The sequence below is a fragment of the Actinia tenebrosa genome, unplaced genomic scaffold (genome assembly GCF_029948245.1).
Source record: "Actinia tenebrosa isolate PJP-AT-01 unplaced genomic scaffold, QUT_ActTen_1.0 PGA_scaffold9__36_contigs__length_13948895, whole genome shotgun sequence".
Classification (NCBI taxonomy): Eukaryota; Metazoa; Cnidaria; class Anthozoa; order Actiniaria; family Actiniidae; genus Actinia; species Actinia tenebrosa.
Window position 1 is genome coordinate 10,049,121 of NW_028292586.1, and position 287,021 is coordinate 10,336,141.

Below are 287,021 nucleotides of genomic sequence, written 5' to 3' on the forward strand. Positions count from 1 at the left end.
TTCACAATAAAATCTTATTTGAAAATGATTACGTTGTCCCTATTTAGATAATAGTACGTTAATGGAACGGAATGGTTTGGAAACTCCATAAGAACAAAGCTATTGTTTTGCGTTTTTTTATGTTGAACCGTACCATCACGTGATACTGACCCTGCACAATGGACAAAGCAAGTATGGCTGAAATTACTCATTTCCTTATTATTTTCATGTATGAACATTTTGAAAATGAAATTAAAACTTTTGTTCGATGACCAAAAACCATGCGAATAAATATTTCCGCGCAGATACAGCTAAGTTACTAAATGATAAATAAGAAAGCATGAAAAAGGACAATTTCCTTTTCAATGAATAATTAATATTAATCATATAGTCTCAATTAACAAATAATAAGTATTTTAGAACGCTGTTTAGGGTTAAAAACTCCTATATTCCTGAATACTATGAACAAACGAGCAACGTTTCTTTCTCTGTGCAGGGTCAACGTCATATAACAATGGATAAAGTCGAACAAAAACATAGAACAATAGGTTTCCGAACCATTCCGCTCCATTAACTATATATGCCTAAATCTCTATGCGTGGGCTTTTGTGTGTTAAACCGAAACATTCTGATGCGAACCTGGCTGGTAATTTTACCAGATAATAAATAAAATAAATAAATCTCTTTAATTTAAGTGTCTAGTCGTTCTAGCGCTTTCGCATTAATGGACGACAGTTGTACTAACAGGTCACGTGACCCTACCTCCCTTAAAACAAGCAGCTGTGTGAAAACGAAGTTTAGGAATGAAAAGGACAGCTCAACATTAGTATTAGGGCGAAGGTTCAGCTCATAATGTTGACTATAGGAGAAATGGTACTTCAATACAAAATCGAACATTTTAGCAGGATTTGCATGGGGAAAATGTTGGCTGGCAACCTCTTGCCATCAAGCGTATTTTCCCATACAAATGCTTATAAAAATATTTGATTTTATATTTAATGCCATTTCTCCCTTTTCGCTTGTTATGAGCTAAAACTCTGCCACCCTACTAATATCGAGGTGCTCTTTTTATTCCGGATGTTCATTTTGACACAGCTGCTCGTTTTAAGGGAGTTAACGAATCCTTTGCTACCGCATGTCCCTGACGACACGAGATGATGACCAGTATCAATATCACTTATAAATGTTAACGTTAAAATCGGCTCAAAAGCCATTTCAAAGAGGCTTGAAAACGTTCTACCCGATATAATACATTACAACCAGAATGCATATGTAAAGGGAAGAACGATTTTTGATGCCATACGCACAATCGAAGGCATTCTTGACTTCACGCGGTCGAAGAACTACGACAGTTTATTAACCACAATTGATATCAAAAAGCTTTTGATTCTGTTTCTTGGTCTTTTATGGATAAAGCTTTAAAAGCATTTGGTTTTGGAACGTCGTTCCTTGCATGGATTAAAGCTTTTTATCAAAACATCGTTAGTTCTAATAGTTGTATATCTAACAATGCCTTTTGCAACCGCGTCCTTCAATTTGAAAAGAGATGTCCGTCAAGGAGACCCGCTTTCTCAGTGGCGGATCCAGGGGAGGGGTGCATGGGTTGCGCACCCCTCCCTGATTCGACTTTGTGCCCCTACTTCGAAGATAACCAATACAAAATTATGTTTTTTCCCTTTGATTCTAAGGGGAGCACCCCTCCTGGGTTAACTTTGTGCCCAGCACCCCGCCTGCCTGAACAAATTCCTGAATCCACCCCTGCTGTTTCTCCTTACTTTTTCATTATAGTAACTGAACTTTTGATGATACCTAGTATGGAATGACGAACAAATTAAAGGAATTCACATTGGAAATAATGAATTTAAGTTAGTTAACTGATATGACAACCTTTGTTCAAGATATATCATCACTCACTCGTCTTCTAGAGGTAATAGAACATTTTGGTAACTATTCGGGACTAAAAGTAAATTACGAAAAAATAGAAATTCTTACGTCAGGGGGCCTGACTTTTAATTAATACAGAAGAACAATACTCAAAGTATGTCAAGCATTCCGTGAAAATACTTGGAAATAGAGAATAATACATGGTCACGCGGAGATATGGAAGTTATCTTCGAGTGTTCAATGTGATATCAAATTTGAACACGAGAAGATAACTTCCATATTTCCAAGCGGCCATGTATTTTTCTGTTTATTATATAAACCATATCACTGTATTTTTTTCAAAACGATTGAATTTTATTGTAGAAAACATCCCAAATACAAAGTTCAATTCGACATAAAATCGAGAATTTATAAATACAGTCTCTAATAAACAAACCCAAATCAAGTTCAACTCTAGACTGTTCACCCTCGTAGGGTTGTTGGTTCATAGCGGAGCTCCCGCGGGGAGCACCATACTTAAGAAAAAATGGTAAACCATCGAGTTGATTGCAGAAAGGTTGTAGTATACATTAATACGAATATCTAATGAGATGCAAGATATCAAATGAAATGCAAAACTTAAAAAGAAACTCAATTTGTCTCATTAGGTTTCTGTATACGCGTATACTACAACCTTTCTGCAATCAAGTGCATATACACACACACACACACACACACACACACACACACACACACACACACACACACACACATGTTGGCAATCTCCGCCGCACTTGCACAGACCTGTGCACTCCAAACGTGCTTTTCGACACTTACAACGGCCACTACTACAGGATGTCTTGCAGCCACAGCATATAAGTTCCTGGCAAGATTCATTGATCTGGGATAGGGTTGTCCATTTTGGCACCCATGTTTGATGATCATCCAATTCCCATCCCCACTCAGATGGGCTGGGGAGAACAGGCTGTTTGAGAAGAGCTTGTCCCCAAATATAACCTCCCTGTAGGACAGAGCGCTTCACATGCTGGATTAGGGCTTCAGTCTTGTTGGAGGAATAGCATCAAGGGGTCTTGATTTCTGGGAAAAGAGTTCTTGTCTTGCTTTGTTGACCTGGGCGAGGTTGCTTGTCCGATCGTAAAGGAGAACAACGAATCTTTCGATTATCGCAATGCATTCATCATCAACATCTCCTGGTAACGATTTTAAAGCTTTCAACTTTGGGGTGAGTTCAGGATAAACATCCCAGACATTCCAGGCCGTCTTCTTTCCTTTCCCATTAAAGAATGACACCGTATCACACCCTGTCAGGGCATGGAACAACGGTAAAACGGATGCCCTCTCTGTTCCAAGAGATCCAGCAATGCTGTGAGCAGGGAGAAACTGAAGATGCTTTCCTGATCCATAGGTTACCCACAATTCATCCACTTGAAGCAAATTAAATATTGAAACAGCCAGCAGAACTACATCGGCATCATTAGATCTCACCATAACTCGTCGGTGTCCACATGCACTGGCGTCCATGACATGAATCATCAGTCGAGTGTCCGCTTCTTCATGAGTGCTTGGTGCAAGGTATTCCATCTCTGTTCTGTTTGTGGATGAGAGTACAATCTCTCCATGAGTGCTGTAGATTTCTTTCCCCACTGGCATCTTCAGTGACATCAAGTTTACTGCTAGTAGTTGAAACAATTCGGTCTTGTTTTCATCATTACGAAGGAAGCCTTTCCAATCAGATGGAATGCGTGTAGACATAAGAGCCTTTCGCCGCTGTCCAGAACCTCTTTTCTGTCGTGTTGCTTTCTTTAAGGAATCATCACGGTATACATCCCAAACTACATCGACTCTTTTGACCTTTTCCACTTGCTTGAGAATAAATGGTGCAAAGACATCATTAAAATATTCTTCAAAGTTTTGTGCTGTTCCAGGAGATAGCATCTCGCAATCACTGCTCCATCAAAGATTGCAGCATCAATGATGGGATTGGTAGACTACATGGTAGGAATGACTTGCGTTAAGCATTTAACCAAGCTTGCTTTTTGCCCACCTCTTAGTAGACCCATATTGGCGATTGAAGGTGGCCATGCCTGATTTTCATGCTTGAAAAATTCTTCAAGGTTGCCGTCTCGATTCTGACAGGATATGTAAAGTCGTGAGAACAGGGCACAATCCTGTTTCAAAGATCCAATCTTCTCTTTCTCTATTGACGGACCCTTCTTGGATGGAGTACTAAATGTAGCAAGGTTGTTTTTCTTTATCACATCTGCCACTGTTGCACTTCTCTCGATAAATCTTTCTTTGACAAAGGCATTGAATTGCCCTTCTCCGATCGTCAAAACGTTCTTAACGGTTTGAATAACACTTCCATCCATGACATCCCTTGAGTGCAAAGCTATCAACTCGGGACCCTCCTCGGCAAATGGGTTGTTAAATTCCTCAAAGGCTGAAATGACTTGAAGCACATCTTGAGTAAAGGCACTTTGAACTCCAGGTCTTTGCTCGTGATGTTGGCGGTTCTGATCATCCTCAACAGCTTCAAATTCTCCAATCATTCGCGCTACCTCTGGGCCCGCAATCATACACCTACGTAAAGCTGACAGATCTTGTGTCAACCCAACGGCTCCTCCTTCTCTTCTACGCATGCAGTCGAAAACATACAATTATCAAAAACAGTTGCTGGAGACCGAAATGAACTGTGGGTCATTAATATTCTTTATAGAAGATAATATAGGTAAGTTGTAGTGCTTGGGAACGAGGTTATTCCGGGCGAAAGCCCTTGGAATTAAATTCGTGGGTTCGAATCCCAGCGAGGTCGGAAATTAATTTTTCCGAATTTAATTCCAAGGGCTTTCGCCCGGAATAACCTCGTTCCCAAGCACTACAACTTACCTATATTATCTTCTACTATTTCATTAGTGCCACGCGGTCCACATACTCTAATATTCTTTATACATAAATATACCACTTGGGGAGCAGAAACAAATGTTGACATTTGGTATCCATGTTGGTAATCTAATTTTTACAAATGTAATAAACCGGTATTGAACCATAGTTCTTTTCGGTATTGCCATCGCCGTCCGACTTTTGCCATTGCCTCCGACAACGGGCTCTTTTCGAAATAAGTATATAACTGAGAAACGAGAGCCGAATAGACCGTTTTCTCAAGGTTGCGGTGTGCGCATCCAACTTGACGGGCCATAAAACTGAAAAACGCCAATTCAGTAAAATTGAGAAGACAGTTTTATATTTAAAGAGGAAAATAATCGATTTTATGAATTCTTATCGAAAAACATTTCATAGCAATGCAGTTCCTTAAATTTGAATGCGCACGTAACTTTGAGAAAACGGTGTATAAGAGATCATCCCAGTGATGTGTAATTGGCCGTGTGTGAAAAGCACTGTTACTCACATTTCTCTGATGTCTTATTAATACCGGTGGTTCTCGGTTGACTTGGATTCTTGCCGGTGTAACACGTTCCTGTCGGACGAAATGGACAGTGACGCAAGATCTGGATCGCTTTGATTCCTCCTGTTGAACATCAAACAGGAATTTTAAGTACTGTTTAATAAACGAGCAGGAGTGTTTTATCAGGTTTAAAAACACGAGGCGTAGAGAGTGGTTATAGACATGAAAAACACGATCTGCAAGTTTATTGAATTGCTTCAAAGACTTAGGAATGATTTGCAAACCTTTGGTCGAATTAGAGTGAGTATACGAACATGGACTTTTATTTAACAGAACAAAAACAAGTTTTCCGTGTTTGATACTCTGATCAAAACATGCGGGATGTTGGGAGAACACAAGAGGAGCGTAGGAAACCACGACGTGTAGCCGATGGTTTCCAGCTTCTCGAGTGTTCTCCCAACATCCCAAGTGTTTTGATCAGAGTATCAAACACGGAAAACTGTTTTTGATTTGTTTTATATAATAACAAACGCACGAAAAGATCGAAAAAAAGCAAATTTAAGTGAATTCTCCCTACGTGCCGTCTTTTTCAAACTGACCAATGAGTGCGCGCGATAGATTAAAATCTGACAGTTGCAATACTTGCACGCGCTAAAATGACGACAGCGCGTTTTGATACTCTCATCAAACATGGTTTTTCGACCAATTATATCGCGCGTAGTATCCCAATTATTTTATAAATTTACATAACTTTATCCATGACAATTATCTAAGTTCCTATTAAAGCTATCATGGAAGGGGTAAGCACAACAGAGCTTGGCTCCAAATTAAGTGCAACCTAACAAAAATTTGAATTATAATAACAACAACAAAATACGACTAATTGTTAATCAAGACCTTCTCCCCTAGCTATCCCCCTTAAAGCGAGCACCAGAGACAAAACAAACATCAGAAATGAAAAGAGCACCTCGTTATTAGTAACAGGGCCAACTATTAGGAAAAAATGGCATTTAATCTGAAATCAAATATCTTATAAGCATTTGTATAAAAAAAGTATTGGAAGGCAAGCTTTGCCATCCAGCACATTTTCCCATACAAATCCTTGAAACTATCTTTTTTTTTATTAATGTCATTTCCCCTCTTTTGCTTATTATGAGCGGATATTTCGCCTCCCTACTAATGTCGAGGTGCTCTTTGAATTTTTTTAGCTCATTTTCACACAGCTACTCGTTTTAGGGGTAGGTCACGTGACCTGTTAGTACAAGTCGTCTGTTTTCCTTATTTTCCTTGACTAATATGTGATAATGTGAACAAAAGAATACAATAAAATATGGAGAAGTTGAAAGAAAATGCAGCTATGAAGTAAGACGGAACTTTATATTATTTTACTGTACAAACATAGTGTGGAATTTCAGATGACACCAGCCAATGCATATTACTACTAGCCACTGCTAGCTTGGCTGGCACTTTGACTGGATGATCAGTTCAAGTCATTGTTTTACTTATGGCTCACCTTAATGAAAGTCTAACTGGTCTTTTTTTCGTAGAATCTTTTTCTATATCACACGAGATTTTGAAGCTAAAGAAACGGAAAACATGAACTATATAACTTTTCTTATTTCCCTTGATCAAAGACAAAGAAAATGTCCACAAAAGAGTAGAATATATAAAAATCAATCGTTGATTGGTTGGTTAGTTGGTGGGTTGAATTGGGTTGGTTTGAGATTACTTGAGTTAAAGCGCGGCTAGGGTAGTGGGGTGGGGTGGGAGGGGTGGGGTGGTGTGGGTAGGTGTGTGTGGGGTAGGTGTGATGTGGTGTGGTGTGGTTAGGTGTGATGTGGTGTGGTGTGTGTTAGGTGTGGTGTGGGTGTAGGTGTGATGTTGGTGTGGGTTGTGGTGTGGTTAGGTGTGGTGTGGTTATGTGTGATTGTGTGTGTGGTGTGGTTAGGTGTGATGTGGTGGTGTGTGGGGTGGTGTGGTGTGGTGGTGTGTGGGGTGGGAGTCGGGTTGGTGTGGTGTGGTGTGGTTATGTGTGATGTGGTGGTGTGTGGGGGTGAGTGTGGTGTAGGTGGTGTGTGGGGTGGGTCGGGGTGGTGTGGTGTGGTTCGGGTGTGCTGTGGTGTAGGTGTGGCTGTGGTTGTGGTTTGGTGTAGGTGTGGTGGTGTGGGGTGGTGTGGTGTGGTGTGGTGTGGTGTGGTGTGGTGTGGTGTGGTGTGGTGTGGTGTGGTGTGGTGTGGTGTGCTGTGCTGTGGGCTGGGTCGGTGTGGTGTGGCGTAGCGTCGACTGGAATAGAGTGAGGTGGGTAGGGGTGTGGTGAGGAGTAGACTGGAATGGAGTGAGGTGGGTAGGGAGGGGGGTAGGTGGAGTAGAGTGGAGTAAATTGGGTTGGGTTGGCTTTCCCAACTCATTTTTGTTTTGAAAAATTACTTTTCTGCTTCAGAAAACGTCATGAGTGAGTCAAACGTATGCCTGAAATTTCCATTAGGTACAATGTTGTAATTTTTTGCGGCTTCTTGCAGAAGTTTGATCTGTGCAATGACTTCGAATTCCTGCAGGGAAATACAATAATAAAAGTAAAGTCATCTAGCATGAGTCATCTAGCATGAGCTCAAACAATTCCCTGAATATATGTCAAGTATGCACAGCTTGATTATGCCGCTCACCTTTCGTCTTTTCTCAAAATTAATCAATCCATCCTATAAAAAAAACAAATCCATTCAGCAACAATGAAAGATATTTCCACATCTTCACAGAACACACGGCGACCATAGACATAAAACAGTCAATTATACCTCTGTGTAATCTGGATATAATGTGTCAATCATTGTCAGATCTGTTAAAAATGTTCCTAGATACGGTACTGTTCCTTGCATAACGGAGTCCTATAAAAGGAAGAGCGAACAATAGTCACTACACAAAACAAAGATGGGGAAAAAACAAAGAGAAAAGGAAGGAAGGAAGGAAGGAAGAGGAAAACAGAAAAAAGTATTGACATGATAATATGCTCCTATCATGATAATATAATATTGCCGCCTTACTGAGTTTAGAAACCGCGATCGTCGTTTCTTCAGGCTGTTCGGTCTTTTTATTCCAGACGTTTCTGATTCTGGTCTTTTAGCTGTCCCTTCCTGCAACCATAATAAAAAACCTGGTTCGAACACACAGCATGCTAGAATTGACATAGCTGAATGTATGATAACAAGCCTCCCGAATCACTTATTAAATGAGCATTGCTATTAGCACACGTATTCTTGCAGGGGGACGTTCCTGGTTCATGTCCAACAACAAAGGATGTTGGACCCAGTATTTTTGTAGAATTTTATAATTATCGACTTCTATTGATCATTTCCATACCTTCATCAAAAGCTCTCTGCTCATTTTTTGATTCTTTTCCTCTGAAAAAATCGACGAGAGCTCAGAAAATAAAAGCTGTTTTTCCCTAAAATTATAAGAAAAAGTGGTTAGTGACATTCCATGTTGCTCTAGTTAGTTATATCTGTTACCTTGGGACTTGCATCCAAGATTTTTTTAGCCTATGTATTGAGGCAGACTGGAGCCCAGAAATAATAGCCCTCAGAGACGAAAAGTTCTTGATATCTCGACATTCCTATAAAAATATGTGTCAATTGATATAAATATTTTATAAAAGATACATTTTACGTTTAATTAAGTGTTGCTAATTTTATTTCAAAGAGTAGTTTTTTTTTTTGAAAGCTTATTTTGCAAACAGTGATTAAAGGCAGAAACTTAGATCCTAGATGCCCAAACCTCCCATACCATATATGGAGTGAGCTTTCTCTACTCCAACTTCGACACTAACATAAAGCTCTTGAGGTGTTTTGACTATAAGCTGGTCTTTACATTACCGACCTACCTTTTGATATACTTCATTTTTAGTTGCATCATCTAACCAGGTCAGCGAGTTAACATTGTCTTTAAAAGCTTGAACATCTTCATTCACAAATTCTCTTGCCTTTGTACATAAAATACATAAGATATAAAGTACTGCCTAAAAGCGTGATTAGCATTGACATGGAAAAACCTTTATAACTCCAAGAAGCTGCATTCAAACTATGAAATTTTTTGGTGTCGTTTCAATAGCAATACCACACGTAGAATCAACGCTGAGAATATTGTCAGAATAGAAAACTATTATTGAGAGAAATTAATTTATTAGAGTCAGTTTCTAAAGGTTGGGGTAAATTGTATCCAAACTGCTAACCAAGCGTTTTTTAACTGAAGATAAACCATCACTAGTAACAGTTTCCCTTCATGGACATCGTAGACCAACGATAGAAACTGGCTCCAAAAAGACCAAGGTGATTATCAATATCCGATCACTTAGGACGGACCAGTAATGGGGTATTTGAACAAAACAATTGGAATATATCAGGAGATGCTACTTTTGCTGCTGGGTGTCGATTCTGACCATAAAACTGCATGTCCACAGCATTACATATGCCCCACCCCAGCGTTCCTTCGTTGAAGGTTTACGACAACAACCTCTTGCACAAAAACTGTGTGTCATTTAGATGATGTCAATTTAACATACAATCATCTATCATTGATAATGGTATAGCTTTCAATTAATCCCATATAGATAACTGTCTAATTATTGAACTTTCAGTTAGCCCAAAATTGATAAATTTCCTTAACTACATTTAATGGGAATTCGAAGATAATTCAATGATTTTTTGCAACTTAACACATTTTATCGACCTTAAACATTCTATGGGGTTTTTATGGTCAGAGTGCGGTCACGTGACCTCTGACGTAAAAAATATCGTTTTTTAAAATGGACCAATAAGGAAAACAGGACTATTAACTGTTTTTATCATGTTCCACTCGTCTTAATGTGCTCTAACTAAAACTGCCCTAATCGCTGGACCACCACTCGTGGATAAGGAGAAGTAAGCAAAAATATGTGGTCACGTGACCTGTTTTACGAAATATCTCCCTATATAGGAGATGTAGTCCAGTTGTTAGGGCAGATTTGTAGAAAGCTCAATTGGTGAACAAAAAATCAGCAAAATAATTTTCGTTTCCTCTTATACCCATTGGCCCATTTTGAAAAAGGTAAATTGTGACGTCACAGGTCACGTGACACTCCTCTTATCACAAAATGTGTCACAAAATGTTAAGGTTGATAAATTACATCATATGGCTAAAGAACGTTTACAATGCCTAAAGTAAGCTCGTAAACCCCCTCCTTTCCTTGTCATTTAGTTTTTAAAACAAATTATTCTGGTAGTCAAAAAGGATAAAGCCTTTCAGAAACTGCCGGAAAGTGAATAAGAAAGAAACCGATCGAACGTAAGTCCGTGTGTACAAGGTCCTTTGCCAGAGAAAGAAAGCAAACGAAACTGCAGGGTTTTTTGTTCCGTGAACCTTTCGTTATGTTTTGTTTTGGAAGCCAACACAACTACTTAAAGAGATCAAGCACTTTAACAAAAGTATTCACCTTATGCTTAAAATTACTTAAAATCCTTCACCAAGAAAAACATCGCGTGTATCACTGAGATTTGAGTATCTTGTTTTACTATAATCAGGGGCGGATCCAGGAATTCGTTAGGGAGGTGTCCCAAATGACGAAATGTATACAGCTATTTATAACAAATACCAGTATTGCCCCAAAAAAGCATAAGAGTAATTACGTCATTAGGGGTGTCCCATGCACAGCAGGACACCCCCCGGATCCGCCCCTGATGATTCTTGTGCTACTCCGCGAGGTCGGTTCACGTGAAGGTCTAACAAAAGTTCCGGTTCGCCGGGGTAACACCACAGAAAGCCCAATGTCTGTAGTTATGCATCCCTCCTCATTAGTATGTAACTGAAACAGGGCTGAAAAACTTGTGCACATGCGTCAAATTACCCAACATGGTCGCTTGAAAACTTCGCATCAAACATGAAAATAGAGCTAATCACTAGTGTTGCAATGTTTACCCAATTCAGCGTGACAAACCTTTTAATATTCAGAAGTATTCCATGAGAATAGGGAATGCATTCCAATGAGCTTCAAGACAATAGTTAACCAATCCTCTAGAGATTTGTCACGCTGAATTGGGTGAACATGATTGTCACACTAGTGATTAGGTCTATTGGCTGAGGTTTGCGAGGAAGAGCATTTTAGCAAAAACTTTAGAAAAGTTCTACATATCATAAAAATAAACCTTAACCATCAATTAATAGATTAAAATACAAATTTTTCTCAACTTTCAAAAAATGGGCTTAACATTTGGACTTTTATAGCTGATGTTGAGATTTTCTAAACCATAGACATTTTTTATAAGTAGCAGGTGAGCCCGCAATTTCAGCTAAACCGCTGACTCGTTTTTCAGCCCTGTTTGTAACTGATACATAGATACATAGCTTGAGCTCCCTTTGATGACGCAATTCCGCGTGACTGCGTCTTTCTGTTTTAGTAGTATACGTTACATATGTAATAATAATCAAACTTTGACTGTCTCTGATGTGAAAAGCTTATGTACAGTGGAAAAAAGCCACCATTTCCACGTTAAACGATTAAAACGAGCTCGTTCATCGTCATATGTTTCTCACCGGGAAACATTCATTATTTACAGGGTGGGTTACCAAAGGTCTAATAGGTCTGGTAAAATTGAGAGTTATGTCGGGGGTTAACGTTTCAAGTGAAATAATCTATTTTATTTGAGTAGGAGTCATCAAATCGTAAAGCAAATGGACCCTCTTTTACCCCTTGTAAATAATGAACTTTCCGTCGCTCAGTATTTTTATGACAATAAAAAGAAGTGGGACACGCACCTGGAAGCATTGCAGCCATCTGAAGGTGTACTCAGCATTATACAGTATATCATGGAAGCATAACATGTTCACAAAATTCAGGATTGATACAAAAAGATAAGCTATAGTCTTGCATTAGGCGATTCCATTCCCGCTGTCCCGCTGTCCCGCTGTCCCAGAAGTAACGGGGTTCTTTCAGTACTTGGACCATCACTTTCAGAGCTGTTTATACTTTGCACTCTCGGATTAACATCAGCCTGTACGACCAGCAAGTTTTTCTCTCTACTACCATTACCTTCGCTTGTTTTTTTACTTTTGATGTTAGAATGGACCGGTTTGGGTATGGGACACTCCGCCAAACTGGGTTGATCGTGTTTATTAATGTTTGTCGTAGGAGCTTGACCACGAGAAGCTTTCGAAGATGGTTGTTCCTCATCATGATTCATCGTTATCCCGTTGTCAGAATTGTCATCATCACTTTGATTCAAGAAATCTTTTACGATTTTCTCAACACGGCAAGCGTTTTCCACTTCCCACAAATGCCGGCAGGAACTCCCTTCGCCAAATACCTCGACCATTTTAGGCACAAGTCCAGTCAGAAAGACGGCCAGTGCTTTAGTTGACTCATCTAAATTGGATCTTCCGTAAATCAGAATTGACGAAAAGGTCAAACACAGGAACAAAATAATGATAGTTAGTTTTAGGATCATATTGGTGTACACAACACTCCTTGGTAAAATCCTATCTATAACATGCTGAAAAAGTTCAGAGGAAATTCTTGGCACCCCTTCCTCGTCAAATGTCAACGCTTTCCTTCCATTGGGCTGTTTTTCTTGATGCTTTTTACACTTTTTGAACGTTTGTTCAAGTAGAATTTGGTATCTACTTTTCACAGAGCTCAGACAGTTCCAAGAGTAGTACACAAAAACAGCAAAAACTGCAATGCGTGGAAAATAGTAATCTTTGCTGGCAACAAGCCCCATCCAAACATACACAATCAAGTTTGTAAATAACAGCAATGAGCTTTCGAATATTACTCCAAATGCCAAAACTAAACAGAAAAAAAGAAGCACAACAATAGCTGCAACAACAATGGCAGCAACACAAAGAGAAAAAATAATAACATAATAAAAACATATATGAACATCACCAGAACTTCTGTCATCACACTCAAAAATCCATAAGTAATAATAAGAAGCATGATAGACTAAGGAGCGCATCATTTTGCCTAATGGTGATACATACGCGATATAAGAAATGGAAATGAATACAATTACAACCGGGGAAAGCAACATCAGAACAAAGCTGCCAAGGAGAGCAGCAAGCCTTGAAAAGAATGACCTTTCACTATCTGTTGCTTTTCCAAATAGGGACTTTAGCCAACAGAAAAAGTCTTTGATCCAAAGGAATGGTTCCAACCAATTTATCTTAATATCTTTTTCTTTCTCGAGAAGAGACTGTAATGACTCTGATGAACACTTCAGGTTTTCAGTTCGTGGAAGAAAAGAAGCCAATAAGACTACACCATAATAGACTAAGATCACAAACAAGAAAGAAACACTTCTATTTTTAGAAAAAACCCATAGTTTTTTAACATATTCGTTAAACATCTTAGGTATGTCGTAGGTTTTGGTGTAGTATTGGAGGCCTAAGTCAATATAATACAACGTCGGCAGGGCGAAAACAATAAGGAGTTTTCTTATCACGTTTACACAGTAATATTTAGTTGAATAATGTCGAAGTGCTTGAACGATAGAGATTATAAAATGGTAAAGAGGATTGTGGACTTGACTGTTGGCATACAAGGTTTCCGAGTTCTTTTTATCCGGGACAACATTGGAAAGAGCGGGAAAACACAAGAGAGCGATGAAAGCTGCAATTGCTACCGCTGTGAAAATGATAGCCATTTCCGGGCCAAGAACAGCAGGAATGTCACATTCAACTTCTTGTGTTTCAACCTTTCCTTTGCAGCAGTCATTAACGGCGTAACATAGCACGCCGCTTTCTTTAGTTACGTTACCCAGAAAGGCTCTGGCCAAATTCGCTGTTATACAACTGTGGCTCATGTTCCGCAAGCAATTGATCGGCTCGACCTCTACCGTGACTGTCATATGATGTATAATTCTTGATAAAGTCGTTAAAGAATAAACATTAAAGCCCAAATCCAAGGACAAGAATGATGCTTCGATGCTATCAACCCAAACCAAGTTCAGAGGGTTTAAAATATCAGATTTATCTGAAGGCTCAAGCGATAAATTGTAACCAGAAAAATGTACAAACAATACTTGCGTCGAAAGAGAAGGAGTCAAATTTGTCAACAGACGAACGGGGAACACTAACTGCACACTTATTCTGACAAGCAGGCTCCAGTGGTGTTGGAAATTCTTTCCCTCTATTATATCGTAGAATTGTTTGGATGAAAGGGAGATACCCGACACTCACTACTGCTACTATGGCAAAGATATTGAGATAATGAATAATAATAACTGAAATTCTTGTTGTTTGTTTCGTATATCGTGCCATTCTCAATCGGAGTTGTTCGCGGAGTTGATCTTAAACGCAATACATCCAGACTAACTCAGTCTTTCCTCAAAATACGACCACCAACTTCAGTCTTGGTAAGGCTGAGTTCCCTTACGAAAATGAATACACGCCTAAATTACCGACAGTATATGAGGCTGTAGCTGACCTTTCTTACTTCCCAGGAGCATCCAGTTTACTTCTCAGAACAGAAACGACATCTAACCTTTAATAAATCCGGGCTTTGTAAATGTAAGCTTGAACCAATTTCAGTGGGTATAACTTTGATCAGACTGAACAGCTTATCCAATGTTATTCAGTGGCAACCTCGAGTCCCCTCTTTCGTGTCTCGCCGAGATAGCACATAAGCAGGCACATGCTTAGTCTCCTACGCAGCCGCTATTAGTGTCGTCACGCAACGCTTCACTCTCTCTAAAAAGTCACTGCCAATTAGTGACAGTCGTGACAGTGACTTTTTTACTAATGGTCAGGCTTCCTTTCTCTGTCGAGGTCTTCTACAGTAAATGAATGTGGTTTGCTTGATAAATCACTTTTTCCGTAAGATTTATGGAAAAATCCGATTTTTTCGTCTACCATTTTTCGTATTTCTCAGTGTCGTTATTCAGCTAGAGCCGAATTTTACCACTATCGAGCCATACAACAGACTCTTACATTAACTGTATTATACTGGCACAAAAGCCAAGCTTGGGCTCCCCGTAGTCACATTATCGGCCCCTCCCCTTCCCTTCAAGAGCTTGGCTACGCACGCTACAACACCAGCAACAGACAATAACAACAGCTACACTCAGCCAACAACAACAACAACAACAACAACAACAACATGAACTGCATCAAAACTACTAACAACACCCTGAACAACAACCACAGCAATAACATCACCACCACAACCATAACACAACAATATTATTTTGGTTCGAAGGAGTCATTAGCCTCCTTTGCAGACGTTTTAAGGGTCGTCACGCAACGCTTACCTAAGAACGTCTACGTAGGAGGCTACGATATGCCGACTTTTTGATGTACCGTAGCTTCTTTCCCCCTGATCCCTTTTATTGGTTCGGCGTTTCGGGGATCAAACAATACCCCCGGAAAATCCTAGCTACGCCCCTGTTTGACTCACATTAACATCGCTTCACTATCCTATATGTGCACTAATTTGTTGAACTAGATTAGTCTGCGTCACATCCGGAGTTTTCTTCGTTGAGTTCACAAAATTTTCTTTCCGGATGTGACACAGGCTACCACTAGATAAGAAACTGACTTTTGAAGTACAATTTGACAAGGTTGTCTTCGACAGAATTCTGATTACCCCTCCCCCATTCTAGAGTTTAGCCTGGTCAATGCTATGTTTGTACACGTTTATTGAATAGCCATAAGGATAATACGTTTCTTTTTGCGCATGCATGTGCAAAAATCTATAATACGTTATGTAAATCCCTACAAACTTCAACAAAGCTCAAGAAATTTCTATCAAACTTCGATAATATTCATAAAGTTCAACACTGATGTTCTTTTACGTTCTACAAATTACTTATATGAATTTCTATAGCATTCTATTCTACCGGAAATTTGTGCTAAACTTCTGTAACAATGTAAACTACAAACCCCCACTATTGCATTTAAAGATTATAGGAAAATATATGAAGATATATTAACGCACCTCAAAAGCAAGTCTCTAGAAGTTGTCCTATCCGAACGGCTAGGACAACTGTTTAGTGAACTGAAAATCAACTATGGATAGAAACTAGCTGCTGAAAGTTCAATATTATAGATATCAACGTTAGTTAAAGACCTCAGGATGGACCAACGATGGGCGGGCATCTGATCACTGCATTTGATCGGTGTCGGTTCAGACCGTCAAAATGTACATAGTATTCAAAATGTCCCGCCCAGGGTCCCTTCGTTAACTGAGGTTTACGTTTATAACACTAGCCTCTTGCACAATATGTGTGTCATTCTAGGGAATGACCTCAAATGTCACTCCATCATGCAAACACTTATTAATGATTATAGATCTATTACCAGGTAGCAATATCAAAATTATTTTTTCTGGACTAGCGTTCTTTCAGAAAAAAAAAATTCCAGAAATTATCGGTCCTCTGATGCACGCTTACATAGTCTTAGCCGGAAATAAGGTAAAACTACAAAAGAATGGAAACGAGGGCTAAGCTAATAAGCTAATATATCTACAAATTCCGTTTTCCTGAGGAAAAAAAAGCTCGTTTACTACAACAACAGTCCATTTACTGCCATCTTTTGATATTAGATTACTTTGTTATTGAAAAAGAATGACCATTAGGAATCGCTCCCATACCACTTCCGGCTTAGAGTATCGCGCACACGAAAGACTATGATATTATGCTTCTTACACACTAGCTTTTTTATGTTTTTCTTTCTTCCTTCCTTCCTTCCTTCCTTCCTTCCTTCCTTCCTTCCTTCCTTCCTTCCTTCCGTCCTTCCGTCCTTCCGTCCTTCCTTCCTTCCTTTCTTTCTTTCTTTCTTTCTTTCTTTCTTTCTTTCTTTCTTTCTTTCTTTCTTTCTTTCTTTCTTTCTTTCTTTCTTTCTTTCTTTCTTTCTTTCTTTCTTTTTTTTCTACCCGTTTCTCCTAAAGTGGGCTGGGATGCCGGTACAGGCCATACGACTTAGGCTACTATACAGTATTATAAGTCTATTATCTCATTATCTATAATGGAGACAAGTGGTAGCAGTAAAAGCGTCCTTATTTTGCATCTGTAGCTCGTAATAGTCATTAATCGACTAATAAACTTGAGGCCGACGGCGAGCGAGTATTATAGCATTTCAATTCATCAAAAGCCAGACTGTTTACTTAGTAGATATATATGCTTAATCAAATCTCGAACATGGCTATCGGGTTTACAGCAAACTGTCTCTGTAAATGTCATTATTACTCTGCCGATGACCTCAAGGTCCAAAAATACGTACAATGAAAAAAGATACCCAGGAAGTCACAACTTCCCCTTAGACAAACAAACCGAGGTATTAATAATACTCAAAGCTTCCTTATCAGATCGAATATACATTCATTGTTTGGATGAATGTTTTGCAGAATAGATTGAATTGAATGGTAGTCTAGATAATATGATTTCTCAGTTTTCAACAGGGGGTTATCAAATCTCAAAGTAAGAATCGACTCCCACTATCCCCATGTAAATAGTTATTGTTCTATTTTTACGACAATAAGGCATGAGTTGTGCACGCACCTTGAGGCAATGCACCCATCTGAAGACCAGCATTATATATCATGAATGCATGAAGCTAAGATTTGATCAAGATACGAAGAACTATACATTCTTCCATCCAGCTTGTTTCTAGGTTAAGCACACTTTCAACAGACATCCCATGCCATTTTGTCTTCCATTTTCAGTCTTACATCATACGATAGCATTCCTATCTCTTTTTTCTCGATGTTCCAGAAGTAATGGAGTGTTTTCAGTACTAGGATCATCACTGTTACAACTGTTTATACTTTGCACTCTCGGATTTACATCAGCCTGTACGACCAACACGTTCTTGTCTCTCCTACCATTTATACTTTCGTTTGGTTTTTTACTTCTGTTGTTGGAATGGACCGGTTTGGGCGCCGGCCGCTCCTCTAAAGTAGGCTGATCGCGTTTTCTAACGTTTGTTATACGAACTTGGCCATCAGAATATTCTGGAGGAGGTTGTTCCTCATCAAGATTCGTCGCTGTCTCGTTATCAGAATTTTCATCATCACTTTGGTCCAAGAAATCTTTTACGATCTTCTCAACTCGGCAAGCGTTCTCCATTTGACATAACTGCTGACAGGAACTCCCTTCTCCAAACACCTCGAACAGTTTGGGCAAAAGTCCAGTCAGAAAGACGGCCAGTGCTTTAGTTGACTCATCTAAATTGGATTTTCCGTAAACCAGAATTGACGAAAAGGTCAAACACAGGAACAATGTAATGATAGTTAGTTTTAGAATCATTTTGGTGTAGACTTCACTTCTTGGTAGAATCTCATCGATAACATGCTGAAAAAGTTCTGAAGAAATTCTTGGCACTCCTTTGTCATCCATTGTCAAAGCTTTCCTACCGTTTGGCTGTTTTTCTTGATGCTCTTTGCACTTTTCGAATGTTTGTTTAAGTAGGATTTGGTATCTACTTTGCACAGAACTCAAGCAGTGCCAAGAGTAGTACACAAAAACAGAAAAGATTGCAATGCGTGGAAAATAGTAATCTTTGCTGGCAACAAGTCCCATCCAAAGATACACAATCAAGTTTGTAAATAATAGCAAGGAGCTTTCAAATATCGATCCAAATATTATGAACAACATGTAAGCATCAATAACAATAAAAGTAACAACCACAAAAACAAAAATTATTTTACATGGAAATAATTTCTGATAAGTCCAAATCATAAACAAAAAGGCATGATATATAAATGAGCGCATCAATTTGCCTAATGGTGAAACATACCCAAAATAAGAAATGAAAATGAGTACAATTACGACAGGGGAAAGCAATAACAAAACAAAACTGCCAAGGAGAGCAGCAAGCCTTGAACAGAATGGCCTTTCACAATCTGTTGCTTTTCCAAATAGGGATTTTAACCAAAAGAAATAGCCTTTAGTCCAAACGCATGGTTCTTTCCAATTTACCTGGCCAATATCTTTTTCTTGCTCGAGGAGAAGCTGCATTTTCATTCTAAAGGAAGAACTCATGGAAGACAAAAAATCCAGGTTTTCAGTAAGTGGAATAAGACATACCATTACCACAACAGTATTATAGGATACGATGATGAACTGAAACCTAGGAAGTCCTAAACTTTTCTCCGTTAATTGTCTAGAGGTACTGACAACTTTAGATTCTTTCCACACTTTTGTCACTTTGTCGTTAAACATTTTAGGTATGTCAAAGGTTTCGGTGTACCATTGGAGGCCATAGTCAATATAGTACAACGTCGGCAAGGCGAGGGCAATAAGCAGTTTTCTTATCACGTTTGCGCAATAATATTTCTCTGAATAATGTTGAAGTGCTTGGACGGTGCAGATTACAAGTTGGTAAAGAGGATTGTTGACTTGACTGTTGGCACACAAGGTTTCTGAATTCTTTCTATCGGGGATAATATTGAAAAAGGTGGGAAAACAAAAGAGAGCGATTGCAGCTGCAATTGCTGTTGTTGTGAAAATGGTAGCCATTTCAGGGCTACCAACAGCAGGGATGTCACATTCAATTGTTTTCATTGAGTCGTTATTTGATTTGCAGCATCTGTATTTTACTGTGTTTGAGTCACCGACGGCGTAACAGAGTACCCCTCTTTCTTTAGTCACCTCATATAGAAAGGTGCTGGCCAAATTTCTTATCAGACAGAAGCGGTACATTTCCTTGAAGCAAGAGCTATCGGGCACCTTGACTTTCATGTGATGTACAACTCTCGATAAAGTCGTGAAGGAAGTAACATTAAAGCCCAAATCCAGTGACAAAAAAGGTGCTTCGATGCTGTTCACCCAAACCAAGTTCAGAGGATCTAAAATACAAGTAGCACCTGGATGCTCGTCCCATTTATCGAGACCAGAAAAATGTACAAACAACACTTGGGTTGAGTCTAAAGATAACGATTTAAATTCGTCAACATAGTCAGGCGAAAGCCGTGGAGTGCAATTCATGCAAGGGAGTTCAGTTTCTTTTGGGTGTGTTTCGCAATTATTTCCACCAAGATGAATAATGGTATAGATAAAAGGGAAATATCCTCCAGCTATTATAGCAAACACGATAAAGATATTGAGCTGATGAACACGAATGGAAATCCGTTTTAACGGCTTTCTTGGATTCGCCATTCCCTGGTGGACCCAAATATCACGAAGGTCTTGTCTATCTTCTGTTTTTAAAACTCGAGCAATAGAATCACAGAGTTCCTCGGCGATTAGAAGAGCCGTAATTTAGTCGACGTCCTTAGCCAATGAAAGCCGCACGCGACTTACGTTTGCCTTACCACGGACACCAGATTTCTTATAGTGCTTTGGGAATTTTAACAAAGAATCCCTTACGTCATAAATTCGCGCGATGATTGGCTAGAGGTGACTGATTGCTTCGCTATTCGAGTGATATTGGTTTTCCGTGGATCCCTTGGCGTGGTGTCAAACATCGGTAGAAAAACAACGACAATGAGGAAATTTTTTTGCGCCAGTTCAGTTACCATAATAGAATTCCATTCTAAATTTATCGACGCACTTTCAGACAGTTCTAATAGTAAATCCATTAAAACAGAGTTGACCTCTTTTAAGAGGGCATCTCTGAGTGGACTTTCTATTTGTATTATCTAAAATCAAAGTTCCGCAATCTAAGGTTCCATCAATTAATTTTTCCTTAAATCCTGTCATTTAAAGATGAAGAAAAAATAAGCGGATAAAGAAAAACAAGAATAAGTTCCACAATCTAAGGTTTCATTAATGAATTTTTTCAGAATCCTGTCATTTAAAGATGAAGAAAAAATAAGCAGCACGAACAATTCTGCCGGTGTACAGTCGGATCAAATTTGATAGATCGAGATGGCTTACGCTTAAATGTAAATGAAAAGAAAACACTGTCATTCATCTTGTAATTTCCGCTTTTATCAGATATACCACATAAATGAAACCAATGCTCAACATCCATCGCTGCAGACACATTTGGACCGGTTGCTGTGAGTGAAAAAAAAAGCCTCCCCCACTTACAGCAACCGTTAAAAAAAAGATAAAAAATGCAATTCAAGAAAAATATATGTGCGTACTAGAGGGCCTCTGGCGCGGGATGAAATAAGCCTCGTAAGCCCAAAATGTAAAAAACCCCACTGGGGATAGCTTGGGGTTCTGCGCGATGCATTCCCCAGTGGGGTTTCTGGCAACGCCAGTTTTGCATTTTTATCTTCTCGGAATCCATCCTAATAGGGGGTGGTTGGGGTCTATTTTGTAAAATATTTCATAGATTACGTCAGGGTAATAAGGAATATCCTTATCCAACCGACAAAACATCCACTCGGCTTTTGTCATATCAGAAACCTCGGGAATAGAGTTACCGGTAATTTCAGACTAAAGATAGGAAATAGCTTTGTAATATTTCCCCAGTTTTAATTTTTTCAGCGTTTTCCGTAGACTTTGCGGGGTTGGCTCTTCTAAGTGGTCTATGATTTTCTTCTTTACTTCGTTGTCTAAATATACCGGTCGATAACCTTGGATATGATTCATCCAGTCCCTAAAGTATTTTATTCTCTTATAAGGTGTTTTCTTACGACCTCCATTGGCGTAATACTGCTCTCTGGTAGCATTTGGTACGGCATTGCGAATGTTCTTACCACACTCGTAACACTGTGCTGACGTGTCGTCTTCTATTTGCATTTTCTTACCACAACAAACAAGCTTCCTTGGCTTAGTAGGTACAAACTTGGGTTTCAAGCACTTTATACAGAAGTCATAAATTGGACTGAATTCTTTACATTCATGCATCGTATATAAGACAAATATTTTAACTTAGTAATGTGGGGCACCAGTAAAACCCGTAGAGAGCTTTTCGAATCGAATTACGCAGGTAATACCCAGAACGACCTTACGGGTAATACCCGCGGCCGACGCACGTACGTGAGCGCGGGGAATACCCATGTAATTCCGGGGGGTGGCCGCGAGTCCCCCTTACTGCTGCTAGTTTAGAATTGTATAGTCTTACGAGGTCGGGCATTCTGAAAACGACTGGCGCTAAATCGAGTTCGAATTTAATGCTGATTCCAAATCTGGAAAGAAAAATAGGGTGTCCCGAGCTCGTTTTCGAGATAATCAGCATTTAATGGGAGCCTACGCACGAGCTTTTGGAGTAAAAATTGCGCCACCGGAAGTGATTAGAAAAAAAATTAAGATGAATAAGATAATAGTTATTTGCAGACTATATGATTGCACGAACGAAGGCTAGTCACTCCTTCTACAATAATACATGGATATTTTCGACAAAAAGACAGAGAAATACATTGATTTGTCATATTTTGTAGTTTCGGTGCTCTTAAAAAATCTCATAAACTCGAACAAAAATCCCTACAAAAATCTATTTTTTCACGTGTTCCTGATTTAAACTTTTCCTAAAATGTTGATATAACCTTGATTTTTAGGAGTTTTTTCGAATGAGCTATCAAAAAATATAGAGTCCCGTGCAAAATTTGAGGGTTTTGCCCTGTTGAAGCTCAAAACGCGTATGGTTCTTCAATAAAATCTTGTAGATTTTTCAGCGGTTTTTGAGCGCGCGCTCATCGTGGGCTCAAATCGAACGTTCAAAAGTAGGCAGCCACCTTAAAAAGATGAGAAATAGGATTTTAATCTTCCTTTTTTGACTCCAAGGCACGATCACGTGACTTAGGATTTCAATCGATCTCGATCGTGATTCTCGTTCATCAGTCGCAATTTTCAATCATCGATCGTGATTTCTCAATCATCGATCGTTATTCTCGTTCAGTAGTTGCAATTTCTGGTTCATAGCGATCGATTTCTCGATAGCCAGTTGCAATTTCGATCACTAATCGCAAACTCAATACACTTTTGAATGGTATGGCTTGCCATACATCAGGCCAAGTTTCATGCTTTTATCATAAAGTGCACGAAATGGACCGATAACAGCTGGACTAGTATAGAAATACCGAAAGATAACAACACAATTTTTTATTCAAGCTTATATTTATATCTATATTTACTCTATTTACGATGGAACCCCTTTCCGAAATCGATATGTCGAAAGAAAGCTCAGAGGAGCATGAAGCCAAAAGAAAGGCCAGAAGTAAAAGAGTTTTTTCGGAAGAGGAAAAACTCTGGAGACAGTGAAAGAGAAAGGCAAAGACGAAGGAATCTCACCAAAGAAAAGCGGCAAGCAGAGAGAGAGAGAAAACGCAAATCCAGGCGGGACTTCGATTATGAACAAGGAGAACATGATCGTGAAAGAAAAAGGAATATGAGGCAAAACTTGACGGATGAACAAAGAGAAAATGAGCGTGAAAGACAAAGGAATTTGAAGCAAAACTACTAGCTAAGGCGACTCTCAGATGCACAGAAAAAATAGCTTTAGGGCAAGTTATAGACCAAAGACAATTAAAAAACTTTCATGTATTCAAAGATGGATTAAGAAGTGTTCTCCAAGAATTCAGGTGTGTGTTGTTTAGCCCCGGGGGGGGGGGGGGGGGGGGGGGGGGGGAGGGGGGGGGTACTCCCCTATATTTGCTATACGGGTATGTCCCGCCCTATAGGGTATGGTTTTTCGGGCCTTTTGGGTCTGGGGTAGGGTATCATTTTTTGACATTTTGTCTGGGATAGGGTATCATTTTAGTCTGGGATAGGGTTAACGATTTGGTCATTTTTGTCTGGCGAATAAGCTACGCTTTCTGCCGGCACAAAAACAATAAAAACGTTAATAAATATTGATTGTAATCTGTTTAAAAACGGCTTTTTCCTTCTTTTAGTCTGGGATAGGGTGTACAATTTTCAGTTTTAGTCCCGGGTGTTTAGCAAACAATCGTATATTATTATTTTTTGACAAGCATTTTTTCTCGACGAATCGACAAATCAAAGACTTTCCCTCAAAACTTTTAATATTTCTGTACATAAGCTTAATTTATTTTAATGCTGGAGGAAATATAGCATGAAGAGCATATTACAACAAATATTCGTCCTTTGTTTAGCTTTGTAAATCATTAACAATTCGGTTGTTTTTAACCAACTATCATATGTTTTTCGTTCAAGAAAAATTCAGCTTTGTTTGCTTCCTGAAGACTTTCATTCAATAATTTTATATCTTTCTACAGATAATTTATTTATATATTGAATGAAATGTAAAATTACACCAAACATTCAACTGTTTATTAAGTTGTTCGAGCTAGCCATGATCATACAAATGAGCTTAAATTTGTGTTGTTGAGAGATGATATTGTATAAAGACCTTGTCTTTCACTTCATAACCAAGCTAAAAAATGTTCAAAAACATTTACAGATGCCAATTTACTGACAAAGAAATTAGTCATTTTGTACTTTGCATTATTTTCTATTTTGTCTCAGTTGTTCGTGTCAAGTTTAATACTGAATGTAAACTTTGCTTTTCGAAAACTTTTGTCGTTCGTGATTTTCGTATCTTTCTCACACATGAAAACAGACATGGTACACAAACACAAACTGGTAAAATCGAATCTCAAAATTTAGTAAGCTTAGTTTTCAAGCTTCTCGAAAAGTAGTTAATTCTTATACGAAAGGAATAAAATTATTTCAATGAAGTAATTAAGAAAACTTTTTCCTTTTAACTGATGACACATTTGGTTTTAAATGTTCAGGGCCTTCATTTCTCAAGTTTAGTGAGTTGATGATAGGCAATTTTCTCTCTGATGCTACCAAAGCATTTGTTTTTTTTTATTTTCATTGCGGTAAAAATACATTTAATATCATATTCTTATGGTTTTCCAAACATCGTTATGTGAAAGACGCAAGTAAGCTTTAGTTTTTTCTCACCTTAACCAGTTTTCAAGTCTGTTTTATAGTCCTGATTTGTCCTAAAAGAATCGGGAATCTCCAAAATTTCGATTTCAATGAAAGACATCTTTCGTTTTTTTAGAGTAAAATTAAACAGGAATTCAAAGCTTAAAAGAAGGGATGGGATACGTTATCTTCATCTCGAATAAAAATAATTGAAGATTTTTTTCCCCGATCTTATTTTTACCTTTCAGATTCATTCAAATTGGGCTCCCTGGCTCCCTAATTTCGTATCAGGAGCTCCGCTTTTAGGCAGTGCCTAAATATATATATTATTCCTCACCGTTTTTCTTTCTGACTGATAGCAAAAATCTGGACAAATGCGAGTCGGGTTCTTAGGGGAAATCTCTTCAAACGAGAAATAACTAAATGAGCGACAGGTCGTCCTTTGTCCTTTTTTGGTGTTTGCATTTTCCTCCTCCTCGATAAAATCTATGACGTTTCGTAAATCAAATGTGACAAACCTTTCAGCCATGTTTTTGAACTTAATTTTCAATAATTTTGACTATCGATCAATTGAGCAATCTTTGCACCACATAAGAGACAAAGCTGCCGACCGTTGTGATTTTCCCGCGCCTGTGAGAGCAATGACGTCACAGAATACTGATTGGTTATAATTTTACATGTGAAAATTATCGTATTTTTACATGTGTTGAAATACGAAATTTCTCAGTTGTAGAAATCTTTGTAAACGACTATAGTTTATATAATAAAAGGATATTATTAAAGAACTAAATAAGATACTTTATACTTTCATTTGGAATGGAAAAGACAATGATGCGAGTGTCTCTGATTAATTCCTTGGAACCCCCAACTGCACCCCACACATGCAGCCTGCTCCTTATGATATGGTACACAGACACATGCAGCCTGCTCCTTGTAATATGGTACACAGACACATGCAGCCTGCTCCTTATTAATGATACACAAACACATGCAGCCTGCTCCTTATGATATGGTACACAGACACATGTAGCCTGCTCCTTATTATATGGTACACAAACACATGCAGCCTGCTCCTTATAATATAGTACACAGACACATGCAGCCGTTTGAAATTCTTTTAATGAACCACAAACATTTATATCAGTTTACTTTCTATACATCAAAACTCCACCCTTTATCTTGCTTTCAACCCAATAACATCTAAAACTTTGATCATAAGGTTTTCCTCAAATCAAGCATTTAGTGCCAAGAATGGGTCTATAAAGATAGGGCTTTATTTTGAAGTTACCTGATTTTTGAACACACACTAGGAGGGAAATGAATTAACTAAAGTCACTTTACTTCATTCAAAAAATAAACTGGAAAATATACTAAATGTTAAGCTTTAAGAGCAGCCTTTGTAATAGCTTGTTGATAATCTTGTTGCAGCTTGTTCAGGCTTTCTCTGCTGCTGGATTGTCTTTTCTCTGTTTCTTTTATTGTCGTATCCTGCCTCTTACTGAAAAAAAAAGATACAGTGTATGTTTTTAGTTTTTAGTTTAGGTAAAGTATAATTAACAATTAGACCAGCAGCCCGAAGTGTCTACTATAGCCCATCAGCCTCATGGGCATGTGTAGACCATTAGGGGGAGATTGTTTTAGTCTAAGCCTTAGTACTAGTTGGTCAAATATAATCTCAAATATATGAATAAAAAAAAGATTGAAATAGCAAGTTATTTGCAATTTTTTGTTTGTCAAAACCTGTCCAGCACTCTTTGCTGCTAGTTGTCTATCAGTATAAGACCAATAGTAGCTCAGCCAATCAAAGAGCAGGATTTATGATAAGACTACAGCCAATCCAGGATGGACTCAAATCTAGGAATGAGTGTATGTAGGAAATATAGTGCCAGTCACAAGCAGCCCACTGCATGCAAACATCTAGCTTTGGCCTATTCATGCCATTTCTGCTTTAGTTGTCATCATGAGCAGAAAATTTGCTTACTAATAACAATAACTGCGCTTTTCAGGTGTTCATTTTAACACATATGGTGGGGTCACATGACCTGTTAGTGAGAATGGACTATTGCCCTCTTTAGAAATGAGTTATGAGGACTGGGAATGAGTTTTTAGAATTAACCAAGTTAAAAAAATATACACCATAACAAGAAATAGTACATCGAAATTAGTACATTTCTGGAGTTTCAAAATTTTGGGTTTCATACCTTTTGTGCAGCAACCTCCCAAATATCTCAAAAATTACAAAGAAATGTATGGTTGCTGGGGACGCTTGTCCCTAGTAGACATACATTTCTTTGTAAGTTTTGATGTTTTTAGCTGTTACTTAGCCAATCAAAGCCAAACTGCAGAAACCTGTTAGTTTTGATGTGCTCTTTCTCGTCATGGAAATAACTTTTTAATAAGATTAATTCAGATTTTTTGAACCGATTTTCCAAGGGCAACAGAGGGTAGTCCAAATAACAAAAATTTCCATAATAGTGATGTGTTTTTGACCAATCATTTTTTACTGCCATTTTTAATATTTATTTCTACACCTCAAACCTCACTTTTCAAAACTTGCAGCATTGACATGTTTTTTTACTTATCAAGAAGTATTTAAGGACTTTTCAATTATGTTTTAAAGATGCATTGTAAGCACCCTTGAATTTGTATCATAAATTCAAGGGCTTTTCATGACTTTAGGTACCCCACAAACACTGCTTTATTGCCTTCCATTGTTTATTCTTTGGGTTTAAACAAGCATCAACTTGTATTGCAAGCTACTGTATGTTAAGAATTGATCAAATTACTTTTCTATACTGATTACGATTATAGGATAATAAGCTACTGCTTGAACTTACATTTCTCCTGATATATATTCAATTCTTTTTGCCACAGTCTGTTTTGCTTCTTCCAAGTCTTGCTTAACTAGTACTGGCCCAATCAATTTGTAAACTTCACCACTTGATTCTATCTTCTCCAATTCCTGTCAATAAAGTAAATACAATTATGACCTGCGTATTGTTATGACCTGTTAAAGTGTTTAGATTGTTTAGATTGAAAAACTGGGATGGTCTACCCTTAGTGTTCAAAGACAAAAACAAAAGGCCATCTTAGTTTTCAAGGCCCTACATGGTACCACTCCTGAATACCTTAGCTCTAAATTTGTATTCAAGAGGGATACCACTTGCTATTCATTACTGAGACTCTGCCAACAAACTGAACATTCCTCTTCTGCGCACAAATTATCTCAAAAACACATTTACCTACAGTGGTACACAATCACGGAATAGTCTGCCAAATAACTTAAGGCAGGCAGAGTCTCTCAAAGAATTTCATAGACTATTGGGAACCTATTATGTATAGTAAAGCACGGCATTCATGGAAAGCAGGTTTTCTATTTTATTTTATTAGATTAGATTAAACTTAGTATAGATTAGTTGATTATTTTAAACATTTTGTAAATCATGATTACACCATGGTAAAATAAAGTTTTATCTATCTATTTATCTATCTATCTATCTATCTATAACATCTTTCCTTAGTAAACAACTTTTGAATGGTATATATTATATAAATTTACAGCATGGTTGGACTTAGGCAATGACATATCAAACTGTTATGAACTGATCTACTGTAGTTACTATATGTACTTAGACCTATTAACTTGGCATGCACACAGTACAGTATAACTCCCCAGCAGACTGCTAAGTACCCCATCAGGATTGTTATGTACTCCCCCCTCCCTCCCCCCCCCCCCCCCACTTTTTAGAGAAAACCAACATTCTCAGGTCTTCTGATTTATTCTATCCCTTATCTCTTCAAGTTTGATCAATGCTAATGATGCAAAATGTGAATACCAATTACACTAGTCAGAAAAGAAGAAGGGACACAAGGCTTGAATTCAACTCAAAAAAGCATCTTACTCTCATTGAAATACCTATCCAACCTCTTTAAAACACATTACTAGTTTACAGAAAAGAGCACTTTGATGCTCATTGTTTGTTTTTTTTTGTCATTATAAATGTATTATTAGCATATGTAAAAATAGACCCAAGTTATTTATCTTTTCAATGTAATATTTGAGAATAAGCTACCTGACTTGATTAATTGTAGTTGTTTGACTACTTCAGGTAACCTAACACCTTCTTCTTTTTTTCTATTACTATCTGTAAAATGTAATAAGCATATCTTGTAAACTGATCTAAGAGACTGACACAAGGTCTAGAAAGGGGAAACAGTAGGCCTGAGTTAAAGCTTGGTCTAGATTCAGAATCACACTTTGTAAGCTGGGTCTTTGCTTTTAAGTCTATCTGAAATAGGTGGTCCTTCCTAGTACCAGATTATATTTCTACCAACAAACCAGTTTACATGTATCGGCACATGCAAATGTTGAGCTCCCCCCCCCCCCCACTCCCCCTCCCCTCCAAAAAAACCCTCCTGCCACAGCCCAAACACAAGTTGCCCAAACACATACAGCGGAACCCCGCTCTAAGGACACCCGCTTAAGGTATTAGGATACGTTTACGACCACGCGCGCAAACTTGTGCTGGCTTTATAGTATAGCACAAACAAAGTATACATTTTCTGAAAGCTGAGTAATTATAGTTTATGAAGACATCTTCAAAATACCATTTTTTTAATTGTTGTTCACATTATTGTCCTCGAAGCGAAATTTGACCATGCCTCAGTGAAAACGTTAACGGACACGTACATTTTAAGCTATGTTTGCGAAAAATATCTTAACATACTCAGGAGATAATAAGCTCCAAAAGGGTGTCCCAGATTTTTGATATCTGTTTTCTATCTCTTGCTATTTTTGATCAAAGTTCGACGATTGCTTTTGGAGTGTTGTTTAGAGTAAAAAGCGTCATAACTTTGGAAAGAAATTAAATTTCAAAAACTGGAGACACCCTTTTTTGGATCATGAGTTACTTTATAAACTCTCCAAATTTTAGAAAAATCGAATGAAATCCAAGGGTCTTTTAGCTTTTTGAAGTTGAGGTTTTAGCGGCAAAAAAGATTTGAGAAAAATACATTTCTTTGTTTCCAGCCGGAAGCTGCAGGGAGCTACGATGGTGTTGGCCAAAACACCTGGAGCCTTCCATTTTGTCATCACTTGTCAAATTATCTGTTGTTCTGGACGATCACAATGTAGGATCTTTTTACAAGGACAAAGGAGCATTTGGACTCTACGTTATTGCAAGCGACGGGACATTTCCGGTCTTTATAAAGTCACGATTTTGATTTGCCTCAAAATTTTGGCTTTTCCAATCAGAAATTGCAAGAAATTTCACAAACATATGAAAGACAAAAGTTTAAAGTTACGAAATTTCAAAAAAAAAAAATTTCGAGCAAATCATCATTTTTCGTATCCTAATACATTTTCTGTTAAAGTAACCCGCTTTATAAGGACACCCGTTAATAAGTACAAAGGACACATTTCTAGGACCTGAATGACAGTTTCCATACATAAATAACCCCGCAATAAGGACACTTGAAATTTGAAGACGTCTTTACTTTATTTGTTTATTGATATAATAAACTGAATACGGATTATATTCTCAGTTTTTGTGTATCAACGGACGACACACTGATCATTGCAGTATAGTTTGCTATTACACCATAATGAAATAGACAACGCTCAATTTTAGCAGGATTTTAAGCGATGTTCAATTAGTTTGGTTCAATCTCAGTATTTTTAACTCTGTTCAAAAAAAAACACAAAAAAACACACATTTCTTTAAATGAAATTATACAGCACAGTACAGTATAGTACAGAAATGATGTAGTGCTTGTACAGCATTGTGCTTTTTGTTTCAGTTTAGGCTGTTGTATTGAACATTGTAGCTGCAAGTGTGCAGTACAGTCAAAAGAAAACAGTAAACAAACAAATTTCACAGACGTCTTTAAATTAAATTGTACAATACAATGCAGTAAATGCAATTGTAGTTCTTATACAGTAATGCATTTTTTGTTTCAGTCTAGGCTGTTATATAAACCATTGTAGTTCAAGGTTTACAGTATAGTAAAAATAAATGGTTCAAAATGTGTTTTCAGCTGTTTTTCTGACACCTCGGTTAATAGGGACTTAAAAAGGACAGTTTTGTCCGTCCCAACGGTGTCCTTATTAACGGGGTTCCACTGTACCATAAACAATGTTTAGATTTGGAAAAACCTATCAAATGCAATTTTCTTTTCTTTCTTTCGATTAAATCTTGACAATAAGCTTATCCTTCACACTATCAGCACCTCACTGCCCAGGGCACGCTGTCAAACACAAAATCCAATTCGTCAATTATTCGTGATCAGCAGAGAAACTCAATATGAAAAGTATTTCTTTTAATTTTTGGCCTATGACACTAAAATTGTAAAATAGTTTTTGAAATAAAGAAACAAGTATCTTACCTCCTTGACGACATTGTTTTCTGTGAGCTGAGCATCGAGTTGTTGCCTTGTACTCACTGACTTCTGCAAATCTGGAAGAGAATATCAAGTCAATAAACAATAATAAAACCAAGCATCGATAGCTAAGATACTCATTGACGTTTTCTAACATATTTCAAGTGATATTACCCTTTTGGACCCCTTTAAACTTCTCCAATTCACTCTGAATCTGCTGTTGAATTCTTTCTACATTAGCCGCCATCTTGCAATTTTAATAAGGAAGGTTTTGGGATCCCTGTGGATCAAATGCCTATCGCGGGCTCATAGGAAGGAACGCCTGTTTGTAACGATCATTAGTGGTGACATAACGATGTTTATAATCAGTAGAGGTCTTCGTAATCTGCGCGTTTTCAAAGGTAAATAATGATCTATTTTACATAATACATTTTGACAAGTTGCCTCAAGTTGTACTCCACATCAAGTTTTCATCGTTCCTATTGAAAAATCCCCACGTTGTAGAAGTCATCATGACATAATCTCAGCATACAGCATGAGTTAGTGTCTTTTCCCATATTAAAATCCTCATGACTTTTCAAGAATATGTTTTTATGTCAAAGTTGATATCAAATATTTTTCCTCTTTTACTCCGACGAAGGACTAGCGTCCGAAACGTCAGTAAGTTTTTTCATCTTTTCACGGTGTATAATTTACAGGTGTGATTCTGTCATTACTGTTTCATTAGAAACACCGACGCAGCTCACACTAGTTTTTAGCTAGTTATATCTTCTTATCAAATATTTTGTATCATTTCATTCATAGTGAATTTTCTATTCTTCGTTTGCACATGACGTCTTACCGCTATCTTAACAAAAACTGACTTTTAACTCTTTTGTAATATCATCCAACATGGCCGTCGTGTCTTTTGTTATTTCACTCCCCTGGGGATGATTGAAAACCAGCAATTAACTACGTTCCAACTTTTGAATGTACTGTTTACAGTAAGCAATATATAAAAGCCTCCTTTCGTGCATTCACATATTTCTATGCACTTGCTTTTGCTGCCAAATGAGCGTTTGTGCACCTTATTTGGAGAAACAAGCCAGCTTCACATTCGAATGTGTTAGCTTAGAGTCTGATTACTTTACATTCATTACAAATTTAAACCTCAAAAACATGGCATGCAATGCCACCTTCAGCTTCACCTTTGCCTATGAACTGTATACGTTGGACTATTACTATTGTGCATTTTTTCTACATATCACACTTTATACTACATATCCGCTATTCCTTCATCATATTACAGCAAGATGTGTAAAAGTATGACCAAATTTAATGTTGCATACTTCTATGCAATAAGGATTCTGTGGCCATTAGACCAACACATTTCAATGTGAAGCTGGCTGAAAGCTGGCTCCTAAAGTAGCAGGTTGGAAGAAAAGGCTAAGCATGAAGCATGAAGGCTTTATTCACCTACTGGCATGAAGATATGAATAATGATGATGATATTTATGATGAACAACATAGAAAAGAAAAAACAAAACTAAAATTTCACCATGAAAGGCCTATCTTCGGTATAAGTGTGAAATCTTGTTTGCCAGATCAGGGGGACATAGAATGTTTTTTGGTGTATGGGTCTAAGAAAGTCATGATCAGGCACCCCTACTCTTTAAACTGCTCTGCTGTGGATATAATTAACAAACATTCATTATATTTGTAGTCTTTATTTTGTACTGATCTACTAATCAATGTCTGTTTTGGGATCTTTTTATTATTTTGAAAACAGCTTTGTTAGCAATTTGCCCATGCAGGCCAATTCTATGTGTGTATTACAGTACACGTATCTCTTGATTATGATCTGTGCTTTGATTTCTGCTAGTTTCTATGGTCATTTTTCTTCATAAAAAGTTTGCAGTAGAAAAAGTCTAACTGACCCTAATTTCATTATGCATTCAATGACTATACAAGTATTAGTATTCAAGATATATCTAGATATAGCTCTTCAATTCATAACGATCAGGGATATACAGTATGGGATATAAATTCCTAAGAATAATAAAGAAAACCATATGAAGTAGGAACTAATCGTAATATCACTTTATCATCTCCATTTTTCACTATATTTTAGAAAATGCAGCTCTGAGATGCTTTCTCTCAAGCACAGCACGACAGAACCATGGAAAAGAATCCAAAATGCAGTATTTGCTACTAGGCATTCCAGTAACAGCATTTGGGCTTGGAACCTGGCAAGTCCAGCGACTCAGTTGGAAGAAAAGTCTGATAAAAGACATGGAAAATAGAACTACTATGGAGCCACTCTCCATGCCAGACAGGTGACTAGCAATTGCAAAAATTTTTTTAGTATTCAATAATTTGATTAGTACACATGTTTAATGTATAAAAAGTTTGATCGCAACCATGCAGTTCTACCGTTTATTTTATTTCAAGCCTTACACATTTTTGTGCCTTATTACATTATGTATAACATGACACTTTTTCAATTTTTTGTAGCAAATTTGCTAATGTCAATGGTACAGTAATCTAAGTTATACAAGTGTTATTAACTTTCAAATAACATTCAACCCTGAAACAACCTCTAGTTAGGCTGATCATCAAAGTTGAAAGCATGCCTAGCTTAGAACTCCAATTGGAATGTACAGGCTGTAGTGTTTTTGCAGAGGGGGAAAAACCAGAAACCCAATAAAAAGCCTTCAGTCATGAGGGAAAGTCTTTGCAAACTTTACTTACATGCAGTTTCAATAGCCCAGTAATCAAACCTTTGATGCCAGAGGTGAGAAGTACATGAGTAATTGACAGCTACAAACTAATATTTACAAATGCTAATCCAGGGTGAATCCAGGGGCTGTGAGGGAGTTTTCTAGTCAAATCCCTCGTTATAAACATTAAAAACAAACTTTTGCTTGGTTTACTTGAAACTCTGAAATTAATTTCCATCAATGTTTTCAACTTTTCCCACATTTTCTAAAAATCTATTAAGCTTTAGCTGTTGTATCACAGCTTGGGACAATCACAACAGAGCTAGGCTCCAACCAGGTGAAAGCCCAAAGATCAAATTAGAATTTAGTAGTCGATTTTTGAGGAGCCGGAGGAAAACCCTTGAATCACAGGAGAGAACCAACAAACAACTCTGCTCTACTCACTGTAACAGTCCCCTCCCTCCCCCTCTTTACTAAAACGTGCCAAAACATACCTGGTCATCTTGGAACCCTACTCATAGGTTTGCTGATTTTCTAATGTTTTTATTGTTAGGATTGAAGATTTGGACACCTCATCCCTTCAATATCGCCGCATAAGATTAAGGGGAAAGTTTGACCATTCATATGAGTTTCATGTGTTGCCAAGATCCCTTAACGAAGAAACAAGCTCAGGTGGACTTGGTAAAAAGCCAAAAACAGGAGCACATATTTTCACTGCATTTGTTTTGTCAGGAAGTGGGTAGGTTGATCATCGTGGCAATGGGTTTCATCACAATTGATATCACAAACAATAAAATCCCCCTATCCCCCCTTCTCCCAAAGGGTATGCACTCAAGCTGAGCCTGGATTTGTCCAAAGCAGAGTTTCTTCCCATGTGATACAGTACAATCATGTTTTTTTTTTCATCAGAAAAAATGTTTTTCCATTACTTGATATAATGTAACATTATGTTTTGAATCCAGAGAAAGAATTTTAGTAAACCGAGGCTGGGTTCCAATGGACAAAATAGATCCAGAGAAAAGAAAGAATGGGCAGGTACATATGTTATGTTTAGTGATAGAAGTCTATAAAAACAAACTGATTTTATTTCTCGTAGAAGAGGATTAATAACATTGCTGAAGGTTCATAATACTGTATGTAAAGGGATAATAATGCTTTTCAAATCAATTCCAATAAAATGTTTTCCCTAGATTGAGGACGAGATCGAACTTGTGGCATTTATTCGCAAAAATGAAAAGGTAAAAAAGCAAGTTTTTTTGCAAATATTGATCTAGATATGCAAGCAAATGATTGTTTATACATGGTTTCATATTACGTTTTCATGAAAATGAATGTTCATTTGTTTGTTCCAGCGTGCTCCCTTTGCCCCAAAGAATAATGTGGCGAACAACAGATGGCATTTTCGTGATGTTACCACCATGGCTGAAATAGCTAATTGTCTTCCTATACAAGTTGATGCAGACGCGGGTAAATGTTAAATGTTAGTTTGCATCATTATCTTAAGCCTGACACAAAATGTTAAATAATATAGTATGCATGCATGTTAAAAACTGAATGAACCAATAATAAAGCTATTGCTATTAATTATACTCAGCTATAACTGAATAACAAATATTAAAGTTACTCTATTGCTATTATTAAGCAATTGTTACATTTGGGTCAGTTTCTATACAATTTTACATTTTGACTCAAATGCCTCGACTTGAAACAATCTTTCAAGTCAATAGTGGCAACAGAGTGTAGCTCTAATATCAACATAGAAGAAAACTTGTGTATGGTCGCTCCAATTGGTTCAAAGGCTGATTAATTATTCATTAGTTTTTGAAATTTCGTTTTAGGCAGCACGTTACCCGATGGGCCAGTTGGTGGGCAGACGCAGGTGCGGTTAAGGAATGAGCATCTGCAATATATCTTTACCTGGTAAGGCACATCGTAGAAAAGTCTAACACAGTTGTTTTTAGCTAGCCAACTAGTGACCTATTTCCTGCGCGTATAAAGGGATTATAAACCAAACCTCACCTGTAGACACTGTAGTCCACCATTGATGGTACTGATATATGCATACAACCAGCAGTTGCGCAGTCCAGTAAAATATTTTATTATTAGTTTTCCAGTCCACCTTTCTAAAAATCGTGTGTTCTGATTGGCTGTGCGAGCGTGCGTTATTTCTATCTCTGACCGCGGTTCGGTATATCCTACTGTAATATGGCCTGCATCATATTGATATTTACTTGGCAGTTATCAACCCAACTTTACTGAACCGTTTAAATGATTTGCCTTGGCATGGGCATACTTTGTACTAACTAAGTGTGTTCATACTTGGTATACTGCAGGTACGCACTGTCAGCTGCTACAGCTTATATGTTCTACAGACTAAAAAGGAAGCCTCACTCGTCTTTTGGATAAATGGTCGAATGAAGAATAAATGAACTTGACTCAGGCTCTAGTCTTGTGGGTTATTACCTTTAAACATTTTAATTTTATTGAGTCTCTTAACAACCTCTGGGCTGATCTAAGTCAGGACACGGATATCTTGAAATTGGAATTTAGCTGGTTTATCACTAGGTTTTGCAGAGAATGAAAAATCGGAGAACCTAGAGAAAAACGCTTGAATCAAAAGAGAAACATAACAAACACTACTCACACATGATTGGAAGTCCAAGAATGGAACCCTAGAGGTCAGAGTGGACTACCGCTACACCACCCTTAGCCTGCGTGCAACCGACCTCTAAAGAAAAGTTCGGCTGCACGCAGGCTACACCACCCTTCATTCCAGGTATTTTTCCTTGAGATAAGAGAAAAATCATAATAAAAATGTATAACTTTTGTGTGAATAAAATTGAGAGACCACTACATTTGTATTTTTTTCTGATTTTTAATTTCAATGATCCAGTCTTCTGGTGTATAATAAACAACGACGTCGACACTGCCCCGGAAAGTGAATTATTGTCAAAAGGGCCTGCGGGCAACATGAAATTTAAAATGTCAAAATTTAATGATATGAACAACACATCTGTGGCATTGCTAGAGCCATGCGGAACCCCGTTAACACAGACCCAGGGAATCAGAAGCAGCCTTGGCGGAAATAATTGGGGTGCATGTTACGTCATAGCCGCCATATTGGTTCACGATAACAAAGCAATCCTCATTAGCTTCTCTTATTAGATCAACCAACATGGCGCCTGTTCCATTGTTATTTATATCTCAAGGGATTTTGGGCATGTTGTTGCACCCCAAGAATACCCCAAGAATACAATGTTTATGGAATGAATGTTTACACCTACAAAGAATAGTATATCATTTTCACCGCCAAAGCAGCCATTCACCTCATACACGCGGTTAAGTTTTGGGAACATGAGTTTTGACGAAGCTGTGATTAAGCTACCGGACTGAACTGTTATAATGGAGAAACGTCGCCGAAGGGGAGGTGGGTGGGGTCAAAAATCCGTCTTGCACTGACTGGTACAGCGAACCTGAGCAAATGAGGCCGAAACCTTGGATTTTCTCGCTTAAATAGGCAACTGCTGACCCGGGGGTATTCATAATGCTTCTCACCTAGGAATCACACCCAGAAAGTCATGCTAACATTCTGCGCGTACTCGTTTCATGGCTACTTTAGGGGTGAAAATATTCTAACCAATGAAACGGTGCCTCAGCGAAGTACAGATTGAAAACTATCAAGACTAATGCTTCATAAGTACTTCTGTCACTACTGCATACTACTTCTGAGCCGTTTATGTTTTGCATCAGTTCGTCTGATGGTTTGAATATGCATGTTTTTTAATTATGATGTGCTATTTACTGCAGGAATTCTCCCGAGTTCTTCTAGGTAAATGTTCTCTGTGCAATACATTAAGTAAACTGCTTTGCGTATGGATATTTTAGCTAAAGTCTTCGTCATCTAATGGTTTTGAGTCTCCTGACAATCCTTCTCCAGATGCGACGGCACCTGAACCCGACTGTTCTCCTGACCCTGAACCCAACCCAGAAGACCCCGAACCAGAACTAATTTTCCATCCAGAGCCTGAACCTGAAGAACAATCTTCGTAACTTTCGTCACAGCCCACAGATGTTTCTGAAACATGGAAAAGATATGAATTTTTTAGCTAAATGCTCGTATTAGGCTGGAAATGATAAACCATTTGAGTTGAATCTAATAACTGTTTACGGATGGGCGTCATGAAGTTCAAGTTTTCGCTGAAACACCACCTCCAATGGACTTCAATGCCATCTTGGATCGCAAGGCATTATGGGGCGTCTAGGATGCAATAAAGCTTTGAGTACAGTAATCGACGTCGGTTGATATTAACAGCACATCACAAGAGAATACAACAAAAGATAAAGATGGCACATCAATTGCCCGTACCAATAAAAGCACACGAAACTCTATATATATTCCATCTTCTTTGTTTGGTTTTGGCAACGGATGGCCACCGTATCGTTGAAGTAGTCGATTAATGCAGCAGTTCTATTATTTTGTATACATTGAAGTGAAGCTTTCTTGTTAATCTGTTGTAGTAGTATGATATTTACAGGGGCGTGTTAAATAAGCACAACGACTTCTAAGCGATGCTCATGAGAGTTCTATGATCTAGACCTCGCTACGCCCCTGATAATGTATACTATCAGGGTGTAAAACTCATTACTTATTACTTACTTCCACATCTTTCCTCCCGACAGTAGTCGACCCCAAGTGCCTCACTTTCGTTGCATGGCTTACCACCATACTTTGGTTTTGGTGAATCACATTTATGTGATCGAGTCTTTCTTCCTAAACCACATGTTTTACTGCAAGCTCCCCAGGCCGACCATTCACCCCATCCACCGTCAACTAAAAATAGTTGGAATAATATTGTGAAAAAAACCATCACTGCAGTCAAATTAATGATTTTAACAGGCATAACTATCAAGCGAACTTACTGGGACAGTGTTCCTGTAGTAGACATGCTTTCCATTTTTCTGGTGATCCTTGACACTCTTTTCCTCCATGTTGAGGTTTAGGGTTTGAGCAACTTCGTATTTGGTTCTGATGTCCTTTGCCACAAGTAACTGAGCAAGGACCCCAGGTACTCCAGGATGTCCATCCACCGTTGACTAAATGAATAAACACTTATAATTTAGATCAAGAACTTTCATGGGCATCCCTGGGTAACATGGGTGCAGCCGAATAGAGTTAAAGTCATGCTACACGCAGGCTATCATCTTGATGTTTGAAGATACGTTTTGAATATTCAAGCCAACATGATAAAAAAATGTGGGAAGACATATTCTTGGCTTTCACGTGAAGTCTTAAAGGGGAAATCCAAACTTTTCAAAACAAAACTATATGTCGAATGTTATATTTATACCATTTTAAGAAAAATCTTACCAAAATAATTTTGTATTATTGATGTTTCGTATAAGATTTATTGCGAGTTAAACTTCTTTTAACTATAACTTTGACTGATTTTGGTTGCTATGCCATATCTACAATTTTTGATTAAATCGTCCGGTCGGGAAAATGATCGATGACATAAATGAAAGCCAAGAATTGAATGAACCATAATTAAAGTGGCTTAGTGAGAATACCAAAGGTGGAGGGGCGAGCACACGTGCGCGTTTTGGCGCGAAAACTCCCGCCAATTCTGCAGGTAGTTCAACAAAATAGGAAAAAAGGAAATTGACGATTTTCTAGTAAAACGTTACCATTGTCATTGTGATTGTCATTGTCATTGTCATTGTTATTGTCATTTGTCTTAGAATATGGTCACATCCACACAGCTAATCAACGTCTAGTATTTCAGTGCTGTATATTTCAGTTTTCGTATGGCTGTGAAAAGCTCAGTGCCGTATGTGTACCTTGCCGTGACCGTGATGGTTTCTAGAATTTTGATTGGCTGATTTTTTTCCCTCGAGCAATGTGATTGATCTGACAGTGCCTTGACCTTGGTGTGACCGTGTCTGCGCCGTGTTTATACTGTGTTCAATTCCGGGTATTTGATTGGATGGAAAGTAAGTTTTCGAGCATCAGTGTGATGGTCTGGCGTATCCCTTGCCGTGTCAGTACCGTGTTTGTGCCGTGAGCGAGGTTTTCACAGTAATATGAAAACTGCTCTATCCCATAGAGAAACTAAGCAAAAAACGGAAGATAACTACGTACAGATTATGTAAAAGAATACCAGGTTTAGCGGAATTAACCTAGAATGTCTTTATACTCAAACCCAAATGTTGAAGATTTCCAAATTTAGTTCAGGACAAAACACTGAAAACTAAACAGACTTGAAAACTGATTTTTAAAAAAATACCAAGCAAAATAAAATATAAGCCTACTTCTGCTTCTTTTGCATAAATGTTTGGGTATCCATATAAAAATCTAGAGTTTTATATACATCTCAGTTGTGAAAAAGATTCCTTTCAATGGATGTGAAAAAGTCGCTCCCTCATGGTTTCATGAAGTTCACCTGCAGTAAAAGGACCTTTGAGGCTTCGAATCAATTTTAAAACCATATTAGTCAAGTAATCATTTTATCAAGCCATGAAAAATCAACTCGGTGGTTTACCATTTTTTGAGGATGGTGCTCCGCTATAACATGTAACGTGGACGAAATTAATTTGTATAAAATATAGTACTGAAATCCTTTCTGAAGAAAAAAAAAAGAAACAAAAAAACAAAAAACAAAACAAAAAAAAAAAAAAGAATCCTCATTTTCTTGAATTAATAAAAAACGCTTATAAGCAATAATAAATATATATTTTTTTAAATCTTAAGGCTGCACGGAACAACAAAATAAGAAAAAAAAGTACCTCAATACGCTGGGAATCGAACCCGCGTCCACCAACTTTAATTACATAATTAATTTCAAAATACAAAAGATGAAAAAGCAGTGCCTTCATGCCATACCCCTAGACATCCGCTGGGTCATCGTATGGACTTCGGACATGACGGCGATTAAGTCCCTCTGCCCTTGGGTGTACGGATTACGCAGGTTAGTGTTCTAGCCGAAGCATCAGGGGAGAGACTAGCCGGCCCCCAGACCATATCTACAGCTAATCCCTTGCACTCTGCCACGCACTGGCACGTTGATTTCAAGTGGAAAAAAAAGTAGTCTATCTGGTTCTTTGTTGTCATGGCTATTGTTATGCTAATTTCCTGAGATCGTGGCCCAGTGGAAAAAAGTTGGGCTTCCAAGACACTGAGTCAAGCACGTTTGCGTAAGTATAGTACTTGGATGGGTGACCTGAATCTTATAGTTACCGAACTCTTTTTTTTTTGTTTTCGTTTTTTTTGTTGTTTTGTTTTTTTGTTTTTTTGTTTTTTTGTTTTTTGTTTTTTGTTGTTTTTTTTTTTGTTTGTTTTTTTTTTGTTTGTTTTTTTGCTTTTTGTTTGATACTTGAATAGATATAGACCTTATAAATGTTTTCTCCATTTATAATCCGCCCTAGCCTAGTGTAGCCCGTTTCTTTCTATACTACAAAATGCTTTGAAAAGTCTTCAAATAACATGATTTGCTCCTCTTATTCGTTCTGTTTTTGGAGATTTTATTGTTTTTGTTTTTATGGCGTAGTTGTCATTATTGTCGTTTCGGCTTTTTTGAGTTCGTCATCGTCATCGTCATCGTCATCGTCATCGTCATCGTCATCGTCATCGTCATCGTCATCGTCATCGTCATCGTCATCGTCATCGTCATCGTCATCGTCATCGTCATCGTCATCGTCGTCGTCGTCGTCGTCGTCGTCGTCGTCGTCGTCGTCGTCATTTTACTTAAGTATTATAAGCTATAAGTTGTTGTAAAGTTAACATACCTGGACACGGAGTCCTTTGACACTTTCTGGCTTGCATTTCTCTGCCTGAACAGGTCGTATTCTGTTTTGAAATACATTGACGTTTTCTTTGTCTTTGTCCTGTGCCGCATGTCTTACTGCATCCTGTCCACTTTCCCCAGCTTGACCAATAACCGGTTTCTATGAAAGACCATGACATAGTAAAAATAATTATTGTTTATTGTTCTGGCTAATAAATATCAGAAAACGGCCCGATAAAACTCATCTTGAGAATCTGTATCCGGCATATGCCAGTAACTTAGTGGGTTAAAGGTTGGCGATTGGCTGGACCTGCATGCTGAGATGGGGCACTAACTAGCTGCTTAGAGTAAAAGAATTTTCATTACAGAATTTCTTCTTTGGTTAATCGATCCAGATAAATCAAGCATGAAATCTAATTGTACTCTGCAGCTGTCTGTAAATAGACAGCTATTGTTTCCGCACACTTATGGGCCTAATTGGAAATAAGCTTACTGCTTTATTAGTTTACCCAATAATGATTATTTGATTATACTTTATTAATGTGTGTTTACCCTATCCAAGAAAGCATTGCTAATATTTAGAAGGATGAAGACATGCGATGATAACCAAACACGATTTGCAGTAGTTAACTGATACTGGGTTGTAGCTTCCATTCACATATCCATTACCATGACTGTTAAAAGGTCAATCATGTTAAGACAGCATAGGAGCGTTTTTACCCAGTACTTATAAGCCGTGATTTTATTTATTTTTCTAACAAGATATATATGGAAACATATACGACCAGAAGATATGTGGCCAAAAATAATACTCATTATCGATAAATCGTTTCTTACCGATTTTAACTTCTACACATGGTCTACAGGTTTTTCTTCCTCTTCTATTTGCACTCCAACCTTTTCCTTTATTTTTGCAGCAATCATCAAAATTGACTTTTTTTCTTGCAAATTCGCCCCTTTTCCGACAGCCAGCTTCTTTTGTATATTTTGTATAACATACACCTTTTCTTCTGGCTGTAAATAGAGATCAGAACATGTCATTGATAGTTGACCATCCAACTCTTAACTTCCCTTTGATTCACAATAAACTCCAGTACTCGGCAGTTCGGAAGTAGCCTAATGATGTTATTTCCGATTACTAAACAACGAAAGCAATAAATTATAAAGGAAGTAAAAAATACTTTTGTGAACAAATTGTCAGCAAGACGTTCATCATTGTAAAGAATCTATTAACGCCTTTTAAAGAATTGGGTGGAAATTGGCTTGTAACCTCAGCAGTTTATCACACAACTTTCCTTGGTCAGCAATTATAATCATCTCGATGTTTACCTGTCACTTGGAGAAAGGCAGTCGTTACTGTCAGCGTAATAATGGCGATTAGTACGGCCGTCTTCATATTTTTACAGTGTTTACTAAAAATGGAAAAAAGGGTGTGTCAATTTCTATCCAGGAACATAATTATAGGCACACCACAGCCATTATGGTTCTTATTTCTTGCATGGAAGCAGAAGCTTCAAGAGTCTTGGTACTCGTTTTGGACCCATTTGCTTACACGACGTACAATAAAGCATAGGCATTTTTCCTTAGGATGGCCAAGAGAGTGGCCGGATAAGCTAGACATAAGAAAGACAGTTATCAGTTATAACGAATCATTACTAATCTGCAAAAAGGACCCATGAGCGGGTCAATGCACCAATCATGCTTATATATAGATACCTCCGGTTAACCGTTCCTACTGAAAGTAGAATTTCACTATAACTCTATCTTTACCAACGCCTGTGGCCGTATTTTAGATGGCTAAAAAATGGCGTAAAAATCGACACCAGGCCGTGCTTACATTTACAGGGGTTTTTTTTTCGCCTCTGAAACGTTTCCGATCATTGATAACGAAAATGAACGTGCAAAAGACTTCTCTGCCTCGCTGCGGGCCCTTTTCTTCACTCCGTATTCGTTAAGAAACCGCAGGACATCAGTAAAGAGAATTTTTCAAGTTGAAAGGTGAATATATTTCTAGAAAGAAAAAAAAATGAAATGGCATTCATCCAAGATGAAAAACATTAATTTGACACAAACCCTGGCCTTGAAATACCTTGATATTATGAGGTGATGTATTTGATTACAACTTCCTGTTGGACTGTTGGCACTCATCCATTAAATACAACGGTACGTGTAATTAAGCAAGAATTAGCAACCCCAGATTTATTGTTCATGGAAGTTGAAAAAATATGTTGTTTGTTTGATTGCTTCGATATTCATTCACTGAAAACGTGTTATTTTTGGGCTCGATCAAAAGGTTTCTATGGTCATATTCACGTATCTTATCCAGTACGTTAAACAAAGGAAGAAGGGAAGTAAAATCTTGAAATGCTTCAGGAAAATGTGCTCCACCCACAATTACATGAGTTAACGAGGCAAATGTAATGCAGTAGCAGTGAATAGGACATCCAAATTGCATGCTACTGCTGGGCGCATTTCATCGAATCCAGGCCTGTTGAAGTTATCTTATTAAGTTGAATGGAAATATCTCAGACGTCATCCGTGACTATTTGAACATCCATCAGCATTAATTAACCTATTAAAATAAAAGGCCTTTTAACTGGTAAAATAGTAATCACATCAAATGTGGAAACCATAACAGGTTATGAAGCGTGGTGGAACGTGTCTGTGCAGAGACTGACTAAGCAAATGCAAGAGCTTTAGGTATTAGAACCGAGTACCTTATTATTAGAGCAAAATAACGTGACATTCCCTCGGACTGCAGCACAAGTATTACACAATACCTCATCTTGATTAGATGTAGTTATTAATAGTTTTTGGCGGTTTTTATCATTTGTTTGTTTGCTAAATTTTGCTGAGATGGGTTGTTGTTGCTGATATGCATATTATGCTCGAAATTGATGTTTATAGTCTGTATTAGGGCCTGGCATGATATGCTCTATATTGAGATTGCTGCTGATGATGTTACTAATAAACTGTCAAAAGATTCTTGACTACTCATTGTTATTTTCACAAACACCTTGCGAATAACGCAACGAATAATTCTACCAATGTTTTGAGTTTCAATTGGCAGAAAACATAGATAGGTGTGGAGAGATGAGCCAGACAAAAACGCATCGACAGAAAGGACTGTGACGGTGAATCATTCATGCTCACGATAAACACTACAACTGGGGACTATACGAGAGTTGACACGGCATAAGCTAGAGACATAAGACTGTACCTTTTAGTGCTGCTCTTGCTCGATAAAAGTAAAAGATGATTTCACACGTTAGATGTAAGGACGTGATAACTGTAGTACTTGATCTGATGTGAATATACTGACTGAACGTATCGTGTTTTATCTGCTGACCCAACTCGGGATTGTTCGGGCCATGACGTCATTCCTAGCCTTCCGGCGGCAGTTAAGGGTATGTACGGCCTCTTGCTAACTTCTTGTTTAATCCTGCAGTAAGTGGAGCTATTGGAATGCCCTAAACCTTTCCAGGAAACTGCATGTTCCTAACAGAACGCAAATGTCATTTTTCAGTCGCTAGAAAAGCAAAATGATTTGATAAACACGCAAAACTTTTATTGGTAGAAGTGAAATGTTTGTTTTCACAAGTGGATATATGTGCTCATATCATATTGTTATTTGTTTTATAATAAATAGCTTTACAAATCAAATATGTAGTTCCTGTCTAGCGTAGACTTTTTTCTGTTACTTATTTCAAGAGAGTTCATCCTTGACTACTTCGATTGTCAGTCAGTTCCGCGTGTTGCCGTGTGATAAGATCAAATATCGTTCCTCATGTCGCATGTAAATATTTTCAGTAACAAAAATTGTTTGCTCAGCCATTTAGTTGAAGCAAAGAAGGAAGAAGAGGAAGCCACGATTTTCTATCATCAAATTAGATGATCCTTTAAAACGTCATTTCCGATACCTTGTGTATTTGGCCAATCAAATGTTAAGTTTCTCTTCCTCTGGATGACGTATTCATATAAACCCCTACACGCTATTGAGAAAACTAGTTCATCGCGAGGCAAAAGAGGTTGCAACATGAAGATGCTCTTGTACATCATTCTATTTACTGCAGCTAGCTGTGCATCAGCTCAAAGGTAATATAGAAACTATTGCAGTTAGATTCTCGTCAACTCAGTGTTAGGTACATAATGTATTTCACAAACTCTAAGTTTGCCTGGCAGTGGTTGAAGGTATTTTCCTGTTTACTCCAGAACTGACTTTAGCCTTCTTTGGTTATTCTTTGACAACCAATCACCATTATGTGTGTCATAGGGTATTTGTGTATAGTTTGCGAATGGCTTGTACCTATAGCATTTAATTATTGACAGGTTTATCACCAGGCGTGCCGAGAACTACAGTACTACTGTGGCGAGTATATCCGTTAAACATTAACATTGTAGTTTAAATAACATTGTAGATTAGCCGTGTTTTAAGCAAACATTATAATTTTCATTAGAAGTAGGAATTGAATATCTGTTTTCAGAGGTCAGTGGGTCAATAATATATTATTTTCCATCCCACCATGAGACGAAGCACGACATGAAAGCAAGATACCCGTGTATGTCATCCCATACAATACACAGCATGTCAAGTCCCCTTGATTCACTCCAGAGCTTTCCATATGTTTTCAGGACAACTGCGTGATTTACAAAACAGCACCTGAAAATAATTATAATAATATTAGACAGATGATCAAAGATTCCTTAGATTAGTACATATGACCAATTTCCGAAGGGTTTGTGTGTGTGGATAAATAGAATGTTTCTCACACTTTGAACCCAATCTTTTTGAATATACATAACGAACATAAAACCTCAGTTTCGATTGCGGTTAAACTCGGCAAGGAAACTGAAATCCACGAACGCAGCCTGTGCTTTATATCGAGAAGTTTTTTGGTTTGTGTGAATAAACATGCACATACTTGTCTCCATGACTCTTGGTACAGTTCCAGAATGGGTCGCCCAATAATACGATGAAATACGATCGATTTGAACTCATTAAATCTTGTCGGAGTTGCGCTATTTTTTCTCATGTTTATTTAGCCTTCAGATAAAAGCTGCTGCATCTGCTGTACTGATAACTCCTCGTACTTTCCCATGCAGGCTAAGGCACAGTCAACTGGAGATTTTCCAGATTTTTGAGCTTTCTAATCAATAGTTCTTATTGAGTCCGGTCATTCTTACTGCGCATGCTCGACAAAGTGTGCGTCTCTGGCAATCTTGTACACAGAGCCTGCGTTTCGAATTCTTCTGGCCTGGCCTGGCTTGATTCATTTATTGAGACCAGGATTTCTTGGACTTCCAGTATAAGAGCGCATGCGTTCAAAGGCTTACCAAAAAAAAAGTTTCCGATTTCTGATTTTTATTTTGTTCGGAAGTAAACATAGAACTCTGTTTGAAAGCATGATTTTCATTGATTATATTTACCTTCCTGAAAATTGCGCATGCACCGAAAATGGATTATACCAGAACTCTCGTTCTTCGCTGCGGGAAACGCAGACTCTGGGTACGAGATTGAGTCTCTGGCATTTCGTTGAGAACGCGCAGTATAACTCAGTAGGCACGTTCTGAACAATCTTGTCCCCAGGGTCTCCTCGGCCGACTCCAAATCATGGCGGTCGTTGGGGAGAAGACCTTGCTGTTGCTGAAGTATCGCAAATGGTAATTGGTTTGTTAAGATATAGTCATAATCATACTTACGAGCTTTTCTATTGGTCTATCACTTCGTGAGGCATTTGAGACGGCGTTCGTTTGTTTGAGACCGCGTTTGATTTATATATTAAAAACATAGGACATTTTCCGCAGTGATATTTGTTTTTATTTCTTTCGTCCATTATAGAATACTAGCAAAACGGAATCTTGTTATTTGTACAAGGATAAATAGCGTTTATAAGTGGCTTTGAAAATTTATTTTCAGTGACTCGTTGCTCGGCGAGAATAGTCCCTTTTCGAGTTCCAGACTACCGCTGTGTTTCTTGATTACCGACTCATTTACTCAGGCTTAGCCTCGAATCAGTGTCTAATTACTCGCAAATACCAACAGAAAAGTAAAGAATGCACAACTTCAACAATACAACACTTTGAAAGTTGACGGACCTTGACTGGAACACGTGAGTATTCTTCACAAAACCGAGGCTAAGCCAATGAGTCTGTAATCAAGAAAGACAGCAGTAATTTGGAACTCGAAAAGGGTCAATTAATAAGACGAAGAATAATATATATCCAAGTATTTACTTTTGGCTTGTTTTATCGCAGCGACTTGAAAAGAAACTCGACTTTCATTTGAATACGGAGCCGAAGAGCCAATGGCTCACAATATACCTTCTGATTGGGCCCAGTATTCTGTAGTGTAGCCCTGAAGTGTTTATAATCAAAGGCCTTTCTCAGTTCTGATGACAAACCGTAAACCTTTTCACGTCGATATAACTTTCACACAACATGGAAAAAGTAATTCGTGGACTCAAGTAATAAATATTTTGTCCTCAAAACTCTCATTAGGTTAAATGCATGCATAACTCTAGTTTCGATCTTGCTTTTGTTCCAAATCTCAGTTAAAATCAGCAGTCTCTAATCGCCAGGCAGCCATTTTGTTTTGACGTTCACGTGAAAAGCAGCCATTTTGTTTCGAGGATCACGTGATAAAAATCTCCCGAAATCTTAGTTAGAGATTTTGATCATTTGATTCAGCCAACACTAGGGCAACCATATTGAAATGGAGTCGACTGAGAGGACCCTGGTGATGAGGTTGCGTTCTGAACGGTTTATACGTGTGCTCAGTTCTCTCAGAGAACGGATAGCAGTGCTTATTACATTTTTTGCACGGGGGAATGCTGGCTTTATAAAAAAAGTGTAATAATAAATGTCATTTGTGGTTTTTTTTTTTTTATTTTTTTGAATAATGAAAGAAATAAAAACAACAGCTTTCTGAACCGGCTACGTTGAGTAACAGCAAACAAGAAGAGCCGAAAACTTTCAAGAGGCGCGGCTACTCCACCACGGCTAGTTTTTCACGTCCCGCGTGCTGTACAAGAATGGAATATTTTAGAGTTTACTCGTAGATGTGTTAACTTTACATTATATTTTTTTCTACCAGTTATTTTATTTCAGCTCCAAACGTCTTTCACGTGGGTACTCCAGAAAATGTCTCTGTTACCGTCTTTGGAATCAATTCCCCGATAACAGTACGACTTTTTCTTCAAGACTTTCCACATAGGAGAAAAACTTTCTCTCCCGTTCAAGCAGTATTTCAAACAGGTTAGAATCGTACATCTGTAGGAATACACTTGATACTTTTGCTACCTTTAGTACCTTTGGTACAACGCTATTAAAAGCGTGCAATAATGAGTGAAATCACTAAACCCGTGAGATCGATATTAGACTAATACACATTAGTAGACCAGCTATGAATCGGCGTTTCAGTTCCTTGTACGATTGGCTTTTTGAGACTCCTCTCGTGTTCTGCTAATCCCCAAGTCGGCACCATTTATAACTGCACACAGCACAGCATGGTTTTTGTTTATTTTAACAAGCATGAGTAGCCGTTATCTTGGATATGAATGACGCATTAAAAAGTGCGCGTGTGGTGTGTGCTTTAATCAGTAAAGCAATTGCCCCCAACCAATCAGAATTCGAGATTTATATTAATCTTACAAAACGGACCTAATGATCGTCTTCGGACTTTAATGACAGGTTGTATTTTCTTTTTTCATCAGATGTTCCACAGTTCCTCACAGTCAGGGTACGTTTGCCATCAAAGATAGAAAGTATTACGTTTAGAGACTTTGCACCCTGCATCACGTGCCGGAGCCCATAATACAGCTTTGAAAGTCTGTGGTTAGATGCTCTCGGGAATTAAATTTGTCTCCTGTAAAACGATTGTATTGTTTCTGCCATCTAACATGGCTGCCGTCACGTGATGGTGCATATTTATTCCACTGAATAAACGGCGGTTTGGCATTTGTTTGATACCTTATGTTTTCTTTCTTGTGACATTTTATCATCCTGTTTCCTTTTAGTCACCCTAATTTTCTCTCTTACTCCAGCGAAAGACCGAAGTCCGATACGTCGGATCAGTACAGTTATATCACAACCGTTAAATTCAGTTTCCTCGTTCCAGGGTCCTTATTGAAGTGTTCTTTTGCTTCGACATACAGGTTGATCCTAAGGACATTCCTGACCAAGGAGCGTTAGATAAACAATACGTTTATCTCGTTGCCAAATCTGACGATCAAACATTACGATTCCACGAGGAAACCAAAATACTGCTTAGTTTCAAGGATGGCGTTATCCTTATTCAAACCGATAAACCCATCTACACACCGAAACAAAGTGGTCAGTATCATGGACACAACTGACAACCGAGCTAATAACATTATTATTAATCTTGGTCATGTCATTATCAATTATAACAGTGACAGGGACCGAGGGAAACAGTGTATTTGTGGTCCCGAGACGGTCATGTTTCCCGAGGCGAAGTCCCGAGACGAAGTCCCGAGGCGAAGCCGAGGGGAACATTGTCTTCGAGGGACCATTGCCCGCTCAGAACGACTGCCGTGATGTTCACTTGATGTTCACGTGATGTTCACGTGATGTTTACGTGGCACCCTCTTAGCCATCGAGAAAAGCGTAAAAAATGGATTTTGACACTCAACAACAGTATATAACAGCAATATTTTTTTGTATGCATTAGTTAATAGTTTGAATTAATATGAATTGTCATTTTTTTCAGTCAAAATCCGTGTTATACCGCTTGGTTTTGACCTTATGCCCACCACAAAAAAGGTCGGTTATCATCTTAATTCCTTCAAACTATTATGTTAGAAGTGATTGAATATTTATATTTTTGAACTGAAAACCTTTCCGTTTGCTTGTTTGTTTCATAAAAATAAAAACTAATATCAAAAATGCCAAATAGGAATATATTGTTTTAAGAAAAACAAGTGTAATTATTCCACTGTTAGAAAAAATATTTATTTGCCAATTTATTTGCTTCATGGTACGAAAGGAGAGTGAGGTAACCCTATCAAGAATACATCCTAACATAGAATTTAGAAGTTGATTGCTGCAGAGGGAGAAAACCGGAGAACCCGGAGAAAAACTCTCGATGCACAGGAGAGAATCAACAAACAGCTCTACTCACATACGACACCATTGGCAAGAGGCGACGCATTAGCAGCTTCTATAGACAGACATCTTTGATATTATTTTGTTAGTATATACTAAACCAGTTATTATCGTCAATATATGGGGCTTTAGAACCAACAAAATATGAATATCTAATTAATTCCTTATTGTTATTTATTATTATTTTATTTCTATACGACAATGTCTTTTAAGTAGTATAGGTATATATAATGCATTAACGAGATTTGTTTTTTCTTCTTCTAGATTACGGTGGTTGTTAAGGTATGTAGTGCACTGTAGTTTGATAATACTTGTCTGTCTGTTAGCATTGCATACCCTTCAAACCAGGATTGTGTAACTATAGAATATTAATAATCCAGCCATATTAAGTGATGAGTAGCAACAGTTTGTATCTCATTATTTGGTTTAGAATCCACAAGGCATAAGAGTTCAGCAGTGGAAGAATCTAGATACGAAGACAGGTACGTATGATCTAATCACTCACAGTCCCCAGTGAAAGTCTCACAGACAGGTCAATGGATATGTTTTGGATATTTTCATGTCTTGTAGGCTTTATTTCTAAAGTACTTGACCTCGGGGATTTTGTTCTTAATGGTAACTGGACAGTACAAGCATTTTATGGGCACCAGGTAAATATACTGCATACTGATTGAGATCTCATTCCTTACAATTTTTAAAAAGTCTCTTCATTGGAGACTAAGTACCTGGTCAGTCTTTGAACCTTTTTCTTGTATTTGTAGTTCATCCACAACACATCGATCAAGTTTGAAGTCAGAGGATATGGTACGTTGTAATGTAAAGTCTAACCACTTGAGGGTCCCGTAATGTACCTTTAGTTTTGTCTAAATGTCATTACAAAAATGGCCAGGCAAGAGTTGTCAGAAACGAGTGGGGACTGGGCGCTTCTCCAATAACCGGGAGACCCCCCTTTGGATACAGAAAAGTCACAGTACCATACAAACGAAAAGCATAGCAACATCGATTGAATATACTGAAGCACAAGTGTAGTGAAAGCTCTTGTCAATAAACTGTTTCCAGGAATCGAGAATTGATTAAATGTAAATGCTGAATGTAACGATCACCAATATTTAAGGTCTGAATCCAATCAGATTATGAAGACGAATAGAAATGATATAAAAGAATAGAAAATCTTGTCTGGATATGTCGCGTCCACCGATAGAAATTCAATATTTTTTCAAAATTAATTCTAATTTTTTTTTAAAAACTACGCCTTTAAGCTATAGACCTGTCGTAGCTGATGCGTCGTATGAACTGGGGACTGGGAAGAGAGCCGCGGTTCCTGTCTACGCAAATGTATTGCCCATTCTTCAACGGCAGATTAGCTCTCAGCTTCGTATTCGTTTTTCAGTGTTAAAGATAATTCAGTTCAATGCAGAACTTTTTTGGAATCATTTTTATCATTGGTTGCATGCAAGTATTGAATTGATATCAGAGTTTTTCTATTACCTTTATAGTATTACCAACATTCTCCGTCAAGATCACCGGTCCTTCAGTGATACTTCCTACTGATATATCAATTACTGTGGGCATAGCAAGCAGGTATTTTCTACCTCTTTCAACCTCTTATTCGAAGAATAACGATATCGAAAAAGAAAAACGTTTTCCCTAAATTAATACTGTCTTGATGCTTTACTTTAAGTTATACCCATGGAAAGTCCGTGGAAGGAACTTTAGCAGTTCGCATCAAAATTGTTGGCATGAAGCAAGAACCCATTCTTATAAGCTCCTTCAGAATGCGAGTATGTTTTGATTTTAATAGACCCCTTCACAGTTCCCTGCGCCATCTTGAAATGAAGCATCGAAGCCAGACGAACGGTGAGCTTGCAATAATAGATACCTTTTTTAACACCTTGAACAATTATTCACACGACTCTATTGCAAGCTCACCGTTCGTCTCGCGTCGATGCAAAGGCACGGCTACCTTTCAAGATGGTGCAGGGAACTGTGAAGGGGACTATTGTTGATTGTTTTGATCGTTCGTTCGCTTGTTTGTTTTTTTCGTTCGTCCGTCCGTCCGTCCGTCCGTCCGTCCGTTTGTTCGTTCGTTTGTTTGTTTACCTACTAATGTTTTCAAACTTAGATTCTGGATGGTTTTGCAACATTAACGATCAAACGACGTCATATAATGGATTTACCGGGCAACATTTGGTTTCCCGAAGGAAGGCGTCTCGAAGTCGAGGCTGATGTAACAGAATCATCGACTGGTATCACTGAACATGCAATAGAAAACTCCATCTTTTTCTCCTCTTCTAAATACCGCATCAAGTTCTACAAAACAGCCAAATACTTCAAACCAGGCTTACCGTTTTCTGTCAAGGTAAGGAAAAGAAACTATTCATATGTTTAATCAGGCGATGCTACGAGAACTGAAGTAGTGGAACTTCTAATTTACACACATATTACATATCACACTGGCTTGTACGTTCAACTTCAAATTTCACATGTTCTTGAGTACTTGTCAAAAGATTAATGTTCTTTTTTTCAGTATTACCAAGATTACGATTTGAAAATGACATTACAAATTTAGTGTAAAAATATATTGAAAATGATGGATAAGGAAATTTTTGATAAGGGCATTTGAAAAAAAACGCATTCAGATATCTTCAAAACCGAAGAAATAATCAACAACTTCATATGTAGTCACAAGATAAGATATTTCAAATTTTCTGCTATTTTTGCTAAAAATGCAATTTTTGAATCTGACAACGAAGTATTTGTGAATAAATCAGTTCAGTTTATCACTCATTCAATTAGAAAAGTTCCCAAGAACAGATAAAAAGGTCAAAAAAAAAAAAAAAAAAAATTGGAGAGAGGGTTTTGAAAGTAAAAATAGACCAAAAGCTTATATATCAAGACTTCGAGACGACTGTTCGCAAATATGAATGAAAACAGTGCCGCCGGTTGACCGTTGACCGTTGACCGTCTTTTTGTTCAACGAAGTTTTCATCGTCATTCTTTGTTTCAATGCCATAATATTAGCTAGTAGGTTTATGCTAAAACAATTAGTCTACTCGTTCTCGTTTTCTATGAGTAAATAGTCGATTCGGCGCTACTAATTGTTAATTATTAAAAAAATGTTGTGTAGATACTAACAGTTCTGCCGTACATTCTGTGTTCATAGGTAATAGCGTCTTATCCTGATGATAAGCCTGCGCCAAACATCGATGTCAGGATTTCCGCTAAGGCAATAAAAAGCGACGGTTCAGAGACTGACGTTGGTCGACATGCGGATGACATTAAAGATGAGGCGAACAGAGATGTAACAGGAGCAAACGGTCAGGCAGAGTTCGTTATTGATATTCCACGAGATGTTAAGACACTTAAAGTCAAGGTAAACTAACTTCGGAAATACTGTTGATTTGGGTATTAAATATATTACATGTATTATTCATGTAGTGATCAATTTTGAACCCTTGTTACAGGTAGAAACAGCTGAAAAAGGTTTACCGCTGAACCAGAATGCTGTCAAGGAACTAATAACGCGTGTTTACACGTCCAAAAGTAATGAATATTTGATGTTGAGACAGACGAAGCCTGTTAGAGTAAGTACACTTCTACTGTTGTCTCTGGATTTAATGATTTAAAACTGTTTATAAAGGTTTCGATCCATAAGTACATACATAAGTAGTTTGTTCATCTCCGTCTCTTTGGTGGCTAGCTATCAGGTCTATATTCTTCTCTCATCTATTATCTATAGGCACGTTCTTTTAACATTACTTTCACCACTCGACTCTTCTCTCTATAATGATGTTCTTGGAGTAGCTCATGCTGTTTATTTATCATCCTTACTTTTTAAAGGACTTCAATATTTGTTGTTATCTCACGAGCTTAATATCTCTTCCTCTCTACTAAAGTTTTTCTTGTTTGGAGACTTCGCTCTTTGAATATGTTAGTACAGGCAAACGGATACTTTAAAGAGTTATTGAATTGCTTGATTCTATAGTGCGGTTTCCAATTTTTTAGATTGTTTTGCCGGGTATTTCCACACTTGTGCAGTACATGTGTTTGGTTGTTTGTTTGTTTTTTTTGTTTTTTGTTTGTTTTGTTTTACTGTGAATTTTAAGGTAACCGATGGTCTCTTGGCTAACAGCTTCTTCTCACACTCTTGTTTTTACTTGCTAATCGTTCAATTTTGAGGAGATAAATTTTCATTAAAATATGCCTTATTATGTGTCCTCTAACATTCAAACCATATCAGTAAAGACACAGAAAAGCTGTCATGGTTGTCGACTGACCACACTCAAGATTCCTCTTGCATCATTCATGTATACCTCTTTTCTTGACATAGGTTGGCAGGACCGTCTTTTGTGACGCATTTCTCAGTTCCGGCAAAGTTGATAAACTTTCGTACATGGTGCGTACTCTGTACACAATTGAAAATTATTTTTTGCATTTTAAAGCTTTCAACTAACCAGATGCCATCGATCAACAATTTTTTCAAGGTCGTATCTCGAGGGCAAATCGTTGTCCATAATGTCGTAGTTAAGAAGTTTGGTGTGTCGGCAACAATAAGTTTTCAAGTTACAAGTATGATGTCACCATCTGCTCGCTTGGTTGCGTATTACATATCATCAGGCGGAGAAGTGATTGCTGATTCCATCTTATTGGAAGTCGACGATTCTTTACCAAACCAGGTTAGTTTCTTGTCAGTAGGGGTGTGTGTCCCCGATCGTATTAATTATGGTTATGCATAATGGTAAAAAGTTGGGGATCTGCTTATGAAAGATGTTAAACTAATTTTCATCATTTCAGATTCAAATCAAAGACAACGAGCACGAAATCACCAGATTTCCAGCACTGGAGTATACTGTGAACGTACTGGGGAAAAAAGGCACTCGTGTAGGGATCCTCGGGGTTGACCAGAGTGTCTACTTATTGCGCAATGATAATAGATTAACTCCAAAGCGTGTAAGTACCTCTAGTCTTCGTATGTGCTCTTAAACAACCGTTGCTATGCATAAATGATAATTGATCGACGCTGACTTGTTGTCCCCTTACAAAAAACAATATTATGAACATCTCGAGCATTCAGTGCTAAGCTAACAGTTTGTTTACGAGTCTTTTCTAAAGATAGAATCACTTGTTTATATAGGTGTTTGACGAGCTAGAGAATCTCGATCTTGGATGCGGAGTTGGAAGTGGCAAAGATACGCAAGGAGTTTTTAAGGTAATCCTTCAATACCAAACAACAATTAAGTTTAAGCCTGTATATAACCTGCAATGATTCATATTCTGATTTAAGAGTTAAACCCGAAATAATATTAAGAATACTTACATACAGTTATATGGTTTTAGAATGCTGGCATTGCTGTTATTGCTCCATCACTCGCAATCCCTGGACGACAAGGTAGTACCAGCTAGTCTATGAGGTTTTCATCATTCATTTAGTACGAAAATTGTCTGAATTTCAAATCAGCTATACAAATTTCCTTAATATCCCGATGGGAAGAGTTATATTTTTTCAGTGCAAATTTTATTGGAGTCTGTGACGTCATCTACTCAACACTAAACTGATCGCTCTATAGAATGTGTGTAGCCATGTGACTCAAAATCCCTTGAGATATGAATAACTATGAAACAGCCGCCATGTTGGTTGATCTAACAAGAGAAGTTAATGATGAATGCTTTGTTATCGTCAACTAAGATGGCGGCTATGACGCAACATGTACCTGCTCTATACGTTTCTTTGTATTTTGTGATCAAAATATCCCTTTGTTTCATACTCAGCATTATAGAAAAGAGACGAAACAATTGTTATGTAATGTACGTTATGAGTCCCTCCGCGGGCCTTTGAGATTAATACAAGTAAACTATATATCAAGACGTTATTTACACAGAAATGTATGGAGCAATGATAAGTGTTGAGTATGTCACTGACTCTTTTAAAAGTTCAGTCCTAATGTAATTCATTACAGATAAAGCAGAATTACGTTAGGAAGACTATCGTACTAGTCCCCCTTCATCCATTTGCTCGTCATTCATTCCATGATCCGTTATAATTCATTCCTTGAGTTTCTTCAGTATCTTCAGTTTCCTATTCTATCAAACGGGGAATGTGAAAGCGTTTTTTATTTTTATTTTGATGTTATAGATTTTAAATGTGACGACTCTCTACCGAGACAAAAAAGATCTGTCAACCAGAGTAAGCCATTTACTGCTAATAAACTAATAGTTACATTTATGAAAGTAATATGTACTTATTGACTGAATGAAATATATTGGACATTAAGCATGGCGTATACAGACCAAGCGCAGCAAGGTCCATATGGCATGACCTAGAACCAAATATTTTCGCACCTGGCCCGACCTAACTTAGTCAATAAGCATTTTATCATGTGAGCCAATTTTTGTTATAAAATAGACTGAAAAATCCAGCTAAAATTGATAAATACAGCGCGCGTACGATCAGGACCTTGCGGGTCATATTGTATAGTGATCTAACAGCCACAAACACTATTATCAATGTAGGAAATATTTACCCCAAACTGATTTCAATTAAACCTCATCTTTATTCACCATTACTCATCATGGCCATCACTAACAATTTCATCAACCGTCATTACCAATATTATTATCTTTACTATCTTCAGATTCAGATTTAGATCCCCAGACGTTTTGCTGCAAGTTAGGCAATGCCACTGACGAAAACCAAAGAAGCTGCATCAGACGAGTATACGATTTAGACGTTCCTGAATACACGGGCCAGAAACTGCGGGAATGCATAAGGCATTTTTTAAAGTGTTGCGTAAGGAGATTTGGAGCCAAAGGTACAACGGCTATTTAGCATTTAGTCCTTTAGCCCGAATGGTCAATAGACCATTAGTCAATAGACCCTGTCTGCTCAAGCTGGAGGACATTACGATAGTTTAAGATTCTCAGGAGATGAAATTCTTTTGTTTTGTCCTCCAAAGTGAGCATGTTTTGCAATCAGAACGCAGCATTGAGGAAAGATCGCTAATTGAATTTGACTAAGTTAATCAAGCCACAAATAATAATAACAAAAATTCTTTAAACATATTTCAAATAATGATTGTTGTGTTTTTATCTGGTTGGATGTAGACATGGGGGCTTTAGCGAGAAGTGGAGATTTTGGAGATTTTGGAGACTTTGCCGGCCCCTCGGACGACGAACTAATCGAGATGACTCAAGTACGAAGCTATTTTCCAGAGACTTGGATTTACGAAGAAAAGGTTATAGGGTAAGGCAGATAAGTCTTCAAAATATTTCTAATAAGAGGACGCGGAGAAACGCACGGCTAAGGACTTTTGCAGTTAAGGTGGAACCAAGCTAATTCACCTCCCTTTCAAAAATGTTTTCTCCAAAATGTGGATAGGACGAGCTGTAGAAATTTTACTACCATCTAGATAAAGCTCTGGTCTATCGATGTAGGAAGTTTAAAGAAAAAACTTGAGACGTTTTGAAGAAAAAGGCGAAAATGTGATTTTTAGCAAAACTCTAATATTTGAGGTTTACAACGGCAATTAGTAAAAAAACATTTATTCAATGAGTTTTTAAGATTTGATGCTGATTTTTCGTAAGGCTCATCCGCAATACTTGGAAATAGATATGTGAAAACTTCAAGGCAATCTATTTAATGGTGGTGTTTCTACAGCGCGGTGTCTTATATGCTTCAAATTTTGGATCGAATTTTCAAGCGGCGTCATAACTTTTTTTCTGCCCAAGACTTTCCATCCAAATTTATACACAGGCTGCAATAGTGCTAGATAATATGATTCTGAAAATTTTAGAAAAATCGTACCTGGGGATGAGGAGAAAAAAGCCAAAAACTAAAAATAGCACTGTTTGATTTTCGGCCGTAATAGGCTAAATATTTAAAAAATCTTAAAATGAAATACACTGTTTGAATCTAGAATAATCCAAGCACATTATATGAAAGATACAGTTAAATTGACGCATTTGTTTTGCGAAGCGAGCGAGAATAAAATTATCCAAAATTCGCTCTGAATTAGTTTGGTTCCACCTTAAGAGAAAGCGGAGAAATTAAAAACCCCTTGAACCGTAGAAAAGACAAGATTTGTCAATAGGACCAGTTTTATATTATATTTTTTTACTCAAGAAAAATGTCATGGGCTTCTATTTTTCCAGAGATGAAGAAAATCACATTGATTGCCAGAAATACTTGCAAAAGGACCAATGTGGCAGGGCAATGCTAGAAGCAACCTTACCACATACCATCACAAGTTGGGTTGTACAGGCTGTTGCTGTTTCTAACACCTCAGGATTTGGAATTGCAAAGCCGTTACATATAAAAACCTTTAAACCTTTCTTCATGCGTTTCACGATGCCATACTCTGCTCAACTTGGCGAACAGATATCAATCCTAGCCACTGTATATAATTACAACAAAGAAGAAACAGCGGTCAGTTCTTGATCTTTTACTGGAAGAAATGAAAAACGCGTGCGTGTTTTGTGTGCAGTTATGAAGCACGCTTTGCTTGGTAGCACACAAGAGTGGTGTTAGGAGAGGCACGAAGCTTAGTAGAGTGCTCTTAAATAATTATCGAGTGTTGTGCTTATCCCCAAGTGCTTTATACCTGCACACAGTACAGCACAGAAAGAGAGTTTGCTTATTTTTATTTATTTTTTAAAATACAAATAACAATAATTGGTTGTTGTTGTTTGTTTTTTTTGGATATGAATGAAGAGAAAGTGCTCGCGCGTACAGTGTGCTCTCAAAAAGCACGCGCCTCCAATTTATAACAGTTATTTTATACAGGCTTTTACTTACTGATTTCAAAAAGATCTTTAAGAATTGAGAAATATGTCACAGATGTTAACACACAATTAACAAATAAATCATATTCTTTTTGTAATCACTACCAAATCTTGCAATCTGACTGGTTCAAAGGAGTGCGATTAATTCCCAAATCGCATCATTAGGAGATCTTAATCGCATCCTTTTGAGCTCTTAATCGCATCTTTTTGAAAGAACCAATCACAGAACATAATTCTTATATTCAGCCAATCAGAGAAGAGAATGAAGCAAGCCTTCTCAACGCGTTTACATTTTTACACTTTATGATAGATTTTAATTTGAATTGATAATAAATTCCCTTTATTTTCAATAGGTAAAGTTTTACCTTTTCGGAAACGAGGGGTTCTGTTCAGCTGCTCCTTCTGATGAAAGAGTACTACTGACTAATAAAGATGGAGTCAAAGTGAAGGCCGGTGGTTCGTTGTCATTGCCCATAGCCATCGTACCTATCAAGTACGGATTGGTCCCCATAAAAGTTGCTGTCCTCGATTCTAGAGCTTTTAAAGTCGATATTGTCGAGAAAAAACTCCTTGTAGTTGTAAGTATGTCACCTTCAGTTACTAGGTTAATAAATTAAGCAGATTTTCTCGTATTCCAGTTTTTGGTTACAAAAGAACGTGTGAGATTGCACCTGGTGTATTCTTCTGTTAGCCACTAAAGCTGGGACCGGGGTGTGGTTCGAAAGTACGTAAAACGCACACAGCCTGTTCAAACCAAACCTGGATCTGTTTCTTTAATTGGCAATAATTGTCTATATACTAGATGGTCAGTCATGTGGTAGCATGTCTGTGTACTAGATGGTCAGTCATGTTGTAGTATGTCTGTATACTAGATGGTCAGTCATGTGGTAGCATGTCTGTATACTAGATGGTCAGTCATGTGGTAGCATGTCTGTATACTAGATGGTCAGTCATGTGGTAGCATGTCTATATACTAGATGGTCAGTCATGTGGTAGCATGTCTGTGTACTAGATGATCAGTCATGTGGTAGCATGTCTGTGTACTAGATGGTCAGTCATGTGGTAGCATGTCTGTGTACTAGATGGTCAGTCATGTGGTAGCATGTCTGTATACTAGATGGTCAGTCATGTGGTAGTATGTCTGTATACTAGATGGTCAGTCATGTTGTAGTACGTCTGTATACTAGATGGTCAGTCATGTGGTAGTATGTCTGTATACTAGATGGTCAGTCATGTGGTAGTACGTCTGTATACTAGATGGTCAGTCATGTGGTAGTACGTCTGTATACTAGATGGTCAGTCATGTGGTAGCATGTCTGTATACTAGATGGTCAGTCATGTGGTAGTATGTCTGTATACTAGATGGTCAGTCATGTGGTAGTATGTCTATATACTAGATGGTCAGTCATGTGGTAGCATGTCTGTATGCTAGATGGTCAGTCATGTGGTAGTACGTTAATTGTCTGGTTAGACATTTTGATACAATCAATTGTTGTTTCAGCCTGAGGGAGTCGAGAAGCGCAAGACCCAGTCATATGTTCTTGATCCTCAAGGTATGTTTGATACAATGTCAATCAAAACTTCGTGTTGTGCCACAGGGTGCCCAATTTACATGAAGAAAAAATCTGTAATATATATTATTCATTTCGAAACCTCGGGCAAGTATAAGACTATGAAAGTATGCTAAACAATACGAGGCAAAAAGAGCAACACAACACCACAATATTCTTTTACGTATAATTCCAGTATGGTGTCTTACTATGTAGAAATACAATGAGTTTGCCCTTCAGTACAAAAGCCTAGTCGCACAGTAAATACCTATTAGAATTTATTAAAGCAGTTTTCTGCAGTTATAAAAAGTGCGTCACAAATTTTGTTTGCGCTTTTCTTCAGGTGTGTTGAAAGACAGAAAACAGGCTTCTGAAGGAAATCAAGACTTGAATAAAACAAAAAACGCAACCTTTCCCAGTGAACGTGAGTACAAAGCGATATGTACATGTTATCAGTGAAACTACTCATCAAAAATGTTTGACACTAATTTTGATTCAAGGAATGTGAATGTGAATAAACCGCGAAAAATAGAAAACGAAAACAACATTCCACCGACATTGTAGGAAAGCTCACTATTCCTTTTCTTCTTTTTTCATGAGTACGAAAACTAAGCCTGTCCTACAGGATATCAATACTTTATAAATGGCAATGATAGCTGATTTACGCTTTTTCAGTAATAACCGTGATATTCAATCTTTTATTTGCAGGTACATTTGATAGATCGAAAAACACGCAGTTTGATAATATTCTAGTTAAAGTACCTAAAGACAGCATAGAAGAATCTATTAGCGCCATGATTCACTTTACCGGTTAGTGAGATTTGTAACTAATAGTCGGATTTACCAAAAACATTTTAATGCGTCAGTCAAGGACTTAACCCATGAAATAGTTTAGTCTAAGCATCTACTTGCCTGTCATTTCGTCGTTTGATCGCACACCTCGTTTCCTTTTGTTTGTTTGTTTTCCTGGCTTGTTATTTTCTCTAATTACTGTGGCATAACTTTTTTCCTGTGACCGTAGGTAATATGATTGGACCAGTTGTCACTAATCTGATCAAAGGAGGACTAGAGAGCCTTTTGCGCATGCCCACTGGATGTGGTGAACAAACCATGATATACATGTCCCCCAATGTGTACGTCCTACAGTACCTCACCAACACTAGACAAGTAACAGCAAGCGTTGAGGAGAAAGCATACAAGTTTATCCAGTCAGGTAGGATTGAGTTTGAATACCATTTACAATAAATCAAATATATATATTTAAATTCTTGTTCTTGTTTTACTAGGCTATCAACGTGAACTCAACTATCGACGATCTGATCATTCGTTTAGTGCATGGGGAGAAAGTCGTCCTGGCAGTACATGGTATGATATATTTACCTTGCACCTCTCATATCACTATTCATCGACAGTAACACTAACTCAATTTCGTTAAATTTTCTTACGTTTACAGGCTGACAGCTTTCGTTCTTAAAGTATTTTGTCAAGCCAGTAGGTTTGATGGCGTGCAGATTGACCAGGATCTCCTATGTCTGTCTGTTGACTGGCTGGTTCAAAACCAACGTGCAGATGGTGCCTTCCCAGAAATGAGGGCTGTAATTCATAGAGAGATGGTGGTGAGTTATCGATTAAAAGGTTCAATCATAAATCATGATAAAATGATAAATCATTTGATTGCCAAGAAATTGAATGCATGGTTAAATTGATTATTTTGCTCCTTACCTTATCGCGATCATGTTGGTGGTTTTTAACAAAACGTTTGTCATTATTGATGATCAGTACTTAGTCGTGCAGTGATATCAATAACAGCATTTTGGTTTATGGAAGTGTAGTTTCTAATGCTGTTTATTTTATTGAAGTATATTCAGCTATTTCAAAAAAGGTTGAATACTGAATACTGCATACTGAACCAACAGGCATTATGGGTCTAGTTAATTTGAAATAAAAAGTAAGTATACGGCAATTAACTCTCCACATGTAGTTAGCATATTGTTTCAGATGAAATACACTAAAAATAGAATAAATAATTATTTTTAATCCTACTTTAGACAATGTCACAATGACCCACAATGCACTTGGGTCTTGGAATACACTATTTGGTTTATTCAGGGTGGTGTCATACCATCTTATGCTGTTTGGTTTATTCAGTGTAGTGTCATACCATCTAATGCTGTTTGGTTTATTTAGGGTGGTGCGTATCAAAGTCATAGCGACATTGCAATGACAGCATTCGTGGTCACCGCTCTAATGGAATGTAAATGCAACGGCTTGGTAGGTTTGAATTCTTTATTCTGATTGATAAATGTTTTGATTTATGTTATTGCTTTATTTTCACCCACTCACTCACCATTATCAACATCATCAAGTTCAAAATCTTGAAAGACTCGTTATGGTCAGAGTTGTATAAATAAGAAATCCCGTTTGAGTTTAATATCATTTAACAACAAACACTTGGGATGTTGAGAGAACACGATAATAAATGATGATAATAATATTATATTTTATATTATAAAATAATTGGGATACTACGCGCTATGATTGGTCGAAAACCATGTTGTATCAAAACACGCTGTCGCCATTTCTAATCTATCGCGTGCGCTCATTGGTCAGTTTGAATAAGACGGCACGTAGGGAGAATTTACTTAGACTTTGCTTTTTTCGATCTTTTCGCGCGTATGTTATTTTATAAAACAAATCAAAAACAGTTTTCCGTGTTTGATACTCCGCTACGCGTCGTGGTTTCCTACGCTCCTCTCGTGTTCTCTCAGCATCCCGCGTGTTTTGATCAGAGTATCAAACACGGAAAACTGTTTTTGATCTGTTAAATAATATAATAATAGTAATGATGATGATGATAATGACAAACACTGGAGATGGTGAGAGAACACGATAACAAATGATGATAATAATATAATATAATTAAAATGCAGTGTCATAATAATAATAATGATAATAATAATAATATTGTTATCTACTAAGATTAATAGATATCTGTTATTTATCTATTTTTGCTATGTTTTTAGCTTAAAACAGCTGCCATCACGAGAGCTATTACTTTTCTTGAAAATAATATGGCGAACATTAACAACAAACCTTACCATTTGGCTCTTACAACGTATGCGTTAGCGATGGCAAACAGCCCGGCAAGAATCAGAGCTAATGATCAGCTGGTACAACTCGCTCTGTACAATTCAGGTAAGTAATAAATATCAGTGGATTGATAAATGTAGCAGTAATAATGTTTTACTGACATAGTCCATTGCATAATTTAGCGACCTCTAGCCGTCACTGGAATGCTGGTGGTCATGCGCTCAACATAGAGACCGCTGCATACGCGTTGCTGGCTCAAGTCAAAATGAATCGACTAAAGTACGCAGGACCTATTGTAATCTGGCTGACAGAGCAAAAAAATTCAGGCGGAGGATTTCAGTCCACTACTGTGAGTATCACTTATGTTAACCAGTATGAGCTATGTGACAAAATGGAGTTTTGAAAAAAAGTAAAATTGTATATTGCATGTATTGAAAAGCTTTAAACGAAATTGGATATAAACAGGAAAATCTTAGAGTATATATTGTTTAATATAATCATTTAGATTGTTCCATTCTTTACATAAGGGCTTGATCAGATATTATGTGTTTAACGGCTTGATAACATATTCTTTGTTCAATGGCTTGATAACTTATCCTGTGTTGTCTTAGCACTTAGCAAACGAAATTCACTTTCATGTCCTATGGGTCGGACGCGGGTTCCTTACACCTGTGTGAGTCCTACGGGTCGTATCGCGGGTTCCATTCCTGGGTACACCACATATGCATAGAGTTTATTTGATGTATTGTTCCCTATCTTGCCACGAAGATTTTTCCCCGAGGTCTGTCCTGAGGTTTTATCCCTCTGCATGCTAAAATCAACATGGTAATTGCTGTTATTGGGAACCCATACACATGTTCAACATACCATATTATTGGGCACAAATCGTTTCTCAATTATTTGGGGGGGGAGGGATCTGGCGAATCTCAGCCGTAGAAGAAAAAGAATATCGAATGATATGAGCAGTCAAACGCGAATACAAAACAATTATATTAAACCTGATGTTTTTTATTTCTTTTTTTTCAGGATACATGCGTGGCACTTCAATCCCTGGCAGTTTACAGTGAGCAAACAGCGGGATCAAAGCTAGACCTGAAAGTCACAATCAAATCAGAGCTGGGCCGAGTGAAGTTGCACAGGCAACTCAGGATAAACAAGGAAAATGCCTTATTACAGCAATCAGTTGATGTAAGTCTATCATTTATTCATAAATAGATTAACTTGTATTTCGTAAAATTCATGGTATCATTTATAAGTGTTTATAATGCTTTATGGAGGCTGCGTAAAATTACACAAAGAAAAGCTTTGATTAGACTGATTCTATAAGTCGTACCGATTTTTCGCTCCTTTTTCCTTGGCGGTCGCTCAACTAGCGACTTATCTCGTTTATACAAGCGTCTGCGCAAACGAAAACGAGGCTCTTGAACTTTGATTGACCGGAAGTGAAATTACATCCATAAAGGTTTCAGTAAATTTCATTAATGGATACTAGACCATTGAAAAGCGAAATAATAAATCAAAACAAATAAAAACTAAACAAACATCAATTGCCCTATTTCACTATGACGTCACATGAAAACAATCTTCAACAATTTATTGTTTAAACGCAAAGGATCATGGTCGTCGGAGGGGCCCAAATCAACGCAAATTCACCGAAAATTGTTCTAAAACCCGTATCAATCCACGAAGAGAAGTAGAATAGCCAGCAAACGCTCAGAATATTTTTTAGTACATATTAACGCATATTATATCTGAAAACCAGGCCATTTTAGATTAAACTGTTTCGCTAGGAGCAAATTTTGTTGAATTTTCTATTGGATTTGACGATTCTATCCTATTACGAAATCACGATGCGCCAAAAAGCTGCTACTGTTGATTTCCGTCAAGCTATAGATATTTTATTTTCCCATTTTAGATTTTCGACTACTTAGGAGGAAACATATATGTAGATACTGTTGGTACAGGTGTTGCACAAATGCAGGTCAGTGACATGGACTCTAATGTATATAAATGTATTGTATACATTGTTGTGAAATAGTCGGTGTTACTGTTTTATCAGGTCGACGTGAAGTATAATGTTCCATCAACGAGAAAAGATCGGTGCGACTTCATGGTGAGTGTTACAGTAAGTGAAGATGGCAATGGACGAACACTGACAAGATTACCACTGAATGATGCTCCAGCACTTGCACCCACAAGAAAACCAAGAGGCAAGAAGAACATCAAAAAGAACAAGAAAAATAGGAATAAGCCTAACAAAAACAAGAAGCCTAAGAAAAGCAAGAAGTCTAACAAAAACAACAAGGGAAACAAAAACAACAAGGGAAACAAAAACAAGAAGGGGAACAATAACAGGAAGGGAAATAAAAACAAGAGACCTAAGAAAAACAAGAGACCTAAGAAAAACAAGAAGCCTAACCAGCAGTCGGACAAAGGAAAACCCCTTATCATAAGAGTTTGTGCACAGTAAGTTATGAGCATATGCAAATATACATCTGTCACTTTTATGTGTATGGTTGGGGAAAGGGATGGATAGATGATATCATTGATATGATATGGATCGCTGACATCTTCTTTTTCTTGATTTTATGTTCAATATTTACTTCTTTAACTTTGATATTAGTGTTTTATATATTATTTATTTCAAATTTCAATTAATTCTTATGCGTTCTATTAAAGATATAAAAAACCTGGTAAAACAGGAATGTCTATTATAGACGTCGGATTACTTACCGGATACGAAGTGGACATCAACTCAGTGAAGCAGGTAAGACATTGCATAGATTTCTTCTGATAATCGTAATTGCATTTATTCACTTGTGCACATGAAGCCATACTGGAAGCATGGTAATATTGATCGTAGTCTATAAAGTGATAAGGCAAATATAACTAGATCAAAGCATTCATTCATAAGCAAGAACTATAAAGTGTAGACGATTTAGTGGTTTCCGTGGTTGTCGTTGCCTCATTTAATTCTGCCTGCATTTATTTCTTGGCCACAACAATTGACTTCCACTACATTTGAATGATATATATCTCTTTGGAGGTAGCAAAGATGACAGAACTGCCCGGGATAGTATTTACAAACTTGAAACGCTGACAAATACTCAGTTTCCATTGCATGTTCTTGCTAGATATATTCATATCTTGACGCCATCCTAGCTATAAACAAAGCTGTTGCTTGGGATGAAAATACACTTATTTCAAAAACAATTGTCGGGTCTCAAGATGATAGACAAAAAACGATAAAAATATAGGTCATTCCAAGATCCAAGAATAGTTGAACTGAGTTGAGTTGTTATTTAGTGCTGTTCGTGGTCGACGAAACCATTTAAACCCCTTAATTCAGATTCGTGTTTAGAAGTATGCCCATAATTCCTTACCATCTTGGTATATCCGATCACCTATTTTCTTTGCCTAGGACAACCTTTCTAAAACTAGATGTATGCTTATGTGCCATCAAATACGTCACGCATAAGAATATATTTCACTAACTTGCTGCTCTTTAATGTTTTTTCTTCTTCAGCTGTTGCGAAAGAATAACGGAACCATTGCTAATTACGAACTTTCCCAAAGATCAATTGTGTTTTATTTGGATGAGGTGAGTGTTTTATCATTGTAACTGTAAAGTGCAGTTGGCATAATTACATTGTACACTTACAATATGGAGTCATTAACTACAACTGATTACCAGAATCCCTTGCACACTTTCATCTGTTCAGTTAATTAGCACCCATTGTCTTACTATTCTCATGAGGGAATGCACAAATTTAAATAAGAAAGAAAATTCGCGAAGAATTTTGATAGTGGAAGTAAAATGACGCCTATTTGCAAAGATTTTTTTATATCTCCCTTTTTTCAAAACCCAAAGGCTAAAAGAAAAGTCTCTTGTTATTGTAAGCTGACTCAACAAGATTAAGAACTTACAGTATACAGAATATAGGAAACTGAGCTGAAGTCAAGACTCAAACAAACACTTATAGATTTGTAATTAAAAATGATTAATTTTATGTTAATTCGATTGATCTTAAACCAGTGTACTTGTAATTCGCTATGACATGATAATGGAGTCATGTTGACACCGAAACATCGTGAAGTAAAAACTATATGTTTCCTATCGCTTTCCTTTTTAATTGAAAATAGCAGCAAATGTCACCACTACACTGGATTAGGGATTTTGTGTCAAAGAAATAAGTTTTAATGAGTTGATAATAAATTTTATAAAATCAATCTTAATTAATCTTGTAGATTGATAGTGCAAGGCAAGTTTGCGTGGCACTCAAGGTATCGCCCATAATCGCCGTTGATGCCGTTTATCCTGTCCCTGTGAAAGTCTACAACTACTACGAACCCGATGAGGCCTGCATTAAATTCTATAGCTCGGAGAAGACTTCCCTTATCATGGGCAGCTGCGAAGGAAAGTCTTGTAAATGTACTCAAGGTTAGTGCTTAGTTGTGCTTCTTAAAAACAAACAAACACAAAGTTAAAGTTGCATTTAAGAAAGCAAAAATAAAGGTATTTGGAGCTTATCTGCATCAAAACTTGTAAGCCATGTAAGAAAAATGGGAGATATGATTAGTATAAAGTTGGAAATTCTCGCCTGTGAAAATGGTTAGGGTTAGGGTGACCATAAGGGTGTGCTGTCTTGTCCAGCCTTGGTGGTTATAGTGGGAAGTACTGGTTAGGGTTAAGGTTAGGGTGACCATAATGTTGTGTTGCCTTGTCCAGCCGTGGTGATTATAGTGGGAAGTACTGGTTTGAGTGGGACCTGGGATGGGGTGAATCATTAATTGAATGATGTCCCAGACGTATGTATCATCCTCCAAACGATGAATGAATCAGGTCCAATTAACCATTTTATTTTTTAGATGGCATTCGTTTATAAAAGGAATTGTTTCATTTAATGAATCATCTCTTTCAATAATTTGCAGATAAATGCACAGCCCCAAACCCAAGCATCAGTAACCTGAATAAACTGGTTCGACAAGTATGCAGCATGTATAACTATGGTAAGCTTAGGCTGTCAGGTTAAAGATTTTTAAAGCCGATTTAGCCTGGGTAAGGGAGGTTGTGATTGTGCCCGCGCTTATTTTGATGCTGAATAACGTTTTAGCGTCTGAACAAAAGGTAATAAAACTGAATGACTTTTCCTAAACTCTATCATATAATATTGTTGTGGTTGTAAGTTAAACATTGATAGTTAATGTTTCCAAGGCAACGGTATTTTCAACGAGAGGTTTTTTGAATTTTTCATAGATACATTTGGTTATTTGTTTTCAAGGAAAATGGATAATATTATTTAACAATTATTCGTCGAAGGCGAAGTGAATATCGGGGAATATTTACCGAGACGCGAGTCACTGAGGTATAAATACACAGGTAATCCTTCAAAAAAAGGAAAAAAATGAAGATAAAAGAAATTTTTTTCCGGTAACTGCAGCAAAGCGGCTGGCCGCCAGGGCGCTTATTAGCGCCCTGCTGGCCGCCATTTTGGATTATCGCTCGAGGTGATTATCGTGTGATATCGTGTGATTATCGACCAATCAGAGCGCGAGATTTTCTAAAATCACTTGTATATTTTTACTAATGCATGTCATCATGAACACGAGTCATTGGGATGTACTTATGCAAATATGAAAATGAGTGATGACGTCATCGTGATACCGCATAAATGCAGGCTGAAAATATCAAGATGGCGGCTACTTTAATTATTTTAGATTTTTCTTTTTTAAAGAACAAAATACAGAAATGAGCTTCACTGCTATTTATGTGAGCGCGGGCACAATGAACTGCATCCCCAAGGCTCAGGATGATTTTTATGAATGGTTAAACTTTTTATGTCAAATAATTTGTGTGGTTTTTGGTTTTAGCAATCAAGGTCGAGGTACTTCTTGTAGATGAACAAAATACGTGGCTGACGTACGACGTTAAGGTTATACAAGTCATCAAACAAGGAAATACCGTACTAAAGAGCCGACAGGTCATCGAATTGCGCAAGAGAGGTATGTGTAATAGTCCCAGACTCCAAAAAGGTGACATCTTGTTGGTGATGGGACGAGACAAGTCTGGCAAGTTCATTCTGGATAACAGTGCATTTGTTAAGAAATGGAGAGGGAGAGACGTTCGACAACTTGACGCTTTGGTCAGAAGGATTGTTGGTGGGGAATGTTCATAGATCAAGACCTGACAGCAGCACGTGATGATACATTATCGAACTCAATCAAGATATATACACCTTAGTAAATAAACAACCCAATCATTAAAGTTTTAAAGTTTTTGTTCGAGACGCTTTCTCTAGAGAATTTAGCTGTTAATGTTGACCTCGGTCATCCAACCACTTTGAAAGCATTAAAATCCTACAAATGTTTAACATTAATTCAGATTAAGAGACTTATATCCAAACCAAATGGTAAATGATTTGCAATATTAAAAGAAAACATCAAAGTACATCAACTCTTCAAATAATGTTGCAATGAATGTTCTAAATAGTTTGTAAAAACGATACTAACCAAGGGCGGATCCAGGGTTTTTTTGAAGGGGGGGTCTCAGGGGTAAATTTTGTGGGCAAAGGAATCCCAGTCGCATTTTTACCACAAGAAACCCATTTGACCTCAGGAATGATAGGGGGGTCGCGACCCCCTCGACCTTCCCCCTGGATCCGCCCTTGCTAACTTAGCGAATGGTTCATTATCCATTCAGTTTTAGTCACTATGCGATTCAATGACAAAACAACGACGAGTTTGTTTTGTTTTTTTTTTGATCTAGGAAAGTCAGACAACAATGACAAGGTAAGACTTTGGTTTAAGGCATCATTGGAAAAAATGCCCATACATTTGGAATATTTGCTCTTTTCGGTCCTTTTCCGTCATTTCCGGTCATTTAGGATGTTTTGTAACAGTTTACTTGTGCTTTATAGCTTTACTTTTAAGCACAACCTTTTGATTTGCAAAGGCAAACTACCGTAGTGAGCGTGTTTTCGAGGCTACGAAACCTAAGAAACCATAAGAGGCGAATGTATAGCCAACAGATAGTATGAGCTTATAAAATCAGCAAAAATACGGTTCTAAATTTTAACAAATTCCTATGAATTATATACCAAATTGTTCAGAAAAGCCCGGGGTTTTCATTTTTGACAGGTCCTGTTTTATTTCAAGGAGAGACGATTTTCTAGCTTGACCCCGGTTATGTCATGCATTTTCCCTTGTAATACATCCAATAGCGTACATTCAACTCAAAAAGTACGGTGGTTTTTTTCAATAGAATTCAATCTAAACCATAAAATACAGTCCGTGAATAGTTGAATTAACTGAATCCACTTCTGTTTTTTGCCTAGATAGTCATTATTTTGAGGAAAGATCCAAAAACCGTGTTGTTGAGACATAATTTGTATGTAGCTGACCAAATGTTAACAGATTTTTTCTGATGGCCAAATATGCTATCACCCCATGTAAGGGAATCCGGACTTATGGTGGATTCCGGATTCCAAGCGCTGGATTCCGTATTCCGAGACTCTGGATTACGGATTCCAAGGGTCTGGGTTCCGGATTCCAAAACTTTTGTATTGCGGATTCCGGATTCCATATCGTTAATTTTCAGATAATTTCTCTGAAAATTATATTTGATATACTTGCCAGTATAATTAGGAAGGTGTCCCTGGTACATATAACTAGCGTGATTAAAAACAATTGACGAAAGCGCATGCATTAACAGACACCATAACGTATTGCAAGGCCTGGATTCCGGATTCCAGAGTGCTGGATTTCGGATTCCAAAGCCTAAAATTTCGTGGGCCAATCATTTGGTTATTGTGCTATCTAGAAATGCTAAAATATTTGTGGAATTTAAAAAAAGTCCCGCCATTTTGACCTTGTGAGGTCCGTACGAAGGAATGTATGGAGCTCTATCGCGCGGCCATCGCGTTTACGGAGTAAAATTGAAATGTTGCTCTTTATCAATAACGAAATGACTAATGTACACTCGGTTTATAAAATACTGAGATATACGATTTTGGTGGAAAATCCAACTTGTTTGGAGCAAAAAAAAAGTCCCGTCATCTTTCAATTTTTTCGAAGCACTGTTCTTCGTTTACAACAGATAGCCCGCAGTATCTTGGGTTTACGTCTTCGTTTGTTAGTTTGTGCAAGCAAGTAAGTAAGTAAAAAATAAATAAATACCAGTCCAAGGACTGCATCAAAATTAATTCAGTTCAGGGATCCAATTCCCCGAACTGAATTAATTCATCCTTTGGACTTCAACACTTCCGCCCCAGCTCTTCCCTGCTGATTTCAAAACCCTCCCCGGCTTTTCGACAGACTAGACCTGTTTTCCTGTATCATCATATGACTAAATCAACGCAATTGGATTGGCTGGTTGTCTCGTGAATAATTAATGAGTATGAGATTTGGCTTTTAATAACTTTCCTCGCCTGGACAGCAAACGTGAGTGGAGCCATGAAGTAGCATGACAACAGACTGGTGTGTGCGGAATTCGATTCTTTGGCTTATTCTTTGTATAAAAACATATAGCTTTTACAATGGAATCTCTACTTTCGCGAGGACGAGAATGAATAATTTGATTTCTTTTAAGCAAAGCCAAGACAAAGCGATAACGTATATATTTTGGCTGTTGTTTCCCAATGCATGCTAACTCTACCTATATCAGTATATTCAAAACCTTTATATTCTTAGAGAATCAGGTAAATAGTTAATCTCCAGGTAGCCCAGCGTACCCTGTCCCTGTAACAAAAAAGAAAGGAAAAAACAACGACAACATTAAGCTGGTCAAATCACGCAGAAACTTCGAATTCGCTAAGGGACTGAACAAGGTACAAGCAAAAATTGAAGTAAGTTTTAAAGCAAATTACTGAGTGAAGGTTGGCTGGTTTAACCCAACTACTAGTAAATCCTTTCCAGAAGTAGAAATTGAATGTCTGTTTTCAGCGAGGTCAGTAGGTGTAAACGATGAGGAAAGAAATCTCCACAAATAAAAATGAACATACTTGTCTACATGACTCTTGGTAGAGTTCCAAAGTGGGTGGGACAATAATATGATGAAAAATGATCGATTTGAACTCATTAAATGTTATCTGGGCGGGTTGCGATATTTTTATGTTGCGAGAAAAACAACTGTGCTTTCAGTGACAAACATGAATGATATGATCCTTTGTCTTTGTGGGCGGAGTCATGAACATGAACAGTCGCTTGAAAACAGTGTGTTACCGCATAACTCAAATAACTCACACAAAACTTACTGGCAGCTTTGCAAACTTCATTCCGCTATAGGAAGCTAAAATGAGGTGTTTGTAACGAAAAGAAAACTCTTATCTGAAGAGAAATATTGCTTTTTTGAGGCATATGTATATCGTTGTTTGTGAATAAACAGTTTTGCAACTTATTTACTGTCTTGCGTAGATCTTTTTCTCTGTTTCCTTTTTCAAGAGGGCTCATTTTCTACTATACATTCCAAGTAGTATCGACTGCCCTCCTTGTGAGATCAGATATTGTTCCTCATTTCGTACCATCGATATTTCAATGAAGCATGAAGAAAGAAGAAGGAGCCTCGGGTTTCTATTATTAAATAGGATGATCCTTTTAAAACGTTATTTCCGATACCTCAGCGTAGTTAGCCAATCAACATATATATACATTTTTTCTTCTTCTTCCGCTGAGGTGGTCTATCGCAAACAATCTCCTTCAACCGGCTAGATTATCGGCTGATAGTGTCCGAGAATGAGAAATGGTCCAAAAAATAAACAACAGTTGGCCGAAAAGCGACGACGCGAATGTGCGATACTTTGAGGACCATATCTCTTCCAAGGACATTATCAGCCGATATTCCAGGAAGGGGTTTATTTATTTTATATACTAACGTTATCATTGGAATGGATTTCACGAACTGAAAGCTTTGTTTCGATAATTATCTCCAGGCTGTAAGTGAAAAATTGAAGACATATAGGAGTATATTTTGTTTTAACTGGACAGATATCATTTCGGACAGGGGGATAATACCCGTCTGCACGTGACACATTTTAACCAATGTCAGCGCGCAAAAAAATATCGGTGGGTTATAAAAAACCTTGAACGTCATTGAGAAAGCTAGTTCATCGCGAGGCAAAAGAGGTTGCAAGATGAAGATGCTCTTGTACATCATTCTATTTACTGCAGCTAGCTGTGCATCAGCTCAAAGGTAATATAGAAACTATTGCAGTTAGATTCTCGTCAACTCAGTGTTAGGTACATAATGTATTTCACAAACTCTAAGTTTGCCTGGCAATCATTGAAGGTGGCCTTTTCCTGTTTACTCCAGAATTGACTTTAGCCTTCTTTGGTTATTCTTTGACATCAAATCACTTATGTATGTAGAACATATGTAAACCAAACTCTGAGTTTGCTTGGCAGTGGATGTACGTCTTTTCCTGTTAAAATATACATTGCAGTTTAACTAACATTGAAGATTAGCTGTTTTAGCCAAAATCCTTTTCAGAAGTAGAAACTGAATGCCCGTTTTCAGAGGTCAGTATGTTAAATCGATAAGGAAAAATCTCCTTGACTATCTAATAAATGACTCTTGGTACAGTTCCAAAATGGGTCGCTCAATAATATGATGGTATGCGATCGATTTGAACTCATTACTTCTTGTCTGGGTTTGGCAATTTTTTTGTGTTCTCGGCGACAAGAATACATAATTGCGCATACAAAGCAAAGAAATAGGTTTATTAGTTAGGCGGCTTTTGTGTAATCGTTAATTGCAGTTACTATAGAACATATATAAACCAAACTCTCAGTTTGCCTGGCAATGGTTGCACGTCTTTTACTGGTTTTTTTCCCCCCTTCTTTTTTTTCTGTTAACATACGCATTGCAGTTTAACTAACATTGTAGATTAGCTTTTTTAACCAAGTTCCCTTTCAAAAGTAGGAATTGAACATGCCTTTTTCAGAGCTTAGTAGGTAAATCGAGGAATATGGCTGTCCTTAAAACAGGGAACGGGGAACGGGGAACGGGAAGTTGGTAAAATTTCTACGCGGTAAAATATATTTCTCTCAATATTGTAAATAGAATTTATTAATGAAATAGTCAGTTGAAATATTGTATTTGATGAGTTTTAGGGCCCGTTTGCACTAGGCTAGATTTATGTTTGCTTTGCAAAAATATCTGTCAACATCAGCCCGTTTCCTGGTGCGAACGCAATTTTTTTTAATCTTACCAAAAGGTGTTTCGCTTTACCAAATTTCAAATACACCGTCGGCCTGATTCGAAGCAGGACAAAATTTTGTCAAACGTCAAAACTTTCTTGATTTTTAACAGAATCATATGCATTTGGCACGGAATAAATTCAGGTCATTAGTTGTTACGGTGTCAACATGAATCCAGAGTGAAGGCCACATTTTAGTCAAGAAAATAACTACTGAATCACATTTGTAAATAGTAATGATGAAAAGGTAAATTATACAGCGTGAAAAGATGAAAAAAGTAAGTAAGTTTTTTCATCTTTTCACGGTGTATAATTTACCTTTTCATCATTACTGTTTCATTAGAAACACCGACGCCGCTCACACTAGTTTTAGCTAATTATATCTTCACATTTGTAAATCTCAACTAGCCCCGCCGAGGGAGAGAAAGAGTCTCGAGGGTTGTTCTTTGAGATATTTTTTTACGCAAAGACCTTATGTTTGGTATCTTTTGTTATTTATTATTCAAAATACCGAAATGATACTCAAACCGTTTCGTCTTTTTTTTTTTTGTTACGTTCAGCGACTCCATAGATATGCTGGGCTGGAAATAAGTACGTTTGCCGGACTTTAATATAAAAATAATTAAAAATAAAAAAAAAAATAAAAAGATTTTTTAGAATATTGTAACGAGAAATATATTTTACTGCGTAGAGATTTTACCAAATTCGCGTTTCCCGTTCCCCGTTTCCCGTTTCCCGTTTCCCGTTTTAAAGACAGCCGAGGAATATCTTATACGAATAAACATGGGCATGTTTGTCTACATGACTCACTCTTGGCAGAGTTCCAAAGTGTTTGGCTCAATAATACGATGAAATACGATCGATTTGAACTTATTAGATCTTGTCGGAGTTGCGCTATTTTTGGTCTTGTTTACTTAGCCTTGACATGAAAGCAGTGCTGTATCCGCTGTACGGATGGCTGCTGGTACATTCCCTGGGTCCGAACAGAGACAGTCAAATACCATAACTGGGCCAAGACAAAAGGATGCAGAACATAACTAAAAACTGGACATAGCTAAAATATAGATGAGATGATATTTTGGATTTCTTATATTTTTTTAGGGTCTTTGGTGAAAAGAGTTCTCTCCACTCGTTTGATTTTATCAAACTTCTTTGGCGACTTATATAAGTAGATCAGTAAAAAAAAAGATAAATATCAAAGCAAAAAACTTTTTCATTGTAAAAAATATTGAAATCAAGACATCGAAATTCGCTTACCACGGCCGTTTTTTTTTTTTTTTTACTTGCAAATTTACACATCAACTTCTTCCGACTCAGATTCCGCCACCTTCGACTCCGCTAGCTTTCGTCGCAAGTGAAAACCAGGCTTTAACATTAGCTAGTTCCCATTAGCCGGCATACGTTCATACCTTAACGTAACTTTTGTTCAGTCCGTCTGCAAACTATCAACAGTTTTCATGTTCCCTGACTTCCAGAAGTGTATCTGGATTCCATTACACGATCTGATTGGCTCTTTTTTAAGAAAGTTTGTCAATTGGCTATAACTACCCTCGTCAGTCCCCACTTAAACGTCAGACCGGTTTGAAGCTGGTCGAAGTCAATAAATGTCGGATTTATTTCTTGGTTCATGACTACTGTGATGATCAGGTTAACTTTGGTGTGATTGCAGTGTTTACTACGGAAATGTATGGATGATTTGATTTGACTGTATTGCTGAAATATTAAAAAAACAATGAAAATATCCAATCTACACTTCAAAAAATAAAATCATGACAACATTTCAACATTTATTTGATGAATACATCGACAATATGTCAAAAAAGTGCAATATCTTAATACTCACTGTGAGATGAAGCTCACTTAATTCATCTTCGCGGTTTTCTGGTAGACAGAGCAAGTAGTACATGAAGCCATCCTGCAATCATAACACAAATTACTCCTCAATATAATTTGTTCTTCTTTATTTTTAAAGTTTAGTCGCTAAATTAAGGTAGCCGGACGGATTGGTAAAAAGAATAAGGAAACGGAGCTTTTTAATTTGGGGATAGGAGAAAATGCTTTCGAGTTCTTCGTTGAGAGAAATATAAACTTTGCAATAGTCTTCACACACACGCACACAAAGAAGAAAAAAGTCGAAAACAAAATCACAAAACACAAAAAGAAAAAAAAAAAAAAGAAAGAAAGAAAGAAAGAAAGAAAGAAAGAAAGAAAGAAAGAAAGAAAGAAAGAAAAGAAAAGAAAAGAAAAGGAATAAATGGCAGGCGTACGTCAAAAATTTTGTTTTAAAATTTTCTAATTTTTGAACTGCAGCACAGGAAGCGATTATAAACCCGGCACAGGAAACCCATAAATTGTTAAGTCGAAGTTACTTTTCTAAAAAAAAGCAATCAAAATCTAATTTAATCCATTGAATAACCTTACCTTGACATGACTATACATCTGATTTAGTCACCTGTTGAAAATATCAATACAAAATCAACCAAAATCCTTCTAAAACCGTAAAGAAATAATAATAAATGTATGAGAAATTGAAAGACTGCAAGCAGTTCCTTCATTATCCTTGGCCACTGTTTAGTTTTCTGATTGGTGTTTGCTTTGGTTGATTTGCCAAAGCGACGATTTTAGCGGAGCTCCCGCTCGGCCCGCGCGAGAGAAGCACCATACTTAAGGTAATTCCCTTGAAAGAAATTTTGCCAATAACTTTGTCCTGAAACTATGCATGGACATTAATTATGTTATGGACATTCAAAAACTGCAATGAAAAGATGGGGTCACCATTCTCGTTTTTTCCGCTAGATGCTCTCCAAATATGTCAATTTATGGGTTTTATAGTGAAATGCTGTAGTAACCGGAAGCTGCAATCAAGAACCTTTATTCACCGTTAAAAGTACTTTCATATAACAAAACGTACTTATAACTCGAAGATAACTAGATAATCAATATTATTAAATCCATCAAAGTTATTGGATGACTATGATTCTTGAACTATTAGTGAAAAATGCAGGCATGTGCGCCTCTACGAACGTCCAAAAATTGCACATGTCAAATATTCCCATCATAATATTTCAAAATCTATTCAATAAACTTTCCCTTCTATTTTGATATATAATGACGAGCATCGCAGTTATCAAAAATCTGAATCTCGTTTTGAGATTTATCTTGAAAAAAAAAAACATCTCAAAAGAGTCCAAAACTGACACTTTTCCGAGTGGAGACTGGGGCGAGTCAGATAAAAATCGCAATTTCTCTACACAAAAAAGAGAAAAAAAGTGAAAATTGGTTTGGAACATGTTTCTTATTTAGTTTCCTAAAGACAAATGCCTAAACTTTGCTAGTTCCATTCTTTTAGTTGCATGCGCAGAAAAATGCGCAGTGCAAAACAAGGGAATTACCTTAAGAAATCATAGGTAAACCCAATGGTAAGCTCGTGAAGCTTTTTGAGTACCAATGAACTAAGATGATAACAAATGACACTTGGTGACTCATTTCATTGAGGGTATTGTGATCGAGTACGGTGATAGTCGAAGTTATGTTTTGTGCAAACAAACTGTTGTCTTTATCAATTAAGAGGAATTTTTTTTCAATGATGAGCAATAATGGCAAAAAGCGCCAATAACTAGACTTTCGTATGAATCTGATCGAAATTTTCGTATTGGGTTAACACTCAAAACCTTTTTTAAACAGTTAAAAACCTGATGTACTATGATAAAGTGCCTGTTTGAAGCGATATTTTCAATTGTACAAAGATGTTTTGTTGCATTTGTATTAGAATCTTGCTTGGTCAGCCTTTTTTATAGAAAATATATGGGAAATAAGCAAATGCAGGCCTAAACCTCATTTTCGAATAAAATTTTTACTTTGGGTTTATAACACTTTGATTCCACTTTCATCGGTCATCTCCACTTCCAAACAAGTTAAACTTTCTGAATAACGAGATTTTAGCCTTGTTTAACGTAACAGCCTTTCTTCAAGAAAATAGTTTTTGGCGCTCACCGCTTGAATACGAAGAGAATTCCCTCTTAAAATATTGGCTTCTGATTAGATAAAGTAAGACAATATTTATTTTATACTTAATTCGCAATATAAAATTGAAAAACTTAAGTTTACAAATAGATATAAAGATTACAAATATAAATAAGAAAATATATAAAAAGAAATAAAGAAATAACTATTATGTAATAAAATCTATTAAAAATTGGCTAGAATCCTTTCTTTTCGGATTTCTGGTTATGAAATTTTTCTACAATTGAGATTATCTGGACCGAGTCTAATCGATCCAATATATGACAAACCAGGCTGTTTTCGGATTCATCTTCCAACGTAATGATAAATACGACAATCTCATATCTCAAGGTCCAATGAAAAGAGCATAAAGTAAACTACGAATACTGCTGAAATATGCTGCTGATTACAAGGGATTATGAAGTGATCGAAAATCCAAAATGGCTTCCTCTACAAACAACGTGAGTAGATTCTTCCAGTGACGTCACTTGGCGAATAGAATGGATTCCATGGTTACGGGAATTACCCAAAACGATTGGCTGAGAAGCGTTATCCGAAAAATGCGAAATCTAGCCACTCCAATACCTCTTCACGAGCTAAAAATGTCGGCCATGGAAAACTTTGTCGAAGAAAGAACGAAACATGCCCCTGGGGGTGGGGGTGAGTTGTGTACAAAATTCCTAAGTGGGAAAGTATAATCGCACAAAGAAAACAATGTAGTGCATTTTGATTCGATTTCAATGCATGGTTTTTATTATGGGATACGTTATCTTCATCTCGAATAAAAATAGTTGAAGATTTCAGTTTCCCGATCTTTTTTTTTTTTTGCCTTTCAGATTCATTCAAATTGGGCTCCCTGGCTCCCTAATTTCGTATCGGGAGCTCCGCTTTTAGGCAGTGCCTAAATATATATATTAGTAGACTATATAGTTTAATATCACGGAGGGAGGGGTGTATATCAATTAGTATTTGAAAGTATATACATTCCAGATGTCTTAACTTTACCTTGAATTTTCTACCAGGTACTTTATTACAGCTCCAAACGTCTTTCACGTGGGTACTCCAGTAAACGTCTCTGTTACCGTCTTTGGAATCAATTCACCGATAACAGTACGACTTTTTCTTCAAGACTTTCCATATAGACGAAAAACATTCTCTTCCGTTCAAGCAGTATTTCAAAAAGGTTAGAATCGTACGCGTGTAAGAAAAAACAAACATTTAAGGTGGCCTGCCTAGTATCGAAAAAAAAAAAAAAGCTGCGCATGATTCTATTCAATGCTTTATTACGCCATGAGACCGGCAATTTGAGCCCACGATGTGCCTACGCAGAAAAGCCGCTAACTTCAAGCTCTTATTGAAAAACTATACACGTTTTGAACTTTAACAGGGCAAATATGTCAAATCTGGCACGAGACTATATTTTCCCCCCAATTTCTGAAAGTGCATAAAAAAAGAATCTGTTAAGAAAGTTGAACAAAATGACAAAACGCGCTGTGTACGATTTTTAACTGTTTCATTTTACTTAATTATTTATTTATCTATTTATTTTTTGAAAAATTATCAAGCGCAATACAAATAACATGTAGTACTATAATTCTCAACACTTCCCAAATCTTTTTACTTATATTTGTAAAATTTTAAAAACAATGTATAATTTGTTTTATTTTTGAAAAATTAAAGTAAAATAAGTTTGATAACAGTTCACGTTTTGAACTTTTATAGGACATTGTTTCTTGTTTTTTTCCCCCTTCAAGACGGTGTTGATAAGGTTGTGTTTTGTCGTAGATATCTCGATAACAACCGAAGGGCAAAGCCTTTTTCTTTCTAGAATTAATCTTAGCATTAAACTTGGGTTTAACAAATTATCTTTTAAAAACGTTTTCATGTTTTTTTTTTCTTTGTTAGGCAGCCACCATAATACTTTTGTTGATGTCGACTATTCTTTGATATTCAGTAAAATGACCCTTGTTCATACATGTGCTTCATACATGACTAAAAGGAAGATTGAAAAGATGCGCACAAGTATTTTGCATTGATTATTCTTCAGACATTTTCCTGTGAGAAATTATTAAATGTCGTGTTTTGATAATGCGTTCTCATTGTGTGGAAGGGTATCCTTATGAGAACCCACATCACGCTCGCAAACTTCTAGTTGATTTATTTATATCTAAAATAACAATTATTGTAATTTGTATTTTAAGAGGGAAATAAAATAACTTGCTTGCTGTGCTGTGTGGAGTTGTAAGGCACACAGCAAGGGCGAGCGTTTTCTATTTCATTCAATCAAAAACGCGCACGCATGCTGTGTGCAGTTTTAAAGTGCGGGCGTATTGACATGTATAAACCACAAGTGCTTTATACAATATTTCGATTATAAAATGTAACTTAGAGTAGCTGTTATTTTGGATAAGAATGACGAAATAAAGGGTGTGCACGTGAACTGTGTGCTACTACTCGTTTTCTTAACTCTACATGAAGCACGGCATGTTTGAAAATCAGCTTGCTGAGCCGTCTACCGTGGGTAAAATAAAGTTAACTGATTTATTGATTGACGCGTCCGCTGAACCAATCAGAACTCGCGATATTTAGTAACAATGCTAATGCGATCCGATTTACGATTTTCTGATAAATATTATGTCATGTATTTTAATTTGCTATCTTATTTGCCAAATACATAAATATATAATGACAGGTTGTATTTTCTTTTTTCTTCAGATGTTCCACAGTTCCTCACAGTAAGGGTACGTTGTCAACATAGATAGACAAGTTCACACTTTTTGATATTTTTTTTCTGTATTAGATCAGAGGTGGTGTTATTCCCAAACTGTTGAGACAAAAAAAAAAACAAAAAAAAAACAAGCGAAATTTTTAAAGTTTGCGACACGATGTCTCGAAAAGGAAAACGGCGACCAGTTTTTTGTTCCGACGAAGCACTAACGTTCGAAACGTCCGTACAGTTTTAAACCTTTTTTAATTCTTTTTTATGTTTCATTCTTATTTACTTATTGGATTACTTATTACGATTAAAGCGTAATTTTTCTTTGCATTTAGGTTGATCCCGAGAACACTCGTGACCAAGCAGCAGTAGATAAACAATACGTTTATCTTGTTGCCAAATCTGATGATCAAACATTACGATTCCACAAGGAAACCAAAATACTGCTTAGTTTCAAGGATGGCGTTATCCTTATTCAAACCGATAAACCCATCTACACGCCGAAACAAAGGGGTCAGTATCATGGACACAACTGACAACCGGGCTAATAACATTATTATTAATCTTGATATGCCATATGTAATTATAACAGTGACTGGGACCGACGTGCTTGAGGTCCAGAAATGGTAATGTTTCTCGAGACGAAGTCCCTAGGTGAATCCCCGAGGCGCACCATTGCCCGCTCAGAACGGCTACCGTGATGTTCACGTGATGTTCACGTGGCACCCTCGTAGCCCACGAGAAAATTATATAACTACAATATTTATTTGTATGCATTAGTTAATAGTTTGAACTAATATAAATTGTCATTTTTTTTCAGTCAAAATCCGTGTTATACCGCTTGGTTTTGACCTGATGCCCACCACAAAAAAGGTCGGTTATCATCTTAATTCCTTTAAGCTATTATGTTAGAAGTATTGAATATTTATATTTTTGAACTGAAAACCTTTGCGTTGTCTTGTTTGTTTGTCTGCGGTCTGTTTATTTTTTATATATAACCAATAGGACTTTGTCATATAAAAATAGGAATAAATTGTTTAAGAGAAACAAGTGAAATCATTCCACTGTTAAAAACATAGTAACCAATTTAATGATTTGCTTCATGGTACGAAAGGAGAGTGAGGTAACCCTATCCAGAATACATCCTAACATCGAATTTAGAAGTTGATTGCTGCAGAGAGAGAAAACCGGAGAACCCGGAGAAAAACCCTCGAAGCACAGGAGAGAACCAACAAACAATTCTAGTCACATAAGTAGATATGAAATGGCGGTTCTACGCCATGAGGAGCGGGGAGCCGGCGGAGCCAGGCTACCACCCCTCCCCCACGATTTTCCGGAGCCGGAGGAGCCACGCTCCAGACCACCCCACTCCTCCCCAACAATTTTTTTAAATGTTTTTTAAATTGCAATAAACACTAAAGATTAGATCAACCCCATGCGAACTGAATGAAATTATGAATTTATATATTTCCAAAACAATATCTAGCGGTCAATAAAGTATCAACCCATCATAATGGTTATTCAACAAGAATCTTAAGAAGAGAATCCCCCTCTCATTTGTTCCTAAATTCATTATTAAGCAATCGGTAACAATCGCGGGAGAGGAGTGGGGTGGTCTGGGGCCTGGCTCCACCGGCTCCGGAAAATTGTGGGGGTGGGGTGGTAGCTTGGCTCCGCCGGCTCCGGGCTCCGGATGGCGCAGAACCGCAAGGATTTTAAAAACGAGACCATAACTCATTCATTCCTAAATTCATTTTTGTAGTCAGTAAAAATTGTTGGGGAGGAGTGGGGTGGTCTGGGACCTGGCTCCAACGGCTCCGGAAAATTGTGTGGGAGGGGTGGTAGCCTGGCTCCGCCGGCTCCTCGCTCCTCATGGCGTAGAACCGCTAAAAATGGTTATTCAACAAGAGTCTTAGAAAAGAAGCCCCTTCTCTTTTGTTCCTAAATTCATTTTTGCAGTCAGTAACAATTGTGGGGGAGGAGTGGGGTGGTCTGGGGCCTGGCTCCACCGGCTCCGAAAAATGGTGGGGGAGGGGTGGTAACCTGGCTCCGCCGGCTCCGGGCTCCGGATGTTGCAGAACCCTCATTTCATATCTACTCGCATACGAAACCATTGGCAAAAGGCGACGCATTCGCATATAGACAGACATTTTTGATATTATTTTGTTAGTATATACTAAACCAGTTATTATCATCAATATAGGGGGCTTTAGTATCAAAATAATATTAGAATCTAATTAATTCTTATTTGTTATTTATTATTATTTTATTTCTATACGACAATGTCTTTTAAGTAGGTATATATAATGCATTAATGAGATGTTTTTTCTTCTTCTAGATTACGGTGGTTGTTAAGGTATGTAGTGCACTGTAGTTTGATAATACTTGTCTGTCTGTTAGCATTACACACAATTCAAACCAGGATTGTGTAACTATTTGATGCATGATACCAGAATATTTATTACCCAGCCATATCATGTGATGAGTAGCAACAGTTTGTATCTCATTATTTGGTTTAGAATCCACAAGGCATAAGAGTTCAGCAGTGGAAGAATCTAGATACGAAGACAGGTACGTATGATCTAATCACTCACAGTCCCCAGTGAAAGTCTCACAGACAGGTCAATGGATATGTTTTGGATATTTTTGTCTTGTAGGCTTTATTTCTAAAGTACTTGACCTCGGGGATTTTGTTCTTAATGGTAACTGGACAGTACAAGCATTTTACGGACAACAGGTGACTATACTGCTCACTGATATTATTGTAATTGTAGGAGTGAGGAGAGGAGTAAGGAGGGAGAAAAGAGGAGGAGGGGAGAGGCGGAGGAGGGGAGAGGCGGAGGGAGGAGGAGAAGGAGGAGGAGGAAGGTAGGGAGGAGGAGGAGGAAGAGGAGGAGGAGGAGGAGGGCGGAGGAGGAGATGGGAGGTAGTGGAGGCAGGATGAGGGAGGCTGATGGTTAGATGTTAGTATTCGTCTTGATGAGGCTTAGGCGCTGCGTGCTTTTTACTGATTCTTCTTCTTCTTCTTCTTCTTCTTCTTCTTCTTCTTCTCCTCCTCCTTCTTCTTCTTTTCTTCTTCTTCTTCTTCTTCTTCTTCTCATTATTATAAGGCAGTATATTACGCACGAATGCCTAGGTTACTGCAGTGGCTGAGCGTGAGAGTCACTGGAATCTCTTTAATAAAACCTAATAAACACTATTTAGTGTACTTGTTAAAATTGCTTTTTGCATCTTCTTCAGCACTAATTTGCTCTTTTCTCCTATTAAGCTTTGTTTTGACCTCATTACATCTTTCGAATACCCGCCTAGTACGTCCATGATGATGTTATGCTATGTAATTTTGTATCCCGGGTACTGTGTCTTTAAGGACGGTGCCTACTGTTTGCCACGCGCACACGTACTGCGCATCTACATTCGAGGAATTTCAAAATTTATTACTTGAATTGCACGAAAAAAAGCGTTTATTTCCGATAAAAGTTAAAGAAGAAAACGATTTTAAGTAACCCAGGCTTGTTAAAGAGATCATTTGCTAAGGTTTAAGGTTAAATTTGTGATTTGCTTAAAATTATGTTAAATACTATATAGCTAATTTCAATCTAATTTAACTGCTTTTGTAAGTACTGTCTCCTTATATTATATAATTATGTATTTCAATAAAAACTATTGGTAAAAATCTGAATAATTATTATATTTAATTATACAGCTTCTCATTAATCCCATATAGGTAACTGTCCAATTATTTTCTTAATAGGACAGGTCTTGTTGATATGGGATTAATAAGGCATCTATATAATTACTAGGTAATGGGATTTCATGCTCCCCAATCAAGAAATAATTAGACTCGAAAAATTCCTCTGACTGCCAAATTGGACTCGGCTACGGCCTCATCCAATTTTGTCAGTCCTCGGAATTTTCCTCGTCCAATTATTTCTTAATTGGACAGCATGGAGGCCTATTACATATACAAACCAAGTATTTATCAAAAAAAAAAAAAAAAAAAAAAGGATTGGATCTATATCTCGAAATACTAAAATCTAAGTCTAAGCTAAATTATAACAACCCAATAAATAACTATAAATTTATATAATTATAATGTTTAATGTTCAGTGTCCAATGCCTATAGTGATAAGTCTCGTAGCAGTGATTTGAAAGTACGTGCAATGTTCAGTGTAGATGAAATGACAGCTTTCTGCATCTTTATAAGTGTGTCACTTCCTCTTCTTCTTCCCAAGAGCTTGCCCATGCACTCTTCCAAGTCGGTTGAATATCCTCCTTAAACGTCTATCATGATGTTGTACTGTTCGATCTTGTATCCTTTAAACTGTTGCTTCAATTGCCCTAATTCACTATGACGTCACATCAAAACAATCTTCAACAATCTATAGTTTAAACGCAAAGGATCATGGTCGTCGGACGGGGGTCAAATCAACGCAAACTTACCGAAAATTGTTCTAAAACCCGTATCAATCCACGAAGAGAAGTAGAATAGCCAACAAATGCTCAGAATATTTTTTTGTACATATTAACATTTTTTTTTTTTAAATTGGATGGACGGTTTGTTGTGTAAAACTGAGAAAGAGTAGATCGTGGTCTTGACATCTAGTAGTTGATTCGCGTGATTGACTCGCAAATTTTGCAGAACACAGTGCTCTATTGTTTCAAATGACGGGTGTTTCTATTGAACAAATATATACTGACAATCAAAACATCATACTTGCATGGTTAAATAATGAAAAGAGGTGTAAGTAATCTTTTTTTGTATTCACATGCATTGACCGTTTTATGATTAAATTTCATTATTATTATTTTTTTGAGAAAACGTGTTTGTCGTTGTTTCTTGTGCAAGTCATCTTTTGTTTATTGTTTGTTTTTTGATGAGTCTACAGTTTGACAGGGAAAATAAAAACAGCCGCTGATTGGCTCATGCGTTTGATCAAGCCATAACTAGGACTATTCTAGAAATAGATAAAAATAGATGTGACCTATCCAGGAGGGTGCTCAGAAGCGGCCCTGATTGCTTCTCAAGAACTATGACGTCATAATAGGGGTTGTTCTAAAAATAGATATGACCTATCCGAAGAGGAGGTGTGAAGTCACTATAAAGGGTATGACGTCATTTTATGGGGCTGAAGTCATTGCAAGGGCTGATCCACGATCCAACGTGATCCACCCGTCCCAGAACCGCTATTCTTTATACTAGTAGTGGAACATCCCGCTATAATGTGCGGAACACTTTCTAGGTCAGTTCTGCACAGTCTACACTTCGGGTCGTTTTCAGGTGCTGAGCAAATCTTCTTGGCATAATACAACTTAGTTGGTAATAGTTGTTCATAAAATTCATGCATACCTGCTATGACATGCGAAGGGCATGAGTTCCACTTCTTCAGCCAACCAAAGCACTTCTTCACGTTGATATTATCATCATTCCATCGTTCGCTCATTAGTTTACCTTGCAACTTTTCTTCTTTTATGGTGTTTCTGATGTGCTGTTCTTTGTGTTGCAGTAATAATTTGTTTGATGGGAATTTCTTTTCTTTCCGTGCTAAGGCATGATGGGTTAGGATAGAGTAGCTGTAATGTTAATGCTAGCTCCTCCGCATACTTGTTTGTATCCTTCAGCAGACTCGTTGCCTTTTCTTGTTGAGTTCTCTTTGAACCGTATTATTATTATTATTATTATTATTATTATTATTGTTGTTGTTATTATTATTATTATTATTATTATTATTATTATTATTATTACTATTATTATTATTATTATTATTATTATTTATAGTTCATTCATAACACTTCTATCAAGTTTGAAGTCAGAGAATATGGTATGTAAGAGTTAAGTTACCGAGAACGGAGATAATAAGCTATACACATCCCCGGAGGGTCGTAGGCCCTCGCGATGTATAGGCTTATTGATGGTTTTCAACCATTCCCAAGAGAATTAAATAATAAAAGACACGGCGGCCATGTTGGAGGATATAACAAAATAGTTCATTGACAATTCTTTTGTTAAGTTCCTCCAACATGGCCGACGCGAAAACCATCAATTGCCGACGTTCGACGTTAATCAAGTATTTCATTTATCGATTGAGTAGGTTTTCTATCAAATGTTGATATATTTGACTTAAAAATAATAAAACTAATAAGATAAATATAATAAAGATAAAAATAATAATAACGTGCATGATCGGGGCTGATGAATTGAACTGAATTATAAATGCGAGGTCAATATATAGTTATTAACAATAATAGTAATAACCATAATTAATTAAATGTAAGATTACAGATAAAACGCGTGGCCTTCGGCATTCTCATCAAGGCTATCTCTAGCTGTAGCCGAAACGTTATGTGTTTTTTTTTATTCTGCGCGTTTTATCCGTAATCTCACATCTAATTAATCATTTTTTAAGGCGAACCTCAAAGATACTAATATAGAGAGTTTTAGATTTACGTTCACGGCAAACGTCAAACGTCAGTTGACCAGTAAAAATTCTTTTAAATTACTGAAAAAGAATCGCAAAAAAGTCCAAGTAGTAGAAAAACAAAAGCGTATTTGCGCTTGGTGAGAAGGTTTGTAAAAGGTAAAGTAAAATACACGAAAACTATGAAAACGTGGTCACGTTTGCCGTTTGCGGGGAGAAAAAAAAGTTAATCTAAAACTCTCTAATAACTATATATTTACCGCTGACCTCGCATTTATAATGAGGGTGAAAACAACAAGAAAACCATGTCAATTGATAAATAAGTTAAGGTCATATACCGTTTTTTTCCGAGGTTGATGTGAAATATATCAACCATAGGCAATATATCTCATATCCACCTAATTATAAGGCATATAACCTTTACTTATGTCATCATTGGGGAAGTTTCGTTCTTGAAACGGGGTTGATAACTAGATATCAACCGGGATCTTCTTTTTCGTATGGAATAGTCAAATGTAGTAAGGAGTGTTTATGGGGGATACACTGCCTCACAAGCTCATAGCCGCTTTAAAGCCTACCGTGTACTATAAATATAAAAAATAAAATATTTACATTGATATTTACGATGGATAGTTTCCCCCACAGCCGCAATGCCGCATGCACTTGGAAACGTTTGTAAGAACAATTTTGTAACCCTTGTAAATTGGATATTCTCGGCTCGATTCTTCGTAAAGGTTTTCCCGCTGAACGTAATGTTAAATAATCAGAGAAAGTGCTTCAACCGAAAAAATGGCAATTGTAAAAGATCAAGTCAAAAACCATTTTTAAAAAAACATTCAAAATATGAAGCTATTTCGGTTTGCAAAAAAGAAAAGTTTACAGTCTGCAAGCGTTGCTAGGCAACTGAACTACCAATCATATTCTAGTAATTCGGCCCCGCGAATTACGGTAAAAAGCCCTCCTTTATTATTAGCCAATCAGCATCGAGTAATTTTGCCCTGTATGTGATAACAGTTTTTATCATGGTCTACATGCATTAAATCAGAGTTTTTCTATTACCTTTATAGTATTACCAACATTCTCCGTCAAGATCAGTGGTCCTTCAGTGATACTTCCTACTGATAAATTATGTTCTGTGTACATAGCAAGCAGGTATTTTCTACCTCTTTCAACCTCTTATTCGAAGAATAACGATGTCGAAAAAGAAAAACGTTTTCCCTAAATTAATACTGTCTCGATGTTTTACTTTAAGTTATACCCATGGAAAGTCCGTGCAAGGAACTTTAGCAGTTCGTATCAAAATTGTTGGCATGAAGCAAGAACCCATTCTTATAAGTTCATACAGAATGCGAGTATGTTTTGATTTTATTTCGTGATTTCTATTTTATGCATATATTTAGCCATCAAAATATACCTACTAATGTTTTCAAACACAGATTCGGAAAGGTCTTGCAACAATAACGATCAAACAACGTCACATAATGGATTTACCGGGCAACATTTGGTTTCCCGAAGGAAGTCGTCTCCAAGTCGAGGCTGATGTAACAGAATCATCGACTGGTATCACTGAACATGCAATAGAAAACTCCATCTTTTTCTCCTCTTCTAAATACCGCATCAAGTTCTACAAAACAGCCAAATACTTCAAACCAGGCATGCCGTTTTCTGTCAAGGTAAGAAAAAGAAACTGTTTGTGCTAAACAATAAATGCTACTAGAAGGTAGGATTGGAGCGGATGTTTCCTAGATTTACCCGGCGGCTTTTCAAAAGGACTATTGGTGTTTTCCCACAGGTTTTTCATGTTGCTGTCCAGGTATAGATTTTACTACAGTTGAGTCTGTAGTCAAATATTCTTTTGACTTTCAAGTCATATAAAAAACGAAGTGTCTAAATGACCGGCAGGCGGTCACAGAACTCAAATGACTAAATGGCCGGCAGTCTAATTTAAAAAAAAAAATCAAGGTTATACAAACTAAATTCCAAACCTAATGCTCCTAGCTCGATAAAGAACCGTCAAGCGATTGCATTTCTGGTTCTAGAACGAAAAAATCGTGCTTCGTTTGCGGCCGGCATATTTTTCGTCACATATGACTAAATGGCCGGCAGTTTAATTTAAAAAAAAAAAAATCAAATTCAAACTTATGGTTGCCATGCCAACAGTTTCAAAGATAATGGCACCTCCATGCAAAGGAGCACTAAGTGATATTTCTTCTTTGTTATGACAACGTTTTATATCTGGGCAATTGAAAACACAGCTTTTATGTTGTGTTAAAGTTGAGGTAATTCTATGTTCTTTTTAGAGACAAAATGGCCATTTTGAGGGGGATTCCCTAACTCTCTCCTCCTCTCTCCAAGAAAGCAGACCGCACCAATATTTTAGGGGAGTGAACACTGCTAAATGTTAGGGAAGTCAATAACTGTTAAATTTTGATCCAAATACAATTTATACAATCTATTCGAGATAATATATTTTCATTCCTTTTGAAACTCATGTTTGAATAATTTGTATAACAGCTATATTCATTAGAAACTACAATCATAGAGACATCATGCAATACAATATTCATGTTTTATAAGGGATGTGAAGAGATACTAACATTCATGCCGTACGTTCTATGTTTATAGGTCATAGTGTCGTTTCCTGATGATAAGCCTGCGTCAAAAATCGATGTCAGAATTTCGGCTTCTTCGATCAATAGCGACGGTTCAGCGACCGAAGTTGGTCGACATGCGGGTGATGGTAAATCTGAGGCGAAGAAAGATAGTACCGGGACTGACGGCCAGGCAGAGTTACGAATTGATATCCCACGAGATGCTAAGATACTCAAAGTCAAGGTAAACTGGATCTCCAAATTAAGAGGACATGTTGTTGATTTCGGGCATTTTTGTATCGCATGTAGTTGCAAGTGCGTTTACCTACTTTTTAACAATTTTGAACCCTTGTTACAGGTAGAAACAGTTGAAAAAGGTTTGCCGCTGAACCAGAGTGCTGTCAAGGAACTAATAACGCGTGTTTACACGTCCAATAGCAATGAATATTTGATGTTAAGGCAGACAAGCTCTGCTAGTGTAAGTATTTTTAAACACGGTAGTTTTTTTTTTTTTTATTTTTACAACGGTTTCAATCCATGTCCACTGATCTTGTTCAGTGTACGACTAGTGTTAAATTACTCGTATATGTAAAAATTGATTAGAGCGCCTATATTACTTATTCGTTATATAATATAAGATCCTTGTTGGAAGAGCTGTTTAATTTTGACGCTTCTTTCAATTTTTCTTCTTCTTCTTCTTCTTCTTCTTTTGAGCGGTCATACAAAAAATCTACCATTTTTCAACTTCTGGCCGAGATAAGTGACGATTTGGTAGATTGGGCTGTGATGTTAAAGGAGCAAGTTGATGTTAGACGCTCTCTTATTCTCTCTAAATTTCCCTTGTATTGAATACAAATTTTCTGTTCTTTTAGCGCAAAACAAGATGTGAGGAAATATTAGATGTTTTAAATAACGTTCATACATTTATTTACGACTTCAAAACACTAAGGGCCTCCGTCATCTGATGTAGTCAGACTAGATCAATCAAATCTTAACGAATCTAACCCAATGATTAGATAGCCTTAGTGAAGTAATGATAATAATAATAATGATTATGATTTATGATTTATATACACCCTAGCTTCTCATAATGGCTGATGAACGCACGGAAACGAGGTCACCCAGTCATCTTGCAAGGTTGAGCCAAGCTGCTCATTCAAAATAAAGGCTGTTAGCGCTAATTCAGATCAAAACAAAGGTCATTTTTTTACATTTTTCTTCTTTATTAAAGTCATTTCATGTAATTTTATATCTTTTATCGTGAAATAATGACTGGGTGACCTCGTTTTCGTGCACTTGTCAGCCATTATGAGAAGGGTGTATAGCGCCCCTTCTTTATGGATATAATCAAAGGCGCTTTACATTGAGTTGTGAATGACAGATTGCTTTTTGTGCAATTTACGAGCATGAGAGATGGTAAGTATGAAGTATAGGCACTTAGGGTGGTCATTGCCAGGGGTTTTTTTTACGTCCTCAGTGGTTCTTTTACGTCCCTCCGATGTTGGTTAGTAATGATGAGTGTGGAGAGACGCCATTTAAAGTGGTCATCCGAGCCACTTGAAAATCTAACAGATGTAATTACAAAGCCGGGACTCGAACCACGACCTCCCACACGAAAGTCAACTGGTTGGCGGTTAATAATTATATATAATCAGTTAATAATATATTTTCTATGTTCCATGACTTGTTTCCTTACAGTAATCTACAAAACACTGATATAAACATCGGGTACGTAGTTCGTCATACAGTGATGAATGAACTGATGTAACTGATATCAGTTACCTCAGTTCAGTTGTCAGGTTGTCCTCATGACACTTTGCACGCTTATATTCGTAGGCGCGCATTGCCCATGTCTTAGCGGGCTTATATATTCACAGAGTCATTAGAACCGGTCTGATAGTCAGAGTAAAAAGCATTAATTTTTATTTTTGGCTAGCGATTTTATCAATGTATAGGCCTATATCATGTCTTAATTATCAAACCTTCCACTTTTGAAATGCAACGTGGTCATAAAAACGAAAATTACGATGAAAACGAAGTACAATGACAGCAAATAGCTAGAGAGTGCTAGATATAGATGTCCTCTGACGTCACAAGCCCAGTCTCCCTTGTCGCTCGGTCATGTTTTTGAAATTGCACTTTTAACTACACAGAAAAAAATAGAAAGAAGCGTCAAAATCCAAAAAATATTTCAACATTTCTCATGGGCATAGTGTCATAGGCAATTTTAATTAAATGTCGAATTTTAAGAAGAAAAATATCAAGAACCTACCTCAAGAACCTACCTCAATAACCTACCTCAAGAACCTACGACATCGAGCATTATGCATGCTATTTATGAAGAAAATCTGTCAACTGAAAGTCCATATCTTTCCCTTAGCGTTAAAGCTTTTATGGAGCCCTAGAGACGAAGTACACCACGGCCATGTTGTGATAAATCGGTTATCAGCATATGATTTCAAAGCGAACATACGGTACAAAAATAGAAATACCAATCCAACGTTCTCGATAATAGACAATTAAATAACAGATTATGGCGGCCTACGAGTTTAATAATCGTTCAATTAATAGGGCTATGGAGCTGAGATTGCTCTTTCAAAATAGGCATAACTATTCTAGGTAAATTATGTAGTCTTATGCGATTCTGCTGACTTTCAGGGACCTGAAGCTTCCATTTCAAGCTCGCTCTTATAAATTAATAATCAGTAAGAACTTTAAAATACAGTTTGAGCTTATAAAACCATTTTTGGACTACCTGTGTCTAGCCGTTGAACAACCTTGATCCTCGAAATTACCTAAGTATCGAAATGAAATTCCTAAAATTAAAAAAAATTCTTAAAACATCTTTCAATGAACAAAAAATAAATAAATAAACTACAACTGAATATTTGTTTCACAATTAAAGAGAAAATAAAGAGCCGCTATTTTATAATTTATAGAGAAGTTATAGAGAAAATGGATGAATCGTTTGGTTTCCAATCTGACTTATTCAAGAAGATCTATATGATGTTTGAGAGAACAACAAATCAACTGACAGATCCTTAAAGCCAAATGATCATTTATTCAAATTTTCTAGAAAAAATACAATAACAAAGAATATTACCTAATAAGTAAAAGAAACATTTCCGACCCGCGAAAAAGATGACAGAACGGTCGAAATGTCCCGCGACAAATAGTAGTCAAATATCAACAAATTGTAAGATGAAAATACAAAGCAGGTTGCACACTACTATAAAACTACCGATTTAGCTTTTAATAGCTTTTCAATCTTTAACTTCGCCATTCTTTCGATCCATTTTCCAACTGCTATGGTGGTTTATTAATATCAACCAGAACATCTAATCCTGAAGCAATCCATCGTTACGAATTGAAACACGCTGCACTGAAATGCAAGGTTGCAAACATTGGAGACGCTTCCCCTCTCCTGATTCCACATGATATGCTCTAGTTAATGGAGATTCCAGTAGTTTAGCTTTTTCCTTACTCTTCTTGTTTTCTTTGGTAAGTTTATTCATTACAGCTTCGATATCCTCTCGTAAAATCTCATCTTCCATTAGTTTATTGGTGATTGCTTAATTAATGTCTGTAAAAAAAAGGAATTTTACAAATCTTATGCTAAGCCTCAGTTTTTAAAAGTGGATACGTGTAGCGTAGAATTGAGTTATTGTGAAGGGTTTGAACATGCAAATGTCTCACTCACTCACTCACTCACTCACTCACTCACTCACTCACTCACTCACTCACTCACTATAGTGTTAGTTCATCGATAACATTGTGGTTTAATCTGGTTGTAGTCTCATTGCCTCGGAGCATGTAGCAATGTGCGATTTTCGACGTTCAAGTTAAGCGATATTTTCATGCGTGAAAATTCACTCAAGTTAGAAATTCTGTAAAAATTCGAATTATATTATCGATAATGTTAAAAAATAACCTCTAGAATTATCGGAAATATCTCTTCTTTTGTAATATTAATTTAGTTTTTGATTTAGTTTTTGATTTAGAATTTTTTGTGAGGTGCGGTGAAATGTAGTCCTCAACCGGGAAAACAGAAAATCGCGCCGTTCTCCTAAAATAAAAATCTGATGAGATTCAGGTTTTTTAAGTATTTTTCCCATTAATAGTTCATCTGGGCTAAGGAAAAAATATTTCGATTTTTTATTATTATTTTATTTTGCACACCTTTAGTTGATTTTTACAGACCGCCGCTCATAAGACTGTGACGTGGTGTTTTTCCCGATGACTGGAATGGGGCGGACTAGCTCGTCCCACCGTACACACACGTAGACTTTTTCTTTTTCTGGTCTTTTATTCGCTCGGTTGTCTTCTTCACTCGTCTAATAACTATTGGTCTGTATTCTTCTCTTCTATCTCTTAGTGTGAATTTGAACTCGAACTCGAACTAACTCTTAGTGAGTGCTACGTATGTTAAGTATTATTTGTGGTCTATAGAAAGTGACGTCAAACCGATAATGACCTGACGCTAACTGTGATTGGTCAATGCGACTCAGAGGAGTTAATGAGCTAGTTCCCAATTCCCGAGGAGGAATTCGAACTAACCCAAATTCCTATGATTTACTAAACTCTAAATCGCATAGATCATACAGTAGTAACTATACACTTAACTTAACTAATTACCACTTGAAGGTGATTCAAGTTTGAAACAAAAATGAAGGAGATTATTGAGACTAAAGTTGGGATGTCAACAGATTGTTGACACACCCGATTAATGCAGTACTATCAGAGAACAAAAGCTTTAGAGATGTCAAAAGTGAATAGAATGTTTGCTCAGATGGCCAACAACTCCACGTGCTGAGCTGTCGACCTTAACCTCAAGCAAACCATTAGGACTGACATTTTGGTTCCGAGAAACACGTTTCTTGCTTACCGATCAATTGATTCTGTTTAACTTTGACATGCGTTTCTGTTCTCCCTTGTGACATGTGGAACCAAAATGTCGAGCCTATTCATATAATCCTAGAAATAACACTCAGAGCAAATAGACCTACTTTTCTTAATTGATTAATCGATTCCTACTTAAGTTTCGTGCTTGATAATCTGTTTTCTATGATGATCTACAATAATCAAACTTGGCCAACATATTGAATTGTCCTATGACAAGACTAATACCCATTAGTAAACCCTAATTCCATGGTTTTCTTTTGTGTCTATTTGAACCCCTTAAAATTCCAATTAACAATTACTTTACCAGGGATTTTAGGTACCAATGACTACCTATAATTAGGAAAAATGTAAAGAATATTTTTCCCATTCGATATATCTACCAGATAGACAAATAACTAGAAAACGTTCCAGTTAATTTAGCCCTCAAGCTCTATAATTTTTATTTCACTGGTTAAATGCCTTCACTCTGTCTTCAGTAATCATTTGTGTAACATAATATGACACTAAAGAGCAATAAAGACAATCAATCAAAGTGTTTTTCAATACCCCGTCTGCCTTCTTACAAATGTATAATATAAATACATCATTAATGAATTTAAAAGATTCCGCAATCAATTATTTTGCAAGGGATAGATGAACAAAAGGGTAAAATTCTAAAACCAATCAATCGCAATCAGAAAATAACTCATATGATAACTTCTACTCAATAGTTATAACTCAAAATAAATACAGTTCAATATCCACGAGTTCTCCATTTAATGGCTATGTTTAACCCTCTCAGCCCCAACTTCATTTAGTTATTCAGAATGTAAACGTACTTTCTTACATCTTATTAACAACTTGAGCATTGGTGACTCTTTTGACACAATTCGAAGTCGACGAGTTCAGCTCTAGATATTTTTTTGACATTTACCTTTGCTGGAAATATATAGAGGATATTACATGGGCGCGCGGAGATACGAAATTTATCTTCGAGTGTTGAAAAGATCTCTCATGAGTGAGCGCAGCGAAAGAGAGATTTTCAACACGAGAAGATAAATTTCGTATCTCCAAGCGCCCATGTAATATTCTGTTTATTATATAATTATCCATAAAATCAGCTTAACAAGCTTTTCATTAGTATAAAAAGTTTTTATTCATAAACTAATAGCTTAAATACACATGGTAACGATATTTTCACGTGTGAAAATAACATGTTATTTTCACATGTGAAAATATCAGTTTTTCGAAAAGGAGAAATATAGGTATTTTATGGATAATTATATGATAATCAAGCTTAAGGTGGCTGCCTACTTTTGAACGTTCGATTTGAGCCCATGCACGATGTGCGCGCGCTCAAAAACCGCTGAAAAATCTACAAGATTTTATTGAAGAACCATACGCGTTTTGAGCTTCAACAGGACAAAACCCTCAAATTTTGAACGGGACTCTATATTTTTTGATAGCTCATTCGAAAAAACTCCTAAAAATCAAGGTTATATCAACATTTTAGGAAAAGTTTAAATCAGGAACACGTGAAAAAATAGATTTTTGTAGGGATTTTTGTTCGACTTTATGAGATTTTTTAAGAGCACCGAAACTACAAAATATGACAAATCAATGTATCTCTCTTTCTTTTTGTCGAAAATATCCATATATTATTGTAGAAGGATTGACTAGCCTTCGTTTGTGCAATCATATAGTCTGCAAATAACTATTATCTTATTCATCTTAATTTTTTTCTAATCACTTCCGGTGGCGTAATTTTTACTCCAAAAGCTCGTGCGTAGGCTCCCATTAAATGCTGATTATCTCGAAAACGAGCTCGGGACACCCTATTTGTCTTTCCAGATTTGGAATCAGCATTAAATTTCAATTCGGAAAATCGAAGTTTTAAGAAAAGCTTAAATCAATTTCCAAAAGTAGGCAGTCACCTTAACAGAACAGCTATTCAAATGAAGCTTTAAAAAAATTGGATTTTGCTGGTAAAAGAGGGAGAACTCTACAATCTACATCATTTACCGAGTACGTCCTCGTGTTATTTTAATATCTTATTGATGATGCTTATTCTTATCTTGACATAGGTTGGCAAGACCGTCTTCTGTTATGCAACATTCCTTACTAACAACGAAGTTAATAAACTATCGTATATGGTGCGTACTTCGTACACAATTGAAATTAAGTTTTATACTCATGTGACAGCTTTAAATTAATCAGATCTCATCATCATTTTTTAAAGGTTGTATCCCGGGGACAAATTGTTCACCATAATGTCTTAGTTAATAAGTTTGGTTTGGGTGCAACGATAAGTTTTCAAATTACAAGTATGATGTCACCATCTGCTCGCTTGGTTGCGTATTACATATCATCAGGAGGAGAAGTGATTGCTGATTCTATCTTATTGGAAGTTGACGGTTCTTTACCAAACCAGGTTTGTTTGTGGGTACGCGTGTGGGTGTCCCGATCTTTTTTGCTATGTTTATGCAGTAATGATGCAGTAAAATTCTGAGTTTGTGTATTGAGATTTTTTTAAACCCAATTTTTTTTAAACCAATTTGGACTATTTTAGATTCAAATCATCGAAGATAAGGAAACCAAAGACCCCAGTTTATCATGGAGACCAGGAGAACCGTATATTATTAAAGTACTGGGAAGAAAAGGCACTCGCGTGGGGATTCTAGGGGTTGACAAAAGTGTCTACCTGTTACGGAATGACAGTAGTTTAACTCCAAAGCGTGTAAGTATAAAACCGTTTGTTCCAAATGCCGATCCACTAATATCTCTGCAGTTTGCCGTCGCTGACGCCTCTAGTATATATTTATTGTTTTAGCTTTACTTTCATTTTATATTTTAATGTATTTTTGTCTAAATGTAGTTTATATCTATGAACTCTGTTTATATTTACAAGGGCGGATCCAGGGTTTTTTGAAGGGGGGGTCTCAGGGGTAAATTTTGTGGGCAAAGGAATCCCAGTCGCATTTTTACCACAGGAGGCCCATTTGACCTCAGGAATGACAGGGGGGTCGCCCTTGATGTACATGTATCTTGTCTCAGGCTGAGCCTGTGCAATGTTACTAAATAAAATTAAAAAATATAATAAATATAATAAAAAAAGTAAACAACCGCTGCATATAAATGAATGAATTTGAATTTTGCTAAGCTAGTAATGTTTTAATACCTAAAGGTGTTTGACGAGCTAGAGAATCTCGATCTTGGATGCGGAGTTGGAAGTGGCAAAGATACGCAAGGAATTTTTAAGGTAATCCTTCAATACCAAACAATCAATTAAGCGTTTATTTTAACCTGTAACGATTCATATTCTGATTTAACAATTAATCCCGCAGTAATTTTAAGGAATACTTACTTACATACAGTTATATTGTTTTACAAACAGAATGCTGGCATTGCTGTTATTGCTCCATCACTCGCAACCCCTGGACGTCAAGGTAGTACCAGCTAGTCTATGAGGTTTTCATCATTCAATTACTTTTCCTTTTACTCATTCATGGCCAGAAATTTCGAATCACTATGGGAGGAGCTTAATACGTCATCATCAAGTTACTAACGTCAATCACTATATTTTAATCCCTGTATTCTTATTGGCCTAATCACTTTGCTCGATCTGCATTTTTCGAAATGGCAAAGAGAAAAATGAGAGAAAAATGATTCTATAGCGTGCTAAACAGTTTATCAGCAGCAAATATATTGCTATTATTGAAGTAAGGACTGAAGGGAATATTTTATGAGGTAGAGAGACTGATAAGTTGCCGTGGTGGATATGCAAGATAATAATATGAGTTATTCCATAGCTTATATAATGCTTTTATAATGCATATTTTTTCAGCAGCTTTAATGTTCTTTGTCACTTTGTCCACACGAAAACGATTGCGATCGTAAACTCGTATTTTTGTAATAGACGCATCTGTCCGTTCACACGTAAACGGTCATCGTCTACGAATCGTTTTCACCCGTCAACACGAAAACGATAAAGCGATGTCATACAGCAATCGCGCATGCGCTTGTAATTTTGAGCCTGCAATCTTTGCTTCAGCGTCTCGTTGTCAAGTGTTAGAGCCCATGTTGTGTGATCGAGAGAGAAGGAAAATGTCGACGTCTACTGGCAAAAACATCGAAAGAAAAAATTGATAAAAACAAAACAAACTCCTTTGTTTGGACTGACGACGAAGTACAGCTTCTTTTAGAAGTCACAAACGACCATGTCTGGTCCAGAATCTTCGCTCTTTGTTCACATGTCTAAATCTAAGTCGCTTTACTCGAGTTATAGTAGTTTTAGTGGAACACAACAATCTTGAGAGGTTTAGTCTTCTGCTGTAGCTTTCAAGTATTGAAAGATTTAGCTGAATGCTTGCAATTATGCAAGAAATAAAATTAAGCATCACGCAGTTCAAAACGCGTGTGTACGCCATCTTGGAAACGTACTGGATAAAGGAGACCGGAGCTGACTTGTGACGTTTACGAAAATATACGTTTACGGCTGTCCACACGAAGAAACGTAAACGGCGTTTTCAAAAATATCCACTTTGGAGAGCGTTTTTAAAAATATACGATTACGTGTGGACGGAAGGCTTAAACGCATAAAAAAATATGTGGACGGGGCCTTAGGAAGAAAATTTTGTTGATCTGCGAAAAGATAACCAGGGGCTTTGAGATTTAGAACAATCGGACATTAGGTTTTTTGAAAGTTGCAACTGATTGTATTGATTCCGCTTTTTTGTTACCAGGCTGGTATCTGCCATATGCTAAGAACGCCTTGAACAACGGAGTATTGATATTCGAAGAAATGGCTTAAAGATTTAGTAAAATTTTCGGGCTTAATTTTCCTTTGCGTTTTCAGAAGGATGAAGCCTAAAAGTGCTTTATGAAGGATAGCTTTTAAGCTAAAAAGTTGAAGATCGTAAAACCTAAAGAAATCTTTTAATTTTTGGATATTGTAGAAAATGTGGACAAGACACTGAACTGTCGGAAGCATACGAAGGGATTTACTGCTCAATATAAATAAATACTCTACGATGAACACAGGTTTGTGCCAAATTTTTCAAAATGGTAGTCTGCATGTTTTGTCTTAAGAACGACACTTATAGTGCTCTTAAATCGAATCAAGAATAGTTTTTCTTTCTACGAAACAACAGTTATATCGCAATTCCATACCGTGTCTTGCAAAATGACAAGCATATGAGGAGTTTAAGATCTTGAGCATCGAAAAAAAACTACAAAATCTGTGAGTATCTATATATTTTCTGCATTTATTCATAACCTTGTCTTTAAAGCTCTAGTGAACCTACTGCGCAGGACCATTCGGAATTTCTGGCCATGTATTCCCTGCTACGTTCATTTCTTTAAGCTTCTTCAGCATGTTTTCCTAATTTACCTTTTCAATAATATGAAATGGGGAATGTGAAATCTCTTTTTCTTTAATTCTTTGTTATAGATTTCATATGTGATGACCCTCTTCCGAGACAAAAAAGGTCTGTCATCCAAAGTAAGTCATATACTGCTGACATATAGTTATAGTTATAGTTACATCTGCTATAGTGATAAATTACTATTTGTACTTGCGTTGCCCGCAATCCGCATTTTTTTTTTTTACCCTAAACCAATTCAAAGTGATTACGAGGCACGTAATTCATACATCTCATTGGCCGAGAGGTGGGTAACGCCCACTTAGGGCATACCCTCATATCTTTTGGTAAAGGAGAGGCTCCCTGTTTTAATGATGTATTTTCGGTTTTTCATAATAAGATATAACGGCCTCATTAGAAAGAAGATGGCGGCTATTAACGAGCATTTTCCCCGTCACAAACCAAATATTATCTGCTGCTGCCCATGGATAGCATTCGTTTAAACACCAAGACCATATCACTGTCGTCTCCATCGTCATGATGACGACTATCTGGCCACCATCAACATCATTATTGTAGCCACTGTCAACCAACATAAACAAAGTCATTAATATCATTGCCAAACTATTATCTTTTTTTATTTATTTTTATTTATTTTATTTTATTTTATTTTATTTTATTTTATTTTATTTTATTTTATTTTATTTTATTTTATTTTATTTTATTTCATTTTATTTCATTTTATTTTATTTTATTTTATTTTATTTTATTTTATTTTATTTTATTTTATTTTATTTTATTTTATTTTATTTTATTTTATTTTATTTTATTTTATTTTATTTTATTTTATTTTATTTTATTTTATTTTATTTTATTTTATTTTATTTTTTTGATTCAGATCCCCAGACGTTTTGTTGCAAGTTAGGCAATGCCACTGATGAAAACCAAAGAAGCTGCATCAGACGAGTATATGATTTAGACGTTCCTGAATACACGGGCCAAAAACTGCGGGAATGCATGACGCATTTTATAAAGTGTTGCGTAAGGAGATTTGGAGCCAAAGGTACAACGACTATTTAGCATTTAGTCCTTTAGCCCGAATGGGCTATGAGTCAATAGACCCCTTGCATCATGTTTAAGATTCTCTGGAGATTGAAATTCTTTTGTTTTGTCCTCCAAAGTGAGCATGTTTTGCAATCAGAACGCAGCATTGAGGAAAGATCGCTAATTGAATTTGACTAAGTTAATCAAGCCACAAATAATAATAACAAAAATTCTCTAAACATATTTCAAATAATGATTGTGGTGTTTTTATTTGGTTGGATGTAGACATGGGGGCTTTAGCGAGAAGTGGAGATTTTGAAGATTTTGGAGATTTTGGAGACTTTGCCGGCCCCTCGGACGACGAACTAATCGAGATGACTCAAGTACGAAGCTATTTTCCAGAGACTTGGATTTACGAAGAAAAGGTTATAGGGTAAGGCAGATAAGTCTTCAAAATATTTCTAATAAGAGGACGCGGAGAAACGCACGGCTAAGGACTTTTGCAGTTAAGAGAATGCGGAGAAATTAAAACCCCTTGAACCGTAGAAAAGACAAGATTTGTCAATAAGGCCAGTCTTATATTATATTTTCTCACTCAAGAAAAATATCATGGGCTTCTTTTTTCCAGAGACGAAGAAAACCACATTGATTGCCAGAAATACTTGCAAAAGGACCAATGTGGCAGAGCAATGCTAGTAGCAACCTTACCACATACCATCACAAGTTGGGTTGTACAGGCTGTTGCTGTTTCTAACACCTCAGGATTTGGAATTGCAAAGCCGTTAAATATGAAAACCTTTCAACGTTTCTTCATGCGTTTCACGATGCCATACTCTGCTCAACTTGGCGAACAGATATCGATCCTAGCCACTGTATATAACTACCAAAACACAGAAGGAGCGGTCAGTCCTTGATAATCATTGTGCTCTTACTTAACGATTTAGTCTACAAAAATTATGGCCGCTTCCATATATATGTACAAGTATATCAAAAGCATATCAAAAGTTATGGGATATCCTCCCTGATATTTTTTTCGAGTTGTTTATCACTAGGGCTTTCTGAAAAAAATATCAAGAAATATATCCCGCCTCGTCTGATATACTTTTGATATACCTGTATGTATATTTGAAACGGCCATAATTTTTGCAAATGGCTGTATATATATATATATATACATAAATAAATATAAATCAATATATATAAATGTTGTCTTGACTTTTTCTTCTCATATATATATATATATATAAGAAATCTGTGAATCAATTTTCCGTAAAATAGTTCTCAATACATCGATAGAAGTAGAGCAGAATATTTGTTTGAGAAAAAAAAGTCAAGACAACATTTTCCCCGACAAGCCTGTTTCGTGAATTGTTTCACTCTTCAGGGGATTTAATGATAAGAATATTCGTTACTATCATTTATATAGAAAAAGTATACATAATTAATTAGTGGATGTAGTTTAGCCATCCACCAATCACTACCAACAACATACCTGTCGGCATCAACAGACGACTGTCATCCCTTTCATCCGATAAAGCATCCTTCGACCAAGCTGCCCTTCCATATCAAAAAGCACTTGACGAAAGCGGATACCAGTACATCCTAAACTACGAACCAACCGCGACCACAAAACGCAAAAACAGACAACGAAACGGCATACTCTGGTACAACCCCCCATTTAGCAAAAATGTCAGCACCAATATCGGACAGAGATTCCTTGGCCTAGTTGATAAACACTTTCCTAGAGGCCATAATCTTAGGAAAGTCTTTAATCGTAACACCATCGAGATCAGTTACAGCTGCATGAATAATGCCAAACAAATCATTGACAATCACAACAAGCGCATTTTTCATTCACCGAGAGACGACAACGACACCGCAAACAACACAAAGGACAAGAAAACATGCAACTGCCGACAAAAGAACAATTGCACGCTTAATAGAAACTGCCTCCAATCATCAGTTGTATACCAAGCCACCGTCACAAGAAAGGACAACAACACTACCGCAACATACATAGGACTCACAGAAAACGACTTCAAAACAAGATACAAAAACCACACCGCCTCATTCCGCCACGAACAACATAAAAACTCGACTGAACTCAGCAAATACATCTGGACTCTCAAGAACAGTAATATCAGCTACTCCATTTTATGGCGAGTCCTATCTTCAAGCTCTGTTGCGCTAGGCTTACGGCGAATGTTGAAGAGCAAGCTAAACAACTTGTCGCGGCAAGCTCAGTGTGCGGGGGAGCTTTACTGATTGAATAGGTCAGGAACCACGGAAAATCGGCTGTGATTGATGGTGATTTTAATTGACGATATTCAAACGTAAACTGAAAACAATACAATCAATGAACTAATTACTAAATAATAGGATTACAAGACAATAGAAACACGCATAAAGAATAACATGCGTTCCGATCATAGTTTTAGTATGACAAACTCTAAAAGGTTAAGAAACTAAAGGTACAAGTAAAAATGATACCAACAGTTTTTATGATAACATAGCAATCAAATAACTACTAGAAACTCCCACGTAGTATTAATATAAATGATGCGATTATGGTTATGCCTTAGGGCGTGCCACTGCAAGCGACGTGAAAAATATACTAGCGATAATGAGATCAATAAAGGCTTTAGACTTAAAGGTACAGATTTAAATGTATAAATACAGATATAGGCCTAGCTTTGTAAATTGAATGCTTACTAAGCAATAGAAATCTCAGGGTGTTGCCGTGTGCTTGACTAAACACGGTATAAACCATAGACGGGTCTCATAAAGTAACTAAAAGGCTATTATGCCCGAGGCTGGGCTTAGACAAGGTGTAAAGCTAATTACTGTACTTACACATCTGTTCCCGCTTGCACTCTAATGGGCCAGGGGGTAACTTTAACTACTTCTTGGCTTCCAAATATACGACTCTAGCGTGGACGATCTGACTAACTAATGACTAAAACTGGGCACGAAGCTAACATTTCCTGTCGGTATTACACGTGGCATAGCTTGTGACGTAATTGAGTAAATATGGTGTGGCAAATCAGAATTAATATGCAAATAATCAAAGACAGATGAGCCTCGATTCTATGTTTCTAACAAGCTCCGCCTACAACAGCTCCAGCAAAAGATGTAACCTTTGTCTTAAAGAAAAGTTTCTAATAATCTATCGACCGGAACTCTCATCATTAAATAAGCGAAACGAACTTGCATCTTCATGCCGCCACAGAAACAAAGCATTACTACGCAACAGCTAAACTACATCCATTAATTAATTATGTATACTTTTTCTATATAAATGATAGTAACGAATATTCTTATCATTAAATCCCCTGAAGAGTGAAGCAATTCACGAAACAGGCTTGTCGGGGAAAATGTTGTCTTGACTTTTTCTTCTCAAACAAATATATATATATATATACATATATATATATATATATATATATATATATATATATATATATATATATACACGCACACACACACACATATATTCTAATTTTGCTTGTACAAATAGATTTTCTTTGTTTTTTTTGTTCTTGTTTTTTTTTTAAAGGTAAGAATTTACCTTTTCGGAAATGAGGGGTTCTGTTCAGCTGCTCCTTCTGATGAAAGAATTCTACTGACTAAAAGAGAAGGAATCAAAGTGAAGGTCGGAGGTTCGTTTTCATTGCCCATAGCCATCGTACCTATCAAGTATGGATTGGTCCCCATAAAAGTTGCTGTCCTCGATACTTTTAGCATCGATATCGTGGAGAAAAACCTACTTGTAGTTGTAAGTATGTCACTTTAACCAGGTTAATAAGTCAAGCAGATATATTCGCGTCCCAGGTTTAAAAAGTGAAACATACTGACATACTGAGATCGGACCTTATAGGTTTAAGTATTCTGTTAACCACTGAATCTTAACTGGGGTACTTAAATCTATTCAGACAGGGCTTTTGTGGCTTTCTGGGACCGGCAAAGGGGGGAGGGGGCTTTTGTGGTCCGCCCCCTGTAACTCTTAAACTACTTGACGTATGAGCACCAAATTTACAGAGGAGAATGTGCATATCAAATTAAATTAGTTTAAATTTAAACTATAGGCACTTTAGTATAATCATGACGTCATTTAGTTGTTTATATTAGCTAATATTACCTCGAAGACTGAATGTACAATATAAAACTTCAAAAGATATATGTTTTATAAAAGAATAATGTCTGTTAAGTCTTTTTATGTCATTAGCAACAGCAATGATGCTATCATATAGTCAGAGTGACGTCATATATATTGGAAAACAGTTTAAACATTCAATAAGACATAATGTATAAGCTGGAACTTCCAATAATGCATATATCTGATAAATAATAGCGGTATTGCCAAAGTGTTAGAGATCGATCAATTTTTTACATGGTAACGAATTATGAAGGCCATAAAATTAACTGAATTTCGTATCTGCTCGGTAGAAAATAACTTTTTTAGGTGAAAAGACATTTTAAGATATCTTCCAATATTTTGTATCGGAAAACATGAAAATACGTCGATAGTGTTTGTATTAGGACTAAATTTGCTGCTTTGGTATGTCCACCATCTTGCAATTGAATACGCCATCTTGGATCCGCCCTATTGAACTTCTTTAAATTAATTTATTGTAGTAAATAACCTAAAACGACTGACCATATAGACTGAAAGTGGTTGCTTCTTTATAGTAGAATTCTTTATAATTGAAACGAATAGGCAGTAATAAAATTCCAGAGTTAAATTACTAGTACCACAAATTCGGTCCGCCATTTTGGATCAGTTTACAAAGTTAATGTATCCATCAAATTGGCATAAAATACCATTATTCGCAAGATGTTGTACGCCCAAAAGTAGTGAATTTTTGTAGAACCTACCAATCAAAGTTCGTGGAACTCCTTCTCTCCCCTCCGTCCCCCCCCCCTCCCCCCCCCCCCCCCCCCACCTCCTTTGTTGTAACCGTGGGAACCTAAAAGGTTGTGGATAACTCCTTCGCCACTGCGGCTGTAGAAGTATTTGAATAGGGTTAATTAGGGTCCTGGATATGAATTGAGCTGTATGTTTATAGCCCACTTATCAGGCGATGGTGTGGACTGGATAGTGTGTTTGTTACATAACGCTCATTGTATCATCTTTGCCGGTGGTGGTTGGTGAGTCGATTCCTGAGAGAGTGATACAATCAATTGTTGTTTCAGCCTGAGGGAGTCGAGAAGCACAAGACCCAGTCATATGTTCTTGATCCTCAAGGTATGTTTGATACAATGTCAATCAAAACTAATTACTGTCAGACATGTGTTGTTTTTAACATATCAGTTGTGATAAAAAATGTCCATGTAGTATAGTAGAATGATTCACTATCCGGCATTCTCGCAATCATAGAATCTCCAAAGAACTATTATTTTATGAGATTTAATGTTGTTTTGTTTCGTTTTGCTTTTTTGTTTGTTTGTTTGTTTTTTGCTTGTTTTTGTTTTTTGTTTTTGTTTTTTTTTGTTTTTTTTTTTTGTTTGCTTTTTGTTTGTTTGTTGTTTTTTTTTTTTTGCTTTTTTTTCTGATCACTTTCGGTGGAAAAATGTTTGCTTCAAAAACTCGCGCGTAGGCATCCATAAAATAGAGATTACTTCATGGAAAGCGCGCGCGTACGGGATTTTCGCACGAGTTGGTGAAGTATCTGAAATCGAACGAGTGAGCGCAGCGAACGAGTGACATTTCAGATACAAAACCAACGAGTGGGAAAATCCCGTACAAAGCGCTTTCCATGCTGTAATTTATTTATTTTATACATACTGAGATTTTGTTGTTTTTATTTATTCACTTTTAATGGGTTCTCTAAAAAAATACAAAACTGCTGTATTTTAAAATTCTCTTCGAAAAGCTAAAAGCTAAAAAGCTACATGCAAAAATATCACTATTTAAAATCAAAAGACATATCTGGTACAAAGTAAATAGAAAGCGTTTAAATTCTAAACTAAAAATGAAACTGTTCGTTTGAAAATAACGAAATAAGCAACCGAAATCGGTAGGTCAATAAAGTCTAATTTAGTTTGTCAAAGTGAAAGGCTTGTCTTCGTCTGACGATTCAAACCCACGCTTGGTGCGTCATGAAGCTACGTGTTGACTCTGTTAACTTGAATGAGTTATCGGTGGAAGTCGACGATTTGTTTAAGTGTTTATTGTCATGTTAAACTGTCCTCCGTGAAAAAGTGCTCCACTGAATGGGCCTGCTGCAGGGAAACTAGAACTTTTCATGAATGAAGATTCACGGCACTAGCTCGGTGCCCACTGCACTTTGTAAACTGGCCTTTTTTCTATAGACGTACTTGTTGTATTTCCACTCAGAATCAAAGACATGTTTTTCTGTTGTTCGTTTGAGATAGCACTGTAATTCACTGATATATTCATTAAGCTCTTCTGGCGGGATTTCCTCGACTCTTCTCCTTTCATTTTTGGAGTTGAGAAACTCAGTAGGCAAACTTACATTTCTTCGTGCCTTCGAAATAGTTTTTCTGTTATTTTTGTTTTTTTTTTGGTCTTCGATAAACTTGTATAGGTTTGTCTAGAGACACAAATCTTCTTGATTGTTTAGCCATCCTCACAAATATCTCCTAGCTCTTGATTAGATAAGTTTAATTTCAACTACGAAGAACTTGAATACACTGAAAATATTTGAAAGCTGCTCGACAAAGCTACCCGGCGATGACCGCGAAAACACGATTCGTCCTCAACAGTGGTTTGCGATTGGACGAAACACTTTTTTCACGCTTGACAAATCGTTTCACCACTCTGATTGGCTAAAAAAAGTCGCGAACTTGTTTTTCACACAATGAAATTTGATAAGAAAATCTCAGTATGTATAAAATAAATGCAGATTATCTTGAAAACAAGCTCGGGACATCCAAGTTTTCTTTTCATATTTGAAATTAGACTTAAACTTAACTTTTAAAATTCGTAGTTTTTTAAAAAAAAAGTTAGAATTCTTTCCAAAAGTAGCCAATCACCTTAAGGACGTTCATGAGAATTGTTTGTGCCATCCTTTCTACGCCTGAATTAGGTGAAGTCATCGTGATGACGTCATTACAATGTTTTGATAAGCAAAATATCATAAAAACGTCTTTAATCTCTTTTAACTCTAAAATGAAGTCGGGCACCTCCTTTTTTATTTCGTTTTTTGAAAGTACTCGGTAATATTTAAAAAATTAAAAAATCTGAGGATGGGTCAAATCGAGATTACATATTTTGTGTATAATTGAATTAGAATTTCGCGTAACTCGAGGGCTTCCAGTCCACACTTGTAGCCCAATAACATTTTATATTTCTAATTTTTAAAACAAATTTCAAATGCCAACTAGTTATTTGGTTATTTTCTAGTCTTCCGTGAAAAATGGGGACGACCAATTTAGTATTTTTTCATTAAAATGTGACTTATTTTTGACAGCTTTACATGTTTACCTTGTTCGCGGGTGTTTACCGTAAAAATGGTGAACTTCCACGTATTCTGACGACTAAACGAAGTCAGGACCCCCATTTTCTTTCATCGTGCAAAATCTTTTACAAATCTGACAATGGGATTTTATGTCCATGAACGTCCCTAACCAGAGCCTGCGTTTCTTCTGGCCTGCGACGAAGAACGAGGGCTTTGGCATAATCCATTTTTTTGATGCATGCGTAGTTTTCCGGAATTGAAATATGATCAATGAAAATTATGCTTTCAAACAGAGTTCTGTGTTTATTTCCGATCAAAATAGAAATTAGAAATCGGGAACATATTTTTTATATTTTTTTGGCAAGTCTTTTAACGTATGCGCTCTTATACCGGAAGTCCAAGAAATCCTGGTCTCAAATCAAAGGTAACCCATGGTAAGCTCGTGAAGCTTTATGAGTACCAATGAACTAAGATGATAACAAATGTCACTTGGTGACTTATTTCATTGAGGGTATAGTGACCCGAGTAAGGCGATAGTCAGAGTTATGTTTTGTGCAAACAAACTGTTTATCCATGAAAGTATTGGCTTCTAATTAGCCTAATACGACCGAAAATCAAACAGTACTATTTTTAGTTTTTGGCTTTTTTCTCCTCGTCCTCAGGTACGATCTTTTTGAAATTTTTAGAATGTGTTATCATCTAGTATTAATGCAGTCTGTGTGTATTTGGATGGAAAGTCTAAGGCAGAAAAAAAGTTATGACGCCGCTTGAAAATTCCATCCAAAATTTGAAGCATATAAAACATCGCGCCGTAGAAACATTACCATTGAATGGATTGCCTTGAAGTTTTCACATATCTATTTCCAAGTATTGCGGATGAAATTTACGAAACATCAGCATAAAATCTTTTAAAATTGTCATTGTAAACCTCAAATATGAGAGTTTTGCTAAAAATCTCATTTTCGCCGTTTTCTCCAAAACGACTCCAAGTTTTTTTCTTTAGACTTCCTACATCAATGGACCAGGAAAGCTTGATCTAGGATTGTGCGGAGAAAAAACTTTGGAGAAAACAGTTTTTAAAGTGAGGTGTACCTAGGTGTACCTTCCTTAAGTTCGGAAGAATATTTGCATAACGACTCCTTCAATGTCATTGTGTTTATGCAGATATTCTGCCGAACCTGTCCCGAAGTTAACCGCGTGGAATGTCCAAGAGCATTACTGTCGATCGGTATCAAATTAATTATTTCTAGTAGGGTGAGCTCTCAGTCACAAAAAGAAGGCGTCAATATTCGGTCCGTGCTTTCTTTCGACAGGTGTGTTACAAGACAGAAAACAGGCTTCTGAAGGAAATCAAGACTTGAATAAAGCGAAAAACGCAAGTTTTCGCAGTGAACGTGAGTACAGAGCGATACATGTTATCAGTAAAACTACTAATGAATAATATTTGAAACTAGTTGATTCAAGAAATGCACATTTGACTTTGAAAAATCTCAAAAAGAGTGTTCCACCGACATTTCAGTCAGAATGCAGAAAAGCCGTGCTCATTGTTAGGTATGGCAACCTTGGAGTATTTTCAATTTTTAATTTTCCTTCCTTGATATATTATTGGTAGTATTTTCTATGTTCATATTTATTTGAATCTTTATAGAGTATGATCTTAGTAATTTCATAATATTTACTAGGACCCTCTTATGACTATATCGACTATTTTTTTATTTATTATGTATATTTAGATATTTGGAAATTTTATCTTAGTTCGCATAAGAATAGCTAAATATATGTCGCGTTTTGTTAATTTTGTCAATGGTGTAACAAAAAGTTATACATTTACAATGCTTTCTTGTGTTAAACCATAGAATATATTACTCGTCCGTGTTTACTAAAAAATTCAATTGACTCGTTGGGATATTCCAGAGTCAAATAGGTCACGTGGTGCATGTTAGAATATTAGGGCGAAGCCCTATTTCTAATGTTTGATGTATGTTTGAATTTCGATGGAAAACCTGTCCCTGTTAGTAACAATCAGTTCAAAACCCGGCAAAGGTCTTCCATAGAATTTCATTCAAACCCGACATCAAACGATAGAAATAGGGGGATGTTTGGTTTTAACAAATAAGTGGCAGTGAAATACACATACCAAAAATTGACCTTTCAAGCACGACATTTGCTCTGGTTGTCTCCTATTATGCAAATCTACAATATCACTCCATTCAAAACAAATTTCGCAGTCATAGTCGATCGTTTCTCAAATCGTGTAAATTAATAAGGCGACAAGAGTTAACTCCACAAAAACCTTCAAGCAATCGTATCTACATGCTTTTAATCCCCATAAAAGCAGGGTTTTCTTATGGACTATGTTTCCATCGTCGGTTTTCAATCATCTTCATTTACCAGAACCTCCGACAAACTAACAAGCAAACTAAACGAATACGTAAACAAGATACTATTTGTTGTAAGCGAAGAACAGTGCTTCGAAAAAGTTGCAAAATGACAGGAATTTTTTTGCGCCCAACCGAAGTTTAATATCCCACCGAAATCGTCAATACATCCCAGTATCTCTTATGAACCGAGTGTAGATTAGTCATTTCGTGATTGCCAAAATAAATTTGAAAGTTTACTTCGCAAACGTACGGAAGCTTCTAGGGGACATGCGAGATGCGAGTTGACTAAAATGCGACATGCGACATGCATTACTTTCAACTCGCATGTCACATTTTAAACAACTCGCACCTCGCATTTCAAACAACTCGCATCTCGAATGTGCCCTAGACGCTTCTGTAAGAAGCCAGTGGTTTCTGTTGTATTAGTTAATGATTAAGTACTTAATGTATGGCGCATGCGTGTAGAATAAAATAAAACATGGAATAAACATAGAATAAAACATGGCCGATGGACAGTTCAACCCAGCGTAGTTGTTCTTAGTTCCATCTTAGTAATCTCGAGCAATCCTTCGGTATAAGGATCAAAACAGTTTCTTTCGTTGACGTTTTCTAGCTCATCCGCTCTTGAAGTATTCATATTTCAGTAATATTTCATCCTCACTTTAACTTGAATTATCATCATCATCATCATCATTATTATTATTATTATTATTATTATTATTATTATTATTTTATTTTTATTTTTATTACGGTAAGGACCTGGCGCTCGGTTAATAATAGCCTATATATGTATATGCTGTGCCAATAATGATGACATTTTGCTCATTTTTCTCTATCTCTTATTTGCAGGTACCTTTGATAGATCCAAAAAGACACAATATGATATTATTCTAGTAGAAGTTCCTAAAGAAAGCATTCCGGAATCTGTTGGCGCCATGATATACTTTACCGGTTAGTGAGTAAGTGTGTGTGTGTGTGTGTGTGTGTGTGTGTGTGTGTGTAAACAGATGATTTATCATCACTCTAAATTGCAACCTTCTTATTAGCGATATGCGATGAAGCATTGGTGCACATCATTTCTCTTTTTCATTTTTTATTGGTTGGGCTACTTTTGAAAGAAATTCGATTTTTTGCAACTGTAGGCCGACTCTCGATTTTTACAGACAGTCGCTCATTAAAGCATCGGTTCCTGCTTACCAGCTTTCATGATGATGCAGTTTTCCCCTGAAAAAAAGTACATGGAAATCTCCAAAATTTAAAAGTTAAATGAAAGAAATCCATCGTAATTTTCACTAAACCTGATAACGTGTTGAATTATCTGTAGTTATCATTTTTCGAGTAAGACCAACCAAAAAGGGAAAACATTTTTTTTGGTTAAAACGACCTACATACGTATCCTAATTGGTTGATAAAATAACCAAGAATATCAATATGGTTGTTAATGACAGATATATTTTGGTTGAAATAACCTACATATTTATAAACGATTGAAACGGCCACTTGATTAAATTTCTTATTGGTCGATAAATAATTAATGTTATTAATACGGACGCCCTAACTAACTAAGCTACCAGACCTCTTATTGGTGAGCGAGGTCTAGATGGTATTTAAGCCTGATCACTTGAGACAAAGGCTTTTCGATAACCTCTTGGAGTGGAGTTTATTCCAGTAGCTCAGTTGGTTAGTTGCCAGTGCGTCTGACTAGCAAACAGAAGTTATAGCTTCGAATCCCGACTGGAGCTCATAATTTCTTTCCGAGAAAAATGAGCTCAAAAAAATACACATCTTTAATAACTTTTCAAGCACACAAAAATATAATGTATTTTAGTTGTTATAATCCCAAGTTAACTGTTTAAAATAATCAATATTAAATATATTTAGGCACTGCCTAAAAGCGGAGCTCCCGATACACAAGTCACAGGGAGCCCAATTTGAATGAATGTGGAAGTTTGTGTGTGTGTGTGTGTGTGTGTGTGTTTTACACAGCTCCATTGTAAATAAGTTTTAACTTTATGGATTCTGTGTTAAATAAAGTTTATTATTGTTTATTATTATTAAGATAAAATTAAAATCGGAAAAAATTCTTCAGTTTTTTTATTCAATATTAAGATAATGTCTCCCATAATAAAAAACATGCACTGAAAACGAATCAAAATGCACTACATCGTTTTCTTTGCGTGAAAATACTCTCCCGATCCCACTTATAAGAACTTTGTACACAACTCACTTCCAGCCCCCCCCCCCCCCCCCCCCCCCCCCCCCCAGGGGCTAGTTTTTTTCTTGGAAGATTCTTCGACAAAGTTTTCCATGGCCGACATTTTTAAATCTTTGAATTCCTGGTTAATTTTACTTATAAAACGAAAGATATAACTACAAATAATCCAATACAATATCAGGTTTAGTGAAATTTACCTCGGATGTCTTTCATTGAAATCGAAATTTTGGAGATTTCCGACCTTTTATGGACAAATCAAGACTATGAAACAGACTTGAAAACTGGTATAAAAAAAAAGGTGAGCAAAATACATAAGCTTAAATTATCCACATCAAAAGTTTTATGTTTTTACAAGAACCGTATTTTCATTCATAAAAGTCTTAACTATTTTTCGAGAAGCTTGAAAACATAAGCTTACTAGATTTTGAAAATTCAATTTTACCAGTTTTCATTTTGTTTAACAACAAAAGTTTTTGAAAAACTAATGAGTTTACATTCATTTATACTTGACAAGAACAACTGAGGCAAAATAAAAAAATTACGCAAAATGCAATGCAAATACAAAATAAAATTTTCTTTGTCAGTAAATTGGCATTTGGAAATGTTTTTAAAATATTTTCTTAGCTTTTGAAAGTTAAAGACAAGGTACCGCTCTTTATACAATAACACAATCTCACAACAACACAAATTTAAGCCCAAGTTGAATATTGGGTGTAATTTTAAAACTCATTCAATATTTGGATAAATTATCTTTAGAAAGATTATTATTGAATGAAATTCAAAATGAAAGTACTCTTACCACAATAACAAAACAGGCACACTTTTTTGACCTGACTTTTTTCGCACGTTTGTCATTCTAGTTCGTTGCTCGTTTTCCGGTAATGTTGTAGCTATGTTATCTACACTAACAACATATTCTCTTGACACTAAATAAAACAAAATAGAAAATGTCCTAACCTCTATCTTCACACCGTGGCGAATTCTTTTTTTCCATGATTTCTCCAAAAAATGACTAGTTATAAAGCTTGTTTAAAAAAGTCGTCATTTTCCAAGTGACGTGTGATTTGAAAGCTCGACCAATCAGAAGCGCGATGTACACCTGGCGGGCGACACTTTTAGCGTTACGCACAGGGTTCCCATGCGATGACCACGAAAATTTACTTGCATAGTTTACCATATTCTATACCTATGGTGCTCCGCTATTATTATGGTTAGAATAACCATTTTCCGTAACTAATAAAATAAGGTTATGTTAACCATTAAAAAACTGGTTCCATTTGGGGCGCAGACGGTTAGAGGAAAAAATTAGGAGGTTTTGGTATATATATATTGTTTAAGACAAAGGCAATTTGTTGTCACCGTGTAAATCAGTTTTACATTGGCTTAAAAGACAATAAACTAATTTAAACAACACAAAGATAACAAAGATTACAAATGATTGTTATTGATCGAGAATCTTAGTGGCCACCCAATGTTTTGATTGAGGTTTTTCGTTTTTCAAATTTTCAAATGCAATTTTGCTATTGCTTTTTGAGGTGGCTTTGGAGGAGTTCTCAACAGTAAAAAAAAATTCATTTTCATTTTTGTTGTGTAAGCTAATATTTTCTGACGAATAGAGTCTTTCAACAATCTTAGACCTATTTTCTGAGCAATTAGTATAGGAAATCGCACGATCTCGAGTACAATTTGTATAGGAAATCGCACGATCTCGAGTACAATTTGTATAGGAAATCGCGCGATCTCGAGTACAATTTGGAAATTAATAGACACGAGTAATGTTTTGTAAGTTCTTGTAATTGCACGAGACTTTAGGCGAGTGCAATTAAAGAACTTTCAAAACATTACTAGTGTCTATTAATTCCAAATTGTACGAGAAGATCGTGCGATGTTTTGTTTATAGTTCACTCAACAAAATTTCAGTAAAAAAATGCTAAGCGACGCCGTTCATCTTTGTCTATTTGGCGGCCGATTTTCAGTCCATCGCGCAACTGAAATGCATAAAAAAGATCAGTTCTTACGGCTTTAAAATTTTATTTATATGTTTTTTAAGTACAAAATGATAGAAAATAATTGTTTTGACATTGTTTTGGCCGTGTTGCCATAGCGACTTAATTCGGTACTCCTACGGAGTACAATTAACGCTATAATTGTACTCCTCTCGACCAATCAGAGTCGAGTAATTTTGTTGAGTGTACTATAAGGTATGATAACAAGAAATGTTTTTTATCTTCTATACGAGTTTGCATATTTTGCCTATTCTTTCTTCTGGTTTGACGTATGGCTTTGAACTTTTTTTGGTTATTTAATGTCAACCAATCACTTTTGCAGTATATCTTTTATACCTTCGAATTCATGGAGTACTCTAATGAAGGGAGGAAGGTATTCACTTTGATTTGAAGTCATTGACATCCTTCTTTGAAATGATGACAATCACTTTTGAAGCGAGATTCTCTACCCTTGAAATGACCATGCGCCTGAATTTGGTCATTTTTCACCAAGATTTTTTCCTGTGACTTTAGGTAATATGATTGGACCGGCTGTTACTAATTTGATCAGCGGAGGACTAGAGAGCCTTTTACGCATGCCCACTGGATGTGGTGAACAAACCATGATATACATGTCCCCCAATGTGTACGTCCTACAGTACCTCACCAACACGAGACAAGTAACAGCAAGCGTTGAGGAGAAAGCTTACAAGTTTATCCAGTCAGGTAGGATTGAGTTTGAACACCATTTACAATAAATCAAATATATATTTTTTAATTTGTTTGTTCTTGTTTTACTAGGCTATCAACGTGAACTCAACTATCGAAGATCTGATCATTCGTTTAGTGCATGGGGAGAAAGAACTCCTGGAAGTACATGGTATGTATTACCTGTATAGTTTTAATGTGTAACAGGGCATAACACTACTCAGCGACAGTAACCCTCGGATATTTTCTTTAAATTTCTTACGTTTACAGGCTGACAGCTTTCGTTCTTAAAGTATTTTGTCAAGCCAGTAGGTTTGATGGCGTGCAGATTGACCAGGATCTCCTTTGTCAGTCTGTTGACTGGCTAGTTCAAAACCAACGTGCAGATGGCGCCTCCCCAGAAATCGCATCTGTATACCATAGAGAAATGGTGGTAAGTTATTGATTAAATGGTTTTATTACCGACAAGTTAGGTTGGCTTGTTTGACGGACAGTTGTGCGGGAAATCATTCGTTTATATATGACTGGATGGTGTTTCTTTAACTAATTACATCTATAATAAATGATTCACTCTTGGATGACCAGGTAAACGCAAACAGTCACAAGTTTCTTCCATCCATCCATCCATCCATCCATCCATCCATCCATCCATCCATCCATCCATCCATCCATCTATCCATCCATCCACCTAATGCGTTTGGTTTATTGAAGTGTTATATAGAGGATATTACGTGGGTGCGAAAAGATACGAAATTTATCTTCTCGTGTTGAAAATCTCTCACTCGTTCGCGCGTACTTAATACTGTTTTGTTTATTGTAGTGTAGTGTTTTATGCTGTTTGGTTTATTTGAATGTAGTGTCATACCATCTAATGCTGTTTGGTTTATTCAGTGTAGTGTCATACCATCTAACGCTGTTTGGTTTATTCAGGGTAGTGTCATACCATCTAATGCTGTTTGGTTTATTCAGGGTAGTGTCATACCATCTAACGCTGTTTGGTTTACTCAGTGTAGTGTCATACCATCTAATGCTGTTTGGTTTATTCAGTGTAGTGTCATACCATTTAATGCTGTTTGCTTTATTCAGGGTGGTGTCATACCATCTAACGCTGTTTGGTTTATTCAGTGTAGTGTCATACCATCTAATGCTGTTTGGTTTATTCAGTGTAGTGTCATACCATCTAATGCTGTTTGGTTTATTCAGTGTAGTGTCATACCATCTAATGCTGTTTGGTTTATTCAGGGTGGTGCGTATCAAAGTCATAGCGACATTGCAATGACAGCATTCGTGGTCACCGCTCTAATGGAATGTAAATGCAACGGCTTGGTAGGTTTGAATTCTTTATTCTGATTGATAAATGTTTTAAAACCACTCTTACCAGCACCTAACGAATACGAACGTCAAAATAATAATGAACTGACTGGATCCCAATTCGGTCTTAGTACAAAAGAACCATACTCGATCAGTCTCTATTCGGACACTTGATATAGTAATTTTCCATATAGGAAAATAGGCAATCCATGCAAGCAAATTGTGCCTACATGGCTCCATCTAAAATTACACTGACAAATGAGCCACAGTAAATTCGTTTAGAAATATGTTAAAATGGTTATTTGTTTTTGCTAACCGTTCTGAAGTTCTCGATCTCTCCATTATTGATTATATTCTTCAAATATTGTATTTTTAATCATCCAAACCAGTGAAGTGGAACTGGGAACCTCAGTTAGCAAAAGGATTCAATACTTAGCGAAACGTATTTACGGACAACGTTACCAGCTCTATTACCGCGCAGTATTTAACGATATATTTATGTATATGCCTTTAAGATTAAATAGAGACTGAAAGCCGTATTTTCCTTTAGGCTCCTACTAACCCACGCTCGATTGAAGCCAGAATAATGCCGACTGAGTAGCTGTATTAATACTAATGAATATCTGAATTACAATCCTAGAAATCTTCTTTTACTGCTCAACAATATTACTTCTAAAGCCCAGAATTACATCCTCAGCTGCTAAGCCAATCTATGAGCCATTTATCTATGAATACGTCATTCAAATCCATATATGGGTACTCTTGCGCAAGAATGCACTTTTCGCGAGAGGGAGAAGACAAAAAAAGGCATTTTACGACTTGGCTACCACAGGCAACCCAGTAACAACTGGTGTCTGTGGGGGGAAAAACGGTTTTATTTTCCTGTGTTGACAATCAAAAATGGCGAACTGATGTTTCGATCGAGTTTCTGTTAACATATATAGACAAAAATTAATATCTCTAAGCGGCGAAATGTTCCTGAGACACTGAGAAATTCTTTATTTGAAGTGCCTTCAGTAAACCTTTTTCAAACCACTAAGAATGCGGAATTTGTGCGAAAACTTGGCTATTAAGATAACCTTCATATTACAGTAGGTAGAGTGCTGAAGCCTTGAACGTAGGGAACAAAGGATAAATGTAGAAAAAATTGTATATGACTCGTGGTTGACTAGTGACTTGTACTTGACTCGGGCTCGAACTTGGCTCGTTCAACCGGACAACCGACAGTTTCCTTTCTCTTTCTAGTCTTTCACATTTTTGTTATGAATGCGATGGCAATGATATTTTTGTGTTTTCGAAAGTTTTATTCTCCAAAATATTAAATTTGAAGGCAAATCGTACAGTGGCCGACCACGCCTTTATGTAACCTAAGCTATGAAACCTGCCTATAATAATAACATAATAAGGTAAGGACAATGCGTAATAGGTAAATTACGAGCCTTGTATGAAACGACTGAAGAAGAGAGGGCCAATGGGCCTTTCACAACTTCAAGTCGCGTAAAAAATGTGCCAGCTCAACTAGAAACCGTGGACAGCTGTTTCGGCCTGTTTTGAGCCTCTTCAGCACGGTGTATCTAGTGAGCTGGTAGAATCCAACGAAAAAATAGTACATAATGGATTAGGCGGTAAGCCGTGTGGTATGGGCTCGGAAATCATATATTAAGAACATATATGAGCTTGAATGATTTCCGAGCCCATCCCACACGGCTTACCGCCTCATCTCTCTGATAATAAGGTATTTTAATATGTATCTATTTTTGCTATGTTTTTAGCTTAAAACAGCTGAAATCACGAGGGCTATTACTTTTCTTGAAAATAATATGGCGAACATTAACAACAAACCTTACCATTTGGCTCTAACAACGTATGCTTTAGCGATGGCAAACAGTCCGGCAAGAATCAGAGCTAATGATCAGCTTGTACAACTCGCTCTGCACAATTCAGGTTGGTAAAATTAATGATTGAAAAAATTGATGAAAAAACAGTGGATAAGTATATGTATTAATAATAATCGAAACATTACTTATATCCATGACATTTCGGTGAGTTTTACTGACATAATCAATTCCATGATTTTATCACTAGCTACCTCTAGCCGACACTGGAATGCTGGTGGTCATGCGCTCAACATAGAGACCGCTGCATACGCGTTGCTGGCTCAAGTCAAAATGAATCGACTAAAGTACGCAGGACCTATTGTAATCTGGCTGACAGAGCAAAAAAATTCAGGCGGAGGATTTCAGTCCACTACTGTGAGTATCACTTACGTTAACCATGATTAGGTTAATGACGTGGGTGGTAAGGGTGGCGATATAGCGTACGCCTGACATACGTACACCACTTGCAGTCCTAAAATTAGGCGACTTGCACTAACAGGTTACGTGACCCTACTTCCCTTAAAACAAGTAGCCGTGTTAAAATGAACAGAAATGAAAAGAGCACGTCGATATTAGAAGGGTACGGGTGGTGAACTTTTAGCTCATGACAAGCGAAAGAGGAAAATTGGCATTGAATATAAAATCAAATATTTTATAAGGATTGGTTTGGGAAAATATGCTGGATGGCAAAGTATAAATTTCGCCCTCTTACTAATGTTGAGCTGTTCTTTTCAGTTCTAAAGTTTCTTTTTCACACAGCTGCTCGTTTTAAGGGAAGTAGGGTCATGATACAAATGAGATAGATCCTTTCTCTTGATAAATTTTAACTTAAAAGTTGTTCTCTATCTTGCCAAGGAGATTTTTCCCTGAAGTCTTTCATAAGGGTTTTCTCTCTTTACATGTAAACTTCAACATGATAATTACTATTCAATGCCACAGCCTTTTGTTTTCTCTCTGTACTATATCACTGATTGTTGGAAGCAAAATCAAACGACACGGTAAAGCTCTTTCAGCAGACAATGTTGCTGTGTACTCAAAGCAATATTACAACATTATGAATAATATTGCTTTGAGTAAACAGGCTTTAAGTACACAGCAATATTAATAATAATGCGGCGTCTTTCCTGGATTTATGAAGATGGTAAATAAATGAAACCATCCACCAAGTTAGTAGTTTCAAAACTTTCCAGAGCCTATTCGAAATCCAGGCAGCCGTACTGAAATGAGATATGGGTTGGACAATCCAACTGAACAATATTGATGCCTCGAAACGTTTTACGCATGTTGGATTTAGAAAAGAAATTCTAAATTATCGTGCACGAGAGAAATCAATAGGCTGGGGCATTGAATATTAATTATATACAACGGTTGCTTCGGCCAGCAGCAATGTATCTCTAATATTGCGGCCGGCGCGCCTCAGTAACTAAATACTATCTAATACGTAATCGCAGCTAGCTTTAAATATGTTACCAAATATTACCAAGCTTTAAGAGTGAGTCCTATCGCATAGAAACTTTAAACCAAGTATTATCTGGCATATTGAACATTGACGGAGGACAAGAGTAAACATCATGTGATACGAAATCAAAGAGTGCAATATAAAAATGTAACAATATTTTTGTCTTATTTTCAGGATACATGCGTGGCACTTCAGGCCCTGGCAGTTTACAGTGAGCAAAAACCGGAAGTAAAGTTAGACCTGAAAGTCACAATCCGGTCAGAGCTGGGCCAAAACATCAATTTATTCAAACAGCTCAAGATAAACAAGGAAAATGCCTTATTACAGCAATCAGTTGATGTAAGTCTGTTACAATACTTCATGGAGGCCGTAAATTTACATAATTAAATGCGAGATGCTCTCCTTACCAGCAAAGTTACATTTGTCCGTTCGTTTTTGAAAAAGGAAGACTGATAAGCGAGCCAAGCAAAATTCAAATTGAAAAACAAGGTTGTTGTCGATTTTTAAAAGCCTCTATTTTTACATAAAGATAAATTGTCTATTAAGCAATACAACCACCGTCCACCGCTGCAACTGTAGGGCGCATAAATTAAATTGCATCGTATTTCGACCAATAAAACTGTTGCGCGCATTCACGAAATTGCGCCGTGTGTTTTTTGCGACAGTAGCGTGCAATAACGAAAATGCACCATGTGTCCATCACTGTCATGACGAGCCGGAGTTGCGTTGGGCTCGATCATGGAAATGCACCATGTTCCCATCAATGCCACAACGAGCCGGAGATGCGTTGGGCTCGATCATGGAAATGCACCATGTGTCCATCAATGCCACAACGAGCAAGAGATGCGTTGGGCTCGATCATGGAAGTGAACCATGTGTCCATCAATGCCACAACGAGCAAGAGATGCGTTGGGCTCTATCATGGAAATGCACCATGTGTCCATCAATGCCAATACGAGCAAGAGATGCGTTGGGCTCGATAATGGAAATGCACCATGTGTCCATCAATGCCACGACGAGCCGGAGCTCTTAACTACCAATTTGAATGCATAAACCATTTTGAATGCAAATTATTTTACTACCAATGTTGGGCTTTGAATTTCCAATTAACACTTGACAAAACACTGGTCCTCATATGTTGCGCATAATCACGAAAATGCAAAGTGTGTCCAGCATCCAGCACGGCAACCGGTGTCCAAATTTGGGTACCCGCGCTGCTTTATAAATAGGGACTTTAAAGTTTGAAAACTAGACGACGTTGATGTCAAAAGTGTATATAACTTCAGTTTGCTTAACATGTGCATGAGTTGACTTTACTGACAATGGTTTGAATGAAATCCCCAATGAACATAACCTCGAGCATAAATTATTTACACTTCCGATTCACGGCATCATCGTCGTAGCTTCCAAATCTTAAAGTGTTTATTGATAAAGCTTAGCGTGTAACAGTTGCACTGTGTGTCCGAGCTGTTATTTTAAAATTAAGATGTTTTAAATAAAATAAAAACAATTAGTCCAATGATAAAGCTATATTTTATATTACGATTCCAGATATTTGAATACTTAGGAGGAGACATATTTGTAGATACGGTTGGTTACAGGTGTTGCACAAATGCAGGTCAGTGACATGGACTCTAGTGTATATAAATGTATTGTATACATTGTTGTGAAATAGTCGGTGTTACTGTTTTATCAGGTCGACGTGAAGTATAATGTTCCATCAACGAGAAAAGATCGGTGCGACTTCATGGTGAGTGTTACAGTAAGTGAAGATGGCAATGGACGAACACTGACAAGATTACCACTGAATGATGCTCCAGCACTTGCACCCACAAGAAAACCAAGAGGCAAGAAGAACATCAAAAAGAACAAGAAAAATAGGAATAAGCCTAACAAAAACAAGAAGCCTAAGAAAAGCAAGAAGTCTAACAAAAACAAGAAGGGAAACAAAAACAAGAAGGGAAACAAAAACAAGAAGGGAAACAAAAACAAGAAGGGAAACAAAAACAGGAAGGGAAATAAAAACAAGAAACCTAAGAAAAACAAGAAGCCTAACGAGCAATCGCACAAAGGAAAACCCCTCATCATAAGAGTTTGCGCACAGTAAGTTACGAGCATTCAAAGCAAATATACATTCACATTTATCGATGTAGGAAGGGAGGGATGGTTGCATGCATGGATTGGGAAAAGGATGCATGGATTGAATCGATGGATACATGAATACATATGGCATTGGGGGAGGGAGGGAGGTATTAATGGGCCTTTATGGATATTAGCCTTGTAATGAAATGGGCTACCCTAGTGTTCGCGGGTTGGGCCTCACATTTGGGGTGGGTTTCGCATTTGGTCTACGGTTGTATTGGATGTAAATCTGTTTCAGTGTATGTATAATTTGAGATGAGAAAAAAAAATGTTATGTTTGATAATAAGTACAATTTCTTGTATTTTATTAATTGCATGTGACACATGTTTTTATGGTTCTCTTTAAGATATAAAAAACCTGGAAAGACAGGAATGTCTATTATAGACGTTGGGTTATTTACCGGATACGAAGTGGACATCAACTCAGTGAAAGAGGTAAGACATTGCATAGACTTCCTCTGGTAATATAATGCACATGAAAGCCACACTTCATACTTATATGTATCGCGATTCACTAATTAGTTTCTTATATTTTTGAGACGACAATTATTTTGTGGTATTGTCGTTTCAAAATTAAGGTTTCTGATTGGCTAACGCACGACGAAAAGGAAACCTTGAGCGCGCGAGCGTCAAATTTGTACTCTTGTTGCTTGCGCCATTAATCAACGAAAATAAGTTAGTGTTTTTCCTTTTTTTATGTGTAAAATTCTTTAGAATCGCGATACAAAACAAATTACGATTTTGAGACGAAATACCACGAAATATTGACGGCTAGTTGGGAGAAAATATATTCAGCGGAGTCGCGAACAGTATGCATGAATGTAAAGCGTTCTCATGGCATAATGTTGATTAATGGACTAGCTACAAAGCATAGCAATACTGAAAACCAGGGAAGCATTCATTTACATTTCCTTTAAACGGCAAAGAGTATTTTAGATGACCGACTTTCAAATATCCTCCTTTAGAGTCAGCAAATATATTACGCGGTAGAACTGGGAAACGAAGGAATGTAGTTTATTTGTATAGGTAATAAGATGGCTTCGAGTTCAATTTGGAATTAATTTGCACGAGTTTGTTTTTCAAAAAGTCCGTAATTGCGTGAGGGCGTAAGACGTGTTGAAAAAAATGCACGAAGCGAAGAACTCGTTTGTTTTGCGATTATTTTTTTTCAAAAATCGGTTTACAAAATAATATTTTATTTACAAAACAGGAAAGAAATATGAATAACAAAGATTACTTTTGATCTTTAAAAAGTAGAAACATGTTCAGAAATCATTTTCATCTTCAAGACTTCAAATATTCGGACATTTCTTGAGAAAACAAGTCAAGCATATTGCGAAGAAATTCTGCAAAACTTACATAAATCATCAAATATCCTCTTTTTTTCAATTCCTAAACACCCAAATGAAAGTTGAATAAGCTGCTCTCTTTGTACTGAAGTATTATTTACCTCTTTACGGATAAAGTAGGCGAAAGCTCTTGAAATTTCAACCTCAAGTTTCAACTGAAAGTCTCTCGCTTCAACTTTTGCGTCAAGTGACCTTGAACAGCTGTAAAATGGCCCGACTAATGTTTTCTTTCCTTCTTAATTCTCAAATAACAAGCAGCGAGTCCTCCTTTTGCCATTCTCAGCCTTTTTGCTGGTTTTCAGCTGATGAAGCTTGACTTTTTTAGCAGTTTTGAATGCATTTTTAAGATGAAAATCCGCCTATCTTGAATTGGCTGTTCTGTTGCTATGGCAACTGCTATAATCTGATTGGCTAATTCAATTTCTATTGTTTTTTAGCCAATCAGAATCCTAAAAATTTGAAATCTGCACTTCTATTTCAGTCTTTTGAACTTGTATTTCATTTCCGAATTCAAACAAAGCTAACACCAATCAAAACTCAATGCAAGTGTGCAGTGAAATATAACTTTCACAATCAACATCCTTACCACATGCATAAAACAGATTTACTAATGAGAAATTTAATGTTTAGATGGAGAAAAATGGAACCATTGCTAATTACGAACTTTCTCAAAGATCAATTGTGTTTTACTTGGATGAGGTGAGTAAGTAATTAGTGCTGAATATTTACCTTGCCGCTCGAAGACTTGCGGCTCGGTAAATATTTCATCGATAATCACTTGGCCTTCGGCGAATAATTGTTAAATACAGACCTTGCCATCGTTTACTAAGTAAATAACATTACACTGCAGTCTATTCCTAGTTGTGGACTCTTCTCAAGGCACGGTGAAAGCTTTTAATTAAAGAAAATAATCATTATTTTTCCCTGGTTAATATGGTCCTCTTGAGCTAGCCAAGTCGCCACTCAAAGAAACCGCTACAGCTTTACTTAATAGAAGCAAGAATCACCCGTGGAAATTACTGGGTTTGACAAAAATAACTTTTATGAAATTAACTTTTAACTCGTAGATTGATAGTGCAAGGCAAGTTTGCGTGGCACTCAAGGTATCGCCCATAATTGCCGTTGATGCCGTTTATCCTGTCCCTGTGAAAGTCTACAACTACTACGAACCCGATGAGGCCTGCATTAAATTTTATAGCTTGGATAATTCTTCCCTTGTCATGGGCAGCTGCGAAGGAAAATCTTGTAAATGTACTCAAGCTAATGGAATAAAGCCTGATACACATTATTATATACGTGGAGCTGAGTGGGTAATTAATGATGCTCTTCAAACAAAAACGAAACAAGTAATTTCAAAAGTCTACTATAGCAAAGTCAATGTAAGGCATTTGGAGCTGTATCAAAAATGATAAAAAATGAAAGAAAAATGGGAGAAATAGGTGTTAAAAATGAAATCCTTACTAAAAAGGCTGCCCACTTAACTAGTGGTATGACCAAAGGGTATAATGTGTTGTCCAGCCGTGGAGATTATAGTGGGAAGTGCTGTTAGGAGTGGTACCTCGGATGGCTCTAGGCATTATTTGAACGAGGTACCAGATGTATCATATCACAAACGGAATAAATAAATCAAGTACAATCATGTTCATTACTCAATGAAATTAATGTTTCCATTCAAAAGATGGGCATTTGTTTATAAAAGGAAATGTGCTTTTTATAACGAATCATCTTTATCAATATCTTGCAGATAAATGCACAGCCCCAAACCCAAGCATCAGTAATTTGAATAAACTGGTTCGACAAGTATGCAGGCTGTATAACTATGGTAAGCTTGGAGTGTTAGTGTTTTTAAGGGGCCTTTAAGGGGTTTCATGATTCCTATACATAACAAAGGTATTTCATATCGAATAATTTGTTTGATTTTTGCCTTTAGTAATCAAGGTCGAGGTACTTCTTGTAGATGAACAAAATACTTGGCTGACGTACAACGTGGTGGTTATACAAGTCATCAAACAAGGAAATACCGTACTAAAGAGCCGACAGGTCATCGAATTGCGCAAGAGAGGTATGTGTAATAGTCCAAGACTCAAAAAGGGTGACATCTTGTTGGTGATGGGACGAGACAAGTCTGGCAAGTACATTCTGGATAACAGTGCATTTGTCAAGAAATGGAGAGGAAGAGACTCTCGACAACTTGACACGTTGGTCAGAAGGATTGCTGATGGGAAATGTCCATAGATCAAGACCTGACAGCATCACGTGATGGTATAGCTACATGCTATACTATCGAACTCCATAAAGATATACGCGTTAGAATCAGGACAATGAAATGGTTGAGTTTTAATTCAGGACGCTCTATCTAGAGATTTTAGCTGGTAGAGGGGACACTAACAGGTGCATGCAACGCATTTAAATGTCAAAGAGCTTTACAATATTTAGTAAATGCCCTAGAATATTATATCAATGAGAATAAAAAATAAATCATCATAATGGTTTCAGTGATGTAACCAGTAGAATCTACCAGCAGTTTCTTACGTACCTCAACTTTGTCAAATCCAGCCCCCCTAACTGCCCGAATCCACTCCCCAATAATACGTGTGTGAAACCTAGGAAATTTCTTAGGGCAGATGAATCCTGATCTTTCCTCAGGTATCTTTCCTCATGGGTTCGGAGGCGGGGAACATGACAATACTGCCAGTTTTTGTGGAAAACAAACGCTTGGATTGGTAGCCCAAGAACAGAGTTAGTAAAGAACGTAAGGTTTACTGATCATGAATTTATAATGAGATGAATGTTAATTAGAATTTCTAAGGCTTCGAACATATGCTACAGAAAAGCTTCGGATTCTATTTTGTCGACAAATATGTCATAAGAGTTATAGTTTGATAGTCGAGGAACACTCTCAGTGCTAAGATTTGAGTCAGAAATTTGGTTGTTGTGGGGTTTTGGGCTGTTCGAAAATCTGCCTTCACTGCCGAGTGTAAAATAAATGGAAAGATATGCAACTCCGGCTGTGAAAATTCACAACTAACCTTTACTCAGAGCTCAATATCTCACAAATGACTAAACCGATCAAAAATCTAAAATCTGTATCTGATTCTTAAATAAATTGCTTTTCGTTTAAGCTCCTTTTCAATTTTTGCAGCCACGGGGATGCGCAGTCATTTGCTGCGGGGGGAGGGAGGGAAGAATAGTGCAAGAAAAAAGAAAATTCCTAACCAGCCGGGGGGGGGGGGGGGTGCGTCGTTACCATTCTTAATCGTTTTTATCATTATTTAATATTTCGCTATCTAATAATAATATTTTAAACTGATCTGCTTAATTTGAATAAAAAACAAAAGCTGGTCTGTTCCCTTCCCTCCCCCGCTGGGTAGGACTTGTTGGCCTCACTGAAAACAAGCATGCTCGCAACGTACTTTGGGCACTAGGCCATTTAGAACCTAGGCAATCTTTTAGTTATAACTCGGCACATTACAAACTGATAATGTGGAACTCCAAACAACAGCAATAGGTACATTAGCTCACTGAACTGATGGGATGTCACAAACGCATGGATGAGCGTGGTAGATTCAACAGTCGGCAGAAATTTCCTAATTTGCGCGATGTGTAAAGAGATCGGGAGGCTTTCCTGCATACTTTGCTCACATGTCGAGGAGTACTGAGTCAGACAGTACATTATCACGCAACACAGTACTGGTTCTTTCAATAATTATATCCATTTTGAAATCATTAATGATTTCTGCAATCTGGTTCGCTCCCAGCCGTGCGATTACAAATCGCACCATCTTGAGTTTTAAATCGCCCTCTTTTGAAGAGCCAATAAAATTGCAGAAAATTAGAATTTGACCAATCAGATAACAGAAAAGTAAAGTAAAAAAAGCATGAGAAAAAAAATTAAGTGGTATTTGAACTTTGTAATGTAATGTTGGTCTGACATGAAATAAGGGGGGACCTGGGGGACAAAACAAAATTCAATCTCCTGAGAATTGGCACCTATGTTTTGTCCCCCAGATTGCGCTGCATTCCAAAGCGCTACAAGGGGTCTACAAACAGCTGGATTATTTGATTCGGTATTTGGTACCGAAATCACTAGTGACGATCTTTTTCTAGACTCTGAAACCAGGCCGATCCAGTAGTATTTCGACTGAGAAAGGAGTGGGAAAATCAGTTCAGCGTTGAGGTCCTGGGGACTACTCTCAAGGAAATTCTTAGCGGACTTTGGGTCCAGAAATGCTATTCCCTACGTACTGGGAAAATTTTAAACTAAAGCAGAAAAATAAATAAATCCCAAACTAAAATAGGGGATCGCGGCTCCTTCCTACCCCCCACTGACACACACCTAAATCTGTCCATGGAAAGGGTAGTAGCATGCGATTCGTCGTAATGCCTTATTTTTGAGTGTACGGATGCAAAATGCGTCTCATAAGTCGGTCCCAGTTTGCTCTCTGTCGATTTTTTTCCCGCATTCCCTAGTAAGCGACCATCACGCATAATAAAGAATGGAAAACTTCCACTTATGGATAGGAATAATAATAATAATAATAATAATAATAATAATAATAATAACAATAATAATAATAATAATAATAATAATAATAATAATATATAATCATGTTCTAAAACGCCTTCACTATAAATATTCGATGGCGCTGTTTACAAAAAATTAATTGATTATTTAAAATTTAAGATCATAGTGTTAGTTATATTACAATAAAATTATATCATCATTAAAATAAAATGTATGGATAAATGATAAAATAGTGTATAGAAAAGGAAGGAATGTTTTTAGCTCTTTTTTGAAATTTCACAAATTGGTAATTTGTCTAATGTTGGTGGATAAAGTCTATTAGACTATGGCCACAACAATTTGTAAAAGTTTCACGAAAGGCATGGAAGTCGTAATCAACTCTGCGTCGTAATTTATGTATGAGTCAATTCCAAAGGTTCCCATCCCCCTGACTCCTGGCTGACTCTGTACCTTTTAGGGTCAGATTTGTTCGTTTTGAAAAATATCAAACGTCATACAAGAATATAATGGTTGAAAACGTTGTCAATTTAAATGTGGTCGCACCTTTTAGGGTCTGAAATCAGCATCTCAGTTAATTTATGCGTACCTTTTAGGGTTATTTTCAAAACCGTCCGTCGAGCCCCCCTACCCACTTTTCAAGAGAGTCCCACCCCCCCCCCCCCCCCCCCCACCCCCACTTTTAGGGTCTGAAATCAGCATCTCAGTTAATTTATGCATACCTTTTAGGGTTATTTTCAAAACCGTCCGTTGAGCCCCCTTACCCACTTTTCAAGAGAGTCCCCCCCCCCCCCCCCCCTACCCGGATCAAATGCCAACCACTCCAGTCCGATGAATCTCTAATTTTACCTAAATAGCACAAAACTCATACTGAGCCTGTATACATCCAACAAGTTTCATGCTAAGTACCTTTTGAGATCGTTTTATCATTTACAGCTTTAATTTTATAAGAATCGAGACTTGGAATCTTTGCCGACTTTGGAATTTATAGCGTAAACATGTTTATTGTTTTGGACTCCAAAAACTCTACTTGTTCCGTACTGTCATCCACATTGAAAAGTTTTGCTTCTTTTTCTTCTTAATTCCAAGCTTTTCTTTCCCAACCAAATAGTTTTACAGTGGCGATTCGATTTCAATGAGATCGTATAAATCAATTCGAAGTTCAACCTTTCTTTTGAAAAGAGTGCGCAAAGGAATCCGCCAAAAAAGCTTTTCTAACTTCATGCTTGTGCCATCCCAGATTTTAAACAAAGGTATTTGGATTTTCTTTTAGATTCACAGGCGAACCAGAGTCCGCTCCTAAGCACGATCCAAGCGTAAAATTTTGCAATACGCTAATGTATGCAAATTAGATAAGGGCCGCTATATTTAGTTAAAAGTCAAATGCCCGCTCGATCGCAAATTCCACACTCTACCAGAGCTCCTCTGCCACTCTACGGAACTTGCCTATGGTCAAATGCCCTGGGTATGCCCGGGGGGGGAGGATGGGAACCTGTGGAATTGACTCATACATTAATCCCACGGTCTTGTTGGATCACACCACAACGGTATTGGCAAACCTCCATTTGTCAAAACATTCCTTTCGATTTCTCCATCTACTTTCAGTGAGGCCGGATTCTTTCACTGCCCACTGATCTTCTCTTCGAAGGCCTGCCAACAACGTCAAGGCATGTATAAATGCACGTACTAAATCTGTATCCGTTGTTAATTTCCATTTAGCAATGCAAGCTGTTTCAAAATAAAGGACTTCTTGAAAGAAAAATGCGGTTTCCCTACAGGGAAGAAAGGCATTAGATTTCCATAGTTTCCGCCTGTCAATCAGGTTCTCCAAGAGCCAATCAGCATAAACTTTTATTATGTAAACTAACAATAATCAATAGGAAGAACATGAAATGTGCCTTCACAAGTACAAACGGTGGCTTACTTGAGGCGGATAGCAGATCGATTCAAGTGAAAATCAATACTGGCGAGTTAAACTTCGAGATCGATAGCCATGACTTCTGTGGATCACCAAGGTAAATCTCAACTTTTCTTTGAATGCCTTGATTTTTCAACTATACAGTAAGAAAAATGTGTTGGACTTCCTCAGGTGGTAAGCGATTTGGGCAATTGAAGAAGCAACAAGAACAAACTCTAGACGAGATCAACCAGGTATATGGCTTTTATCGTCCCCTATCGAGATATCTCTTAATTGACCATCAGGAATCGTTTAGCAGTATCAGAAACTTTAGAATACGGCTTCTTTAATTCTGAAATTCTGATGGATGCAAAGTCTTACATTTATTTCCGGGAGTTTACACTTTGCAAGGTAATCACTGAAGCCCTTAGTAAACACTCCATGTAAACACGTATATATTTACCTTTGAAACACGGATTTCCAATGAAGTTCCAAGCGGGAGCCTCAGTACCTAGTCGTTCCAATCTCCTCGTTAAACCTCACCTGCATGAGGACGACCTTATAATCACACAATCTTTGGGATCAAATATTGAGCGGAAATCATGTTACGAAACTTGAAAGACTTGTCCAACAAAATATATTCAGATAACAAAGCTGCTCATAATCCGGACTCATAATGTATTGATTGTATTGTTATGTTCATCAATTTAGAGCTTTAAAAATTCTGGGGATTACGATGACGAAGAAGATTATCCAGATCTCGATGGAAAACTTGAAAGTTATAAAAGTAAGACTTAAAAAATGTAAAGATATAGAAAACCATTGACTGAAATATTCATAGCTATCTTGTCACGTTTCGCTTTCTCTGGTTCTATATATACTATCAAGTGTCAGCTTGATATCTAACGTCCTGAAACATGTAACGATTGAGTAATATAATTTCATTATATGATTATGTTCTTTTTTTTTTAAATTATATATATGTATATGTATATTATTATTTATTTATTTGAATTTTAGAGCAATTCATGGAGTTTGACCTTGATAATTCCGGAGACATTGGTAAGTTTTTACTACTTAATGTGTTAAATTTGAGGTAATATTTCTTAGTATCAATGCAAAACAAAAGTGGGTAAACTGGTTTTTTTTCATATTAATACTTCAAGTTATGAAGTGATAAGATATCTGCATGTCCTCATCCTGGTGGGCGTACGATGACGTCATTTGTTTTGGTCAAGAACATGAAATTCTCGGGAATTCAAGCAATAAACTAACAAACGTCAAAAGTGGCAAGATCCTATCGCTTTGGAAGATATCTGGAGAATTTGAAGACAAATCTCTTGATGGTTTTCAAGTTAACGTTGTGAAATTTGACAGTAAATGTATGTTGGTTGGCAAGATGTTGCCAACCAACATACATTTACTTTAAAATTTAGCAACTTTAATTTATTATATCTCCTGAACTGATGAAGCAACATCTCTCAAATTGATTAATGTTATCAACAATTATGAATTCTTTATATTTCTTAAATCCAATCTTTATGACTCAAAAGTTAATTTCTGAAATGTAAACAGTACGCCCACCTATAAACAGGTGTAAACCTACTCTTAAATAGCACCCACCCCCCCCCCCCCCCCCCTAGAAGAGATGATATCAACTGCATTATTGATGTTTGAATTTGTAAGCAAATGTTGCATGCCTCCTAAAACAAAAATCCTGGATGGTGTACCCCCCTAGAAAACATAATTTTTTCACATTCCTGTTAAATTATAAACCACATACAATATCTCATGATCTTAGAAATCAAACTAACTACTTTAGGGTTATACAGTATATGTATCTCTGATTATGGCAGATTGTACTGACATGATGGATGCATGCATCACTCTTACTTGTTAAAACAGCAAGGGTTTTATGTTTATAATTTGTATTGGCATTATGGATTGATTTAACTTTTAACTTATCCTCTGAAACAAAAAATACTTGTTTAAATGTGTAATAGTAAAAACACAGGTGTAGCCCAAGCATATGAAGTTAGTGACAGCATTAGTATCCTTTGTTGGTTATTGAACACTTTTTTTAGCAAAGGGTCTGAAATTGTGTTTTCCTCCAACATCTTCGTGGGCCAAGACCCCCTGTTCTTCAATACGGCGCTGCACCCACTTCCTCAGGATAATTCTGGACCTATATTCCCACCATGCCCTGGATCCCTTTTACAGCCTGTTTCATTAACTCCAGATGTTTGGCATTTTATATTTTGTATATGTTTTGTCAATCAAATTTTTGACAGGCCAAGTGTATTCCAATAATTATTGTGAGCAACAGATATTGGCATGACTCGACAGCCATTTTCCCATTTTGGGGTTATGTGTGGTAAAACCATCTACAGTACTAGCTTTGAAATTCCTAGTTTAACGCACAAAAGAACGAAAGTATGAAATTGCATTATCAATTAGTAGTAGTGCAGTAGTTCATTATTTTTGCAATATATTGTAAGCTTGCTATAAATGCATTTTGCAATCTTCAAGGTAACTTCATTGTTTATTTGTTACATTTTTGTCCTCATCCTGGATCTAGGATGGGAGAAAAAATTTATAATTGGATTTTTTTTGGAGAGCTGGACAGTCTATTTATCAAAATATTCAGTGCAATATATATTTTTTACAATGTCTGTGGATACCTGAAGGGTGGGCAGCTCTAAGTCCAGACTTTGCCCAATACTAAACAATTCTATTCTTTTGCATCATATTCTTTCCCTTTATTACAGATATCATGGAATTGAAGAAAATGATGGAAAAACTTGGTCAGGCTAAGACACATCTGGAACTTAAAAAAATGATAGCTGAGGTTGATACAACAAACTCTGGTAAAAAAAATGAACATTTTGAGCCTAATTCACCCTTGCATCTTAGTTGGTGATTAATTGTGATAACTGCTATTTTTTCATAACCTCACGCCTCTGCTTTTCTATTTGTGATACTTGAATCAAAACCAAAGTTGACATCTATAAAATATTTCACAGAGTTACCTAACTTCAATACCATGTCAGTGAAAGAATGAAAAAAAACACTTTTCTCATGCCTTTTTCCATCTCTTTTTAATTTATTGACCCATCCATTCATGCATCCATTATTTATTTATTTATTCATTCATTCATTCATTCATTCATTCATCCATTCATTTATTTATTTATCCATTTATCCATTTATCTATTTGTTTGTTTGTTTGTTTATTTATTTATTTATAATTATTTATTTATTTATTTTCTCAAAATAATAGGGACCATCAGTTACAATGAATTCCTCACAATGATGTTGGGCAAAAAATCCTCAGTTCTCAAGTTGTAAGTTTATATTTTATGTATTATATATATATATATGATATCTTATAACAACCCTTGGTTCGACTACCAGTAATGACCCACCCATTCACCATCAATATTACCTAGTAACTATTGCTGTGTATCACTTAATGTCACTTCCTGTCTCATGTGCAATGTTCATCAGATGAACCGCATGAATTCAATAGAATTGTCCTAGGCTGACAGCACATGACAGGGACCATGGAGCGTAATAACTGTGATTGGGAGGGGGTGACTAACGGCTGCCGAAGCTGTGAGCATCTAGGGGGGCTTCAGGTATGCCCCGCAAATGTGATTTCCAGTGTTTTGAGGGTCATTTGCAACATTTTTATTAAATTCAGGATTTTGTGTCTCCCAAATTTTGCATGGTCTCATAGCCATCAGAGAAGTCTAATGGACTGCATTTGGAGCAAATTATGAGATTCAAAGACTTTTAACAGCTGATTGAAAACCTGCAATTGATGTTTTGCAAGCATTCCCAAGAGAGTCAAAAGACAAAAGCATGGCGGCCATGCATTTTGGTGCATTTAACAATGGATTGTAATGAGAAATCTTTAGTTATATGGCACCAACATGGCCGCAATGACGTAACGTGCAATCGAACAATACTGATAATGGATTTATTGTTGTTTATTTTGAAGGATTTTGTTGTTCGAGGAGAAGAAGAAGGAAAAGGAAAAACCGAAAGGCGTGGCACCCAAGAGAGATTTGTCAAGTCTTCCTTGAGGACGGAATCTTCATTTTTTATTAAGCAAAAAAGCCATTACAATCCGGTTACCAATGTTTTATCTTGAATGATTGAATGAGTGCCAGCTTTTTTCAGCTTTTAAAATTTTAAAATATTTCAACATACGTATTCTTAGGCGTTGTCTTTTGCTTTTGTTTGATTGTTTGTTTGTTTGTTTTCATCCAGATGGTAGGAATACTGATTTCATAATTACGAGAAAGATATTTTTATAGGAAAAAATCAGCATATTTAAGTTTTTATCGCCTTTCATGCTCCTAAGAACGCTTTATAATTTTCATAAAATAAAAAATATTTCTATCAATTGTTTCTTTTCTTTTGTGTATTGTTAGTGCATGCCAAGAATAGATCTGACGTCATTCGCTGAAGGTGTCGGTTGCGCCAAAAATTCCATATATAGTAACCTTATGCCCTACGGTAGACAATATTCAAAACCACTAAAACCCGTTTGTTTCATTATAGCTGGACTCTTGTTTATCTTTTTTTAACCAAAGTCCTAATCTCAAAGCCAATCAAATGAATCATACCGTACGTTGTTTAATTCAGTGTCACCTAAAAACTATCATGAACAACTACTAATTGGAATGGAGAGAGGAACAGGCATTACTCTCCCTATTTTTTATGATTTTTCTCTTTCCTCCCTAATTCTTATGATTGTTTCTGCCCCTCCCTTTTCTTCTGTTGGAAGATCGACTAGATCTTTTCTTCTGTTTTATTCAAGGTTGAAGCTGCTGATCACTCTTTGGCCCTGCTTCTAAATGAACCAACTATTTTTTGCTTGGCTGCTTAATGCTTAACACCAGACAGGATACATGACAATGTTTTGAATAGCACAATCAGTTTGGACGGCGTCTTTTCCAACGTGACCAGTTGACAACGAAAGGTGGTCGTCTAACACATTACTCAAGATTTATCAAACAATCGTGATATATGATCATTTTTCATTCAAGTTTCACAAGAAATCATCGCGGATCACAACGGGTTGATATTTTTGATAAGCGTTTGCGAGGCCCGATCGATACAGAGACTGAGGATAGGTGTGTGATTACTCAGTACCCTGCGTATTTGGCAGTGAAACCCTGGATTTTGTCTTCAAAATATCTCTAAAACTAGAAGTCAAATCGCAGATTTGAACTGTACTGTGTTTTTACATTTATAGCTAAACAAAGTATTTTAACAGTCTTCTGAGGGGGAGAAAGTATTTTTATTTAATACTTGTTATTTACATAAAGATCATTACAAATGACAGGCACAACTCGGCAAGACCTCTTTACCTCGGGCGTAATGTTTTGCCTTGAAAATGACACGTGGTTTGAAATGGGAAAACATTAAGCAAAAGGTAAAGAGGAATATTAACCCCCTAAGGACTTTAAAAGGACTGTGCAATAATTATCCGTGGGTGGGGACTGAAGTAAACTTGATGTAATGATTACGGGGCTCAAAGGAAATAGTTCATTTTACAAGGAGGGGGAGGGGGATCTTAAGTTTTATTTGAAAATATATATATATATGTATGTATATATTGTATTTGGTATAAGAATGCGAATGGTATACGAATGAAATGCAGTAAGTGTGCCAGGAATTCATGGTTGATAAAAGCACTTGCAAAAGTCTTGTGCAACACGGACATTATTACGACAGCCAACTAGAAAGCTTAGCTCCTTTGGCTGTCGTACACTTACACCTATTATATTGTTAATTGTATTAAAAATTCTAAATATTATTCAACTATATATATTCTTGTAATTCTATTATATAAAATTGAAAAAAACAGTGTAAATAAACTGAAATTGAATTGAATTGAATTGAATTGGCAGTAACTAGGGATCTTGCAGGGAGGTGAACAGGCAATATGTTGCAGAACCAAAATGGAGATGGATGAGCGGACCTTAAAAGCTTAAAAGCTTTTATAAGGGGGGGGGGGTGCACGTGCACCCTGTGCTCCCCCCTAGTTACGGCCCTGCAGATAATGTAACACAATATCAGGTTTAGTGACGTTTAACTAGAAAGTTTTTCATTCAAGCAAAGTTAGGAGATTTCCAACTTTTTTCAAGACAAAACAACACTGAACAGACTTGAAAACTGGTGAAAAAATCTGAGCAAAATATAAGCCTATTTCTACTTCTTTTACATAACGATGTTTGGATATCCATATCAAGAGTTTTATAACTTCTCGATTATGAAAACGTTGCTTTCAATGGATGTGAAAAAGTCGCTCCCTCTTGGTCTCATCAAGTTCACTTCCAGTAAAAGGACCTTTGAGACTACGATTCAACTTTGAAACCACATTCGTCCATTACATTTCTTCTCATTTATTTTATTTATATAATTATGTTGGTATTACCAAAACATATAACGTTTAGGTTATATGAAAAAGTTCCAGTTGCAATGGATGTGAAAAAGTCGTTCTCTCATGGTCTCATGAAGTTCACATGTATCCAGTAAAAGGACCTTTGAGGTTCCGAGTTAACTTTTAAACCAATATTATTCAATTCAATTTCTCATTATCTATTTCATATTTTCAGTACGTCACTTACGGACGTTACTTACGGACGGACAGACGGAAGTGAAAAATCAACTTGGTGGGTTACCATTTCTTTAAAGTATGGTGCTCCGCTATAGTGTAACAACGACGAAACTAATTTGTGTAGAATATGATACTGAAATTTTCTCTAAAAAAAAAAGAAAGAAAAAATAGAATCCTACAATTTTCTTGAATTAATAAAAGTCACTTACAAAAAAAAACAAAAAAAAACAAAAAAACAGGAAACAAAGAAGAAGAAAAAAGTAGTCTTAACACGGTGGGAATCGAACCACCAACTTTAATAGATAATTAATTCCAAAATACAAAAGAAGAAAAAAGCAGTGCCTTCATGCCATACCCCTAGACATCCGCTGGGTCATCGTATGGACTTCGGACATGACGGCGATTAAGTCCCTCTGCCCTTGGGTGTACGGATTACGCAGGTTAGTGTTCTAGCCGAAGCATCAGGGGAGAGACTAGCCGGCCCCCAGACCATATCTACAGCTAATCCCTTGCCCTCTGCCACGCACTGGCACGTTGATTTCAAGTGGAAAATAAGCTAGTCTATCTGCCTCTTTGTTTTCATGGCTATTGTTGTGCTAATTTCCTGAGATCGTGGCCCAGTGGAAAAAACTTGGGCTTCCAAGACACTGAGTCAAGCACGTTTGAGGGAGATTAGTACTTGGATGGGTGACCTGAAACTTATAATTACCCCTTTTGATTTTTGAAATATTTTTTTCATAATTTATCTTTAAACATACTTGAATAGATATAGACCTTATAAATGTTTTTTCCATTAATCCGCCTTAGTGTAGCCCATTACTGTCTTTCTACTGCAAAATGCTTTGAAAAGTCTTTAAACGACAGATTAGCTCCCATTTTCCATTTTACTTTTGTGAATTTTAATGTTTTCACTTAAGTATTTCCTTTGCTTGAAAACTGAATCCATCAACCAAATGGTATGTAAAAACTTTTTGTTTGAGGTTGAAGGTCCGGTTGATGGTTGAAAGTAAAACAATTTCACATCTAGAAACGAAATTTTGCAGTCGACAAACTAGAGGCTAAAGTTTCCGAAAACCAACGAATATAAGTTTATTTTGTCTAATCATGCTGACTGGCTTGGTGTAATATGTATTCCTTTTTATATTTCATTCAAACATTTAATGATAAATTTGTTCTTAATTAAGCTTACGTTAAAGACAAAATTTCAAAGTTCTTATCGTATCCGTGTTTGAAGATAAATTCGGTTGCTCTTTCGCCGCTTTTTTATTATGAATTATCTAGGTCTTGCTGGATTCCGGATTCGGACTTTTTCGGTCCGCGCGAGCGCGAGAGCTCCGCTTTAAAGGCTAGAATTATATGAAAACTTACTTTATCTATAGGAATTGCGTAGCGTCAATTTTTAATTCTCTACTTTCACATCCCCATAATGCCTTGCGTCTTTGGGGGGTAACCAATCAAAAATCTGTCCCAAATTGAAAGGTTTCTTAACTGAATTTATACTATCCTGCTTTTATCTGCACAATACTGGTTATCAGTTTATTCCAAGTTATTTTTGCGTGTACAGATCACCAAGAGTTTTGGTCTTACAGAAAATGTATTGACTTACGAAAAAATATTTAAAATTTACCTTAAACATCTTCAAGCTTCTATCTTTTTCTGTTTTTTACTTATTATATATATATATATTTTACTTCTTCATTTTATTTTTGGACTAAACAAGGTATTGTCAACATTGTCTGATCAGCTTTCAGCAAAATAAGTGGTTCTTTACCCTCTGGTTACCCCCCAAAGACGCAAAGTATTATGGGGATGTGAAAGTAGAGAATAACACGGTCGTGGGTCCGAAATTTCTCAACTTTGAACCAATTTTTTAAACATATCAGAATTTTTTTTAAATTGATTTTTAATTCGATAAATGTGCTTAGAAATTATGGTAGATTTTATTAGAATGAGGTGCCAAACAGGGGTTAGGTGCACTTTAAGGAATACGGAACATGGTTTATAGCAGGCAATAAGTTGTTCAGCCTATTGTCCTTATTGCTAACGATAGAATTAAGATATTGTTACGAATTGTTACACCAGATGATTTACACAGTCCTTTTTTTTTACACGTTCTAGTTCACACTGAAAGTACACGAGTGGGTAGTCGTAGAAAAAAGTGGGCACTGCATAAGTTAGGATAAATCTAATACATGTGATATCGAAAAGAACTAAATCCCTTCGAGGACTGAAGTTTTGCCCTTTTTAGTTGCACAATGAAAATGCCACCGTTTCAATGCTTTCTTAACTTCCTTTACTTCCTTAACTTTCTTGCTTCCCTAATTCCTCCATCAATGTGTTTCTTATAAATGGATGCACAGATGATGGGCAGGAAGGGCCGGGAGGGGATGAGCGGAGGATGGGGTACTGATCGCCTTACTCGGGAGCATCCTAGGCCTTTGCAATCCAAATCTAACAGACCGGAAAAACGTAATAAAAGTGCTTGATGATATTAAGTTGCACGCTCGAGTCAAAAGTCAAGCAAATTTTTTCTGTCTATATCTAAGAAGATAGATTTGCTTGAAGAAATCACAGAGGAAAATCTAGGGTACGAACATATGCATTGATAAAGAAAAGAATACAAAACCGCAAAACTATGGTGGCGCTTTGTGACTTTCGGCTTTCAAACTTTGTGATCTGGCCAGTTTGAGTGCTTTTTTAAGTTTTAGCTTAATAGTAGCTGAGTTATGGCAAGCGGCCGTGCAACTGTGCACGTTCATTCCAGTGTTCGTTTCAACATCTTCAACGACAACATGAGGCCTACAATGATTGGACATTGAAGAGTGACACTATCCACAGGTACTTGCACATAATATTTAGAGTTTTCCTTCAAGATTAAAGCTCATTTTAGAAAAAAGCCTTTTATTTACTTCGAAGATGTTTCAGTTTGTCTGTCGGCAGTCGTGACGTGCTCAACCGTGCTTTGTAGCTCGAGTTTTCAGTTTCATTTTCATTTTCTGTCTTTTGTCCGTGCCAAACCTTCATCCAGACACTTGCTAAATTTGGGATGAAGCATAGTAATTTTCATATTTTAATAGCATTGCAGCGTCAGAATATGAAATTATTAGAAATCGGAAGAAACTTAGATGGGTTTATTAATATTGTTTCTTATCCTTTCGACTCATCAAAAAAATGACTTATTTATTAAAAATGAAGTAGTGAAAAAGCATTTGCGTCAGGCTGCAGCTCTGGGCAGCAGATTCTCAGTGAAACCAATATCCCTCGGGGAATGCCGAATGGAGACGTGCTCGTAAACGTTATGGCGACATTTCTTTTCAGATGTAATTCGAACTTTGCATTGACATGATGTCAAATGTTGACCTACATTGAGAGAAGGTTCTCGTTCTTGTTCTTGTTAATCAATTGATACTCGTGCAACACTCGGGCGCCGTATATTAGACTCGTCATCGTAAATGAAAATGAAGGGGGGGTTAATGTTTGACACATTTCTCGCATAACTGAATGGCGTCAGGCCTTTTTTCGCCACAGTTTAAGCGAACGATTTTTGAGTAACTTCTTTTTCTTCCTAAAGCAGTCTCACTCCATCTAGTCGTCCAGAAATTAAACAGGAAAAAGCGCATTGAGTTTCATATCATCCCATGAAAAATAATGATCATCCCATGAGATTGGGAAATACTATGATTATGGAACTATACGAAATATGAAAGTGATCTCCCTGGATGAGCCGTTATGAATCTTGGAGTAAAACAATTAGAAAATATATGGTTGAATTATTAAAAAAATATGAAAATGAGAAAATCTCAGTGCAAAAATATAAAATCAAAAGATCAAATACGAGAATTAAAATTCATCATGCCACAAGGGATTATGGCAAAGCAATTGTCATCTCACGGCACCCGATTTAGGGGGGAGGGGTGGAAGTGAAATCTTAGATTTTGTCCCCAAATATCACCAAACCTAAAAGCCAAATCACAGAAATGAATGGACTGTCTGTCTGCATGTACTATGCTAAAAGCTCATATTTATGTATAGAAATTGCCACTACAGACCCCCAGTTTCAAGAATTTGAGGGGGGAGGGGGTATGTACCGGTACCTACCACCTTAATTCATAAAATCGGATACCTATTTTGGACGATTGTTTTGACCTCGCCCCTCAAGAATAAGAAATCACTAGTGGAAACTGCAACGGGAATTAATCATTACGTGAGAATATCGATTGGCAGCTAGAAATATTAATTCAATGTTTTTGAACCTGCGTGCGCGTGACAAAATAAAAAGATGGCAGAAGATATAAAAGAGTTAGTTGAATGTCAGTAATTCTCGTGGTAGCAATTTTATTTAAAACCAACACAGAAATTCTGCATAGAGCTAGCTATGTTGATAATGATAAAAGCTGTGTTGCACTATTAACAAGTACATACAAGAGAACGTCCAGCCTATGAAATTCAAAACAACCTATTGAAGAGTTGCGGGATATCCAGGTGATCTCGCGCACGCACTTCCGGTTACTACTAACCAATCAGAAGCATTTTTGTTGTATCGCCAAAAGTCCTATGATGAATTTCAAAATGGAGTCGTATTTCGAGTTAAAATATACGTCCTGAAATATAACTTTACATAGAAAATGTACCAGGAAAGGTTTCTCTTGCTCTATCAGCAGTTAAAATTAGTAAAAACAAAGCATAAACGCGATAAAATTAAGCGAAATTGGCGTTGTGTTGATTAGTCACCAGCCGCCATTTTGATTATGAAATAGGAAACTGGTTATTAGGAACTGCTCGCTTTGATAAACAATCCTTTGCGCGCTCCGAGGCGAGATCACCTGGATTGGAATGATCTGGAGTAGTATTGCTTCGTGTTGAGGACTGTTTCTGAAATAACACTGCACTAGGCGAACTAGAGACAACTTCACAGATATAACAGATGGCTGAACTGGACAATAATCGTTATGAGAGAGAGAAGGGTGTTTTTTACAAACAAACCAAGACATTAGTCTCCAAATTACCACTACTTATCTCATTAAAAAAATAAGATGAAATTTATCAATCTGCATTCTATTAGCTATATATTAAAATATCGCGATATAGCATTTCAGCACTGCTACCATCACGTACAAGTTTAGGTATTGGTTGATATGCATTGAATTCACAAGCAAACCTCTTAGCTTCCCCAATGGCATTTGTACCTCTGGTTAAGCCCCACGCAGTTTTTACGACCGCTTTGCTTGGTTATTTTAGGATTGTTCTTTAGAGTCTCATGATAGAAACGCTCTCGTAATCTTTTCTATACATTACGATGCATTCATGTACTAGCTTCAGTTTCAGCTATGCTTAATTCTTAGATTTTCACTCGGCGAGGCATAATAGAATGAAGATCCCGAAAAAGGCTCAACCGAGAGCGGTCCATCCCATAACATAAGATCAAGGTCACTAGGACACCGAATGTGGAATTTTTATAGGTTTTTTTTTTTTTTCCTTTCGATTATTTGAATTAAATTAACGCAAGAGAATATTAAGTAAGAGAGCACATCTCCCATACATGGGTCTGTAACCATGAAAGTTTTTTGAAAATCTATTTTTAGCTGCGCGCGCAAGCCTGAGCTATTTTCAACATGCGATCCCTTAATGCTGCTCAGAGTTGTAGCGACTTCCATGCGAGCGAAAAATGTTTAGTTCCCGACGAGAAGAATGCCTTCAAAATTAGTAAAAAGTTGAAATGATTAAAGTATCATGTGTTCTTCATGGACGAATTAAACATTAACTTAACAATTGATGTAAAAGAACATCGAAAAAGATCAAATCAGGATGGTTTTCAGTCACATACGAACAAGCGCTAAAAACAGCGAAGACGCCATGGGAAAGGAAACCGCAATAAAAAATACGATGAAAATAGCGAAAAACCTACAGTGAATACAGCCAAAAAAGCATTTACCGTAGTGTTTTCTATAGTAAATAAAGTTTAAGTTAAAATAATTAAGAAGACGATGAACAAGACCAGTATTTTGTTTCACACACGAATCAGAAAAACTATTTGCACCGAAATGTGCCGAAGAAAATTTTGTTTTCACAGAGGAAAAAACTACAAGAGGCACTGAAGTGATTTTTTCACAATTATTAAATATGTTTAGCTTGCCAAATTACGGTGTGTCAAATTATGCAAAAGACATTGCCCATTGAGAAAAGGCGAATTAATGAAAAAGTTTGACTATTAAAACTAGAATTTTCTTGAATTTTCGCTCCGCCTCAATGTTCAGGTAATTTTTTCATGACTTTTCAACTTCTAAAGTCCCAAACAGACAATAGAAATACAATCACAATATCGGCAAAGTACAAAAAGTGAATCAAACTTAGTATTTGAGGATTCAAACTAATAAAAAAGAGATTATTTTTACCTGATTGAAGGGCGTTTTACTTGCGATTTTTTCTGCCAGATGTTCTCAGTTCGGCGTATTTGTGCCTTTATGTTTAATTCTTCTATTCCGAGCAGCTTGACTGTTTTCAGCTATCTTAAAACCTCTTCTTTTTACTAGTAAACAACTGATTCCAACAGTAAATGCTAAATTTTCTCTCAAGTTTAAAGTTTTTTTAAAACTCTTGACTCATTGAATTCAACAAGTTTGTTCATCGAAAATCCTGCTCTTTCGTAAACGAGTCCAATCTACCTTCATTTTAGATGTCCATTAGATAACTTGTCATTTTGAAAACACTGAAGTTCAGGTCAGAAGTACGTGTTCTTGGGATGCAGCAATATTAACTGTATTTCAGTTTAGGTGGAGAATTGTGGAATAACTTACAGTCTCATCTATAACTGTAATCAACTCCAAAATGATTGAGTCTCAATCGAGCGACCATTGTTTTGATTTAAAAACAAGCTTGAATGATGTCGTCTCAGGTGAGTATTTTTTACATATGCTGTTTATGGATTCCTTCAAAAACCTTTCAGAGTTTTTAAAGGAATTCCTCAAACACAATCAAATTGAATAAAGTTTGGTTTGTCAACTGCATGAAGCTTGCTTTTCACTGTCGATCTCTTCTGTACCCATGACGCCACTACGATCTGACCAATCAGGAATCGCATGCTAAAATAGCTCAGGCTTGCGCGCGGAGCTAAAAATAGATTTTCAACAAACTTTCATGGGTCACAGGGATATGCTCTCTTACTTCATATTCTCTTGATTAACGTTATACTTGTTTACTTATCTTGTGTCCGTGTTCCTTCGTTCGCTGTTGTAATGCAGACGTTTTCATTTCAAAGGTCAAACGGTTTGAATAGCCTATGAGCGTTACTTCTTTAACGGCCGTTCCGTACTTGACTCTGTTTGTACTATACCAATAGCAAGGCGACCGCGCGATGCTCCTTACGTCAGTAATATTCAACCGTCCAGAGTTAATATATGATCGATAGCCATCTTTATTGGCACGATCACCTAGACTACATATGAGCAAAATCAGCAAAAATATCAATTTTATGGCTAAGCTGAAACGTTTCCTCAGAAAAATTTTTTAATAAACGTTTACTACTCACTTGTTTATCCTTATCTCACTTACAACTGTATATTGTTGGGAAGTAACTATGCTAGTCGTCCTATATCTGATATCGCGAAGCTACAAAATAAGGCAATCAGAATAATTAATGATGTCCCATTAATGATGGGTTTAGGGTTAGGGTTATGGGGTTAGGGTTATAGGGTTAGGGTTACGGGGTTAGGTTATGGGGTTAGGTTATGGGGTTAGGTTATGGGGTTAGGTTATGGGGTTAGTTTTAGGGTTATGGGGTTAGGGTTAGGGTTATCGGGTTAGGGAACAATTTATTCAACAATATGTTAGTCTTGGCCTTTTAAAGTTTCAAGATTTAGTCAAATCACATACCTGGCAATTTTACTCCGATCATCTATGCAAACATTCGAATTTCGAATTAAAAATCAAAAATAAATAAATAGACTTTATTTAACGAGGGTGACATACATTACTGGTGACCCAGTAGAGTCCATTATGGCCCTCCTACAATTAATAAACTGAAATGAAATGATCAAAGAAACATAAAGTGTGTTAAGAATCCTGACTGGCAAGGAGGCAAACCAGTTGGCTATTTACAAGCATGGTCGAGAAACTGAATCTGAACTAATCAGGGATCATGACAAATACAGTCTCAGCTAGTGGCCACAGCGGGACTCGAACGTTATCACTGGTTTCTGAGTAACACACACATGATGCAATTAGCACGTCTTCCAGACTCTTGCAAAACACTTCCTTCAGGACAAATATAAGAAACTTTTGCCCTACCGTCATAGGTACGTATTTTTGTAATGATATTACCCTTTCAATTCGTCAAAGACCAAAAACGTCTGTCTAAGAAAGCGTTCGAAAAACATTAATGTCAGTGTTCAATAATAAGGCTGCGTTCATAATGTATGGCGGGGGGGGGGGGGGGGGGGCAAGTGAAAATTTGAAATGTCCGGAATAATTCTTGACACCCACATTAAAGTCATGCAAACAAATACGATCCCCCCTAAGCAAATTAAGGCTTAAAGATCGTTCCAAAAATTGTGCATCCCCCCCCCCCCCCATTTTTTGATAAAAATTTTCCCATCTCCCCCTTTTTCCTACCAAAATTTTCCCGTTCCCCCCACAATTTCACCTGCCCGCCCCTCCAGTCCGATGAATCTCTAATTTTACCTAAATAGCACAAAACTCATACTGAGCCTGTATACATCCAGCAAGTTTCATGCTAAGTACCTTTTGAGATCGTTTTATCATTTTTAGCTTTAATTTTATAAGAATCGAGACTTGAAATCTTTGCCGACTTTGGAATTAGCGTAAAGATATTTGTTTTGGACTCCAAAAACTTATCTTCATCTACTCGTTCCGTACTGTCATCCACATTGAAAAGTTTTGCTTCTTTTTCTTTTTAATCCCAAGCTTTTCTTTCGATGTTTTTCAAAGAAGCGACAAGTATAAGATTGTATTTTGAAACCAAATAGTTTTACAGTGGCGATTCGATTTCAATGAGATCGTATAAATCAATTCGAAGTTCAACCTTTCATTTAAAAAGAGTGCGCAAAGGAATCCGCCAAAAAAGCTTTTCTAACTTCCCTTGTCCCATCCCAGATTTAAAATAGAAAGTATTTGTAATTTTTTTAAATTCACAGTCGAACCAGAGTCCTCTAAGGGACTGTGCATCAATTATCGGGAGAGGTCGGTTCTAAGATTAATGAGGGGGGGGTTGGACAAAAGTTAAATTGGAGTGTAAGGAAGGGGGGTTAGAACCTAATTGCTTAGATATGGAGAGTGGGGGTCATGAGTCAATTTGGGATTTTGATCACTATAAAATTGAAAAGATGCATATAAATGTACTATTTATGTGTATGTGTGTGTAAGTGTGTGTAAGTGTGTGTAAGTGTGTAAGTGTGTGTAAGTGTGTGTAAGTGTGTGTAAGTGTGTGTAAGTGTGTGTAAGTGTGTGTAAGTGTGTGTAAGTGTGTGTAAGTGTGTGTAAGTGTGTGTAAGTGTGTGTAAGTGTGTGTAAGTGTGTGTAAGTGTGTGTAAGTGTGTGTAAGTGTGTGTAAGTGTGTGTAAGTGTGTGTAAGTGTGTGTAAGTGTGTGTAAGTGTGTGTAAGTGTGTGTAAGTGTGTGTAAGTGTGTGTAAGTGTGTGTAAGTGTGTGTAAGTGTGTGTAAGTGTGTGTAAGTGTGTGTAAGTGTGTGTAAGTGTGTGTAAGTGTGTGTAAGTGTGTGTAAGTGTGTGTGAGTGTGCTTAAGTGTGTGTAAGTGTAAGTATGTGTGTGTAAGTGTGTGTGTAAGTGTGTGTGTAGTGTGTGTAAGTGTATGTGAGTGTGCGTAAGTGTGTGTGAGTGTGCGTAGGTGTATAAGTGTAAGTATGTGTGCGTAAGTGTGTGTAAGTGTGTGTAATTGTGAGTAACTGTGTGTAGGGTGTGTAAGTGTCTGTAAGTGTCTGTAAGTGTGCTTAAGTGTGTGTGTGTATGTAGCATTGGCTAAAATAACAATAATATAATAACAACTTTATTTCCAGAGGGTAAAAACACTTTACAGTTATAAACTGATAAACTAGTGGCCCTCGAGCTATATATAAATATAATAAATTACAATAATATGAGTACTAAAAAACGTTCTAAATATATATATAGATATGCATACATATATATATATACAGGCATATACACACATACAATGCTAATCAAAAAACCGTGGGCACTCGTGGGCACCTAGAAATATTTCAAGAATGTTTCTTAACCAATCAGAAGTGTTATTGTTATCTTTCCGTTATCTTGTGGCTAGAAAAGCAATTCTGATTGGCCAAAGAACAATAGAACGTTCTTCGAACATTTCTAGGTGCTCGCGGGTTTTTGATTCGCACTGGAAACCTCGCTTACCCTTTTGATTTCATTGCAGTGGATCATGAAATTTTCAAATATTATTCATGGCAAAAACCTTTACCTTATTACCTATAAAACTTGTATAACTTCAGATTTTCCATCGATTTAGAAATCCTGTGTTGATGTGGCATCCAAACTGAGACGGAAAAGCCGTTGGATAATATATTATGTTTGAAGACTTAGACATATTTACCCAGCAACCGCTGAGAAGATATTATTCAGAGGAAGATATTATTGACCTTAATCGGCAGTTAGAAAATGCTCAAGTCCAAGGAAATTTACCATTGGAGAGAATTACATATAAGAAATTGGGAGCCGCATGTTGGTCACGTGGTAACCACAGAATGGCTGTTAAGCACTTTGAAAAGTTCCTACCCATGATTAGAACGACAGGGGACAAGAAAGCCGAAGGAAATGCAAGCTGGAACTTGGCAATTGCTTATCATTCGCTTGCCCAGTTTTCAGAGGCTACTAGATATTACGAAGAGTCGCTAAGAATCTCCAAGGAGCTAGATAAAAAGAAATGCGCAGAGACGATGTACGAGAACTTGGGAAACGCGTATCGATCACATGGCAAATACCAAAAGGCCATTCATTTTTACAAGTTATCTCTCAGCACCGCTGAAAAGGAAGGCGACAAAAAGAAAGAGGTTCGATTGCGTTCGAGCTTAGGACTTGCCTTTAAGATGCAAGGAATGTACAAAGAAGCTATTAGATATTTTGATGAAAGCCTGCACATCGCTAACCAGATACGTGATAAAGTTGCCAAGGCAGATGCATACAGTAATTCGGGCGAGGTATACCTAGAATTAGAAAACTATCACGAAGCTTTATGAAATTCAAAAAAAGCCTGGACATCAATAAGTCGTTAGGTAATACTAAAGAAGTGAGTTACGCCTTGTTTTATTTGGGGAATGTCAATTTCTTGTTGCGCAAATATGATGTGGCCATAAAGTATCATACAGAGTGTCTGAACATTGCTGAGGAGATGGACCAGCAGGGACGTGCATATGGTGGTTTAGGAGATGTCCAACTTTCACTAGGCAAATACGATGATGCCATTGAACATTATCAAACTTCACTTGAGATTTCTATAACAATGGAAGTCAAGAACGACGAGAGACATGCCCATGATAGATTAGGAGACGTTCACTCTTCATTAAACGAATACGATGAAGCTATTGAGCATTATCAACAGTCTCTTAACATTGCAGAGGAGATGAATGACAAGAAGAACGAGGGGCGTGCTCATGGCAAGCTGGGACGAACATTCCAAGCATCAGAAAATTATGACAAGGCAATCGAGCAGTATAATTATAGTATATTGGCTGCTAATCTAACAAATGATACAATGGCTGTGGGGAAGGTAAATGCAGCATTGGGAGATGTGTATTTTTTATTGAAAGACTACAATAAGGCTAAAAGGTGTTACAATGTGTACTTAGAAAAGGCGAAACAATCTCGTGATCTTAAGAATAAACAAAATGCTTATAATGTTCTAGGAAATTTTTATCATTCTCAGGGTAAATACCGCGAAGCCATTGGTTATCATGAACTTTCCCTTAATGTGGCTGGAGAATTGAAGGACTTGAAGGGCAAGGGACAAGCACACATGCTCTTAGGAGATGACAACCGCCTGCTAAAAAACTACAATCATGCATTCCAATGTTATAAAAAGTCACTTATGATTTATGCAAAGATACGTGATCAAGAAAACAAGAGAATAATATATGGAAAACTTGGCTTTCTTTGTCAAATAACCAACAAATATAAAGAAGCAATTGAGTATTATAAGCAAGCTTTGAAAGTGAAAATTCCGGCGAATGATAGAGAAGGCGAAAGAAAATTGAATGCGAACTTAGGAGTCGCTTATCAATCATTACACGAGTATGAACTTGCCATAGAGCATCATGAAAAGAGCTTGGGTATTGCTATAGAAATGAGCGATGAAAAGGCCCAAGTATACGCAGAATGTAACCTGGGAAAAACCTATATGTCCTCAGGGAACTATTTAGAAGCATTAGCGTATTTTGAGAAGAATCTAATAACTGCAGAAAGCAATGAAGATAGCGGCACTAACGCCAGAGTAAATGCTTATGCAAACTTGGGGAATGTTCATTATGCATTAGGACAGTACACTGAAGCAAGACAGTATTACAGGAAGTATCTGGAGTTTGCAAACGGTCAAGAGAACCCTAAGATGACCATGACAGTAAACATCAACTTAGGTAAAGTTTATCATGAATTAGAGGATTACGAAAATAGCATTTCTCATTTTGAAAAAGGATTTAACTGTAGCCACTTTAAAATATCCCCAAAAGCAAATAGCGCATCGCAAGCTCACAACTACAAAATAAGTGTTATTGAAGGAGATGCTTATGCTGGGGCTTATGCTAACTGGGGACATGCATGCTTGGCGTTGTTAGCTTGTCAGCACCGTTCCGCCAAAGACGGTTGTAGTAACAGTTCAGCTGAAAAAGCTAATTATCACCGTTCGGCCAAAGAATGTCTTAAAAGATTTGAAAAGACAAAATTCAACAAGAACGATGACATAAATTTGATGGAAACCTACGCTGTTATAGACGTAGTTTACAGAGAAGTTGCATGTTTCTACAGGGGAGATGCTGAACAAGTAGAGTATCACAAAAGCATGGAAAAGTCGATAGAATTCCTTAAAAAGAGCGTAAAGCTTTCGGAGCATCAAATCCATAATTTGAAGGATCGGGACCATTTTAAGATATCCATAGTAGACACCTTCATCGAATCCTACAAACAGCTAACGGTATCGCTTATTAAGACAAGACAGACAAAAAAGGCTCTTTCTGTCTGTGACAGTGGGCGAGCACGTGCATTGAGGGATCGTTTTATTTCCAAGTACGGTTTAAGTAATCAAAATGCTGCTATAAGTTATTCACTAAGATACTCCAGTATTGTGAATCTCTTGAAGAAAGGAAACTTTTTCGTGCTGTTTCATGCATTGACCCAGGACATCCACATAACTATGAGTGTGCTGTCAAACCAACAGCAACCCATTTGCTCTTTAGAGAATGATTCCACTAAAGAAGGACAAATGGAGCAGACCTTTCATGAAATCGTAAAATCAGCTTATAATCAAATACTACCCGAAGAAAAGGAAGGTGCTGCCATTGACGACTCCACTGAACTGGACCACAATAATCCGCAAGGTGAAGGCAACATGGAAAGAACGACTGATTTGGTAGTAACGAGACAAGCGCAAAGGAACGCAAAAAAAAAATCTGCAAAATCACGAGAAAAGGTTCTCAAAACATTATTTGATCGACTAGTGGCCCCAACACTAAACCAGAGATTACATCATAATCTTGAAGAGATTGTGGTTATTCCTGATGGGCCTCTGAATAGAGTACCCTATGCTGCTCTAATAGACCAATCAGGAAAATATCTTTCAGAAACCTTCCGGATTCGGTTGGCGCCATCATTAACAACACTGAAAATCTTACAAGAGTGCCCAAAATCCAATCATTGCGCGACAGGAGCATTAGTTATTGGTAATCCCGATGTTGGAAATGTTAGGCATAAAGGAAAGATAACTAAGCAATGGACTGACCCCTTGAAGCAAGCAGAGGATGAAGCAAAGAAAATTGGCGAACTATTAAATGTAAAGGCATTACTAGGATCTGACGCAACGAAAGACGCAGTCAAAGAGAAGTTAAGAGAAGGGGTGGCTGTTATCCACATTGCGGCACATGGACTGGAGCAATATGGTGAGATTGTACTGGCGTCATCTGCTATAGCAAAGGCAAACGGTATCCCAGATGAACCCCCCCCCGTTAAATAATGACCGGTCCCTAAGGTCCAATACTCCACTGTACGTGGGTGTTTTCTCGATATTCAGGACGAAAGTATGATATTTTTACGATTATTTTTTAGAGTCTGTGACGTCATTGACTCAACATCAAACATTACTACATATATTTTGAAAACACTTCATACAGTGATTATTGGACCTATAAAGAGTATTCTTAGGAAGTTTCAGCTGAATCCAATTTTGAGCGATTTTCGTCAGAGTAGCACTTTAAAACGTTAAATTGAAAATTACCCAAAATACACCCGATATATCGATATTCATTTTATTTACAGAAATTTTGAAAAGCGCTGTGTATATATATCTATATATATTATATATGTAAACATATATTTATTCTTCCTCTCCTGCCGGGATGTAAAGTAAGGAAATGCTATTTGAATTTTTAAAATATTAATTTTTTAATAAAGATTTACATATATATATGTAAATATATACAGCAATTGGGGATTGGCAGAACACTCGAAACTGTGCCGAGAAGCACTCCGCTACGCATCCTAGTCGTACTGCTCTTAACACACCGAGCCCAAGAAGAATAAGTACACATATTTTTAACAAAAGTGAAATTAATAAACAACATAGAAAAAGATTTTTTTTTCGAGTTTTATTTACTCTGCAAGCGGTACACAAGGGAGCGCCTTTACTGTAGGTGAATAAAACAGTGAAGACCTTTCTATCATATAGCAGGGATAATAACCCATCGTTTTTGACATAATTTTGAAATACTTATATACTAATATATATTTATATATTAAATATATATTAGAGAATTTTTAGGCCAAAAAAAACGAAAATATAAAAATAAATATAATTTATTAATATCTGATACTTATAAATACGGAGCCCATTTAGGGCCATCGACTTTTCTTTAAGTTGGCGACTTTTCTTTACGTTGGCGACTTTTCTTTACGTTGGCGACTTTTCTTTACGTTGGTGACTTTTCTTTACGTTGGCGACTTTTCTTTACGTTGGCGACTTTTTTAAAACTTGGTCGACCTTTTTTTAACTTGGGATAGACTCGTTACCAGTTCACCGCCCGGAAAAATAACAAAAACAATATGGCTGTGTTGCACCTGCTTAGTCTAGTGCAGTATAGCGCTATGTAGTGCAGTGTAGTGCAGTGCAATGCAGCTTTTTTTTTTTTTTTTTGGGCTAAGCCTTTACCTCGTTCAGACTGCCTTGAAAGCTCGGTTCCCACCCTCCTCTCTCTGGGCAAAGCATAAATTTCCTATCAGGTGAGTTTTCCATTGACTTTGTCAGTGTGACGGGTGCTAGGTGGTGAGCTTTGGCAGGGTTGCCATGGTTACCTCATTGGGGTAGGCGAGATTGCGCGTCAAGCTTACCTCTTGGCACCCAACCCCAAGCTTATCTGTGGACGATGAATTTTAACATGTATTTGTATAGCACCGTCATGTTATGATCATAGGTACAAAGATACACTTGAAGGTATTTTAGTAGTCTATTTTCCTCTAGCACTTTTATTTAAATTGGGTTCCCTGTGTTGTGTGCGCTGACCGGACCCCCTGGACCCGGTACTTGGTACGACTTAACCGATCTAGTTCACAGGGAACCCTGTATTTATTTATTTTTTTTTTCTTTTTTATTCTTTTTTTTTTATTATTATTATTTTTTTATTTTTGCTTCTTTTAGAAAAGTAACTTTGCTCTTTGTGGTTTTCCTGTGTTGTGATCGGTTTCCTATTACATAAGCTGTACTAGTAATCATATCAAATTCAAATCAATTAACCGTTGGTAACGCACTCTTTACTAACACTCAAAAGAAGACTGAGTCTGATCACAGCGCAGATCTGACTATACCCTGCGAGCAGAGTCCCCTTTTAACTCCTCTACGGGCGAGAGAAGGAAAGGAGACTGCAGAAATCGTGTACAATTTTATTTGAGCATGCGCAGCGGTTGCTAAGAAACTAACTCGTTCACAAGCTCACTCGTTTTATAGATGGTTTCCGGTTCCTGTCCGAACACGATTACCGCTTAAAACATGTTTTTAGAGTCATGACCTCAGTGAAAGATGATCTCGTGTTCTTCTTTCACTGCTTCAATTTCATCAAGCTTAGCAGTTTGAAGCACTATTTTTTCACAAGCGGAAATTTGGTCGCTCATCAGTGCCTGGAGCGGAGTTATTGCCACCAAAAGAGGATTTTTAGGGTATCGACTAGTGTTTGGATCGATTTCTTGAAGATGTTTGATCATCGGAGTTACAAGCTGGAAAATAAGTGACTTTGCATGATCTGTCGGCAGCGAAACAAACGGATCTTTGGCATCCATAAAACTTTCTAGCGATTTCCTTTGATGAGTAATTGGTTGAAATTGATTTTTGTTTTGATAAAACGTGATATAGATCGCTTTCGAAATTACAGTTTGGGATACGATGCGGGCTCAATTTTGGTCATCGGCCATATTTTTTAATACAGACTCGCGCATCAAAACCAGTTTAAACCAGTATGAAACCTGAAATTATGCATCTCATTATCCAGATTCTTGGATAACGGCACTACAAAAGAAATACACAATTTCTGCAGAGTCTCCTTTCCTTCTCTCGCCCGTATAGGAGTTAAAAGGAGACTCTGCTCGCAGGGTAACCTGACTACAGCCGAACACAGTACTTGCGTAACCTTCTAGTCCTAAGATATTCAAACGATGGACGCTAAAGAGTTTCGAGAAAGGGGCAAAGAGATGATCGACTACATAGCTGATTACCATGAAAATATCGCAAGTCTTCGCGTAAACCCTGATGTAAAACCAGGATTTTTAATCGATCAGCTCCCTCCTACTGCTCCCGAGAAAGGAGAAACGTTTACACAGGTTTTTGAGGATTTTCAGCGTCAAGTGATGCCCGGGGTAAGAGTAAATTATGTCTTACACGAATAATAATTCCAAGTCGAGGTTGTGGTTGCCGCGCATGATAAACTATTCTTGGTTTTCACCTAAGTCATCAAAGTTTTTAAGGATTTACTGTATATAAGTATATTACAAATTATGGATTATCATGGCTGATATTTTATTCAGGTTGCCTATCAGTAGGGCTTTCTTTAAAAAAATATTAGAGATGGTATACCAGAATTTCTAATAAACTTTTGATATACTTTTATGTATATACAAAAGTATCAGAATTGCTGCATATTGCTGTATGTAATATATACAGTATGAGTGGCCGTGTTGTATCAGATATACAACCACGAGGCGTAGCCGAGTGATATGGCGTTATATTCCCGACAAAATTCAACCTCAGGTTTTCAACATTCTAATAAAGAATTCAGTGTTTCACTTGCAATGCAATATTATTAGTTGCTTTTCCGACATTGAAGATTTCGACTTCAACTTAGCTGTAATCTCGTCCAACATTCGAGTTCCACGATTCAAAATCCTTTAATAGCTTTTCGTGCCTGGACAAAATTCAACATTGCTCTTTTGACATACATCAATTTCAAGTAGTATAGGGCATACCAGTCCTGATTCACCCGACCTAGCCCCATGATTTCCTGAGTTAATCAAATTCGCGTAGTAATGAAATTCCAAAAACGCAGTAAAAGCTACGGCACCAAAAAATGGTCCTCGGGGATTACAGGGGTCTCAAAAAGCGGGCAAAAAATATGCTAGATATATATGCACGAATGTAAAGAATTCGTCTATGACTTCTGTGTAAAGTGCTTGAAACCCAAGCTTGTTACCCCACCACCAAATAAGTATATTTGTTGTGGTAAGAAAATGCAAATAGAAGACGACACGTCAGCACAGTGTTACGAGTGTGGTAAGAATATTCGTAATGCCGTACCAAATGCTACCAAAGAGCAATATTACGCCAATGGAGGTCGTAAGAAGACCCCATACAAAAGAATAAAATACTTTAGAGACTGGATGAGTCATATCCAAGGTTATCGACCGGTATATTTAGACAACGAAGTAAAGAAGAAAATCATAGACCACTTAGAAGAGCCAACCCCGCAAAGTCTACGGAAGACATTGAAAAAATTAAAGCTAGGGAAATATTACAAAGCTATTCCCTATCTTTTGTCTGAAATTACCGGCGACCCTATTCCCGAGGTTTCTGATATGACAAGAGCCGAGTGGATGTTTTGTTGGCTGGATAAGGATATTCCTTATTACCCTAACGTAATTTATGAAATATTCCGTGAAATAGACCCCAACCACCCCCTGTTAGGATGGATTCCGAGGCGACAATAACATATTACGCGTAATTCTTGGAAAGCTACTTAATTTGCATATGAACCAGACAGCCGGCGTTCGATATGTAAATAGAATCCTGTCTCGCTTTTTTCAAAGCAGATGTTTACTGAGCGAGCCTTCTTTGTAGGTCCTCTTTTGCTTCTTGGTAGATCTTTTTGCGAGATTCCTCGGAAAGATCTTTTACGACTGTTTTTTTGTTCCTTATGTCCGTCTTCAATTTCTCGTACTTTTCCTCCTCAGCCAGAATAAGCGAGAATTCTACATCATCTATCTTCCTGTCACGCAATGCCTTTGAGACAAGATCGGTAATTGTATTTACTTTAGCCCTTGACAGAGCTATTGTCGTGTCATGCTTGGATATTTTGCTTGACAACTGTTTCATAATACCCGTAGCAACAGCCGAAATAATACCACAGGCTGCCCCAACGCTGGCTAAAGGAACCCCAACGCTGGCTAAAGGAACCCCAACGATTATTCCCGGTCCAGTAAGCGAAGTAGCAACGCCGGAGCCCGTTAACACGACAGATACGGACCCCGAAGTTATCGCAATCTTATGTAGCGTACTCCGGGCTCTGACGTATTTCTTCCTAACTTTTTCGTAGTGTTTTGTCTGCCCTTCCAAGTAAGCCAGGATTAAGTTCGCTTTATTCAGACGAAAGTTTTCAGCGTTTAATTCGTTAGGTCCCTCCCTAGGTAAATCAGGATAAAGTGGAGGTGCTGATGGTATAACATCCATTATATATACTAATGTACGACGCTTTTGGGAATGATTTTGGAGAGCAACCACATTATGGGGATTACTTAAGTCGGAAAGATCTCGGAAAGATGTTTGAGCATCGTCAAAAACCCAATTAGGTGCATAACGATCCGAAACCTACGCCTAATAAGGTGCATAACGATCCGAAACCTAAACCAAAGCCCGCGCCGCCTAATTTCCCGGAGAACTTATTGGTAACCAACCAGGATTACCCATTTTACGATGCGGAAGGTGGCGTAAACAACTTTGATAAGATAGTAACGCATTTAAAAATTTCAGTGGGTAAGCAAACGTTTGACGTAGTAGTAAGGAATATCTTTAACGATTTTAACCTTACGCACACTTCAGGAAAAGAAGCCCACGAATGGTTAAGGGGACCTAACTTTAAGTACTGGCCGCAGCAGTTAAACTTTGCCGTCTGGGCGGCTACGAAGGGCTGCGGGGTTGCCGCGGATATGTTCGACATTGCCTTTCTAAGGTTCCACGTTGCCTTTACTATGCGGTGCATGTTGAAGGAGCTGAGAGTGCCCCTGCCGGGGGAAAAGCCATTCAATCGAATGGATAACCACTACGATTCCGCTGCCCTAGAAAGACTAATGAATGAGTTTAAGCCGCAGCAAAGAGACTTTCGTTATCGGGAGGGCGCCACGCATGGCTTAGGTATTATCTATGCTTGGCATGTTGACGGCGTGCGTCCGGCAGACATGTATCATCAAAAATACCCCGGGGTCCTAAAGTTTTACGACTTGGGCGGTCGCAAGAATGACGTTACGCTGATCGATAGGATTGAGACGATTTACCCCAGTCCTTGGGATCCATTCGTACTGCTAAAAGGAAAAGGCCTAAGAAACCTAGCCAGGATCAACCGCAGCATTGAAGCATTCGTCTACTGCACCCTGGGAGCGCAGGTAAATACCCGCAGCCCCATCGTTGGATCCCAAGGTGCTTCGCGGGAAACGCAACAAGAATTCCTTGTCCTTTTTGAGTCCGCGATAATAGAAAATGACATATCCAAGTCAGTTCAAAGATATCAATTGGCGGTGCAACAATCTAAAGTGCGGTTAGATTATGCCTTGAGTCCTGGTTGTTGGTTAATGCCAAGTAATTTGGTCATCAACGCCAATTCCGTCGTGGGTTATAACAACAAGCTGCAGCGAGCTACTAAGGATATGAAGTTTGGGGCGAATGACGTGAACTTTGATACTACCAAGGGCATTCCTCACTTCGTAGAGAAACCAAAGAAGGAACACGAAACGAAGCTACCCGTAGTTAAGAAGCATATTCCCGCGCTACCAGCCATACCCGAGGAATATGACCATAACCTACTAAAGGCCGGCTTAGCCACCGCAAGCATTGGTCTGAGTTATTATATATGGCGATGAACAACCCCTACGTAGCTGGAGTAGATTGCGTCTATACGACTTACACAGGCGAGAAAAAATACAACCAGGCATCTTGGGTTGATGTCACGGGGATGTCCGTGGACTTGAACTACTCAGGAAAGAAATTGATCCTTTGTAGTATTTGCATTGGCACGAGCAGCCACGCAAACGTGGGCTTTAGGTTCTTAGATGACAACGGCATACTGCAGCCTATGCGCGCGAAGACAAACAACAGAGAGCCCGTACATTTTTCCGCAGAGCCGCCAATGAATAGCGCTGAAAATCTTTCCGTTTGGACTTTTCACATGGTCGCCGATTGCCATGGAAAGGTAAAGCTACAAATACGCGTAGATGACACCGGGAGTGTTTGCATAAACAGCATAGAGGACCAAAGAGATCGGCTCTATAATCACATGACCATTAGCACTCTTACGGTGGTGAGCCTTTAAATATATGAACAACCCACATCAGAAGGAAGAGTGGTTTATCTATTACTTGGAGGAGAAGGGCTACGATGAATCTGCTGATTGGAAAGACGTTGGCATGTGGGTTGAAGTTGGGGGCGCTGCATTGATCATTTGCACTATTAGCATTAATACGGCTAGTGGTGCGAATGTGGGGTTTAGACTCGTCGATGAAAACGACAAGCCCCTGCTCCCTTATCGAACTTCGACGAACACTAGGAAAGTTGCCCATTTTTCGATGGAGCCCTGTACAACGTCAGGTGATGACTTAACGCCAGTGACTTTTCATATGTTAGTCAATTGTAAGCATGCTCGACCGCAACTCCTTTCTGCTGATGGCAACGTTCGAATAAATGTTGTGGGAAATCCTGCTATAGATGCGGTCTGGAATCATAAGCCCATTTCTACTATGACTGTTTTACCATTAGTTCCGTATTATCAAGGCGGCGCGAATACTATCTTTACTTATCCCACGTCGAGGACGCCCAGGAGGCCTGACGACGACAAGCCCCCAGTAACATATAAGGACAAGATTAAACCTTCATCTTCTTCATAAGTACCACTCCAATAGCGACAACCAAGATCCAGATGTTATTCCCCACGAACTTCAGCAGTTCGCCGCCGGCCCTAAGTGCCAGGCCAAGAACACTACCAAGCAGCCCAGGAAGACCGGCTGCCATCTTTTTTCCCAAGTCCGTCAGCCCACTGCCTAATTTCTTTACGCCCGCGCCCGTAGCCTTAAGCGCGGATAGGATCACGCCTACTACGCTTAAAATAGCGACCGCAAATGCAAGGGGAATACCATACTTCAAAAGGGCTCTTTTTACCTTTTCCTTGGTGGTAAGCCCCAACTCCTTTTCCAGGCCTTCTCTTTGCGCCTGTAATTCCGCAAGGCGTACCTGAAGGGTTTCTACTTCCTTTTGAGCAGCCTCCCTTTCCTCTTCGGAGTGAGTTTGGTCTGCGACTATTTCTTGCTGCCGCTCTAATTGCCCCTCCAGGTCTTCAATAGCCTGATCTCTTTGCCGGATTTGCTCTTCTTTGGTGTTAATTTCGGCAACCAACTGCCGCCGTTCCTCCAAAGAGCCGGCTATGGTGATATGCAAGTTTTTTGCTTCTTCCTTGCTTATATCCAGGTCTTGCAGGGCAAGTTCGAAGGCGTGTCGGGTTTGGTCTCTTTCGCGTAGGGCATTGTCTGTTCGTTCTCTCATTTCTATTATTCTTTGGTTCTTATCGTCAAGTTTTCTTTTTTGAGCATCGAGAAGTAGGCGGTTTTGTCTCATGTATTCTGCCTCCCTTTCCTCCAACGTTTCTTGCAGCTCCTCGACGCGTTTTTCGAGCGCGACCCTCTCATTTAGGTTTTCCAACCTTTCTAGCGCACTCCGGGTAGCTAGTTGAAAGCCTCTTAATCTTGCCACGTCACCCCTAACTTCACCATTTTCATCGAAAAGGGGTTGCGGTTTCGTCCAGCGGTTCTTATCGGGAAATCTCAGGTCTTGGACGCTTATGAGGACTTTGTTTCCGCGTTCTGTGAGATTTACGTCGTCGGCCTCAAAGCGGGAATAACGCTGCCTTAGCTCTTGCGTTGCCCACTCTACGGTTTCCCGCGCGGTTGCTTCGTCTGTGTTTCGAAGTTCCAAGTACTCAGGGACGGGGCTGCCGCGGTTTCTTGATTGCCACATGCGATTCAAGGCGGCCTTGAAGCTTTTCCATCTATCGCCATACCTATGTTGTAAAGCTGCGTCGTACGTTAGGGGGTCGGTTTCCGCGCCTTGGATCCATGCGTCAAATTCTTCGTCGTTAATATCAACTTGACCTTCTTCGGTGGTGGGATCGAAATCCGTTCCTTCTACTTCCATTATATATGATAAGCTCGAAGTTAAACCCCAACGTATTACCTAAGCAGGTTGGCGGGCTGAAAGCAGAACGCACCTTTCACCGGGTCACCTTTACGCCTTCTAGCGCAAAGCCAGGAGAAACCTTGTACGTGGGCGTGCCCCGCCTAACGGATAACCTAGTATTGGTTCCTGGTACCCTGGCGTTAAGGTTCGACCTAGCAATACAGCCAAGCACGAAAATGGAAACTTACACAGTAAATGACCTAGGCTGTAACATAGTCTCTAAAATGAGGGTCAAGTTCGCCGGGGAGACCCTACTGGATCTAAACAAGTACGATCTGTATATCACGTACAAAGACTTATGGTTGACGGCCTTCGACCGCGCGCAAAGGATAGAACAAGGAATTGGTAGTGTTATTCTTCGCAAGGTTCGCAGTGATACTACGACGCAGCCCACGGATTCTGGGGACGCAACGGCAGTAGCAGACGCAAAGCGAATAAAGACGGCTTATGGTATTAAGTATGTCATACCACTGGACTTTGAAGTGATTACGAACCATGGTGTGTATTACCCCAGGCAGTTAAGTGAACTACAGTTTGAAGTAACCTTAGCAGACACTACTAATATCCTAGAGATGGACGCATCCGGGACAGCACTTACCGGAAGTATTCATCCCTATTCTGTTACCAACTTAGAGCTGCAGTATGAGACCGTGTACAGCGAAGAGCTGGCCCGTAGCGCTGGCATGGAATACAGCTCCGGAAAGGCATTCCTTTACGACCACGTAGTGATGTACAAGACGTTCAGCTTCCTGGATAAGACGGACGAGGTTATCAACCAAAGCATTAACCTCCCCCGAAGAAGTCTCACGGGGTTAATGCTGGTGTTTGCCAAACCCTACGAGGCCGGTAAGCGCGACTCCGAAGCCTTCCACAACCCCAACATTACTAACGTAGGGGTCAACATAAACGGCGTTCCAAACAAGGTCTACTCCCAGGGAATAAAGCCTCCAGATATCTATAGGGAGGCAATGCGTAAGTTTGGCGACCAGGTGAGCCCTGAGGAATTCTTTAAGGATAAGTATGCGCTGTGGATTGACATGCGCACGACCAACGATGAAGACCTACATGGCCAGGGCTTACGCCTAGTAAATACCCAAGACGGCATCACCTTGGAGATCAAGCGCACCAAGAACACCAGTGCGGGCGACGGCGACAAAATAAACGCGTACGTCTTCGTCGTGTCTGACGCGCAACTGAGCGTAGAAAGGAACCAATTGAAAAGCGTTGCATATTAAGGTATAATGGAAGTTTCCAATCCCCACATAAACAAGCTAGAAACGACGATCGTTACAACGTCCATACCACACGTTTCCCTGTTAACGACACCAGTAACAAACATTCTTAGTCAAAGTAAATCCGTAGCGGTAAATACGACGGATTTCGACTTTTGTCATGTTAAGGTGTGGCTGCGCGACATAAATCGACATATGCAACACTTTTTTCCCTTCGAACGAGAACAATGGGCAACCATAGACTTTCCGGGAAAACATTACATTAAGCTGTATTTTACCAAAGAAGCAGTTAAAATGAAAAAGACGTGCTGGATGCAAATTAAACAAATTACCTTAATTCGATTTTCATAAAATATTCCTTAGATATACCATGTTGCGGGTATTTGAACAAGGTAACAACGAACTGCAATGCATCGTGCAAGGCGATAAACTGTACTTTAAAGCAAAGTCCGTGGCAAATGCCCTAGAATATGCCAACTCCAGAAACGCAGTAAGAGAGCACGTTTCAGAGGAAAATAAGGTAACTCTGGGGTCTATAAAGGGTGTCAATCTGGCCGACACCCTTAATGCGCAGCCACATTCCGTTTACGTCACTGAAATGGGTCTTTACGAGTTAATATTTGGATCCGAGAAGTCCGCAGCCAAGGAGTTTAGGAAATGGGTGTTAGGCGACGTTCTTCCCGCGCTGCGTAAGACAGGCAAGTATGAGATCGAAAGGCGGTTTAACGGCCCGAATAAGTTGGTATTCAAAATAGAAAACGAATTTGACCTGCATAAAAAGGTGGTGGACTACATTCGCAGATTCTACCCCCAAATGCTCGTAACCCCTGGTCTAGGTGAACTGCAGGACTCGGATGGAAAGCGCATAAAGTGCTGGCAGAAAGGCTACCAAAGAGGTCAACCTGACCTGCTTATCTTGAATGCGCACGTCCATTACCGCGGTTTCTGTATAGAGCTGAAGACCCCGAAAGACAACGGGGTACTTTCTGAGAGTCAACGACTACTCTTACAGAGGTATGAAGAAAATGGGTACAAGGTAATGATTAGCAACGACTACGACGACATCTGCCGCGCCATCGCGGTGTATGCGGAACACCTACGAATTCCCTGCAGGTGGTGTTGTAAGCGCTTTAGGAACACGCAAACGCTGGCAACACACTTAAAGATATTTCATAGAATATATGAACAAGGATAAATTCAACGAGTTAAAGTTCATACAAACGCACTGGAGGGATTTGGTGGTGGGGGAGATTTACGAGATAAAGAATTACGTAGTCTTTGAAGACATCGACCGCCTGCGTTTAGTCTTAAAAAATAAAAAAAGAATATACACCCTTTGGGCGCCTGATAGGATAAGGTACGCCATTGAAGGGCAGGACGTTACCCATGTTATGAGTCATGGTAAAGAGGATGGCAGGTGGGTATTTGATGTAGTTAAGTATGAGCCAGAGAGCCCTCTGCATGGTTAGAGGTGTGCGCCTTTGGGTCGGCTGCGCACCAATGATCAAGGAATGCACTGCCACAATGAAGGCAGGTGTATTTTTTTCTCGTCTTAGGCTTGGGTGTTATGCAATCTGCAGGGGGTTCGCACGTAATACAGTCCATATATTGAAAGGGTTATTAGGAATCCTCCTAGGGATGCTGCTGCGTAGGCTATCATATGTCTAAGGATGACATACTAGGCTTATTAATCAGTTATTATGTAATGAAGTGCGAAGAATGCAGTAGGAATTTCAGTAGCAAGCAGATGCTTAATTACCACATCTCCCATAAGGTATGCAAAAAAGTGAAGCCCAGCCTTGTCTGCAAACACTGCCGCAGGAAATTTAGCAGCAAGCAGATGCTGGGTTACCATACTTCCCACATGGTGTGTCAGAAACGCCTAAGGAATGTTGAATAGAGGTTAAGGAATTTGTTAAGTCACCCACCAAACTCTCCCAAAATAGGCCTCAGAATGTTGCGCTGAGGTTAAGGAATTTGTTAAAAAGGGCTGCAAACTATTTCAAAAAGTGCCTCAGGATGTTAAATGGAGGTTAAGATATTGTTAAGTATATATGGACTGCTTGATGTGTAAGAAGGTGTTTAGCACCAAACAAAGACTCCAATACCACGTTTACCATGGGGTTTGCACTAAGAAGCCCATCGAGAAGACCTGCAAACACTATAACAAGGAGTTCAGCACCCTTCAGAAGTTACAGCAACACGTAAGGAAAGAAGTTTGTCATAAGACGAAACGATGTGGCTTCTGTGACAAAGTCCTTAGCAGCCGCCAGCGTCTTCAGACGCATAAAAGAGTGCATAGGGAAGCATATCGAGTCCTTTCAGAGAAGTACGATTTGGAAGGGGTGGATTGTTACCAATGCGGCGATCTTATGAGTCGTTGCGAACATAAAAACGATTACCTAAGGAATAGGATAGACTACTTCATGAAGATGAAAAGAGTCTTACCAGGGTTCGATAAGTTGGAGGGAGTACCATGGACAAATAGAGAATATTGGAGGTGTGAATGTGAGAGGTGCGGATGGGTAAGGGAGGACGAACACATATTTAACTGTCTTTTAACGAAAAGGTTAACCTCAGCGCAACATTCTGAGGCGCTTTTCAAAATAGTTTGCGTTCCCTTTTAACAAATTCCTTAACCTCAGCGCAACATTATCGACCTCTTACATGGGGTAGCGCATGAAATCCTTCACGGACTCCTTTGCCCACGTTGCCATCGTTACCAGCGCGCCCAACCGCTCTACGCGCTTCAGGCCGCACATTTCATCGTAAAGCTCCTTTACGCGTTCATTCAACCGGTCTATCTCCTCCCTTTGCATTTCGACCGTCCTCTCCAGGTCTGACTTTTCTTTGACGATGTTAACCATTGCTTTGACTGCTTCCACTGGGCCCTCCATATATTTCAGGTAATAAATTACCTTCGAGAAAAGGAATATAAATGAACCCAGATCACATGCCCTGCAATGCTCTGATAGTAGGGCCTACCGGCTGCGGAAAGACCCAGTTTGTGGTAGAGCAGCTGCTAGGACCCTTTAGATACCAATTTGACTACATAGTGCTACTTTGCCCTACCTACGTGAATAACCGCACCTGGACGGGCGTAGGAGCGAAAGATGACGACTTCTTTGTGGATATTTTGGACCCTAACGAGTTATCTGGACATCTTAAGTTTTGGCACAAACAATTCCCCAAGAATACTCAGACACTCCTCATACTGGATGACATCGCCTGCGGGGACGACGTAAAAAGACGCACTTCCGAGCTCGTTAAACTCGCCTTTAGCGGTAGGCATGACAACATTAGCGTTTGGTTGCTCTCCCAGCAGCTTACCAGTGTCTCTAAGCCTTTTAGGGAAAACATAGGATCTCTCGTAGTATTTTATACTCCAAGTAAGTCAGACCTGGAAACCATTTTAAGCGACTACGGCGGTGAAATATCCAAGGAACAGTTACACGAATACATGCGGCATTTGAAGACGCATGAGCACTCCTACATGGTCTTCTCTTTGAGGTTTCCGTATTCCGTTAACATATATGGAGATTGAGCAGCTCTTAGATGACGCCCCCACACAGTTAGATGAAAGTAACCTTAAGGAACAACTTAACATCCTTGTGTCTTCTGGGAAGTGCAAGGAAATGATAGGCAAGGAACTTACCCATGAGCAAGTTAATAAGTTGTCAGAAGAGGAAGTCAAGAAGTTCCACAAGAGGTACGAGGCCGCCCTTGCAAGTAAGACCACGGACGCCGTAGCAGACTCCGCTATCCGACTTGCCACCAAATTACTTGGACTTGCGCTGCCCATAGACGACGTGGAGCAACTGCGGAAGGACATAAGCGAGGACTATGTCATCGCCCAAGAACTTAAGATAACCTGCGGGTGGTTGTCTTTGAAGTGCGGTAAGTTAATGGCAGTCGCCTCTGCGGCACTTCACGTAGCTCAGCACGTCGACTTGAAGGAACTTACGACGTCTTGGAAGGACTTCAAGAAGGACAGAGAAGTCGAAAGGATATTTACGGCAGCACTTGCTGAGGTACCTGATCAAGTCGCCTCGAGTCCTCCTTAAGTACTTACTTAAGTCATCCTCAGGAATTACCCAGGTCGCCTAAAGTACCTAGTTAAGTACTTGCTCAGGTCCTATTAAGTTACTTATCAAGCCCTTCAAGTCCTTAGATATAAATGAGTGAAGCAGAATCAAAGGCGGAGGAGCAGCCCCAAGAGGAGCAAAAGATTACCAAGGCTAAATCTCCAGGCAGAGTCGCTGCCGGTAAGAAGCTCGCGGAGATGAACAGGAAGAACAAAGCCAAAAAAGAAGAAAAGGTGGAGGACGAAGGCGAATCCTTTATTAATCCTGCGTACGTCATTGGCGCATTAGGAGTTGCTATAGCAGCAGGCAGCCTCTACTTACAATGGCGGGCTACGAAGCCAAAAGTAGAACCCGTGCATGTGACGCAGGAGCCTAGAAGCAAAATACCCGTAATGGAATAACCTTCTCGCTTTGTAATATAATGTCAACCGCGTTATTGAAAACTGTTAAAGAAGCAGCTATCATTACTTCTATTGTTGCGGGTATTGGTTGGGTAGGTAAGAAAGTGCTCAAAGAAGACTTTACTGAAGACCCAAGCAAGAGCTTCGCTAACTTTGCCAAGATGACCGCTGCCGTGGGCGGGGCTATCATGGTAAAGGATTACCTACGGAAGGAAAAGTACCTGCCTAATGTATAAATGGCTAGTTTGATCGCAGGCGGAGTTATTGCAGCTTTAGCATTCACTGGAGCTAATTATGGCGGTCAGTATTTGGATAGATTAGTCAGAGGTGATCGCAGCGGAGAATTAGCCGCTGAGAGGAAGAGACACGACTTAGCGCTGGAGAAATATCAAAGGGACGTGGCGGCTTGGAATGAAAAAAGACAAGCTTACAGGGATTGGTTGGACAAGAATTACCAAGACAAAATGCAGGCGGATAAGAACTTCGAAAACACAGACTACGCCTTTAAGCTCTATGCGCAAGCACACCCCGCGGCATCGACAGGGTTAAAAAGGCCTCAGTTCAAGAATTACTACCAGCCTTCTAAGAAACAAAAAGATAGCGAGCTGGTATTTGTAGGAGTCGCAGGGCTGGCGGGAGGCGTAGCTTTGGCGTATTTAGTCTAATCCAGCAAGCAAAGGAAACTGTGTTTCCTGAAATATATGATCGTCTTTTTGGAAAGCGACAAAAATAACTTTACCACTTATCTGAATTCCCCCATCAAAACCCATAAGGTCCGGCTCATAAGTTGCTCTTTGTACAATTCTTGGTATAATCTAGTCAATGGTATGGTCACCGTGCATAAGGGGTCTAACAATTACCAAGGCGTAATGCTACCCGATGGACATTACACACCAATCACCCTTGCTAAGGAGCTCGCCAAGCGCGGTTATACTCTCACCACAGGGTTGCCGCACGAAATGACCTTCAAACATAATCTTCCTAACAATTTCTCGGTAACCCTAGGAAAAGCTGATGCATTGGGATCTTTACTAGGTGTCTCGGGCAAGGAAATTACCAACACAGCCATACCTGTGAAATGGAAAGTCGCATCCTCTTACGAAGTCTATTGCGACTTGGTCCATAGTTACAACAATGGAGAAAAGTCTTCTCTTATGTCAAAGTTCCTGCCCAAAGGTAATCTATTTGACCCAGTAGAATACACTCCCATTTCTTTGAGCTATGACTTGTCTAATTTGATAGAAAGCATAAACATCACCATCAAAGTGGACGGAAAGACGGTGGATTTTAACGGACGTAAGATCAATCTCGTCCTGGAATTCATATAATGGGCCGCGTAGAGGACAAACTCAAAAGGATTTACTATGGACCTGAAGGCTATTGGAGAGGAGCGTCGGCCATCAAGAAACTTGCAGCCGCGGCCAGGGTATCAGAAGAAACGGCCAAGAACTGGTTAAAAAAACAAACCCTCTGGCAGGTTTATCTTTCCGTGCCCAAGTACATTCCCAGGCCCAGCTTCACCGTAAATGCCCCTAATGAAGTTCATCAGGCGGATTTGCTTTTCTTACCGCACGACAAGGTGAGAAAAAAGACCTATAGGTACGCTTTGACCGTAGTCGATATCGCAAGCAGATACAAGGACGCCGAACCCATAACCAGCAAGGATTCTGGGGAAGTCGCAGAAGCCCTAGGTAGGATTTATAAGCGCGTCTTGAAATGGCCTAAGCTGCTGCAAGTGGATGCGGGGACGGAGTTCATGGGCGTGGTTACCAAGACCCTGAAGGACCACGACACTAAGATTAGGAGAGCCAAAGCTGAGTACCACAGGGGTCAGAGCATCGTCGAAAGATTTAATAAGACCCTGGCCGAGCGTCTCTTTGGGTACCAGTATTGGAAAGAGCTGGAAGATCCCTCCAAACGCAACAGGGAATGGACTCAGAGGCTCCCCCAGGTCGTCGCGGCTTTAAATAACGAGGCGGCCAGGGCTACGGGAATGAAACCCAAGGATGCTATGAAAAAGAAACACGTGGAACACAAGTCCTACGTCAGAAGTTCAAGGGCGGTCTTCCCCCAGGAAAAGAGATTAGGCGATGTCACGGTTCGATATCTCTATGAGCCGGGTGAATTAGAAGGAGGATCCAAAAGAGCTACGGATCCTAATTGGTCTTTGGAAACTTACCAGATCCGAAGTGCGATAGCTAAGAAGGGCCAGCCCATCTTGTATTATCTTCATGATGGTCCCACGCGTGGGTTCGTCAAAGAAGAACTGCTTATCGTGTGATGCCCAAATGCTATCGTATGGATGCCATCATCACACATCCATCTCTTACCATCAAATGCTGACAGTGACACCTTCTCCTGCGTAACGTTGTGTATTTGATGTTTAAAGGGCCACAGGGAGTTCATTTGGTGCTTCTGAGACTTTTGAGTTTGAAGCACATCCACGTACGATTGGTGAGTCAAGTCTTTCTTCACCACGTACTTTTTTACGCCTTTTGCTTTCTTATCTGCGCCGTCTGTCTTTAGTACGCTGTACATCTTCGGTTTTAACCCGACGTACTCCACGATTGGCTTGCCTAGCATTTCATCCTTCATCTTCCCGATAACCTTCTTGTTCTTCGCAGAGTAAAGGGGATGGTCGCGTGGGTAGCCCGAGGTGTCGTATTCGTCAATGTCCTCCAAGCAGTCCTTGTAGACGTCGGGTGTCTCTATCTCCATTATCAGAGAGTCGGTGTCCGTGTATAGCAGGTGACAGCGGTCTCCGTACTTTTGCTTTAGCTTGTCATAGTAGAACTCATACATCAGCAGTTTTGACAGCTCCAGGACGGTAAATCCGGTGTATACAGGCTTGTTTAAGAAAAGGTTTGCCTTCTTCATATGAATTACAAAGAAGTTCAACATATCTACATAGCGGACAAACCCTGGTTGCGACACATACGCCTCTGCTTCTTCGCGAGTGTTAGCAATCTTTATGGAAACACGCTTGCGAATGTTCTCCATGGTCTTTCCGAAAACACTATTATTCATCAGCTTGAATAAATTCTTCTCGAAATCGTTCTTTGCTGCTGTGCGCTTTTCCGTGTTAAAATCTATGTAAGGTTGCATCCACGGCTCTTGACGAAACTTCAAAGCGCGGTGTACCTTTGTCACACGCATTCCGTGGCGCACATAGAATTGCAGATTGCGATAGTGAACAACGTAATTTTTCTTGTTCATCAAGTTCATCGTTAATTTACGGTACGGCTTGTAGTTGGGGCATAGACGCTTTTGTAGTGGTGATAGCTGTTCGAAAGGTATTTCGATTGCTTCCGGGGCAAGCGGGTAATCATCGTGGAGGTGGTGTAGTTCTGGCGGGTACTCCAAATCCACCTCCAGGATGAAGCCTTTGCGACTGTCAGGTCTTATCCGCATGTAGTACTCTGACTCGCGTGGTTCTGTCCACTCAAAGTCGCGCAGGGGTAGGTGCTGGGACATTGCCCACCCATAGAGGTTGTTAGCATCCAGGTAAAAGATGTAGGTGTTTGGCTTTTCAGGGTCGTACCCCTCCGCCTGGGGATTGTTCGCTCTGGCGTAACGCCTGCTGGGTCCGCAGACTCCACCACGGATACCGTCTTCCATAAAGCGGTACATTTCATAATCGGTTAGGAGGTCCAGCCGTGCGTCTGTCTTCTTTAGCAGCGCACTCCAGGAAAGCCCAGGAGCCGTGTAGAAGTTCGCTGGATCCAACCCGTAGTAAGACATAGCCATCTTTCGAAAGCTTTGAAAGACGTCTGCTAGTAGGACGACGTCTGCTAGTAGGACGACGTCTGACAACAGGTAAACGTCGTGGTAATCTCCCATGTTCTTACATTCGTGGCGCTTCCAAACCCCCTTTGCGTGCTCGTACTCAGCGTCAGATATTCCCGCTTCATTTAGGGTGCTGTAGAAGCATTCTTGGGGTGGCAGCTGCTTTTCCTCAAAGCGCTCCCAGCAATTCATGTATTCGTATGGATACACGCCTTTCCTTTCCGCGCCGTATTCATCGGATATCGGCGAATCCTCGTTGTACTTGGCTAAATTGGCTAAGGAATCTGCCATGAACTGCTGGGAGTCCAGGAATTTCAGCTTACCAATGGTTACGGACATATACCGTTCTTTGTTGTTAGGTATGCACTTTACTTCGTGCCCCTCCACGCCTTGCAGCAAGAGATGGGAGTCGTACCCACGAAGATTGTGAAAAAACACGGGAATCTCCATGTTTGGGTCTATCCGTTGTCTACATTTCCAGTGCGATGCACCTTTAAACTCACCAGTGATTTCACAGCAATCCATCACTTTGTCTATGTAAAAGTCTTCCTCTATGGGGTCGCCGCAGTGAAAGCAGTGCGTGGAAGGCTTGCCGGGCTTATCCCCGTCTCTTGCATAACGTCCACATGTGGGGTGCGCTTCTCCTAAGTAAGCCCCATCCTTATCCCAGGCTTTCTTTGCTCGGCGTCCGTACTTTAGAACGCCTAGCTCGCAAACGTGGCACTTCTGTGCTGCGTGATATGCCCCTAACTGCTCTTTGGTCAACTTAACCTTCTTTTTATGCATTAACCGGCGTCGAATGTATTCTTCCTCTTCTTCTAAAGCTGTGAGGAAATTCCGTGCAGCGTTAGGGCCTCGGTAAAGCACTGACTCATCCGCTTCACCGTCGCAGCGAACGACTACGTAACCATACGAGCAAATCTCGTGTAGCCCTTTCTTTTGCGTGTTACCAGCTTCCTCATACTCATCGGTAATCAAGGACTCGAAGTCCGCGTAAATCACGTAAGGCACTTTGTTTTGGCGTTTGTGGTCGTCGTATCGTAAATCTTTGCTTACTGGCAGCTGAATTCTTTGCGCTGGCTCCTCGACTCCTCGACAAATTTGGTCGTGTTTCTTCAATGCTTTTAAATCTTTAAATGGTAACAGGCAGGCATCGCAGTAAAACCTTTTGTGTCCGTCTTTACTATGCATGGCAAATAGGCGGCTTGGCGACTTCACCCACGAATAATGCTCACCATGGTAGAAAAGGTTTATGCGCTCTCCTCTGTTACATGAAACATGTAGGGGAACTATGGTCTTTTCTCGGACACCGTAAACATTTATAGCAAGCTCGTTTCGCTCTTCGATAGTTTCTCTATTATAACATGTATTCTGAATGCCACCACGCCAAATATGTCCAGAAAAATCCTGGCTTGAAGTCGAATATTTGATTTCTTCTACAGCGTGTGATCGATGGTGTTCAAACAGCCGTTGTAAAGCGTGAGCGGGTCACGTTACATACTGCATTCCCATTATTTAGGTAGAGAAGAGCGGATTTTGAAAAAACCCACTAAACGGCCTCAAATCGCGCTGAAACTTCGCCAGACGACTGAACAAAGTATATCTGATACAACACGGACACGAATACTGTATATGACTTATCAAATGTCTAGGTTAGTTCCTTTGCGTTTCACTAAAATTTTCAAAATTAAAGTGAATTTGGCCAAGAAAATCCAACTTAAAGTTTATGCAAATGAACACAGTTTTGTATCAGATTTTATGGCGCGCGGAATGGTTCAAAATTGTCATTTCGATGTAATTGAATATTTGTTTGTCAATTGCGTTACTTCGCTTGAATGTGTACACTTATCAGTGCGTTGAGTCTTCCTTTTGGTCGAGGGTCGAGGGTACCATGTCGAGGGTCGAGGGTACCACGTCAGGGTACCATTAGAAATAAACAAAGAAATTCTATTAAAAAATATTGAGAAATAATAATTTAAAATGTTTGAATAATGATCGTTTTGGCTTGCTTTGTAGCGCGTTGTATTGTGTTTGTCAGTCATCACTTCGGCAAAGGTCACGTTCACGTTGTTAATGGTCGTCACGCTCCTCCGCGTGAGACTCAAACTGAATACAAATAAAGTTCAACATTTGCAAGAGTTATCCAAAGTAGCCTATCTACTTTTGCAGTTTATCAACAAAAGTATGAGTTTTCCTTAGCGCCGGAATTAAACCCTGAATCAAAAAATGAAGGACACGATTCCAATAAATAATACTGTAACAGGATACAATGTCATGCGGTCAATTGACTATTTTTATATGCATTGATTGACAAAAAAAACATATGCAACGTGCTTGCGTAATGCAATGCACTGATAAGTGTACACATTCAAGCGAAGTAACGCAATTGACAAACAAATATTCAATTACATCGAAATGACAATTTTGAACCATTCCGCGCGCCATAACATCAAAATGACAATTTTGAACCATTCTTCACGGTCGTGATTTCTGTTGTGTTTGCCTCATGAATTATTAATGAGTTTGATAAATATATATATATATATAGACCGGATCGCTAACACTTTGACATTCATTGAGATATATTTATATATATATATGTCCCCTTGTCCTCTATTGTATTTCCACAATTCTTTTGTACCGCTGAGAGGCCAGGAACATAAAATCATAAAATAAACCATAAAATCCTTAATCCTTAATCCTTACAGCTTTGTCATTTCAGAAACTGGGGTACTTTACCCGTAAAAAAGACACAAAAGGAAACAATAAGGTTAATTAGGCTACTAACTATTTCATGGTTCTTTGTGTTCCTGGCCTCCCAGCGGTACAAAAGAATCGTGGAACTGACAATAGCCAATTTGCCAATTTAATAACCAAAATCTCCAAAAGTTGGCCAAAATACCAGCCCCATTCGACAAAATTTAAATCATCCACCATCTTCTTTTTTTTTTTTTTTGAAATTGCCCTGTTCATTGGCATTGGATTACGACAGATTAAACAAAGTGATACATGCATGCCTCTTCCATACAAATACAAGTGATTTAATGAATCTGAAAAAAAATCCGAAAATTAGAAGATCCTGCAGATTATAATACATTTACCATGACTAGTTCACTAGTCTCCTATGCAGCTGCTATTAGTGTTGTCACGCAATGCTCACTACTCTAAGTAGCTACTTAGGGGTACTTATGGGAGTAAGCATTGGGTGACGACACTTATAGTGGCAGCATAGGAAACCACTAGTTCACATGCTATAGGAATTGACTGAATGTTTTCAGCCAATCAGAAGTTTGAAATCATTAGTAATTTGTATACTTACATCCAACTCACCCATAGGAGTTTGTATTTAGGTTCAAAAGCATATCAGAAATTATGGATTATCCTCCCTGATATATTCTTTCAGTTGTCTGTCAATAGGGCTTTCTGAAAAAATATCGAGAAAAATATCCCATCATTTCTGATGTAGTTTGATATACTTGTATGTATATTTCATTCGCCCATAATCCCCCCTGTCTGCCACTGTAAAATCCTTAAAATCCTTGAGAAGCTCTTGCAAGGTAAATAGTGCTGTCTATCTATTATCTATCCATACTTGGATACTCCTTGAAAAATGCACATGAAGGTATGTTATCATAAAAAATGTTTACATCTTTCATCTGTTTTGTATGCACAGATAACCCATTGGTCAAGTCCTCATTTTCGCGCCTATTTCCCAAGCAACACATCTTTCCCTTCAATACTTGGGGATATGCTGTCTTCTGCAATTGGTGGAGTAGGATTTAGTTGGGTAGGTTTTGTTCCAACCTCCGGCACAGGGTGGGGATTTAGCTTGGGACATATTGTTAAAACAGTCTGAATTCATGCTGATACAGGGAATTAACTCGTACTTCAACAGTTTAATGATTTTAACAGCAACAAATTGAATGATTTTAACACTGCAAATCTTTTGTCCAGGGACTGGGGAATGGTGCTAAGCATAATGCATTAATGTTAGATTTTCCAACCTTGTCCCTTGTCTTTAACAACAACTAGAAAGCCCTAGTCTAAAGCACTTGTATTCTTTTGTAAGAACTTCTTCTGTTGCCCACATATACTCAAAAACTACTGATCATGAAATTGACATCAAGGCAAGTCTGTTTACCAATGATCGGGAAATGCAATAGGTGTGTCAATCAAGAGAGTATAAAGTAGTTTATTCTCTCTTGATATTTAACGTTTTGATCAGCCAGAAAGACGTTGCTCAGTCTCCTTAACCAAATACCAAAGGTTATGTTACACGCTCACGATCTCTACATTTAATATTCTAATCATTAACTCACTTAATGTTAATTTTCATAAGAGTTGCAGGTTTAATTTGTTTTTGAAAGTGTATTGGAAATTTGCATAATTATTGTATTGATATCTAATATACACCAGTCATTTGATATCCCCCGCACCCCCCCTTGAGGCATACCTGGGGTATTTACTTTTTTCCTCAGTGAAAGGTAATGAAAGCCCCGTCCCACGGGAAAGAAAATAAAAGTGAAGTCCCCGTGTCATCTTTTAAGCACGTTTATTTTAATGTGAACTGGATATTTAATATCTTTTGCAGAAATGTGTTCGCCGACAAAGAAATAGATTTAAGTATACAAATACTTATTCCATGTAATACCAGCTTATTTGCTTCCTTTTTGTTTGTTCTTTTTTTTTTTTTGTCTTTGTCTTTGTCTTTATCATAGAATAAAAAGCCATTTTTCGATCGATGGCTCAGAAAAACATAATAAAATGTGATGAAAATCCTACCTTCTTCGTACCAACCTCCATTACGTAAACTCACGTGTCAAGGAGCTCACTCTGTCCCAGTCCCCAAAATGGAAAAGTGCAGTCCCCGGTCAGTCCCTGGGTTGCAACCGAAGCTGTGAATTGAAGCGCTTTCCTAGACCACCAGGGAACCAAATACATGTGAAAATGAGGTGAAATCCCTGAAATCACTGTCCCCAGGTATGAAGGGGGGAGGGGGGTGTGGGGGAATGTCAAATGACTGGTGCATAAACCTGAAAGATTCTGAAAGACATTTTCCACTTTCCTGAAATTTGTCTTGCCAATACTAGTTATTCTCATACCTAATTAAGGCTCTGTACCTTTTCAAATTCAAATTGAATTGAATTAACATTAGAAATATTTTACTATGGAGTGAAATTACATGGTTAGGAAATGGCCGGGTGTTGTTGTTTAGCCTCCGGTACACGCCGAACATGCCGGAGAGAAAGGGGCGTTGCCGGTAGCAATAGTGTTCTCAGGGTTTAGAGTAGCCTCCTTGGCAGACGTTGTTAGGGTCGTCACACAACACTTCTCACTCTCCCCACCAACGTCTGCGAAGAGGGCAAGGTTTAGAGCAAAATGCCTAAATTTTACAAGGGAATCAAAGTTATATAAACAAAGTCAGTCTATAACCGATTATTAAGATATTGTTTTTCAAAATAGAAAACTTTTTCTTTTCAAATTTTGATTTTCTAGGACTGTAATCCTTCAAGTACGGAGCTTGAAATCGTAGTTCTTGACTGGCTAGGTAAGTGACCCTGAAGGAGAAAGGTCCTCTCTTCTTCTCAGTGCTTTTTGTGCAGTTCATCATTATTTTTTGAATTCCCAATAAGGTAAAATGATTAATCTCCCTGGAGAGTTCTTAGCAATGAATCCTGAGCCAAGAAGTGACGGCAAGAGGGGCGGTGGAGTCATTCAAGTAGGTCACAACAGTTTTGTACTCCCTACATGACCGTCAAACTGTCTGACATTAAGGTGGCTCAATAGGCTTTTAAAGTTTAAGAAACAATGACTGATCGCGTATATTGTTGCCATAGCAACGCTGCATCAAAAAAAGGGTCATTTTTTTCATTAAAAAATTGAAAACTCTAGTCCATTAGCTGTCTTTCACACCAGAGGAAAGTAAAAAATTCGGTACTAACGAATCTAAATTAATGCGAAATCTAGATCTTGCTGAATAAAATACATTCCATAGTGCAACATTTGTTCATGTTTTTTCAAACACTTTACATTTATGTTATGAAAATTAACTACGATTATGAAATCTTTTTACCGTACAGTTTTCTAGTTTCTTATCTAAAGAAAGGTAACGCACGACAGACATGTTCGTGACGTCATCATTCTTCAAGTTGTGCGCATGCTCGCGCGGCGCGCGCCAAAAAACTCTTTGGAACAAAATTAGTTTTATCATGACTGTCCGCTTTACTCTGGTTCTTTAACAGAGTACGGCTAGTGAGGCTGTATTAGTTGCGATGCTGGCTGCTAAAAAGGCGGCACTTGATAGACTTCATGCAAGTTTTCCAAAGGAAAGTGAGGCTATGCTAAATGAGAAGCTGGTTGCTTACTCTTCTATGGAGGTAAATTAACTTAACTATAAGTTTTGTATGAGAGTCAAGCGTACATTTGTTTGGTATGGCGGCTGTATCTATGGTCGGGCCGAGCGAAACCCAAATCCCATCGAGCAGCTTGGAACGCGAAGTCTTGGTAATATCAAGAGAATCTTTTTCATTTTCTCTCGGTAATATTTAATATCATATACCAACTTGTGTACTTCCTAAGAACGAGCGCACTCATTGGTTAATTGGAGTCGAATATCGTACGATATTCACCTCTGAATCTCTGAATATTGAGTCGGCAACGAAATGGCATCTGCCGGAAGTCGTTTCGTTACAATTTCCGATGAGCAAATTGAAAAAATGAAAGTAAATGTCATTCCTATCAATACTAAAAAGGCAACGAAGTATGGCCTAAAAGTTTTGCTAAAAGTTTTAATGCGTGAATTTGTCACGCAAACTTAAAGTTTCTGTTTGTTTGTTGTTATTGAATTATTGTATATAAAAATAAGTTACACAAGTCGGTATATGCTAAAACAATTATTCCATTGTCAATATATCTAGTTTGCCACGGCGTAAAGTTCGTTTCTTTCAGATGATTTATATTTGATTGAAAAACACAAGGAAAATTTGAGAGAAAAAGGTATTGATGTTAGTTTTGACTAGTGTTGTTTGCCTTGTTGTTCTTGTAGTCTCATTCATCTGTTGAAAAAGCAGCAACTATCACTGGAAACAAGATACGTTCGATTCAAACTGACGACCAAGGAGTGCTCTTAACACAGGAGCTTCAAGAAACGATAAAGGTAAAGAGTGAACTATCTGTTTGCAAGACTTTCATTTTCGTGGGAATTTTGAAGGATTGATACAAGACACGAGAAGGCGCCACTGAAAACCTCACACCCTTCGAACACTGAGTAGATAGGAAACATGTCATCCTCCACTCGTCAAATTTGATGTTCGAAGGCCAGTGAAAAGTGTTATTTCCCATGAAAGCTAATCACGCCAAGACGTATGGGATAGCCTGATAGCCTGATAAGCACCCGTCTTCTAATATTCATCCAGCGCGCTGATATAACACGTTGAAGGAAACAACAAACTTTCATTTCTTGGTCATTTGTTTTTATCTTTTCAGGCTGACAAGGCAAACGGTTTTTATCCATTTTTCGTGAGTGTTAAACATCGGCTTCTTTTATTTGTGCATACATGATGTTTGAATTTCAAACAATGACTGAATCGGTAATGATTGTCAAATAGGTGTGTGCTACCCTTGGAACTACTAACGTCTGTTCCTTTGATAACCTCGAAGACATTGGTCCAATATGTAAGTCATCATGGTTTAGGGACCGTTCTTCATTTATAGGTTTGGCAGATGGGGCTATGTGAATTCTGGGTTTTAAAACAGTATTCCCCCCCTCCTCCCTCCTCTCAGAATCATGAAATATAATCGATATGGTTATAAAATGGCTCTCGATTTTTGGCAGCCCTTAAATTTTGGCTGAATCTTTAAGTGCCCCCTCAAAATCTATGCATATCTTCCCCCATAAATTATAATCCGTACAGTAGTGTATTCATGCATGTACGTATTCCAGTCACATTCAGTCTCACGGTAATTTGGCTGGATAGCTTTGATAGCTTTTTTCCTATTTTTCAACGTTGTGATTAGTTCTCTTCCAAAAGAACCAAGATATTAAACAAAATCACAACACGAAGATTGTACAAGAATATGTTGCTGAGGGGTTTTCGTTTTTATCCAACCACAGGTAGCCCAAGCTTGGTTTCTGTGGTGTCCTGTCATAAGGAAATGTATGGGGAATCATCAAAAATTTCAATAAAATCATCAAAACGTGAAATAAAGCCTCGAAATTTTACCCTATCATTGAGAAATAGCACTTCTTTCGCTCTGCGTGGTTATTTTTTGAATTTAGCCCGTTTTAAGGATAAAAAATACTTAAAACGGGCTAAATTCAAAAAATAACCACGCAGAGCGAAAGAAGTGCTATTTCTCAATGATAGGGTAAAATTTCGAGGCTTTATTTCACGTTTTGATGATTTTATTGAAATTTTTGATGATTCCCCATACATTTCCTTATAACAGGACACCACAGAAACCAAGCTTGGGCTACCTGTGATCCAACCAACCAACCAACCAACCGACCGACCGACCAACCAAACAACCAACCAACCGACCGGCCGACCGACCAACCAACCAAACAACCAACCGACCAACCAAGCAAACAACCGACCGACCAACCAAGCAAACAACCAACCAAGCAAACAACCGACCAACCAACCAACCAAGCAAACAACCGACCGACCCACCAAGCAAACAACCGACCAAGCAAACAACCGACCAACCAACCAAGCAAACAACCAATCAACCAACCAAGCAAACAACCGACCGACCCACCAAGCAAACAACCAACCAACCAACCAACCAAACAACCAACCAACCAACCAAGCAAACAACCGACCGACCCACCAAGCAAACAACCAACCAAGCAAACAACCGACCGACCGACCAAGCAAACAACCAACCAACCAACCAAGCAAACAACCAGCCAACCAACCAAGCAAACAACCAGCCAACCAACCAAGCAAACAACCGACCGACTGACCGACCGACCAAGCAAACAAACAACCAACCAACCAACGCAGCAAACAACCAACCAACCAAACAAACAACCAACCAAACAAACAAACAACCAAGCAAACAAGCAAGCAAACAAACAAACAAGCAAACAATTTGGCTGAACGAAAAAGGGCATCTTACAGTAGCGAAAGATGAGAAACAACTTATTGCGTAAAATAAAAAGCGCATTTTTGTGCATAATATTTAAGCCGATCTTTCCCCTATCTTAGGGAACATATTTCCAAAATAGCGTCTCGATTTTGTCCTTAAAACAGTCCGGCCCACAATGCACTGCAGTGCCAATTCCATCCAGTCTTTTGTTCAACCTTGGAATAATTAATCTAACCTCATGCATTTTGTTTTGCCAGGCAAGAAAGAGAACATGTGGTTACACATTGATGCGGCATACGCAGGATCTTTCTTTATCTGCCCTGAGTACAGAACCTACATGAAAGGAGTAGAGGTTACTAGTGGTCACTGGAAAACAGTTTTTTAACTCTTTAATCAATCATTCACTTAAACTGTCCTTGTGTCTGTACTCTTGTTGAAGTTTAATGACGTGGAAGAGATTCAAAAGTCAGTCGCGATATAGCAAGCACATTCTCAACATGATGTGACGTCAAGCCAGCATAACTTGTGCCGCGCATAAACCACATAAAATCGAACAGTTATGGAATCTAGACGGTGCTTGTATTTTTGTTTCCATATAATGGATAGTTTATGATATAGATATATATCATAGATATGTTTTATTATTTCATTTTAATTTTTATTCGTTTTCAAAGACCCAACACTCGTATTTTCATTTAGTTTGCAGATTCGTTTAATTTTAATGCCCACAAGAACATGTTAACGAACTTTGACTGCTCACCCCTTTGGTAAGTGATCATGGAAATATTGAAATGAACTTGCATGGAATCAAAACATAGACTAAGGAAACCAAAAGGTGTGGGTCATGGAACTAAGGCAGCGGGGAGGGATTTACATCATGAACAAGCTAACGAAGAACTAAATAGCCGCATTCGAGTACAAATTTCAGGCTCGTAACTCCTCATGTGAGGTGTTTTTATCGCTAATATTGCAACATGACAATTTTCAGACAGACAGACAGACAGACAAGGAGAAAGAGAGTCCCTGTCGTTGTTATAGCGCATGCTCGAAGCATTACCAGAGGTTTTCAGGAAACCCTAAAATAGACCTCTTTACCTTGGGCGTAATGCTTTTCCATTTCATACCACATCCTCTCATTCCCTAGAATATGGTCTTGTATTTCTCCACCAAAAAGCGAGGAGAGTAGCAACAGCATTTTTAGTCGCTTTTTTCGTATTTTCGGAATCCTTTTTCTCGAAATAAAAGTCTGTAACTTCCTTGTATAAATACTGGAAAATCTCTGTTGTTTCGCTTCGTCGAGCTCCATTTCAAATCCAAAATATCTGCTTCCGCTCTGCTGTTTTTTATTGGTGCAAAATATCACGCCATCAGCGATTTTCACGTTCTGGTCACGTGCACTTGTTTACTGTCACGTGGAACTCATTTCCCGAGCGGGATAGATTTAGATTTAGCTAGTGTCACGTGGTCATCTTTCAACCAATGAGAGTGTTCGTTATATCGGAAAATTTCGTAGCTATATAACAACATTTCTTTGTTTTACGGTTGAGCATGAGAGGGCACATGAATATGGATACAACTCAAACAAACAATCTCATTCTCAAAGAAATGACACGTGGTCTGAAATGGAAAAACATTGCGCCCAAGGTAGATGTCTGTTTCAAAAAGTTATAAAGTCATTTCTGTTGTCGCCGGATAATTGATCAAAACATTCTGCGCGAATAAGGCTTTGATTAGTAGCTGGACTTCATAAGTGTTCCTGTTACAAAACAAGCAGATACGCACCAAAAAACCGCAGTTTTTTTTAAAGCAGTAACAGGTAATAGAGATTGCTGACTTGAAGAGCAGGCGCTCTAGTTGTCAGAATAATCTCCAGTTGAGTTTGTTCCCAATCTTAAGTCTGGGAAGCTATAGGTACTGTCTAGGAGAATTTTTTCAAATTCAAGCGAGATTGGAAGAGAGGAAGCGAGATTTTTTCTTCGTGTTTCCCAGAGTCGCTGACACTTCGTTGAGCATGCGCAGCACTAAGAATGGCAAGGCTCGGGGATCGAGATTAACTTCAGAAGAATTATTTAAAAGTTTATCTTTTATATAAATCAATCAATTACTAGGGTCAAAGACCGAGATGCCATCATGGGTGCTTTGTATGTGAAAAGATCGTATCTGAAAAACGTCGACACAGGTGAGTTTACTAACTGAACTCGTGCAATACAGGAATATTGCGCATGACAGTGGAATACCACCGAATATACAACTGATTACCATTGTTTTTTTTTTTGCTCCGACGAAGGACTAGCGTCCGAAACGTCAGTAAGTTTTTTTATCTTTTCACGGTGTATAATTTACCTTTTCATCATTACTGTTTCATTAGAAACACCGACGCAGCTCACACTAGTTTTTAGCTAGTTATATCTTTTTTGACTACCGTTCTGATTGGTGTGGGATAAACAGACCTTTCCCAAGATACAGTCAAGCGTCCAGGCTTCTTTATTGGAAAATAGAACAATCAAAGACTCCAAGGTGCCAATAACTCGAGTGATATATTGTTTAATAAGCGCTCTGACCTTGTATTATCGTTTAATCATCCAATAACATCATATCCCGAGATAGACACGATACTTATATCCCCCATAATATGTATCCAAACCGAGGCTTTGGCTGGTACATATGCATCCGGCCGTACGTATCTTTGGAAAGGTCTGTTTCATTAAACATTGGTATGTGTTGTGTTGTTTTGTGTTGTACTGATATCCAACTGAAGTTCTGTTATTTTACATAGATGTGGTCACCGATTTTCGAGTAAGTAATCAATGCGTTTTACCAGTACCGCACCTTTATCTAACTGTTGCAGCTGTTTTTGATGTGTTCTTGTACAGTATACGCAAACACGGCAGCTAACGAGTACGCATTCGTCAATATAACATCCAACTTTCTTTTTCATGAATGCTAAGAATTGGCAGATTCCCCTTGGTCGACGATTCAGGGCTTTAAAGCTATGGTGTGTAATGCGTTGCTTTGGAGTAGAGGGGATTCAAGAACATGTGAGGCATGTAAGTACCTTGGTTGTCATAAAACAATGCATTCTTGTCAAATGTTGCGGTCATGATCAGTGCCGCCATCACGACACGAGACATCAGGTATGCCTGGGTCGTATAATTCTTGACACGCGTTGCGGCAGGGCTGTAGTCACCGGTACGGTTGGTCCGGTGTCAACCGAACCAACTTTCGGAAGGGGGGGGATTTTTTTAAAAATAAAAAAAATGAAAATAAAAATGAGAAAAATCATTGAAAAATATTTTAATAAATGATTAGAAGAAAAATGAATAAACACTTCTCGCGTGATATTGATGTTTAATTTGGCGGGAAATCCGCAATATGTGTGTGTGAGCCGGTATTTGTCTATCAGTTCGTCTTAAACCAGCTAACTTAATTCGTGCATCTGCAACTCGCTCTAGTTATACTTCAACCAATCAATGCAGTGAAGTCTACAAGAGAATTCAGAGATTCCTATCCATCCTAGAAGTAGTTTTGTTTTCTCAAAAAGATCCTTTGGAAAGTCCAAGCCGGTACTTTGTTCGGCGCAAAGCCAGTGGTTTGAGAAGTGGCAATGGCTGCACTATGCAGAAGATGTTGTCTTTTGCCATATTTTGCCATAAGTGGTTCGATAAAGAAAACCCTAACGTAGAGAATGTCAAGAAAACCCTTCTTAGTTTATCTTCTGCTGAAAGGGGTATCCTAGATGAAGTTTGCAAGTTATTTCGCCTATTGAATGTTCTTTCTGCAACAAACGCAACATCTGAGCGATCTTTCAGTGCTCTGCGACGCATCAAGACATATCTCCGAAGTACAATGGCTCAATCAAAATTGAATCATTTGATGATACTACATTACCACCAGAATGTGACAGATAAGCTTGATTTAAAATCTGTTGCAAATGAATACATCCTAAAGAACGAGTCAAGAAAAAGTACTTTCGCAACATTCAAAATCTGAGTACTTTAGGATGGGTTTGAAAAGATATTAAGTGTAGTTTTTCCCTATACTTTTCCTTGCTCCTCTCCACCTACCCCCTACCCCTCCCCCTGCCTTGAAAACCGAACCAATCAAAAGTTGGTGGCTACGGCCCTATGCGGTCATAATCAAGCTCAATTTCTTCAAGGTTTTGATCCACATTTTTAGTCTTCAGGTATCCAGTCAACAAAGCCAGGTCTCTCTTAGTCTAACTTAATGTGGTTTTTACTTCTTCTTGGTTTTGAATAAATTCTATCTTTGGATATTGTATTGAAGCGGCACAAAACGACTCTTCATTGTGTGGACTACAACAGCTACAGAAAAACGCAAATTTGCTTTAGGCGGGAAGCCATTTAAATGTCACATTTTCTGATTGGTTGGTTTAGTTAATTTCCACATGTGAAATATGAAGCATGGAGATTTTTATAACAACTTTATAACACGGATTTACTGTATGGAATACTAGTAATATATATAATAAAATTCTTGACACACGTTGCGATCATGATCACTGTAACCACTATGATAGGAGACATCAGGGATGCATTGTCATACAATGTTCACAGACACACGAAACGTTTGTTGGTCTTATGCGTTTTGTAATATTTTTATACCTTTCAGCACATTAGAATGACGAAGGTTTTTGAGGAATTGGTGGTACAGGATGATCGATTTGAATTCTGGCCCAAAATCCCTAATGTAGGTCTTGTGTGCTTCAGATTGAAGGTAAGAATAATGAAATGCCCCGTAAAGTGGCAGTCTTTTGCATATGGCAAATGTAACAGCATTGCTTTTTCTTACACTCCGTTGGCGAAATTTAAGGTTTTGGCCTCTCCAGATACATGTCCATGCAATGCAACCTTTCTTTGTTCTTTGAGGCGGCATATGCATGTGGAAGATATCACCTTTATATGAAATCTCTGTAGTTTCTCAAACTTTGTCTGCAGGTATTTTCGTTATCATTACTTCTGTGTTGACTGTTGACATTACACATTTCTTATATGCATGTGATCTACATTGGACTACATTTCAAGGCCGATGTGCAACTTCACCAACCTAAATGATAACACCATTCTAAATAACACTAATAGATTACTGATTAGAAGAAGACTGTGAAGAAGGAGAATAAAAGAACAAATTTCGCTCTCTTTTCTCTATTATGAAAGATAACTTAAATTCACTATTTTCTATTGTAGAGTATTGGGATACCTGTGTTATCACGTGTCATTAGTAATAAGAATAAACGTGGTTCCACCATCTTGTCTAAAAGTCCTCGTGAAAACTCAACATCTATATTGTGAATAGTCTCTTTTTTACTGATACGGCGGCCATCTTGAATTATGGGATATGCCGGAGGGGAGGGGGGCGGGGGCGAACACGTAGAAAGTTGTTAAAGGATAGAATGACGGCGGTTAGGTTTTCAAATAATTTGAAGTCTTAGCGTTTCGCATATTATTCCAACTATGCATACCAGAAAATTCAATTGCTTTTCATTGCTTTTCAGATTTGCTTCTCATTGAAAAGCGTATAGTTATATGTAAAGACATCCTGACAGCTGTGCAGTCTATAAATTTTCCAATAGTTGCTCGCTCGGCATCCCATAATATCTTAATTAAAACAATAGAATTGAAGATGGCCACCGTATCGGTAAAAAGGTCTATGTAGGATTCCCAACTGTGCCCACCAAGTTATAATCTAAATCGCTAGTATTGATAATGTATATGGAAATTGGGTGTGAACGACTTAAAGTACAATTGTTTTGATTGGCAGGACTCAGATGAACTTACCAAGATGTTGGCAGATAGTATAAACAACACCGGTCAACTATTTGTGTTATCTGTTGTTTTCAAAAATAAACAAGTGATTCGCTTTCATGGTGGAGTTGGAGGGAAAGAGGACCATGTTTACGAGGACTGGAACACAATACGAAGAGCAGCAGATGCTTTGTTAGACGGCCAGGGCTGATCCTATCTAAGACTATCTTAGACGAGAATATTATTAAAAGAGAACTTCCATTGTAAATCGTGCTCAAAGTCATAAATCATAACCCTTTTTAACACTGTTTTAAACATCCAGTAAATACCGCTGTGTTTTACGACTACAGACTCATTTGTACATTTTTAGCCTCGCTTCTATAAAAAGTTTAAAAAATCGCTCGATCTCGAGTACAATTCGGAATTTATAAGCACGAGTGATGTTTTGAAAGTTTTCAAAATTGGACAAGCCTTCTAGGCGATCCCATTTGAGAACTTTCAAAAATTCACGAGTATCTATAAATTCCGAATCGTATGAGAACATTGTGAGGTTTTTCGTTTATGATATACTCAACGAAATCAAACAACTTAATTGTGGCTCTACAGAGTATAATTTGGGATTTAATTGTACTTCTTTTGTCCAATCAGAATCGAGTAATTTTGTTGAGTGTATTATAAGTTTTAAAATCTCGCAGACTGTTAATAGCTAACTTATAAACGAGGTTAAAAATGTATAAATGAAACCGTGATCATCAAATACAGCAGAATCCTACATCAAGCCATAAGAATGTTTGGAGAGTGTGACTTCTATCTATTCCAGCATCCTGTACGTACCAATCGTTGATACGGTAAAATACTTGAATGATAAAACATTACAGCTATAAAAAGCTCGCAGCTGATGTACAACACAAGTGCTTCGATTTGAGGGTTTGGTTGACGTGATCTATTTGTACAACTAGCTTTAAAGTATTATAACCTAGTTTGGGTTACCCAAAACATTGTTTTTAGAAAAGCAGGAATTGCTCAGTCTGATCGATGTTCAGAAGTACTGTTTAATATAACGAGCAGGAGTATTCTTCATGATTAGGTGTAAAAACACACTAGTGGTGTAGCCAAATGGTTTTAGAACTGATAAAACATTATTTGCGAGTTTATGATACTGAACAGCTTCTCTCTGCATTTCTCCCTCTCCCTCTCCCTCTCCCTCTCCCTCTCCCTCTCCCTCTCCCTCCCTCCCCCCAGCCCTCTCTCTTCTAAGCTCACCGAGAAAGCTGCGTCTAATCAGGTTCATGGTCACATGACTATTAATAAGTTGTACCCCACCTTGCAGTCCTCATATAGAAAGAACCATAGTATTGTGAAATTGCGCTTCTCAAAATCATGAACGATATTCTACTAAAAATAGAATAAGCAGCACGTGACGCTCCTGGTGTTACCAGATCTCAGCGCCGCATTTGACACCAGCGATCATGATATTTTGTGGAGCGCTTGTCAACCAAGCTTGGCATCCAGGGCGTGGCTTTGAAGTGGTTCCAGTCCTACCTGATAGGCAGGTCACAGAGAGTTTTTGTGCATGGGACCATCTCAGATGACGTAACGTTCAATCGAAGAATTCGCCGGATACGTGTGGACGGAAGGCCAATCCGCAAAGAAAAAGTTGCGATTTCATGCAAAACGGATACGTGTGGTCTTAGAGTCTCATAAATCAATCTCACGTACGATGGTCGACAACTGAAGACCGACCCACGAAATCTCGTCGAGTACCACCCTATCTTCACATTGTTATGCTGTCTTCAACTTGCCGGAGCCTTCTTGAACCGACTGCGGATGCCAGTGATCAGCTGGTGGCGTATAAACATCAATCGAAGTATAGAAGTCTGTGCCCGTCACGTGATGGAGTGTATTGTCGTTCCCGTCCCTAATCAAGTGGAGACGTTAAAAAAGTTGAGTCATGATCCTCTAACAATGTTGGTAGTCAGGGGCGGATGTAAGGGGTTCGGCTGGTTGCGTACAAATCCGCCCTCGACCACGATCCAACCATGACAACTACGAACCCCCTCAAATCATCTTGAATTTATCGAACCCCCTAAACAACGATTACAAGTTTGTTTGTTTTTTGTTTGGTTGTGTTTTTTTGTTTTGTTTTTGTTTGTTTTTGTTTTGGCTTTTTTGGTTTTTTTGGTTTGCTAAACTAGTCTTTTGTGTTTAGTTTGGTTCGGCAGCTCAAAATTTACCTCAGTTTAGAAGGGAAAAACAAAATCTTGTCAAACTCGTGAAATTCTGGACGGATCGGCCTCAAACTCATCCCAGATCCACAAGGAATCAATACAAACAAGCAAGTTTAAAGAAATATTTACAAATGTATTTCTTAGCTTATATTACACCTGATTTCAAAATAGTGCGAACTCTCGGGATTTCCAGTTTCGGTCGATCTTCGGCACTCGACCGACATCACTCGACGGCTTGGTAACCAGGCTAACCAGGCGTATTACATATCTATCAATGGCAGTCATGACGAAAACCAAACTCGGGAACTGATCATGAAAGATATAAATCAGGTTTTGACAAGACCATCAATATGCCATTTTTACTTGGGAACTGATCATGGAAACCATATCAACTGATCTGCGATGGAGGGTAATCTATCATCAGATAATTTATTGCTCCACAATTCAAGAAACATGCAGGGCTCTTTTCGTTGGCGAGACATTCCTGTGTAAAAGAAGAAAGCTATATAAACAGCAGCGAGATGTCAAAGCACTTGGAAGACGAGGAAGGTATCGACTGCTAACATGTGAGTATAAGCTTATTATACGTAAGGTTACGTTAGTTTACTTCAAAATTTTAGTCGGGAACACAGCCAATAAAATATTGTAAATTCTAAATTTCATTCCAGACAATGAAAATGGTATATTGAAGTCTATGGTCTTGTCAAAACCTGATTTATATCTTTCATGATCAGTTCCCGAGTTTGGTTTTCGTCATGACTGCCATTGATAGATATGTAACCCGCCTGGTTAGCCTGGTTACCAAGCCGTCGAGTGATGTCGGTCGAGTGTCGAAGATCGACCGAAACTGGAAATCCCGAGAGTTCGCACTATTTTGAAATCTGGTGTAACAAACTCCATACATTTACTGTAATTCGATGGACACTAAAATCGAGCTTGGGATACCTGTGCTGTCAGAAGAATACTTCAATACAAATATTTTAGGAAAGTTTTGCCCCATGTAAGGGAATCCGAAATCCAAAAAATTTTAGGCTTTGGAATCCAGAATCCAGTTTATAATGGCATCCAGAATCCACTACTTTGAAATTCAAAGTCTACACTCAAATGCTATCGCCTTGACCTAGACTGAACCAGGGACACCTTCCTAGTTATACGGGCAAGTATATCAAATATAATTTTTAGAGAAAGTATCTGAAAATTAACGATATGGAATCCGGAATCCACAATACAAAAGTTTTGGAATCCGTAATCCAGAGTCTCAGAATCCGGAATCCAGCGCTTGGAATCCGGAATCCACCATAAGTTCAGACTCCCTTACATGGAAAGTTCATTACTTATGTAATATACCTCAGTTTTGTTCCACGCTTTTTAACTAAATATCAACAGAAAGTCCAAAGTTTGAAAATTCTATCTTGTCAAGAATTTTTAATAATTTCAAAACATGCCCATTTTATTTAAAAGACTTCCATTGTAACAATAATTTTTAATATTTTAATTAATTTTAATCTGCCATTTTAGCAAAGGTCCATAAGAGGGTCACCCCCAGCAGTCGGCATCAAAAACTCAAAGAGTCTGATAATTTAAATTCTTTTAATCTTTCCTTAAATCTCTATTTCACAACTTTTCAAACAATATTAGTCAGGAATACGATAACTTTTATTCTGCTTTTGTATGTTTACATGTCTATTTATATTGTAAGGTGTGTTGTAATACATCAGAGACAACTCTTGTAACATTGACTGGTAGATAGAGAGTCTAGCGTAAGTTATAGTTTTCAAAATCCTAACAAGTCTCATGTAAAATCTGAGAATTATACTATGTAATTCATAATTATACTAATTCATAGTTCCGAATTCCCTTAGTTATCATTGCTATGTCCCACAAGCTCAACGAATTAGATAGAACATATTAGAGTTTAAAACCTCTGATTGAGAAAAATAAATCATAAATTGCCACAACGTTTCATGTCCTGAGAAAATAAAATAAAATTGGCTTGTACAGCGTAATCCTTGTAGTACTCTTCAAAACAAATGTGTGGTTGTTTGTGGGACAAGATTTTGATTCCACTGGGAAAACTGCAGCAATGTCGGAACTATGAATGGACTCTTTAGGTTCAGTTTCTAATGGATCGATGTACCTGTACATGGATATTGATGTTCACTGTCAAATACTACTGTCTTAATGATGGATACAAAAAAAATGTTACAGACATATTTGACTTATCACAACATAAATACCATTTTTAGTAATCTACAGGTACATACATAGTAGAAGTGAGTTAAGAATGGATTTTTACTTCACCATTTTTTCTTGTAGTCATCAACGCTTACACCTCCTGGGCCTAAAGCAACAACCAGCAATAAGCCACCAATAACAGACATGGTCTGGAAAAAATCATACTTCAAGAAATCTCTCATGGGAGAGTTGGAATCAAAGACCCAGAAAGGATTCAAATAAACATTGAGAAGGGAAAGAAATACAACAAGAACCAATGATGCTAGCTTGGTCTTGTAGCCGATTCCAACTAAGATCATTAAAATAGTACCAGCAATATCTAGTAAAAGATATGAAAACACAAACTGAAATTTAATAAGGGTTGCGAACATGAAGACAAGCAGGACACGGCCAGTAAGCTGAAGGTATGTTTTGGGGGAGTTACCACCAACACTGGGTACACCAGCAAAGAGGCTTCTCTGTTCTGATCGGGCTTCTGCCAACAGCAACAACAGACCTCCACAAAGAGCAAGGTTTCTGTAAAATAATTTTAAAATACTGACATCGAGCTTACTTAACGAAATTTGTTACTCAAAAACTTCAGTATTAAAAGGTTACCACAAAATAACTCAAGTTACAACATAGTTATTAACATATAAATTCTAAATAAATTTAAAAAATTATAAATAAATTAAAAACATGACCCTCAAATGAAATAAGATTTCCACAAAGTAGTCACTGTCTAAAGAATCGATTAATAATAAAATAATGTATAAAAGCTTATAAGCACATTAAGGGATGTCACAAACAATCTGCCACAAAATTTTAAATAGAGGAAAGTGACCCGCCATCACAGACATTGAATTCTAGCCAGCAGCATATGAAAATGTTGCATTGGCTATAAACATCACATGATTGCCAGCAATGTTGCACATGGTGTTGACCAAATGCAAAACTACACCATGTGGGAGGGCATCAATCAGAATATCAAAAGTTGGCTATTCTTTCCTAACAAGCCACTTGAAAGTCATCCACTGGTCTGCCTACATGTATGGGACCTAACATACATTACTATTATGATTAACATGGATTTTTTCATCTCTTTTGATCACAAAATACATAAAAACATATAGAGTGATGTTTAATGTTATACTACTACTAATAATAGTAATAATAATTTATTTATGTACTGTAGCACCAATTCCTCAAAGACCAAAAGTGCTTCTTAATCAGAAAATTAACAAATGAATAGCGCAGCGCATTGATTCTAAAAATAGCTTAAAGATTCGGACAAACATTGCATTCTGTTTAACCGCTGCAAGGATTATATGCACCGATTTTATTATTTTTACTTAAAGTTACAATAATAACCCATGTAAACTAAGATCAAATTATCTGCAGAAAGTAAACTCGTAAGTTTGTTTGTTCAAATTTTGCCTTTGTCTTTGTTTTTATGACGTCACGGTTGTGCTGCGCTATTAAAAATCTGTACTTATTAGCGCAATGTGTGACAAAATAAGATGAATGCTATCCACCTTAGTAAATTGAATTGAATTTTTCCTGAAAGGCCAAGCTGAAATGCAAGGAATTTTGCTATAGGACTTGTGATCTGCATACAGGGATATTTAATTATTCGTTGAAGGTAAATGATTATCGTAGAATATTTACTGAGCCATGAGTATTCAAGCAGCAAGGTAAATGTTCATTACAATCACTGAGCCTGAGGGGAATAGTTGTTTTGGTATAATTTTAGACTTGAATATCAGAGAAAAGACTAAATTTGGGATAAAAAATGTTTTAGTATTAATTCCGTGCTAGGCAAACTTTGGAAAACCTCATAATCACCTCTTGAGCAGTGATCATTATTTCAGAATCACTGGGAGCTTAACCAATCAGAGAACATAAAGCTTTATATTCCAGCCTAAAATTATACTAAATAGCATTATTACTACTGGTAGTAAATTGACATGAATATTTCTATATCTCTTGTAATAAAAAGTTTCCCCAAGATTAAAAATGGACCTGTTTATTATATTCATGCAATAAGACCATATTAAAACTGTTCAACCTGGTGTCTTTTATTCCCCTTTTTCGATCCCATGCGTCTCCCATGCATAGATTTCCTCAAGATTTCCTCAGGAACACCTCATTAAACTGGGAGTGCAAAAATAAAAACAAAGGCCCAATAAAAACGTATATAAATCTTCTTGGATAACCAAGGTTATTCTTTGCATTCTTTGTTTTAACTTACCGTAACAAGAACTTGAAATCCCACAATATGCTATAACCAACAGTCTGTAAACAAAAGGTATTCAATCATAAGCAGACTACATGATTTAGTAATACAGGATATATCACTGTATACGGTTTCGTCTGTTAATATATATATAAATATACCCGACGTATAGTTAGATACTAGTTTCGAAACCCTTATACTGGATAACTTAAAGAAATTTTATTGCATGTTAAATTTCCTTATAATGCATGGTACCTTAAATTAGGCTTACTTTGATTTGTACACGTACACGTTTAGAATCAACCAACAAAATAAAATCTTAGGATAGTTTTAGAAATATAAGCTTATTCCATAAATCCATGATACAACGTTTTTTGAAGATACTTATTTAAAATGAACCAAAAAACAACAACACAAAATCTAAGAGTTGGTGGTGTGATGAAGAAAGTGCAATCGATACTAGTACTGGTTTTTGATCCGGATGACTTGCTTATTATTCTTCTAACTTACTAACCTGAATCAGTACAACAGAGAAAAGAACTCCTACAGCATATTCCACTTTCTGACGGCTGAGAATCATTAGGCAGCCACCAATTTGTGCAAACAAGTTAAAAATGACAAAGAGGACACTAAGAACTGTTCCACAATGCCAAGTCTGTTCGATGTAGTCTCTTTGTTCGCCCCACTGAAACCACATTCGAATACCGTCTTCAAAGAACGTCGAAATAAGACAGAAACGAGCTACATGGGGTAAAACGTGCTTTCCATGGCGAAGAACTTGATCAGCAACATCTTCTGCTTTACTGAGATATTCATTATACTGAAATCCGCCAGCCTGCCTCGCCATTTTAACTGAAGCTTCGTCTACAACCTGCCTCTGATGATTGCAAATGGCGGCCAAAAGGAACAGTATTATCATAATACGCTATGATATACTGCCACGTTGCCTTCAAGTGACGTCACACCGGAAACCAATCCTGGCTATAATATCGTTCTAAGCTTTTTTTCCCCATTTATTTAGTCATAGCAACGCGGAGTTTAATAACTAGGATAACATTAAAAAATATAAGAATTGCGTAAATATAGAAAATGAACGCACTAGCTGCATTCCTTGAAAAATTGCAAGTCTTTTGAAGCAAAAAAGAGGGCATATATTGTGTGACATGCTAACTAATATTGTGTGACAGTTGTCTTTATTGTCATAGTTCTAAATTGCAAATCGTTTCAATACTCCTTTGACAATTTCAATTCTTGATATCAGTAAATAAATCACTACTTTATAACAGGGCATACTTTATCTAATGCGATGCCTGCATTTATCATGTAAATATTTTATAATTTAGAAGCACATTATTTTTCTACATGCTTACAGAACTTACACAGCTACCCCTTATTTAGTGCATATAGATTAGCAACTCCCCCTATTTGTAGTTACTCTCCCCACTGTTGTTTATCTAGTTAGATGCTTTGTCTTATTTCCTCATTGCTTCAATCTTTGCACTATTTGAATGATAAGGATGCAGCTTAGTACAGTGAAATTGAAAGAACCAATAATAATTTTGAATTTATCTAATTGTCAGGCAGCTTATGATTGGTTAATCAAGACTTAAACTATGCCCTTTTGCATTTTCAAGAAAGGAGAACTTCTATGCATGTTTACTGGGTCACATTTAACAGAATCCCAATGCAAAGTGCCTTACTTTGATTATATCCATATAGAAAGGGTGTATATAAATCATCATCGTCAGTGAAAAAGTTAACTAATAAAATTGTGCGAATTAGTGCTAAGTTTTGTAGGTTTACCGTCTACTAAGGTCTACTGAACTTACCAATTTTTTCAAATCTGTGATAAAATTTTGTAAATATAGACACTCTTTTGTAAACTTGAACTTGAACTTGATTTCTTACAAACATTTTAAAGGAATTATGGTATGCACTCTAAATACATCTTTATATTGTAACAATTACACCTGCTCTTTTAGAAGTGTCTGTACAAGCTACAAAAAGTCTAGCAGAGATGTCATCATAGCACATACAATTAACAGTGTATTCCTTTTGACATGACTGGCTCAAGTTACTTGAGCAGGTACATTTTAACAGAGAAACATTAATGGATTTCAGTTCTGATCCTGAACTACAACAAACAGCTTTGCCAGTCAATACTGATGAGTTTCCAACCTGAGACATTTTACCATGTTCTTTTAAATTACCAAGTTTGATGAACTGTAACGTGCCATGGTAATGAATTATCAATGAATTTGTTACAATGTACATACTGAAGACATTTTCTGTTAGACTAATACTATGCAAGCACTCCCATTTCTTAAGGTCCCAGTATCTGATGCCATCACCTACTGCACATGAGAACAGGTGCCGATTAGAAACTGCAAGACTACTGATTGGACCTACATGTCCTTCAAGTGTATGGACTGATTCATACGTATCCTTGCTCCACACTTTAACTAAACTATCTGTGGATCCTGAAAATATGTGTGTGTCATTCAACACAACAGATCTGATAGATCCACAGTGTTCTGATAGAATTTGACAGCACTTTAATGTATTGGTATCCCATAATATTATCTGTTTATCCATTGATCCTGTGACAACACGTGTCTCATCTTTGAACTTTGCTATAGTTAGTATCACGCCAGAGTGACCAACAAGATTGGTTATTGAACCATCCTCCAAGTCCAGGGCCTTTAAAGAGTTGACAAGAAGTGGATCATCATCAGCAGTGGTTGCTACTTGTGCCTCCACCAAAAACAGTTTGTTGTTGGCAGTTACCATCATGACAGGGCTTTGGACATTTGAAGGCAGATAGATACAGTCAGAACTGACTCTGCGCAGTAGAAGGAAATCTGTGATGGGATCTATCTCATGGCTTCCTACTGCAATACTTGGCCATTTCTTTTCCTGCAATAAGTCAGGTAATTGAAGTTGAATGAACTGCCAAACACAACGATTAACTTCAGAAACCAAGCCAATACACTGTTGGCGGTTTGAAGAGCTGGAGAAAGTGCGAAGTATGCTGCCAAACTTCTGTCCTAACAGCACTTGACAAGAGTTTAAAATCTCTGGTAGATTATTCAAACGAGAAACGTATTTTAAGCACAGTGAGGCAGCAGTTTCCGGTTTATCATCAAACTCATGAAGTGCTGAAGACACCATTATTTTGGCAGCAAGGATTTTATCTTGTACTTCTTTAACAACACCAAATGCAACTTGAGCTGCATCCCTAGCTTTAGTAAACTCTCTCTTTGCTTCTATACTGTCATTCTTCAGCAATTCATATCCATTTTCCATGAATGCTACGGCTGCTATAAGCTCTTTTCTTCGGAGAACATTCAATTCCTCATGTATTTTCCTGAATTCACTCAGAAGGAGTTGACGTAGCTTCTCATCTGCTAAGTCACCATGTTCCAAGCTTTTTATTGCTCGATTTGCAACCAAAGCCCACACAAGTTTGAGAGACACTTTAACCACCGCAAGCTCGGCCATCGTGAATTGTTTAGAACACTCCTTTCCGCAGATGTAGTAATGTCGTTCTATATAAATAACTGATGATTCGATTTGTTCAACGAAAACAAATATGACGCAGACGGGTTCCCTGTGTTATTGTATCAGCTGTTCCCTAGTATCGCGGGCTCCTAATCGACGCTTTATTGCAGTGAAACAAACAACACTAGAGTTTATACCTGTAGCTGTCTGGAGCTGAGGTTGAGAGGTTTGCAATAATGCTTGCAAGATGATGAATTCCATGCTCATTTACTTATTTTTGCTGTCCTTTGTGCTAGTGACGTTCTCAATTAATCCAGGTTCCAACAGCGTTCAACACAAGGAGTTGAGTAAAGAACATACAGGCTTGAGATGGCTGACAGATATCATCACTTGGATCCCATGGCTACTTCGCAGTATTCTTTCTTTCATTTACTTGATTATCAATACAGTAGTATTAACTTTGACCTACTTTGTGGCCACAATGTTCAGCCTTTTGCATCAGTTCATCAAACTCATTGAGTTCCTTGGGTACCTTGTTCGGCTTGTTCTACAAGCTAACTACAACTTCGTGTCGTCTTTCGTTACGAGAATGCGATTCATCGTTCAAAACTCATACGTATTCCTTAGAGATCTGCTTGTATCTACTGCAAGAACTTTCCTATCGCTAATTAAAACGGTTGTTAACTTTTTACATCACATAGTATTCAACATGCCAAAACTGTTTGAATTTACAGAAACTGGCCTTCGAACGACAGCCAAAATGGCAGGATCTGTAACACAGAAGACGAATTCAACGTTTCGTACTATCGTATCCGTAATTAAAGCAGTTGTTGAATTGTTTGGCACATCGATATTGAACACTTTTAAAGTGGTAATCGATCTGCTGTATACTGGTATCCTATCGTGTGTTCACTTTTTCCAGTTCGTTGGTAAGAATATCATATCCCTTACATTCAGAATAAGCCAAAGTATGATACATTTGTTTCAAAGGATATGGGCTGCTATTAAAACGTGTTGCTCGATTATTTTTGCATATGCGAAATCTTCATACTATGGAGTATTGCAGTTTATTCAAGCTATCTTTTCAATGTTCTGTGATGTCATAATGTCAATTTTGAAGACAATTGGATTGTTTGTTAGACACTTTGGCAGATTTGCATTGAACACTTTCATAGCTCTTGGAAGGTTCGTTAATTACATGGCTAGAAACATTACAGATATAGGCACTCAGCTTATCCCAAGCATCAAAGCAAGTAAAGTATTGGTTATAAGCATGTCATGCATGCTTCTAATTGTTATTTCCATTACAATGGTTTTAAAAATCAATATATTTATTCTTGTCTTTGGCTTCTTGGAATCCTTAATCCAGTATGTGTCACTATTAATGATAAGATCAGTGAATAATCAACAAACAGTCATTGACAATAGCAGACAAAGCTCTAATTTCACACCTGGAAATGAAGAACGTTTGCAACGTCAACTGGAACTTGAAAGAGACAAGACTTTGTGTGTTGTTTGTCAAGATGAAGTGAAAAAGATTCTCTTGTTACCATGTCGACACATGTGCATATGTGTCATGTGTGCTAATCATATTACGAGTATTGTTAACTGGAATAGAAGAGTCTGTCCTCTATGTCGTACTCGAATTGGATCTATGGTAGAGGTGTATTCATAAAATTAAACTCCAGAAGTGAAAACTAAAACTTGCAGCCTGTGAGCGCAGCAGACCTTAAAAATGTCTTGTACTAAAATGGCAACTTGTTTAGTATTAATCTAAAAGATAAGCAAGGTTTTGTTCAATATTGTTGAATTGCATACAACTGTCACCTGTGTAAAACCATTGGATTGCATGGCAACTGATGTTTAGTATTAATCTAAAAGATAAGCAAGGTTTTGTTCAATATTATTGAATTGCATACAACTGTCACCTGTGTAAAACCAATAGATTGCATGGCAACTGATGTTTAGTATTAATCTAAAAGATAAGCAAGGTTTTGTTCAATATTATTGAATTGCATACAACTGTCACCTGTGTAAAACCAATAGATTGCATGGCAACTGATGTTTAGTATTAATCTAAAAGATAAGCAAGGTTTTGTTCAATATTATTGAATTGCATACAACTGTCACCTGTGTAAAACCAATAGATTGCATGGCAACTGATGTTTAGTATTAATCTAAAAGATAAGCAAGGTTTTGTTCAATATTGTTGAATTCCATACAACTGTCACCTGTGTAAAACCAATAGACTGCATGGCAACTGATGTTTAGTATTAATCTAAAAGATAAGCAAGGTTTTGTTCAATATTGTTGAATTCCATACAACTGTCACCTGTGTAAAACCAATAGATTGCATGGCAACTGATGTTTAGTATTAATCTAAAAGATAAGCAAGGATTTTTCAATATTATTGAATTGCATACGAATGTAATCTGTGTAAAACCAATAGATTAAGTATGTATTTTTATTAGAATCAATCAAGAAAAAATTATTTATTTTAAAGGGTTTGATTAGTACGTTAAAATATTCTAAAGGTATAAACACAAGTGTGAAACCTAAATAGCGCTAAATTATCCTAATTCTATCTTCTATCATTTAATTAGTGCTAGGTAGAGTGCAAAGTAGAGTGAAGGCATTTAGAGTTATTTTACTTCGCCAGTAAAAGAAAAGTCAGCTTAATACATATTAGTCAAATCCAACTAATGGTCTATCATCAATGCTGCATTCTGATTGGATGAGCTTTGAAAACCAAAACTCTAAATTTAACTTTGATTCAAAACTTGTTTGCTTCTATATATTTGACCAACTAGTTGGATTAGACTAAAACAATTAGCCCTGTTGCCCTCATGGCCTGTGAGTCAATAAGCCCATAATTAGCCTTCACCGAGATAGTCTATTGACCCATTGTTTTCATTTGTTTTACTTAGACTGTTTGTCAGTTACTAATTCGAAAACTTTCTTTCATGGTTCCTGTGAAATAAAAAATACTACTCAAAATGTAATCGTACAATAACCAGAGAAGAAAACAATGGAATCGGGGTCTACTAAATTAATGTGTATTAGACTAATATCTATTTCATGAGTTTAGTGTTTTCACTCTATTTGCTTGCTTATTGTGGTTATACTCTAGAAAGTGAATTATCTGTTTTCAAATTCAAAGTGGGAGTTTTTCTTATAGATCCCTACACCATGATTAATCAAGTTTTTAGACAGGACTTGGATCAAATAAAACTATAATATAAATAGACTAGTTTTGCCTGTTGCAGCCCAGTCTTTTAAAAAGCTTTTATAAAAGCTATTTCTTCTGTGAAGTAGTTCTATTTTTCGGCTACAAGTTTTATCATCTATAATTATAATTCTGTTATCCAAAAATAGCTACTCTGTATGTCATCATGCTACAGAACTGGTTAGATTATAACTGACATAAATGAGCAAATTTCAAAACATTGTGATTACTGGGTTGCTTGTGACAGCCGAGTTTAAAAACAAACTTTCCTCCATTTTTATTTTTTCCTGTTTAGGAAAATATCAGAGTTGCATAATAGTATGAGGGTCTTCATTACCCAAGAGTCCATTGCAGGAAAATGTACAATATGTAGGTAGGGTTCCTGTCTTGTATGATGTGTAATGCATGTGACAGTTGTCAATCAAAGCCATTAAATTCCCAAGTGATTGATTGGGGGTTGGGCCATAGGCATCACAAGACAGCTTGGCAGTGATGAGAGTCTCAGGTTGCCAAAGGTTGATCAAAAGCCTTTGGTGTTGCAAAATCTGTATTTGCAGTGCAATGTAGTCATTAGAGAGTTTTAGATTGACTTTTTTTTCTCCCCGCAAACGGCAAACGTGACCACGTTTTCATAGTTTTCGTGTATTTTACTTTACCTTTTACAAACCTTCTCACCAAGCGCAAATACTCTTTTGTTTTTCTACTACTTGGACTTTTTTGCGATTCTTTTGCAGTAATTTAAAAGAATTCTTTACTGGTCAACTGACGTTTCACGTTTGCCGTGAACGTAAATCTAAAACTCTCTATTAATAATGACTTCACTTGACTACAAACTTCGGGAACATTGAGAACAATGGGTTTTAGACTAGTTTTCTACCTTTCTCCCCATTATTGTCTTCTGCAACCCTAAAGTAGATAAAATGTGTTTTCTGAAAGATTAATAGTAAATCAAGCAGCATGAATGCAGTTCACAATAATTGCATCATGCACTTAAACTTGAACGTTTGTGGGGGGTCAAAACTTTTTATTTTGACGAAAGCCGTTTACTTGTTGACTTAATAGGAGGGTCTTGAATTTCTTACTGAGCTGTAAAGTGGGGGGGGGGGGGGGGGGGTACAAAAATATTTTCAAAACGTTAACTGCAAATCCCCCTGCGCTAACATACAGCCCTCTGATTCTGTGGAAATAAGAATTTAGAATATATACACTTATTTCAATAAAGTTTGTCGCCTGAAAAGCTACAAAGCTGAGACCAACAAGGATTATGGGTAGTTACATTTTGCATGTTTCAACCGCTTTAATAATTTGATGGATTTTAGATCTTCTACCAGTCACAGTCTCACCTCTTCTGAGCATCCTCAAGCTGGCAAATTGTAGCAAAAGCTTGACTTGCTTGATATTAAAAGTTTCCCATGATCCTCAGTGATCTCAGCTTTCTAGGTTATTTAGTGACTAACTTTATTGAAATAAGTGTATATGTATAGACAGCATTGATTAAAGTACATAATGATATCCTTGAAGCTCTTGATAGTCAGAAATGTGTTATTCTTCTGCTATTAGATCTGTCAGCTGCATTCGACACCGTAGATCACCACATCTTGCTGGATCGTCTAAAAACAAGGTTTGGCATCGCTGGAAAAGCACTCAACTGGTTTAAATCTTACCTCTCTGATAGAACATTGACAATCAACGTCCCCAATGGTGAATCAACAGTACGACCTCTTCCCTTTGGGGTCCCACAAGGGAGTGTACTTGGACCTGTACTATTTTCTATGTACATTTCGCCTCTAGGAGACCTCATTAGGCGTCATGATATGGAGTGTCATCTCTATACTGACAACACTTAACTGTACATTCCCTTTAAAGCCAACTGTGCACAAGAAATGCGCTAAATGAATGTGGCAAGATCTAGGATAGAGACGTGTGTACGAGATGTCGATGCATGGATGACTTGGAACAACCTCAAGCTTAATACAGACAAACCAGAATTGTTACTATCGAATGCACGCCATCGTCCTCGACCACCCCTGAAATCGCTGCCAGTATGTGGTGATGTGATCCACACAGCAGCTGAAGTTCGTAACATTGGAGGACTGAGGGATTTAACTTTGTGTATGGACCACCATGGCATGAACATTTGCAAAACATGCTTCTATCACTTAAGGAACATTAGTAGAATAAGAAAATATCTTACTTGAACTTGATATACTTGCCAGTATAACTAGGGAGGTGTCCCTGGTATATATAACTAGCGTGATAAAGAACAATTGCGCATACATTAAGTTTCAGACACCATAACGTATCGCAAGGCCCGGATTCCGGATTCCAGAGTGCTGGATTCCGGATTCCAAAACCTAAAATCTCGTGGATTCCGGATTCCAGATTCCCTTACACTGGGTGGCGCCCCATGTAAGGGAATCCGGAATCCGGAATCCGGAAATCGGAGTCCGGAATCCACGAAATTTTAGGCTTTGGAATCCGGAATCCAGGCCTTGGAATCCGGAATCCAGTTTATAATGGAATCCGGAATCCACCCTTTTGGATTTCCGAAATTATAATGGAATCCGGAATCCGCTACTTTGAAATTCAAAGTCTACACTCAAATGCTATTGCCTCGACCTAGACTGAACCGATGTAGCCCCTCCCCCTCTGTGTAATATCTCCACCAAGAATATCTCTCATTAGATGCTGATTTAATTGATAGAGGATTCTACTTATACTGGCAAGTATATCAAAAATAACGATTTTCAGAGAAAGTCTCTGAAAATTAACGATATGGAATCTGGAATCCGCAATACAAATGTTTTGGAATCCGGAATCCAGACCCCTAGAATCCGTAATTAAGAGTCTCGGAATCCGGAATCCACCATAAGTCCGGATTCCCTTATATGGGGCGATGGGCTAATCCTTTCATCGTAAAAGAGATGAGGCCTCTTATACCTCCCCGTTTCTACTTCAAGCTTATGGTTGCTAATTCTTAATTTTGTAAGCGCCACTCTGTGCTTAATATTGGTGACTTGACTCAAATATTCTTAAAAGTTATAAGATCCGTTTTAAACTGACGAAAGACTCTGAGTTTATTTTTATGTCTGTCGTCTTTCCTTTCATCATTGTGGAGGATACTCCATAAAATTTACCTCTCAATGTCATATATTCTTTGGGTTATTATTTTTCCATATTCATACCATCTTGGAGAAAGTTCATTTTGTTTTCATCCAAATTATCCCCAATCCGAGTTGTTCTAAAGTAGTTTTCATTTTTATGCTCCAAAAGGCTTTTTTAGTTTCATTTTTAATTTCTTGGTAGACTTCAGCTTAAAGTTTTTTTGGGTGTAGTTCCGACTTTATAATTTTATGCCAGAATTTAAAGCTTCTACTGCATGCTTTGCATTTTAGCGTAAATCTTCCTAACTCAGCTCTGCATGCAAGGTTACTAGCATTCTTTGTCACCTTGAGAAGCATTTTGCAAAATTTCAAAACTAACAAGTTCCATGGGCTCTTGGTCTTTGGTGATTAATGTTTCGATACCCCATATATCACTTGCGTATAGAAGTATTGGTGTAGCAAGCGAGTTAAATAGTTTTAATAGTTAATTTGATATTGGATGTGAAAAATTCACCCATTTGTTTTTTCATCTGAAATAGTGCCTTTAATGCAGCTTTTTCAAATTCTTGTTTTGCAAACGTAAAGTTTCCAAAGGTTGTAAAATTTAATCCTAAATATTTATATGATTTAACGTTTTCTAGTTTAAATTTGTTCAAATAGAATTGGAAGTTATTCATTGTCTTCCCTGTATTATTGAAAACCATCACTTTTGTGTTTGTTATATTAACTGTTAAGCCTGATTGTTCACAAAATGTCTCTAGCTTGTCGAGATAATTCTGAAGCCCTTTAGCAGATTTAGACAACAGAACCAGGTCATCTGCATATAAAAGACAGGGGCGGCGGAACCGGCCCCCCCCCCCCCCCCAAAAAAATTGGTTCTTAGCCATTTTTTTACGGCGCATGCGTCTGCAATAAAACAAAACATTGTCATTATCACATAGTGTTAAATATAATCTTCAGTGCCCCCCAAAGATTTTTGCAGTGCTCCCCCAAAGATTTTTAGCTTCCGCCGCCCCTGAAAGAGTCATTAACCGTCATTGCCCCCCCCCCCCACCCCTTCGTGCTTTACCGGTGCCAGACCGGGGCCAGACCAGGGCTTTCGCGAGGGATTCCCTGCATTTGAGCGCTCTGGTAGGCGGAAGATACACTTCTTTTCACTGCTTTGCATCACGGAGTCATATCTGGTCAGCGGTTAATTTTTACTTCTGGTCAGCGGTTATGAATTTGCCTTAATTATGTGTGGTTATTTTTTGGATTTAGCCCGTTTTAAGATTTTTTTTCCCCCACCTGTAAAAAAAATCTTAAAACGGGCTAAATTAAAATAATAACCACACAGAGCGCGCGAAAGAATCGAAGCCGTTATTTCTCAATGATCGGGTAAAATTTCGAGGCTTTCTTTCACGTTTCAATGATTTCATTCAAATTTTTGAAGAATCCCTATACATTTCCTTATAACATGACACCACAGAAACCAAGCTTAAGCTACTTGTATGCTCCCTTTCCTCAAAAAGTGCAATCTTGCGCAAGAGTACCCATATATGGATTTGAATGACGTATTCATAGATAAATGGCTCATAGATTGGCTTAGCAGCTGAGGATGTAATTCTGGGCTTTAGAAGTAATATTGTTGATCAGTAAAAGAAGATTTCTAGGATTGTAATTCAGATATTCATTAGTATTAATACAGCTACTCAGTCGGCAGTATTATGGCTTCAATCGCGCGTGGGTTAGTAGAGCCTAAAGGAAAATACGGTTTCAGTCTCTATTTAATCTTGAAAGGCATATACATAAATATATCGTTAAATACTACGCGGCAATAGAGCTGGTAACTTTGGGCGTATAAATCCCGGGGGGTACTCCCCTATATTTGTTATACGGGTATGTGCCGCCCTATAGGGTATGGTTTTTCGGCTTTTGGGTCTGGGGTAGGGTATCATTTTTTGACATTTTGTCTGGGATAGGGTATTATCTTAGTCTGGGATAGGGTTAACGATTTGGTCATTTTTGTCTAGCGAATTGGCTACGCTTTCAGCCGGCACAAAAACAATAAAAACGTTAGTAAATATTGATTGCAATCTGTTTAAAAACCGTCTTTTCCGTCCTTTAGTCTGGGACAGGGTGTACAATTCTTAGTCTTAGTCTGGGGTAGGGTATGTCAAATCAAATTTTTGGGTCTGGGATAGGATCAGGGTTTTGAGGTCCTGGCGGCACACCCCTACCCAAGTTGGGGTGGTAGTACCATCATTACCATTGAATAACCATCATTTCCGTCATTTAGTTTTGGATAGGGTGTACAATTCTTAGTTATAGTGTGGGGTAGGGTATGTCAAATCAAAATTTTAGGTCTGAGATGGGGTCAGGTTTTTGAGGTCCTGACGGCACACCCCTACTCAAGTTGGGGTGGTAGTACCCCCCCCCCCCCCCCCGGGTATAAATACTTTTCGCTGGTTTGGATATTTAAAAAGACAATATTTGAAGAATATAATCAATAATGGAGAGATCGAGAACTTCAGAACGGTTAGCGAAAAACAAAATAACCATTTAAACATATCTAAACGAATTTATGTCGAGTATTTGGCCACGAAATAAATATATTTCTTCCGTCAAAAAATATAGAGATCTTAGTATGTGTGTGTGTGAGGACATATATAGTAGTTGGTTAAAAGTTTACAAGATATTAGAATTGGTGAATTTATCTTCTTGGCTGGTTGATTGAGAAGGAAATGAAAAGAAAAGATCTTGTTTGCTCCTTTAAGATGAGAATGACTGTTAAGTTTATTTTATGACGGTCCGGTAACCTAAAAATTGTCAGCACTAGTTGATCAAAGTTGATCATAAATGATCAAAAGCTATATAAAAGATCCTTTTTGTCATCCATGTTCGAAAAGGAAACGTATTTTAAGCACAGTGAGAGGCAGTAGTTTCCGGTTTATCATCAAACTCTTGCAGTGCAGTGGTTGAAAGTTTGTTGTGTTTTCAAAGATGGCGAGTGGACTTTCCTCACTCGTAAGAGTATTTTTTTTTACCACTATTGTGAAATTTCTCGCTTTCTGATTGGTCTAGAGTCTGGGAAAATAGGAGAACCAGTATCGATAAATTACGTCAGCAAATCACAAGCGAGCTTGAAATCCTGTTCTTTTTTTTTTTTTTTTTTTTTTTTTTTTTTTTTTTTTTTTTTTTTTTTTTTCCAAATCTTACCCTTGACATTGGATACCATAAGGGAATTTACGGTGACCCAGAAGTACAAAACACATTTATTAGTGCCGAATCACAATTCGTGGTGTGAAAACACATTTTCGTGACAATGACACAAAACACAGCTCAATCACACAAAACACAGCTCAATCACACAAAACACAGCTCAATCACACAAAACACAGCTCAATCACACAAAACACAGCTCAATCACACAAAACACAGCTCAATCACACAAAACACAGCTCAATCACACAAAACACACCTCAGTCACACAAAACGCACAGCACAATCACACAAAACACAGCTCAATCACACAAAACACAGCTCAATCACACAAAACACAGCTCAATCACACAAAACACACCTCAGTCACACAAAACGCACAGCACAATCACACAAAACACAGCTCAATCACACAAAACACAGCTCAATCACACAAAACACAGCTCAATCACACAAAACACAGCTCAATCACACAAAACACAGCTCAATCACACAAAACACAGCACAATCACACAAAACACAGCTCAATCACACAAAACACAGCTCAATCACACAAAACACAGCACAATGACACAAAACACAGCTCAATCACACAAAACACACCTCAATCACACAAAACACACCTCAATCACACAAAACACACCTCAATCACACAAAACACACCTCAATCACACAATTAAGCAATGGTCAAGGCAATGTGCTTTGCGTGCGTAAATCTATTTATGGTGCACGGGATAGTTAGGAGATGGTATGTGAAGTCACGTCATACCACGTGGTCAGATGACTGGTTCACCCAATGCAACAAGTTTCGTTACCATAGCATTCATTGTAATGACTATAAGCGCGGGGAAGATCGGCGATGTTTGGTTTGCAAGTCACGTGGTATGTGACGCCACGTCATATCACGTGGTCAGATGACTGATAAAACTAGTATCACCCATCGTACCAAGTTTCGTTACCATAGCATTCATTGCAATGCGCATTAACAAAAATCAGCGAAAATGTTGGGTTCATAAGTCACGTGATATGTGACGTCACGCCATGTCGCGAAGTCAGATGATTGATAACACAAGTCTCACCATGCAATGATACCAAGTTTCGTTAGCATAGCTTGCTTCATTAAGGCGTTATGGCCAAGGGGACACCAGATGCATGTCAATGGGGTCACGAGATGCGGGGCCATTAGAGGTGTGTACGATGGGGCCACCAGGGGTACGTATGTGGAAGCGAATTTCGTTAAAATAAGTGTTATTTCATTTGATGAAATGACAACATGCAAATGTTCGTAATTCAGTTTTCAATTTCAATTTATTTACGCTGTTTTTTGTTTTTTTTCAATTTTATGAAATAGAATTACAAGAATATATATATATATATATTTAGAATTTTTACTATAATTAACAATATAATAGGTGTAAGTATACGACAGCCAAAGGAGTTAAAGCTTTCTCTTGGCTGTCGTAATTTTCATTTAGTAAGTCAAAACTACTGGCAAAAATCTGCGATGTTTGGTTGTTAACGTGATATGTGACGTCACGTCATGTCACGTGGTCAGATGACTGACAACACAAGTCTCACCAATGCTATCAAGTTACGTTACCATAGCATGTGGGGACAGGAGATGCGGACCACCAGATGTAAGTGGCACGTGCTAGCCTTATGCAACTGAAACGACCTGAAACCTAGTCTCCCCCACAGCCGCTCTCAGTGTCGTCATGCAACGCTTTCTCCCCTGACACTGAAAGCGCCTGTGGGGGAGACTACCTGAAACCAGGCAAAAAATCGAATCTTCATCGAGTTCGTCGTCCAGTTTGTGTATTTTATTGGCTTTTATCGATCGATCGAGTGTTTGTTTTCGGCTTCCAACGCAAATCCAGGGGCGGATCCAGGATTTTTTCAAAGGGGGGGAGGGGGGGGGTGTAGCATTGATTGAGGTGGTGGAGAGATATATAGCAGACCAAACGGTTAGGGACACGATTATTTGCTGCAGGCGGGCACGATTGTTTCAGGTCCCACACACGGCGTATAGAAAAAAAACACGAGCGAAATGTGTTCGGCACCCCTGTTTTAATAAAACTCGCGATGCTGTTGGTTTTGTCATGAAAAAAATAATAATAATAATAAATCACGATGGCTCTCATAGGGGGGGGGGGGCTGCAACCCCCTAACCCCCCCCCCCCCTATATCCGCCATTGATTTAACCATACACATGATACTTCATGATACTACACATGATACTGACATAATGAATCTCTGTAGGGTTACTAAGTAAAGGTGCTCTTTCCAGTGCTGGTATTGGTTTTTCTCTCAGTTTAATTTTAACTCAACCGAATTTTCGGCCGCCATTTTGGCAGGGGGTCTATAATGAAAGGGGCTGTACTGTAACGATAAACCGGCTGTAATGCAAGGAGTACATAAACTGTCTGAAGTTGTTACCTCGTCCAACTGCTCATAAAAACCAAGAGAAAAATGTTCTCAATGAATTAAGCTCTACCCGAAGCGATAACAACTTTGAGCAGCTTATCCTGTCATGAAGAAAAAGTAAAAAATTCATAGAACAGTTCGTTGTTTTGGACCCGGAAGTTCTATTAGGGACGGACCATTAGATTTTTGAGGGGGGGGGGGGGGGGGGGTTGGGCAAAAACCCAAAACATTTCGAGCACAGCTTTGAATAGTGAAAAAAAATCGCGCATAAGAAAAGTGTCAGAAAAAAATTCCAAATTATGTCCAAAAAATTCCTGCTCAGCCATAAGGCGTAAAAAAAATTCCTGCACAAAATAAATTGCAACTCGGGCAGCTCGCGTGACGCCGTGACGTAATTCTTAAATTTCCAAGAATCTTGTGTCAACAATTCCAAGAAACTCATTTGAATTCACATTTTTGCTTGAACCAGTCGTAAATTTATGAAAACCCAAGGTAAGAACTAAATAACATTTATTTTAGGCCTCAAGTTGTTCACACACAGCTACTTATTTAGAGGATACCCACGAGCGAACCAGGATTTCGGCTTTTATTTGACTTTTGATTAGAGAAAATTTGACTTAAGCTCACCAAACGGCTCAAAGCTCATTTGCGATGAACAGAATATCTCTGTAACGAGATAGTGACGTTGAAGCCAGTAAAATGTTTCAAAAGTTCACTTCAGTTAATTTTTTTCCTTCCATATTGAGAAAATCGCAATTTACTTCTTCAATATTCATTGTAAAACTCTAGCTTCTGACACACTCTAGCTCTAGCTTCTCACTTTTCTGATCGTTGCACTAGTTTTGAAATACTTTCCATCAATTATTGCTGTTTTTTGGTTGTATCACAGCGTGGGACAATCACAACAGAGCTCCAAACTAGGTGAAAGCCCAAAGATGGAATTAGAATTTAGTAGTTGATTTTTGAGTAGCCGGAGGAAAACCGGAGAACCCGGAAAAAACCCTTTGAAGCACAGGAGAGAATCAGCAAACAACTCTACTCACATACGACATCGAGATCAGCAGGACTCGAACTCTGGCCGCATTAGAAAGGCGGCGCATTATCAGCGCATGCCACCAGTGCTTCCCAATCTCGACAATATCTAGAAGCAATTTTGTTTTGAAAAGCAAGAAACTACATCATCAGGACAACAGTGAAATTTCACATGTGAAATTAAAAATTACTCCTGAAATTTCACCACGTAATACCACCACAGAGGACAAATTACTCCCAAATTCAAGGTGAAATTTCACATGTAATTTGTAATTTCACGTTTTAAATTTCACTGTTGCCATGGTGATGTGGCTTCCTCTGCTTTTAAAACAAACTGGCATCTAGAAAGTTAGGATGTTAGGAAGGCTCAGGAAATTTCACTCGCCACCATTTTGATTACCCATATACAAATCTGGCATTTGCTGCCTGGAAATCCATACTAGTGACACCTCAATTTTGCAAATTTTCTCAATTTTGATTGGCCAACTGTCTTTTCCAGATCAGCTGCATGGGTGCTGATGAAAGGAAGGCGGGAGTGGTCCTCTGACTTGTTTCTTAGTATCGCGGGCTCCCAATCGAACTCACATTCAAACAAACCAAAACTGTAGCTGTCTGGAGCTGAGGTTAAAGGGTTTTTCAAGATGATGAAATCCATGGCCATTCAGTTATTTTTGCTGTCCTTTGTGCTAGTGACGTTCTCATGCAATCCAGGTTCCAACAGCGTTCAACACAAGGAGTTGAGTAAAGACCAGTCAGGCTTGAGATGGCTGACAGATATCATCACTTGGATCACATGGCTACTTCGCAGTATTCTTTCTGTCGTTTACTTCATTATTTATACAGTTGTACTATTTTTGAACTATTTTATGGCCACATTGTTCAGCCTTTTGCATCAGTTCATCAAACTCATTGAGTTCCTTTGGTACCTTGTTCGGCTTGTTCTGCAAGCTAGCCACAACTTCCTGTCATCTTGCTTTTATAATACAAGAATGCGATCAATCGTTCAAAACTCATACATATTCCTTAAAGATCTGCTTGTATCTACTGCAAGAACTTTCCTATCGTTAATGAAAACGATTCTTGACTTTTTACTTCACATAATATTCAACATGCCAAAACTGTTAAAAGTCATAATTGATCTGCTGTATACTGTTATCCTGTGGTGTGGTCATTTTTTGCTGTTTATTGGAAAAAATATCATATCCCTAGCATTCAAAATAAGCCAAAGTACGATGCATTTGTTTCAAAGGATATGGGCTGCTATTAAAACATTTGGCCCAATCATTTTCACTTATACAAAATCTTTATTCTATGGAGTATTGCAGTTTATTCAAGCTATCTTCCCAATCTTCTATGATGTCATAATGACAATTTTGAAGACAATTGGATTGTTTGTTGGACACTGTGGTAGATTTGTATTGAACACTTTCATAGCGCTTGCAAGGTTTGTTTATAACATGGCTAGAACCATTATAGAAATGGGCACTCAGCTTATCCCAAGCATCAAAGCAATTAAAGCATTTGGTACATCGACATTGAACACTTTAAAAGTCGTAATAGACCTGCTTTATACTGGTATCCTATGGTGTGGCCATTTTTTGCTGTTAATTGGAAAGAATATCATATCCCTTGCATTCAAAATAAGCCAAACTATGATTCATTTGTTTCAAAGGATATGGGCTGCTATTAAAACATGTGGCTCAATTATTTTCACTTGTGCGAAATCTTTATTCTATGGAGTATTCCAGTTTATCTTCACAGTCTTCAATAATGGCATGTCAATTTTGGGTACAATTGGATTGTTTGTGGAACACTGTGTCAAATTTGTATTGAACATTTTCATAGATCTTGCAAGGCTTGTTTATTACATGGCTAAAACCATTACCACGGGCACTCCGTTTACCCCAAACATCAAAGCAAGTAAAGTATCTGTCATGAGCATGTTTCTAATTATCACTTCCATAACATTGGCAGTTTTTAAAATCAATATATTTATTCTTGGCTTTGGCTACTTGGAATCTTTAATCCAGTATGTGACAGCATTGAAAAGATCAGTGAATAATCAACAAACAGTCATTGACAATAGCAGACAAAGTTCTAATTCCACACCTCAAAATGAAAAAAGTTTGCGACGTCAACTGGAGCTTGAAAAAGACAAGACTTTGTGTGTTGTTTGCCAAGGTGAAGTGAAAAAGATTCTCTTTTTACCATGTCGACACTTGTGCACATGTGTCAAGTGTGCTAAACTCATTGATACAAAATTTGACCAACTCTGTCCTCTATGCCGTACTCAAGTTAAATCTACGATGGAGGTGTATTTATAAAATAAAACTCCAGAAGTGAAAACTAAAACTTGCAGCCAGCTCCACAGCAGACCATAAAAAAGTCTTGTACTAAAATTGTAGCACTGCCAACAGCATGGCAACTTGTTATTTGTTTAGTATTAATCTAAAAGATAACCAAGGTATTGTTAAATTGTTGAATTGTTTGCGTAGTTCCAGGAAGGGGGGGGGGGGGGGTGTCAGAGAAGTGATAAAAATTATAGAGTTTGTATGGAAGAAAGTTGGAATTTCTGGGGGTAGGGGGGTCTTTAAAAAATTCCTCTGTTGGGGAAGGGGAGTTAGAGATAATAAAAAATTCCTCTGTTGGGGAAGAGGAGTTCTAGATAATAAAAAATTCCTCTGTTGGGGAAGAGGAGTTCTAGATAATAAAAAATTCCTCTGTTGGGGAAGAGGAGTTCTAGATAATAAAAAATTCCTCTGTTGGGGAAGAGGAGTTCTAGATAATAAAAAATTCCTCTGTTGGGGAAGAGGAGTTCTAGATAATAAAAAATTCCTCTGTTGGGGAAGAGGAGTTCTAGATAATAAAAAATTCCTCTGTTGGGGAAGAGGAGTTGTAGATAATTTGTGGAGCTACGCATTGAATACAACTGGCAAAACAATGTAAAAACAATAGATTTAGTATATACATTTTATGATTAGAATCAATTAAGCAAAAATTATTTTCACAGGAACTTTAAAAAATTTGATTATGTTAAAATAGTCTAAGGTACAAACACTAAAATTGTACAACCTAAATATAGTGCTAAATTACAATAATTATATGGTTCTGTTATCCATAAATAGCTAGTCCTGTGTGTCATCACGCAACAGATTTGGTTTATTGTTAAAAATATAAAAATGCGCTCAAAGGTCTCTGTACTGTGATGTAAGCATGCTGGTTGCTGTAGAGCACAAAAGAAGCAAACTCTGAAACACAAGTCATAGCAGAATCTTTCTCTTGCTGTTCGAGCGCTCTACAGCTCCCAGAGTATTTATATCAGACATAAGCTGCCATCTCATATTGCTTTTGTAAAATATTTTAGGACAACATTGCGCAAATGTGTCTCTGTTCTCTAATAAAAACATGGTAGCCAGGCAATCAGAGCTATAAAAATATCTTATAAAACTATAATATAAATGGGCTAATTTTAAAAAAATGTCTTCGTCTCCGTTTTTACTGTTTAAGAAAATGTCAGAGCTGCATAATAGTACCAATGGGTATTCATTACCCCAGAGTCCATATTGCAGGAAAATGCAGCTATAGGGTCCTGTCTCATATGTATAATGCATGTGACAGTTGTCAATCAATGCCCCTTAATTACCAAGTGATTATTTGGGTATTGGGTTATAGGCATCACAAGACAGTTTGGTAGTGCTGAGGGTCTCATTTTATTAGGATTAGATTTAATTAGGATTATATTTAGGATATTATAGAATTATTAGGATAACTGAATTTTGTAATTAGTCCTTATTTCTTCTTCTTTTTCTTGATTGTAAATTAGTAATTAAAACCCCTGTTGGGGCATACTAATAAACTTATAGTATTGTGCTATTGTCTTCGGCAACCCTAAAGTAGATACAATATATTGTTTCCTGAAAGATTAACAAGCACATCAAGCAGCATGTAATGCAGTTCTTGGCAATTACTACATGTACTTAATGACGTTCATGCACATTGTTCGTGCGCATCCTTTCTACGCATGAATTTAGTGAGCACGCGCTCTTTGTGATGACGTCATTCCAATGTTTTGATAAGCAAAATTTTATAAAAACATCTTTAATCTCTTATAGGTCTAAAACAAAGTCGGGCACCCCCCTTTTTTATTCCGGTTTTTGAAAGTACTTTATGATACCTAACTTTAGAGAAAAAAAATTAAAAAGCTGACGATGGGATCAAATCGAAATTACATATTTGTGTATAAATGGAATAAGTTTCAAGTCCACACTTATAGCACAATAACAGTTTATTGTGCTAATTTTGAACACAAATTTCAAATGCTAACTAGTTATTTGGTGGTTATTTTCTAGTCTTCTGTGAGAAATGGGGACAACAAATTTATTTTTTCAATAAAATATGACTTATTTTTGACAGCTTTTCATGTTTACCTTGTTTGCTTGTTTTTACCATAAAAAGGGTGAACTTCCACATATTCTGATGGCTAAACGAAGTCAGGGATCCTCATTTTTATTTTACTTCTAGTATAATGTTACAATAGAATTAGGGTCTACTAAAGTGTATTAATCAAATATCTATTTCACGGGTTAAACAACTTCACTCTAGGATCTTTTGCCCATGAACGCCCTATTATCAATACCAACAATCTTTAGTTAACATTTGTACAGTATTTCATTGCAACACCTATTACTATTAATAGAAATAATTTATCTCTATGTTTGTAGTTGCAATAATTATATTAAACTTGAGCATCATTATCATTTCATTCGTTAGAAAGAAGGGCAAAAGGATTATTGGAAACAACTGCATCTGATTTAGTTTCATTTTCATTATCATCTTCCTCATCTTCACTTTGTGATTGTAGCAAATTATCCTCTTCTTGTTTTTTGCTTTGAGAGTATTTCTCTTGCAGCTCAGATATAGCTTTGGTTTCAGGATGTTGTAACCATTTATCTATAGATAAAAACAAAGGGAACTTTATAATTATTTAGGGAATTATTTTCTTGGGGGAAATAAATTAGAGCGGGTTAGTGTTGAGAAAGATCTTGGCGTATTAGTTAGTGATGACTTGAGTTGGAATAATCACGTAGATCATATTACCTCTAAAGCTCAACGTATGTTGAATCTACTTCATAGAACAAGTAGAGATATTGATGATATTAATACTAAGAAGTTACTTTATATGACTTGGGTGCGGTCACGACTAGAATACGCTAGTGTGGTATGGTCATCATTTACTAAGAGAAATGTGGTTAAGTAAGAACAAATACAAGGCAGGGCCACTAGATTGATATAAGGCAAGCAATTATCTGAATATGAGCGTCTAACTAAGTTGAATTTACTACCATTGCAATATCAGAGAGAAATTTCTGATTTGATATTTTCTTCAAGTGTTTTAAAAACTTGTACCAATTAGATATATCTAGATATGTTTTGTTTCGTACATGAGTTAGACCGCTTCGCAATATTGATCATTTGACACTTACTGTTCCTTTTTCTCGTACTGAATCTTTTAAAAATACATATTTTATAAGAATTTGTAGACTTTGGAATAGTTTACCTCTTAATATTAGTGAGTCCAATACGCTGACCAAATTTTGTAAATGTTGATTTACTTTTTATAAGACTAAATATTTTAATAACTATAGATTGCTCAAATAGTTTTTGTATTTAATTATTAGTTTTAATTCAGTTATGGTAGTTATTAAATAATTAGTATATTATTTATTTGTGTTAATTATTAATATAGTATTCTTAATTTATTTAATTTGTAATTAGTTTTTCTTGTATATATTTTTGGCTATAGTATATATTTTTAATCTCGGCTAGACTATATAAAGGAATCTTGAATTCTGTTTGGTCTAGCTCAGATACATTAGATTAGACTGAACCTGAATGTAATGTATTTGAAATTTGATTAAATAAATAAAACTATGCTATTGGCTATCATGAAATAAGGGAAATTAGGTTTTCTTATTGGAGGCTAGGGCTGAATAAGAGGGGAGGTCAAAATGCTTTATTTTGAAGAAAGCTGATTCCTCATTGTTTTTCATAGAAGAGTCATGCATTTCTTGTTGTGTGAAAGGGGGCAGGACTACAATAATTGTTAATTTTAATTTTAAACCTTCCCTGCTAGCAGAGCCTATTTTCCCTTTGTTTTGGAGGGAGAAAAATAGGCTTTGCCGATGTAGGGCATTATACTTGTTGTGCAGGTGATGCGTGACTTAGCAACGCTGTCATCATTTTGACAGCCACCTTGTCAAATAATGTTTGGGCCAAATTTGCTCACGAGCACTACATGTACCCAGTTAATAACAGGTTTTAAGACTGGTTTCCTTCGTCCATGATCATGGACAGCGGCAGAGCCTATTTTTTTTCCTCCAAACCAAAAGGAAAATAGGCTCTGCTAGCAGGGAAAGGAAATCCAGAAGGGCCCCATGAAAAATCCTTACAGCATATAGGAGAGAACAACACAACAAACAAACTAAATAATTTATGATAAAGCACAAGAAAAAGTTAAATAAGTTTAGGATCACCACACAAAGCTACAAAAATTGGTTATGGGCTTTTTTTAACAAAATGTCAAATGTCAGAGCCTCCAGAAATACATATTGTATGGAAGCTGACACTTCATTGGTTTTCATTGAATGGGCAGTTTAACTGCCAACTGGTTGGCTCAGTTGGTTGAGTATTGTACTTTCGTGCAGGAGGTCGAGGCTTGAGTCCAAGCCGGACCAACACTCAGGGTCTTAAAATAAATGAGGAGAAAGTGCTGCCTTTGTAATTACATCTGCAAATGGTTAGACTTTCAAGTGGAGGGACGTAAAAAAACCACTGATGATGTAAAGAAACCCTGGCAGTGACCACACTCAGTGCCTACACTTCATACTAACCATCTCTCATGCTTATTGCATAAAAAGCAATCTGTCCAGCAGGATCTGGGACAGATGCTAATGAGAGCTACAAAGGAAACAATGAGGAAACTATAGGCTTACCTTTGTTAGTGATGAAACCAGGAGGATAAAAGTAAAATGGTATTTTGCCTTCCACAGCAAGTCTGAGGATACTGTTTGCTGAAACATGCACAAGTTACAGTCAAATCCACCATTATATAGTATTACATCACTGTTTTTATTTAGTTTTCTAGTGACCTGTACCTATAGGTTACAGGTTGCTAAAATAACAGATTCAACATAGTTGAAATATATTTTTTTAAGTATTTTAAATTGAATATGGTTTGATAAGCCATTTTACAAATAAAAAAAAAAAAAGGAGAGACTGATATAAAAAAATGTCAACATTTTTCTAACCTGTACTAGATAGTGTTTATAGTCAAATAATAAATAATTAATATCCTAAAACAATTTTTGGCTCAGCTGCCCATTCATGTATTCAATTAATATCATATAATGCAAACTTTGGCATTCGACCAGAAATACTTTCCCTTATTTACATTCTTCATTTATTATAAGTGGTAAAAATAATGCTGTTAACAAACCAGCTCGATATGTGTCATTTCTTCCAGCTTTGGCAGTTAAATATCCTCTTTGTTCTGCCCAGGCTACAGGGGAGGAAATATTTGAAAACATTAGTGGGAAGTGATGTAGTGTGTACTGTTAATTAATGCGCTGCTCCTCGCCAATATGACCCAGGTTCATTTCCCGCGCTTGTTGTTGGTTCTCTTCAGTCATGTGCTTCTAGGATCTTTCCTTCAGGTGGTCTGATGTTTCCTCAGCACAGCCTGAAAAATCAAGGACTTAACCATCTGAAAGTGCTATCTGGCCCAGGAGTTTATTCAAACCTGGTGTTTACTCCAAACTTGCCACTTAAGTAAATACTTGTGCGTATGCTTGTTCTGACAGGCTAGAACTGTGCTCTATTGATGACAGAGCACATAGCCTGCCTCACATCCGGATTTTTCTTCGTGAATACTATTTACGAAGAAAATTCTGGATGTGACGCAGGCTACAGAGCACACACAGGTGTTGCCATTTTTATGTTCACATGCTGGCTTGTTTTGCAAAGTGAAAGAAAATTATTATGAAAATTAAGATCAGGGACTTAATATGAAAAGTGAAGGGGTACAAGATGGGAGCATTATAAAATTTGAATTTAGGCTACTAACAGTTGAATCCACAAAACTTTGGCCACTTTGATTCTGAAGTTTGTTTCCAAGTCCCCAAGTTGGTACCAAACTTGTGAACTTCATTGTGAACTTGGTTTGATGAGTCTTTGAAGCACTATATTATCAGTTTGAATGAACACTGACAACTTTGGAACTTCAATTAGTGAATTTAAATGACAATCAAGTTACAAACTTGCAAACAAACTTCAGCTTAAACAAAGTGGCCAAAGTTTTGTGAAATGAACTGTCAGTAATACTACAGTACCATCACAGACATCCCATGCTGACCAAGGATGGTCCTTTCTTCCTGCAGCATGTCTCTTTTCCTCATCATTCAAAGCCTCATTATCTATGGGATGAATAAGCTGTAACTGTTGAATAACTGGCCATCTTGCCGCCAAGTAACCAATTGAAGTGTAAGGCTCTTTGACTTGAGATACAGGGTAAAGGCCTGCAAGGATCTGCATGTTTAAGAAGAAACTCACAATTACTCACAATCATGAATGGTGAGATATGAACTACTTGCTAAATTGAATCTAGTGCCAATACCAATCCGACTTGATCTCAACAGAATGATGCAGGGATAAGGAGTTAGAGCAATCAACCCTCTGTGCATTGTTCTAAATTATTGTTCAAACACAAGGTTCAGTATTGCTGATTCTATCAAACAATATCAAGCAAATTACATATTTTTCTTTATAGCCATCTCTTACTTGCAACAACAGTTTTATTTGCTGGATCACATTTTTTTAAAGGACAAAATGAAAATGCAATAAATTAAGTTATTTTAAAATGATGTCAATTTATTTGATAATTCAAAACCCCAGAGACCAGATTACCTTAAAGTGCTTATAAGCCTTTACACAATATTTTCAGATTCGATTCTTTACATAGTGGATAGTTGATTGTGAAAATATTTTGTCATTTGAATGTCGGGTCTTTAAGATACGAAGGTTTATATTCCCAATATGTTAATGACTATGACGTAACGTAAGGGATCATTTAATATACAACACTGCACTCATTCTGGAATACAGTATTTTAAAAGCATCGCCCTTTTACTCGTGACTCACGTAAAGGTTCTTACAAAAAACCCTAGCAATGAGCATATAAACCCAGGGCTTACGACCCAGATTTTACTGTATCAATAATATTTATATTATAAAGTTACCTGCAGCTGTTTATCAATCAGAGAGGGAAAAACCAAGCCAGGACTATCACACAGCCTAACCGTAGGAGTTAGGAATATGGTCTGGAAGTGCTTAGTGTGTCCTGGAGTCCGTGAAGTACTTACAACCTAATTATGAAAAAAAAATCAGTTCACAAATTTTGAACAATTTAATTCAAAATAAGGTAAGGCCACAGAAACATGAAACAGGCTCTAACTGAGGGATAATGAAGTTACTGTCTGTAGAATGAAACTACCTTTTTTCCAACCAGTCCATTCAATAATGAAGACTTTCCAACATTTGGTTGTCCTGTTAGAAATATAATGTTATTCACTATCTAGAAGTTCCAGATAGGGAAAACTGTGGGTGAGATCTTGAATATACAAACCGAGGCTGTTAGGCCAAGGATTGCTTTCAAGACCGTGCACTTAGTCTTTTCCTATTTATTTTACCAACTGATCAATACATTATTACACACATTATAATTACATTTTTACAAACCATTAGTTGACTGTTAGGCTCATCAACACATATGGAGAGCTAAATTGGGCATATCAAGTGCAATTACCATAATATATGCATGTATCCATGAACAAGAAATTGTACAAATTAAAGCAAAGTTTTGTGCGCTAATAGGGTCTACTGAACTTACTGCAATTTCTGCAAATTTCTTGCAAAGTTTTTCATGGATATAATATGGTAAAGCACTCTACCATAATATTTGTAAGGACTAAATAATTGTCTCATCAAAACTTGTTCAGACAAATTAAAATTGACACTGTCTTATCAAACTTTTTAAACCAACTTGAATAATGAGCATGTGCAGAAATTAAATATCTATCCAATTAAAACCAATGGGCAAATACTGACCAACCAGACCCAGAGTTAGTATAGATTCATTCCTGAGAATATCTTCACTTTTTGCATGGCTATCATCTTCCTCTGCACACAAAAGTAAATCAAATGCTCAGCATACATGTACATAGTCATAGGTTTATGGAAAAACAGTTTTCCTATAACTGTGTAAAAGCTGGTGCCATATGCATACCTTGCTGCAGTGGTCATGTTTTCTTACTAGAATTTTAATTTGGGGATTTTTTTCTCCCTTAATGTGATTGGTCTGGCAGTTCCGTGACATTGGCGTGACCATGTCCAGGCCATGTTTATGCCGTGTTTAGGCATTTGATTGGATGGAGAGTAAATTCTCATCCAATATGATACAGTTGGTCTGGCATAATCCTTGCCATGTCATGACCATGTTTGTGCTGTGAGCTTTGCACAGTCATATGAAAACTGTCAACCAGTATTATACAGTATTTGATAGTATTTGAAGACATATGTTTACTGTAGTTATGCATGTGCACAAGATTTTAACAGGAAACCAACATAATGATTTACTTTAATTGACTCAATTCAATGTGCCCAATTTTGCGCAAAAGACATGGTGATGTTTTTGAAGGATAGTGCAAGTCATGAAAAGATAAAATATAATATTAATTTATAGAAAGAATTTACGTCTAAATCACTATAAGGCTGTTTATTGTTGTAATTTCACTTCGCTTAACCTGCATGGACATAGACATTATAAAGCAAATAGAAATATTACTATGGGCAGGAATGAGTATTATTCACCTTCAGAATCATCAGAAAAGTTGTCATGATCATAATATGGTGATTCATCATCTTCTGATCCTCTGCTTTGACTTGCTATTTTCTCTTCCCAGCTGCTCAATTCAACTATTTAATTGTTTATAATCATTATTAATAATTATTGGGGATAATACAAGACATTGTAAGTACTACTTGTCTTATAGTACACTCAACAAAATTACTTGACTCTGATTAGTCAAGAGGAGGAATACCGAAATAAGTTGCTATGACAACACGGCCAAAACAATGTTAAAACAATTATTTTCTATCATTTTGTACTTAAAAACATATAAATAAAATCTTAAAGCCGTTACTAATCTTTTTTATGCATTTCAGTTGTGCAATGGACTGAAAATCAGCTGCCAAATAGAGATAAATGGCGTCGCTTCTCATTTTTTACTGAAGTTTTGTTGAGTGAACTATAAACAAAAAAATCGTTTGCAATTTGGAATTAATAGACACTCGTAATGTTTTGAAAGTTCTATACTAATTCTATGTAAACAGCATAATATACAATGTACCACTTCACCATGGCCTGACACTACTAAAAGTAAAATGTAAACTAAGCATCCTTAAGATGCCCTGTTGACTGTGACTGGTCAACATCCCTCTTTATTCCATATCAACAGCTAACCCTCACCTGGCCTTTGTGCTGCCAACGTTTTCTAAAGAAACGATATTGTGTAAGAGTTGACAAATTGTTGGCCAATTGTCAATCAAAATTCAGCCAATCGTCAATCAAAAGTCAGCCAATTGTCAACCAACAGTCAGCCAATTGTCAACCAACAGTCAGCCAATTGCCATCCAACAGTCAGCCAACTGTCAACCATCACATGTTGGATGGTCATAAAGGCGCACATGATTGCTCAGAACAGAGAGTGACTATACATACCTCTATCTTTACAGATCTTTGAACACTCTTCAAGCAACTCTTGTGGACCAACAGCAAAACCACGCTTTTTTCTTCTCTTGGTCTTTCTTAAGACTATAATATATGAATTCATAAGTGACTCATTCAGATATTGCTATTAAAGAAATTTTATCAAACACGCTAAACGTTTGAAACCTTTTTCTTGGTGACTTTTTCTTTCACTTTCATCCTTGGGAAAGGATGTAAAGCATACAATGCTGACTTGATCATACTTTGATTTAAAGTAGTGTTTCCAAGCTACTACCAGTTCAGGATTTACCAAGTCAATCTAAATTAAAGAAATGAAATAATATCAAACAGTCTTCAAGTCACTATCTCAAAGGAACTGAAATTATGATTACTAATAAAACCTTGACTATCACCAATTATTTTGGCTTTTTTGTTTTGCCTTAATTCTCTAATCTGCAAAGGTCACCCAATGCATAACATTTACTCAATAATTTGAACAGCTTTTTGTATTTCTTAAAAAGCTTAGCAAAGGCTGTATTTTTTATTTGTTTTGAGAATATAGAATTCATGATTCCTAGTTATAATCATTGCTACTAATTATAAGATAGGATTGGATTCTCTGGCGAACTTTTACCATGCACTGGAAGTATACCCCGTGATGTATTACCATTAGTATAACATTGATGATGTCATGTACAAGTACAGTCAAAGACATGGATTATGGAAATATTCAAATACTGTAGACATCCAGAATATTAATATACAATAAAAAATACCTTATTCAGAGCTAAAATTACATGCTTGTTCAGATCATGAACTACATAGTTGTAAAGAGCTGGTGGGAAATGTAGGACCTAAAAAAGTTAACCAGGAGATGTTAAAGACTGGACAAAATTAGATAGAAAAAAATCATTCATTTGTTCAATGACATTCATTCTGACAAATATTAATAATAGATTCAGTTGAGCATCCAGAGATTTTAAGAGAATTTAAGCAAAAAGGCTACCACGGTGGTGCAGGCTTTCAACCCACTTTAGGAATTTTATATCAAATTAAAATAATTTCACTCATTCAGGTAACACTCAGGTAACTATTTATATTTTTAAATTGACATTTTCAATATTAATATCATTTAAATATTTACCGGAAATCTGACATCAGCAACAATAACAACAATATCTGAAACCTCCAGCACTCTCCAAAGCTGTCTCCATGTCTGCATGAATCAAAATATAAATTAGAATTTACTACTACTTATAGTAGAGAAAAATTAACTCAAGTTTTCATCATGACTTATCTATAAAGATACAGATTAAGATTTACCCTTCACCTTTAATTTTCTAATTGCAATGTGAGTTAATGTATAAGAAAGTATTAACTTTATATAGTCAAATAATAAGAAGAGATAACTAGCTAAATAATAACTAGTTAATAATACATGTTATCTTCTCAAAGTATCATTTTTCTTCTTTTTTACAGTCCTTTTCACATTACTTTTCCACGGTGGTGGGAAGGTCATTTGGTAGTTCCCAAGTTGGCAACAAACTTCGGAACTTCAAAATGAAATTCCAGTGCATGCTCTTTGAAATTCATAACATCTTGAATTGAGAAACTTGTCGGAAATGCTTTTCAAACTCAATTCCCAAGTTGGATTTTATCACAATACAAGGTATTTATCTTATTGACCTGTTTTGATATGGGTTTTGGAACATTTGAGGTTTTAAGATACAATTTCAGCAAAATTTTGAAATTTAGATGTAAGCCGTTCACGGTTCACTGAACTTCACTCGAGGTTCGGAAGTTCATTGCCAACTTAGGAACTTCTGAACTAACCTCCCAACCCACCACGGTAAAGTAATGTGAAAAGCACTGTAACATAAATAGCTCTCTTCTGACTTTAATGCCTCAAGGATGTCACATTAATATAAACAGAATATAACAATTATTATTTGAATAATTAAAATTACCTCAAGACTGCATTCAAAATAACTCAAATCAGAGCGGTCGTGCTCTGCATAAATCTTTTCTATGTACTGTTGAAACATCATTTCTTCATTCTTTTCTACTCTTTCTTTGGACATGCTGTAATCCCAAGGAGGCCTTTTTGGCATATCAAGAACTGAAAGTTTTCAACAAAAAGAACTTAGAGTTATTCTGATATCAAAAAAAGATTCATTCTGCTTAATTTTAAACCGTAATCTTGCTAACTTTGGTATTTATAATTATAAGGATAAAAAATTAATTAATTGTTATACTAAAATTATAGAGTGTACTAACCATCTGACATGGATATCTTTAGAGTTCAGTTGCCATTTTCCTTATATTAAAGTATAATCATTATAACTCAACAAATAGATTATTATAAGTAATATCTAAAAACTTAAAAATAGCACATTAAAAGTTTTGAAGTTCTAAAATTTTGTAAAAAGCAAAATTTACAAATGTTCTCTTAGGAATACAATGTTAGTACATGTTGCTGGTCATGGAAGTACAATATATTAATAACCAGGCACAGATCCATGAGTGGTAAAAGGGGTGACTAGTCACACCCCTCTTCCTCAAATTCCAGTTAAATTTTTTTAATAGCCACCCCCCTTCTAAAATTCCTGTATCTGCCCCTGATAACAGAGCAAAGATTGCCTTACCTGATCCAGGCCTGTAGACTTCTTCAATGGATTTTTCCAGCTCATTCTAGAATATATTTATTAGCAAATTTAGCAAAGGCATGATCAAATAGGTTACTCAAAATACTAATGTACATTAAAAATATAATGAATAATACGTACTGTACAAAGCATCTGCAAATTAACACAATCCTTTTTTAAATTACTCTATTCTGAAGCATACAACTGACATGGAATTAAGTAGTGTTTAAAAAACAAGTAGGAGTGTTTTATCAGGTATAAAAGCACGAAGCGTAGCCGAGTGCTTTTATACCTGATAAAATACGATCTACGAGTTTTTTGAACTGCTTAAAACAATCATGGACAATTTATAAGATTTTGGTTCAACTGGAGAGATTTGACGTAACGGGCATGCGCAACCAGATTCAATAGAAGCTCCCACACCTTGGATATTGTGTGCCAAGGCAAAGACAGGCATGTTAGTCAAAGATCATTAGGGTTGACTATGACCTTGATGAAGTTCTATGTCTTCATCTAAACTTGGATGCATACTTCATCCCTGATGAAGTCATCCTCATAGTATTCAAGTGGTCTTTATATAAAGATCACGTGTCTTTACATAAAGACACATGTGTCTTTATATAAAATCACTTGAATACTAATGAAGAGGACTTTATCGGGTATAAAGGTTCATGCACGTGACGTGTATGGTGGCTCCAATTGGACCATAAGCTTATGAATTATTAATGAGTGTTTTAATGGATTTTAGTTTCTTTTTAATGGATATTAAGATTTTCTTAGTGTGTAATCTTAGCATTAAAGTACATTTGACATGGTTATGATTATAATTATAAATTATTCTAATAATGTGTCAAAATAACAAGCATAAATAAGAACGATTTCAAGTTAAACATTGTTTGATAAGTTTGGAATAAGACAAAATTTATTTTATTAAATAGTCCACTTGGATATATTTTCTTCTCATGTCACACACAAAGGTTTCAATTATGTGAGGTTTTGTTTATGGGGGCTTTATTCAAGGGGGCAGCATGGTCAAGTGGTCATAGTATCAGTCTCGTAATCTGGAGGTGCCGGATTTAAGTCCCACTGTGGCCATTAGCTGAGATTCTATACTTGTCATGATTTCTGATTAGTTCAAGTTTGCCTCCTTGCCAATTGGCATTTTCAAAAACACTTTATGTTTCTATTTCTTCATTTCAGTTTATTCATTCTTGTAAGAGCATTGAGACTTTGTAGAATTATTATTGTTCATAATGCGCTGTGATTCGTGACAGGAGAAAAGAATTAAAGCAAGTAACCTCTAACTGAAACCTTTGCATAAGACAAGCAAAGTGTATCTCAGAAGTGGGCTATATATTTAATACATGAGTGGCCAATAAAGATGATTGGTTGTGACATTATTTAGCTAATAAGATATGGCTTGAGAATAGTCAAATAATGCTACTTTTTCATATATAATTATAACACAGTTATAAATACCTCAGCAACCCATATTATTGGCTCTCTAGCCTTCTGCTTCCTCTCCTCTATTTCTGCTCTCGACTCCTTCAGAAATCTAGTAAAATAAAATAGAAATAACCTTTATCCCTGGGCTGCCTGTGGTCTCTTAGTCTTGTACATGACAACATGCAATACTCACTTGTTTGGATCCCTTGATCCTTTCTGTGATGCTGGTTGACTGTGTAGCTGTATAGTCTGAAGACTGTCTTCTTCACCTTCAGAACTATTACTGTGTTCTGATGTTGCATGTTGTTTTGTTCTTGAGGGAGCTGCAATAAAATATGGGTAAATACACCTCTATTGCGTCTAAACTGTTAATAAATTTAGTTTTAGCTTTGTACATGTATACATTACTATACATATACGTACTATCTTTTTTGAATCAATTAATTCATATTATATTTTTGCATATATTAATATATATATATATTAGCACAGATATATGATTACCTAAGCTGATATTTTAACATGCAATGTACTTATGAATATTTTACCAGCACAGCCTTTTAAATTTTCCTGAAACTGAGGGGGAAAGGTAATAAACAATTAGACTGTCAGCCCAAATGGTCTGCAAGTTAATAGACTATAGGCTATATTGACTGGTAGACCATGAGGGCAAGATGTCTAATTGCTTATGTCTAAACCTACTCATCAGTCAAATAAATGCATGGATGCCAACTATTATGAAATGAGGTGGAGATTTATTTTTTTTGCATTATTTTGGTTTTGAAAACCTTTAACTACTATAGTGGTCTTTGACTAATACTAAGTTAGCTCAGTCTTCATCAGAGCTCAGGCCTTCAGCCTCATGGGCTATTGACTCGTACAATATTTGGGCTGTGAGTCTAATTGTTAAACCTCTGCAAGTAATGGCAGGTAGCTAAATCTAGCTTGTGAAAACTTAATTATTTTCACTGCTCAATATAAATAAAGCTCATGCATAACCTCTGGTACGTTATGTACGTAGCACATGCAGCTCAATCATTTACAGGACTAGCACTAACCATGCTATGTTTAATCTTTTCATTTTTTCTAAATATTTCTTTCATTGATAGTTTATTTCACAGTTTGGGATTTTTTATTCCCCCCCAAAAAATAGCGTTTCTTCACGTCTACACGTTAAATTATTAACCAGCATCAAATACCATCCTACAGTAGTCTCCCTCACAGGGAAACTAGGTTGCGAAGGACTATGCTCACCTTCCCCTCTCTTTTTCTGACGCTTTTCTAGAAGCTGCTTCTTCTTCTGTTTATTGCTGAAAGGCTTCTTTTTGGGCATGTTTAAAGAAAAGAAGTGTAAAACATTCCATAATAATACATGTCCCTCTCCTCCGCAGTTGAAGTCCTGTGGCTTGGTCAAATACCACAAGGCGTCACTAGGAGTTAAGGCGAAAAGACTGGGTCGAGGAACAGAGACGAGGCTACAAAATGGCGGTCGAAGTAAAACGTTTATGAATGTGTTTTGGAGTTGATTAGATTAGCATCGTTACTCGAATAATATGGTAGGGAAAAGCCAGTTGTTTTACTTTAAATTATGATTTCTTATTTACTTACGAAGTTTTCTTTCAGTCGGTAACGTTGCACACAGATGTTGGAGATTTAAAGATTGAATTGTACTGCGAAGAAACACCGAAAACGTGCGAGGTACGTCGAGTACAAACGAGTACAGTTTTGTTTCATCAACTTTATCCACTTTAAATCAATTGTAAATAATGTACTCTCTAATGAAAGAGGAAATTCTGATTGGCCGAATAAGGAACATGTTTGGCTAAAATTGCACATGAAGCCCATTACATTATAATATAGTTGGGAACAGGTTGTGTATCCACTTGTCATTTGCTTGTCTGGGTTAGGGTGCTAAGGGTGGTGAATTACGAATATAATAGTACGCTGTGAACAGGCTCTTGGCATAGGGGATAACGAAAAGAAAGGAAAGGAGAAAGATCTTGTTATCACTAATATATAAACACCACCTCAAGTACCAAGTGGTGCAGGTCAATGGGTTCCAGCTGAAAGAATGTGAAGGCACCTCTGGCAGCCGCTATGATATACAGTTCTTGAATGACCCCAGAAAACAGCTCTAACCAGTTTTAATTTGTTAGCGTTGATTTTGAGAGAAGGGAGGGAAAACTGGAGGGCCAAAAAACCCTCGTGTCAGGAAGAGAACCAACCATGGTCAACTCAGCTCACATGTGGCGACTGGGATTCAAACCCTGGACCTCAGAGGTCTGAGGCAAGCATTTTACCAGGCTCCCCTGGGTCCAGGAAGGGGAGGGGATCCTCTCTCCCTCTCTTAATTTTCTTGTCCACTCCGTTTAAAGTACATAACATATACATGTAGAATCTGTGGTGAGACTAATTTCACTCATACTGTACCTTGTTTTTTTTTAGAATTTTTTAGCTTTATGTGCTAGTAATTATTATGACAACTGCATCTTTCACAGGTAAGATAATCCCATCCAGCAACCAACCCCCCCCCCCCCCCCTCCCCCCTCCCCGCCCCACCCTCTTCCAAGCACAGCCTTTTTATTAATTAATTTATAAAATATGATCCTTCTTTTTTGGAGTAGTGTCATATTTGACAGTAACAGTATTGCAAGTCCCAGTTTGTACAGGTCAATGTGACCTTATTTGAATTGGACCAAAAGTGAGAAGAGAATCCTTAATCATTATCTATTTCATAAGTTTTACTTTAAATGGTATTGGTTTACAATTCAGCCTGCATACAATATAGTAGGCACTTTAAAACTACAGTCCATTATGTTCTATTATATAATATGTATCTGTGTAACCTGTTGGTCATAACCTATTCTTCTTTTAGAAACATTAAAGGATTCATGATCCAAACAGGAGATCCATCAGGTTTGTACTGTATATCATTATACCTTTAGAGTTAAAGTATTTTCATATTTCTACAGGTTTTGGCTTTTTTCAGCCACAATCATGACCAAAATTCCAAGACTGATTTAGACCACAGTATTGTAGAAGGGGGTAGAGGTAGGGGGAGTTTTGGTAATGTATCTAGTGTAAAAAGTACTTTGTCAGAAAAAAAAACAATTGTAGCAACAATTTTGGCAACAATATTGTAGGTCATTGATGCCAAAATATTTGTTTAATTGCAGGTACAGGCAAGGGAGGACAAAGCATATGGGGTAGAAAGTTTGAAGATGAGTTGAGTCCATCTCTAAGGGTAGGTCAGTTTAGAGCATTGATCACAGTACCATGGAGGTATTGACCATGGCCATGATGCATGTGTTCACAAAAGCTTTAGTCTTGAATTCTCAATCCTAACCTGTCATAAGAATCTTTTTAAAGATTAAAATTAAATTTTCAATCCTAAGGTCATTACAATATCAGTCTTTAATTCTCAATATCCTAAGGTCATTATAACAACCCTAGAAAGCAAAATGCACTCATTTTTAAATAAAAGGCTTAGGGTAACATTTTAACAAGAATGCATAAACAGGAACATATTTCTAGCTTCAGAACCCCTAAGTGGATTATTAGATATATGTGTTAATCAAGGTTTTCATATTGCATGTAGATTACATTTATTTCAACTGCTTTTTTACTACATTTTACTCAATTAGCACAATGCAAGAGGTACAATTTCAATGGCTAATAGTGGTCCAAACACCAATGGTTCACAGTTTTTCATCACATATGGAAAACAGCCTCATTTAGACATGAAGTACACAGTTTTTGGAAAGTAAGACTGCTCTGTATAATATATTACAATATAGAGGTGTAACCTCTATAATATGCTGATTGAGACAATGAGCCCTGACAGGTAAATAGGCCAACAGACTACTATCAGTCAAATAAACCATTAGTAAGAGTAGTTTCCTGATGTACCTAAAAATTAATTTACAAAGCTTTCGCTGTTGTGTCACAGCATGGGTCAATCACAACAGAGCTAGGCTCCAAACTTAGTGAAAGCCCAAAGATCGAATTAGAATTTAGAAGTTGATTTTTGAGGAGGGAGGAAAACCGGAGAACCTGGAGAAAAACCCTTGAAGCACAGGAGAGAACCAACAAACAACTCTACTCACATACAACATCGAGATCGACAGGACTCGAACTCAGGCTGCATTGGTGAGAGGCGTTGCATTGGCAGCGCATGCCACTGGTGCTTCCCATAATTAGTCTAACAATTCAATTGATTGACAGTAGTCTATTAACCAATTTCCATGTTGTAGCCGTTGTCTCAATCAGTGCAAAGCAATGTTAAATTGAAAAGGACTCCAAGACTGGAAAGTAACTGCAATATGTGGGAGGGAGGTCAGGTGTGATGTACCTAAAATAGAGTGCTAATCCTGGGCAGAAAATAGTTGGAAAAATATGATTGCTTTATTTGCAGTGGATATAAATTATGAAAAGCATATTCAGAGGAGCTGCATTTGAGAGCCGTTTGGCATGAACATTCCATTGTTCATGACAACCTGCATTTTATTCTTCCCACGTCAACATTTATACGATCTAGGTTTTGAACCCACAACAATGATTTTGCAATTGAGTTTACCCTGTTGGGCAATGTATATCTGAACTATGACTTGTTGATGAACATTATTGCTGAAAAAACCTATTATCAATATCAATAATAGACGTGGAAATAATTAATCTATAGTATTATTGTTACATCTTTAGGCTTATTGATGGTCTAGAAACCTTGGATGACCTGGAAAAATTACCTGTTAATGAAAAGACACGCAGACCTTTAAGTGAAGTCAGGTTAAAATCAGTCACAATACATGCTAATCCTATTGCTGACCAAGCCGCATAGAAGATATACATCATTTATATTACTAACTTGACGTAAAGAATGACATTCTGAGTCATTTGTTTCAGTAATCTGCAAGTCTCATACCTAACCAGTCGGTAGATTGGCGGCAGCAAGACCAAATTTCAGTGTGCAGCTCTCAGCTACATACCCGGGGGGGTACTTGTTGTAGTCGCTCAGATCGTGTAGAATCAAGATGTTTATTTCAAGCCACTGTTATAACTACTCAAGTACAATAAGTAGTGTCTATGATTATATAATGATAACATTGGGATCATATAACATTACGTCATATATTACATCTCCCTTTTCCTAAATAAACATTCAAATAATAAACCGGAACAACGACTAAACTATACCAATATATAAATGATAAAACAGTCTTTGATCAAATCCATGGGTTCTAGGTTATTAATCAGTCTATGTAGCATATTTTGGGTTGGGTTTAATTAACCGCCCAAAACTGCTCATCCTAATGTTTGGTTTTAGGTCTTGTGTGTCGATCTTGGCAGGTTCTGGTTTCTGTTCAGGTACAGGATCGGATGTGGGTGTTGCATCCTCAATGTCGACTTCTACTGGTTCCTCCGGAATGTTTGGACTCTTAATTTTCATTAAGTGTCGCCGGTTCCTTCTGTAGAGGGTACCATTATCAGCCTTTACTACATAAGACCTTGGCGTGTGGTGCTTAGTTACAACTGTAGCTGGTTCCCAAGGTGCTTCGGGTGTTTTCTTCATTCTGACTTCCTCATTCTCTTGCAGTGGTGGAAGCTGTGGTTGTGCATTGAGGTCGTAGTATGCCTTCTGTCTGTGTTGTTGAGTTATTCTGTTGTCAATAAACTCCTTATGGTCCAGCGCAGATGGTTGTAGTTTCTTTGCTGCTGTTGGAACTGTAGATCTCAAGGTTCTACTCATAAGGGCTTGGGCTGGTGTGACTCCATTGATTGGTGTGTTCCTGTAGTGGAGTAGGGCTAGGTAGGGATCCTCGTTGCACTCTCTTGCCTTTTCAAGTAGTCGCTTCACAGTTTGTACTGTCTTCTCATGTAGTCCACCTGACTGGGGGTATCTAGGGCTAGTAGTTGTGTGTATGAATCCATAGTTGTTTGCAAAGACTTTGAAGTCTTCTGAGGAGTATTGGGGACCGTTGTCTGACACAACCTCTTCAGGAATACCGTGTCTACTGAAAAAGGACTTCATTTTGTTGATCACTGTTATTGATCTTTCATCCCTCAGTTCTGATACTTCTGGGTAGCGACTATAGTAGTCAACTACTACAAGGTGGGGTTTTCCTTTCCAGTTGAACAGGTCTGTTGCCACGCGCTGCCATGGCCGTTGTGGTAGCTCATGTGGGTGTAGAGGTTCTTTGGCATTGGCGTTGCGGTGTCTCAGACACGTCGGACATGAGGATATCATGTCTTCTATCTGGGTAGACATTCCCGGCCAGAAGATGCTTTGTCTTGCCAGTTGCTTAGTCTTCTTGATTCCCTGGTGGGACTGATGCAGCTTGTGGAGAGTATCTTTTCTGAGTGTTGGTGGTATTAACACTGTATGTCCAGCGTAGACCAATCCTTCATTCTCGGTCAGTCTGTCGCGGTAAGCAAAATATTCTCTAGACACTAGTGGGACTGACGATCTATGTTCGGGCCAGCCGCTCCTGATCTGTTTGATCAGGGCTTGCATGGTGATGTCACGTTGAATGTGTTCCTTTATCTCTTGCAGCTTACGGTCAGTGACATACGCCTCACATGACATAAGATGTATGTACTTCTCGTCTTGAATTTCTCTTTCGAAATCCTCCGTGGTGACTTCCGGCGGAAATGCACGTGACAGTGCATCAGCAATGTACATTTCAGTTCCTTTTGTGTATTTGACATGGATGTCATAGGCTTGTAGCTGAAGTAGCATTTTCTGCAGACGTGATGGAGCTTGGGATAGTGGTTTTTTGAAAATTGCTTCAAGTGGTTTGTGGTCTGTCTCCACGGTTACCGTCTTCCCGTAGATGTATTGATGGAAGCGTTTGCATCCAAAGACTATAGCAAACAGTTCTTTCTCGATCTGTGCATAGTTTTGTTGAGTCTCATTCAGCGCTTTTGAGGCATAGGCGACACTTGGGCTGGTGTGACTCCATTGATTGGATGCTCTGCAAATGTTGAGTGCCTTGTCTAAGCTCAGGTCTGCTTCGCGTAATAAGCGTTCCCTCAGGGATTGATCAGATATGCCGCACACAATCCGGTCGCGTATGAGTCCATCTTTGAGATCTTTGAACTCACACAGTGAAGCAAGAGTCCTCAATACTGTCACGTATTGATCAATTGTCTCCCCTTGTTCTTGGTTTCTCGTGTTGAATTTGTGTCTTTCAAAAGTGATGTTCTTTCTCGGGTTACAGTAAGTCTTGAACGCCGTCTTGATATCCGCTGTAGTCCTGTTCCAAACTGTCTCGCCTTTGTCATCAGTCGTCGTTTCGTCAGGAAGGTCCAGTGTCTTGTACACTTCTCGACCCTTCTCGCCAATGCAGAGCAGAAAATACGAGCATCGCTCCTCTTCGGATTTTCCTTTAAGTTCTGTTTTCTCGAATAGATTCCAGTGTTCTTCGAACTTTCGATAGTTCTCGCTGACGTTGCCTTCAAAAGACATTTCTCTGGGCGCTGCCCATTGTAGACTCGATGCCATTCTAACTGATACGAGTAATGGTTCGCTCATATCCCACTTCTGACACCATGTTGTAGTCGCTCAGATCGTGTAGAATCAAGATGTTTATTTCAAGCCACTGTTATAACTACTCAAGTACAATAAGTAGTGTCTATGATTATATAATGATAACATTGGGATCATATAACATTACGTCATATATTACAGTACTCTTGCCAGTTTAGGTTAGGGATGTGCCGCTGAGCCCACTGAACCCTGACCCTGTTCCAGAGTAAAATTGCTGAAATTGATACCCTGTTCCAGAGCAAGATTGCTGAAAATCATAACTGATTCTGGTATCGGAAAATGATACCCTGTTCCAGAGAGGAGAGAGCGTGATTTCATATACCCTGTTCCAGAGCAAGCGAGATTTTATATACCCTGTTCCAGAGTAGAATCGCTGAAAACCATACCCTGTTTGGCGGCACATACTTGTATAACGAATATGGGGGAGAGCCCCCAGGCTACATACAGAGCTAGCATTTTCATGAAAATTGCAGTAAGCAATAGAAATTTTAATATAGGTATTTTTAGATACAAAATTAGGCCACCAATTTTTTGTCATTACTTTTTGAAATAAATTTAGTAAATAAAGATGAATTATTCAACATTTTATTGCCAAGTAAATTCTTACCCTTAAGACACATGTAAGGTCTGATCTTTTGCAGAAGACTATAGACAATGATCATAGATCTTCAATTTCTTTTGGGGGAAAAAGTACATAACTCATTCAGAGCCTCACTTAACAACTCATGTTTATTTTCCAAAAGCCACAAATGTATTCCATTGTATTAAGAACTAATAATCATGCAAAGTTGGGGGCCTATAAATCATATTTTTTATTATACATTTTACTAAGTATCTTAATTCTGATTGTTCAAGAGCCCTCAGCCAATCCCTGATATCATGTGAACTCAACATGATAATGTATTACATGTATCTGTAGGTTTTCCTACAGATAATACATTTATCATGTCCAGTTCATTCAAGGTCATGTTGTATCTTTGCCAAGGGCATTGAGATCCATCAAGATGGCATTCTCACGCTTTCTTCGCTTTCCGAAGAAGAAATAAAAAATCTCTTACTATAGGAGAAAGATTAAAAAAATACGAAAAGGTCAACAAAAGGAAGCTATAAAGTCTTCAGCGAATACCTAAAGGAGAAAAAACTTTTTTATTAACATCATGGCATTCATAATTCTTGTCTCTATAATTTAATGTTCATGCTAATGTTTTTCCAGTATACGAAATGAATAATAAAGCAATTATTGAATTCGGTATCGCATAATATCGTAAATTATCAAGACTGAGGGTGTGTGTGTCAGCTTTGGCAGATAACACAGCCTTGGTCTTGATAATTTACAATATCACGCTCAACCTCATCCAATAATTGCTTAATATTGCTGCAAAAACATTGTGAAAGTAATAACATATAATTGTAATTACTGGTATGGTACATGTAGGTTCCACATTATGCATTGTAGCATTCAAATTTCAAAAAATAAACTGAAGGTGTTTGGCAGGCAAAACAGTTTTATTTATTCATCTTTTTCTATTTTTAATTGTTTTAAAAACCTGTCACCATCTCATATTATGAAAGAGTCTGAAACTATTGTTAGGTACCCTTAAAATACATGTAAATGCAACCACTCTGACCTAAGTTAATATAAAAGGCTCAATTTTTTTACCCTCGGTGATGTATTTTTTGTTGAGATCACCGAGGGTAAAAAGAATTGGGTTTGTAAAGCAGTCTCACTGATTTGAAGAAGTAATGTAAAGGTCAAAAAAGAAACATTCTTATTGATGACCAAACATCAATTTTAATAACCCCTTGTCTCTCAGTCACAACACAATTATCTTTTACGGTAGTAATTAATGTGTGCAAGGCAAGAGTGGACTCAACCATTTTATAGGAAAATTTATTGAAAGTGCCTATCAGTCCTACAGGATCTCTTCCTGATTTCAAAGCCTTTATCAAATAAGTAAGAATGGCCTTTACTTTCTTTTTGATATTTTTTTCCTTGCCGAGATATTAAATACAATAATCACAAAATGAGATATTATTCTCTATTTGATGATTTGACTTTTTACAAACATCCTGGGTTGACATCATCATTTTGTAATTTTTGTATTGAATGTCTCAGCAAGGAAAAGAAATATCAAAAAGAAAATAAAGGCCATTCTTATTTACAGTATTTCATAAGGGCTTCGTGGAAGAGATCCTGTAGGCTTGATAGACACTTAATCTAACTAGACAATTCACACAAGACACTTTTCATTCTAAAGAAAATCTTGCAAAAGCAGACTTCCTATACACACTGAATACAATTGTTTTGTATCTGTGAATAAATATGAAATAATACAACTATGTCTTTAAAAGTTGATTTTTAGGCTGCCATTCTTTCTGACATGATTATTTCATCCACTCAAACAGTACAAGATGACCAATAAAAATAATTCAATGAAGTATGTACACTTTCATAAACAATTGCATTGGCACTATAATACACTATAAAAATGGCAACAATTATTAACTAATATCATGATAAATCCCATAAAACTACAATTATAATGTATAAATACTTCTGTAGTACAAACGCTAAGGATTACAGACATCGAGAACTAGCTAGCTTGCTATGAAATGTTTTCTCATTCTCAAAATTAAATGAGATCACATTCAGTCTTTGTTTCCATATCATTGATGGAAAGAGACTTCTTGCAGGGCAGACAACAGCCCTGTTACATCATTAAATAAATTTTGTCATTCCACTCTATTAATATTGTGTAGTCCTAAAAATTATCCATACCCCCCCTCCCCCACGGAGAAATTTTTTAAATACACCCCCCCCCCTACCCCAGGAAATTCAAATTTTCTTGCATACAAACTCTGTAATTTTTGTTCTTTCTCTGACCCCTCCCCCCCCCCCACCCTTCGGAAATTCCAAATTCCTGTGGCGGGTATGGATAATTTCTGGAAAGTCTACACATTTGACATATAAACTTGGTCTACAGTATATTCTATTCTAAAAATAACCATCATGAATGATGCACATGGTTCAGTGAGTGTTATTTCTAAACACATAACATTACATCATTATTCATGCACATATTTTTTACTGAACGGTTAGAAAAGAAGTGCACCTGAACTACTTGAACTGGTAAATGCTTCTCCTCGGTCTAAATAAGTGATAGTAGGTGCATTACTTTCATCCTTTAACTCCTTATTGTCTGATGACTTGAACACTTTATTCTTATTGATAGTTACAGTCTTGTTTTCCAATTGTTTGTCCTCAAGACCTTGCAGAGAAGGAGGTTTGTATTGGTCTATAGTTTTGCCATCATTTTCTTTCATGTATTCATCAAAGTGATACTGCATACATACTTCAGATGGATAATCATGGACCTTTTCCAGGCTGTTAGCATGAAACACCACTTTAGCAGCTTTTCTCTGTGAAGTTCAAAGAAAAAATGATAATTTATATTATTTGATTTGAATAAAGTTCAAAAAAGCATTATACAATAGCACATGGCTAGCCTGAAAAGCCTTAGTCACTCTGTCAGGCTTTTCTTCTCCATTTGGTAATAAAGCAATGAAGAAGTTTGAGAAGCTTAACACTTCTTTCATGTGCTTATATCTGCACTTCATGTGTGCTGTATTAGTGAACGTAGCAGTGTAAAAGCTGTTATATTGGTTAAATACAATATATAATTTCTTTAAATCTAATATGCATTTCTTTAGAAACCTTTTTTCCTCCTTCCTTTATTTTACAGTATTATTAAACAATATTATAAAACTCTTGAATAATCAATGAGAAAACACAATAGAAATCATTGTCCGTGGAGGAGGTTGTATATCTGATACAAAATCGTCCTGATTTGCATAAACTTTAACTCCAATTTTCTTAGCCAAATTCAATTTTATCTTTAAAATTATAGTAGAACATGAATGTATACACCTAGACGTTTCATAAGTAATATACAATATTCGTATCTGTGTTGTATCAGATATACAATCACTTGCCTTCGGCTCCTCATACACGGCCACTCATATTGTATATATATATATTACTAAATACACAAATATTTTTAACACAAGCATACACCTGCCTTTCATTATAAATTGTCTGCAAGATTGATAGGTCTGACATGAATAAAGGCTCATCATAAAGATATAGGATGTAGACTGTAGACCATCCACGACAATGCCATTAATGAAAAAAATTAGATCAAATGGGTCTCATTCACGTGGCATCCATGTTTATTCTCATGAGAATGAAGACCACCTTTGTTTAGCCCACATAAATATATTCTCAAGCACTTGAATGGGAGGCTACATGTGGTGGAATCTATTCTTTCAGTCAACATGGCTGCCACGTGAGAAAAGCCCACCACTGGCCTAATTTTTTAACAGTATAGTCATTATAAAGATCATGATTGCTAGATCTAAAGAGTCATATTGCTTACCTTCCTTGAACGAAGTGGGCTGCTCAGACAAGATTTGACATTTTCCACTTTACTTTCAAAAACCACTTCAGGCACCTTCATGTACGTTGAGTCACCAAAATATGAAACTGGAACATTATCTATATCTTCTTCTTCCTCCTCCTCCTCTCTGCTTATTTCATTAATGGTATAAACGCTACTAGATCCAATAACTGGATTGATGTCATAGCTCCCAGACATGCAAGAACCACTGCTATCAGAATCATCTGAATCTACCTCCTCATCTGGCATATCAATGACTGACACTTTGATATCATGTTCTGGTGACTCAGGGATATCAATAACTGATACTGGAGTGGAAGAGGGTGGACCAGGCATATCAATAGCAGACACTTCTACATCATCAGTACTACTGGGACCTGGGACATCTATAACAGTTACCATCATATCATCTGGCTTACGGACTGCTGGAGAACAGTTACTTTGTTGTTCGTACTTAGTTGAAGACATATTCACTTGTGAGTTTTGCCCAGCAGTTAGACTGTTGAGGTGGCCTATACCAGAAGCTTGGTTTGGGGAATTTAATTGTGGTTGTTTTTGCTTAGGCTTTGCTTCGTATGATCCTGCATTTGAATTTATTACTAATGTCATATTACCAGTGATTTTTTGTTTGACAACCTCTTGGTGGACTGGCCTTAAGATGCTAGCTCCACTAAATGGTTTGGTTTCCTCAACCTTTACATCTGTGACTGGCTCAAACTTTTTCTGCTTTTTTGACCAGGGAAAAATTCTGGAAGAACTGCTTTTTTGTGAATCTTTCTTTTCAGGTTTTGACTTATTTTCTTGATTAAGATGCTGTTCTTGAGAAGATTTACTTGTCACATTATTATCAGTTTTTGCTTTTGCCTTTTTGTTACCCTTAGAAACACTTGACCCAAAGAGAGAACTTAATTTATGCACTGATCCCTTAGGTGGCTTTTCATCCTTTTCTGGCTCATCATCACCAGGAGAAGTGCCATTCATGAGTATATTCTTTTGGGGTACAGGTTTCAATGGAGTACAAGATTCTTTGTTGCTTGAGGACACTTCAACATTCTGATCTTGTTTGGACTTCCTATCATATATGATGGCTTCATCCTTTTTTCCAGAATTAAGATGCTTGGCTTTGACTTTTTCTTGAACCTCAGATGATTTATTTAAATCATGACCTGAGTGTTGTGAAATGGTGGATTTTTTTGCTGGTTTTTCATTCAAGTCATAATCTTGGTGAGAAAGTAATAAGTCTGTATCCTTGGTATGATCCTCTTGATTAAACCATGATGCTTTTCGAATCTTTGGGGCATCTTCATCCATTTGCTTTCCATTTGACCCAACAATGTTAGTACTCTTACTCTGGCCATCTTGAAAATTATTTTTTATACTCTCATCCAAACAAATATTTGTATTCTCATTGACCTCTTCATAATCATCATTTTGTCCATCTGAAACTAACACATTATGCCTTAGTACCTGTAGACGATGCTCAATACCAGATGAAACACTTGCTCTGTGTTTTAGATTTAAAACAGGTTCCAAGTCTTGAAAATGATGATCAGTTATTTTAACATCCCCCATGGATTTGGATCTCACACGTTTCATATAATTATCATAACGTCCTGAATCAAAGATATCTTCATCATCACTAGTACTCCTTGTAGGAGACAAGAGACCACCAACATCTGCTGACCATCGCTTATTTAGTGGTGGGGGTTTTTCTCTAGATCTTGGAGACATTTCATGATGCTTCGAAATTAAAAGATTGTCAGATGATGAGCTTTTATGTAGACGAAAGTTTCCAGAAGGCCCAAACTTGGTTCTTATTGCTTCAACATGAACTTCAGCTGGTATTTCATCGTCTTTTACACTTTCTGGTTTATCATCATCTTTTGAACAAACATTAATTTGAGAGTCATTATCCCTGGGAATTATTATAACATTGTCCTTCTCTTTTGCCTTTTCATTTTTAGCAGGTGTCTGGGACTTGGGCAACTCCACTTCCTTCTCCTTCAAGGACATGGACTCCCTTGAAGAGTTTTGTGGATGAGTGTTGGCAGTGGACTTTTGGCTCTGTTCATAATCCCTTGTGCAAGTGCTTCGATGGGGCTTTGTCGAGACATCTTTGTGAGCTTGGGTTTGTTGGTTTTGGGTCTTATTGGATTCCGTAAAGGTTATGCTGGCAGAATCACGACTCACTATTCCAAAAAGTTTTCTTAGTTCTGAAGGTGTTTTTATGTGTTCATATGAAACTTTACTGCTATTTTCGCTATCTTCTGGAACAATTCCCTGGTTATTGTAGTTTTCTTGGCCATTCCTTGACAGTTTATGGTCAAATTGTTTGTACTCCTTTTGTTGATCTGATTGTGGCGAACTGCTGGCGACAAAGGAATGCTGCCTCCCTCCTTGGGTTCCATTCTGCGAGTTCTCTTTTGGAATTACTATTACTTTTGGTGGATTTTTGCTCAAATTGGATTCATGTTCTCGTTCCGTTGAATTGGTAGTAAAAGAGCTCCTTTTCTGGCTAAGTTTATCGTAGCCGCTAGCAGTAGTGTTATTGCCAATATTATTAGACTGCTTGTCAAGCCCATGATTCGTATCTGCGCCATGTAAGCCTTTCTTTCTAGCTAACAAATTTTTCTTCCATTCGGGTAAAGAAGCTGATCGATCGTTTTGTACCTGAGTTTTTACCTTTTCTTCTTGTTCTTTCTTTCTTTTTTTTTCGATCAGCTCTTGTTTCCAAGCCGGCATTACCGATAGCGATGTCATTTTGGCTGAAGTCCTAGTAGAACAGCGATTTCAAATGATCTTACTAGAAGGTATGAAATAAACTGTTATTACACGAAGATGTAGTTTGTTCTACGGCGTTGTAAATCGTGGATAAAATATAATTTTACTCGACGAATTTAAGATTTCTCGCAAGTTTTTTCAGATCCATGACTACAACTACGAAACCTTCGGCGTCGAGAGTAAGGGTTTACATCATCGGCCCAAATACAGCAAATACCGACGATTTGTTAACGAACACTTACCGAAGCACTCCCGAGACCACTTCATTATACCCGGAAAACGTACGGCGACACTACTCTAACCAATCAGAAGCAATGATTCTCAAGGGTGTCTTTGTTTACCTTCCCCCTTGAACCTTTTCAGATATCGTTATGATACTTATGGGGCGAGTGACAGTCTAGAATGGCAACACTTCACTGAACCTTCGAATTACCATAGCAAAAGTCTTTCGCTCAGAAAATTCTATAGTAGTGATGAATTTTTTATTTACAATTTAGAAAAGAAGCATTGTCATTTGTCAGTAGCTGAAATATGACTCTGGTTGAAAGATAAATCCAAATATTCTATTTTATGGCCGAAGAAATCAACGGTGAATAAATGGTTAATTTATTCTAGGTTTTTCTCGAACTGATCAAAGCACAAATATAGATAAGAAGAATAGTTATAAACATAAGTGGAATATTATAAATACTGGTGTAGCTAGCGAGAAGTTATTGACGTTCTGCTCTTGACGAAGTAAAGAAAATTCTGGAAAAATAGACTGACGTTTACAGGAAGCCTGGAAGCAAGAGAAAATGAACTTAATTTTAAATTGTTTAAAAGAGTCTGTTAGCAAATGAGACATCATTAGGTATAGGACGTTTGCATGATGGCGTCATTTGACTCCCACTACCAAGATGCTCCGCGAATTTTCGTTCTTATTGAAATTTGTATTTCCTCATGAGAATAGTACTAATTAACTGAACAAGAGAAAGTGTGCAAGGGAGTCTGGTAGTAGAGGTCAATGACGCCATCAAGCAAACGTCCTATTGGGTATAGTACTCTTATATCCCGGGGGACGGGGGAGACGGGTAAAAGTATCGGTTTTGTTCGTCGTGTCTCTTTGGGGTAAAAATCGGTAATTTGGTATCTTTTGTGTGTTTTAAAAATCGAAATTTATATTAGAATTTCGGAAGGGACGTTTTTTGGTGGGGGAAGACTGGAGTTTTAGAGGGGAGGGTCATAAGTAATGATTGAAGTTTTTGGAGACTCAAGGTTTTTTATTTTGACTGAATGCTGTTTCATTGCTGGTCCGTATATACGAAGAGTCATACGAAGAGTATGAGCTCTTTAGACTATCATGCTAAAGGTGATGATGATGATGGTATGCGTGTGCGTGTGTGTTGGGAGGGGGGGTTAGTTAATCTCTGCTTTTCTGGCTAACAGACAGACAGACAGACAGACAGACAGACAGACAGACAGAAAACTTTATTTATAGACGGTAAAAACATCAGTTACATCCTAAATTCAAATAAGTTAAAATCAAAACTGGTTTACATGTTTGCCGTGTGGGAGTCTGATAATGAATAAAATTTGTCAAGTCCTATTTTAGAATGATTGAGAGACTTTGACTTTCTCAAGTCAACTGACAATCCATTCCATAACACAGAGCCACTGTAGCTGAAGCTACGCTTACAGCAGTCAGTTCTAGCAAGGGCGGATCCAGGGGGGGCAAAGGGGGGCTGAAGCCCCCCTTCAGCAGAAAGAAACGATGCTTTTTTATATTGTTTTCCATGTGTTGACGGAAAAACTCAATTAGCCTCCCTAAACTCAATACACAATTAGCCCCCCCCCCCCCCCCCCTCCAATTTTGGCTGGATCCGCCCTTGTCTAGGTTTAGGAATATTAACCTTGTTGTCGGATTCTCTAAATTGATAAGGAGTATTTTTCATGGTGAACAAATCTCGTAAGTAGCTGGGCGTGAGACCATTCAGAAACTTGTACATCATGACAGCTTTTTGTTTTCTCCTTCTAATATGTAATTTATCTAATTCGAGTCTTTTGAGCAATAATTCTGAACTAGTATCATAGCCCGAGCAAGTGATAGCTGTGACTGCACGATTTTGTAGTTTTTGCAAATTATCACTAAATTGCTGAGATAGTCCATCCCAAACAGAACTACAATAATCAAAGTGTGGCTCAATTAAAGCCTTGTATATTGTTATTGCAGTGTGTTGACTAATAAACGGTCTGACTCGCTTCAGTGCACCAATTCCCGAGAAAATCTTTTTTGAGATTTCACTAATATGGATTTTTCATGACAAGGTGTCGTCTATGTACACTCCAAGATATTTAGTATTATCAACCTTTTTTATTTGTTTATTATCTACTTGTAAGGTGGTGGTACTATATCTCTTTGATTTTGTAGCTTTTGGGGCGTGAGCCAATATTTAAGCTTAATTTATATTAGCTCTAAGCCAGATATTGATATTTTGAAGTTTTGAAAATTTGAGTTTGAAGATTACTCATTGTTGAGGCTGCACAGCTAATATTCTATTCTATATCTTGCGTAAAACAATTTGGTACATCATTTATGTATATTAAAAAGAGCAGAGGATCAAGGATTGATCCTTGAGGAACTCCGCAAGTTATAGTTCGAGGACCAGACAGCTGATGATTTGTATAGCAATGCTGTGTTCTATGGTTCTATCACTAAGATACGATTTAAACCAACTTAATCCTCTTTCTTCAACTCCATAACATTCCAGCTTCCGAATGACACGAATTTCGTGATTGATAGTATCAAAAGCTTTCTTGAGATCAATAAATACCACGACATTTAGAAAGCTTTTGTCTATGTTGACACACCAACTATTAGCAGCCTCAAGTAGAGCTGTTAATGTGCTATGTAATGAACGAAAACCGGATTGACATTTTGTTAACAAGTTATTGTTATTAAGATATGCATACAATTGATCATATACAATTTTTTCAAATATCTTAGCAACTACGGGGATGACAGATATTGGGCGATAATTATTCATATCAGACTTGGAACCCTTTTTAAAAACAGGTGTTATTCTTGCTAATTTCCATTCAGTCGCAAAAATACTTACTGAAATTGATTTATTAAATATCTCTGTTTACGATAGTGCCACAATATCAGCAGCCATTTTGAGAAGTTTACAAGGAATTCTGTCAAGCCCTGTTGCTTTTTTGCCGTCAGTCCTACTTATTAACTGAAGGACAGTTTGAACGTCAATCTTTTTCAATAAGAATTTTGTTTCGGTTGGTTTTAAATAACTTAGCGCATCAACTGTAGTTTTAGATATTTCACGGGCTAAATCAATACCAATATTAGCGAAATGGGAGTTAAACGACTCGGCAATGTCTAATGCAGAGCTTAGTGTTCGATTTCCATCTTTTATTGGGGATATATTGGTTACTTTGCGTTGACGATTTTGCAGCTCATTAATGAGCCTCCATGTTTTTCTTGGATCCTTCGTATTGGCATCGAGATTGTCTGTGAAATATCCGCGTTTAGTTAGCTTAATAGAACGATTAACTTCGTTCCTAGCTTTTTTTAAATCTTCCCATGTTTTGTGATCGTTTGTTTTAGTGTGTTTTCTTTTTAAGAAGTCTCACTTGCGTATTTTAGTTATTAATTCTAGTAATCAAGGGGGACCTTTTCCTACTCATTAATTCCGAGTTTGGTCTTTAAAGGTGCGTGCTTATCACATCTCATTTGGATCATTTTGAGTAGAAACATCATCCCATTGTAATTGTTTCAGATCGTGAAGAAAGTTATCTTTGTCAAAAAATTTTAAGTACCTAACAACAGAAGTTTCATGGATTCCAGATCGCAGATGTTTTGATTTGCGAGTCATATAAATAAGAAAATAATCGCTTATGCCAATTTGTAAAACTCCCGACTTAGAGACTTTCTCCGGGGAGTTAGTTAAACATAAGTCTCAATGAGGGCTCTAGTATTTTTTGTTACTCTCGTAGGCTCATTTATCATCTGGCTTAATCCATAAATATCCATGATATTAAGGAGTTGGGAAGAATTGTGATCCGAGTTGTTTGATAATAGATTACAATGTAGGTCTCCTAAAAGGTATAATTCTTTATTTTCCGTATCAACTTTTTCGATGAGTGTCTTCAAAATGCCCAAATAAATCCGGCGGAGAGTGAGGTGGTCTGTATCAGGTACTAATTAAGAAGGGCTTAGATCGAGGTTTGATTATTTCTCTTTCGAGATACTGTGAACTCAAATCCTCTCTACTCGAAAAATTAGGTTTGATTTAAGTAGATACAGACACCTTCTCCATTTCTTCCATTAATACTCCTGTTTCTCCTAACTACATCAAATCCAGGTAAATGGATGTCGTCGTCGCAGATGGTTTGGTCTAATTTAGTTTCATTAATCTCTAATACATCGATTTTCTCATGAGTACTCAAAAATATCTTAAGCTGATCAATATGGCCTAGTAGACTATTAATATTTAGGCATGCTATGATTTTACCGCGACCAAATAATGATGCTTCATTTGACTTACCACTATTCCTGTTTGACGTGGGAGGATTATGGATTATGGAATGGACGGATTCAACACGGACTCCAAAGCGGCAATAGCCTAATTCTTATTTATGAATGACTCAAAATTATTAGTAAGAATTGTAGTGCCGACTTTAGATAGGTGTAGTCCACCACGATTTAGATGTTCCAGTGTTATGTTGTTATTCTTAATGTAGTTCCAACTGTTCTTACGGCACATCTGCTTTAGGGTTTTATTGATGGAAGCAATGTGGCCTTGGTGATCATCTTTTCTCACGAGTGAACTGGACAGAGATATATTTGTGAAATAAGAAAGAAAGAAAGAAAGAAAGAAAGAAAGAAAGAAAGAAAGAAAGAAAGAAAGAACGAGAAAAAAGAGGAGCAAGACAAGAAAGAATACATAAGAAGAAGCAAATGCAGGCGGCCGATGCCCCCCCCCACCCCCTCCCGGCCGGACGTCGAGATGGAAATGGAATAAGAAAAAAAGAAAGAAAGAAAGAAAGAGTGGAGGACTTTACGGGCCTCATATTAAGGCACTAGTAGCAGCCGTGCAGCTCACAATCATGGGTGTCAATTGCTAGTACATTAGTACTAGGAGGGCGTCTCTGTAACAGCGTGCCACTCGATCTGGGCTCGAAAAATAGATTTCTTTTATATTCCTATCATCGAAAGTACTATCTATCCTCACTACAAAATTGCAGTTAGAATTGTTCTAAATTCTTTTTTCCACCCGCTATGCGAATTTTTGTCCATCGACCCCAAATCAGTGAAAGACGCCGATTTTCGAGGTCGGCCGAGGGCTACTTTCAAAGTCTGTTTTCTCGGGTTTCTCTGCACATAAAAGCTATTTTTTCTATCCAGAACTTTAGTCTAGTGTAACTTCTGCACAAAAACAGTAATAGTTTTTTTTGGAATGCGCGAATTCTGAAAAATAATCCTAACTGATCGAGACTACTGAAAGCGTGACGTGGAAAGCTAAGATTATGAGACCTCGAATATTGCAAATTTCTCATTTGTGGCACCTAACCCAGCCCTAAAATATCATTCAACCTTGAGATAAGAAGCTATTTTATAGATGTGTGCAATAAAATTTGCGGCACATTGCGTTTCTACGAAATAAGCTAAGTTTCAAATTGCTCTATTTTCAGTTATTTCCTTGCGTGACACGACAGGCCGTTGGGTCTGTGACGGCTACTTCTTTGCTCGTTATCCTCAATACCATTACCTAAAATATAATATGATGAATTAAACCTTAACTTTACAATATTTGTTCCATTATAAAAGATTTCAATGATCTACGGCTTCATTTAATAGTGTTTCTATAACCTGTTTTGAAGTTTCACCGCACAGTAATTTTTGTAATTTGAATATCTCGAGCTCCTCGGGAGGTCAATCGTTATTTGTTTATTTAATTATAGTAAAGAAATCCTCGCTTAGTAATAGAGCGATATCACATAAGCAATGTTTAGCATGGAGTGGAGATGAGAGGGCCTTCTTGACGATATTTTTCATGCGGTTTATAACGCGGTCCTGTGGAGAATCCATGTATATCTGCACAACACGTTGAGGCAGCTCCGCATCTAGTATTCGCTCTTTCGTAAACAGAAGGACATGTTTCCAATCCTTCCCCGTGGATAGGTTGTAGCATTGGAGAATAAACTTCCTTTCCAGGTCACCTACATTCGCTCTTGCTTTCTTTTCGGTGCCTGTTTTATTTTGAAGGGAAATGATTAATAAAATGTCAAAGTATTGAAATATTTCATTCGCGAGTTTTCTGCAGTTTCAACTCCTTGGGCACTTACCTGCTTTATTTGATTCTTGTTCATCGAGTCTATCGTTTGAAGAGGTACTTTCTACTTCCAAGGGACTCCACATTTTCGTGGAAATCGAATATTAGCGGAAAATATTTCAAATTTAGAACAGCTCCTAAAACTCAACACCCGCAACACTGGCGAGAAATATTGTGAGAGAGTGGAAAAAATGCATGAAAGAATTTGTAATTTGTATTGTCCTTTAATTAGCATCACCATGCAACCATGAAATACAGTGCATGCATGTGAGAAGACCTGATGGATCTCGTACAGCTACAGTCCTTGCTTCGAACCTTAATAGCGGTCGTGCTGCTTTTTGTTGCCTTGCAGCCTCCACTAAGAGGTGGTCGCTTTTCCTTGAGCCAGCGTTTGCTACCGGGTTTTCACGGATATGACTTTCGAGGGCGGGACGTGTTTTCTCTTATTTCTGGGCAGTGTTGGTTATTTTGGAGAACACTGGCGAGACTCTTTTTTACAACTGGTTAGAGATTTGACACCAAACCTTTTTTAGTTGAATGTTCGCGGGCAACCACGACAGCGCCAAGGGCGACAAAAGATAAATCTTATCAACCAAATTTTGTTAGTGCTCATGTGGTTGAGGAAGTATCCCCATGTTGACACCCTGGCGCTATTGTATGACATCGATCCTATGTCTGTCGTCCGGATCATTTACAAAGTTTTGCCTGAGCTCTGGCAGTACTTCCATAATCAAATAATATGCCTCAATGATCTGGAATGGGCGAACTTGATGGGTAATTGGCCCGAATTTCCGAATGCAGTTGGTGCGATTGATTCAACTCCGCACGAGATTTATCGGCCCTTATCGAACCACAGAGACAATTCTACAGTGGCCACCGTCACTATCACTGTTTTAACACTCAGCTGGTTATAGATAACGAAGGGAATTTGCGTTTTGTGCAAGCTGGCTTCCTAGGAAGTACACACGATGCGACTGCATACCGGCTTATGACCCCGATTAGACCTGGACAACCCCTTAGCCTACCGCGTGACGCTAATTTTCTAGCTGATAGAGCTTACCCAGACGGCGGACCCCTACTTACTCCAATACGAGCGATGCAAATGCATTTACTGAACGCTAGAGACCAAAGGCGAGCTCGGAAATAGGTGTTTGGCAAGAAGACGCATTAAAGTAGAACACGTTTTCAAGGGCATGAAAACTTATAAGGCTATAGCAAATATTTGGAGACATCCAAGGTGGTTGATGCCAATTTGCATTGAGCTTGTAGTGTTTTTGGCAGAAAGACGGGTCAGACTTTTTCAACAAATCTAAGAATTTACTGGAAACCCGTCCGTCTATATTTTCATTAAGTTGTAGTGAACGATATCAATGCATTTCATAGAAATTATAAGTCAAAAATATATTATAGAAAGGAGTTTACATCTTAAATTCGACTCTGCAGTCCATAAACTCCTTTAAATGAAAATTGTTATGTTTTGATTGTTTAGATATTTGAGATATGTGAACCCCAAAAAATGTTGTTTACAGTAAGCTTGCATTAAACCCATATCTTATAAATCGTTATAATTCATTTTAAATATTTTGTACCAGCGAATTTTTGTCGTTATAGTCTTTTTTAAAACTTTAGCTGGTTCACCGAAGCGTGTAGCCACGTGAGCACATCATTAGCATGCTATTTTACTCACCAGCTCATTTGCATGCTAAACATTGCTTATGTGATATCGCTCTAATATCTCGAAACATCCTAAAAAGATCCAAAACTGAGAACTGTTCTTGTTGGTAGAGCTGAATTTATTTTATTTTATTTTTTTTTATGAGTTGTAGGTAATATATCATTGATATCTTTGTCACTAGTCATTTAACCTTCTCAACGTTTATTTCCTTTATGAATTATCCATCATTTCCTATTGTGAAAAGGTATTTCGTCCTTCCGATATTTTCGAACTCCATATACTATCATTTTTTCTAAAAAATACTTTGCAGTCTTGACTGTTCTTCGGCTGAGACGACGATTTTTGCAACAGGTGTAAACAAACGTATGAATTCATTTATAACTACAGAACGAGTGATTGTGAAAATTATGATCATATAGGGGCGGCGGTTCGGAAGTGGAGGTTGCGGGTACTGGCTCCTCCAATACTTTTTAAGATATAGATCTACTCTGTAGATATGCTTCAAATAAACCATTATTATTATTATCATTATTACCATTATTCAATCAATCAATCAATGTATTGCTCATTTCTCTTAGAGAAACATTCAGCTCTCACTCTACCCGAGTAAGTTCAGCTACTTTGAAGCCAAGCTATTATGGTTGCGTCTAAAGCATTCTTTCAAAATCTGTGATGGTTGATATTCCTGAAATCTTTGGTAGATTGTTCTTATTGATGTTTTTATTGGACGGCCTTTTCTCTTGTTGTTGTTTTGCTGTATTATCATTATCATTATCATTATCATTATCATTATCATTATCATTATCATTATCATTATCATTATCATTATCATTATCATTATCATTATCATTATCATTATCATTATCATTATCATTATCATTATCATTATCATTATCATTATCATTACATTATCATTATCATCAAAAGAATATTTGCGCCTGGTGAGCAAAATACAGGGAAACTATGAAAACGTGGTCACGTTTGCCGTTTGCGGGGAGAAAAAAAAGTCAATCTAAAACTCTCTAATGTTTAGCTTCCGCCATTGAAGGCTGAGATCTTGTTTCTTTGATATAGTAGTCGCATAGATCGTACGTGTCATAATGCACTAGTCAATTGAAACCCCGGCTAGCGGGGCACTGAACGGGGACGTGACGCGTTTTTGATGTAATTTTAAGAGCATGATTGCACCCGGGGTTCGGGGATTTAACGAATGGTTTTCTCAGCGGGGAATCGAGCGGGGATTTTAACGCTCGTTTGAATATGTCAGCCTGGAAACAAGAGGTCGGCCATCTTAAAAAATACCGAAGAAGGCGTTGTGATTCCAAGCACAGGCAGCCCGTAGCCTAGTACAGGACAGTATGTTCTACACAAAACACATGCTCAAACAAACTTATAGCAGTTTCTACCTATACACTTTTACACTGAACTCCACTGATAAGAACCTTTCTTAAAATTGTAGCCTTATAGGTTCTTATTATCCTTTTTTCGCGGGGGGAGGGGGGAGGGGGTTTCAATTGACTAGTGAATAATGGGGTGTTGCAGGCCAATGCTATCCTCAATTTCTTATAACAGATTTATACGTTCTGACTCTCGTATTACATCCTGAATGTCTTCCTCGTCTACCAAAGATCGTACATTTTCCTGAGGACTGGTCACGGTAATATCTCATGCTGTGGATTTTTTTCGCGAAGTGGAAAGACGTGAAAAGAATCCTGCAATCTGGGTCTTTGATAGCCCGATTCTTCTCTTTCAAAGCGCCTTTCATTGTTCTCATTTCTCGCGCACCGCATTTCCGCGGCAACTTGTTCAGGGTCTGCTTTTCTACCAGTCCTCTCACCCAGGTCAAACTTTGCTGTCAAATACGACCGCACATTTTTCTGTAGAGCAGCTCCGGCTCTTGGTTTTAGAGCCCAGCCCATGCTAAGTGTTGAAGGTGTCTCTTGAAGAAGTGATATACTGTATAAGAAGCTTCGTCTGGTTCTCGGCGGAGCCCATCGTAAGTAGACTTATTTCTCTCTGATAATTTCGCTCTTAGATATATATTCGTATTTGTAATTATGGTTATTTGTATTATATTAAAGATGTATATTTAATAAAAAAAATTATGCATTAGTTATTTTGTTTTATTTTATTTTATTTTATTTTTTTGCAAGAGTCTTCAATTTAGACGTCCTAGTCTAACTCACTAGTATTCAGTACAAAGACATAGATTCAGTATTCCAAGTACTACTAATATAAGTATAGAGTTGAGCAATAACACAGTGAAAATAACGATGCTAACGCGGGCAAGTACATCCTTCACTTACAATAATATGAATAATATGTTACCTTCAACTAAAAAAACTAGAAATATTCAGCTCTACAAACAAGAACACTTCTCATTTTTGGATCTCTTTAGGATGTTTCGAGATATTACTAAGCGAGGATTTCTTTACTATAATTAAATAAACAAATAACGATTGACCTCCCGAGGAGCTCGAGATATTCAAATTACAAAAATTACTGTGCGGTGAAACTTCAAAACAGGTTATAGAAACACTATTAAATGAAGCCGTAGATCATTGAAATCTTTTATAATGGAACAAATATTGTAAAGTTAAGGTTTAATTCATCATATTATATTTTAGGTAATGGTATTGAGGATAACGAGCAAAGAAGTAGCCGTCACAGACCCAACGGCCTGTCGTGTCACGCAAGGAAATAACTGAAAATAGAGCAATTTGAAACTTAGCTTATTTCGTAGAAACGCAATGTGCCGCAAATTTTATTGCACACATCTATAAAATAGCTTCTTATCTCAAGGTTGAATGATATTTTAGGGCTGGGTTAGGTGCCACAAATGAGAAATTTGCAATATTCGAGGTCTCATAATCTTAGCTTTCCACGTCACGCTTTCAGTAGTCTCGATCAGTTAGGATTATTTTTCAGAATTCGCGCATTCCAAAAAAAACTATTACTGTTTTTGTGCAGAAGTTACACTAGACTAAAGTTCTGGATAGAAAAAATAGCTTTTATGTGCAGAGAAACCCGAGAAAACAGACTTTGAAAGTAGCCCACGGCCGACCTCGAAAATCGGCGTCTTTCACTGATTTGGGGTCGATGGACAAAAATTCGCATAGCGGGTGGAAAAAAGAATTTAGAACAATTCTAACTGCAATTTTGTAGTGAGGATAGATAGTACTTTCGATGATAGGAATATAAAAGAAATCTATTTTTCGAGCCCAGATCGAGTGGCACGCTGTTACAGAGACGCCCTCTTAGGGCTCCAAATTGTCCATGTCCAGTCTCCCATCCAATTAGACGAGGAATTGAGTTCCGTCCAACTTACTGTTCCTGAAGTAGAGAAAGTTTTGTTCAACCTAGACCCGTACAAAGCCTGTGGAACGGACGGTATCCCTGGTACCTTATTAAAAAACACTGCAAGCGAAATAGCGCCATCCCTGTGTCAGCTGTTCAATAGTACGTTTTCCAACAACCGGGGTTAAAAATTCTAATGAGTTTGCTAATATGCTAATGATCTACGTACCGTACTGCCAGCTAAATTATACCGAAATAATCTGCGTGAAGAAGTTTTAACCTTAAAATGCTAGTCTTATTGCACTTTCTGTGAACTTGTCATAATTTCCAGGAATGTAAACGAACTCAGCATTAAAACGCTTGCCATTCTAAAACGTTCTTACAAAACTATTAACGCTATATATTTGGTTTTAAGAGAAGTAAACTTGCTGTTGCTGGTGCTGGCCTTTCTCCGGCTTTTCAGAAGTTTCATATATGTAACTTCTGAGAAGTCGGAGATAGGCCAGCAGCAACGAGTTTACTTCTCTAAAAACTTACTAAAATTGTTACAAGATTTTTATAGAAGTTTTATTGAACAGCAACGTTTATAAATTACAAATCTTTGAGTAGAAGTGACGATATACCAGCTCGCTATAACAGTCGAGACTGAAGATTTGAATCCATTTTTTAATAGCTTGGTTATTCTTATCTAGATATTTGTCCACCTTGCCTAAAACGGCATCTACTTTACTCATCGTTTCCAAAGCCTTTTCGCACATTTTCTTATGTGCAGCTTGGGTTTCTGCTGCATTGTCAACCTTCCTCTTTTTAGATACCTTGTTCGTACCGGCAAAGCAGTCATCTTTTTCATCAAACTCGCTCTCGCATGATGATGACGCAACATACTCTCCCTCTAATTTGTCCTTCACTGCTTGTCTTCTCTGGGAAGGCGTTTTCTTCTCTGCATACTTCATGGAGTCTATTGGTTCAGTCGGGGAAGCCAACATTTTCTTTAAAATGTTCTTCATTCTGGTTATCAGTCGACTTGCCAGTGGGCTCTCCAGATAGAGTGCCACAACATGATGAGGGAGTTGTGCCTCTAGGATTCTTTTTTTGCAGTACTGTAGGATTTCAGGCCACTCTTTGCTATTACATTCGTTGTAGCATTTAGAAATAAATTCAATTTCCTTTTCACCAACATTAGCACGCTTTGGTAGTGATCCTATCACAATTAAAATTACAAACCATAAGTTGAAAACGATAATAAAATTAATTTGTCGCAAAAGTCCAGAAATGGGCTTTTTAAGAATGGTTTACTTACCTAACCCATGCGAATTTCCCGGTATTGGAGAATCTTTTTGTGACATCTTGACAAAACGTTTATCAGAAATAATCAAGTAAACTAGCTAAACTCAATTGTCACTCGATGGGCACTGAATGCTCAGAAAATTCCGAAGTGCAAAACTCTAAACAGCCTGGACTAATTACAAAAACGGTGTTAGTTGCACGCTTCGATTTTAATTATTCAAAAAATAGAAGTTTGACTGGTAGCTACTGTGAACTTGAGATGCAGATTCAGGATATACGTGTCCTGCTTTTGCAAATACTAGCAATTTTGATACTCCTGTTTGCTTCCCAGCCTCCGATAAACATACCAAACGTGCCGTTAAATAGACGTCTTCTTACAGGCTTCCGTGGCAGGGATGTGTTCTCTCTAATACAAAGACAGCCATGGTTGTTTTGGAGAAATACAGGTGAAACCCCACAGTCATTTCTGCAGCTAGTAGCAGATGTTTCTCCAGCTCTATTCCGTTTAACAAGGGATGGATTACCACGTCAACGACTAGGACGCTCACAACTCAACATCACGAATCAAGTTCTATTAGCTTTAATGTGGCTACGCAAATATCTGCATGTGGAAAGTCTAGCTCTGTGGTTCGATACAGACCCATCAACTGTTGTGCGAATTATATACAGAGTCATACCAGAGATGTGGAGGTATTTCCAAAATCAAATTCGCTGGTTAAATGTAAATGAATGGGCCAACATCAGGGGAAATTGGCCAGAATTCCCAAACGCAGTGGGCGCTGTAGACGCAACCCCGCATGAGATATACCGACCCATAACAGAGCCCCAGAGATCGTTCTATAGTGGGCACCGTCACTACCACTGTTTCAACACCCAACTTATCATTGATAACCTTGGACACTTGAGATATGTTCAAGCCGGGTTTCTTGGTAGTACACACGATGCGACATCTTACAGGCTGATGGCCCGCATTGGACCAGGACAGCCTCTGGACCTACCACTAGGAGCAAAACTTCTAGCGGACAAGGCTTATCCTGATGGTGGACCATTGCTGACGGCCGTAAGAGCAAATCAAATGCATTTGCTGAACCCCAGAGAAAGAAGGCGGGCAAGGCGCTTTAACAAGTGTCTGTCACGATGACGAATCAAGGTGGAGCATGTATTTAAAGAAATAAAAGTGTACAAAGCCATATCACAGTTATGGAGACATCCTAGATGGCTTCTTCCAGTGTGTGGAGCTTGCGTCATTTCTTGCTGAACGTCGAGTACGCTTATTTGAACATTTATAACAAACTAAAAAGGTATTTCTGTGTAAAGCAAATTTCCATGCTAGGTTAGTCCACTCGTTTGCATTTTTTCAGATACAAACGTTGATGTTGAATTAAAAACATAAAGTCTTGTAACACTTGTTGAGTTTTTAATAAATTTAGAACGTTGAGTTCGTTTACATTCCTAGAAATTATGACAAGTTCACAGAAAGTGCAATAAGACTAGCATTTTAAGGTTAAAACTTCTTCACGCAGATTATTTCGGTATAATTTAGCTGGCAGTACGGTACGTAGATCATTAGCATATTAGCAAACTCATTAGAATTTTTAACCCCGGTTGTTGGAAAACGTTCTAATATGTGCCTATCGCTTGGCTCAGTTCCAGCGCTCTGGAAAAAAGCTAACATTTCTCCTAATTTCAAGAAAAATGACTCATCTCTCGTAGAAAACTACAGACCTGTTTCGTTGCTTTATATTGTATCCAAAGTCCTTGAACGTTGTGTTTTCAACCATTGTCTTGCTCATTTTCTACCGTCCCTTTACCACATGGCTTCCTGAAAGGCAAATCAACTGTGACGCAACTTTTGGAAGTCTATAGTGACATCTTGAACAGTTTAGCAAGGGGCGGGGAGGTAGATGTCATTCACGTAGACCTCTCCAAGGCCTTCGACAAGGACATCATCTTCTCCTGTTGAAGTTGTGGGAATACGGTATCACAGGCTCTCTCCTCGATTGGTTTGCTAGCTATTTAACGGGGAGACAACAACGTGTAGTGCTCAACGGGACTTCTTCCTCCTGGTTGCCCGCGAAATCTGGAGTTCCGCAGGGGTCAATTCTAGGGCCCCTGCTTTTCCTTGTGTATTCAAATGAAATACCAAGTTATGTGAGTCAAGAATCGAGTATTGCTCTATATGCGGACGACTCAAAACTGTACCGTAGTATAGACTCTGCAAGTCTCGTTGCAGTGTGACCTGAACTCTTTGAGTAATTGGAGCTTAGAACACGCAATGGAGTTTAGCACTATAAAGTGCAAGGTTCTACAAATGTCCAAGAAGAGATCTGTCAAGAATCCTCAGAAAATTTACCACTTGGCTGGACAAGCCCTTGAATCAGACCACAGACCTTTGTGTCATTGTGACTAAGGACCTGTCATGGGGACCACATATTGAATACATGTGTATGAAGGCAAACAGAATGTTAGGTCTTGTGAAAAGAGTTTGTTGGGACATACTTGACACTTCGACAAGGCAGCTTCTATACTGCACTCTAGTAAGGCCCCGCCTTGAATATGCGTGAAGCCTATGGTCGCCATACACGGCTAAATACAAAGCGTTAATAGAGAACATACAGAGACGTGCAACTAAGTTTATTCTAAATTATTCACCCTCTGATATATGTTACACGAAAAGACTGAAGACTCTAAAGCTTTTACCATTAGAATCTACGAGAAATTAGTGATTTGATACTACTATACAAGATTAGGTCTGGTTCTATTACTGCAAACTTTGCTCGCTTCCTCACGTACCTGCTACCTCACGTTACTCTACAAGAAGTTTTGACTCAGCTAACTACCGTCCCATTACTCAGCATAAACAGAATTATTTCCTCAATTCCTACTTCCCTAAAACTATTAAGTTATGGAACAGTCTATCTTCAGACATTAAACATGCTATTAGTCTCTCTGTATTTAAGAGCCTTCTTTTTACTCACTACGTTGAGAAACTGTCTACATACCGGCCACCATAGTCTATCAATTTCATTAATATTTCATTAATGTGTATCTTATGAAATGTTTGTATAGATTTAATTTAATCTTTTCATTAGTTTGAAATACACTGTGGGAGTGGAGTGGTTGGGGGGGGGGGGGGGATAATGAATTGTTCATTCAAGATTTCAAGATTTACGTGCCTGGAATGACCGGTTTGGTGGCTACTTCGACCGTTCCACTTTCACAGTGTACGTTAGGGATAAAAAGTCAATTGGGACTACCATCCTGTTTTTTCAGTCTCCTCGGCCTCTTGGCCTCTCGTATCTGTCCACCGTGCATGTTTCCATGTGAAGCTTAACCGTGTTGTAGTGTAATGTTGACAAATCTGATTAACCTAAACCAAACCAAACTAAATTGGGTAAGGCTGTTGAAGCGGGAGACAATCCCCTTCTCTTATACGAATAATTCAACAGGTTCTTTTATGTCCCCCGCCGTTTACTGTAGGTTAGGAAGGGTTGGGAGACAGGGCCTACGGTTTTAAGTCCTTGTCCGAGAAGACTTGAAGGTCTAACCATTTGCAGATATAATTACGAAAGCAGCACCTTCTCCTCAGTTATTTTAAGGTCCTGAGTGTTGGTCCAGCCGAGGCTTGAACCACGATCTCCCGCACAACAGATCAATGCTCTAACCGGGTGGCGGTTAGCTCGAGAGTAGAGTTATTTGTTGGTTCTCTCCTGTGCTTCGTGGGGTTTTCCGGGTTCTCCGGGTTTTTTCACTCTACGAAATTCAACTTCTAAATTCGATCATGAAACGAGCACCACAGGTTTATTATCCACTGGCTATTAAGAAATATCAGGTGGTTTTTTTTTTTTTTTTTTTGTATATCGTTATTGATTGACAGCTGTCACATGCAATGATCATCATCTATGCATGCGCCCGCAGGGAGTGGATAATACGTTGAAGTCCTGGGTACTATTGTGCAACTTTTCCATTTAGCTACGAAAAATGACATAAAAAAGACATAGGAATACCGAAAAAGTAAAAAAAAAAAAAAAATCATGCAAGAGTAGAGCGCAATTGCTTAATCCATGAAACAGTAATAAAACTAAATAGTGGAAATTGGTGAAAACCCCTTTGTTTTTTAATGCTTTATTAGTGCTATTTAACCCTGAATAGCTAGTACTGTTTCACGGATAAGCGGTGTTTGAGCTCTACACGGCTATTTCAAAAAGGCTTGTTGGAGCTAAAGGAGAAAGGCGATAGGAGATCAAAGATCGTGCCGTGGGAGATAGCGAGAATAGCTAGGTCTAGGTCTAGAGTGTTTCTTATTATTATTATTCCCCTCAAAAACACAAGGTTAGTTTTAATTCAGATATTTAGTACGAATAATTCGATCATTCACTGTTAAATATAAATCAATCTTTTCGGTGCTGAAATGACCTATCCCCTATTACCTCTACATATATATCTCTTTTGCTCTGACAACCTTTTTTTGAATACATGTATCTTGAAATCAAGGGAGTTGCTTCTGGCAGACAAATGGTAGTTTCCACTCGTCACTGTCTGGTACGTTGTCAAAAGACTTCATGACAGCATTAACTATTCCTATTGGTCCAGTTGGCTGGATTACATTCCAGAGAGAGGATTGAACTGCTTCTCCATTCGCCCACTTCCATGCGCCAACAGCATTCTGGCAAATAACAAGGAATTATTGCAGAAGGCTGTGGAATATGTCATGATCAAGAGAATATGAAGTAAGCTTACTTAATATTCTCTTGGTCATGATTTAATTCCCAATGACAACCAATTTTTTTATTTTTTATTTTTTATTTTTTTTTACTTACTTACTTACTTACTTACTTACTTACTTACTTACTTACTTACTTACTTACTTACTTACTTACTTACTTACTTACTTACTTACTTACTTATTTACTTACTTACTTACTTACTTACTTACTTACTTACTTACTTACTTACTTACTTACTTACTTACTTACTTACTTACTTACTTACTTACTTACTTACTTACTTACTTACTTACTTACTTACTTACTTACTTCTCCAAACGATTCAGGATTATTTTTGAAATACTTGTTGATAAAGGCTAATGTCTTCATCCTTATCTTACCTGACTCAATCCCACCAGAATGTGTTCGTCTGTGACGTTCTTCCTTTGCAGGTAGTCTTGAAGGAAAGTTAGCTTAGCCACTGAGTTGAAAACTCCAAGAATCGAGCCTTCGAGAACGCATGCTTGAGCAGCATTCGCCTTGCGAACCTTGGTGTCAAGAAAGAACTTGTAACAAGCTTGGTCATTCTGATGCCAGTTTTTATCATTGCAATTATCTGGGACAAGAAGAACAAGGAAAAAGTATCATTGTACTTGTTATTTCTATGACATTAATTTAATATCAATGTTTCTTGGAAGGCGGAACATCAAGAAGGCTGTAGTTTCCTACCTGTTTCTTTGTAACAGTAGACATTGTATCTTGAATGCCATTTATCTTCTGGGGTTGTCTCTTCCTTAATACCTGGACTTGACCCGCATCCAGGCACTGGATGTAGAATTGGAAATCTTGCCTTGCCGTCTATCAGCCAACCATAACTGTAGAACAGAATATACCATGTCAAAATTAAATAAAAAGAAATAAAGATCAACGATCAAAATTTGTTCTATATGTGCTCCCTGTTCAGTAGTCAGGTGGTAATGACTTAGACGCTCTATATACCTCCTCTTCTCTTTTTACTTGAATGTGAATGTTTTCACTAAGAGGATAACTTGAAATTAATTGCCGGCAAAGATTTTATAAATTTTTTCATTTGAAACCCACTTCCGATACAAATGTTGTACTATAGTAAAGTAAAGTCAGAATAGAGGTATTCATAATTGAAACCTTGCAGACAAAAATGTCTATATATATATATTTCGAAAACACTATACTTTTCACCTGCACAAACTGAATCCAGCTCTGAATCCATCTTCCAACTGCTTCAAGCTTGACATCTGAGCACCTTTAACAGCACAAGCTCTTTCTGCTTCGTAATAGTTCATGCTGTAGACCTTTTTAGTGATTTCCAAGTGGAAAACGTTGTGAAACACCCCTGATGTTTTAATCACAGAATGATCTGGGGAGAAATGTTCAAGCAATAATAACATTACATCTTTCTTCTTCCTTTTTCGTTCTTCTTTTTTTCGTTTTTTTTTTTTTTTTTTTTTTCCCCTTCTTAATAATTTGAACCTTTTGTATCAGGTTAATTAGTACAAACACACCAACATCGGGCCGTGAACACTTCGAGTTTTTTAGTGTTATTTATCCTTCAACTTTCTAAGCTGTTTCGAAAGCTCCATAATGAAGCATTAAGTTTAAATCAAAATACTGATAGAATGGTCAAAATCAGTAAAGCCAATTGATTGACTCAAGGGATGATTTAGAGTGTGCATTTTTTTAAAGAAAAAAACTCGAAGTATATTCACGGTTCGAGTGTTCTCATCCTTCTCTTAAAATAGCAGTGTATAACGGTAGTTGGTATTTTAAGTTGCTATGTTTTATGAGCAAATCGATCGATCTCTCGTTTGCATATAAATGACAAAAGCCTATGTCACAGCAATTAGTGCTATTCTACTTACCCACAGAGCAGTGGTTGTCAAGATACGGGAGATATGGTATCTGTGTCGAGCAGTTACAATGATACGTGCCTTCATTCATGTTGGGGATACAAGTTCCTCCATTCAAACAAGAACTCGAGAAACACGGTTCCTAATGGAAAAAATGAAGAGCCGAAAAATGCAATATTTCTTGGAATGCCACGATTACAGATTGGTTAGTCCTATAATTAGTCCAAGTTGTAAAAGCGTGCCGTAAATATATTTTGAGTGAAATTACTAAAGGTTCCGTGAAAATGGCGCGGAAAGCTAGAATCACCTGTCGACGTCTCGTCTGGATTCAATTGTTAGATCTCTTAACAGTTTTAAATCCGCGAATGATTAAAGTTACGCGAACGACTTCGAAATCATTCATATATATGTTTATATTTGACAGAAGTTATATCAGTACTTATTTTTCATAATGTCTAAGTAAACTGATTCTGCAACTTAGTAAATGATAGATCTCAGTGAGTTCATTGTCAACTTAACGTTTTATCATCTTTTATCATCTTTAAACATAAAAGTTAAAATTTGTTTATGGCAGCTAACAGATTAGCCTCAATGAGCCAAGTTACGCAGTTTAAACATTTGTTTTGGATTCATTAACTTTAGCCGTTGTTTCGGTATACTATTCACAAAATTGTAACTTTTAAATTGTAAACAAAAAAGAAAATGAAAAAATGAAAAAAAAAAAAGAAGAAAAAGAAGAAAAAGAAGAAGAATAAACTGATTGGATTTGTGTTTTTAATATGTTTCCACATTTTTTAGACCGACATGTTAAATTGAAATGGGAAGGGACGAGTTGTCCTCTATTTTATCTCAACTGCAGGTGCAAAGCTCCCTTCTCCTTTGATCTTCGAATTCGTTTTACTTAATGATAGTCGGTTACCTATACAAAGAGTACTTACAGAACTAGAGTACTTACAGTACTAGAGTACTTATGTTACCTCTACAAAAGTACTTACAGCCAGACCATAGAAGTCGAAACCTTCTCGTTTTTTCAAACTGAGTGGTTTTAACAAAGAGGTCGAGTTGTTCAGTTCACAGTCCAAAGTCGTTTGGTTTGGTTTCTTGCCGACGTTGATGGACAAACAGGATGTGTGGTCTAAACACATCAGTTGACAGGACGAGACATCGGTCACACTGGAGTGCACTGTTATGGAACTATCGGTGAGAACTGTACCAGGTTTGTGGAAGAAGTTCATGAACTTGAATCCAAGCTGGTCCCTGGATACTGCTTTGAATTCAGCATTCACTGATAGTAACTGAATGACTCTCAGAAAACACCCAAATACTACACAAGTCCACTTCTTTTCTTCCATTCTTCAAATGCTTCCGTTATTAACTGAAGTGAGAAGTATATTATTTCAGTACTGAAAAACTAAATCATGCACTTGATAAACTTTTTTTCGGTCCCCGATTTTTCGATAGTCAAGTTCAGTATCTAGTTACGCTGTTTCTGACCGATTATTTCCAAACAGCTGCTGCCAGTCTTCTTCAGCGCGGCATCCTAAAATTCGTGCGTTCGGATTGGCTGCGTGGTCCGATATCCTGGGATAACGGTTTCTAAACAACACAACAAAAATGCAAAACAAGATCAAAAGTAAATGGCAAAAAATAAATGTTATTTCCTTATCCGCACCTCCTGAGCAGTTATTAACCTGTATGTATTAACCAGATATGTATTAACGGGTATGTTTCTATAAGCCCGGCAGCCTTGATATGATTGCAATTTTATCAACTCCCAGCAGTGATCCGAAACCGACTGCAAAAACTAATATGTTTAATCACTGTGTTATAAAACTCCCCTATCTTTATTCAAAAGTTTCAAGAGCCTTTTGTTACCTTTGTGATTTTTACCGTGAGCAATTTCTCCAACCTTAATCAATAGAAAACAGAAGTGAAACCTTTGTTTCGGCAAATGTTTATGTAACAAAGCTAGACTTGTGTCTTTTCGTTTAATTCCTCTTACGAATACGCACCCCGACAATCTCAAGCTGAGAGCAATTGTAACTTGTAGCTAAAACGTTTGCTGTTCAATGAATTCTAGTCAGTAAGTATTGAAGTAAATTTTGAACACAATTTATCATTTCTGTTAAAATGGACGAGTTCTTTTGAAAATAGCTCAATCATATTTTGACTTATTTATATGGGACTTGTCCGGGATAAGTTTGCCGATGATATATCGAAACCTAGATCTATAGGTTTTTGGTTGAAAGAGACCCCGAGGAAAGTAAGTGAGAGTGATAAGAATGATAAAAACCAGCATAGTAAAGCATAGCGAACTCGATCGTGCGTTCTAGCTAGGGGATTAGTAATTGGCGGATGCAGGCTCGAATTTGATTGGTTCCTGCTATAGCATAGGGCCCGCAGTTGTTCAAAGCAGGATTAGTGCTAATCCTAGGTTAATAAAACCTACGGATTAATCCTGGATTGGCAAAGACTCAGTAATCGGGTTTTAAACAATGAAACAGGGCCAAAGTGACCAATACAATATCAGTGGAAGTAATTACTAAAAAAGGACCCTTCCGACCTATGACATGCAGTAAAGCAATAACTGGCCGGCTGATAAACATAGACACGAAATTGATAGCTCCTCTATCTCTTTCTTCTCTTTAAATTCGTTAAGCTAGTGAGACGTAGCAACGGTAACTAAGGGAGTCAGTACCATGAATTGAGAAGTTTCATTAAAAGTAATGTTTCAAATACAAGTTGTTGTATTCTATTGGGGTTTCAAAATCCTCGTGGAATTTCAAATACCTCGACATTTGAAATTCCACATCTTATACTCTTTTTGTTATGTTTGTTTTTATTTCAAAGTTCTAGTACTTTGAAATACTCTAAAGTCCGAGTAGTAGAAGAAGTACTAGAACTTTGAAATGGGTGCGGTCGTATTTGATGGGGGTTTTAAACTACTGCACGTGGTACAAATAAAAAACCCTGGTTGGTCAATGAGCTCATGAATAATTAATGAGTATAAGATCGCGAGTTCGAGTGACGGGGACCGAAAGCTCTTCACAGCGGCTGCACAGGAGGCTAGATTTGGCGCCAAAAAATGATAACGCAAAAACAAGTAAATCAAAAACAGTTGCTTTATTGTGAAGAAAAATCAACTTCCAGCAAAACATGGACTATAAAAACACTTGTAACTTGATCATAACTACGGTCAATTCAAAAAACATTGTCCTTGTAGAGCCTCGCTCAGGTCTACTGGATTGGACCGCAAGTTACAAGACGTAATTAAAGGCCTTGAGTTAGTACATTGTGTATGGCTTTTCTTTTGTAAAAAAAAGTTGTATTATTGTACTGTATTAAACCGATTTGGATTCTGACTGTTAGAATAAGTAACAAAATGCAGTAAGGTATTGCTTATTATCAATAAGCTAAATGAACCTAGTCTCATTACGTACCAGTCTACAGTAATACTCACACTGCCCTCCATCAATTATATACATTTTTTCTCTCCATTAATGGTTTAAAAACCTTCCTAATAAACAACCCCAATCTGCATTTTGCTACGTTACTGCTTCCAATCTGAGCCAAAGATTGTCATTGTCCATCAAAACAAATCAGTTAACGTATTTAAACACGATCACGATTTGTCAAGATCTTTAAAACTGTAAAAGGAATTTAGAATTCAAAAACGACTAAGCTAGTTTCTGAAACTAAACTAAAACATCTCCGCTCATGGCGTTTTATTCATGTCTATGTACAATATTTTCTTGGTTCATATTATAACTATACTATATTATCTAATAATTACGCCTCATTGGTGATTATATCACTCTATAAAATAATTATCCTTGCAGCACAAGACACGTTATTTTGATATTGGTCATATGTACAGTTCGCGTGACGTCACACCAAAGGATACTGACCATATGGACCTTGATCACACAGCGCCATGTTATTCCCATGACAATAAAGACCTTTGTTTTACCCTGCGTAACCTGGTCCCGAAACGACTGAATGCGAGGCCACACGCAGGATATCCATTGTTTCAGTCAACATGGCTGCCGCGTGATAAAGGTCCATGTATGTGTGCTGATGAGGGAAACTTAAAACAATAACTTTTATTTTACGATTGCAAAAGGAAATTTGCATTAACGAATGTAAATGATCCAATGAGAAGGGAGAATACTGCTATTACAAATCACTGCCATAATGACAGTTATATACTTGCACTATGCCGAAGGACACTTGATTCAGGTACATTGCGCATTCAAATGGCGGTGATTGGAGGAAGCCTTCACGACTGGATACACACGACCATGCTCAGTATCTGAAAAACAAATCAGTACAAGGTTGATGTTCCTTGCTCTTATTCTCATGCGATGCAGGATCTGAATAGCCTAATCTATTTCATTTCATTTCATTTCTTTTTTCTTTTCTTTTCTCTTCTTTCTTTTTTCTTTTCTTTTTTTTCCTTTCCTTTTCTTTTCTTTCCTTTCCTTTCCTTTCCTTTCCTTTCCTTTCCTTTCCTTTCCTTTCCTTTCCTTTCCTTTCCTTTCCTTTCCTTTCCTTTCCTTTCCTTTCCTTTCCTTTCCTTTCCTTTCCTTTCCTTTCCTTTCCTTTCCTTTCCTTTCCTTTTCCTTCCTTTTTTCATTCTTTCTTTCCGATTCTTTTTTTCGTTCGTTCGTTCATTCATTCGTTCGCTCGATGCAAACACAGTTCAAACACTGAAATTTTCACTCACGCGAGAAGGCAGCCATATTGGCGTACCTGAAAATAGAAACTTTTTAGAAAAGAGAGTTTAAGGTTAGAAAATGTATCGTTTTGGTACACCAACATGGCAGCTGTGACGTCACGCGAAAACGCTCTACAGGAGACATCTCCCTTGAACTCGGCAAAAATGCAAATCATCATTAACAATTATATCACAAATAAACTTACTTTGATCGTCTTTCTCTTTTCTCGATACTTCAAGTCTGAGTTTTTCTATTTTATTCTCAACTTCTACTAGTTCTTCTACAGTATTCTGTGCAGAACATGAGCCAGACGGAGTCATGAGGGATTGCAGAATGCGCTTTCTAAAAATATATTTAGAGCTAAATTTAGACCTCAATATAGTCGTATTTGAAAGGACAGGATAGAATAGACCTATCCCGAATTCGCTTGACTGACCAAGGAACAATGGTTTGAAGTCGAGACTGAACTTGATTCTTGATTCATCAAGTTCAACCTCGACTTGAAACCATTGTTTCGTGACCAGTCAAGCGAATTCGGGATAGGTCTATTAATGAAGCATTATCATTCTTGTTACGAGTTAAGTATTTGAAAGTTTTCAAAGCTCCCAACCAAGATCATATCCTACTTCTTGGCGCAAAATCTGAAAATAAGCTTGACAGTCTTCAGACTTATTCACCCAAAATGGCGTCCATTTCTTTCTCTTTCTCTTAAAAAAAATCTTTATTTAAGTGTCTAGTCGGTCTAGCGCTTTCGCACTAATTGGGTACACTTTTCACTCACTCACACACTACCACTACATTCAATGTTTTATACACACAACTCTCAACTTACATGTTGATTTTTACGGAAGGAGAAAACCGGAGAACCCGGAAAAAACCCTCGTAGCAAGGGAGAGAACAACACATCAAACAAACTTAAGTCACATGAGACAAGGTATTCTTCGAGTTACGATTTTCGAGTTACTAATTTTTCGAGTTACGCGCTCGGACACACCCATGTTTTGGGGGCCACGCCCACTTTGACATCTGTGCGTAACTCGATGACAAACAGCGTTGAAATCAAACTCGAGTTACGTAACTCGAACCAACAGATTGAACCTTATTTTTCGAGTTACGCGCTATTTCCGTAACTCGATTCTAAAAGTGAACAAATATTTTTTCGAGTTAAGCTAAAATCGTAACTCGAGTTTTTCCTTCTCTCAATTCACATATGATGTCCACAGGCAACCCGAACCTTTGGGAAAGACGTACGCCACCCATGCTAACTATGACTACGATGACCAGTTACAGATGATGTAGTTTTTGAGATGAGAAAAAAGCTACCTCGTTTGTCCAGGTAAATGAACAACAAGAGGTGAACACCAAGGCTAAGGTAAGATAAGATACCTTCTAAACTGCATGGCTTGAATCACAAGTCTTAGCTCTTCTACTGCTAGTTGTTCGGTATCTGTACTGAATCCCTCGTCTTGACTCTAAAATACGATCAAAAGGAAAACTTATCACGTTGTCGTAACCAGTTGCAAATGCGTTAATAAACCCAGTCATTTCAAGATCGCCCAAGAAAAAGTTGAAACTATTTCATTATGACTGTACAATCATCTACATGAGTACCAAGTAAAATATTAAATAATATTCTGGCAACCAAAACTGGATACGGCGGAACCATTTTATAATAAATTAAGTGTTTTCAACGTCTTGGGACATCTTTCTGGTCAGACCAGATCTCACTATTGGACTTCCAGGTGATCTCGGGGAACGTGCGCAAAGGATTGTTGTAGTTGATCAGGCGGTCCTAGTTTCAGGTTTTTCTTGATGGGCTGTCAAAACGAGATCACCTGGTAGTGGTACAGACGTGTTGTCATGGTGTGTGTGTTATACAGCTATTTCCTACTTTCACATCCCCATAATACTTTGCGTCTTTGGGGGGAAACCAGAGGGTAAAGACCCACTTATTTTGCTGAAAGCTGATCAGACAATGTTGACAATACCTTGTTTGGTATCCAAAAACAAAATGAAGAAGTAAAAACAGAAAAAGATAGAAGCTTGAAGACGTTTAAGGTAAATTTTAAATATTTTTTCGTAAGTCAATACATTTTCCGTAAGACCAAAACTCTTGGTGATCTGTACACGCAAAAATAACTTGGAATAAACTGATAATCAGTATTGTACAGATAAAAGCAGGTATAGTATAAATTCAATTAAGAAACCTTTCAATTTGGGACAGTTTTTTGAATGGTTACCCCCAAAGACGCAAGGCATTATGGAAATCTGAAAGTAGAGAATATGTGTTATTACCTCTGAGTCAGCAGAATCATTTTCAGTCTCCTGAAATAAAAACATATAACGAATAATCAATCAAGGTTCCCGGTGTATGTATACAGCTATTGAACAAGACTGATGGACAGTTTAAAACATGTCTGTCTGTCACACGTACCGATACGAGCCAGTAGTCTTCACCTTCGTTCTCAAACTGTCTTATCTCAAGCTCTACTCGTGAAACAAGTTCCTCTAATGGATGATTAAACGTGTTGAGTATCTCTGGCAAGCTGAAAAAATGAAATAAAATATTTATAAGATTATAACTACGCTGGTCTTACAGAAAAGTGCATTTCCCGTATGTGAAAAGAATGTACAATGGAGGCAAATGATGGAATAAGGGACGAACCATTAGATTATTGAGGGGGAGGGGGGTGGGGTAGCGCAAATCTCCAAGATCCTGTACCCTAGCACTACTTACATGAAGTATAGTTCAAAACGAAAAGAGAAATATCGAGCAAACACACACACAAAAAACGCGGTACAAAAATAAAATATACCTTATTCCACTTAATTTTCGCGTCACTTAATTTTCGCGAATTTCGCGATTTGAAAAATATCGCGAAAATTAGATGTCGCGAAAATAAAGTCAAGCGAAAATTAGGAAGCGCGAAGTGACTTAGTTTTCACCTAAATTGGAAAACCGCGAAAATTAAGTGTCGCGAAATATCGCCATCAAAAAATCGCGAAATTTAGGAGTCGCGAAAATTAAGTGGAATAAGGTAGTGCAAAACCAACTCCCTCAACCTCCCCCTCAATCATCTAATGGTCCATCCCTCCCTTCCCAAGATAAACCAAGGAGAAATGCACTACTTCTGATTGGTATTTACCTGGTCAACGGATATAACGTTACAAAAGTACGAGGATAACCGTCATCAACCATGCCTCTCACCTCATATCTATTGCAATAAATGAAATGAAAAAATATGCGATTAAAAAAGAGTATTAGATTGGACTAGCCGTTGGTTGTGGTCCCACATTGAAACTACCGAAGCTCTATACCCTGTATGTCTTTAAACGTAAATTAACCTCAGACACACTAAGAGGAAAATGTGATTATTATGATAATAGTACAAGAAGCTAAAACAGTCTGAACATTTTAAGTACTTAGGAGTGAATATCGATAATCGTCTTAATTGGAGCAAGCATGTTTCTTACATATCTTCTAAAATTTATCCAAAACTTAAGATGCTAAATAGGATTTCATCTTATTTAAATAGAAATGTACTGTTACGAATATACAAACAGACTGTCCTACCAATATTAGATTATGGGAGCATAGTTTAGGGAGACTGTGGGAAGCAGAATGCACAGCGCTTAGATCGCCTTCAAAATCAGGCAATGCGTATCATTTTATCACGTGATCGCAAAACTTGCACTCAGGATATGCGTACTAAGTTAGTTCTTTTAACTTTATCTAGTAGGGCGCGTTTTTTAAGACTTCAATTAGTTTACAAAATCATTAATAATATAAACTGCCCAGATCAGCTAAAAACTTACCTAGTGAAAAGATCGGACTTGCATAATAGATCGCTGAGAGATATGACATAACTGAACATACCAAAAACATCTTCCAAAATGGGGCAACTATCATATAAGTTTGCTGCTGCTAAGGATTGGAATGATTTGCCTAAGGATTTGAGTGAACTTAGCTCTTTTTCCATTTTTAAAAACAAGCTTTTTAAGTATTTTTTAGATTTTGATAAAAAAGAGCAAAAGTGTACTGTACGATAGATTTTTTTCTTCTTCATATACTTATTTCATTATTTAATTATTTAACCAATAATCTACACTGAGGCACGAAAATCACGCGTTTTCAATATATCTTTTGTAGCCTAATGTTTCTGTTTCGTTTTTCTTTTTCGAGCCCTCGTATAAACAATGCATATATATGTTTTGTGGGCGCGGGGTTTTTGTGTTTCTGCTTTTAAGTTCTCAATCGCAGATTTTAGTATAGATTTTTATAGATTTTATATTGCTGATCAGCGGTTCATACCAGCTGTTCTATCGTGTCTAGCTGATCGGTTTTTTAAATCAGGGTAAACAAAGATATTATTATTATTATTATTATTATTATTATTATTATTATTATTATTATTATTATTATGAAATGCCGAAACCCCGGATGAAAACTCCTTAAAGTAACGGGGAAGGAAGGGGAGAGGAAGGGGAGTGGGCAGAAAAGAGCAGGAAGCAAAGTTTTGATTGAAGAAAGGCTTTATGAATTGAGCAGTCTGACCCCAACAAACCTACAATACCAAATCCTGATGAAATTATCTATTGACTTCGATCTACAAAATAGGCACTTACTTTACTAACTCTTCCATTAGCTCACGATCTTCATCAGCAGACAAAACAACTTTGGGAATGGCTAGTTTCTTTTGACGGAGCTAAAGAGAGTACAATAAAAAGGCACTTAATCGTTTTAAAAAGCATGACTTTGAAAACTCACGTCGTCTGAGTTAGAAAGTGAGTACGGGAACAGATGAGGGACTCTAAGTAACAGAAATCATGGAATTTGAAACGAATCACTTCAAATCAAACTGTTAACAACTTCATACAAGAATTTAGAGAGGAAAACCGGAGAACCCGGAGAAAACCCTCGAAGCACATGAGAGAACCAACAAACAACTCTAGTCGCATACGACACCAAGCCTGGCAGGACTAGAACACAGGTCACACTGGTAAAAGACGACACATTAGCAACGCACGATACCAGTGCTTTGTGAAGAGAAGTTCTAATTCGTCCACCAAGGGAAAGCTGTTGCGCGCAACACGGATAGTGTCTCACAAGCAACAATATTTTTTGTGTAAATTGATCTTTTCATGTTGTATGAAAATACGCCAATAACAGGTGGAACAGACTGAAAACGGGCTAGAAGTGGTGTTATTCTACTAACATAACTATCTGTATTACCCTAGCTACATTAGGTAAAAGCAGTGGTGTTATTCTACTAACATAACTATCTGTATTACCCTAGCTACATTAGGTAAAAGCAGTGGTGTTATTCTACTAACATAACTATCTGTATTACCCTAGCTACATTAGGTAAAAGCAGTGGTGTTGTTCTACTAACATAACTATCTGTATTACCCTAGCTACATTAGGTAAAAGCAGTGGTGTTGTTCTACTAACATAACTATCTGTATTACCCTAGCTACATTAGGTAAAAGCAGTGGTGTTATTCTACTAACATAACTATCTGTATTACCCTAGCTACATTAGGTAAAAGCAGTGGTGTTATTCTACTAACATAACTATCTGTATTACCCTAGCTACATTAGGTAAAAGCAGTGGTGTTATTCTACTAACATAACTATCTGTATTACCCTAGCTACATTAGGTAAAAGCAGTGGTGTTATTCTACTAACATAACTATCTGTATTACCCTAGCTACATTAGGTAAAAGCAGTGGTGTTATTCTACTAACATAACTATCTGTATTACCCTAGCTACATTAGGTAAAAGCAGTGGTGTTGTTCTACTAACATAACTATCTGTATTACCCTAGCTACATTAGGTAAAAGCAGTGGTGTTATTCTACTAACTTAACTATCTGTATTACCCTAGCTACATTAGGTAAAAGCAGTGGTGTTGTTCTACTAACATAACTATCTGTATTACCCTAGCTACATTAGGTAAAAGCAGTGGTGTTATTCTACTAACATAACTATCTGTATTACCCTAGCTACATTAGGTAAAAGCAGTGGTGTTGTTCTACTAACATAACTATCTGTATTACCCTAGCTACATTAGGTAAAAGCAGTGGTGTTGTTCTACTAACATAACTATCTGTATTACCCTAGCTACATTAGGTAAAAGCAGTGGTGTTATTCTACTAACATAACTATCTGTATTACCCTAGCTACATTAGGTAAAAGCTGACATACCATTGAGCGCAGAACGTCACTGTCCCAGAAGAGAGCTGATATATCTGCACTTGTTAAATAAGGCTTCTTGTGGTAGTTGATAACATGAATAGTACACATGTCTACCAGGTTGATTCTATTGGATAACATTATTTAGTCAACAAAATGTTTCTAAGTAGAGTAATATAACAATCTTTTGATTACGGCAAAATCATTTTAAACTACCTTTTCAAATAGTATTCTTCCTGGAAATCATCGCCGAGCTCTTCACAGACTTGTTTGATGAATGCCAAATCGTCACTAGCCACTGCATCAACTGACAAATAAACATCACTATTCAGAGGTGAAACTTAAATCTACAGATTACATTGATCAACAAGAGACTACAATACATTATGATCTATTGATAGCAAGTGGCCATGTTGTATTAAACACACCTTCATCTACAGACTACATTGATCAACAAGACTACAATACATTATGATCTATTGATAGTAAGTGGCCATGTTGTATCAAGCACACCATCTACAGATTACATTGATCAACAAGAGACTACAATACATTATGATCTATTGATAGCAAGTGGTCATGTTGTATCAAGCACACCTTCATCTACAGATTACATTGATCAACAAGAGACTACAATACATTATGATCTATTGATAGCAAGTGGTCATGTTGTATCAAGCACACCTTCATCTACAGATTACATTGATCAACAAGAGACTACAATACATTATGATCTATTGATAGCAAGTGGTCATGTTGTATCAAGCACACCTTCATCTACAGATTACATTGATCAACAAGAGACTACAATACATTATGATCTATTGATAGCAAGTAGCCATGTTGTATCAAACACACCTTCATCTTTATCTTTTCTTGACACATCTTCTGTGTGCTGTTCTGGCATTCTCTCTTGCACATCTTGCAGATGATTATCACGACTAACAAACCTATCAGTTAAGTCATGGTAAGATTGTAGTTAGAAGAGAGTTAAAAGGAAAGGAAAGAAAGCCAGCTGGTCTGAAAGAAAATGTTAGCCAATCAGAATCGAGAAAATTTGCAATCCTGAGGTGTCATCTTTCCTCTCAAAATTATGGATTTCCAGGCAATGAAAGGGGGAAAATAACGTTTTTAATACACACTTGATAACAGTGACACAATAATTCACTAGTTTTATATTTTTATTGCAATGGCAGGCTTTTTATTATATTTTTGGCTGATCAATATTCATGACACCTCAGTTTTGCAGTGACATCATTTCTACATCACTATTTCAGATCAGGTGGAGAGAATATAGCCATACAATGTCTACTGCTAACACTATAGTTGAGCATGGCTATAGTAAACTACCATTTACCTGTTCATAAAAGATTCATTGTTGTAGTCAATATTCAACTGCAGTGGGAATTCTGCAAAGAAAATAATAAATCATATATGAGCTAATATCCTATCCTTATGCTATAGAGAATACAGCCTCAGAATGAAGGAATTATCCAACGTTGGTCCAATCTGATGTACTGTAATTTTTTTTTTACAAAATGAAATAAAGATAGCTCTGCAAAGTTTTACGACAAATTCGGATGGTAAGCCACATAATCAAATTGATCTCATTTGTAGAAATGCCCACCTAAAGTCTCATGGATATAGTACTCAAATAAGATACAATCATGTAAGGCATCAGGGGAAGGAAGAGGGTGTAAAACTTCAGCTACAATCAAATCTTACTGACTATATACACAAAGCGAAACCAGAGGAGGTCCAGCAACAGTTTTCAGAAATGCTATATCCTTGGCCCTGGGGATATTTTTGGACACACAAAGGGAAACAAGAAAGGTACATGTAAAGCAAATGCTGCCCCCTTGGAACCCCGCCCTTGGATCCCCCATTAGATATTCCATGGTATGGATTAATCTGTCATGTACAGTAGTTATGGTATGGCTAGTCCTAGCCATTATGAAATCCATTAACTTTACATTCAAGACAAACAGGCCTTAACAAACCTGGTATTGTTGTAGTACAGCTGGATATTGCAGATGCAATATGTTGATTAAAGAATTGCTGTCCCTCCCTTGCAGGGGGTAGTCCTGGTGGGTGACGGATAGTTGTGCTCTCTGGATTACACTGAAATTGAAGATTATTCTACACTCAACTCTACTTAATCACTAAACCTTAAGTTATTTAAGGATTAATGTGCTAGGCGATGTACCATGAAAGCTTTCCTAGCTTTTGTTTTTTTTTTGACATTGATGCAGTTTAAATCTAGACTCTCCACCTTAATGAAATATCAAAATATCAATGTGAAGTGCTGATACCTGATAGGTTAGCGGTGAAGAGCACAATTCAAAGTTCTCAAAAAGAAATGAAAAACTTGTGGAATGAAGTGTCCATGGTAGAGCACATACTGTATGTAGCACAAGTGCTTTAATTTATATCTAAATTTACAGCTGTATTTAAGGTGGAACCAGACTAATTGTTTAGTTTGGTTCCACCTTAAATAAATTAAATTGCAAAATTAAAATATTTCTTTTCAGAAAACAAAGCATTGTGTCATAACTTTAGGTTCACCCAGTGAAAGATCCAGGCTGTTACCTAGAAAGTGCATCATATAGCGTTCTTTTGATTATATTTGACCTTGTCCTTTATTCAACTCCAAAAAGGGATGGCTAGCCACCCAATCCACCTCCTGGATCTATCCTTGATTACCAGTGTGTTACAGTATCTATATCATATATTACCTTTTCAATGGCATGTAAAGGTTGGTTGGAAAAGGACTTGTTGACAGGGGAGTCATGGCTGACAGGTGAATCAGGACAGAACAAGGCATAACCTTCATCAACCAGTAAATCATTGATATGCACATCTTCTTCTGATGTAGTATCACTAAGACAAAGACAGAGTTTCCCATCCTAAGGAATGCAATGCAAGAGTTAATCAGATAATGATCATCATGGTACTGAGTCAACTGTATGTAAACATATAGTCTAATAATATGATAAAAAATTCTATATTCAAATAATATCCAAGTATTGCATAAAAGTCATCTTAATTTGTGAATAAGACCATGAGCTTTACATTTAAAAAAAAAACGATTTATACCGGTCATATCTGACCTTAGTTCCACAAAGAAGACCAAACAAAGCTTTATAATTCTTGGTGAGGTGGTAAAAACGATGACAGCTACCAGGAGACCATTCATTCTAAACAATTGATAGGACAAGTATAATAAATATACATTGATATTTAAGAAAGCTTAATCATGAATAAAATGATCATTATTTTAAGTATATTACCCCTTTAAGTGGTTTAATGTAGGCCAGTTGTGAATAAACGGCTTGACCAGGTAGGTTCAAGAATGCTGATCTAAAAAACAATTACCAGAGCTTAAGGAATTCTATTTATTTAACAAATATGAATCCTGTGTCAGATGGTGTCAGCCTTGTGCTCCGTTCACTAAATAAAGCACAGTTTTCTACCAATCAGCACTTGCGTAGTATCCTAACTATATAATAACTAGAAATATAATTCCTGTGTTTCAGCATAAGATAATATGTAGAATGACTAGTCTTATCTGACCAGTATACTTATTTCAATAATTTTCAGTATATGAATAGTGTATAATTATTAATAATATGTAATAAATATTAAGCAAGGGCATCCAGATATCAAATGTTCCAACTACTTATCAATGTCTTGATGGACCTAAAATATTCTACAAATTACAGTTTCTCTTCTTTTGAGCATCCTCAAGCTGTAATTTGTTCCCAAAAGGCTTTAAGCTAGGACGCACAGTGCAATAATTGTGTGCAATGTTGTTGCAGGCAACGTTGCTGAAGTTGGATTGTTTTCAGCCAAATTGTGTGCAACAAATTGCATCATGTGACATGGCTTGCAACATTGATTGCCTGCAACATTATGTGTTTTGTTGCACACTGTGTGTCTGTAGGTTAAGATGACCCTCACTTTTGTGGTTAGTTTATTGACAGAAATAAGCAATGCTTGCAACATTCATCTTGCACCCCTGACATAAACCCCTCCCAAGACCAAACAGTACAGGTATGTATTAGTAAAATATAATCACATAGTTACTCTGTACATACCTCAGAATTCTGAGTTCTGACAATGTCACTCTACTGTTATTACCATAATCAACATAAAAAACCTGTAATGAGGAAGTAAATGAATCAAAACTTCAATCACCCAACAAATACAGTACCTTCTTGAAACTAAACCACAGGAAGCCCAATCCCCTCATGAAGCAACTCTTCTCCCCCAGCCCCCTCCCCCTCCCCCTGGCAATGTTGAATGGACCAATGCTGAATCATTAGCCAAAACAACATTGACAAAATTCTGGAACTAGGGGGATTTATAATATTCTCATAAGATTACAAATTAAGCACAAGGGTACTATTGGTTTATTTGCCAATTGTGTTACAAACATGTACCAGAAGATACACTGTAATGTTCATTGACGTCCCACTACTACATAGCAATGCCTCTCATGCATATTTTCTATCTGTACACAACCATACCTCAATATTCTGCATGGAACTGACACCAGTAATAACAGCTCTAAACCAGTCTTCAAAATCTGCACTCCAAGCACAACAAACCTAAAATAAATTTTTATAGTAAACTTTACTGACAGAGAAGTACAATGCAGATCAAATTTGTTAAACTTCCTTAATTGAAGGTAATATTCTCACCTGTCCTACAGAGACAAGCTTCTCAGGCATGTTATACCTGTCACCTTCTGAACCATTATAAAATGTGCTGAAATGTGATATTTCAAGCAAATCAGTAAACAATAACTACATTATAACTGAACTGTATGTGCATTTGATGTAGGGATTGCAGTGAGGTGCGAACTCAATTCAATCATTCTGTAGAATCATTCTGTACATGAATTTGTGTACATGAAAATGTAATTTAACTTAGAGAAAAAATCTAAGACTGTTAAGCCGCTGGGTAACTTCATTTCGTTTGCAGTAAATTATGCTTCTTCAGAGAGCAAGTGAAGAAAAAATTCATTTAAAAAAATTTGGAATAATTTACCTTAGATCTTTACCAATTGCTTCTAGTTTTGGCCATTCATCAGTAAAAATTATCCAGAAATTATTAGGATCAATGCAGTGGGAAATATAGACACTGAAGTAACCTGAATCAGGAACTGTAAGCTTCTTGAAGTATGTGCCTTGTCCTACACCATCTTGTATATTAGATCTGTGTTGTTGTTGCCTGCATAAATCATTTGGTTTTTCATGCTTTTGTGCAGGTTGTGCTGTATTCGATGCCACTGGGTTGAGCTCTGATGACAAACAAGACAAATACTTAGGTACAAGTTATATAGGCCATAAAGAAAAAAATAATAATTCCACACAATGAACCTTATGTGCAGTACCTTCATAGAAGTCTTTAGTGCTGTATAACAGCCAGTCTCCAGTTTTTGTTGGTCTTTCTATTCTTACTCTATCTGGCATTGCATCAGCTAACTCAACTACATTTGTAAATCCATAGTCACGCACTCTCAATTCCTTGTCAAAAGCTTTCTGCATTAAATATGTTGATATCATATTGAAAAGTTAGTTCAGTCTAAAAATAAAATGGTTATAACATATAATTATAATAGCAGTTGAGAATACTATATGGTTCTAGTAAGGAGCATGGACTAAACTTGAAATGTACCGAAGAAGAACCTTCAAGAGGTAATTGCTGATAGAAGACAAAGTATTGCATAAGTTAGTACTGTATAGAGCTTCAAGTGTCTAGACCATTGTTTGAAGAGAGATCACATCCTTATGGTGTTTTATTGGGAAACCAAATGGTAAGTTCTGATCAGTTTTGTTAGTAATAATAATAACAGTAATCATCAGCATCATGGACTTTATTTAGACAGGGTGATACGTGAAGTTTGCCAACCTAGCACTGATAAACTTGTGGCCCTCTACACGTATGTTTAAAGTCTCCAAGTGAGACGGGAACACTGTTTTATGTTGTCATCCAAGCCACTGCAAAGGTCTGACCATTTGGAGATATTTCCATTGCCCAACTGAGTCAACCAGGAGGCAGTTTACAATGAAAATAAAATGGGAAAAAAAATAAATGATTACAAAAATGTAAGTCCGAGCAGTTACCTTGTATTCAACAGGTAGGCGTGCTGCCCAAACACCATTGGGTCTTTTGCATAAGATCTACAACAAACATTGAGAAGAAGAATTTTAATGTAAAAAAACACATTATGGAAACAAATTATGAAGAATAAAAAAAGGAAAAAACATGGAAATCAGTATCAAATAAATCCAACCCAATAAATTAGAAGTAATTACCTTATGTGTATCTATGGGCATACAATTCGATAAAAAACTTAATACACAAGACATATGTTTTTATCATATATCAAGAAAATTAATTTTTGTTGCTTTAATTAATATTTACTATTTCATCCAACAGCCTGTGGTCTATTTAATAAATTGCAAATTATTCATTTCCGTTATTTGAAATTTTCATTTTATTTCCAAATTAATGAACAATAAAAGCCAACTGCAATGTACCTGTGTAACTTGGTTCTTGAGTTCTGGACAGATTCCTGAACTGGAATCCAGTAAATTCTTAACTTTATCTATAAGTTTGCTAGCAATTTCAGATTGGATTTTTAAGGGTGCAGTTGAATTGGTTCTTGAGTTGTCACTGATTACACTTGACGATCTAGATGTTGGTGGTGTTGTTTCAGTTACATTATGAAGGTTACTAATTCCTATAAATATATAACAACAACAAACTTGTTACACAGATGATAAAATGTGTTAAATAAGCCTAATGTTTAACTGCATGATGGTGGGGCTAATTAGGATTTACATATTTGCATTTGCATACACTGTATTATAAAGTGCACCTAACCCCTGATACAATATTTTCAGTATTGATTCTATATAAAGTAAATAGTTGAAGGGTGAAATATTTCTTCATTTTAATGTTGAGTCTTTAAGTTATGAAGGTGTATACTTCCAATATGTTACTGACTGTGACGTCACCCTAGGCTTCATTAAATATACACATTTTGACTGGTTCATACCAACAGCTTTTAAAAAGAATCATTATTATACTCAAGGTTTCCACAATGTTTATTGAAATCTGATGTCTCATAATGGCTAGTGTTTGGTATAAAAAATTAAAACAATACACTCATAACTTAAAGACGCAACATTCAAATGAAGAAATATTCCACCATGATTGAACTATTCACTTTATGTAGAATCAATACTGAAAGTATTGTATCGGGGGTTAGGTGCACTTTAACACTGTTACTGTACTGAGGCCAATTCATTTGCCATTTATCATTCAATAAACTACTGACAGTAGACATGCAAAAACTTAATTCCCAAAGAAGGGGTAAACAGATTTTTAAATAGTATTTGATACATCTGAGTGAAATTAAGGAAATAGACTGGCCAAGAGTAATTAGTAAAAACATTTTTTTTCTGATTTTTAAAAAAATATAATAAAAATACCATTGTAATTCTTAAATGACCTTTAGGGAGGGGGTGGGGATGAAATACAGTTGCAGTAGTTATTGTACATGTATTAAATTTATGATACCACAAAAAGTAATCAATGTATCATAGAAGTTGGTCTTGATCAACCCCTCATTTTTATGACATGTGACAGTATCTGCACCGTGCTCACAACATACTTTGGCTTTTGATTGGATGGAGAATAAATCCTCATACAATGACATTGGTTTGGTACATGCCTTTTCATAGTCATACCAAGTGTGACTGACGTCATGAGTTTTATCGGAAATGATTATTAAAAGACATATATGTTTACATAGAACAAAGACCAATTGATTCATGTAATAATTTAATAATTAACCTGTCATATGAGTTAAGTAAGTGGACACGAGACACGTTTAACATAGTTCAAGTTTGCAAGCAGCTAGACAAGGTATGATTTTACTTGTATTATTTAAGGAATTATTGTATTTTCTTTAAGCTCTATCGCGATTATTGTATGATTGCATGTATGTATGATTGTCAGGAAGATTAGTTAGCAATTTATTTCATTTGATTTATCATAGTTTTACGATTGATTTAACGACAAAGATTAAAAGAGATCAAGGGATCTAAAGTGTCTAGTCCGATCGATCCGTAAAATAGCCTAGCCATAACTGAGACAGTTACACCAAGGCTAACTACATGTACTCTATATTTGATAGATTAACAGTAGCTTACCATAGACTCTATATCCTCCTCCCTTCATAGCCATATCAAGACTAACTACTCTATATTTGATAGATTAGTGTAGTGTTCGCTATGTTTGTGAAGAGAAATAGTCTTCATAACCAACAGAATTAAACAACTTTACTATTTCGAAATCCTCACATGGCACACTTACTAAAGTACGCATGCGCGTGCTAGTTAATTCCTTAGGGGGGGTAGGGTCATTACAATATGCCGATATTACATTAGCAGTTGCTTACCATAGACACTATATCCTCCTCTCTTCATAGTCATACCAAAACTACTCCATATTAATTTGATAGATTAACACTTTGCTTACCAAAGATTCTATATCCTGGTCCCTTCATAGCCATATCAAGACTAACTACTCTATATTTGATAGATTAGCAGTTGCTTACCATAGACTCTATATCCTCCTCCCTTCATAGTCATACCAAAACTACCCTATATTTGATAGATTAGCAGTTGCTTACCATAGACTCTATATCCTCCTCCCTTCATAGTCATACCAAAACTACCCTATATTTGATAGATTAGCAGTTGCTTACCATAGACTCTATATCCTCCTCCCTTCATAGTCATACCAAAACTACCCTATATTTGATAGATTAGCAGTTGCTTACCAAAGATTCTATATCCTCGTCCCTTCATAGCCATGTCAAGACTAACTACTCTATATTTGATAGATTAGCAGTTGCTTACCAAAGACTCTATATCCTCCTCCCTTCATAGTCATATCAAGACTAACTAAATACTCTATATTTGATAGATTAACAGTAGCTTACCATAGACTCTATATCCTCCTCCCTTCATAGCCATATCAAGGCTAACTAAATACTCTATATTTGATAGATTAGCAGTAGCTTACCATAGACTCTATATCCTCCTCCCTTCATAGTCATATCAAGACTAACTAAATACTCTATATTTGATAGATTAACAGTAGCTTACCATAGACTCTATATCCTCCTCCCTTCATAGTCATATCAAGACTAACTAAATACTCTATATTTGATAGATTAGCAGTTGCTTACCATAGACTCTATATCCTCCTCCCTTCATGTGCTCCATCCTTACAATATCTGAAAGACTTCTGAGCAGATCTTGAAGTGCAGAAAATCCAAGTCTTTTAAAATCAAGGTTGGAATGAAAATGTCTAGAGAACGCCTCACAAAACATAGAGCCCAATATACCACTGGGATAATAAGTTAACAGTTGTTTGATCTTACTCCTGACATAATAAGGAACATCAGGAGTTTGAGCGGTCCGCCTGCTGATGATGACATGGGTTGCTCTCTTCTTCTTGGAATCTTTTTTCTGTTTTGCAACAAGTCTGGCAATGTGTTTGCTAGTATCATCTGCAATACCTGCATGTTAGATATTACAAGTAACGTGTTAGTATCATCTAATGACAGTGAATTACGAAAGAGTCCTTCTTAAAAGCATTGCAGATGTGAGGCTAACATGGAAATACAAAAAAAAAAACACTTTCCTCAATGGAATTTATTGCATTTCTTTTGTATGTCGGTGTTAGCCTTGCATTCAAGACAAATTTAAGAAGGGTCCATTACAAAAGAGCGCCCTTAAATTTAACTCACAGGTATGTAAAAAGCGTTCATGTAACATTGCAAAGTCAAATTTGCATAATTCTTTCATTTAACACTCAAACATTAATTTAGAGCCATTTGTGTGAAACCTCCTGTCAATTTTCAACAAAGCTTATTTTCCACCTGATTGACAGCTGGCACATGCTAATCGATTGGACTTATACACAGAAACCCTATAGCAGAAGCCCACAGAGGTCTCTTGGGTAACGTCCTGAAGACTCCTGGTACTATTGCACAATATTGCCATTTTTTCACTCAGGGAAAATAAACAAAGGTATTTTATGAATGCCAGTAAAAAAAAGCATACCAGGAATGTTTGGTTCAATAATCTTATACTTCATATTACAGTAAAAGGTTTGGTTCAAGAAGACTTCAGCATTAATTCAAGATAAAGGTAGAGGGTGGCCAGGTGGACTACTAAAGACATGGGTATCGTTTTCTTTCCCAAGAAGATATCAAAACCAAAAGCTTTAGCCCCAGTAGTAGGGTAACCATAACTTCTTGTTCCACTGTCTGCGCCATGTTGTGTTTTCTGCATGTCTTACCTTTTAAAATAAGCTCTCCTCTGTCCCAGGTTGTTCTAACCACGTCAGGCATTGCTTTCAGTAAATCTAAAGGCGTTTTATAGCTGAGTTCTCTGTAGGGGAATGGTTTACCAATGATACTAAGATAGTCATTTTGTAGTTCCACAATATTCAACCCATTTGGCGCAGAGATGAGCAGAGCTCTAACATGTCGAGTAACAGCAACAAGAGCATCTTCTTTCTTCTTTTTAATACCACTTGAACTTTCTGACATTGTCATGGCTTGAAGCCCGGTGAAAATTCCTTAAAGCATGAAGAAAAAAAAAAAGATTTGGGACGAAAAGTTTTCCTTCGGAGTTTCCCAGGTTCTCTTCACGTGCGCTTTTGCCGCTTCATGTTTTTGTTGTTGTACGCATGCGTACGCGTGCGAAATCTGTTGTCAAAGGGGAGGGGTGGGGGTCATATTTGATTGGTTCTGATATTTATTTTTTAACAGATTAAAAACACAACAAACAATCAACCTCTTGTTTCTTCTTTAATAAGAAAATAACCAAGGATAAAAAAATTCTTATCTTTCTAACATGTTATCTGTTTTTAAATAGGCTGAGTGAAAGTATAGATAACCCTCCCCTCCCACTATGGTCTTTATTTTTTGATGTTTTCGCGCGCTGGGGAAGACCGCTGGCAGCCAATGACAGCTGTCTCTTACAAGAAGATTTTCAGACAAAACCACACGAACAATAATACTGAACAAAGTGCAGAAGATTCGCCTGGAGATGCAAAATAAACTAAAATACGAAGTACCCACATATCACAACTGGTCGCAGCTTGCAAAGTTTTATCACCCATTACAAGCTGGAAGTATAGACGGCACCGACACGTATCCACATGATAAAGCAATATGGAGGGCATTATTTGCTAAATGTTGGTAGCTCTTTAATGCTCAACTATAGCCTCAAGTATCTCTAGATATATAACAGAGATTGTGTTACCTCTTTCTAGATAAACCAAACAAAAGAGTTGAAGGAAATCCAGACTGTACCCTATTTGTCGGCAGATTGAACAGAGATACTACAGAAGGTGAGTTGAACAGAGCATAGTTAACTATGAACAGAGTCAAATATCCTTAATTATAAGCCTATAAAATCTACTGATCTATTTAAAGTAGCTGTTTGAATGGTAAAAACCTGTCCCTTCTTTCTCCCCCAACCAAAAATCCTGAGTGTTTGACTTTCAGCAATTTAAATATTGCAGAAAACTCATTAATTAAATAGTACAAATTTTGCTGACATTAAAGAATAATGCCAGCATGAGAAATAGGACACAGTTGCTAACTTTAAGCTGTGTCCACACTAGCAGGAGTTATTTGTTTCAAATTGACGGCCACACATTTAGACCATTCACACTTCAATTTAGATCACTTGACTCTTGATTCAAGTTCGACCTGTGCAAGAGGTGGTTACTTTAGACCGATCCAAAGTATATCTTTCTAACTGATGGTGGGAATGGTATAATCCAAACTTAATCACACCTGATGAAAGCGTTGCATGACGACACTGAAAGCGGCTGTACTATTTGGTTGAGTGACATTTTCCTACTCTAGAAAGCGCCCACGCCACAAATTCTTTGTTTTAACGTAACGTTGTCTGGTGGATTTTAACAAAACACTTCTCATTAGATCCTTTTGTACCTGTCCACCAGCATGGCTGCCATGTCTTTGTCTTTTGATCCTCTTGGGAATAGTTGAAAACAACCAATTGTTTGATCAAAGCATTGCAATTTTTTAAAATTAGTTTACTTTGTTGTTCACTACACTCTTTATGTCCATAAAGAGGACAATCTTTTCTGCCATTTTAAGTAAACTCATTTCTATGGATATACATGTACTGTATTTGCATTTAATACTGCTCACTTGTATTAGGTAATTTGCCAATGTGAACAGACTTCTGTTGTGTGTAATTTAGTATTGAGTTTTCTGTAGGAACAAGGAATATTATCAAATATTGCAATCAATCTAAACCAAACTTAGCCTGGATTTAAGTCAGATTGATTCAAGATTAGATCAATCTGTCAAACCAATTACAGTGTAGGCACATCCTTATATTATAGTCTGTTCATGGCATGACCTTGTTCCATTATTTCATAGTTTGATAAAATACAGTCTGGCTGGAAAACCTGTCAATGATGGCTTATTTTTGAAATATTTTATCCACAGCAACTTTGATTAGATGTTTTTCAAAATATGGCAATGTCAAAAGATGCAGGCTTGTGAGAGATGTTGGTATGTATGTTTTTGATAATAGTATCAGCAGTGTGCATGTGGATTTTATCCTCAGTCATCTGTGACCTCACCCACCTTTTTAATTTGTCATTAAATTAGTGCAGAGCTTCAGTTTCAAATAGCCTTGCTGCATTAACTCCCATACACCAAACATTTTTCCTATACTTGGATTAGTGTGTTATAAATTCTTATTATATCTATATAAAGTATTAGTTTTCCATAATGTAGCAAGCAAGTGTATGAGGGAGCAGTGAGCAATAAAAAAAATGGAAAGATGGAGTGGATCAGAATACAAATGATATCAAGCTCTAATTAAGCATGTTAAACATTTTTGGTTTATTGTACTACACATTGTGCAGTTCCAGAAAATATACCCCATCCACAGAGAAAATTGTAAATTCTGGAGGGGAGGGGGTCAGAAATAGAACAAAATTACAGAGTTAGTATGAAAGAAATTGGAAGTTCCTGGAGGTTGGGGGACCTTTTACAAATTTGCTCCTTGGTGGGGGGGGGGGGGGGGAATGATATTTTCTGCAAGTACATATAAAAGGGTTGATACAATAACACAGTTCACAGTTTTTCGTGTAGTGATATAATCGTATCGCTTCACTAATGCATGACTTGCGACACTTACAGCTATACATTAACCCTGAATATTTAATAAATCCTGGTTGTTTTATCCTAATTACTCAGTTGATTGATAATTTTATTGGTTTTGAAGTTACTGGACTCTCGAGGGGATATGCCTTTGTTGAGTATGAAAATGAACGAGATGTTAAGATTGCATATAGAGTAAGTACTCCAACACTGTAGTTTAATTTATTATTGTTTTAATTTATGGTTCCCATTTGTTTATCCCAGTTAACCCAACAATCAGAGAATCGTCTCTCCATTGACTGAGCACATTTCCTTTCTGCAATTATTGAATAATGAGCTATTGTCCAAACAATTTCATTAGTAATTTATTCCTATAATGATGTCAATTGGGTTTTGCTGCTGATTAATGAAACATTTTCATTTACCCTATCCCCTCTGTGACATCCTTTTGTTCAATCTTGATCCATTTCCCTTTTTTAATGCAGCTAACGTTTTAACTGCCATTTCTTCCAAACAAATTATTACTTCATTGTGTGATCAAAACCTTTAATCAGGTGAAATTTCTGATGTATTTTATCCACTTATTCTATGATATCAGGAAATGTACCAAACAGATATTGATGGACATGAAATTCTAGTTGACTATGAGCTTGAAAGAATGCTTAAAGGATGGATACCAAGGAGATTGGGTATGTAGGTGGACTGCAGATCTTTAAACTACAGTAGGTTTATGCAGTCTCATAGTTACCAATAGAGAAAATATCATCACCAAATATTAAACAATTATTGCATGAGATTCAGGATGATATCCTAAATTATCAAAACCAAGGCTGTGTTATCTGCTGATGCTTTGCGCACCGCGTTCACCACTCAGCTGGAACATATTCAACAAACATTTCATGGAGTGATTACTTTGGATTTTAGTTTTTTGATGACATCACATGAAAGCCAAGAATAAAGATTTTATTCTGCAGGAAAACCTACAGATAATACACTGTACATTTATAATGTCCAGCTCTCATGATATCAGGGATTGGTTGAAATGAGATAGTGAGTCAAATGTATTCTTCTCATTCACAGGTGGTGGTCTTGGTGGGAAAAAAGAATCAGGACAGTTAAGATTTGGAGGCAGGGATAGGCCTTTTAGACGACCATTGTAAGTTGAATAAATATAGAATTCCCATATTAATATAAAGTATCTACATTGGTTTTTTTACCCATTAAAGCTTTAATCTTGGGATATTACATCTTGCTTATCAATACCCTGAAACCGCCTCAATGTCAGGGCAAGGCTACTGTAACTCACCGATCAAACCCAGAGCAACATCTAGGCTGATCTAAGTCAGGGCATGACTAACTCACGGATAAAACCCAGAGCAACATCTAGGCTGATCTAAGTCAGGGCAAGATTGACTTAAAGATCAAACTCAGAATAACATCTAGGCTAATCTGAGTCAGGGCGAGATTTAACTTAGAGATCAAATTAGAAGAACCTGGAAAAAAACCTTGAATCGAGGAAGAGACCTAACAAACTTTACTCTCATGTGATGCTGAGTCTGGTAATCAAATCTGTGATACAAGAGATAAGAGTTATGTGCACTAGCCCTATCCCATCCACCCTTCATTCCCTTTAAGGGTCCTAGAAATGAAATGCAGTGTTCAGTTGTACAGTTGTACCTTTGAGATACAACTGTAGATTTACATTGGGATCCCAAGCCTGCACCGCAAAAACTGTGAGGGTTTCCTGTTGAGGAGGCTAAGTTTGTTAAGACTATTTACGACAGCCCAACCAGTACGTATGTATAAGAAGTCTTTGATAATCACTTCGATTGAAACCTGCAAAGATCGAACGTTGATCCAGATTACTTCTCACTCCTCTCTCCTTACCTCTGCTACGTTGCTCTCCTTGGTTTTTCTTTATCCTGACCTCCCAGTACCAACCCCCCTCCCCCTCCCAGTCCCGTCCCGGTTGCTGTATTTGGTACTTTGGAGAGCTCCATATTTTCTAGATCTTCAGTCCTTAGACAAGAGTACATCTAGACTACCGACAACAGAATACTGGGGTAGTTTTCAGCTAATGTTAAACTTTCTTGCAGACCGGTCGAAGTACTGGGACAAGGACATATTGGCAGTAATCATGACAGAGATCAGAACAGAGAAAACAATCGCCCCAGAAGTTTTAACCGGGATAGCCGTGATTACCGCCGTGACAATCGTGACAACCACCGTGACAGTCGTGACTACCAACGTGACAGTCGTGATTACAATCGTGACAGTCGAGATCACAGTCGTGACTACGATCGTGATAGTCGGGATTCTAACCGTAACAGTCGAGATGACAGTCGTGATCGTGATTACAGTCGAGATCGGAGCGGTAGTCGTAGTTTTGATCGTGAAAAGGATAGCTACAGAGATGAAAGACCAAAGGAGGCTGAAGATGAAGTTGATCGAAAACGACGATCCGACACCTCTCGAGATCGTCGTGGAAGCAAACATGAACGGGATAGGAATGAGAAAGATCGACATAAAGAAAGGCGAGATCACAGCCGTCACGATTCTCATCGAGCAAAAGGGGATTCGAGTAGAAAAGACAGAAAATAGAGCCGAAACCTTACAATTAGTTAATGTGGTTTCCAGACTATTGCTATTTACGTCTCTTAAATTAATTTTATATTCAAATTCCTAATAAAATATTCAATTTTAATTTAGTTGTACTGCCGTTTTCTGCGTTTCTACATTATGCATGTACCCTCACCTTGTGATAATATCCTGGTGCTGGTTTTCTCGCAGAGCACGGGTGGTATATGCTGCTAATGTGCTACCTCTAAACAATGGTTTCCGGGTTTGAATCTGGTATATATATGGTATGCACGCTATTATTTAATTACAAACTATTACACAAGCAATCATCCGCTTGACTCACTCCAGTTTGAAGGTTGACAAAGAAATTAAGAGGTTTGTGTCCGCCCCACAACCGTGACCGTGGTGTCGTTAAAGCTGTTTAGAGTAAAGGCATTTAACCAATGAAACAAAAAATACTAGTCAACGCGTAATAGTCAAATAGACAAAAGAAAACAAATGAATTATGGTCTACAAGGGCGGATCAGGGTTTTTTGAAGGGGGGGTCTCAGGGGTAAATTTTGTGAGCAAAGGAATCCCAGTCGCATTTTTACCACAGGAAGCCCATTTGACCTCAGTAATGACAGGGGGGTCGCGACCCCCTGGAACCGCCCTTGGTCTACTAAAGTGTATTAATCTAATATCTATTTCACGGGTTTGATGACTTTACTCTAAAACACCTTCCTCATAATACATACTGATGAGATGTTAGTAGATGGTTTTTGCGCATGGCTTTCAACAGAAAAGCATCTTTTCTTCACAATGTCTTGGACATTTGTGTCACGTCAAAGCATTGATTCTTGGTTATTTTCATCACAGAATTGTGAAAAACATTACGTACGTGAAGACGTTACAAAATATGAAAACGCAACTTCTTTTCTCAAATTAAAACAAAAGAAAATACAATACATTTCTTAAGAAAAGAAATACGAAAGTTGGGGGGAAAATTTCGCGCATAGAACCGCGATTAACTGGGCACTAGTACTCAGTAATTAGAACGCGCGGTCACGATGATGTCATAATGGACTAATGAACACCGAACGACTCATTAGTGATATAGATTTCAAAGAGACAAGATGTCTTTTCTGAGTGTCGTCATTCACGTATGTTTCATTTTCTTTGCTGGCTTCACTCTTTACCAAGTCCAACAGTACGAGATTACAACAAGCCTGAGGTTTATTGCACAGCAAACTCCAGGTGAGTTTTAGTTTTTTACTTTGTTATCTGCGTCTTTGGCGCGCCGTAGATATTTCTCTTCCAAAACAGTACATTGAAGAAATGAGAAAAGTAGAGTGCTAATTTTTTAAATGATATGTTGGAAATCAATGAAAAACAATTAAGCAACCAACAATGTGCAGAGTTTGTTACCAAAAATGATGTACCATGTT

The 287,021-nt window shown here is 37.4% G+C and overlaps 22 protein-coding genes and 1 long non-coding RNA gene across 27 annotated transcripts; 11 read left to right on the forward strand and 12 right to left on the reverse strand.

Annotated features, from left to right (window-relative positions):
• Positions 1 to 4,361: 4,361 nt before the first annotated feature.
• Positions 4,362 to 12,135, reverse strand: LOC116308242 (ral guanine nucleotide dissociation stimulator-like 1). Its single transcript, XM_089024864.1, has 11 exons — positions 12,047 to 12,135; positions 9,141 to 9,239; positions 8,770 to 8,873; positions 8,621 to 8,705; positions 8,305 to 8,394; positions 8,059 to 8,148; positions 7,930 to 7,962; positions 7,694 to 7,815; positions 6,780 to 6,845; positions 5,270 to 5,389; positions 4,362 to 4,494 (listed from the first exon to the last, which is right to left on the reverse strand). The coding sequence occupies exons 1-10, from the start codon at positions 12,110 to 12,112 to the stop codon at positions 5,287 to 5,289; spliced, it is 858 nt and encodes a 285-aa protein (XP_088880990.1). The 5' UTR covers positions 12,113 to 12,135; the 3' UTR covers positions 4,362 to 4,494; positions 5,270 to 5,286.
• Positions 12,136 to 12,147: 12 nt separating this feature from the next.
• LOC148904780 (uncharacterized) lies at positions 12,148 to 15,218 on the reverse strand. The gene has a single exon (XM_089024862.1). The coding sequence runs from the start codon at positions 14,134 to 14,136 to the stop codon at positions 12,148 to 12,150; it is 1,989 nt and encodes a 662-aa protein (XP_088880988.1). The 5' UTR covers positions 14,137 to 15,218.
• A 1,844-nt stretch (positions 15,219 to 17,062) lies between these two features.
• On the reverse strand, positions 17,063 to 20,480 carry LOC148904781 (uncharacterized). The gene has a single exon (XM_089024863.1). It carries the CDS (start codon positions 20,380 to 20,382, stop codon positions 17,956 to 17,958), a length of 2,427 nt encoding a protein of 808 aa, XP_088880989.1. The 5' UTR covers positions 20,383 to 20,480; the 3' UTR covers positions 17,063 to 17,955.
• A 5,635-nt stretch (positions 20,481 to 26,115) lies between these two features.
• LOC116308233 (prefoldin subunit 6) lies at positions 26,116 to 31,666 on the reverse strand. Its single transcript, XM_031718612.2, has 4 exons — positions 31,567 to 31,666; positions 31,399 to 31,469; positions 27,852 to 27,976; positions 26,116 to 26,512 (listed from the first exon to the last, which is right to left on the reverse strand). Exons 1-4 carry the CDS (start codon positions 31,637 to 31,639, stop codon positions 26,392 to 26,394), a joined length of 390 nt encoding a protein of 129 aa, XP_031574472.1. The 5' UTR covers positions 31,640 to 31,666; the 3' UTR covers positions 26,116 to 26,391.
• Positions 31,667 to 31,715: 49 nt separating this feature from the next.
• On the forward strand, positions 31,716 to 36,936 carry LOC116308250 (surfeit locus protein 1). The gene is made up of 8 exons (XM_031718635.2): positions 31,716 to 31,793; positions 33,503 to 33,707; positions 34,645 to 34,830; positions 35,054 to 35,126; positions 35,282 to 35,329; positions 35,444 to 35,558; positions 35,930 to 36,011; positions 36,425 to 36,936. The coding sequence occupies exons 1-8, from the start codon at positions 31,748 to 31,750 to the stop codon at positions 36,495 to 36,497; spliced, it is 828 nt and encodes a 275-aa protein (XP_031574495.1). The 5' UTR covers positions 31,716 to 31,747; the 3' UTR covers positions 36,498 to 36,936.
• A 10-nt stretch (positions 36,937 to 36,946) lies between these two features.
• LOC116308249 (thrombospondin-2) lies at positions 36,947 to 45,251 on the reverse strand. 2 transcript variants are annotated; one of them, XM_031718634.2, is made up of 8 exons: positions 45,093 to 45,194; positions 43,710 to 43,882; positions 43,202 to 43,284; positions 42,710 to 42,886; positions 41,874 to 42,032; positions 39,012 to 39,185; positions 38,749 to 38,922; positions 36,947 to 38,166 (listed from the first exon to the last, which is right to left on the reverse strand). In XM_031718634.2, exons 3-8 carry the CDS (start codon positions 43,266 to 43,268, stop codon positions 37,973 to 37,975), a joined length of 945 nt encoding a protein of 314 aa, XP_031574494.1. In that variant the 5' UTR covers positions 43,269 to 43,284; positions 43,710 to 43,882; positions 45,093 to 45,194; the 3' UTR covers positions 36,947 to 37,972. The 2 variants fall into 2 exon arrangements, with proteins under 2 accessions (XP_031574494.1, XP_031574493.1); XM_031718633.2 differs by lacking the exon at positions 43,710 to 43,882 and having other exon boundaries at positions 45,093 to 45,251.
• Positions 45,252 to 45,817: 566 nt separating this feature from the next.
• Positions 45,818 to 70,861, forward strand: LOC116308248 (A.superbus venom factor 1). Of its 2 annotated transcripts, XM_089024855.1 has the most exons (41): positions 45,818 to 45,967; positions 48,966 to 49,126; positions 49,585 to 49,610; positions 50,026 to 50,203; positions 50,601 to 50,653; positions 51,260 to 51,277; positions 51,426 to 51,477; positions 51,566 to 51,645; positions 51,757 to 51,799; positions 52,492 to 52,576; positions 52,677 to 52,776; positions 53,118 to 53,354; positions 54,159 to 54,368; positions 54,460 to 54,579; positions 55,326 to 55,391; positions 55,480 to 55,671; positions 55,790 to 55,945; positions 56,130 to 56,204; positions 56,333 to 56,384; positions 57,129 to 57,179; positions 57,628 to 57,804; positions 58,097 to 58,235; positions 59,144 to 59,417; positions 60,127 to 60,351; positions 61,275 to 61,326; positions 61,667 to 61,747; positions 62,032 to 62,133; positions 62,345 to 62,536; positions 62,610 to 62,688; positions 62,777 to 62,939; positions 63,511 to 63,594; positions 64,347 to 64,518; positions 64,596 to 64,762; positions 65,440 to 65,601; positions 66,329 to 66,394; positions 66,473 to 66,879; positions 67,093 to 67,180; positions 67,940 to 68,014; positions 68,662 to 68,854; positions 69,346 to 69,423; positions 70,285 to 70,861. In XM_089024855.1, exons 1-41 carry the CDS (start codon positions 45,837 to 45,839, stop codon positions 70,587 to 70,589), a joined length of 5,367 nt encoding a protein of 1,788 aa, XP_088880981.1. In that variant the 5' UTR covers positions 45,818 to 45,836; the 3' UTR covers positions 70,590 to 70,861. The 2 variants fall into 2 exon arrangements, with proteins under 2 accessions (XP_088880981.1, XP_088880982.1); XM_089024856.1 differs by lacking the exons at positions 45,818 to 45,967; positions 48,966 to 49,126 and having other exon boundaries at positions 50,601 to 50,652; positions 51,258 to 51,277.
• Positions 70,862 to 74,507: 3,646 nt separating this feature from the next.
• Positions 74,508 to 127,950, forward strand: LOC116296478 (A.superbus venom factor 1). Its single transcript, XM_089024857.1, is given in 42 exon segments — positions 74,508 to 74,599; positions 80,630 to 80,790; positions 82,323 to 82,348; positions 82,659 to 82,836; positions 83,144 to 83,196; positions 84,662 to 84,679; positions 84,843 to 84,894; positions 84,981 to 85,060; positions 88,100 to 88,142; positions 89,807 to 89,891; positions 89,992 to 90,091; positions 90,176 to 90,412; positions 91,365 to 91,574; positions 91,689 to 91,808; positions 98,296 to 98,364; positions 98,451 to 98,642; positions 98,781 to 98,948; positions 99,396 to 99,470; positions 99,606 to 99,657; positions 101,661 to 101,711; positions 102,470 to 102,634; positions 102,901 to 103,048; positions 103,244 to 103,517; positions 106,172 to 106,390; positions 107,809 to 107,860; positions 111,350 to 111,430; positions 113,267 to 113,368; positions 117,152 to 117,343; positions 117,419 to 117,497; positions 117,596 to 117,758; positions 118,568 to 118,651; positions 120,409 to 120,580; positions 120,722 to 120,888; positions 122,147 to 122,311; positions 123,524 to 123,568; positions 123,570 to 123,590; positions 123,669 to 124,075; positions 124,462 to 124,549; positions 126,094 to 126,162; positions 126,531 to 126,721; positions 127,206 to 127,285; positions 127,394 to 127,950. Coding segments are annotated over 42 exon segments (5,298 nt in total). The 5' UTR covers positions 74,508 to 74,540; the 3' UTR covers positions 127,699 to 127,950.
• Positions 127,951 to 131,863: 3,913 nt separating this feature from the next.
• LOC116296482 (allograft inflammatory factor 1) lies at positions 131,864 to 136,293 on the forward strand. The gene is made up of 7 exons (XM_031704502.2): positions 131,864 to 132,000; positions 132,075 to 132,136; positions 132,594 to 132,669; positions 132,903 to 132,944; positions 134,651 to 134,749; positions 135,163 to 135,226; positions 135,886 to 136,293. The coding sequence occupies exons 1-7, from the start codon at positions 131,979 to 131,981 to the stop codon at positions 135,968 to 135,970; spliced, it is 450 nt and encodes a 149-aa protein (XP_031560362.2). The 5' UTR covers positions 131,864 to 131,978; the 3' UTR covers positions 135,971 to 136,293.
• Positions 136,294 to 141,055: 4,762 nt separating this feature from the next.
• Positions 141,056 to 153,338, forward strand: LOC116296487 (uncharacterized). Its single transcript, XM_089024858.1, has 2 exons — positions 141,056 to 141,354; positions 149,017 to 153,338. Exon 2 carries the CDS (start codon positions 149,740 to 149,742, stop codon positions 152,722 to 152,724), a length of 2,985 nt encoding a protein of 994 aa, XP_088880984.1. The 5' UTR covers positions 141,056 to 141,354; positions 149,017 to 149,739; the 3' UTR covers positions 152,725 to 153,338.
• A 1,859-nt stretch (positions 153,339 to 155,197) lies between these two features.
• LOC116296486 (aromatic-L-amino-acid decarboxylase) lies at positions 155,198 to 186,084 on the forward strand. The gene is made up of 15 exons (XM_031704509.2): positions 155,198 to 155,609; positions 174,635 to 174,748; positions 176,458 to 176,509; positions 176,595 to 176,680; positions 177,204 to 177,338; positions 178,007 to 178,117; positions 178,447 to 178,479; positions 178,569 to 178,635; positions 180,312 to 180,406; positions 180,754 to 180,821; positions 182,163 to 182,233; positions 182,831 to 182,850; positions 183,003 to 183,101; positions 184,684 to 184,788; positions 185,833 to 186,084. The coding sequence occupies exons 1-15, from the start codon at positions 155,409 to 155,411 to the stop codon at positions 186,025 to 186,027; spliced, it is 1,452 nt and encodes a 483-aa protein (XP_031560369.1). The 5' UTR covers positions 155,198 to 155,408; the 3' UTR covers positions 186,028 to 186,084.
• A 2,116-nt stretch (positions 186,085 to 188,200) lies between these two features.
• LOC148904782 (uncharacterized) lies at positions 188,201 to 191,689 on the forward strand. Its single transcript, XR_016118839.1, has 2 exons — positions 188,201 to 188,610; positions 188,713 to 191,689. It is a non-coding gene; the product is annotated as an uncharacterized LOC148904782 (long non-coding RNA).
• On the reverse strand, positions 189,618 to 193,403 carry LOC116296480 (surfeit locus protein 4 homolog). The gene is made up of 3 exons (XM_031704501.2): positions 193,009 to 193,403; positions 192,510 to 192,553; positions 189,618 to 190,795 (listed from the first exon to the last, which is right to left on the reverse strand). The coding sequence occupies exons 1-3, from the start codon at positions 193,339 to 193,341 to the stop codon at positions 190,342 to 190,344; spliced, it is 831 nt and encodes a 276-aa protein (XP_031560361.1). The 5' UTR covers positions 193,342 to 193,403; the 3' UTR covers positions 189,618 to 190,341.
• A 267-nt stretch (positions 193,404 to 193,670) lies between these two features.
• On the reverse strand, positions 193,671 to 196,061 carry LOC116296484 (uncharacterized). Its single transcript, XM_031704507.1, has one exon. The coding sequence runs from the start codon at positions 195,993 to 195,995 to the stop codon at positions 194,445 to 194,447; it is 1,551 nt and encodes a 516-aa protein (XP_031560367.1). The 5' UTR covers positions 195,996 to 196,061; the 3' UTR covers positions 193,671 to 194,444.
• On the forward strand, positions 196,057 to 199,698 carry LOC116296485 (uncharacterized). The gene has a single exon (XM_031704508.2). It carries the CDS (start codon positions 196,243 to 196,245, stop codon positions 197,668 to 197,670), a length of 1,428 nt encoding a protein of 475 aa, XP_031560368.1. The 5' UTR covers positions 196,057 to 196,242; the 3' UTR covers positions 197,671 to 199,698.
• Positions 199,699 to 208,390: 8,692 nt separating this feature from the next.
• On the forward strand, positions 208,391 to 211,479 carry LOC116296490 (uncharacterized). 2 transcript variants are annotated; one of them, XM_031704512.2, is made up of 2 exons: positions 208,391 to 208,442; positions 209,482 to 211,479. In XM_031704512.2, the coding sequence occupies exon 2, from the start codon at positions 209,624 to 209,626 to the stop codon at positions 211,304 to 211,306; it is 1,683 nt and encodes a 560-aa protein (XP_031560372.2). In that variant the 5' UTR covers positions 208,391 to 208,442; positions 209,482 to 209,623; the 3' UTR covers positions 211,307 to 211,479. The 2 variants fall into 2 exon arrangements, with proteins under 2 accessions (XP_031560372.2, XP_031560373.2); XM_031704513.2 differs by lacking the exon at positions 208,391 to 208,442 and adding an exon at positions 208,840 to 208,871.
• Positions 211,480 to 213,343: 1,864 nt separating this feature from the next.
• Positions 213,344 to 226,302, reverse strand: LOC116296476 (guanine nucleotide-binding protein-like 1). 2 transcript variants are annotated; one of them, XM_031704496.2, is made up of 17 exons: positions 226,149 to 226,302; positions 225,088 to 225,217; positions 224,928 to 225,003; positions 223,449 to 223,494; positions 222,771 to 222,922; positions 221,948 to 222,019; positions 221,580 to 221,657; positions 220,990 to 221,122; positions 220,816 to 220,908; positions 219,906 to 220,010; positions 219,144 to 219,215; positions 218,530 to 218,582; positions 218,276 to 218,401; positions 217,370 to 217,565; positions 216,478 to 216,540; positions 215,975 to 216,052; positions 213,344 to 213,932 (listed from the first exon to the last, which is right to left on the reverse strand). In XM_031704496.2, the coding sequence occupies exons 1-17, from the start codon at positions 226,225 to 226,227 to the stop codon at positions 213,742 to 213,744; spliced, it is 1,743 nt and encodes a 580-aa protein (XP_031560356.1). In that variant the 5' UTR covers positions 226,228 to 226,302; the 3' UTR covers positions 213,344 to 213,741. The 2 variants fall into 2 exon arrangements, with proteins under 2 accessions (XP_031560356.1, XP_031560357.1); XM_031704497.2 differs by lacking the exons at positions 224,928 to 225,003; positions 225,088 to 225,217; positions 226,149 to 226,302 and adding an exon at positions 223,081 to 223,120 and having other exon boundaries at positions 223,449 to 223,468.
• A 6-nt stretch (positions 226,303 to 226,308) lies between these two features.
• On the forward strand, positions 226,309 to 233,941 carry LOC116296477 (peptidyl-prolyl cis-trans isomerase-like 3). The gene is made up of 7 exons (XM_031704498.2): positions 226,309 to 226,450; positions 226,518 to 226,592; positions 227,340 to 227,392; positions 227,770 to 227,810; positions 228,071 to 228,138; positions 228,539 to 228,657; positions 229,596 to 233,941. The coding sequence occupies exons 1-7, from the start codon at positions 226,448 to 226,450 to the stop codon at positions 229,729 to 229,731; spliced, it is 495 nt and encodes a 164-aa protein (XP_031560358.1). The 5' UTR covers positions 226,309 to 226,447; the 3' UTR covers positions 229,732 to 233,941.
• Positions 233,942 to 235,344: 1,403 nt separating this feature from the next.
• LOC116296483 (uncharacterized) lies at positions 235,345 to 239,964 on the reverse strand. The gene is made up of 2 exons (XM_031704505.2): positions 236,877 to 239,964; positions 235,345 to 235,860 (listed from the first exon to the last, which is right to left on the reverse strand). The coding sequence occupies exons 1-2, from the start codon at positions 239,655 to 239,657 to the stop codon at positions 235,537 to 235,539; spliced, it is 3,105 nt and encodes a 1,034-aa protein (XP_031560365.2). The 5' UTR covers positions 239,658 to 239,964; the 3' UTR covers positions 235,345 to 235,536.
• An 11,596-nt stretch (positions 239,965 to 251,560) lies between these two features.
• On the reverse strand, positions 251,561 to 252,399 carry LOC148904783 (uncharacterized). Its single transcript, XM_089024507.1, has 2 exons — positions 252,277 to 252,399; positions 251,561 to 252,177 (listed from the first exon to the last, which is right to left on the reverse strand). Exons 1-2 carry the CDS (start codon positions 252,320 to 252,322, stop codon positions 251,561 to 251,563), a joined length of 663 nt encoding a protein of 220 aa, XP_088880633.1. The 5' UTR covers positions 252,323 to 252,399.
• A 3,002-nt stretch (positions 252,400 to 255,401) lies between these two features.
• On the reverse strand, positions 255,402 to 260,290 carry LOC116296488 (uncharacterized). Its single transcript, XM_031704510.2, has 6 exons — positions 259,851 to 260,290; positions 258,868 to 258,997; positions 258,188 to 258,365; positions 257,699 to 257,844; positions 257,371 to 257,585; positions 255,402 to 256,929 (listed from the first exon to the last, which is right to left on the reverse strand). Exons 1-6 carry the CDS (start codon positions 260,205 to 260,207, stop codon positions 256,753 to 256,755), a joined length of 1,203 nt encoding a protein of 400 aa, XP_031560370.1. The 5' UTR covers positions 260,208 to 260,290; the 3' UTR covers positions 255,402 to 256,752.
• A 1,669-nt stretch (positions 260,291 to 261,959) lies between these two features.
• On the reverse strand, positions 261,960 to 280,513 carry LOC116288420 (tudor domain-containing protein 5). Its single transcript, XM_089024859.1, has 24 exons — positions 280,158 to 280,513; positions 279,040 to 279,372; positions 276,317 to 276,519; positions 275,900 to 275,956; positions 275,167 to 275,314; positions 274,821 to 275,073; positions 274,472 to 274,538; positions 274,298 to 274,378; positions 273,866 to 273,927; positions 273,059 to 273,128; positions 272,879 to 272,965; positions 272,504 to 272,674; positions 271,769 to 271,889; positions 271,126 to 271,177; positions 270,627 to 270,718; positions 269,985 to 270,075; positions 269,781 to 269,895; positions 268,200 to 268,279; positions 266,720 to 266,788; positions 266,008 to 266,119; positions 265,869 to 265,898; positions 264,960 to 265,045; positions 263,779 to 263,915; positions 261,960 to 263,167 (listed from the first exon to the last, which is right to left on the reverse strand). Exons 1-24 carry the CDS (start codon positions 280,414 to 280,416, stop codon positions 263,091 to 263,093), a joined length of 2,853 nt encoding a protein of 950 aa, XP_088880985.1. The 5' UTR covers positions 280,417 to 280,513; the 3' UTR covers positions 261,960 to 263,090.
• Positions 280,514 to 280,812: 299 nt separating this feature from the next.
• Positions 280,813 to 285,718, forward strand: LOC116288421 (uncharacterized). Its single transcript, XM_031695208.2, has 7 exons — positions 280,813 to 281,060; positions 281,139 to 281,216; positions 282,352 to 282,417; positions 283,139 to 283,209; positions 283,613 to 283,703; positions 284,095 to 284,170; positions 285,111 to 285,718. The coding sequence occupies exons 1-7, from the start codon at positions 280,913 to 280,915 to the stop codon at positions 285,613 to 285,615; spliced, it is 1,035 nt and encodes a 344-aa protein (XP_031551068.1). The 5' UTR covers positions 280,813 to 280,912; the 3' UTR covers positions 285,616 to 285,718.
• The last annotated feature ends 1,303 nt before the right edge of the window (positions 285,719 to 287,021 follow it).

What these genes read in the sequence shown, in the direction of transcription:
- LOC116308242 (XM_089024864.1), bottom strand. Translation starts at nt 12,112, where the DNA reads ATGTTATGCTTCCATGATATACTGTATAATGCTGAGTACACCTTCAGA. An exon ending in GATGGCTGCAATGCTTCCAG is followed by an intron (nt 9,240 to 12,046) that starts GTGCGTGTCCCA and finishes TTATGTACAAAG; the next exon opens with GCAAGAGAATTTGTGAATGA. An exon ending in CCAGTTAGACTTTCATTAAG is followed by an intron (nt 5,390 to 6,779) that starts GTGAGCCATAAG and finishes GATGTTCAACAG; the next exon opens with GAGGAATCAAAGCGATCCAG.
- LOC148904780 (XM_089024862.1), bottom strand. Translation starts at nt 14,136, where the DNA reads ATGACAGTCACGGTAGAGGTCGAGCCGATCAATTGCTTGCGGAACATG.
- LOC148904781 (XM_089024863.1), bottom strand. Translation starts at nt 20,382, where the DNA reads ATGGCGAATCCAAGAAAGCCGTTAAAACGGATTTCCATTCGTGTTCAT.
- LOC116308233 (XM_031718612.2), bottom strand. Translation starts at nt 31,639, where the DNA reads ATGGCGGCTAATGTAGAAAGAATTCAACAGCAGATTCAGAGTGAATTG. An exon ending in GTTTAAAGGGGTCCAAAAGG is followed by an intron (nt 31,470 to 31,566) that starts GTAATATCACTT and finishes ATTCTCTTCCAG; the next exon opens with ATTTGCAGAAGTCAGTGAGT. An exon ending in AAAACAATGTCGTCAAGGAG is followed by an intron (nt 27,977 to 31,398) that starts GTAAGATACTTG and finishes CTTTATTGACAG; the next exon opens with GAATTGGAGAAGATAGAATC.
- LOC116308250 (XM_031718635.2), top strand. Translation starts at nt 31,748, where the DNA reads ATGTTTATAATCAGTAGAGGTCTTCGTAATCTGCGCGTTTTCAAAG. An exon ending in CCACTCTCCATGCCAGACAG is followed by an intron (nt 33,708 to 34,644) that starts GTGACTAGCAAT and finishes TTTTATTGTTAG; the next exon opens with GATTGAAGATTTGGACACCT. An exon ending in TTTGTTTTGTCAGGAAGTGG is followed by an intron (nt 34,831 to 35,053) that starts GTAGGTTGATCA and finishes TTTTGAATCCAG; the next exon opens with AGAAAGAATTTTAGTAAACC.
- LOC116308249 (XM_031718633.2), bottom strand. Translation starts at nt 43,268, where the DNA reads ATGAAGACGGCCGTACTAATCGCCATTATTACGCTGACAGTAACGACT. An exon ending in TCAAAGGACTCCGTGTCCAG is followed by an intron (nt 39,186 to 41,873) that starts GTATGTTAACTT and finishes TTATTCATTTAG; the next exon opens with TCAACGGTGGATGGACATCC. An exon ending in TCGGGAGGAAAGATGTGGAA is followed by an intron (nt 38,167 to 38,748) that starts GTAAGTAATAAG and finishes TCCATGTTTCAG; the next exon opens with AAACATCTGTGGGCTGTGAC.
- LOC116308248 (XM_089024855.1), top strand. Translation starts at nt 45,837, where the DNA reads ATGACGTATTCATATAAACCCCTACACGCTATTGAGAAAACTAGTTCA. An exon ending in TAATTCATAGAGAGATGGTG is followed by an intron (nt 62,940 to 63,510) that starts GTGAGTTATCGA and finishes TGGTTTATTTAG; the next exon opens with GGTGGTGCGTATCAAAGTCA. An exon ending in TATTACAGCAATCAGTTGAT is followed by an intron (nt 65,602 to 66,328) that starts GTAAGTCTATCA and finishes TTCCCATTTTAG; the next exon opens with ATTTTCGACTACTTAGGAGG.
- LOC116296482 (XM_031704502.2), top strand. Translation starts at nt 131,979, where the DNA reads ATGACTTCTGTGGATCACCAAG. An exon ending in TGATAATTCCGGAGACATTG is followed by an intron (nt 132,945 to 134,650) that starts GTAAGTTTTTAC and finishes CCTTTATTACAG; the next exon opens with ATATCATGGAATTGAAGAAA. An exon ending in AAATCCTCAGTTCTCAAGTT is followed by an intron (nt 135,227 to 135,885) that starts GTAAGTTTATAT and finishes TTTATTTTGAAG; the next exon opens with GATTTTGTTGTTCGAGGAGA.
- LOC116296487 (XM_089024858.1), top strand. Translation starts at nt 149,740, where the DNA reads ATGAAATTCAAAAAAAGCCTGGACATCAATAAGTCGTTAGGTAATACT.
- LOC116296486 (XM_031704509.2), top strand. Translation starts at nt 155,409, where the DNA reads ATGGACGCTAAAGAGTTTCGAGAAAGGGGCAAAGAGATGATCGACTAC. An exon ending in AGCTTCAAGAAACGATAAAG is followed by an intron (nt 178,118 to 178,446) that starts GTAAAGAGTGAA and finishes TTATCTTTTCAG; the next exon opens with GCTGACAAGGCAAACGGTTT. An exon ending in TTCAAGAACATGTGAGGCAT is followed by an intron (nt 183,102 to 184,683) that starts GTAAGTACCTTG and finishes TATACCTTTCAG; the next exon opens with CACATTAGAATGACGAAGGT.
- LOC116296480 (XM_031704501.2), bottom strand. Translation starts at nt 193,341, where the DNA reads ATGGCGAGGCAGGCTGGCGGATTTCAGTATAATGAATATCTCAGTAAA. An exon ending in TCTCTGTTGTACTGATTCAG is followed by an intron (nt 192,554 to 193,008) that starts GTTAGTAAGTTA and finishes TTTTGTTTACAG; the next exon opens with ACTGTTGGTTATAGCATATT. An exon ending in GATTTCAAGTTCTTGTTACG is followed by an intron (nt 190,796 to 192,509) that starts GTAAGTTAAAAC and finishes ATTATTTTACAG; the next exon opens with AAACCTTGCTCTTTGTGGAG.
- LOC116296484 (XM_031704507.1), bottom strand. Translation starts at nt 195,995, where the DNA reads ATGGCCGAGCTTGCGGTGGTTAAAGTGTCTCTCAAACTTGTGTGGGCT.
- LOC116296485 (XM_031704508.2), top strand. Translation starts at nt 196,243, where the DNA reads ATGATGAATTCCATGCTCATTTACTTATTTTTGCTGTCCTTTGTGCTA.
- LOC116296490 (XM_031704512.2), top strand. Translation starts at nt 209,624, where the DNA reads ATGATGAAATCCATGGCCATTCAGTTATTTTTGCTGTCCTTTGTGCTA.
- LOC116296476 (XM_031704496.2), bottom strand. Translation starts at nt 226,227, where the DNA reads ATGCCCAAAAAGAAGCCTTTCAGCAATAAACAGAAGAAGAAGCAGCTT. An exon ending in AGTCTACAGGCCTGGATCAG is followed by an intron (nt 222,923 to 223,448) that starts GTAAGGCAATCT and finishes GAAAACTTTCAG; the next exon opens with TTCTTGATATGCCAAAAAGG. An exon ending in TTGCTGATGTCAGATTTCCG is followed by an intron (nt 221,658 to 221,947) that starts GTAAATATTTAA and finishes TAACTTTTTTAG; the next exon opens with GTCCTACATTTCCCACCAGC.
- LOC116296477 (XM_031704498.2), top strand. An exon ending in GACAACTGCATCTTTCACAG is followed by an intron (nt 227,393 to 227,769) that starts GTAAGATAATCC and finishes TTCTTCTTTTAG; the next exon opens with AAACATTAAAGGATTCATGA. An exon ending in AAGTACACAGTTTTTGGAAA is followed by an intron (nt 228,658 to 229,595) that starts GTAAGACTGCTC and finishes TTACATCTTTAG; the next exon opens with GCTTATTGATGGTCTAGAAA.
- LOC116296483 (XM_031704505.2), bottom strand. Translation starts at nt 239,657, where the DNA reads ATGACATCGCTATCGGTAATGCCGGCTTGGAAACAAGAGCTGATCGAA. An exon ending in GCCCACTTCGTTCAAGGAAG is followed by an intron (nt 235,861 to 236,876) that starts GTAAGCAATATG and finishes TGAACTTCACAG; the next exon opens with AGAAAAGCTGCTAAAGTGGT.
- LOC148904783 (XM_089024507.1), bottom strand. Translation starts at nt 252,322, where the DNA reads ATGTCACAAAAAGATTCTCCAATACCGGGAAATTCGCATGGGTTAG. An exon ending in GGGAAATTCGCATGGGTTAG is followed by an intron (nt 252,178 to 252,276) that starts GTAAGTAAACCA and finishes TAATTGTGATAG; the next exon opens with GATCACTACCAAAGCGTGCT.
- LOC116296488 (XM_031704510.2), bottom strand. Translation starts at nt 260,207, where the DNA reads ATGGAAGAAAAGAAGTGGACTTGTGTAGTATTTGGGTGTTTTCTGAGA. An exon ending in TCGACTTCTATGGTCTGGCT is followed by an intron (nt 258,998 to 259,850) that starts GTAAGTACTTTT and finishes TTTTTCCATTAG; the next exon opens with GAACCGTGTTTCTCGAGTTC. An exon ending in TGACAACCACTGCTCTGTGG is followed by an intron (nt 258,366 to 258,867) that starts GTAAGTAGAATA and finishes ATTTCTCCCCAG; the next exon opens with ATCATTCTGTGATTAAAACA.
- LOC116288420 (XM_089024859.1), bottom strand. Translation starts at nt 280,416, where the DNA reads ATGACAATGTCAGAAAGTTCAAGTGGTATTAAAAAGAAGAAAGAAGAT. An exon ending in GCAATTGGTAAAGATCTAAG is followed by an intron (nt 274,539 to 274,820) that starts GTAAATTATTCC and finishes ATCACATTTCAG; the next exon opens with CACATTTTATAATGGTTCAG. An exon ending in GAAGAATACTATTTGAAAAG is followed by an intron (nt 269,896 to 269,984) that starts GTAGTTTAAAAT and finishes GTTATCCAATAG; the next exon opens with AATCAACCTGGTAGACATGT.
- LOC116288421 (XM_031695208.2), top strand. Translation starts at nt 280,913, where the DNA reads ATGCAAAATAAACTAAAATACGAAGTACCCACATATCACAACTGGTCG. An exon ending in GAACAGAGATACTACAGAAG is followed by an intron (nt 281,217 to 282,351) that starts GTGAGTTGAACA and finishes TTTTATCCACAG; the next exon opens with CAACTTTGATTAGATGTTTT. An exon ending in ATGGATACCAAGGAGATTGG is followed by an intron (nt 283,704 to 284,094) that starts GTATGTAGGTGG and finishes TCTCATTCACAG; the next exon opens with GTGGTGGTCTTGGTGGGAAA.